Consider the following 251738-nt stretch of genomic DNA (forward strand, 5'->3'; position numbering starts at 1 on the left):
AGGGAGTCTCCAATCGGGACATTGGTGTAAGGACTTTCCACGTCCTCTGCTCCGATGTTGATTTCCAACACGAAACGTCGTGTTGTACGAAAACAAAGACATTGTCAGTCCGACTACCTGTTTCTACATTACCATTGTCTACCACTTTCACAAACAATATTTTCAATATTTATTAAAGAAAGACTATTGAATTGAAATCATTTTTCGAATAAGATAATATTTGTTAAATATCTTTTAAGACAAGGTGTAAAAAATTGAAATTTGGCACGCATGTGTAATTTGTTAAACAATTTAATAATAGTCTTTAAATAAAGAGGATTGCCATTTAAAAAATAATCGATGATGTCCTATCTCACATTTGAGACACCCTAATGTTATTACATTAAAATAAAGGCAATTTAAAATACTAATCGACGCGTCCAAACATATTTCCGAAAAAAAAACACCTTTGATTTAGTGAATTTATTCCAAGTTAGAGACTCGCGCTGTATATATACAGGGTGTTCATTTGAAAACTTTCCACCACGGATTTATCGAAAACCACTGTTTAAAAAAAAACGCCGAAATACGTAAAAAGGTTTCTCAAGGGGGACAACTTTCTAACCTAAAGTTACTTCACCCCCTTTCACCCTTTGCCCCCCAGGGTCCTTCCCTTAAAAAATTTAAAAAGCAAGGGGTATCGAGTAATAGCTTGTTTAAAAGGTCTTTCGATGTCTTTTATTTTGACGTTTGATTTTTTTAAATCGGTCGATTCGTTTTCGGGAAAGTTAGAAAAATCTTTGTTTATCTTAATTTGTTCGGATAGAAAACAAAAACATGAAAATATCAGTTTTTATTTCAATAAGTGTTCAAAATGTTGCCCGTTTTTGGCCAAACAATGATATAGGCGATGTTCAAATTCCTGACGGACATTTTCAAAAACATGTTGTGGGATATCATGGCAGCAGTTGATGATGCGTTGACGAAGTTCATCCATTTCAGGTTGTGGAGTAAACACAATAGATTTTACATGACCCCATAGAAAAAAGTCTAACGGCGTTATATCAGGAGATCTAGCAGGCCATTCTGTAGGCCCCCTTCGCCCTATCCATCTATCTGAAAACTCGTTGTCTAGCCATTGCCGAACGGGAGGAACATAGTGAGGAGGAGCGCCGTCTTGCTGAAAATATATTTCAGCCTTATCAAATATAGGGTTTCCATCATCATCGATTTGGTTTTCAATGGATTGAGTAATAAGCGGATTGATGGTATTTTTTAACAGATCCAAATAAATGTCTCCATTTAAATTTCCGTTAATAAATAATGACCCAATCACTTTATTTCCTAAAATGCCTGCCCATACATTTATTTTATGCCCTTCTACAAATGCATGAGGATTTTCATTGCTCCAATATCTACAGTTATGCTTATTAACAAATAGAAAGAAAGAAAGAAAGAAAATGTGCTATATTACGTAAGAATAATCTTGTGTACAAGCATCCTACAAGCTTCAAAAATTGACAAAACAATGAACAAATTTAAACACAAGAAGACAAAACTTTTTGAACATACTTGAATTAAAGATAACAAAATAAAACAATCTATTACTAAATAAAGGTAAACTTGTTGACAAAACTAGAGAAGAAAAAAGGAAAAAGAAACTTTCCAACATGTCCAAGGTTAAAACCCATCATTAAAAAAGTCATCCAGGTTATAATATTCCTTAGCCAATAAAAGCGACTTTAATTTTTTTTTTTATTTCTTAACATCCGATATATGTCTAACACATAGAGGAACATGAAGTAGGAATAGGTAGGGGAACATCATTTACATGACGAGTCAAATGGCCAGTGTCAGAGGGTAGTTTGGGAATTTTGTGAATAAGAGCAGCTGTTTCTAAGATAAAGAGTGCAAAGAGTTAGGATTTTTTCAGAAATGAAGAGGGGTTTGCAAGAATCCCTTAACTTAGCAGAACACAGTTATCTAACTACTTTTTTTGAATAACAAAGACAATGTTAAGTAGCCCCTTATTGGTTAAACCCCAAAAAGGCAAGCCATACCGAATATGAAATTCAATAAGTGAAAAGTACACTGAACGTGCAACCACCTCTCCCAGCTCTTGTTTTGCCATTCTTACTGCAAAACATCCAGAAGATAATTTCCCAGCTAAATGTAAAATATGATCTTCAAACCGAAGGCGACCATCAATGGTAATTCCTAGGAACTTGCAGCACTCTTTATTCTGCAAGAGGGAATTTTCGTCAAACATCAGACCCTGAACATCGCACTTAAACCCCATAATAGACGTCTTACTTACATTAAACACGAGCCTGTTGGAAGCACACCACCCTGATAAAATCTGAGGGTCTTTAAGGATACAAGTCTTAATAAAATCTGAATTTTTATGGCTCCATAGTATGGTGGGATCATCAGCAAACTGAACCACCTTGCCCTGCAGTTTCAATGAACTCAAGTCATCCACATACAGTAAAAATAACAGTGGTCCCAACACTGAACCCTGAAGAACGCCGCATTTTAGGGATCTAGAAGCAGACAAACGCCCAGACACTGTAACCTTCTGAGTACGATTTGATAGATCGGACTCAAGCCATTGCAACGCTACGCCCCTAAAACCATATTTATCGAGCTTAGATAACAGTATTCCATGATCCACACAGTCAAATGCTTTGGATAGATCACAAAACACTGCCGCCGATGACTCTCCAGAATTCAAGGACACATAGATGCTCTCCAAAAAGCTAAAAACAGCATCATGAGTCCCTTTACCGGCTTAAAATCCAAACTGATTTGCAGACAAAATGCCATTATGATTTAAAAAGGACAAAATTTTGCTTTTTGCAAGTTTTTCAACTATCTTAGAGAGGGTAGACAAAATAGAAATGGGACGGAAATTACAAGGCTGATCCAAATCTCCACCCTTATGACGAGGAATAACCACTGCCTCTTTTAAACATGAAGGAAAAATGCCAATATGTAAAGAATTGTTTATGGCAGAAACTAAAGCATTTAAGGCTGAATCAGGCCAAAAAAAGTAACAACCTCGAAGATATCCCATCAGCTCCAGATGATTTATGGTTTTTTTGGCGTTTCATTTTTTACTTCGGTAAGATCGACAGGATGAAAGAAAAATGAATGCTCAACCGACACTTGTTGAAGATAGTGTAAGGGATCAATGTTACTACGAATGCCCTTGAGCAAGATATTAGGTATATCACAATAATAGTCGTTTCAAATGTCAGGTCTTAACTCCGGTTCAGATACTTTTCTATGGCAATGTCTAAAATCATTAATAATCGACCAGCACTCTCTTTGCCTATTTGATGACATATTTAAGCGATCCCTATAACAATTAGATTTTGCTGCTTTAATTGTCTTTCTGTACAGACTACGGTATTTCTGATGATATACAAGGATATTTTCATTTGTGGTATATTTGCACAATTTAGTCAAAAAATGGAGGTTTTTAGCTGAAAGTCTTCTAAAGCCTCTTGTAACCCATGGTTTTTGTTTCTTAGTTTTAAGCCTTATTCTAGGAAAGCACTGATTGATCTTATCACACAGAACTTGAAAAAATAAAGTAAGTGGGTCAGAAGCCGTTTCAAGTGCATTCCAATTTACCGAAGCTGTAGCAGCAGAAAGAGCATTGAAATTTCTCCTGCTGAAAATTCTTCCCATATAATGATGAGATGAAGATGATACAGTATTATATGGCATTTTAGCAAGAATAGCTTCATGGTCGGAAATACCAGATGGGAGTACTGTGCATAAAACGTCATCAAAATTTGTACAGAAATAGTCAATTATAACCTTAGAGTGTAGGGACAACTGGGATAAAAGAGAATCAAGTTTGTCCAGAAACATAGCAATATCTCCTGTAGGTGGCCTATAAACACAAAGAATATATAAATTTAAATGCTTACAAAAAGAAAGAGAGAATTCAAAAACATTCTTTAACAGAAGATTATCTTTAGTATTATTAATTGTTTGCCTAGCCAAGATCATGGTTCCTCCATGTATAGATTGTTGACGACAAAAATTTGATATAGGAACATAATCAGATATTAAAAAACATTCACTAGGCCTCAACCAGTGCTCAGTCAGAAGTACAATATCAGGAAAATTACATGTGTCCAGCAAAAGATGAAGCTCATCCATCTTGTTTCTTAGGGATTGTATATTAAGAATAAAGATACTTAAGCTTTTCGAAGAGCTAATTTCAATCTTAGTAGTAGAATATGAACATGAATGAGATTCAACCTTCGTGGACATGTCTATAAAAAAGAAGAATTCAATTCACGATCAGTAATCAGTTTAGACTCATTAATTTGATGATTCAAGGAAAATTTATTCGATGATATATTAATGTTAAAATATTTGAAAATATGTGCATGTAATAATGATGCCAAGTCTGAACCAAAGTTACTGGCGTGATAAGACTCTAAAATCCCATACAGATTAAAATTATTTGCATGAAAAGTACGATAAAGGGCCTTATTACTATTATAGATAATATTATGGTTTAAATAAGTATAAGGGCTTTTCATCACTAAAGTGCTTGTATCAACATGATTTTGAATTAAATTTTTTAAAACATCAGATGAAGAACATATTCCATTTAACATTACTATTAAAAAATCTTCTTTCGTAAAGTCCTTAACTAAATTTGATGCTGTCCTAATCACTTCACTGCTTGAACTGCCCGGCTTCAGGAAACACTGGACCTTGTAGTAAGCTTCAAACTTTAAACGTAAATACATTTAGTTAAAATGTGCATTCATCGCTGAAGCAGATATTCTTTACATGAATAGTATTATCATTAATCGCTTCAGTCATTTTTTCACAAAACTCAACTCGCCTATCGAAATCATCTTCGGTTAACTCTTGCGATATTTTCATTTTGAATGGATAAAATTTATGAAGTTTGGTAAATACGTGAACAGAGCCAAATGAAATACCAGTGGCAGCCACAATTTTACGTAATGAAGTATTAGGATTTATTCCAAAATTACCCAAAACTTTAACTTGAGCGGCTTCATCCAAAATTCGCCGATGATCACGTTTTTTATTTGCAACAGATCCAGTTTCAGTAAACTTAGTAACAAGGTCCAAAACATACCTATGCGAAGTTATCTTCTGCGGATGTCTGGCATTAAACGTGACGGCAGTTTGCCGAGCACATTAATTTTGGGCCCCATAAATTAGAATAATTTCCACTCTTTCGGCTAGTGTGTAAACCATTTTGGAAGTAAAATCTTCAATTCAACAAATACATTTTCACTATTCCAAGACTGTCACAAATGTAACTGACGGAAAAATAAATTATTTATTTTCCTTAGCAACTATGAATAACTAAGCAGGTATAACAATAAATATAGTTCGCCCAGGATATCTGTGTTGATGAAAAGAATGCGGAAAAAAATTCAGGTTGTTATTTAGTTTTTTCCACGTGTAACCTTCGGAATTGCTGTTTATGTTGGTAGTTTCCGTTTTAAATTATAAACGAATTGTAGACTTGGCAAACCCTAACGGGCAACATTTTGAACACTTATTGAAATATAAACTGATATTTTCATGTTTTTGTTTTCTATCTGAACAAATTAAGATAAAGAAAGATTTTTTTAATTTTCTCGAAAACGAATCGACCGATTTAAAAAAATCAAACGTCAAAATCAAGCTTGTTTAAAAGACCTTTTAAACAAGCTATTACTTGATACCCCTTGCCGTTTACAATTTTTAAGGGGATGACGCTGGGGGGCAGAGGGTGAAAGGGGGTAAAGTAATTTTAGGTTAGAAAGTTGTCTCCCTTGACAAAACTTTTGACGTATTTCGGCGTTTTTTTTTTTTTAAACAGTGGTTTTCGATAAATCCGTGGTAGGAAGTTTTCAAATGAACACCCTGTATATATATATATGCAGTTACGAAAATATTATACAACAGTAAATTATAAATATTTTCTAAGCAAATTCACTCCGTACTTCATAAAAAAGTCTGCCATTTTAATCTGCCAATACATTTTTTTGTTCTCTAAGTAGTTTTTTTTCAATAAATTTTTCTAAATGTCTCAAGGCACCATCTGCTTTACTGTCTTTTGCGCGTTCACTAAATGTAATAAAATTTTCAATTGTCTGCATTGCTGAAAATGAATCCTTTAGAGTAGGTGGTTGAAGATCAATTGGTTCGTCAATTTCTACATCATCGCTGTTTGACTCTATATCCGGATTTAAATGAGCCATAACTTCTTCGTTAACTTCGACTGTTTCCAGTTCTTTGTCATCATTTAAGAAATATTACCAATGTTCTTCTATTACCAGATCACCCACAGATAGATTGTCTTCATCCTCATTCCTCGAGTTTTATCGGTGATTCCATTCTGCTAGAGGAAATAAATCTTCATCCAAAGAATTTTTAGTTGCGTCTGAATGTAATTCCACGTGTGAAAAATAATTGGCTATCGTGCACTGTGAAACCCAATCTCAACTTCGATAATAAAAAAATGGCTTCAAGGATATTTAGTTTTTCAGGCACACCTTTCTCGTCAATATCTTTTAAAAGTTTTATGTCCTAAAGTTTTCTACAAAGAGTTTTTAGAGACGTTATTACTCTTTTATCCGATGGTTGAAGAACTGCAGTGGTGTTGGGTGGAAGAAAGACCAGTTATATTGGTTTTAAGTATTGAATGTTAGGGTGAGCTGGACAGTAAACTAGAAGCAACAACATTCTTTTTTGAAGATTAAGCTTATTATCCCAACGCGTAATAATTTTTTCAAATAATGCAGATGTCTTCCAAGCTTGTGAACTATTTTCATATTCAACAGGTAAAGATTTCACGTTTTAAAACAATGAGGTTGCTTAGCTTTGCCAATAAATACAAGTTGTAATTTTTGTGATCCGGTCATGTTCTCTGCTAGAGTGTTGAAGAAAAACTTTCTATGGAAAGTTTCCTTCCAACACATTTTTTTCTTTTAAATTTTATTGTTCTGTCTGGCATCATTCTAAAAACCAGGCCCGTTTCATCTGCATTAAACATTTCATCGTCTGTGTATCCTTTTAGTAAATGTGGCCAAACTGCAGTTATCCAATCATTATAAATTCCCTCAGGTACATCTGCTACGTCCCCACAACCACCAAAAACAATGTTGTATCTTTTTCTAAATCGTTGAACCCACTGGTCATTTAAAATCGTCCAAACTAAGTTGCCTAGCAAAATCGTCTGCTTTGGCCTTTTCTTCGCTTTTGGTAATGTGGAGCTCTTTTCAAATGCATCCTGTATTTTATTACGATTTTTCCATATTGTGAATACCCAGATAGCACCCGTTAAGCTATTGGATATCCAATGGCTGTCCCCTTTTGGATATACTGTCTATCCTATGTACATCCAAAAATGATCCAAATGAGATTCAATGGATATCCAATGGACAGTGGAATGACACACTCTTGGACGTCAATTTAAAATCCATATTTATCCCATAATGGACACTTATTTGGACCAGTTTTGTACACATTTTCTTAATGGGTCCAAAACCGGGAAAAAATTTTAGCCTCCATTAGCTTTCTGTTAGCTCCACTTTAAGGTTTGGAAGCACCTGAAGAAAAAACTTGGAATATAAAAGCCCATTAACTAAGAATCTGCTATATTGAATAAGAAATGAGGATGGTTAAATTTTTAAAAAAATGCTCAGTAGACTATTAGTTATTTTTCATTTAATGAAATTGTACTATTTTATATTTCTAAAAAATAATTTTAGAAATATAAAATAGTTTTATCCCATCTTTTTTATTTTGAGTAATAAACTTCTTTTCTATTTAAACATATAATTTCTAGGAGTTTATAACACTGTATGGGCATCCAATGGTAACTCGCTATATTCTGGTTTTTTAAAAGTTGATTTAATGAAACCTGAGGAATTTTAAGAAGAACAGCCGAACTTGCTACAAATCTGGATAATGTAGGCTCTATTGAAGCTTTAATCCTTAAATCAGAATTCTGCTGTTCAGTACTATTATTAGTGTCACTAGTTTTACTTTCATCACTATTATACCCATTAAACCCACTAGTACTGCTACTACTGAGGGTATGTGATATTTCATTAGAGACATTAGTACTACTATCACTACTAGAAGGCTTTTCTAAATAAGCAACACTATTTACAGAGTGTCTGAATGTTCAAAACATTTTGAGTTAATAGTTTCTTTAACTTTTTGATAATGTTTTTGCTTGATTTTTGGCATTATAAGTGAATATTATTTTGTTTTACCTTTAGATAAGGCAGAGCACACATATTATTAAGAATACTATAAATCACTTTTAAGGAGTTAATTTAAGCTTCAATAAATGATTTGTCCATAGAAGAGGGAGAAGAAGAGGGAAGTGGCTGTGTTGCTCGAAGGACAATACAAATCAATCAAGCCAGATGTATTCAGAGCAATTTTTATTTTAAAAGCTTAGCAGAGCGCTTTCGGCGTATGAGCCATCATCAGTGCTAACTGAAATGAGTTTGAAATGAGTTGGGTGTTAAATGCGTAAAAGACACTATAGTCAAGGTAAACGAATGGAATGTACTCACTTGTCAGTTAAGCCCAGAAGTTTACCATAGTGGGAACACATTCGATATTATTAAAATTACACGAAACATTTAGACACACTTAAGACTATACAGAACACTAAACAGGACGAACAGTATTTAAAAAGAGGAGAACGTTGGTCTCCTTTGTGTTTTGTTTACATTTATTGTGGTTTCTTAGATGGCGGGAAAAATGTGTGTCAAATTAGGTTAGCCTACAGTTAACTTTACTTTAGAATTAATATTTATATTATGCGAACCTATTAGAGTGGTAGTAGCGACAGATCGGTCTAGATGTCATTATCGTAAATGATGTGCGGTAGTGCGAGTTGGTTATAAATTGGTGGCACAAATTAGACTACAACAGTGAATTTTTGTTCGGATAAGGAAGTTGTTATCCTTTAAGGATGTAAAGGGAACTTTTAAATTAGAAAGTTACCAATGCTTATAAAAAATTTTAATTGTGGAGTCTTTTATGTAATGGAACGTAAGGTCTGTTAAGGTTCACTTGTATATTTAAATAAGAGGGATTTTTTTATGAGCTCGTTGGTGATATAAATGTCTTCAAGAAAATCTAGTCGGTTATAGTTCTTAGAGGCTACCTGTTGGAGAATTTTAGAATTAGACTTTGGACTGAAATTATGGTTGTTAGATTTTATATGTTCACCAACTGCAGATGAGGGTCTACTTAAGTGCTCGGCTATGCGTGTTTTTAAGGGTCTACAAGTTCGTCACACATATGAGCAAGCATCACAAGAATCACACTGCAATCTGTAAATACCACTCTTTGATAATGGGTCAAGTTTATCCTTGGTATTGATCAAAGTCGAACCCAAGTTGTTTTTAGTTTTATAAGAAATTTGTAGTTCTGATTGGTGTTTAATGAAGCTATTGTTGATTTTCTTATTTAGATGAGAATTCACGAATGGTAGAGATATCAATTTACTATCTTTTTTCTAACATTAGGAAAGATCTGTTTTTTACTTTTTGTTAATTTTATTTTTCTGATTAAAATATTAATTAGTTTGGGGTCATAGTTACTCTAGTCATGACTGATAACAATAAAGAAATTTTCAATTGGTACAGATATGTTGACGATTATCTCTGTTTCTTGAATTGTGACACAGAAGGAGCTCAGTTACTCTTAAACAAGCTAAATCAAATACATCCTAAGATTTCTTTCACACTAGAAATTCAAACAAATAATAATTTGAATTTTTTAGACTTAACAATACATAAACAATCAAATAGTTTAGAATTCTCAATACACCGGAAACCCACTCAAACAGACCATATAATTTCAAATCATTTCTCTATCTCCTTCTAATTTTCAAAACGAAATAAATGTTCTTAAACAAATTGCTTATAATAATTACTATGAATTACTAACTCATTTCAGTTAGCACTGATGATGGCTCATACGCCAAAAGCGCTCTGCTAAGCTTTTAAAATAAAAATTGCTCTGAATACATCTGGTTTGATTGATTTGTATTGATTTGTCCATAGGCAAATAATAGGTCCAGAAGTAATATTCAGTAAAGCAAAGCGGGAAAATGTTCTTAACAATTTTAAGGGCAAATTCCCAACGTCCAACTAAGAATCAATCAAATCAAGTAAATGAAGTTTCCAAATTACATTTTACATTGGCATACGACATAAAGGAGTGGTCCGATATTTGTCGGTCTATTATAAAAGAATATCGTCCCTTATGATAATATATTATATAGTGCTTTCATTTCAAAACAATCCACCTTTAATAACTTTCTTAAAAAAACACGTCAAATTACATATATAGGGGGACGTTTAATTTACTGAAGTTCTGTCAATCACCTCCTCACCTCCAGCTAACCTCACTTTAATATGTCAAACGGGAACCCCCATCATGTGATACATCGTAGTAAGCAGCGTAAAATTCTCTATTCAACGGTACCAATTAAAATGAAATCGGTAAATGTGTAAGCAAATAGTTAGCGAAAATGTCTAGAAATAATGAATATTTTATTTACGCCAAACTTTGGTATTTTAAATGAATACTTTTAGTGTGGTACCTACATCATTTTAAAATTCTTACATTTTTTATAATAAATCATCAAAAAAAAATACAAGCAATTTAGAAGTTAAAATGTGTGGTAACAAACAGTACATTTAGTTTAAGCAAATTATTAATTTTTTTAAGTAAAGAATGTGTACCGTTATTTGCGAGAAAAAAAATTGTCTTCAAATTTTTTGCAAAAATCTTTGCAGTCTTATAACTTTGTATGTGTATTTATTTCACTTATAATTTTTTGCGAAACCTACCTAATAAGTACAAAAAAACACTGTAATACCTTACATTTTTAAGGCGTTTGAAAAGCAGGCGATTTTTTTGGAAGAAAATTTAACTGGCGAAATTTATTTAAACCTTTTAGAAAATGCAATATACCCTTCCATCATCCAATCTATGGAAAATCAAGTAGATCAACATGGTGCTATATTATTGAATGAAAATAATATACATTTTCAGCAGCATGGAGCTCCCGCGCACTACTCTCGCGAACTTGGTAGTTCGAGAGTGGCTTGTTAAATTAATTAAATATGTTTTTCTACCCTACCGATTTACACTTTAATTGCTTCTTGGTCAATCAATTTTATTTTTTTTTACAACCATTGATAGCATAATGAATGCCCTTTAAAATAATGTATCACACCATGGGGTAGCCATTTGACATACCAAAGTTTGGCCTAAATAAAATATTCATTATTTCTAGACATTTTCGCTAACTGTTTGCTTACACATTTACCGATTTCATTTTTTGGTACCGTTGAATAGAGAATTTTACGCTCCTTACTATGATGTATCACCCGATGGGGGTTTCCATTTGACATATTAAAGTGAGGTTAGCTGGAGGTGAGGAGGTGATTGACAGAACTTCAGGAAATGCATAATTAAACGTCCCCCTGTATATCTAATTTGACGTGTTTTTTTTTTTTTTTTTTTTTTTTAAGAAAGTTATTAAGGGTGGATTGTTTTGAAATGAAAGCACTGTATAATGCTAGCTATAAGTTAAAAATACTGGAAATGTTTGAAAAACTCTTATTTCTACTTGTATTTTAGTTCTGTTGCACTAATAACAAAAACAACAGAAATCAATTAAACGCCATAGTTCGCCTTGGAGTCATATTTTAAACTAAAAGTAAAATGAAACATGGATTTATTTAATTTTTCTGTTTTAGAACTCGACATTTTTTTAGAAATCCCTAGTTCAAACTTAGGACAGTAATAGAAATACACATGGATATCCGAAACCAGTTTGGACATATAATGGATATTGGATGTCCAAAATTGGTCATTGGATATCTGTTTTTTGTACTTGGACATATGAATATCCTGTGCTATCTGGGCATACATAAAATCTATTATTATACATGATTAAATTTTCGATTCTCCTGCTTCCAAGTGCCAAATAATTGCGGCTTTTTCGGCAAACGTAATTGCTTTACCTTTCTGCATTTCGAATTATTTCTCTTGAAGAAAGATTCAAAAGAAAGATAAGATTTAAAATAAAGAAAGAAACAAAATTCAAAAAAAAAACAACAACGTAAAAAAATACTTTGTTACGCACGCATTCACTACGCTTAATTTTAATGAATACTCAACCGGACTGAACCCTGTTCTATTATGCCTTTTTTCCTTCGCGGGTTTTCTTCCTGTTTTCAGAACCCGGGGAATCCCAAGTATACAACGGTATTTTACCGCCTTCGCCGAATTAAAGGCGCCGCCGTCGCTATAAGGTTCAAAAATCATTTTTGTCGCTATAAAAATGTCGTCTTAATATTCGATGTCGTTGTAAATGAGCCCTTTGCATATGAAAAGACTTACGTCTTGCAGGAACTTCTGAAATTCGTCGCAAAAACAGATAAGTCCATATTTCAGATATCGTAGGTTATAAACAATATATATTGTATATGTTTCTAGAAAATATTCTGCTGTGACTTTTGGCAATACACTATTCGGCGATATTCTTTGCTGTGTAAAAAGCACCAATTAAAGCATTTAAACAAAAAAATTACCAACAATACATTTACATTTCATAATCTTAAAAATATTTAATAATGAATGTGATTAAATAATAAATTTTACGGATATATGTAATGGTGGTTATAAAGGCAACGAATTTGAACTAGTAAAATCAAGTAAAATAAAAGTAAATCTGAGAATCAATAAGTTACCAACGTCTAGTACGACGCCAGTACCACCTCTAGTGGGGGTTTGGTTTTCTCTTCTGGCGGTTCCCCACTTGGACATTTCACTAATCATTAAAGAACAACTTTTATTCCTTCGGCAATCTAGTCAGTGCATAACCGCGTTCTGTGCTGTCACATTTGGGGAGAATTTGTTGATTTCTATATGGGTGAAGTGCATTAGCTCCTACGTGTGTACAGTGTTTCTGGATATTAGGTTCATGTTAATAGCTGCAGGACCAACGATGGCGAAATTGGTTACGACGTACGTCGTTACCGCACTTTTACTCTCGATTGCGCTCTTCGGTAAGTAATGTGTAGGTCGTAACTTATTAATTTATAAATCCGCGCGGTGTGTTGCGGTTAACAAATCAAAAGTGGGAGCTCATAAAGTATAGGAAAAAATTTAGTTTTATAATTATGTATGCGTAAAATAAAAACTGCCTAGGCACTCATACATTTAGTGTATTTGAAAGTTAAAATAAATTTGGCCTTAGGTGTTATAGAAACCATAAATGTGTATGTTATTAAATATTAGTAAAATAGTTTTGTTTCTACATATACATAATATGATATGCTTTTTATAAGATAATAATTTGTCTAGAAAGTCTATAATTTGTTTAAACATATGTTTTATAAGTTAGCGACAATGACAATTTTTTTTAATAATCAAATAGACATTTAAATAAATTTTACGGAATATTGAGTTATTTTTAGTAAATAAAACCTGTTTTATTGTCTGTATTAATTATTAAATATTTTACATAATAGTGAGAAACGCTTGGTTAGGAACAGAATATTAGGAGGTTTTTTTTGTTTTACTGATGTTTCGAAGATTATTTTGAGTTTTTTTAATACATTGTCAAAAATATTCGATTGAAGAAAAAATTTAATTAATTATTTTAGGCTTTATATGTAACATTTTTCCTTGAAGGGAAATAAAAGATAATAAAAAGTGAAAGGAGTATTACAGATTATTAAAATGTAAGAAAGACGTTAATCAGGAAATTTCGCAAAAAACGTATATTATCAAAAAATTCGCAGTTTGCCTTCACACGTTTCTGTTTAATGGTTTCGTCAAACAAAGGCAATCAAGAAAAAGAAGGGTTTCGTTGATAATTTCTGCTTTTTGCGCAATTTCCCGGCAAAACTTGTTCCTTGTATTTAAAGATCCTTTCACTTTATATATGCTCGGGTTAAGGCCTAGATAGGGTTAGCATAATTATGTTCTATATTTATTCCAAAATGGATTTACTAAGAGGTGAAGGTACAAATAATGTAATGTTGCTGACATTTGCAATATTATGGTTCTCTGTTGATCTCTTATAGCTGCCTTGGCCATGTCATTATGTGAGCGAGGCATCAACGTTTAATAATTTCTGCTTATGGTAAAATCTCCTTATTCTGTTTCATTGAAAAGAAACATTCAATATTAGGAATAGATTGTCGAGATAGACTTTTTAAGATACTTGCTTCTACTTATTAGCTTCTTTAGGGAAAACAAACCCGACACAAGATATTGTTTATTGCATATATTGTAAAACTCCGTGTTTTAATTAATAAGTTTTATGAGGGGTAACAAAGTTTTGAGTACAAAATCCATTGATTGATACCAAATCTTTGATCTGATCAAAGCAAAAAAAAAATGCATAACTTTTTTTTTCTTTCTCCGAGGGACACATCTGAATAAAAACGTACAAGATCTTTTTGAATTGTCAACCGCAGTCCGTAAATACATCACGGATGTGGTTTTACGCAGGAATGTAATTTACTTGCCATTTAATTTTCGACTTATGCAGCTTAATTCTAAAAATATTTTAATTAAACAAATTGTTAATAAGGAAAAGTAGTTTTCATGCATTATATTTAGAAAAACGAATTACATATTTAGGCAGGTTTTGATACAATTTTTCCATATATACTTTCCCATATATTTCCCATATATTTTCCCATATATTTATTCCCTATTCCCATATATTCTTGATTGCAATCTGGATGTGACTTACTGGATATAATGTCATCAAAATTAGATTAGAAAATGGTAGTACAACTGCAATTCAACCTATAAGAGCTATTGTACTCCTCCTGATATTCAATTAATCCTAGTCTCAAATCATAATACCTTGTCAATATGTGGTATCATGCTATGCCTTTTTGAACCTTATCAGTAAGCAGTTGTTCTAGAATGTATAGTAGAACAATATCTTGGATTATCTCAACCCTTGGAGATCCTAGGATCGTGCTCTGAGATTTTCCTACTCTTTCTTAGGTCAGTAAGTATACTTCTACCAATACCGCACTAACGTTCTGGAACTGAAGCTCGATACTTTTCTTCAAAGCAAATTATCGGCTTTTTCATTACCTTGCACGCCTGTGTATCCAGAAATCCATATCAGTGAAATATAATTTTTCTTTTCTCGATTGAGATTTCCCGAGTCCAGCCATCCAGGAAGCAGTCCGTGCCATCTGGGACTCGGGGACCCACAGTTTATCCGATTGTGCAGTATTCGCCGAATACCTCGCCTTCATTCCCTTCGTTAGTTTTTGAACCATATGTGGATACAGAGAAAACCTTTTTATTAAATAAGATTTTCTTTAAATGACTGGGTGGCTGGGTGGTTCCATATACTCAACTACTTCTACTTTCAGGTTTTGTAAGAGGTCTTTCTTAAACTAATATTTCTTTGTTATTTCATCTTTAGGAAGATCGAATAAAAGTCTAATGCTTTTTGGTTGATAATATTCTTATTCTCCGTTCTTGTAGATAATCTAAACTAGCCCTTCGAACAGCTCCTTCTATCGAGACGTTCAAAGGAATGAAGATTGAGTATGTTCTCTAGTACTCTTGTTAAATACGTTTTTATTCTCGCTAATCTAGGACAACCTAGGTACTTTATGAAGCTCTAATCAATTCATGAAAATAAGCTTCTACCTCTTAATCAAAATTATTTATTTCATTAATAACATATTGTTGATGTCAAAAAGTTGATAAACATTTTTAATAATTTGGTAAATGGTAACTGATTAAATGTTTGTAGTGGTATTTTCATTTGCCGCTTCTTGATAAGCGGATTGTTTAATCACTTATAATTAAACAAAATAAGTATAATAAATGTATAAAACTATTTTATTAAAATAAATTTATCGTTTTCTTGTAAATTTGTCATTTTGTAATCCATGATTTATAAATATTTTTTGCTTCCAGCACCTACCACTTCTTGTGGCCAAATTCTGATTCCTTAACCCTAAAGAATTCCATACAACATTTTTGTGAGACATTATGTGTTAACCCAATCCAAAATCTTAACCTAACTACATTTTTACTTTCTTATTAAAATTTTAAGCCCGGGAAATCCCTGATAGCATAATTTTTTTTAAAAATATTCCTGGAATATTCACTGAAAGTCTATTATAGTAGTGTTCTACCACTGTCGCCTTTTTTGTTAAGATCTGGTATTCATAGACCTGTCAAACTTCGTCAAATGTAATGCCTTTGTTCAATACGAGATATTCTCTTAATATTTCTAGAAATAAGAAATAATTTTTACTCAAAACCATTAGCAAAACAATGCTCTTCGATATGAACTTTAATAGGATGTAACCTAGAGGATCTGTGTAATCAGGAATGAATGTCAAATATTAATCATGAAAGGAATATATTATGGCAGAGTTTCATATAATGATCTATAGAAGTACTCAATAAAAAGTTATATTCCCATAAAAAGAAACAAAATTAAAATAATGAAAGACCAATCTCTGAAACATTATTTTCGTCAAAAGTTGATAATTCTACCCCACTTATTATTTTTAACATGATTAGTTCTCGAGGTCAAAATTTCTACTGCATTTTAATAAAGAAGAATTAAAATAAAAAAAGCACTAATTCCTCGTGCTTTCACTAGTAGTCGCTTAAATCATGGTAAAAATTACGTGAGACAAAGATTGATACATCCTTATTTTAAATGGTTTTTATAAAGGTTAAATAAAAAACAGGACCATATTTAAAAATGAAAGTTGTTAATGATTGCTAAACAAAAAATTTAAATGTACTGTCTGGTACAGGACGAAAAGTGTCAAGATTTTATTTTTTCCGGCTCCCAAGGTGATATTCTTAAGGTAACCCGGAATTTTTAAAATTTCAAAACAGCTTTTTTTAGTTACGCAAGTCTGCCATAATTTAAAGGACCTTGTATTCTTTACGATTTCTGAGATCCAAGTGATAAGACTGGAACTTGTTACAGAGCAGTCTTTAGCAAAACAATAATTGTAATACGTTCACTAGTTTTTGTTAAATTTATTTTTTTTTTAATATTTGAACATTTTAGAAATTAAGATAAAAACTGCATAAAAAAACTAACGAGAAATTATGTAGATCAAAAATAATAACTGATTTCTATATTGTTATAAAAGATGAATACCTGTCTAATGTCCGGTCGTTATTCAATCATTAAGAAATGCTTAACCTTAATGATTCATTTAACTTTTTTATTTCCACTTTCTTTTCATTACCACAGAGGTTTAATGAGTTTTTTTATTCCGGTTTTATTTTGATTCCCTTTCCAAATCTATTATTCAATAATGTTTTTCTTAAAAAATCAATATTACACTTTTTATTGTTTGGTTATTGAGCGAATCGATTATTATTCGTAAAAGTATTTTGGTAACCAGAGATTTTTTCACATGTTCAGAACCGCTTATGTAATATTTAAATAAACCAGGATTTATGCAGGCGGTATACAGGTTTTCCCAGAAAATTATTGAGCACAATGTAATTCTTTGTTTACCACACTAAAATCTCTTTAGTATGGTAAAATGAAATACAAATTAATTTAAACTGGCTTACCTTCACTTTCGTTTTTACTGACTTTTGTCCCTGACATTTGCAATTCTAAATTAGGATACGCCCTCTGTAAAAGTAACTAGTTATTAACGCGATATGGGGAAGTGATCGCATTCGTATATAGAACCCTCGTGGCACTCCTTTTACAAGAAACCATTGATATGTTGTTGACCTTATAAACTATTTGCACTTTAAAACCACCAAAACTTTAAAAGTTTAAGGTAACAACATTATATATTTTTTTGATGCAAAGAGAATGATCATTTCCTTAACGACATTGATACTTTGTAAATGTTAAATTAATGATGACTTTGAGTTACTGCACAGCAGTTCTTGATTTGACTTTTATTTTACAAAACTTGTATTTGGTATGGTGCATTTTAGAAAAATTTTTATTTAGGGACTCTACTCCCTGAGAATTTTTTAAGTATTTATAACAATAGCTCACACTGTTTTTCTACATTTTATTGCTTATTAATGCAGGTAAAAATTCAGAATTCTTGAAATATTTTATTTAATGTCATTAATAACATTGGATATATTTGGAATATTCCATACACATTTATAAAGGAAATTAATTAAAAAGTATTTTATGCAGAATATATTTGGGCAAACCTTTTGGCATAATTATGATGCTCACCAACAATGCAATTAATTTTTTAAATTTTTTTCAATTTTTTTTCTATATTTTTTTTTAATTTTTCTTTACTTTTTATCATTTTCTTTTGTATGATAAGATATTTTATAGCAGATATTTTTTATATTTTTAGTATAAAGGATTAAACAATTTTTTTAATCCTTTTCTAAGAATAATTTGGGCATATTGTCGGCTTCATAGAATATTCTTTTACAGTACAATCAAACAATATTTTTTTAATTTTTTGTACATTTCATTCAAAAAAATTTCTTTTTTCATGAGATCCGTAAATACGTCAGATAAGTCTTTGGAAGGAATTAGATCATCAAACACTATTTTATGCTGAATATTAATAACGAAACCGTCAAGCTTTTTTGTAAAAAATATTTTAAACAACAATGTTCAATATGTTTTGACTTAAAAAAAGTTGTAATTTTTTTTCCTTCTTTTTATGGATAGGTTTAGTTACTTGTTCAGATTTAACAACTCATATCCACAAATTTAAACTCAGAAATGAATAAAAGATTAATCCATCATAAAAAATGTAATTTTCTTGTAAGGCTCTAACTTAAAAAATAGCAGATAAAATTGTATTTATGGAAATAAGAATTCATATTTTATATAACTCTAGCGAGAAAATAGTTGTAGCTTATTAAGTTCTTCTAAAACTAGATTAGATGAGCTCGATGTAGCAACAAAAACATAACGTTCTAATATCTTTAAGAATGATCTGAAGTTTTTCCAATTCTCTCTTATTTTCTATTCTTACTTCAAAAAAAGTTGAATAATGTCATGTAGGATTTTAATAATAATGAAAGCATCGATTATGGGTAATATAGGTAAATGAATGTATTTCTAATATTTGTTTGGCACTTCAAATTCTTTCTCCAAAGGTTTAAATTTTTTTTTCTTCTGCAAAACACAATGAACAATATCCAAATAAAGCACAAAATCCTTCCTCGTCAGACGTAAATAATATTAGTGCAATTAAATCTAAAATAGACAAGGATAACATACCTCAAAAATATTAATTTGTATACAAATTTCTGTGTCTTAAATATTTTAAAATGACAAGCGATTAATAAAACTCGTTTTAAGAAAAAATAAAGCTTTCTCGCGAACCCAATGCGTCCCATCTGGCGCATGACGAAATCTAAACGATATGTTATTATTTGAAAACCATAATTTTTCTTGATTTATATGAAAGATTTTGTCAAAAGAAGTTTTCGTTAATTTGAGGCTATATGTAAATGTTTTTTTAATGTTTATCTATACAATGCTTTATCTTCATATACTCTCCCGTTCCTAATTATTTTTTAAATGGTAAACATTCATGACAGTTGAACATGGCAAGGACTGATTTCCTATATATTTATTTTAGGTTTAACTATCATATTAATATCAGAAATACGAAATAGTCTTTGATCCCCTGTCAGCTCTTTGTTAGCACTCGCCTTACTTAAGACCCGTCATGATCTGGTATCATCTCCTCGGACTATCTACATCCTTCTATCCTTTTCCAATTTTTCCTTGTTTTTTTTCAGGCCCAATTATTAAGTTTTTGACCATTTAAGAAGCGGCTCGGGGCCTATGAAGGGGCTAATGGAACCTTATCTTGCTGGTTTTTTGTATCGAGCGTATCGAGGGGAATAGCCCTCGATACGCTGGTGTCCTAGAACCCATTTTACTCTCACTTCCTTGTGTGCTGCTAGTCTTTCCAATGCACCTCTGCGCTTCTGAACTAGCGCTGAGGTGGCCCTGGGTTTTTGGGATCGCCTTGAGTGCAGCTTGACTATAAGAGTACCTATAAATCCCCTCCAATGCTTTCCGTTTATTTGCTAGTTCAAATATAGCTAACACCTCCGCTTGGAAAACTATGTTGTGTTTTCCTAGCGGTAAGGATTCGCCCGGGTTCGTTTCCATCCCGTATACTACAGCTCTGGGTGGTTTTTATCCATGATCCATATGTGTACTAGGCCTGGAAACCGTTTAGCTGCTTTCTTTGGATCATTGACTGACTATTCTTGCCTTAATGGGATTTCCACCCGAAAGCTTTTCTTTAATATTAGTTTGCCAGTCGCTGTAGTACATTTGGATGTCAGAATTGGTATGTTCTCTCACATCCTGAAAGAGATCGTTATATGGCCTTGCCCTAAGCGAACATCTTGCCATTTTCCGCTATCCTTCATCCTCTTATGCGCCGCCATGGCCCACTTTCAATTCATACTTGGAGTTCCGGTAGAATAAGAAGAATATTTAGAGGTACCGCAGGTGTTGTTCTCATGGCTCCAGTAATTCCCAAACAGACCAGTCTTTGCAGTCTAGCCAGTTTTTGGGCGTTGGTGACCTTTAGCGCCACTATACCACGCATCCGTATAAGACCCTCGGTCGTACGACTGCAGTATAAAGCCACTGGAGAATATGAGGTTTTAGACCCCATCTTGTACCTACTATAAGGGTAACAATACTAGTACTACTACTAGTATTGTTAGCATTAATTGTTAGCCATATTAGGGCTGTTGCATTATTTACTATCTGCTCTGTGTGAGTGTTAAGTGTGAGTTTTCTGTCTAAAGTAACTCCCAAGTATTTGACCTGCTACCCCAATGTTAGGCGAGTCAAATATATAGTGCAGAAATATGTAAAAAGCATAAATATATTTTACGATAAATTTAAACTTTTTGAATATCATCCTTAAAATTAAAAAATTAAAAATTATTCTTTCGCCACCAAAGGTTAAAAGATATTAGGAGTATATATATACTCGTAATAGGACAAAATGCATTAAAAATACCTTAGTGATGCTTAGCCTCTGGCCACGCATAAGGTGTTTTTGGTATAATTTTAAAATAACCTTCGGCTAGTGGGTAATGGAGATTTTAGGCAAATTATAAAGGCGTTTAGATTTTTTTGCTCCTGAAGCTCGTCGAATTCCCCTAAGCCTATAAAAGACTTATTGGGCTCACCCCATTATCTATCAATTCAACCCAGCACTTGGATCCGAAATGTTCGACTAGCCTGTACAATTTTTTGTCTGAGTAAGTATACCGTTCTCAAATATTTGTTACCTTTTCCGACTTCCGGTGCCTCGCAAGTGCAGATTATGTGCAAGTCAGTTTTTTTTGTATCTCAGTCGAAGCTCTTTAATTGTTCTCAGTTTGTTTTGAAAATTAAAATGGAAAATTTTCATTAACTTTGATATTGTCTCTTAACTCAGATTTGTATTTCTAAACCTGTAGTACTTTTTAGCACTCTGGTTTATTAAAGCAGACCCTCTTCTAATATGTTCAATCACTATGGTACACCGCTATGCTCCGGTTTACAAATAATAAGCTTTACATTTTTACGGATTCCCAGCTTCCAGTTTCATACTACCTTCGTTTTTTGTCAGGGGCTCACAAGTGCCTTCAGGGCTACCTGGCGGTCAAATATTATTAGGATTTGCTTGCTATTATAGGCTCTCTATTATTTTCTTTCGACCTTTTAAGAACTTCAATGATTTATTTTTCAAAGAGCGATGCAAGATTTCCTAGTAGGTGGAATAGCTCTTCTCTTGGTTTTCCTCTAAAAATTGTAGCTTTCGCGTCTTCGTCTTCTGTGAACCAGATCAGATCCCCATGAGTCCTATAGTCCACTCTTCTCACCTTAGATACTCAACTTTTCACTCTTAAATGCATCATTATTACCATTTTATTACGGATTATACCAACAGATTTAATTGTAGTAATCAGTGCTTTTAGAAATGATTAATAGTTCAAAACTTATTGCTAAAAATATTAAATTTAAATGAAAATACCTGAATTTTACAATCAACTAAAATGAATCAATAATAAACATTGTTCAGTGATCAAGAAAAGCGTTTTAGTAATAAATTACCAATGGCAGAGTATTAATTTCCTAAAATGCACGATTCTTGCTGGCTGTTCAATTATTTAAAAATTTGTATATTCTGCATTGATCTACATATAAAATTGCCTTGACATATAAAGCCGCAGTAAGAATTTGCAATTGGTTCTTACTGTGGCCTTGCTTTCTATAAAGCTTGCAACATGAAATAAAAAGCTTTATTAATTTCTCTTGTATTAAAGTACTATACGGGTTTCAGAATAACGTATTAAAAAATTTAAGGACAACCAAATATTTGCAAAAACAACATGCACATAATTGATTTTTTTGTGTGGACTTATTTATATTCAATGCCATGGTGTAGACAAAGTAGTTGAATTAATTGCACAAAATTACAGCTTTGTAATATTACGGCTACACTCTAAAATATATATTGTATTGGAATAATGTTGACTGTTAGTTTAAACAAAGACGTTTTTAGGTATTTCTTTTACAAAAGTATATTTTTATGAATATTTTCAGTAAAAAAACCTGAAAAGAGAGGACCCAGGAACTTTAATTAATTAAACTTTTTCTCAAATACAGTTTGATGATTTGATTTTTCAACTCCCATTTAAATTATTTTTTACATAGCCAACGTGTCTTTTTAAGAACTCTTTCTCTTTCTCTCTCTTTTTTTCCTCTTTCTCATGACTTCTCTCAGGAAGAGGTTTATGATTTAAGCAATTAGGCCTTTTACTTCACTTTTGTCTCCTAACCTCTGGGATTTGTATACTGAAACGAGGATTTTTTTTTGTTGTCTACTTCTTTCACGATGATTATGTGCATCATCCGGCCTATTTTCCGGCTAACGTTTTTAACAGCTTTACGTTCCATGTTACTGTAATTCTTATAAGAAATTGATAAGAGGGTTTTACGATTTCAATCCTAACCCATTGTTTTTTCAAAATTTTGATAGTATTTAAATCACAAAACAGTCTTACTACTAACCAAAACATTTGATAAAACACGTGTTTCGCTAACATTGTCCTTCAAGTATCTTTGGGAGAAGATTAAAACTGGGTTTCAGTTTTAATCTTTTTAAATTTCCTAAGTTCAGAAAATAACGACCTTTCTATGGTAAGAAAGGTTCTGCTGAGATTTTCATTATGATTAGTTCAAAGTATATGAGTATATATTTATAATAAAATACAGACTTTCTCTGCTATCATGATTTTTAAGGGTTCCGAGGTTTTAATCTAGGGTAGTTCGTTAGTAGATAAAAAATATTTCATCATCCTGTTCAATCTCCACAAACTCAACATCCTTTTCAAAGTCCTTCATGAATACGTGTGTTTTTACTTTGATCCATGGATACTGCAATGTTCTCTCAGCAAAACTGTCATTCAATAAAAAAAAATACTTCTTCTTAGGCATAGTTGAAGATTCTCAATTCATACCTAATCATATAGAAAAAAGTTAGCGCAGACTAAAAATTAATCTTAACTAAAGTGTCAAATGTGTCACTTATCTTCTTCTTCTTCTTTGCAAGCTGATGAAAAGCTAGGTGCTGCAATTTGTATTATACATAGGTGATTTAATACCTTTTAATAGTAACTTTTACCCCTCAGTGTATATTCAATTTGCAAAAATCGACAAAATATTTGTACCTCTCACCCAAGATGCACCAAAAAGTTTTTAATGCCTATATGCCTATATATAATCCTTCTTACTTAATAATCTACATATCTTTATATAAGTCAAAAGATTACTTAAGAATAAGTTTAACCCAAGTTGCTATCCTTGCCCTTTTTGCAAGAGGTTTACTATAATGGAGTTACAGTTTTTTCGGTTAGTGACAGTTATTTTTGAATAACAATTATTGTCTCATAACTGTCATCAAAGTCACTTTTTTCTAAAAGTATGCGCTTTCGACAACTTGTTTAGAACTTCTGATAATCTTGACATTGGGCAATAATGTGGCTATTTACACTGAAGGCTAAGCCTCAAAACAATTTCAGATTGCAAATGTTTGACTTGTTTCCTATATGCCAAGCTTTCATTTGCCAATTGGACTTGCGCATGTCGCTGAGATTGCGCTGCACACCTCGGCCTTTATTTAATGTGTCATTATTCTCTTTTTAATTGGACTGAACGATTACCGCACCCAACACCTGAGTTGGCCAGGCGTGTATAAATTTGACAAATAATACACCAAGGTAAAGCTTATTTTATTTATTCAGCTACATTTGATTGTAGTATAAAATAATCAGTTGAAGGTAAAATATTATAGGTGCTCTGGTAAAAATACTTAGGATAACGTGTTAACTCAACTGAATCACTCAACTTTATAGTCACTCTAAATTGGTGTGGTCATGAAAAGTTTAAATGATTTAAAGGAATACTCAGCTCTTCCTTAAGTGAATAAATTAAAATTAACTTGGATTCTATAGAGAAGATCCTGAATACTTGTGCAGATGCATATTATATTCTTGCATTGTATTTATGCAAAGTTCTGTTTACATTACCTATATATAATGTGAATAAGCTATTTAGCTTTTAAATAAAAATATAAGTTTGAGGGCTCTATTAAAGTGTCGAGTATTTTTACAGCCTGTTTAAACAGCCGACCGCACTTTCAGGCTAGGCTAATCGATCTTAGCTCATATATTTATGTTCAACTTTCAGAAGGCTTGTTTTCTATATAAACTTTTAAACTATGAATAAATGGAAAACTCCATATGATTAAGTAAAATTAAGACATTAAGTAATATCACTATCTATACAGGGTGTTTCAGAACTATGGGATCAAACTTCTGGAGGTTGTTTAGTGCAACAGAAGAATCCATTTGAGTATAGGAACCCATGTCCGGAAATGCGTCACTACGCCACTACGTCCCTAAGACGCGTTAAAATTTATAAAAAACATTAATTACCTAAATAGGATCTGCTGCATTTATTTTTACCTTTTGTACTTGATACCATAACAACAATTGTTTAAAATCAACGCTTATCAATGTCAATTCTCAATGTTTAAAATTTTATAACTTACAATTTTTAAACATTTATTGCTAATGGAAAACTTTACCAATCAAGACTTGGCGGATATGCATTTGGCATACGGAGCAACAAACTGCAATGCACGAGCAGCATCGCGGTTGTATCATGAACGTTATCCCGAATGACAGCATCCTGGATACAAAAAGTTTATTGCGGTTCATCGGCGGCTCGCTGAGACAGGCATGTTTAAGACTAAGATGCATGATACTGGTGTTGCTCAAACCGTAAGAACGGTCGAATTTGAAGAAGAGGTGCTTCAGCGAGTTGCCGATGAACCATCAAATAGTACACGTGACGTCGCAAAGAATATGAATACGAGTAACGCTTCTGTCTGGCGGGTACTACACGAGCAACAACTCCATCCTTACCACTTCCAGAAAGTTCAAGGTATGACTGCAGCCGATTATCATCCTAGAGTTCAATTTTGTTGATGGCTTCTGGATCACATCATTGCACTACCAAATTTTTTACGATATGTTTTGTGGCCCGATGAAGCCTCTTTCACAAGAGACGGTATTTTTAATAGTAGGAATAGCCATGTTTGGGACGAAGAAAATCCTTATGCAATTTTTCCAAGAAAACTTCAGAATCGTTGGTCTGTCAACGTATGGGCAGGTATTGTTGATGATTATTTAATTGGGCTATACCTTCTACCGGAACGGTTAACAGGACCTATTAATCTGCGTTTCTTGGAGGAAGTTCTCCCAGAACTGCTTGAAAATGTTCCACTTAACGTTAGACAGCAAATGTGATTTCAGCATGATGGAGCGCCGGCTCACTTTGCTGTACAAGTACGCGAGTATTTGGCTCAGCGGTTTGGGCACCGTTGGATTGCCAGAGGTGGAGCAGTTTCTTGGCCTCCTAGGTCACCCGATTTAACGTCGCTCGATTTTTTCTTGTGGGGACATGTAAAGTCTTTATTCTACGAAACTCCAGTAGAATCAGAGCTAGACTTAATTGGACGAATAACAGCAGCATTTGAAATTATTCAAAACGAGGATCAAATTTTTAGTGTAGTTCGCCGAAATCATGTGCGGTGTTTAAATCGGTGTATTGAGGATGGAGGAAGACATTTTGAACAATTGTTGTGATGGTATCATATACAAAAAGTAAAAATAAACGCATCAGATCCTATTTAGGTAATTAATATTTTTTCTAAATTTAAACGCGTCTTAGGGACGTAGTGGCATAGTGAAATATTTCCGGACATGGGTTCCTATACTCAAATGGATTCTACTGTTGCACTGAACAACCCCTAGAAGTTTGATCCTATAGTTCTGAAACACCCTGTAGACGCCCGCAAGCCCTTAATTAATTAATTTAATATACAAGAGAAAAAATACTTGAGTCTTATGTTATAAACACCTATGTATATTATCGAGACAAAAACTTAAAGATAAGTGTAAAACAATAAGTTTCCCACAATTATCTTACCGTAATTCTCTTCTTAATGCTAAATGACTTAAGTGGTTAGGCATACATATAAAGGGGTTGCGAAAGATAATAGTATATGTACCTAAAAATCATGGTAATAGTATATGTTACTACAAAATTTGAACAAAGGAGAAAGTAGGAAAATTGGTCTATAATTTACTACATCTTGCTTATTGCCTTTCTTATAGATTGGTGCTACCTTCACCTTTTTAAGCAGAGATTGCAAAATTAAATAGCAGGAGGAAATAATCAAAGGAACAAAAGTATTATTTTAGTTTTTAAACCTACTCATAGGATATTTCTATATTTTTTTAGAAATATTTCATAAGATAGTTTTTTTTTAAGTTTGAACTAATTACATAGAATGTTTTATAGTTGTTCATGACTTTTCCATGTATCTTTCTTTTCCTTTTATATTTTCATCATTCAATGGCCTGAAACAAGCGATTTATTACATACCAGTCATCCTTGTCATTCTCTCAATATGTAGAACTAGACCATAACTGGCAAATAGTTGTTTAACAAGGAAGGCATCATTTCAGTTTACCATTAAATCTATATTAAAATGTGCACGTTAGTACGTGCTAGTGCAAGTACTTATTTGGAAAATACATTATGTGTAGTAATTTATCTAAAACGGAGAAAAATGTATGAAGGATTACTTCTTGGTGTTCTGTGAAAGTAAATAATATAATAAGATTTGTTTTATTACACAATGGTTTTAGATAAAGTAAGAAGTCAGATTGTCATGATGAAATCCTATAATTTCTTTCGCTATATAAGGTGCTAAATCGGTTTTTTATAATATAGTGGAATATCCTCGAAGTTTGGAAATAGAAATATAGAAGAGGGGACACAACTCTCCCCTGACTGATTCCCAAAGCATTTATAAAAGAAATTTATCACTCCCTCAAATACACAATGTATTGATAAATGCTAAGTTAACGATGACTTTAAGGTAATCTACATCTCTTAGTAACATTTACAGGGATATTATTAATGCTAAAGTCAGATTCTTGTCAGAACTTGGGTGGTAATATTTAGAGCTATCCACAATAAGCGATAGCAAATATAAAAATCGAGTATAAAAATTTTAATTATATATGCGAAAAACGCTATGGATGCTTAGAAACTGCGTACTAATTTTCAGAAAAATATCTACAGGAGTGTAAAATTTATCGAAAAAAAGTAAGTTTTTTCCTCCAGCTTTACCAACTAGTAGTGTAAAATCTAAGACGTTTGCGACGTTATGTTCATAGAAATTTTTGCTTGATTTCGCCTAAGGAACACGCTCCAACACTTTTTGGCAATACTAGAAAACACCCTATGTATATGAAAGGAAAGACCTCTGTAATCCAAACTCGCAATGATCTTAGGAGATTGGATTGGGTTGGGTGAGTTAGATTTAGCCCTGCAAAGAAAGCTGTTCTCCTTTAAAGAGCAAAGATACCAGCTTGGCATGTTATGAATGACCCTATCCGTAAATAACATATCCAGTGACTGATTAAAAAACCAAATAAAAACCTCAAGCAGAACATGTAGAACAGCGTACTATCTATCATTCCTAAGCAATCACCAGATGCTTAAACCCTTTTGCTAATGAACCTAAACAACATGGGTTTTGAAAATTTACTTCTAAGTCGATATAAATACTAAAAATATATCATTTACTGGATTGCGATATCAGAAAAATAAACATTTGTCTCTTATAAGTCCCAAAGATATATTTATCGTTTTGTTAATAAGTCTTAATTTTTTAGATTGTTTAATATATAGGTTTCAATATGTATTTTCGCAGCAAACCCTCTTTAGGGCCCTGTTCTCTATCCTCGTGTAAAGTCATTAATTTATCATCTGTAAAAAGTAAAAGTGTTGAACTTTACAATAATGGATTAATTAAATAGTGCACTCAAAATTGATCCCTAAGGGATTACATAATTAAGCATTACCCAATTGTCTGATTGTTAAAAATACATTCATATACATTATACTGTTAATAAAATAGAAATATTAAATGCTGTAGTGTAAGATGCTAATTTCCTTTAGAAAGCCAGTATTCTATAATGCTTTAGTTTTACGTTACGTTAATAGGTTTCCAAAATTCTTAATAAATGTATATTAGTCTTGCGCAGTCTTTTGTATATTAGGTTATCTCAAAACAGGTTACTTTGCTGGGTTTCACTCTCATTTTTTCTTATGAATCACTTGGTGGAGGTCATGCTGATGAAGTTAAGTGAATATTCTCCGTCAAAGGAGGGCGGTGAAGATTTTTGGCTGGCGTTGAATACCAGAACTGTCGGCAGTCCTTCGTAGATCTTAAGATCATATTACAATTCCAATGTAACCTTTACAATATCTTTTTAATAACGTGGAGTGAAATATAGGTCAGATTGCATAAAGATATTCATAGTTACAATAGAATTAAGAAAAAATGGTAAACCTATATTGGAGGCTGAAAAAATGTAAAATTAATCCAGGATTTTGAGCTATTAGGTTTTTCAACGAACTTATAAAATAAGAAAGCCGCACCTGCAAACGTTTAAGATATAAGTTAAGGCTCTACTTGTCAAAAATGCATTTTATTCATGTAATGAATTAAGTCTGTTTTATCTATGTATGTGTTGTATGTCATGATTACTTAAGGATTTTATTATTTTTAACTTTTAACTTAGGTATAGTATAAGTCATTTTTATTTAAATGTCTGACTTGTGTAAACTAAATTAAGTTTATTACATTAATAAATGCAATGAAAAAACTCATATCAAATGAAGAAGGACTAGTGATTCAAGAATTGCAAAGGTACTAGATATGTTATGGCTGAACCTTAACTGACTAATTGTAAAACATCTTCAATATCTCCAATAATTAAAATATCACAGAGATACTTATTTCTATGATTTTGATACTTTCTGGTATTAATATGACAATATGATTTTTTGCTTGATTTATATTTTTCAAACGATCATAATTAATTCGTATAGTTCTTACCAGATGTTTTGAAAATTTACGTCAATGTTATTGCTATTATTACAATTTTGCAAAAAAAAAATTTTGTTCTGTTGCTTATATAATATTATTATTATTATAAAACAGGATTATGCATAAAGACAACTTAAAAGAGAAAATACATCCGCTTATATATAGATATTTCTCAATCATTCAAGCTAGACTGTACTTACTGATTTAACCTTTACAATTTTTAGGCATTACATCATTTATTTTATATTCATCGAACTTATTAATTATAACAGAAAGATAAAACAACGCACAATTTTTAACTTTTAACATTAACGTAATTTAAGAAATTTCTTAAAGTTTCCTTTTTGTCTTAAAGGTACTCAAAATTCAGAGCAAGAAATTTAAAAATTTAAGTGGCATAGCGTTGACAGAATCTGAGAGAAATCGGTCTATTCAAAATTCATCAACGAGAAAATTCTTTTATGATTTGCATGTCCCTTTTTTTTGTATAAAGGTCATATATATTTTACTTATACTCCGAGACTTTTTTTAATAAATTAATTATTCCTGGAAACCTTGGCCTCGTAAAATTATTAATATATTGACTTATAGGGTAAGTAATAGTTTCTTCCAGTATAACCCAATACAAAATTTAAAAATCTTACTTTCCTTATTCTTCCCAAGCCTTAGATTAGGGAATCCGACTAAAAACTAACTCAAATAAAACTGTCAAAGGCGCAGAAGTGATCATATTAAAATGGAATTACTGGTATTATCGAAAAACCAATCATAAGAACAGAAACCGTGAAAATCACTTTATTACCTCAGACTAAGATGGCGATAAAAGAATAAAAATTGAACTTCTCCACTTTTTTCCAACATCATCATTTCATATATACATTACTGTTCGGATAACGTATATTCTGACCAAAGAATATCTGGTTAAAAAATTTATCCTGCATTTCTATGTGCAGCTATTAGTTTCAATTACTTTTATGGCCTCATAAAAAGTAAGGTATGTAAATGGCCTTTGGCATCAGTTCTGAAGACATAACAATATGTCAGTATTTTGGATAACATCTGATGTAAGAGGTAATAATAATAACATTTCTGATACTGGCATTAATTATTCGCCAGGGTCATGCGATATCAGTTTATATAAACTTGAGATTTTTGTGATTACTGTTGTAAAATGTTGATGATATTGAAAAGTTTGATACCGCCTCATGTATTTATTTGGACTATAATAGATTTATATTTAAAAAACTAAGACGATGAATATAAGAAGTTTAGATACCCGTAAAAAAACTTGAGGGTGTATGGTATGTATAATCATCTACTTTTTCTGAAATTAAAACATACGATGGAAAAATATTTTTTATTTATTTAAGGCTTTATCTAAGGATCTATCTTTACATAAATATTCAGATTTAAAGGTGTTAATTTTTTAAATAAAAACTACTCTGCATTCAGTGATTATATGGGTCTTAAGATCCTCGATGTTTTCTAAGGGGGTTTAGAAACAACATATTACTTGCTAGCAGTTGCGTATTTTGAACCACCGTCCAGAAAATCTTTAATTAGGCTACTTTACACGAGACACTGCGTACTGCTGGAAGTGTAGGTATCCATGCATCGGCAATAGATTTTTAACTGGTTCGGTAATTGGACCATCGTCTGTCATACCCAACATATCTTCTCTAGTAAGATTGCCAATTGTTTGAACTGGTATTTTCTTCTACAGGTAGAAAATACCAGTACAAACGTGTATTTTTTCTGAGTACTGTGTAAGCCTTTCCCTAAACTGGTTGCAGTTTTCGTCAGACTAATGCCGACAGTTTTGTTTGTTATATAGTGTAAAATTAAATCTCATAAAACTAAAAATAAAACAAAATATTTTCGGCATCTTCTAACTGTATTTTCTTAATTTTGGCATTTGCGTTTGCAATTTGGGATCACGAAACTGACTATACATAGCCGAAACTCATTAAGCTCTAAACTTGAGAATTAATTACATACAGTATTGTATTTGTCAACTATAATTCAAAAGCCATTAACTTACAAGAGATTAAATTTGAATAGTAGATCTGTATTTTAGCGTCCTGGGAAACTATAACATATTTTATTAATTTCCTAGGGGCAACTAGATTTAATTTTTTTTTTGGATGGAAATCTTGGGTAATATACAAATGGGTACAATTAATGCCTAAACTTTAAAGAACATCTCTAAACATTGCATATATCCCTGGCCTCGGGAATTAAGCAATATTTAACAATAGGAACAACGTAACAATAATAAAATAAACTTATCATAATATTCTATCTAACCTTACTATTTCTAAATAAGTTATTTTGTTTTAAAATGTCAGAATTCACTGATCAGGTAATATGATTATCTGGTAGAGGTATTATTTGCTGATTTTGTTACAAGCTCTTGGTTACTTAGTACGTTCGACACAAAAATAATTACCAATGTATATTTTTAGCATATCGTTAATTGCAAAAAAGCACCGCTCACACAGAAGGGAGTGAGCCTAAGTGGCTTAGAACTACATTTTATTTCTTAAAGAAGCAATTAAAAATTGTAATTGCTCCGCACTCAACGTTTGCGATAAAACTGACAAGTTCTTAGTTATGGCTTTTATTAGTTAACTGTAGTTTAAAGTGTATTTTCAACAAGCTCTAAAGCGTTCGAACATTTACCAAATGTCAATAGTTACATGTGCTACATGTGTGCTTGTTCAAGTTAAAATCTACTATGTATTGACGTAATCAAAAATTCTTATATTTTAGTGTTTAAACTTAAAATATTTTAAGTGATTCGTACGTTGCCTCTAATTATATCTGCAAATGAACGTTGATGCTAGAATATAGGTTTCAATGATTTGTCATGGCGTTGGACCTTGGTTGGCAAATTTACTTCTAACCCAGAAGTTTCGCAAGTACATAAATTCATTGCTTTTATATTAAATAATTTGACAATAAATGCTTGTTTAATCAAACATAAATCCTTGTTAAGAATATTCTATTTCGTAAAAAAATAAAAAAAAAAATATTTTTTAATAAAATGATTAAAAAAATCTCAATCAAACAAAAAATATATATTTTGATGTAAATTGAGGGTGCTCTTAAACTATTTAATTTAATCGTAGACTACATAAAATCGAAATTTTTACCAGATATGATGAAATTATTATCATTTAGATTTGAAATACCCTCAAGCAGTAAAGTAACAGGCATACATATTAGGAGTAGGACTGATTCCTTCTATAAATAAATGAGTACTCAATTCTATAAGGATAACAAGTTCCCTTTTTTCTGAATGTCAGTATATATATATAATAGATATGTATATCTAGATATATATATACATATCTATAGATATGTATATATAAGAGATTATATAATATTATATATATATATATATATATATATCCTACCAGCAGTAATAATTCTAATAGCACAATATATTCTATAAACAATATTTTTCATGTAAAATTTAAGAAACCTTGAAACTCTCACAAGAACATATAATGGTCCAAACGTTTTTTATCTCTAACTTATTTAAATTACTTCTGTTAATAACCAAGACAATTTTGTAAAACATATAATATATTGAGGGATATAATTACTCCGAAAGCGTGTTTTCCGTAAGTGAAAGCAAATAGATGTATAATATAAATTTCGATTGTTCAATTTATTAAAATTAGTAGTTGTTTATTTTTGCTCCTACTTACCTGAGATCAAATAGCAGCTTTAACAAGATCTTCGGTGTGAATGATCGGAATTAAAGTTTAAGCAACTGTTCTTTATTATAGAAATGAGTTTCACTTTCTGTCCTAATCTATAAAGTATAGAATTACTTTATATTTATAAAAAAGCTTTGCAAAGGTTGTATATCCTTCTAAAAAGTGCAGATTTTTCTCTCTCTCTTTTCCTCTCTCAATACTTCAGCCCTTCAGGGTAAAAATTATTTTATATTTTATATACTTAACCATCTATTTCTTACTTATGAACCCCAAATAATTGTTAAGTATTATCATAAGCTTTACCAAAATTTAACGTCGTGAAAGGTGGAACGATGTTATTTATATTAGTTTCATATGGATGCTGGTCAGTTTCTTCACAGTATCAGTTTTTTTTAAGTATATGATTATTACACGTTTCCTTCTACATTTAGCCGTTCTTGAAGTTATTCAGTAGTTTTTCAACGGATTAGATGGGTATCTGTATCGGTAACTCTAAATCTGTAACAGGGTGCTGCGAACACCACTGCACTTAGACCTAAGTAGACTCATGTGCACCTCTATTTGAAGGAGAATTTTCTCTCAGCTAGACATCCAGCCTAACAGCTCAACGAGAGCGACAACGTCGACAAGGAGCCTCCCTGATCTCTTCAAGCAATAGATGGGATACCCCGAGGCTTTTGCTGCGTATTGACGAGGGAGCAGCGCAATCGCAAATTATGTGCTCCATTGTCTCGTTTTCATGGTGGTATGCCCTGCACATCGGACTCCTGCTTAGTTTAATTTTGAATAAATGGTCATAATAAACAGTGACCAGTAAGGATGCCTTTTATAAGACGTAGATTTCGTTTAGCCAGAGACAACTTCCAAATTGCGTCTAGTTTGTCTGGGTAGCTGAGAAGCTCCTTAGAGAAATTGCAGCCTTAAATAATATCTTATAGCTTTTTGAAAAGCGTGTGAGAGTATGAATTTATAAGTTCTTTGACATTCGTCAGACCCACGAAAGGCTCCGAGAGCGGTGGCCCAATTCCTTTGCTGTGGTTCTGCCCCTTGATCCAGCTGACTCGCACTTTGTTTTTGGAAGAAGCTTTAACGAGGGTGCGATGGCATTGTTGCACTAGTTCTGACGTGAGGCGTGGTCTTGACAGCGAAAGAACTGCTTGTCTGTTGTTTGTGGGGATAATTAGAATTTTATCAGTAACGCTGTTACTAACTACTAGTGGTTCTTCCTCCAGGGTTATGCCATATATTTCAGTTTAAAACACTTGGCATAGTATCTAATGCTTGCATTATTTTTAATTGGGGTCTCTGGTGTATACGTCGCAGCCCAAACCTGTTTTAGTTTTGGAAACGTTCGAATAGATAATGGATGGGTATTTCACTGGTAGTTTCTCAAATTTTTATATTGTCCATTGTCTTATAAAAATGTAAGTATAAAACTAGTGTAAGCATTTAATTGATTTTAGTTTCATATGGATATATTGTATTTTGAAAACTTCTAAAACAATTTTATAGGATTTACTTTTACATGAAAGCTGATGAGCCTAATTACTAAAAGTTTCAAAAAAAATTTTCGTAAAGACAACGGTTTTCAAATTATTTAGTAGTTTTTCCGTGCATAGAAAAAATCTTGACCCTGTTAAAGGATTTACCAATATCAAAATATTTTGAAATCCCATAAAATCATTTTAGGAAAAAAAATTATCATTTAAAAATATTTAGGCCATCCATACGAATATATAACATAAGAATCACCTATTAACGTAAGCCAACGAATTAAAAATTAACCATAAACAAGTAATTGTAACGGTTACCGTGTGATAATAAAAAATACATGCGATAAAAAGCGTAAATAGGTTACCGTATTAAATTAAAATTCCATGCAAATACTCGCGTTCAAGTAAGAATAATATAGCAAGACCTCTAAAAAGCGAAAGTGAAAAAAGAGTGAAAGTAATAAATCGTCTTACATCAGTGATGGCTTTGGAGATATGTACATATAGGTATACACCCGCACACATATATGGCTAGTTTGAAAAACTATTTGCGTAATTTGATTCTACTATATAGTATAATAGTAGTTTTGGTACTCGCACTTCAATAATTTATAAATAGAAGTTCGAAAAACCTCTTTTTGAATATATCTCTAATCTAGAAGTTTTGGTAAAGGATTGGTTCATGTGATGAATCTAATCCATTGCATGATTAATCAAATAGACAGGTAGTTAATAGAAAAAGTACAAGAATAAATTTCTAAGCATATTATGCCTTGCACGATTAAAGTGACTGTAAGTTATATTACTACCAATATACCGAGGACAAACATTTTACGTAGGTTAGCCGCCCGTGGAACTACAGACCGTAAGCGTATCGTTCCCAGCATTTTCATGCATTTTTTCTTGAGCAACGCCCAGGCTTAAATTTATGTTAGTGATCGAGTTGAGGCGTACATAGGCTAATAAAAAATGGTTTTATTCTCCCGTTATCTTATTTATGTTCTTCTTTCCAAATATAAAATAATCCGGAATCGTAAAACATAAATGGCACACATGTATATACATGCTTGGCCAATGAAGGTTTTGGGTACGAAAATTAATCTATTAACTTGTAATAACTAGTCACGAGTTAAAAAGGGAATGACAGGGTTTCTCCTACTCTAATAACTATTCATACTAAATTGGTTTTTTCCCACTACTAACACTCCAACCCAACTTAAATTAAAGGTAGTCTAGACGTAAAGCATTTCTCCACTTAACAACAAGCGCAAGTAGGGAATAGATGAAGTATAGTCGTTTTCTTTTTAACTTAATGCTTTGCCTATACATTTCTGTTGCATAGATGTTTTAACATACATTGAAGAAATTTGCCAAGCGTATATATTTTGTATTTACTTATTATATTCGCAATATTCTTAGGATACAAAAAAAGTGCTAAAACTAAATAAATAAAGCTATATGCTACTATAAATAGATGGTCGTTAAAGTATCAAAGAATGAAAAAGAAGATACAGGAGTTATAAAGTCGAAAAATCTGAATGTAATAGTTTTATTGTTAAAATTAGACTATAAACTTTCCTAAAACAAATTTAATTTATTTCTTTAGACTTGGAGACCATAAAAATCATCGAATACATATTAATTTGGACGCTCATAGCGTTATTCAAATAAATATGAAAAGTTATATGCGCCAAAGAAGCTAAAAAGCTCTTTTTTGGGTACAAAGCTCGGATCCGAATTGTATGCAAAAAAAAAGACATAGGAAATGACTTTTTCAATCTGCTTTTCAACAACAAAATCTTGCAGGCCTGTGAAATTTATGTTTACAAAATGTATTAATGTGTGGGTTTATATCTAATTTGCTTAAGAACTGGGTTTATTAATAATAAAATTTATGGACACTCATAAAGTTCATTTAAGGAATCCACAAAAATAAAAAGAGTGAATCAAATTATTCTACCTAAAGAGATTTTTTTTTGCTTTTTTGTTATTATACCTCTACTTGCAGTTTTTTAACTTTATTCTTCTTCTTCTTATATCGTTTTGATTTTTTAAGGTGGTCTTCGGAACTGCGAGAGCTTCTTTCAACCATCTGCTTTTGATCACCGAAAAAGGTTTTGAAAAAGCAGGTTATGCACTCTTGAATCCGCATTATTTTATTTAAATGTCGAATATTCATGTTTTCCTAAAGATCATCACCAACTCTTTCTTTTTAAAATTAAGCTGCCTTAGTAAAGTGAGCTAAAGATCTAGAGCCTGTAATTAAAAAGTATGTGAGATAAAAACAACCTCTTTAGATATACGAAGCTTAACCATCTATAATTACTAGTACTGGCCTTAGTTCCATTTTGTTAAGATAGATTACTTACTTTTTAATAGATAAAAAAAATATAAGAAATGCCATGTTTGGACAAGGTTCCATAAACTATCCATGCGTATGATTGATCCTGGCAATTTTCATATCATCCGTAATGACGGTATAGTTAGTTGAAAAACGACTATATCAAAATGTTGTGATAAGAAAGGTTCGGAAGAAATATATAAAATAGATCACGATATGACACATACAACTTATTGGAACATGTATCGCCACTGAGACTAGTCTATTTAGGAATTCTGGAAAAGCAGGCGGGTAATATTATATTCTTTTTAATCTAGTTAATAGGGGTTCTAAAAGTTTGAAATACCAGTGAGCAACTTTTTGATATAGTCACTTTCATGGACTTATTTAAAATAAATTTCATAATGAGTTAAGTAACTGTATTAGTACTTTTTAGCGGAAGAGCAGTTTGATCCACCGCACATTTAAAAGAGTGGTCATGAAAAAATATTATTCTTTCCGAAAGAAAGCTTCCAGAGGCTTCTGGAGTTTGCGGCACGCTGATGATTCATTTAAGGTCCCATCGATACTTCTTTAGAGGGTAGTCTAAACTCTGACTCTAAATTACATGTCCTTGTTGCTACGAAATTTTATTTTCGATAGACCGTACATACATAGTCTACATTCATAATTAAAATGTATGTAGACCACAAAGTCTAAGCGTAATGAATAATAAACCATTCTTAAATAATGCGAGGCAATACTATTACTTTCTATTAAGTCGCTACAGTTTAACGTGCATGTCCTCATGTTTAGCAAATAGATAATGCTACCTTGAATAGCGAATACGTAATAGTGCGACATACCCAACATGTTGAAGACGTGACAAACTAGAGCGGAAACAATAAGCGATATGGTTGTTTTTAAATTAATCTGGTACATAAAATAAGTGAAATTTTAGATGTAATCAATTGAGTAACAATTAAAATAGGAAATACCTAATTATAAACTAAATATCCAAATAGTAACCACTCCTGAATTTAAATACAATGTGAAAGTAAATATTTTAATGATTTTCTTTAAGTTAGATCTGACTGCAATAAGATGTTAAAAAAAACTATTAATTAATTTGGGCTTCTTCTTTTCTTCTTCTTCAAAGATTAAATATTTTATTAAAAGTAATATTGTTAATAATAGAGAGATCAGAATAATTTAGCAGTCAATTACAATACAGTTGTTCCAGTTAAAATAGGTCTAAAAAGATTCTCAATACTTTTATTTGAAAAACAATTTACAGTTGTTATTGAGTACAGAATTTATTTCTGACACTCCCGAGTAATTAGCTACTTCGTCATATAAACTCCTGGATAAAATTTTTCTTTCCCAGGACTCATACAGGAGAGTTTTGTATCCAAATAAATGTCGACCAATATATTTGTAAATCTGATAGGCTATGCATTACTCCATCGCTTTGGTAGCAAAATTATTTTTAATTCAAAGAAATAAAATAGACAATATAGCTTTATTATTGCTTGTTACTGCTATTAGGTATACTAACTTATCAATAGTTTAATGGCTAAAAATAAAAGACTGCTTTCCTGAACATTTATTATTTTGATATTTTGCCTTTTATTTACATCCATTTATGACACTTAAAAACTTTCTAACAATATGTCATTTTTGCAAGATGGCAACGGTTTATATTATTGGATTTATGTTTGCTGGTAGGCGAAAAGATTTCCATCCAAGTTCTGATTTATAACGCCCTGGGCAGATATTACTAAAGTATTTTGATAATTTTTAGTTTCATAAATTCCCTATACTAATAGCCCTATACTATTAGAAGATGTCCAGCCAAGCAGACACTAATAAAGATCAACGTTTTAAGTCACTTTATCACTGGAAAAATTTAACAGAACATTTAACTTCTAAAAAAGTTGGAATGAAAAATAAACATATAGACATTCGTTGTTTTCTAATTAAACAAAGATATAAAAAATCAAACATTCCAGTAATATTTTTTAAAAATCAGCTTAAAAAAATCGAAAAGAAAGAAGAATGAAAAAGAAAGAGATAATGAATCAATTTTTTTTAGCCCTTTTCTAAAAATTGTTCTGCTCGCTTTCTTTCCTCGATCGAAACTGTTTCCGAACCACTTTTCGATAATATCTTCTATACTCAGTTGTTTTTTTTCGCTGTTGCTGTGAAACGAAATGTATGCTAATGTAAATAAAATAGTAAATCTAATAATTTATTACTTTTAAAAAATGTTCAAGACTTATGTAATAATCTGACAGCAATATTTCGAGAAACTGGATATTAGAAGTAGGGGAACTCACCTTTCTACATGCCGTATTTCTCATTTATTAAAAATATATCACTCCCTCCAGATTTTTATTATAACTCGTGGAACAAATGAATGACTTTTGCCTAAGGAATATTTTAAAAATGAGAATTATTTGGTGCGTCTACTACCCAAGCCATTTGACATAACTCATGGTAATTTTGTAAAAGTTAAATATTAAGTACCAGAATCAACCATACAATTTTAACATATTGCATCAAAAATGTATAATAACTACTCCATATTTCTACGTTAATTATACCATAACTATTTTTACCTAATCAGAAAATAGTTCCTACTTATTATAAGAATTACAACATTAATAAATGAATATTTACTTATTCCAATTAGACCGGTTATTACGTAACCTGAAAAAGTATTTATCTTTCATTAATTTAAAAAAAAAAAACTTTTTTTATTTAAATTCTTTAAGGTGAGCCCAGTGACACCGATGGACACTTTTCCATCGATGTTACGATATCGATCCAAGTAAAAACTACCAAAAAATAATTGATGATAATATATTGATAGTTTCTTTAAAAATTACGGAATTTTGTTTGTTTTCCTTTAAATTCCGATTTACGCTTCAGTCAGTTTTAATGTCAGTTCTTACAATAAAAATATTCCATTAGTATTTAATTCTTACATCAGTATATTAAAGAAACAAAAAAATACGTCAAAGATCTTTTTTAACCTTTACTCTCCTTAAGAAAAAACTCACAACTTGACAACTTTAAGTAATCTCGCTGCCAATTGTCATCATTGCAATGGGCAAGGTATTCTTAAGAATGTATGTCACTAGAATAAGTGGTCAGGTAGTGTAGAACCATTACTGGAATCTTGATGCCTATTAGAATAAATGCATGATAGCGCTCTCATGACCAAAACTTTCCGGAGGTAAACTCGCCTCCCATTCGGATCTCCGGGCGGAGGCTGGTCGGGGGGTCTATCAGGCGGATCTAAAACCCTAAAAATCAATTTCTGCAACATCAGAGGCCAATATTAATGCAGTACACCAACACCTGCAATCAAATAAGCCTCACATTCTGGCATTGGCAGAAACAAAGGTGAAACCTTCAACAACAAATGTTCACCTCATTTATCCTGGATACGATCTACACACCCGATTTTGACTAAACTTTGGATTGGCAGTATTTGTCAAGAACGATTTGAGTTGCCAGAGGGAGGAAACGCTTGAACCTGCGGACTTCGACGTCATGTGGTTCAAAATAATAGCCAGTGGTGCCACGAAATTTATCTGCTGTATTTACAGACCATCAAGCGACACCCAATATAGACGGCTCTTTTTGAACCTGGTTGATTGCATTAACCATCTGCAAATTGACTACCCAAGCGCAGAAATCATCGTCATGGGTGATTTTAATGTTCACAGTATCAACTGGCTGCGCTTCTGCAACAAGAACGACGATGAAGGACGAGAAGCTGGGCTATTTGCCACCATATGCGGGCTTACGCAGCTTGTGGAGGAACCTACCAGAATCCCCGATCGAGACGGCGAGTTCGCGAGTCTCCTAGATCTGGTCTTGGCTTCAGACCCTGACTCGTACACTGTATCAGTACATGCCCCCCTAGGAACATCGGACCACAAATTGATAACAGTCTTTTGCCAATTGGAGGTTAAAACGCAGGATCCTCCGATGCCGCGGAAGGTATGGCACTATAAATCAGCAGAGTGGAACCATCTTCGGGAATTTTCTCGCTCATTCCCTTGGAAAGAAGTCTGCTTCAGAACCAATAACATACCAGAATGTGCAAACCAAATTACAGAGACGATCTTGGCAGGAATGGAAGCTTATATACCTTTTTCTACTAAATTCGGATCAAACAACAAGCAATGGTTCAACCTGAATTGCAAAAGGGCAGTAAACACTAAAAACGCAGCATACCGCAAATGGCGTCAACATCCTTCCATCGAAAATCGGAGGAACTTTTTAGCCTCCAGTAATAGCTGCAAGCGAATTATTGATGAATGCAAAGAGAGTCACAACAACAGGATTAAAAACAAACTGCTAAACTGCCCAAATGGAACAAGATCTTTCTGGTCGGTATCGAAAGCCGTTAGTCAAGGATTTGCTAAGTCGACCTTGCCACCCCTAACAGCAGATGATGGTTCTATCGCGGTAACAGCAAGGGAAAAAGCCAACTTACTGGGTAAACTCTTCGCGTCCAATTCTACTCTGCACTCGCAAGGCAAAACACCGCCATATTTGCCAAAGGTGAATTCATCGATGGGAGAAATTTCGTTTCTCCAACGAATTATAAATAAAATTCTTAAAAGCGTAGACACCAACAAAGCTTCTGGACCCGATGGAATTCCAGCCCTAATACTAAAACGTTGTGCAGACGAATTGACTCCTCCCTTATGTAGACTGTTCACGGCATCGTATAAGCAGGGCCAATTTCCAACAAGCTGGAAAACTACTCGAGTGCAAGCTGTACCCAAAAAGGGTAAGTAGACGATGCCCTCCAATTACCGCCCGATTGCACTAGTTCCAGTAATATCGAAGATTATGGAGAAAGCAGTCAACCAACAACTGTTAAGATATCTGGAATCATCTGGACTAATCAGCGATCATCAATACGGCTTCCGAAAGCTTAGATCCACCAGCGATCTTCTGGCTTACGTCACACACTTGTGGACGGAGGCCATGGAGAAGCACGGCAAGTCCCGCGCAGTCGCTCTTGATATTTCCAAGGCATTTGATAGAGTGTGGCATGAGGGACTACTAACCAAGCTCTCCTCAATCGGCATACAAAACTCATTATTGAAAAGTTTTCTTGAACAACGAACAATCCAAGTAGCCGTCGATGGATACCTTTCCGATAAATTTAACATAACGCTGGAGTCCCTCAAGGATGCATTTTATCCCCCACCCTTTTCTTGATATATATCAACGATTTGCTAGGAACCACTGTCAATCCAATCTACAGCTTTGCGGACGATAGCACACTTATTTCTACATTTAAGTCCGCCAAACCAACGACAGCCGCAAGTTCTCAGAATCTTAGGCAGCAACAAGAAGCTTCAACCAACAACGATATTAGAGCAATCTTGGAGTGGGGCAGTAACAATCTGGTCAATTTTAACGCTAAAAAAACGCAGGCCGCAGTATTACGATGAAGACTAACCTTGGTGGCCCGGAGCTGGTTATGGCAGGGAAAACATTGCCAATGAAATCATCTTTACATCTTCTAGGAGTCGAGGTCACCAACAGTGTGTCCTGGCATGACCACGCTGCCGAGGTCGCCAGGGCGGCTTCCAAAAAACTCGGAGTGCTTTTAAAAACGAAAAAACTGTATACACCAGAATAGCTGCTGACTCTTTATAAGGCTCAAATACGCCCTTCCCTCGAGTATTGCTCGCATGTCTGGAGCTCTGCACCCAAGCATAGTTTAAGCCTGCTGGATTCTATACAGAAGAGAGCTATTCGTCTTATCGACAAACCAGAACTGACAAGGAGTCTGGATAGTCTGGAGCACAGGAGAAAGGTGGCTGATCTCTGTTTATTCTACCGTTATTATCACGGTAAGTGCTCCTCTGAGCTGGCAGGCCTGATTCCACCCAGGGCTGTTCCGGCAAGAAGGACGCGTTTAGCAGTTGCGGCTCATCAACATCGAGTCCATCTGCCTACCCCAAGGACGTCGTTGTATCGGGACTCATTCATCTGGAGAACATCTTCTTTGTGGAACGGGCTTCCACCTCACATATTTCCCGACGCATACAACCTACAGCGATTCAAGATAAATGCCCACAAATATCTTCGCGCAAGCACCACTCCAAGAGTGACATAGGACTTTCCTCTTGTGCTTGTGTTTACTATAAAAAAAAAAATAAAATTTTTTTTTTTTTTTAAACTTACTTTTTTTATTCAAATTCTTTAAGGTGAGCCCAGTGATACCGATGGACACTTTACCATCGATGTTACGATATCGATCCAAGTAAAAACTACCAAAAAATAATCGATGATAATATATTGATAGTTTCTTTAAAAATTACGGAATTTTGTTTGCTTTCCTTTATATTCCGATTTACGCTTCAGTCAGTTTTAATGTTAGTTCTTACAATAAAAATACTCCATTAGTAGTTAATTCTTACATCAGTATATTAAATAAACAAAAAAATACGTCAAAGATCTTTTTTAACTTTTACTCTCTTTAAGAAAAAACTCACAACTTGACAACTTTAAGTAATCTCGCTGCCAATTGTCATTATTACAATGGGCAAGGTATTCTTAAGAATGTATGTCACTAGAATAAGTGGTCAGGTAGTGTAGAACCATTACTGGAATCTTGATGCCTATAATACATAGCTGTTAATAATAGATAGATGGTTAAATGATTACCAAGTTAAGACTTTCCCAGCACTTTTATCACTAAGTCATCACTTTTTCGCCATCGCTGTGTTTACTTGAATCAGTGTTAGCTGATTTTATGCATTACAAGTGATTATTCTAAATTAATACTACGTTAAAACTACAACTTCAAACCACCAGTTGTTTCACTGAAAAAATTTCTATCAATGCATTTGAATGGAGACATCTAAATCCAAAAAAAAACGTGGAAATCTATTTAAATGGTTGAGTTTTATTGTTCTTGCTAATATCAATCTCCTCATGAATAAGAAGGCGCTATTGGATTATGCCGTTTATTGTATAGAGGGTGATCATTACATTTCGAAAATGTCATAAGAAAATCCTTAACATTATTGTAATTATCTATAGTCTATTAATTTGTCATTATGTACGGACGCCAGAAAATACCTAGAAATTTTATTTGTAGTCATTAAATGATTTGTGTAAAATTATTCACTCCTAAAAGTGAAATCCCTAATATCACGTTTAAAAAGGTTAATTACATAAGAAGTTAATTAGATGATACAGAAAAACCATAATTTGATGGAATTTTTAGATTTGCTGTTAATACTTACTTACCTAAAACAGATTTTGAAATTCCAATCTCAGATTCAGTGCAGATATTTGAAGGAAAATCTACTGAAACTCGATTAGAAAAACGCCAAAAATTCTTACAGTATGCTGAAAAAGAGCCTAAACATAAATTGCAAATCCTACCAGTTGCATAAGTTAGAGAACAATAGAAGTCTTTTCAAATGCTTCAAGTGATTTAAAACTAGGGAAAGGACGCCTTTTCAATTATTTGGAAGTAAAAAGTTATCCAGGCAAAACATTCTAAGTCGTCCTCGTCCCACTAAAACTAAAGTATCACAAAAACCACTTATAAGAAATTAACTGTATTATATAAAGATTTGTATCTGAGGTTGCTTGATAATAAAGTCATTCCAGACAAAAAAGTCCAGTTGAAAGTCCAAGCAGCGGTCGTCGTTTCGGGCTTGGACGTTTAGAGAAGGACACAATGAATCTTATGTCTCTTGTACCAGTTATGGTCTTACCTCCTATATTATTTTTTATAAAAAGGTTGTGAATTGCCTAATATAAATATTAAAATAATAAATAACAAACCAATGACATCAAAATTTGGTGATAATAATCAAATATACTAATACGTCATTCAATAAGTCTAGGGTCTTGACTTATAACCAGTGAACCTTTGCAATGCCTTTTTTAAAGAACGATTTTTTTTGCTCAAAACTACTTCGCACTTCTTCACAGGAGCAAAATTCTCTTTTCCTGCAAAATTTTTTAGAGGTTTGCAAATCAAGTTCTGTCATGAGAATATGCTGGGTGGTCAAGCATTGGATAGTACTTTTCTCTCTTAAATATAAGAACTTTTATTTAATTTTTTCTTTTGTAAATTTATATTTTGACTAATGATTGTAAAAATTATCCATTAAAATCAATAACTAAAAAACTATGCCTTAAATATTAAATGTAAAAATGCGTTTATAAATTATCTTACAAGGACATAGTTATATGTAGGATTGAAACTCTGGTCATTTATATGATAATTTAATAGCTTAATAATGATAATATTTTAAGAATTTCTAATAATTTTATTACTATTAATAAGAAATCAAATGTAAATAATATCGATTACTTGATACATCTAGAAGCTTTTTTAGATACAAGGAAGTACTAAATACTAGCCGCCTAAACCGCAGAGAATATTTAGTAGGTACCAAATTATTATATTAAATTCCAAATTATAGTCTACGGAAAGGTCAGGAATTCTGAAAAATTTTACAATATTTTAAGTCGATAGTTACAAAATAATTGCAACCTATTAAAAGACTATTTTCAACAAAAGTCCTTCAAAATAAAATAAATGTAGAACTTGAGGTAAAGAACTTGAAGGCATTATAATGGTGATTTTAATCCTCTTAATAATGTACTAATAATTATCAATCTACATATTATAAAAATCTTATGATAAAGAGTCAAATAATTATATTAATAATTATATAATAGGTGCTATAACAAAAGTTCACATTATCCTATTACTTATGCTGTTATAGAAAATAATATACATTTTCTGGTAACAATCTCGAAAAAGAAACCAAATATGGATGTTTGAGAGCGTAAACCAGAGAATACATGAAAAAGGTAAATTTATCAATTTATTTTCAAATACTTCTAACATTTAATTTGTTACTTACATATTGTAAACTAGAGAATTCCAACTAACGTTTTCCTTCATATTAAGCACAGCAAGGTCCGAAAGCCGACAATTTATATGATCTCCAAGTTCCGATTCTTTTACACTAAATAATATAAATAACTGCTGACTTGCTAGAAATTTTTAAACCATTCCTATTTAATTGATTAATTTTAAACGATTCTGATTTCGAATATTTGCGATTTTCTCGCCAAATAATTTTGAACAGAATAAACTACCTGTTTGCGTAAACTGTAGTATATTAACTTGCTGAATAAAATTTGATAGTCTAACACAAATTACAGTCTATCAAGTCAAGGCTAACAGCAATAAGCCTTTTTTGTTTCTATCATTTAAGCATGCATTTTCAAATATAAATGAGCCTGTAGTTCTTTATCCAGTTTGCTATCTATTTAATTAATAATATTTATAAAGATAATTATGGTACCTATACATTATCAATAATTATCCAAAATAGTTTACAAATCCTTCGAATACTGAAAAATGTCTAGAGTTTGTATTAGAAACCTTAACCTTTATTATCTGATTTCATATCTTCTTTTCCATAGATATACCCCGTTTTCTTATGCAAAAAATAAACCTTAAATCTTGGTATCATCTATGAACAGCTTTATTCCATATACATTTCAAAATTATTTTTTTGATAGCTATGGAAGATTAATCGTTTCTCTTTTAATTTTTCTGGAGTAAAGATGGTCATAGCTCGTTTTCTTCATAAAATGTAATTTAATAAAAGATTTTATTATTATTAAGTACAGAGAAAATTGCAGCTCCTGATATTCTACTTGCAATTTATATAAATGTGAGCAATTAGAAGCATTATCTAATTATTTCTTCATTAATATGTCGAGACTCCGAGCAAATTATTTTCCAGTTATCTGGCGTGTTAACTATTTTCATAAAATTGATCGTTGGTCTTCTAACTTTGCACTTTCACTTTCTTTACATAAAATTATTATGCGCTCTTTAATTATTCGAGTTTTCATAGTAAAATATAAATAGTTTAAATCATAAATAGTTTGTCACATCTTACTCCAGTCGCACTTCAATCACTTGCTCTTTTATTAGAAACATTTCCAGATATTATAAGTCTCTCTAAATTATCTTTACCTCGGCGGGCTATATAACCAAAAACCTCAATAACGGACTCTTCAGTTTTATGGTTACTTCAGCAAGCAGATTAATGATAGTTTGGTTTTATTTTAAATTCATTTAAAATAGAAATGTTTTGTTCATTTGCCTCTAACACTACATTTCAAAGGCGTCAATTTTCTGATGTTCAGAAGCACGAAGAGTCCAAGTTTCAGGATAGTATAAAAAATAGAGAAGACAAGAGCTTTAACAGGTCTTATTTGTATGGCGCATTTTGCGATGATTCGGACTTCTGCCTTGCAGTTTCCATTGCTGGTTATAGTAGAACCTAAGTCATTGAAACTGTCAACTAGTTCATATTGGTTTAGAAGGTCTATGAGTATTTTAGTATTTTTTTAATGTTTTAAGCGGACTTTTTTGCTGTCGTGTTCCACGCATTTAAGAAGTTCTACCATTTATTTTCTTTTAAGTTGATGATTTTTTTCTCGGCAATTGTTATACCTCCAGACCGTCCATCTAAGGACTTTCTCATCACAAAGTCACCATGTATATTAAAAACGTCGAGTTACAAGCACGTCGCCTGGCCTCACTCCTCATTCCGCTCTAAATTAGTTTGAGAGTCTTTAGTTTAAATGAACAGTTGCTATATTTGATTCATTGGGGTTCTTTATAAGAGATATCAGATGAACAGGAACTCCCATATTTATCAGGATGGTCCAAAGTGTTACCCGGTTGACACAATCAAGCGGGTTTTGATAATCGACGAAACAAATTATCATGGGTATTTGCTATTCTCTAGATTTTTCAATAAGTTGTCTCAGATTTAGTACTTGATCCCTAGATCCTTTTCCTTTTATAAAGCCTGTCTGTTCTTGGGATATTTGGTGGTCTAAATAGCCTTTCAGTCTAGTTTTTAAGAGGTCTTTGCTGGCGTGAGATTTGAGACAGTGATCGGTAGCACTTGTAGTAGCTCTTTCTTTTATAACGGAACGTATATTAGCTTAGTCAGTTTGCCATTTTCCTGTGTTCTATGTGGCCGTAGAGAAATATGGACGCCCTTTTCACCCAATATTTAAAAAAGTTCTCCTGGTATGGTATCGATTTCTGGGAATTTGTTCTTCTTTAACTTCTTTAGCCAAGATAGTGGAACGGCTCGTTAAGGTGAGGATGGTTTCATTTTTAAATAGGTTTGGCCTATTGAGTCTTCAGCAGTTTGGCTTTCGTGAGTCTGTGAGCACAAATGATGCTATCTTTAGCTTTCTAGAGCACCTGTACAACCGACTGAATGTTGGTGAAGTTGCAGCAGCGGTATTCTATGACTTGTCCAAGGCATTTGACTGCGTTAGTCACAGAGTGTTGCTGATAAAACTGGAGCTCTATGGTTTCAGAGGAACAGCCCTTAAGTGGTTTCGTTCCTACTTATCAAATCGTGTCCAGGCTGTCAAATTTAATGGTGATATCTCTAAGGAACTTAATATAAATGTGGGTGTTCCGCAAGGATCAGTACTTGGTCCTTTACTTTTTCTCATTTATGTGAACGATCTGCCACAACTGCAGGTAACTGGCAAATTTATATTGTTTGCCGATGATACCACCATCCTCTGGCACGACTCTGATATTTCTCAAATGGAGGCCAATATACGTGCAGATTTGTTAAAAATAAAAGACTGGTGTGATGCAAATTTTTTGACATTTAATGTTTCCAAAACAAATATTCTTAATTTTAAATGTAATACAAATGATATATGTTTAAATAATGAAGCCATCACCATGCCACCGTTCAGTAAGTTTTTGGGTCTTTCCATGGACAAGTTCCTTAAATTTGAAGACCATATTGTGAATGTATGTAGAAAAGTCTCATCAGGCTGCTACTCCCTAAGAGTTATTGCCAACAGTCTTAATTTCTCCATCGCCAGATCTGCATACTTCGCGATTATCGAGTCGCACCTTCGATATGTAATTTGCTTTTGGGGTTCATGTTCAAATTCACTTTTTAGTTCAGTGTTTGTACTCCAGAAAAGGGCCATTAGATATCTATGCGGAGCCAAGCCTCGTGACTCATGTCGCCCGCTTTTTGTAAGTCATAATATTTTAACCTTGTGTTGTATTTTTATTTTGGAAACAGTTTGCTTAGTTTTTAGAAAATATAAACAGGAACTCCACTTAGGAAGCCACTATAACACGCGACAAAATTATTTGTTGAGGCTACCCATGCCTTATTTTAAACTTGTCCGTAGCTCTATCATATATGGAGGTAGAAAGCTGTTTAATAAACTTCCACTAGAAATAAGACAACTTAAGACTGAAACAGGCCTACGTACAAGAACGAAAATATTTCTTGTTAGTAAAGCGTACTATAGTTTAGGTGAATTTTTTAATGATTAGCATTTAAGTATTTTTCAAAGTTTTATATAATTTTAAATTATTTTAAATTAGTTTCTCGTTTTTATTCCTTTAATGTACAGTCTATTGGCTTTGTCTACAACTTCTATGTTTATATTGACAATAAAGCATTTTTGAGTTTGAGTTTGAGATTGAATCGCTTCCTTTCTTTGGAAAGTAGTATCGTTGGTTTTCTGGGATAATTACTTGGCCATAAAATCTCTGGTGGAATCTGTTCGTTCCTGTACTAATTTGCTTAGTAGATCCTACACGTTTCTAAGATTTCATCGATATCAGTTTTTACATTTTCTTCCTTGTTCCAAACAGACCAGTTCTGTTGTTTATATTTATACTCTCTTGTTAGCAGTTTTTATTTTGTCAAATAAGTTCCTGGGCTCATTTCTGTTTCCATGTTATTCTATTTCTTTACATATATTGGCGATGTATTTCTCCTTGTTTTTGCGGCATTGTCTTAGGACTTCTTTTGACAAACTTCAATAGGCATGGTCTGCGTCTGCTTCCCGCTTAATCCCTACGTGACATAATTTGTCTCATAGCAATGTTGAAAGAGCTGTAACTTTTTTCATGACACAAAAATCAAATATTAAGTGAACATTTTAAACAAGTTAGTGACGTTTTCTTCTAAAGACCGTAATTAACAATTTTTTTGGGAATCTGATGGAGGAAATTGAATTTTTTTATATAGCAAAACTTTTGTCTGTCAAAATTGTCAAAATTATTGACATATTTTTTCCTCTTACCGGTCGAAAAATAATAGATCTTTGCCTCCAACACATTTCTATTCAGTCTCCAGTAAGCCACAATAGTTTTCGCTTAAGAAGCAGTGGAACAAGTTGAAATATTATAATGTTTGTTACGTACGATAGGGTAATGTGGTAGTTTTATAGGTTAACCCTCTACTGCATGAATTTTCCAAAAAAAAATTTTTTTTCTGGAAAAAATATATTTTTATGCTGTATATCTTATTTTTCGACGTATACGTATTAAAAACATTTTTTTTGTTTTATTTTTTTATTTTTAGCCAAAAAAAGAAATGTTCCCGAAAGGGAACATTATGGATTAAATGGATAATTTTAATTTTTATGTAAGTATAATATTTTAGGAAGTATGGAATTTAACGAAACAGTTTTGTTTTGAATTACAACAAAGATGAACCTTACATTTTAAACATTTAACTCTTGATTTGCCGTTACATTGTGGAAATTTACATCTCTCCCTTTCCACTATCCAGTTTGGCCAATGGCCAACATTATCTAATTGAATTGTCCTGGATGGTCCAGCTTCTTGGCATCTTCTTTTTGGTATAGGTAGAATTTCATTACTTGGTCGTCCCCTTTTATGACTATTTGGAAAGCCTCTATTGCACAACTGCATAGCAAGTTTTGCATAGCAGTTTTGAAAGTCAAAAGTGGTATAATATTGCTTTCTTGTCCAAGTTGTTTTTTAATTTTTTTATCTAATATCCAGGCATTTACGGCAACCACGTCAAGCATATGATAAAATATTCTATGGTACCATTTGCGACTCTTCATTTTTATAGGGTAAAGGCCAAGTAACGAATCCTGGAGATCCACTCCCCCCATGTGTTTAGTATAAACTCGAACAATATCGGGACAATCAATTTCCTTTTTGTATTCTCGGTTTTGAAAAATCTTTTTACTTTTCTAACAGGTTCCGTACCGCAATAGGACGAAGCCAAGGTAACAATTTTATTGTCATACCACTGAACTACTCTTATTTCAGATTTTCCCAAAGTTACTGACTTTTCTTCTATTGTCCCTCTTCCGTTTATTTTCATTTGTTTTTCGGTTTTGGGATTGAAATTTTTAAGGCGGTTCTGTCTAATAGTGCCGACACTTTGAATACTTTTATCCGCTAAGTAAGCTATAAGAGGTAGTGAACAAAAATAGTTATCATAATAAATTTTATGATTTATGTTTGGAGGAACATCTCTGCATAATCGAACAACAACGTTACTTGCTGCTCCTAAATTTGGCTCTCCTTGTATGATCTGCGTTGCATCCTTATCTCCATAAAGCTCAAAGTTATATGAAATTCCTGAAACTCCAGAAAGTACCCACATTTTGTAGCCCCATTTATGAGGTTTCTTTGGGTTATAGGTTTTTAGACTAATCCTTCCTTTGAACGGTATTATTTGTTCGTCGCACGACAAATTTTCTTCCAGAGGCAATTTTTTACAGACAATTTTTATTTCATCCAGAACTGGCATAATTTTATCAATACTTTTATCACTTGTCAAATTATCTGCAAAGTGGATATTCTTTTTTAGCCTTTCGAAGCGGTTTACGGTCATTACATCTGCAATTTGCGGAAATCGAGTGTTTGGGGACCAATGTCTTCTTGTTGTGGGTTGTCGAACGAGAGATGACCAATAAATAATTCCAACAAATCGTTGTAGTTCCTCAACTCCTGTTGTGAAAGGTACATTTGGATTTTTTTGTACACTGTACAGGCAACTTTGGCGAGCAGTTTCTTCAAAAAATTCTTCGGAAAGAAAAAAAGAAAACAATTTATACGGAGTATTCAGTTGCAAAATTGAATCAGGCAACTGTTCACTTCCAAGAAATTGTGTGTTTAGTTCATCTGTGTGGCTGCGTGTCTCTGTCCATTTTATTTGAGATATATCTATATAATTTAGACGTTGTCGTAAGACGGACAATGGTATGTTGTTATCTGGTTCTTCATCGCTGCTAGTAGTGTATAAATCTTCATTTTCTGGCTTAGGGTTCTCCCGAATTTCGTCTTCAGAAAGTTCCGAATCTTCGCTTTCATCAGGAATATTCCTCACGTGAAAAACGGGTTGAAGTTTTTTTCCATAAAAATTTTTGGTACTTATTGGCGTAAAGTCATCTGGATCCATTCTGAAAAAAAAAACAATAATTTAGCTAAAAAATATACTTGTCAAAAAAAAACAAAAATATCTAGTACCGAAGTAATTTCTACGCATAATGTTCCCGGATGGAACAAAAATATAAATATGTTTTTTATTACTTTATTTTCAAGAAGTATTTGAAATAAATGTACCTTATACTAATTTATATACTACAAAATGATATTTTAAAAAAATAGTAATCATTACTTACCTAAAAATATAATTATTTACCACTAAAACTCGCACAAAAACACGTTACGTCTCGTCAGAACAGTAGAAACCAAAATATGGAATATTTTGTCTTGGCCTACCATCTAGTGGGAGAATGACAAAGTTTTAAATAATAATGTTCCCGAGAAGTCACTCCATGCATAAAAACAATATTTTCTTTTGTAAGTTTTATTTAATACAAATTATTGAAAAAAAATGATATTGTTCCCGTTTGGGAACAAAATGCAATAGAGGGTTAAGTTTTATTACAATAATTAAAGCTATTTTACAAATAAAGTAAGATAATATATAAAGTTCGTTTACAACATACGCTGCTGTAATAGTTTAAAAAATGAAGATAATTGTAAAATTATATTAATTTGATCAAAATTTGATTACTACTGGTAATATTATTCGCTTTTTATATCAGATATTTTATTTATGATTGCTTAATATTACAAAATGTTATGAAAAAGTTACATCCGTGAAATCGTTTATAACAAGTTATTATAGACGCTGCTATTAAAGTTAGTTAATAGTCGTGGAATATAGAATAAGTTTGTTGGTTTATATAATAAAACCTAGAAAAAAAGTAAATTTACTTTTAATAAGTGACAAATCAGTCGTGGGCCTAGACCACAAATACTATATAAGAGCATAATTAATAAATGAAGTAAAATAAAAAATTAGATGAAAAATTTTAGAAATATACTATATAGTTTAAGAAAATACATCAAATAATAAATTTTGTATAAGCTAATTATATTATATAAAATTTAAATAAATTCAAATAAGATGTCTTTGATAATTGGATAAAAACCTTTATTTTGTAAAACCTAAGAGCCTGTAATTTGCAAATGAAGTACTTTTGATAATTTGAAACTTCATGTACATCCCAAAAAGTAAATTTATCGGTTGTTAAAATCTAAATAATCACATGTTTTTAAAATCTTATATTAATTAATTCTGTAACACCACATTACCGAGCATTTAAATAATATAAAATGTTACTTGGTCATTTTTAATTATGGTAATTTTCCGAGCGGGTTTTTAATGACTTTCAATTGCTACTGATGTGGTAATTTCTCTGTAAGTGTACAACGAAAGAAATAATATCTAATAATTAATGTTAGAGTTAAAACATATTAAATTCTAAGTTAATCGCTCACCCAAAATATATTTTATAAGACTTTGTTATGCAAAGTAGTTTACCTAATTACACGACATTTTTTATTAATGTAAAAAACTTTTATTGAATGCGCTACTAATCAAAATAATTAACTGTGGAAAGTAAAAACTTGGTTACATGTTTTAGACCAGTAATTATTTAATATGGTGACATTTTATAGGTCAAATAGAAGTCCATAGACATCAAGTCAATATTGTTTTCTTTGTTTTTTTTGTAGTGCATACTCTACAGTACATTACATACTATACTAATATTACTTTTCCAACTCGTCACCTCGTTTTAAGAGGTGATAAAGACATATGGCGAATTAAAGAGAATATATAAATGTTGGTCTTCTTTTAAACAAACAAACAAGCAATGGTTCAACCTGAATTGCAAAAAGGCAGTAAACACTAAAAACGCAGCATATCGCAAATGACGTCAACATCCTTCCATCGAAAATCGGAGGAACTTTTTAGCCTCCAGAAATAGCTGCAAGCGAATTATTGATGAATGCAAAGAGAGTCACAACAACAGGATCAAAAACAAACTGCTAAACTGCCATGGAATGGAACAAGATCTTTCTGGTCGGTATCGAAAGCCGTTAGTCAAGGTTTTGCTAAGTCGGCCTTGCCACCCCTAACAGCAGATGATGGTTCTATCGCGGTAACAGCAAGGGAAAAAGCCAACTTACTGGGTAAACTCTTCGCGTCCAATTCTACTCTGCACTCGCAAGGCAAAACACCGCCATATTTGCCAAGGGTGAATTCATCGATGGGAGAAATTTCGTTTCCCCAACGAATTATAAATAAAATTCTTAAAAGCGTAGACACCAACAAAGCTTCTGGACCCGATGGAATTCCAGCCCTAATCCTAAAACGTTGTGCAGACGAATTGACTCCTCTCTTATGTAGACTGTTCACGGCATCGTATAAGCAGGGCCAATTTACAACAAGCTGAAAAACTGCTCGAGTGCAAGCTGTACCCAAAAAGGGTAAGAAAACGATGCACTCCAATTACCGCCCGATTGCACTAGTTCCAGTAATATCGAAGATTATGGAGAAAGCAGTCAACTAACAACTGTTAAGATATCTGGAATCATCTGGACTAATCAGCGATCATCAATACGGCTTCCGAAAGCTTAGATCCACCGGCGATCTTCTGGCCTACGTCACACACTTGTGGACGGAGGCCATGGAGAAGCACGGCGAGTCCTGCTCAGTCGCTCTTGACATTTCCAAGGCATTTGACAGAGTGTGGCATGAGGGACTACTAACCAAGCTCTCCTCAATCGGCATAAAAACTTATTATTGAATTGGATCAAAAGTTTTCTTGAACAACGAACAATCCAAGTAGCCGTCGATGGATAACTCTCCGACAAATCTAACATTAACGCTAGAGCCCCTCAAGGATGCATTCTATCCCCCACCCTTTTCTTGATATATATCAACGATTTGCTAGGAACCACTGTCAATTCAATCTACAGCTTTGCGGACGATAGCATACTTATTTCCACATTTAAGTCCGCCAAACCAACGACAGCCGCAAGTTCTCAGAATCTTAGGCAGCAACAAGTAGCTTCAACCAACAACGATATTAGAGCAATTTTGGAGCGGAGCAGTAACAATCTGGTCAATTTTAGCGCTAAAAAAATGCAAGCTGCAGTATTTACGATGAAGACTAACCTTGGTGGCCCGGAGCTGGTTATGGCAGGGAAAACATTGCAAATGAAATCATCTTTACATCTTCTAGGAGTCGAGGTCACTAACAGTGTCTCCTGGCATGACCACGTTGCCGAGGTCGCCAGGGCGGCTTCCAAAAACTCGGAGTGCTTTTCAAAACGAAAAAACTGTATACACCAGAACAGCTGCTGACTCTTTATAAGGCTCAAATACGCCTTTCCCTCGAGTATTGCTCGCATGTCTGGAGCTCTGCACCCAAGCATAGCTTAAACCTGCTGGATTCTATACAGAAGAGAGCTATTCGTCTTATCGATAAACCAGAACTGACAAAGAGTCTGGATAGTCTGGAGCACAGGAGAAAGGTGGCTGATCTCTGTTTATTCTACCGTTATTATCATGGTAAGTGCTACTCTGAGCTGGCAGGCCTGATTCCACCCAGGGCTGTGCTGGCAAGAAGGACGCGTCTAGCAGTTGCGGCTCATCAACATCGAGTCTACCTGCCTACCCCAAGGACGTCGCTGTATCGGGACTCATTCATCTGGAGAACATCTCCTTTGTGGAATGGGCTTCCACCTCACATATTTCCCGACGCATACAACTTTCCACCATAAGTTTTTTAAACCAGATCTGTTCTGTCATCACCTTCATCGTCTCTACAAAAAAGTCACAAATAAACGAAACTAATCTAAGTGGCACTCGATAAAATGACTCAAGTCCATTGGAAAAAGCAAAAAAAATACTAAATACTTATATAATCAGGCTTGGTAACTTCAAGTCTTGGTTATTTTTAGGGCTACCCAGAGAATCATTTGACATCTTGAGTTTTTTTCAACCTTAAGGATAATCCGTCATCCTGAATACATCCACCCTGACTTATTATGCCAAGCCCAATATACATGTTACTTCATCCACGTTAACTTTTGGCGTCCCGCATTGGTGTATAAAAATCATTTTGGTTCATACGTGTTTAGCTTGCCCCTTCTAGGTAGCAATATTTTAATACATTTTTTACGAATTTTCTGTCTTAGGCAGATAATTTCAGTTTCATATATAATTAAACTTCATTAAACACTTCTTATTTTCAGTATTTTTCTACTTTTTCGTTTATATTACAAAATTACATGTCACCAAAATTGTTAATTTTGCAGACAGTTCATCATTGGACATCTATCTAATAATAAATGACTTAGATATTATTTCCTTAATCACAAATTCCTCTGTGAACTGCGGCCAGGGCAGATCTCCTTCTTGACCTAGTATTTATCTGTGTCCCGGAAGCCATATAAGATTTACTACTTAGTAAGTGAGGTCCTCCAGTTGTTGCAGTCCTATTAGAATTTCCTCTTTTTTAAAAGTTCATAGCAGCAAATTTCGTAGGTTCTTCTATTATTTCTGGATTATTAATAACGGTATTTACCTGGATAACCGATAGCAAGATGGCGGTATAGCATGAGAAAATTAACCAATTATTATAATTCGAAAAGGAGATGCCTTGTTGACTTATTAAGTAGTCAAGTACAATGCTTTTGAATCTGAGATGAAGATTACCATTGAGGTATCCAATGTTATCATTTAACGGGTTAATGTTACAATTAAATCAAATTTTCCTAGGTGAGAATTGATTTTTCATACATCAATGTTTCCCCTCAATGAAAATGAACAAACATTAATTCAGGAACTTTTATTGCAGTTGTAAGCATTTAACCATAAATATATGATGAACTTACTATTCAAAGATCGAACAATTTAAGAATTAATTATATGTATATGTAATTAAAAAAAAATAAAAACTAGGTACCTTGGCAAGAATGCTTGGCTACGATAAATACGTAACTCTTTTTGTCCCTTACCTCAAACTGCTGTCAAAGCTTACTTCACAGCAATAAAATGATTGAAAATGACAATTGAATGACGTTTATGTACTTTATTTGGTTTAATGGTCTAATTTCTTACGATCGTTCTTTTTTAGATTGTGTACAAAAAAATATTGTACTTATTATAATATACTTGAGTTAACAAGTTTTTTAGATATTAACTAATAAAAAAGAATAGAATTAAACACTCCCTCTTTTTATGCTATTTTATTCAAATAGTAAACAGTTATTCCTAATAAAAAATTCGGAAAAACCGTTGGTGCCTAAATGTTTTCTAAAAATCCACAAAAATTATTAAATAACCCTCGATGCTCACATTTAGCATTTAAACTAAGCACATTATTAATTCAGTTAAAATCATTTTAATTATGTAAGAAATACTTTTTCGCAACTAATAGTTTAAGAATGTCACGATTCCGGTGACGAAGAATAATAAAAATAGCATAGTTTTTATAATGAATTGCAAAAACAAAAAAAAATTATACAACGAATGTTATTTCACGAAATTCACCTAATTAAAGTAAATGTATTTTTACTCATTAAGTGTTATCTCACATGTTTTTTTTAAATAAAAAAATAATTTTATATATATTTATGTCAACATATTTGGACTTTTCAATTAAGGCGTATGTGACTTTTGAATATTAAAGTAATAATATAAATTATATATTCTTATTCATACAAGAAGAATGCGAAGTTCGGTCATTTACCTTAAGAGCATATGAAATGAAATAGAAATTTAAGAAATAAAACGATCTATACCAAAATTGTGCATACTGCTTCACTCTCTGTCTGTCGCTTCGTGTCTCTTTATGTACCTTCAGGAAGACAGTTATAGTCTAAGGGTAGTCAAACTGCTTTTTACATCCTGTCGAAATTAAAGACTTGTGTGTTCATTTTCCCGCGACCAATATCGAGTTTTGCAATATTTGAAATATTTGTCCTAATGTTTTTTTCCAAATGCTGATAATAGTTTTATGGTCCATACTCAATTTTACCCCACTAACAGCTTGATCGTGCCGAATCCACTTCTAAGGCACTACAAACAATTTTTTCCAGTCGTTCTTGCTCCTGGACCCTTTCGATATAAGGTTCTTGCACTTAGTGTGGCATTTATGACAATAGGATGTCTCAGATTTTGAAACTACATTTAATATTAACTTTCTGCAAGGAATCGATCTATTTTCAAATATAATTGTAAACAAATCTCTACATTGTACTGCCGAATTGCCTCCATAACTACCAACTATTTCGGAAGGAGTATAGACAGCCATAATAAGTTAAGAAAAAATAATAGTGCTTTAAAATTTAGCAGTGATGTATGCAGTCACATAGCAAAATGAGGCATGCCGATATTATTGTTGTTACTGTGAAAAATAAAAACAGCAAGTACATATCAGAAGTCCGGAGGCTTCCGCTCATTCTGCTTCCGAGAGGAGGCAGTATTGTCATTATTTTGGATAATGCGTAATCTTTAATTCTCCAACCTGTATAATCGGTATGGTAATAAAACAGATTAACGGAAATCTGTAGGAAATAAGTACATAAGGAAAAAATTAGATGATTTTTTTAAAAACAAAAGATCAGGGCATAAAATGCAAAAACGTGTGGATGAAAAAAAATGAGAAGATGATATTTATCATTTTATTCCCCTAAATTTAAATCACAAAAACCAACAATTATTAGTTAGGTAACACATGAAACTTTTGAAAATGAGCATCGAAGAGTACTTTTACCTAATTCAATCTAACCATTCTATGAGTACCAAGTTGCAGAATATACTTACCTACCTTGGTTTCATTGTGTCTTTATAAATGCCATCGTGATTTCATGATTTATTTACCAAGCAAAATATAATTCAGCTTAAAATTTATCAGGTATTATTTCCTCAAGTTCAAATTAGAAAGGCAGGACCTGTTACATAGTCGGTTAGATAAGAAAGTACAAATGCCCCCCTGAAACGAAAAAAAAAACGAATATTATGTTCAGAATTATTTGCAGTAAGAAAGCAGTCTTGACGAAATCTGGGGCAACCAATACGAGAACAAAATGTCGGTTAAACGCCGATTTTGGTTATATAAGAATAAATCACCTTTATGGTTGCTTATAAATTTACTTTAAGACCGCAAACACGAAACACGGTTAAAATGCCATATATCACAAAGAGAAAAAATTATTACATTTACTTATTCTTATATGCACTTCCTTCTTGAATTGCAATAAGTATAGTAGGTGTGAGGCTAGAGAGTAATGCATGCGTGTTATTAAAATGTGGAATAAACTTGAAGCAACTTATTTTTTTTTTCGGAAGAAAAATTTATCGTTTTTGATTATGGTTAAATATAGTACCAAGAATTATTTTCTTACAAAATTATGACAATAAGTATACCCATACAATATGAATCAACTGGGTAAGCTACTAAAGCTTAGTATTAAAAGCATAGTTGGTGGTCCAATGGAAATATTTTGGTTCAGGTTTTCTAAGGTGTTACATAATACATTCTATTAGAGAATTTAATGATATAAATTATTCCTGTATCTGCGATCCCTCGAACTTAGAGTTGAACAATTTAGAGTTGATTACAGAAACTTCAAATTTATATTTTTGGTTTGTTAATGTATTAATCCGATCAGTTTTGAAAGCGTTTTGCAAACTTTTGGAAAACGGCTTATTTCCCAGTAAGTTTGTGTGGGTTTTTTGTCCAAGGTGAATGCTGTTAAAAATCCCAAAAAAGGACGAATATAGTAGATTCATTATTTTGGCACGACTAAGAATGATGAATAATTATATTTTTTCAATCAGTTTTTTAGTAGCATTTTATTAGATTTTTATATAGTTTCAAAATAATTCTTTCTGGCGTCTCGTAAGCGCGTGTAGCCTAGTTTCCTTAGAGGTACTTTCACCTCGAAGGTTAAAAATAAAGGCACCTCTAAGTACTTCCGCTCCGGACAGTTTGGTAGAAATTTTTTAGTAAAACGAGTCAGTTCAGCATGATACCCCTGTCTTGTAAATCCGAACATTTTATAGCACATGATTCTCATAAGAACTCTCATAGAAATGGATGAAATTCAGTATATTGGCCCTTTCGGCTTCCCGAACGCTGACATTTCTCTCTGACTAAATTCTCACGCAAAGGACAAAAGCTTAAATTACAATGTTGTTTAACGTCAGTGTCATCGGTAGAAAAAGTTCGTAATTTTACCTTTATTACTAATTGGACTTAACTATAATGACCTACAAAACGACGAACTCTTTATCGAAAGTCTTATTTACTTAACATTGTCGTAAGATCGATGAAAAAGAGTTTCAAGATTATTATAATTTTAAGTTTGAGAGCCTTTAACGGGAATAAATTGTTGTGTACACTATGATTAAATCTCACAAGTTGGTTCGATTTCTATTTATTTTAAATTAATCAAAGCCTAAAACAAACACCCGCAGAGTAAATAATAAAATAAAGAACTCAATTATGAACTTTCGAAAAAAAGCTTCCTTCAAACTAAAACAACAGTTGGTTTCCAATGTTTTTTTTTATATTATGTTTTCATATTAGTGCAATCCTGATACGTCTTAAAAGTTGGCGATTGTGATCAGGAGGGTGACAGACCTTTAAAATAAGATCTTTTTCTAGGAAGTAGTCTGTCATACTTTTTTTTGCAGTTTAGTCTTAATTCATTTATAAACACCTTTCCCAAGGTAAATTAAATAATCTCTTGCGCTTCTAACCTGGTAACCGTAACGTCAGAGTATTAATTCATAATGATTATAATGTTAATTTCACACGGTAATATTAAACAATGATACAGGTATTTAGGTCGAAGTTTATAAACATAAAGTATATTTTTTATTTACTTAAACTAAACTCTTTATTTTAAAGTAAGCTAAGTAGAAGAAAACATTAAATAGCTAGGTATGGGCTTATTGTAAACATAAGCTTTAAAAATAATCACTGAACGCTATATATAACACGAAATATGCATATACTTTGGGTTATTTGGGAAGTGAAAGTGATTATTTTTCATGGGTCAAGGTCTGCCTGTGAAAATTAAAGTGGCAAATGAATAAATGTTGGATGGATTTTATACATTTCTTAATTAACTATACGGACCTAACAATAAATAATTTTTCGTTACCCAAATACGTTCTCGCGCATAACTTAATAGCATATGAAACTCATTATTTTAGAAATTTTCTATACACATATTTTTTTTTATCAACTGATTACAATATAACCAATCGTTTCCCGGTCAACGCCATTTACTTTGATCTTAGCAAAGCAATCGATAGTAGATTATTCAATAATGTTAAATAAAATGTTTGTAGTCAGCGTGGGTGACATTCTCTTAAAGTTTAAAGTGGGTTACCTTCTATCTAACTGGCCACAAATGTAACAATTCCATAATTGGATTTACTTTTGAAAAAATTTGAATATCATCTGAGTTGCCCAGTTTCAAATCGCTATACCAATCGGAGCTATTGAAAATTGTCCCATAAATAAAAGGATGAAGTATGATTTGACTTTTGATAAATTTTGGTAATCTAAAAATATAGATGATTGATCGTTAATTTCCATTATAAAAAATAAAAGCCAAATTGCATGCAAAGAGAGGGAGAGAGAAAGAATATTTAGAATGACTTATTTTGTCAGTACAAATATTAAAATGTAACCTTTTTAATGTCCAACTCTTTAAATCTCACTACGTAAGTATGGCACTAGTTTACTGAAGTCAAACTTTCCAATTTCTACTTCAAAAGCGTTATATAAAAAATAGTTATAAAATATTACGTAAGATATTTCTCCTTATCCAGGCCAATATGAATAATATTTGATTTCTTGATTTAATTAGCGATATTTTCTAGAAAACTACAAAGGAATTTATTATATTAAAGTCAAGGATAATATTTAACAAAAATACATGACTTGATAGTGCTACGTAACATTTTACAATTCTTAGCGTCAAGGCGAAACTATGCGAGATTTGGCATTTAAAGTATTATTGTTGGAAAATTAGTGATCATAATTCATTTATACACTTTTTCTTGTAAAAATCTCAAATGGAATAGGATATGTGAAAAAAAAATAAAAAAATTTGCTCTTTTTTCCTCCTTATGTTCGTACCTCCCTAAGTTTCTTTGAAAAGACTGTTCTCGCATCCGGCCTGGTTGGCAGAATAGCTTCCGTTACCACCGGCTAGCGGTAGGAAAACAGTAGAAAGGAAAGAAAATTACAAATAATAACGCCTAAGGGCCTGTATATTAACCAACATCTAAAGTCAACCTGGAAAAAGCGTTAAATAATATGAAATGCACAGTCTTATTCATGGTGGGAACAACAATATAACAGAAGGAAACTACATATCACTGAAATGGCCAAAAAATCCCTAATCCCTAATCTACTTTCAACAAAGTTTATTTAAGCCCAATGGTAGATAATGTCTACCAATATCTACTAATTTTGCTAAAAAATTTGAATTGCTTTAAAGAATATCCATCGACAGCAACAAAACCAATTAAAACTCACCACACTGAAAGAGATCAAGGGGATGTTCACTATATTACTCAGATATAATTATTTTCCTTTCTACTTGCAACATCACTAGCTGGAGGACATAATCAACTGCTTATAGCTATGCTATTAAAATTTACTAACCTCTGAAACAATTAGCTCAATATCAATAAACTAATTAAAAAATTATCTGAATCAGCGGGGTTTGAATTTGGACTTATCTGTGCACAATACGACAGAATGTGGTATATAGTGTGTGATACTTATCCTGATAGAGCAAACTATACAGATTTAAAAATTAACGATTTTATAGGATCTTTTGCTTATCACTAATTTCAAAGCAATATGTATTTAATTATTTCAGAATAAATAGCACAGCCGTTTCTTTTGGATAACAAATTACAAATATTACAATCACATTTTTTGTGCTTAAAGCTGCACATTTGTAGGCTTGTAACAATTAATTTTTTTAAAGTAAAAACAATTTTTAAAATATAAACGTTCCATACCAACAATGATTGTTGTTTTATTAGTGAAGGTCGTACATACGGGTGTGGCGTTGAAAGTGGCCTTCCGTTTACTAACATGTATCCGTGTGGACGGTATATTGTTTTGACCATAAAAAATCAATATCGGTTGCGTGGTTTCGTAACTAAACTCTAGCCTAGATTCTCATAATAACGCCAAGGACTTGCAATAAACGTTTCTTAATGTTAAAGTATCTCTCTAGTCCTTAATAACACAATATTTCCTTTTTAATTGTCAAAATGTTTATGTAAGTTCTTAATTTTTTTTTGCGATTAAGGTCTTGACGCAAACTAAATAACTGGTTTGAAAGGTTTTTTCGTTTAATTTGCAGGTAGTAATAGGAAGTATCAGTTGTGATCAATCAGATTTATGTAGAAATGCTAAGATTTTAAAAAACGTATTCCACTATATTTCACATGCGCCATATGTTTCTTAATTGATCTTCTGGTTTGTCCAATGTATTTCTTTGTAAAAAAAATTATATATACTTTGTCATTTGAATTTTCTAAAAGAACTTGTATAGCTGAGCTTTGATGGATGAATTGCAGACTAAATATTTGAACTTATATTTAAGTCTCTTGTTAAAATGGGATCAAATAGACTTACAACGATTGGACAGACTGAGCAAGTTTCAAATCTTTTTGAAATATGGTAGGGTTTTTGTTAATAAAACTAACTACAAGTCAGTAAAAATTCTATCCAACTCAAAAATGGTTAACGTTTAATAAGAAAGGCATTAGGTGGTTGGAATTCCGTGTGTTTCACCCTACCGAAATCAGGCTAGTAGGATATACATGTCGGATGCATTGTATAATAAAGCATTATTTTTTTTTAATAAAAACTTTTCTTAATATTGCAGTGATGGGATTGTACCAATTTTAAAGTAACTGATAAAGTAAGAATACGTAAATTTTTGTCAAAAAGTTTGCTAAATTGTGATGTTAAAAGTGTTTACTTTGGTGTGTAAGTGCCAAAGAAGTAATGTCAAAGTGTCTATTTCTCAACCAAAAAGGACCTACAAAAGTAATATCATGAATAATAATTAACCAAATTAGTGGATAAGAGGTGACAAAGTTATTTGACTAAATATATTGATTTTTTACTATCAATGTTTACAAAAAGACAAAGCCTACAATTTTGTCGGTGTATAAAGACCTAAAAAATTCTCATACGTATTTACATATTCGATAGCATATATGTTTTTTGTTGGATTATATCTACAGTTTAATAATGTTAGTTGGGTAAGAAAAGTGCAACCCTATAATATATTGTTAAGTTTAATAATTTATAGATTATCGATATTATTATTTTGTAGATATAGACATTTCCTTTTTTAAATTAAAATACAAAAGAGTTTTAAAACTTTCCAAAGCGGATATTTTACACATATAATAACTGTATATGGGCTTATTGAATTAATTTTTATTAATTACTATTATTATTTACTTTAATTACTAGTATTATATTGTTATTGTTAGAAAGGCTCTACATATTATTTGAAGTTTAACATGAGTTCTGATTCGAGTTCAAGTTCAGATGATTATGATTATAAGCTAGGTCCAAACCATAAAAATGCCACACATAAATCGAAAAGTTCGAATAAAACGCGAAAACCAACAGTGAGACCTAGAGTAGACGTTGCACGACAAATGACGGTTCATAATGGTCAACAGCTCTGCTCTTCGCAGTCTCTTACGCCACCCAGGCAGAATCTGGTTCCGCAAGACTCTATTATACAAAGTAGGTATATCGGGACATGAAGAAACTGTTTTACGACTAGAAGGTCTAGTTGAAACTGAATAGAGGATCGAGCTGAAAGTCAGCTTAAGCCAACAAAAGTCTACTTTGATCCCAAAACTATACCAGAGTTTGAACCCGGAGACGCTAATCTATGTGTCACGAAATGAATAGCGAAGAATAAACAAATTGCAGAGTTAAATGGTTGGGACAATGACATAAAAATATTTTACATCCAAATTGACCAGTGTTGCTAAAAAACGGCTTAACAATTTAAGTACTTATAATTTAACTTGGCAAGAGTGGAAAGAATTACTTGTTACTAGTTTTCCTGACTATCAAGATTTTGCTGTAATTTTACGAAAAATGTTGCTGCGGAATAAGTTACCAGAAGTAAACTGGAAAAAGTACTATTTTGACAAAATGGATCTTATAAACGCTTGTGATTTAAAAGGGCGAAGAGCCGTTGATTGTGTCATCGATGGAACAAGTGATGTATCTATAAGAACTGGGGCAAAAGCAGGACGATATGATACTCCTGAGAAGTTTTATGGCAAATATTTATCTACATTAAGGACTGATCGCTTTTTCGATATACGTTATTAGATCCGTCATGCACCTAGTTATCACAAATTTTCCGGAACAAGTGCATCAGAATTTTCGTCAAAACCAACGGTACTGGGAAAGAGATCGTTTAGGCCCAAACAAAGACAGAAAGAGCCTGATTTAAAACAGAGATGTTTCAATTGTCGTGAAGACTTCTATTTATCTCCAAAATGTCCATAGCCAAAAGTTGACTAGGTCATACTGAAAGTCAGTGTAGAGGACCTCAAAAAAAGGATTTTGGCAATATTTTAGTAGAAAACAATTTCTCTGCTAATCAATACTATTTTTTTGATTGTTTTGTCAACTCCAACTGTTGCAACGAGAACCTATGTCGATACAGGCTGCGGTGCAGTCTTAGTTAAAGAGAGTACTGCTAAGCAAGCACAACTATGTTATGTTAGCCAAGTTCTTTAATTATGACAGGTTATGGCGGATCTAGTATATCTGCGATAGGACAAGGACACGTCAAGATTAATATTGACCTTATTGAAACTGATTTATTTGGTTGTACCAGATAGTGTTCAAAATATTTCAGTAATAGTTGGAGAAAGTTTGTTGAACCAACCACAAGTTTTGGTTATAGTTTCTGGAAATTCTATTAGAATTCTTTCAAAGTCTTCTGATATGCATGAAATCTTAAAGTTTCCTTTTAGAAAAATGTCTATATGGGCAAAAGAAGATGTGATTATATCACCGAAAATATGGCTCTATAGAAATAACATTACTTGGTTTTATAACAAGTCACGTTTACGTTTCTGGAGGTCCGCGTTCTTTGCCTTCAAATGAATATTTTGTATCAGAATTTATCGCCAATGGACAAACAGGTGTATTTAAATTTCCAATGTATTAAACTGTGATCTTAAAATTAGAAAAAATAAAATTCTGGTAAGATCAGTTAACTGTTGTAAAGAAATGGAATTCTCTACCTTGAACGTTCTGTTGAGTGAGGTAATCGAAAGTCATATACCTTTCACAACTAGTGATATTTCCTATAATAAAAATTTAACTTCAGAACAGATAACTGATTTGTTAAACGAGTTTCAAGACTGCTTTGCACAAAGTACTAAAGAGATTGGTAAAACTGATGTTTTAAAAATTAAAATAAACCTCTCAAATGATAGTCCTGTTGTATATAGACTTTACAGTCTTTCTCACAGCGAACGAAACATTGTGAAGGATATAGTTAACTATCTTCTAGAGAATAATGTAGTCCGAGAGTCAAATTCGCCTTACGCAAGCCCGATTTTGTTAGTGAAGGACAAGACTGGAGAATATAGAATGGTAGTAGACTATCGGGCTTTAAACTCAAAAACTGTAAAAAAAAAAGATTTCCCTTGCCTCGTGTAGATAATTTTCTGGAAAACTTAAGAGCTGCTCCTATTTTACTAGCCTTGATTTAGCAAGTGGATACCCCCAAATCAAGATTGATACAGAATCAATTCTAAAGACAGCGTTTGTAACGCCGGATGAACATTATGAATGCGTTCGAATGCTATTTGGCATTGTTGCAAACGGACCAGCAGTTTTTCAGAGAGCTATTAATACAATATTGGGAAACATGAGATATGGGAAAGCTCTGGCTTACATGGATGATGTTCTTTTACTAAGTAAAAGCTTTCAAAAAGTTTACAGAATCTTAAAAATGTATTACAAATACTGCAAAATGCCGCCTTGACATTAAGGTTATCTAAATATAATTTCTTTTTATCAAAAGTTAATTTTCTTGGTAACGAAATTAGCTAAGATGGCATACAACCTGGAAAAAGAAATACAGAAGCTGTGTCTAAGTATCCGGTACCAACGGACGTACACACCGTGAGATAGTTGTTAGGACTGACTAGCTATTTTAGAGGATTTTGCTACAATAGTTAGACCTCTTACATCTTTAACAAAAAAAGAAGTAGAGTTTAATTAGTCTGAAGAACAGCAACGTGCTTCTAACCTGCTTAAAGAAAAGCTTGTGAGTAGACCAATTTTAGCAATATATGATCCAGAATTGCAAACAGAGGTCTATTGCAATGCTTCAAAGTGGGGCATTGGGAGTATTCTTCTGCAAAAACAAAATAATGGTTTTATATTATAATGCATATACAGGGTGTTTCAGAACTATGGGATCAAACTTCTGGGGGTTGTTCAGTGCAACAGAAGAATCCATTTGGGTATAGGAACCCATGTCCGGAAATGCGTCACTACGCCACTACGGCCCTAAGACGCGTTAAAATTTATTAAAAAAAACATTAAGACAGGCATGTTTAAGACCAAGATGCATGATGCTGGTGTTGCTCGAACCGTAAGAACGGTCGAATTTGAAGAAGAGGTGCGAGTTACCGATGAACCATCAAATAGTACACGTGACGTCGCTAAGAATATGAATACGAGTAACGCTTCTGTCTGGCGGGTACTACACGAGCAACAACTCCATCCTTACCACTTCCAGAAAGTTCAAGGTATGACTGCAGCCGATTATCATCCTAGAGTTCAATTTTGTCGATGGCTTCTGGATCACATAATTGCACAACCAAATTTTTTACGATATGTTTTGTGGACCGATGAAGCCTCTTTCCCAAGAGACGATATTTTTAATAGTAGGAATAGCCATGTTTGGGACGAAGAAAATCCTTATACAATTTTTCCAAGAAAACATCAGAATCGTTGGTCTGTCAACGTATAACGGGCAGGCATTGTTGATGATTATTTAATTGAGCCATACCTTCTACCGGAACGGTTACCAGGACCTATTTATCTGCGTTTCTTGAAGGAGGTTCTCCCAGAACTCCTTGAAAATGTTCCACTAAACGTTAGACAGCAAATGTGGTTTCAGCATGATGGAGCGCCGGCTCACTTTGCTGTACAAGTACGCGAGTATTTGGCTCAGCGGTTTGGGCACCGTTGGTGGAGAAGTTTTTTGGCCTCCTAGGTCACCCGATTTAACGTCGCTCGATTTTTTCTTGTGGGGACATGTAAAGTCTTTAGTCTACGAAACTCCAGTAGAATCAGAGCTAGACTTAATTGGACGAATAACAGCAGCATTTGAAATCATTTAAAACGAGGATCAAATTTTTAGTATAGTCCGCCAAAATCATGTGCGGCGTTTAAATCGGTGTATTGAGGTTGGAGGAAGATATTTTGAACAATAATTATTGTGATGGTATCATATACAAAAGGTAAAAAAAAAGGAATGAGATCCTATTTAGGTAATTAATATTTTTTCTAAATTTAAACGCGTCTTAGGGCCATAGTGGCGTAGTGACACATTTCCGGACATGGGTTCCTATACTCAAATGGATTCTACTGTTGCACTGAGCAACCCCTAGAAGTTTGATCCCATAGTTCTGAAACACCTTGTTTTCTCAAGGCAAACGACAAAAGATGAACAACGTTACCATTCATACGAATTAGAGACACTTGACGTAGTGGAAGGCCTAAAACACTTTAGAGTTTATCTGATTGGAATTAGTTTTAAAGTACTTACTGATTGTAATGCTATAAGGACGACATTAACTAAAAGAGATTTGATACCAAGAATTGGACGGTGATGGTTCTCAATCCAAGAATATAACTTTGATGTTGAATTGATTTGATTGTTTGTTGACCCTGGTGTTAAGATGGCACATATTGACGCATCGTCGTAATCCAATTTTTCATCCAGAAACAAAAGATGATAGAAGACTTGTCACACCTATTTGCGAGGTTAATATAAGTCACGAGAATTTAACGGCCCAACTTCAAGACGTTCGATGCGCATTTCTGTTGGAGACCCTTAAGAAGGTGCCTCAAGATGCGAAAGATTAAAAAGTGCATAAAAAATATTGCCAAGTAAATAATATTCTGTATTGTAAATCTGAAACGGGGAATAAATGGTTAGTAGCGCGAAGGAAAATACTGATGCATTTTCAGGATGGTAATGGTTACCTGGCTTTAGATAAGACGTCATCAACGCTCTCTAAAAACTATTGGTTTCCTGGTATGCGTAGATATATAAAAATATATTTCTAGTTGCCTTGAATGTTTATATAATAAAGAATCTGGAGGCAAGCAACCAGGGTATTTAAATCCAATTTAAAAGATTGCAGAACCGTTTCATACTTTGCATATCGATCAATCTAAATGTAAAAATAGCTCTCTCATCGTATGGACCAAAGTGGGTCCAGTTCTTAATTTTTTAGACGAGGTTATAGCCAATTTTGGGCTACCAAGGAGAATAATAAGCGACCGTGGTTTTTGTTATACTGCACGCAAATTTGAAGAATATTGTAAAAACTTAAACATTAAACACGTACTTAATGCAACAGCTACCCCAAGAGCAAATGAACAGGTCGAAAGGTATAATAGAACAAATTTATCATCATTGTCAGCCAGAATTGATGAAGAAGATAGATGGGACGAACAAGTTCCAAAGCAAAATGGGGTTTCAACACAAATGTCAATTAAATAACAAAAAAGTCGCCTTATGAACTTTTATTTGGATATACGCCAAGAGGTGTAGAAAATGCTTTATTGGATAAAAAGGTCATCGAACCAAGTTATGATGATAATTTACCAGAAACTTAAGAAATCGTCAGTAAAAGAACTGCTGACGAACAAAGCAAAAGTAAAGCACGATTTGATATCAAACGTTGGACGGGCAATAAGTAAGCTCTGACGAGTCTGAAGTGGAAAATAGCCAACACAATAAGGTGGAATGAAGTGAGTGTGTAATTTGGTTTTCTTTTGTGACAGTCTAAATTGCCATATATTTCATTGATTCAATTTTTACTTAAATTTTCTTGGTTAAGACTAGACCACTCTGTATATATATTGTACGCTATGCTTTATTTTGTAAAACTTCCTAGAAAGGCTGTTAGAACTCGTTCAACAGCCCTTTTTTAGATTGTCCCCTCTCAGGAAATTTTTCTTCCCATAATCCTTGAAATAAAAGCGAATTCTTGTCACTTGTTATACCTAAAACAAAAATAAAATCCAACATGTTTATTTGTTAAAAAAAATAATTGAGATATTAAGTCTGTCCCTAAAAAAATTAGGATTTAGCCAAAACAACTATTTAATAATCTTATATAACTGGAACCAACTTTTTTATTTTGCCTGATCTAAATACTGATCACTTGAACAAGATGCAAAATATATACAATATTATATAGTTGGGAAAAGATATACTTATTATATTTTATCATAAAGAAATGTAAAATAAATAGAGCAAATAACAATCATCTGATAAATGTTTAAATATTAACATATGTGCAATTAAACGGAACACTGATTCAGAAAAATAAAAAAGCTCGAGAACAATAAAGCCGATAAGACTAGATGATCTGAAAAACCCAACAATAATGGCGATTTATTCTGCATCGTTCATAGTTTTAATTAATGTTAATCATTATTTACAAATATATATTTCTTATAAATTAACAGATATTATGTAAATACATGCAATAAAGATTTTAAGTTATGCTAAGATTTTGTTAATTTTGGGTATATATGCAAATTAAGTAAACATAAAAATAATACCCATCCATGAAAAAAAAATTGATTAATGAATTTTGGTAATCTCTCTTTTGGTAGGTAGGTTTTTGAAAAGTGCATTTAGAGGATAGAAAGAAAAAAAAATTCTTGAAGTCAAATTATGGCCATTTATTATCCATTTTACAGGTGTGGAATTAAAAAAGTACTATTAAGCTTTTTTTTTTAAATCTAATTACGGATTTATATTAATCCTTACTTTAAACCTATCTGTGCAGATTTTTATTATTCATAAATATAAGTTATCATAAGTGAGATCATTTATTAGTATCCAGATCTTCGCCTATTATTATTTTTAGTTTCCTTTAGCATCCTGATTAGGATCTTCAAATAATTGATATTTCTTGTTTGTCGTTAGGTCTAGGTAAATTAAATTGAATTTAATTGTGGATCCTGAAGTAATATTATATAGACTTTTTTTTTTAAATATATTTTTTAAATAATGATTAGCATTACTTATTCAATCTCTCTCTCATCACTAGCAAGTTTATTAAAAAAATATAACTAAGCTCCATTATGCAAATGGCAATAATAACCCAAAATAATTATGTCGTTTAGTGTCTTACGTAGAAACAAGAGTTTATACCTATTAAAGGTGCTTAATTATAACAGCTTTTTATTCGGCGGACTCTAGCATAATTAAAATTGAATGATTTAGTATTATTCGTAAAATATATACTAGTTTAAGTATATAGTTTATAGACCGTTAATAATTCCATCATGCATCAGAGCTTTGCTATAATTAGCCAATAAATGGTTTACTTAAATATATACATATATATAATTCTAAACTGTTTTAAATTTTTAAGAACCACTGAATAATTTCCAAAGAACGTGCGCGTACTATAAAAAAAATCTTTTATCAGAAAATTATTGCCACTAACGATGCTTGCAGAAGAGCTGTGGTATTCAATATAAAGGTCTATAATACATCAAAAATTCTATCAAGAATAGAGGAACGCCACTAAAGTCTAAAATAAAAGCAGACATACCATCGATAAACGCACAATTTATTACAACCCACAGTGGCTGTTCGTAGTTATTAGAAAAGAAGAGGCGACACAGCCTCTAGGTATTTTATCTTTTGTGCATGATATAATTTATCGTCTTAAGACAGTAAAGACAGCTGTTTTGAATTATTGCTAGATTATATCTTAGCAATTGCGAACCATTTATTATTTTATCCTTACTTGCATTCTTGCAAAGCTACTACCTCCAGAAGTTTTAATTGTTATGAAATTTATAATGATGAGAATGATAAAATATAATAAAACATATGCTAGTTTATTTGCAGTTGAAGATTTTTAGAAAGATTTGATCTTTTATGACAGATCGCATGATTCGAACATCCAAGCAAAACTATTTTTTGTATTACTTACCAAAGTACGTAAGCACACAAGGCTTCTATTTATTTATTATTATTGTATTCTTGAAATGTATAAATTGTCATCTTTTGATGATGATTTTTGGGAAATGTATTTCTTTTCCTTTCTCTTCTAGAAATACTGGGATTTCCTTGAGAAACCGCTTTTAATTTCCCATATTTTCTAGTCTAGAAAGAAGATATTTTTCCCCGATTAGAGAGCGAGATAGAATACTTACACTATACAAGGTAACCACCTTGTAACCGACCTGCAAATGAACGAAGTTGACATCTAATTCCGGTATAACCAGAAATACCGAAATTATCAAAATATTTTAGTTTTGGTGTATCCCCCAATGACCCTGTCATGTTACACAATTTTCAATATTTTCCTATTTATAGTTTTCTTATAATAATTTGTTTCAAAATAATTGACAAAATAACCTCGCATTTATAAACCTTTACCATCAACTCTACGCGGGGGTGACAGCCACCCTTAAAATTTTAAATGGGAATTGGGGTCGAGTGATACCTCATTTTAAAGGTCTTTTCATGTAGTTTCTAATGACGAAGTTTTAACTTGCTGTTTTTAGATTTTATGATATTACAGCTTAAAGTGTAAGCTTAGTATGAAACAGAAAATTGTATGAATTACTATCGTAACTTGAGAAATTTTGTGCTTATAACATAAATTCCAAAATTCTTCCTATTTTACATAATGCTAATATACTTAATTACTACTTTCCTCATTGTAATAGTTTACCTGATAGCACTTCAAATTACCTCATTCATTTTTATCAGAATGTTATTAATAATAAGCTTAATTTTAGATTAATAGATGAATCAACTCTAGTAAACCTAATGATTTTAATAAGTACTAACTCTATTGGAGAAGATGTTCTTTCTATAAGAGATTTAACCTCATGTTTACCTTTTTGCAAAAAAACACTTCTAAATATCATTAATACATGTATTTTGGAAAATAAATTTCTTGACTAGAAAATATGTTTCCGATAGCAGGGAGTTTAAAGATTTAAGACCTATTAGTATTCTACCGATTGTAATAATAGAAGTTTGTAATAATAGAATTTTGTGATGGTGCTGCGGGTAAGTTAAATGATATTTTACAGGATTGCCTTGATTTGTATGTTCCTAAAAAGAGACTAAGGTCTTCATATTTTCCTAAATGGTTTAGTCCTTTACTTAAAGACTTAATTTGTAAAAAGAAGGCTACACACAGGAAATATACGTCTACTCCCTCACCTGACTCTTATGCTCGTTTTTTGACCCTTAGATCTCGATGTAAAGTAGAACACGATCGTTGCTTTATAGTAGAGAGGTCAGTGGTGGATGAAAGTCGTTACTTTTGGAGGTTTGTCAATGACAAAAAAAAGAGCAATGCATTTCCAAATTCGATGTTTTTGGGCCAAGAAATGGCAAAGTCTAGGGAAGCAATTACTGATTTGTTTGCAAAGTTTTTTGCTACAGTTTACGACAACTCTACTTATCCCATTCCTGATTCTCTTGAATTTGGTTCCCAGAATATTATTATTGGACGCTTCACTCTCTCGGAGGTATTTTCTAAGATCCATAAATTACCTAACAAGTTTATTTGTGGGCCAAGTAATATACCTAATGTCTTTTTAAAGAACTGTATTTATACAATTAGTAGGCCTCTCCAGATGATCTTTAATATGTCTTTGCAAGACTCTACCTTTCCAGAAGCTTCGAAGCACAGTTTCATCATGCCGATATTTAAGGCTGGCAATAGGGGGGATTTTGCCAATTATCGTGGAGTATGTATTCAAAACTCATTTGCCAAATTGTTTGATAGTTTGGTTTGCGGTCAGCTAACATGGCAATGCAAAGAAGTCATTAGTGAAAAACACTCAGATTCTCTTCTGGGAAATCCACAACCAGCAGTTTGGTTCAATACGAGTGTCATCTGTTGGGGGCTTTAGAGAGGGGGGTTCAGACTGATGCGGTCTATACCGACTTTTCCAAGGCCTTCGAGAGGGTGAACTTTAGGTCTCTTGCTGGCCAAGTTGGAAAGTACTGGTTTTCATGACTCCCTCTTAAAATGGCTATAGAGTTTCCTGATAGGAAGAACTCAGAGTGTGAAGGTGCATGGCTGTACTTCTGCACCTACTAATGTAGTCTCAGGGGTTCCTCAGGGATCTCACTGTGCCATTCTGCTCTTCGATCTATTTGTGAATGATATTGTTAATGTGATCAATCATGATGACCTGAAGCTCTACATGCAGATTAAGCAGGTGAATGAAATAGCCAAACTTCAGGAAGACCTTGATGCTTTGTGTGAGTGGTCAGTGATGAACGGATTGAGGCTCAATATTTCCAAGTATTGCTACATATCATTTTATAGAGGTTCGAAGAGATTTAATTCTACATATAGTATCCTTGGTAAGTCCTTGCAGTATGTGAATGTAGTCAAGGATTTAGGCGTGTGGTTTGATGAGCATCTGAGATTTGCTCATCATATCTCTAAAATAACTTTAAAGGGACTAAGAATGTTGGGTGCTATAAACAGGTATAGTTCACATCTCTCTCTGCAAGACTATATACTCCTTTTTGTCTCACTGGTTAGATCTAATCTTGAATTCTCTTCAGTAGTGTGGTCTCCTCTATATAAGAATTCAATAGATATGATTGAGAGAGTGCAAGATGGATTTTTACTGTGTGCTGCATTTAGAATGGGCATTAGCTTTGACGAGTACCATCGTGAGGACATGATAGTAAGACTTAACCTGGATACATTGGCCAAAAGGCGTGTGACGCTGATCTTTGTTTTGTCCTTAAGCTGGTTAATAGCATGATCTTTCTAAAGTGAGTCTCAATGGACTCAATGTTCCAAATAGAACTCTACGCAATTTTGACCTTTGCCATGTTCCTATGCACAAAACTGAATATGGCCGTCATTCTCCTATCGATAGATCTCTGAGTGTCTTAAACGCATATATATATATACATATATATACATACGTACATATATATATATATATATATATATATATATATATATATATATATATATATATATATATACAAAAGTCTTAAACGCTATATATATATAAATAGTCAAAGATAATATTAATGTATTACATGAGAAGTATTTAGTTTTGGCTGCAATATGACGCTTTAGATTTTGTAGATCGCTTAGACGCATATAAGCTACTATTAACAAATAAAACCTAAATTTTTGGCTTTACCCACTATTGGTACATTTGTAATTTGAATTTTTAAAGCATATTTTTTTTTTTATTAAGTTTACGGGAATCCTCATTTTACAAAATAAATTATTACATAATAGATAACTTTATCTTCACTCTTATCAAAACCCATAATTAAAACTGGGCAACCACCGTATCTAAAAGAGCTATTTAATATTTGTGATCACTCCCACAATACTAAATATTTTAATTTCTATTGAATAGACCAACATTGTACAGCCGCGTATTAGCGATCTTTCAGCTTTGTTGCTATTCAAATGTAGAATCATTTGCCTGCTTATGCAAAAAATTATAATTTTTATAGATTAAAAAAATATATTAAAAGAATTCTTTAAGCCTTCCTGTTCTGTTCGTTGCCTGCCCTTGCTTTTAGCATCCACATTGCGTTTTTTTTAGTTAAAAAAAGGAAATACATATATATGTTCAAATTAAAATATATTTTCTAAGGGCGCATCGTACAAGTCCTTTTATATTTAAAGTGGATTTATGTATCGGTTCTTTTAAAATCAAGGTGCATACCTATTTGCTAGAAAATTAACATTGTAAATTTAGTAATTGACGTTTTGTATTTTTATTTTCTTAGGCAAATAAATATTTTTTGAATTTAAATTTGTATAAATCAGAAAAAAACTAATAAAACAAATGTTATAAAGTATCAGAAAATATGCTTTAAATAATTTTTAAATTTACCAATTTTGGAATTTTCTCATTTGCTTACCAGCCTTACAATCTACCTGAGAAAAAGATTTATTAATGCCATAATTAGTTCTTTAGAAGAGTGTAAAGAAACTGTTAGATAGCCTATTTCCAGTTCTTAATATAATCAAGGAAAATAGCTGAAAACAGTAAATCGCAGCATTGATAATTCGATGCAAGAAGCACATATCAATTAAATCTCTCCTTGCTTTCAAAAAGTATAAATCTAAATTGCTTCTAATTTATTCCTATTTATATTCTCCTCTGTGATAATCAGCCCTAAACGCGATAACTCTTGAACATTTATTTTGCACTCTCCTAAAATCTCTTTAAATCTGTTGGACATAAGATCAAATAATGAGGACCATATAACAAATGACAATTCCAGAACAGGTCGCAGCAGAGAACGATACGGCATCTTAAAAGTAGATACTGCTAAATCCGGGATCTGTAAACAAAGCCAAGTACTTTCATAAATATAATTTGTCACTGGAGAATGTGACCTTCAATTATGACGCCTAGACCAGAATCTCAGATTTTACATCGACAGGGTTTATTGTCAAACATGTATATACAGTGAATATGATGTATATGGCCTCTTTACCTTATAAATAGAATATTATGATATTTGCTTGGATTCAAAAGTATTTTCTTCTCCATACACTATTAAAAAAAAGAATTCACATACTTTTGGACATTAATGGTATCTAACACAGTTCATTTCTCGACAAAAACTTTGTATTGCCTGCAAACATAAAGGCTATACTATATCAGAAGTGCTATTTAGGAACACAATGAGAGCCCTGAGGCATTCCGGGCTCAGCAGGTATAAGGCTCATAAGGCTTTAGTAGCTTCAGGTATAAAACCACCCATGTATAGTATAAGATATTTCAGTAACACACTTATATAACCATAGAAGAAAAAAACCTATAACATAAAGAAAAGGATCCATAACATTAACATAATAACACATAATAACAAAATAACTAGTATTTAGGGATTTATAAAAAAATATGCAAAATGGGTATGGTCAATCAAAAAATGCATTTCTTTAGGGAAAAATTAGGTATCTTATCAGGCCCTGCACACATTTCAGAATGAATCAAATTATCTTTGGAATTAAGGTCAATAGTGATTTTTAATGAAATCTTCGAAAGAGTTCAATTCAAAGGGAATAATAATTTGGTCTCTTTCCTGATTTTTGTTGTCACTGTCTTCAGGCGTGTCTACGATATGTGATTCCGACAACTTCAGATTGCGATGCCGGACTGTTCGTCCTTCCACCAGCGTAAACGGCTCTTTTTCTTTTCTTGGCAGACTGTCCTTGTAACCAAACTGACAGAATCCAGTATGGTCACGTTGAAATTATCTTCGTCAACTTGCTGATATCATCCAATAATATTACCAAATCCCTATGGATCTTGGTCTGAATGTCAGCAAAATTAACGACATTCTTACCAATTCATTCTTCGAAAACTCCCACAAATTCTTTCAGACCTTTTTGCTTATTTCATTAATAATAATGCAAGAATCTTGCGTGGTGATCGTACAATCAACCCGCGATTCTTCCGATTTGTCAACAAATTGATGGATGCAGGTTCTACAACAAATCAAAACCGTTCTTGTCTTTGCAATTGGCATTGCAACTTATCTGCTTGCCAAGATTTTATTGCACGTTGGAAAATAATATTTTTTGCATTTGTCCCAAATCTTCTAAAATTTGTGACGTCCAAAAATCAAGGATTTGCTTTCTATACAGTAGCAGGTATAACTACAAAAACCACCTCTTTCTTTAATCGGAGAAAATGTCATAAAAGTGTACTAAATGATCAGCTGAAAGAGTATATTTTTTTTTAGTTATTTAATATTTAGGTATTCATTACTGCATATTTATTTTAATATTATCTGTAATTACCTAATAATTTTTTAAGCTTTGTTTATTACAACACCTCTGCAAAGATTAACAAACTGCTTTAATCATACTTTTATCTATCGATATGGCATCTGTGTCTTTGACTTAATGTACTAATTAGTCCAGTTATTCCATTATGTCTTAAAATCCGTCTCATCTTGAAAATCTTTTTGTACAACATGCTATTTTTTCAAATATACTTAACTGTACACTACATCTCTTTTGAATCATACACGTCGTCTACTTTTTATTGTTTAAATTTTACAAGATAATCTAACAAATGAAACTGAAATAAGATAATATGATGAATAAAACTTAAAAATCATAAGAAGTGTCAGAAAATTTTTGCAAGAAAATATTTTTTCACGAAATAACTACTACGAGTACCATATATTAGAAGCGACTTAATAAATACTTATAGTAGTTGTCTTGTTTCGTATTAGTAGGAAAGAAGATATTTGGCTGGGTCAATCTATTTATATAAGATTTTTGTATGTTTTTGTGAGCCATTCTTAATAGCTATACTTATTTACTTCAGTATATGCATATTTTCGTACTAATTTGGTAAGTTCACCTATAAATGACATTTACTGCTTTCCTGGATAATTTGGTTTCCTGATCTATTTATAAAATTTATTAAAAACCTTGGTTAAACAAAATACTGATATAGGGTTTCCGTATCAGTATTATATCATACATACATTATTCCAACGTTTCTTAATATTCTCATTGAAGTGGTAATAAATTATACATTAAATGGTTAATAGGCGTTGAAATAACATATAAAATTCTAAACACGTAAAAAATGTCAATGTTAGCATATAGTGTAACTTGTGCAACAAAATGCAATGGTTATAATAATAAATTCGAGTCAAAGAGATGCAAGGTGGTTCTGGCTTGATACCAAAATGTATCAGGCTACAAGGTAGGTAGCAATAATGATGAAAATTGCGAGTTAGACAGGAAATTTTCGAAGATTTACTGCAATAACTAAATAGCATCTATATTGAAATAAACAAACACGGCTTTTTCATTCAACATCACTGGCTTTGCAGTGAGTGCAGTTAAGTCGTTAAATTCAAAGTCAAATTCAAAATCATTTATTTTGCCATAAATACACTTAATACTTTGCGTAATAATATAGATTGTTTCGTAATTTATAGGACATAGGTCAATGTATATGATACCTGACATCAAAATAAAGCATTTTACCTTTATTTATTATAGGAAAATGGTTTTCGTGCTACAGGGGCTAAAACTGATTTTTTGAAAGACGTTTATTAAAATATGTTGAGATCTATTTGACAGATTACAAGAAAACGGTGTATTCTTATTATTTATTCTTATTGAATATTATAGTATTTAACTAGCACCACTAGATCGCGCCACATACAACAACATCGTCGTTAATTAAAATGGCCATAACTTATAATGATTGTAAGGTATTATGATCAAGAATCAAGAATAGCGCTAAATTTATAACAAATTTTTTGTGCCCAAAAGCGTTAACTGAAAAATAAAAGGGAGCAAATAATATTTAATGTGCGTCTTTAATATACGTATTATTTCTTCTACTACGATTTTTAAGAACTAACTACAAACAAACAAAAGTAAATAAATAAATTCATTTTAAACCTGATCTAATTATCAAGAAACAATACCCATAGCAACAAGTAAAGCAATTAGTTGTAGTTATGTATCGTGCGAACTTGCTTAAAGGTAATCTATGGATAGGACGCAACCGTCAGATTAGAAAATTTCTTATGCATGTTTTCATAACCGCAGTGTGTGATAATTTTAATTAAAACCGGATCTACCCATTACGTTTGATATACATAGCGAAATATGAATTAATATTTACGCCTACATTGGATCAGGGTTATAATTACTTGCAAGTCACAACAATGTCACAACCGATTAGTTTGCCACTGAAGGAATATGAGAATCTCCTTCAAGTTACAAATTACAAATACCTAGTAAACAATAGCTCAAGCCCTTAAGAAAAAAATTTACTTTGTTATTTTATAGTTGTTACATAGAGCATTTTTAAAAAATTACAGCCTATCGAATCTATGGGGCAAAAACACGATGTATGGAAAGTTTGCCTCAGAAACTTAAATGTCAAGAATAAAGTGAACTATAATTAAGAAGTATATAGAACTTGCGTAACTATTTGACCCTTAGCACATTATGCAACGGTCATAAATTACAGACAGGTACATGTTTTTGCAACTCATTCTGTAAAAAGGTTGTAAATAACTGTATTATGGTTGTGGTTGCAATCAAACCCAATTATATTTAAACCAGAACAAGTGATATTTATGTTGCATTTAAGTCGAATTTGCAACAATATGTATTTATTAATTTAATAAGACCTTATATAATTAAAAAAATTATTGTTGAAGAAAATAATTTTTAGGGCTTTAATGACATTTATAAAATATTTTGTTTCATAAGTACTCTATAGGCCATGAAGTCTGCGATATTATGTTTATATTATATAACATTTAAGTCTGTCATCCTAACCTTTAATTCTTATTATGAATCGTCAAGGACGAGTTTAACAATTGGTTTGTATGTTAACATGAAACATAAGCTAGAGTAAATTGAAAAGAATTATTTAATTTATTTGCCAAAGGTAAACTTAAGCTAAAATTTAACTGCCATCATTAACAATCGCTTCTTATGATGACTTCTTCCATCACAACGTATTGTTCACACTATCATCATGCTGATTCGCACGCACACAATATTCGTAGTTCTGTTTTTATGTCTCACATTTACCAGTTTTACCGTCAATCAATTTATTCACTGAGAAGTTTCAAAATAAAATAATTAACAAATCTAGTCATATAAGGGTTGAAAGATTGGTACTCTGCGAAGAGGACAAGTCTCTCCTTCAAGACAATGACATTAACCAGATTTTTTTTAATATTTCTTTGAGCAGCACAGAAATTGTTCTATTTCTATTACCCAGAAAAGTCACAGGAAAAAATTAAATTGCATTTACCGAAAATGTTCTTAATTAGAACCAATGCAGACTTCCGCATCATCCTTTACTTAATCACGCATGGTTGTCTTTTATTCTCACCTTTTCTCTAAAATGCGATTCCACAATCTGTCCGACCCCTAGCTGGTAGTGAGCTGAATCTATTTATACCGACAGCTAAATCGAATAGTGAAACAAAATCACACAGTAGGGCGTGGGAAAACATTTAGGAAAAGAACCCCTCGCACAATATGTATACATACACCAAAGACGAGGCACAGAAGTTGGTTGGAAGAGCACTAGCAGTTTAGAACTTAGCATGTTCCTGAGGAAACTCAGTGACGAGGAGAGAACGCATTAGGGAATTCCATAAGCCACTATCTATAGTTTTAAACATTAGCACCCTATTGCAGATGTCTTATCGCTTTTTTATAGGAAAGGAGTATTTAAAGGTATGCTTGGAAAAGATTTGGTATTGCAAACTAGCTTTTATAACGGGAAATACTTAATACTAAATTAGGATCAATTAAAATTAGAAAGTTTAAGTTAAATGTTACAAAAATATACGACCAAAATATTTCTTGTAAGAACTTTTAAACATCCTTATTAGAATAGCAATAACAGGAAATCACTTTGTAGCTCATTTCAACATCTTCGACCATTCTTTCTTCGCGTGGTTGCAGTTTGCATAGTTTTAACAAGCGAAAAAAGTAAAAGGATGTTTTGTAAGGGGGTAAATTCGACAAACCAAAAAATATTTGCTTATTAAAAATAGGCTTATTATTGTTCTAGATGAGAAAGTATGATATGAACAAAATATTAAAAGATTTGCAATATCCTCATTAATAGGTCAGTCTTATAAAGGTCATCATAAAATTTACAAAACCTTCCATATAAAATTATCTTTAATCAGACAATTATTATGTAATATTTATTTATATGTTCTCTTTGAACAGCTTGTTAGTATAATTAGAAGAATTACAACGTAGAATGTAAAATGTATATTATACGGAATAATATCCAATCACAATCTCCTAACATAATTCAGAATAACTCAGATTTATAACAAAGATGTATTTAGGTTTTAACATCTTTGCATTCATGCAAATAACTTACTTGACTGTCAACGTGCTATTCATTATTCGCTAAATTGAAAAAATCATTGAATTTAATAAAATCGCCTTTATTTGTTTTGTGGACCCCATGAAAGCATGTGATAAAGTGAGACTGACAGATATCCTCAAGCTGTTAAAATTTAGAATCATAAATCCTGGGATTAGCACAATTATTAAGGACGATCTAAAGACTTATTTATAACTTATTTATACTATATTTATAAGATCAGAAAATGCAGTGAGACAGTTTGAGCTCAACCCTTTTCAATATAATGATTAATTAGATAGATAGAAACAGAAAGGGAAAGAAAGATATTAAAATATGTCGCCATGCTAATAATGCGGTTCATGTCACCGGATAAAGATACGACCCTTAGATGGGCCAGAGAGAGTCGCAAAGAATGGAGGCACCACTTTAACTGAATTAACAATGATAGGGCAAAAGTAGAAAACAAGACATAAAAAGCCCCTGAGAGACCTCGACACATATAATGAAGACAGATGAGTAAAATCACACCTGATACAAAAAAAAATTATATGGATTAATAGGACATTCTCCTAATCTATGAAAAAAAAGAAAAATATAGAATATAAATAAGTTTTCTGGAAATAATTATTTTTCATTCTAATTTTAGCAATTTCCGTCTTTGTTTACACATATTATTTTTATTTTAAGTATACAAGCGAATTATTATTTATTGTTTCAAATCTGATAAGCCTATCTATGAATATATTTTTCTTACTTTCAGATCTCATTGAATGTCAAAGAAAAGTATCAAGACCCCTTCCAAGTTCATCTGAAACAAAAGGACGAGAAAGAGCGAATTTCGATTGCCCAGAGGAATTTGGCTATTATCCACATCCGAGCGACTGTACTCAATATTATGTATGTGTCTTTGGTGGAGCACTACTGGAGTCATGTACTGGAGGGCTCATGTACAGGTACAAATATGACCAAATTTCCCCTTTTTATAACCCTTTATTATATTCCCTTTTTTATTTGAACACAGCTGTTATACAAAAATATATATTTAACTAAAAATATATAATAACTTTTTAATTTTATCCTATACTACCTACTTTTTCCATATAACATGTAACATTTTCTTTAACATTGGTATTAATAATAGTTTTTTAAATTAATTCAGTTTATTGTTTTTTATTTAAAAAGGAAATTTATTTTCAGTGCACTAAAAACAAATTTACCCTTTTTTTTTCAATTTTACGACAATCGACATTTTATTTGTTTGAATCGTTTTATTTAAAGATAACTCTAAAAGAAAATTAAAATTATTACGAATCTAAAAAAAATTTACTTGGCACTCTTTGCCTTGCAAGGTCTTTTCAGACCCTAAATCAAATTCTGAATATACCCTTTTGAACTACATTCTACTCTTCTGAAAGTGCTTCAAACAGTTCCATAATTTTCAGTGGATTTAACATACTTTTAACACTCAGCAGACCTTCTATTATATTAATTTTATATATTTTTTATTTTATCTTTCTATTATAATTAGATTGAGATTCGGCGACCTAGCGCTAGCCAAAGTTTGTCAGAACATTTTTACTGTACGTACTATATAGTGCAGCTCTTAATTGTTCTCCTCCCCCCTCCTCTTATCTTTTGAATGCGTTTGACGCCGTTTTGAAAAATAAAATTAAATAGAAAGGGGAGTCATGCGATACTTCGTTTGAAAGCTCCCACTAAATGATTTATGGTCCTAGAATATTAAGTCATTACTTCTAGCCATAGCAAAATAGCAGCCTTTCAAAATCTTATTTTTCGCATTTTGATTTCCATTTAAAATAATAAAACTTTAGGTAACACAGAAATGTAACTATTTCACTACAAAAGATGTTGAAAATATGCATCATTAACTTCAAGGAAGTAAAATAATTTATTGGAGAACTCTTCACGAACATTTTGGAAAGTGGACACATCAATATTGCGACATGCATCAATTATTCTTTGACGTAGATCCTAGATAGATTTTGGCTGGGTGATGTAGACGTTTTGTTTCAAGTAGCCCCATTAAAAAAAAGTCTAGAGGTGTAAGATCGGGCGACCTGGCTGGTCACTCGGTAGGCCTTCGACGACCAATCCACCGATTAGGGTATTAGTCAAATATTCTCTAACATTTCTGCTAAAGTGAGGCGGTGCCACATCTTGATTAAAAACTGTTTCCAACTCAAATTCATGAGGGTTGTTTTCAATTATTCTTAAGGATCAGTGGTTCTACTGCATTTTCTAACATGTTTAAGTAGAGATCCCCTGTCAAATTTTGGTCCAAATAGAGAGGCCCAACAATGTGATTCTCTAATATGCCAGCCTACACATTTATTATTTCTGGGTATTATGTGTGTGTTTTACGAAATATGTGGGGATTTACGTCGCTCCAATAACGGATATTTTGTCTATGAACGTTCTTCACATAAACAGGCTGGTATCCTATTCTGTCGGTCATTACTGCGCAGAATTCCATACGTCGATCAGGATCATCTTCTGATAATTGGTGAACCATTTAAATTTTATACGGATGAAGTCTAAGTTTTTCAAGTACGCTTTTCAAGTAGTAGAAGACATATCACACGTGTCATCAACTGTGAAAATACGCTGTTGTGGATCTCTTACCATATCTGCTATAATATCCACCATTTTGAAGTTTTGTAAAATGAGTTAGGAACCAAACAGTAGAATTGAGATTGCTAATGATGTGTGCCAAATTTAAAACTTTCATCTAAAATCTGCGATCTACTCTTACGCGACGATCATTTATAAAGAAAGTAAATCTTGACTTATTTGAGAACAGTGCCGTAATACAGGTTTGACAGATTGAGATTAGGTTTTTACCGACAAGCATATCTTGCAATATAGTATTGACTGGTCAGCTGTCGAGCAGTTGCTGCTCTTCTTAACTAAATGCCTGTTTTTGTTGTCCATGTTGCTAATATTTAACGAAAAAGCTTCTTACAAAGGTCATTACTATTATACTAGTCAAACCCTGGTTACGTAAATTTAAGATCAAGTTAAGTAATAAAAAAGAAAAAGAAATGTAAATACCTAAAGAAACAGCATATTTTTCATATACCAGGTAGGTATTATTAAATAAAAGTATAGTATTAGTATTGAAAGTACTGGATAATTGAAAAATTTGCTGGTTTTTATAATCGGGTAAAATATAGTGTTTTATGCTTTACTAATTTGTCCATAACAGGAAGTTAAAAAATATAACTTTCGTTACCTTACAAGTTGTGCCAAACCTGTGATCTTTACTTACAGTAGAGTACAAATAGAAATCAAATGATGAAAGGTTCATCAACGAGTTACTATTATTTCCCTCTTCCATTGTGAGTTATTTCTTTAGGTAGTTAAAAGATTATTTTTGGCCACTTTGCCATGTATATTTTTTTAGACCAAAAGAATTGTAGAAAATTGTGAAAATTGGAACGGCTCTACCAGTGTAAAATTTTAAAATCTGCATATGTTATAGAGTATACTTTTTGTACGACTTTTTATTTAAATTTATTTTAACGCACATTTATTCGAATAGTTGACCTTTACGTCGCTAAATACCTTAATACATGTTTTAAAGCATGACTGTTAGATGGCGCTATGACGTAAAAGTGAACATGAGACATACTATTTTGATTTGAGTGATTTACATTTTCGTGACTTTTAGATGGCTCTGCAGATGCCCCTTCCGAAACAAGGGCGAATATACTGGCTAATATAATTCATTCTGGCACTGATTACAGAATGAAGTATACTAAAAGTATATTACAGCATATATTTTTCTAAATGTTAATTTTTTTTAATAATGCTTATCTTCCTTAAGCTGTGACTCTTATTTCTCGCATAAGGAAAGTAAAAAAAGTAAGGATGATTGGGTTAAGCATGTTTCTATTTATTAGTTCCTCTACGGCAAGTCAATGAGCAAAAAGAAAATTGTTTTGATAAGATGTGATACCTTTCTGCTGAGAGAAAAAAATAAAACATCTTCACTAAAAAAAGTTATATAATCTTTTCCCCAATTTACTTTTCAATACTTGTCGAATATCCCAACAATTTTTTTTTGTCATTCCGACCCATTATTACTGTAACATTATCAGTATTTTAAAGTTGTTTAAGTGTAGATATAATTTTTATCGGGTTTATTGCAAAAGTTTGTATCATTACTATTGAGATAAACTGTGTATACAAGAATAAACTTTTTGACATTCTAAATTTCAGTATTTTTTTTCTCTGAACGAGGTTTCTCAATGTCAATCATTAACTTAAGCTGAAATATATTTTTTATTTCAGCCATGAACTTCAAACATGTGACTGGCCGAGAAACGTGGGCTGTGATGGACTAGAAATCTCTAACCACCCAGCAGCCTCTGCTTCAACTGGTACTCATTCTCAAACATCAAGAGGTAGGGAAAGATCTCGAAGTCAAGAAAAAGATGATGTCAGAACTGATTTGTCAAGCAAATATTCGATACCACCACCCCCTCCACCACAGCCAAAAGCTGTCGTAACTACTAGGGGACAACCAAGGCAACTTCAAAATCAACAAGAAATTATTAAGGTAAATAAAATATAATTATTATATGTGATAGTGACAATCGTATACGATACGTGACATATGTATATACACGTGATTTCTAATTTATAATGCGTATTTTTTATTTGCAACTATAATAGCACATTTCCAATACAATTATCCTTGTATAAGTTAAGAAAATTAGGTGTGGTTGTTATTTAAAAAAAAACAAAAATAAATTTTAGCTTTGTACTATGTTGTAACTCTAGATAAGGTTAAAATTAGTCTTGGTGATGCAGTTCGCTCTATCACGTATTTTTTCTTATATCAAGGATCTGTATAATGCTTCTGAAAAGTTCTGATTAAAGTTATTATTGACAATAATATGCAGTGGCTTTGATGTATGTATACTATGCAACTGCAACTTTAATAATTAGCTTTACTTCATAGTAAGATTTTTCAGTTATTAGTCCCACATGTGAGAATTTAGTTTTATGGAGGTGAGAATTGCCTTTAAATTAACGAATTTCTACTGTTTTTGTCAATAAAGTCTATAAGTTGTTTTTATTTTCATGTTAATAGCTAAAGATTAAATGAATTTTTCACGACACATTTTTGTAAAGCTTTAATATTTTCATTTTTTTAAATTATTTTTTTCTGGCCATTTCTCACATACAGAGTGAAGTAAGCAATACTGATGAAACTTATGAAATAGAATTGAAAGAACTTGTCCATTATCTCAAAGAGACCTACGTACTAGTAGTACGAGTAAGTAGAGAAAAAATAAAAACCCAAACAAACTTGTTTTGAGGCCGAGACTTAGGGTTTGTATTTTTTCTCTAGTTATAAAATACTTTTATAAAAATGTAATACTCCTTTATTGATATTTTTGATTTACAAACATTTTTGAATATAGATACTAATCATTTATCAAAAATATTTATTAACATTGACAGAGGGTTATTCCAATAATCACACTAAGTGACAACATCTACTACGTATATTGCAAAATTAATTTCGATATAAATATCATAAATAAAGCTGTTATTTCTTTCCTCACCTTACCCCATGGGGAAATCACTGAGTGTGCAAACTTTAATTTACCTTATATGAATAGGTATAAATAAATCATTAGCATAAGACTTAGGAATTAAGGTGACTTATTAGATTACCAATACTTAATTATCTTCAATTAAATAATTATTTTTAGCAACAATTATACGCCGATGTGGAGGAAGACCTTCCACCAGCTGAGGAAGTTGAAAGTGATCGTCAACAACGAGTTTATCGCGGACAACCGTCCCTTGTTGGACAAGTTCAAAGGGATAGAGATGGATATAGACACACTAATGCTTTACCGGTAAGTAAATAGCTAAGACTTTAAAGAAGTATTTCTTTATCACCCTCTATTGATAAGGGAGTTTATTTTGCATATAAGGAGGGATCTCGTCTACATGTTTCCTGATTTGTTCTAAGATGATTCACTCGCGAAATGGTATCAAGAAAAATAAGGACGTTTACTTTTTTTTTACCTACTTTTCTTACAACATCTGGGGCCGTATTTTCGAAACCATGCGAGAATCTTCGAATGCGAACTAAGTTAAGCGGCAAAATTCGCACACGAATTAAAAAGTGCATTTTTGAGCAGCATTCGAAATTTCATTCGCATACGAACATGAAATGTAGTGGCAACGTAGCAAAGTCGAGTGCTATTGGAGGCCATGTCAAACGCACGAACTTAAAAATATACCTGGACTGCCAATTCAATGAAAAGTAAATGACCACTACTAGGGGGCCGCCATTTTGCGTGATTGTGTCCTTTCGACGTTGGTCACTCTGACAAATTTTAATTGTGCCAACTGTAGGGAAACAAAACAATTAAAGTTTTTGAGAGGTTATGTTTACAAAAATACAAAATAGAAAGTTACATATAGGTAAGAATTTAAGATAGTTGCGTTAGATTTGTGATTTTTCTGGTACTTCTCTGAGAATTTCGTTAAAATTTATGAAAGAAAGTAATCCTCACCTAAAATGAGACAAAGTTTTAATCAACTTGGAATAGATGCGTGCACTTTAAAATATTTGTTTTATCATTCTGATAATCTTGAATCTTATAAATCCTAATACCATGAAAACCATGATATTCATTTAAATTTTTGCTTGTATTTACTTAACAAATTCAGTTAAAAATACTTATTTTCTTTCTATTTTTACTATTACAAGTTTTAATTTCCTTCCATGTACAGTGTTTCCACATTAATAGGTATAACCATATATAAGAATCAAAATATAGATGATTTTATGAGGGTTTGTAATTATAAAGGGTTTATATAGAAAAAATATATTATTCTGTCAACAACTCAATATATTATTCTATTATAAACAACACAGAGGGACAATTCACAATAATTCGGTTTTGAGAAACTGAACCAAATACCTTTAAATAAAGATGGTGATACATTATTCACGTATTAAATAAGGAGAAAGATACATCGCCTGCTCCAGACGATATACCCAAGCGTCGTTTACAAATCGTCAAAAACTAAGCAATCCGCTATACTCATACGTCAAATGTCAACTTCATTACCGTTATTTAATATATTTTTTGTTGGCAACACTAAAAATTTTCAGAGTGACCAACATCAAAAGGACACAACCACTATAAAAATGGCGGCCACCATGCAGTGGTCATTTTTGGGTATCCTGGCCATATGCATTAGCAGTCCAGGTATATTTTTAAGTTCGTGGTCAAACGGGATGAAGACGATGAAAATTTTTTAACCTAACCTAAAATTATTTTAAGTTTAAAAACATCAGAGAATTTTAAGGTTTTCTTCATGGCGTTTCTTGGGTTTTTAGAATTGACTTTTTTTTAAGATGGATTCAAAAAATAAAAAATATTGCGGTTTTGTATCGAGTGAGCAAAAAAAGAACTAATTTCATTTATGTAAGAGCACCTGGAATTAAAGTTGGGCAAATTCACCCAAGACTTCAGCTAAAACTGCACAAGCCTTGTGGATAAAAGTAGCGGACAGATTACACAGTCTCTGGAGCACATAAAGAGCACATCAATTTCATCGTAATAGGCTTGCTTAATCTATATAATTTATTAAATTGAGCATCTCAATACATTTCAAATGGGTCAAGAAATGAAGAGTACATCCTATTCCTTCTATCTGCCAGAGTTTCAGTCTCTTCCAGTGCACCGACGACGTTTCTTTGCACAAGATTATTTAATCTTGCTATTTGATTATTGTTTTTTTTTTCAATAAATAACAAAAAAAACAGTACGAAAATACTTAACCAACTCACACAAATTTAAAAAAAAAACAAAAAGCTAGTTTAAAATCAGAACAAGACAAGTGGCAGAATTAAATTGAAAATAGCACACGAACTTTGAAATTCGAATGGTATATACCCATTCGAGACACCGCATGCGAAAAAGTTCGCATACGATGCGGTCGAAAATACGAATATCGATTTTTCGTACGAAATCCTCTAATTTCGTATGCGAATCAAAGTCAAATGGTTTCAAAAATACGGCCCCTGAGACCAATTATAGTCGTTGTTTTACTGTTGTATTAAATTCAAAAACTCCTCAGTGAGGTCATCCACGTATTCATTCGTTCTTACTATGAGAATGCGGTCAATTAAAGTTAAGTCCCCTTGCTACTGGCTCTTGTTACAGAAACTCTTAGTGAAAATCAATTCATACTTAAGTATGGACACTATAGTAGATTAGGAGTTTTTGATTATCTTGTATTTATTTTTAGACTTACAAGGATCGTGGAGAGAAAATAGGAGTTATCTCATTTGGAACACAGTCCCAACTGCAACACTATAGGTAATAAATTGAAAAAAATAAAATATCGAAGGTAAAAGTATATAAAACTGACTTGCTTCTTACTAGTACTGTGCCAGACTTGAACGAAACAATAACTAACCATATTACTTTGAAGAAACGACGAAAGAGACAAGCAAACAGAAGGTAATTAATTGAAATTGTGGTTTACTAGGTCTCATCCGTTAAAGTTAATAATCGAGAATAATTTCTAGAAGAATTCCCTCTACCGACCATTCAGCACACTGGCATGCTGGCTCTAGAAAACGATATCTAGCGAATAACAGACTTTTACCTGACTATAATACGCATAGTTTGAACCCTATAACATACAAGGCAGACGACGAGCATTTTCAGCCATTTATTCCGAACTATGTTCTTTCAACTATTCGGACACCGTTAAGACATTATCCAGTAAAAACATTTCAAAATGTCATTCCCAATGTATACAAAGATTATTTACCATCTCCTATTAAAGTCGAAAAAAAGAAAACCCAATTTCGAGAAGCTAATGAAAAATCACCTATAAATAAAGGTGTAAAAGAATATAATTATTACGAAGCTAAGAAACCTCTTAGAAATAATAATGAAGTTTATGCTGATTATTCGCAAAATGTTGCCCATACTATTAAGCCTTCTAGCAAGAAACATCTGTATAAGGATGATCTGCACGACATCGAAGAAATTACTGAAAGATACGAAACAAATAATAAAACACAACAAAAACAAAACTATAATAGTGTCAGCCACATTGAAATGGATCTTAACCACAAACCTACTATAAATCAACCAAAGGAATACGAAGATTCTACAGATAGTAATAAGGCAGATAAAGATAGTATAGATAAAGGAACAGAAAGCAAAGTTGAGGATCCGAAAAATGTCACAGTTAGCTATGAATATTATTCTGAAGAAGAAGATGATGACTTAGGTCCTCCCGAAGCATTTTATAACCACCATAATAAGTATAAAGAAATTTATAACCCATTTGAAAATCCACATTTTGATTTTGATACATTTTTGGCCAAACTAGGCTCCACTACCAGTACAACAACAAAAACGACCACCACCACAAAAAGAAGTGTATCTCCTTCAAAAATAAAGGCCAATTCTGAAGAAGTAGTAGAAAGTTTAAGATTGAATAAGGAGCGTACAAATAATTATTCAAATAATAATAGTATTAAAAATACAGAATTGTCTCTGCTAACAGCTACATTGCGACCAGCATTGCAAAATATTAAACCTGTAACAGAACATTTAGATAATGATGATTATTATGATGATACCAAGCAAACAGTAAAAAATGTTTACTCAAGTAAGATTAAATTAAATGGACATAGGCTTCCTACAACAACGGCATCTTCAGATGAATACGAATATTATTATGAAGAATATGACTACCCAGAGCCAAAATTAAATAATCAAGAAATGTTAAAATTGAATAATAAAACTGATTCATATGCCCCAATATATTCTTCAAAATATCATGAATCTCAAAGAAGGCAAAATTCAGAAGAAACAAAAAACCAAATTAAATATTTGATACCTAATACATATTCAAATATAACAAAAATTACTATTACAACTTTACCTCCTGCGCAGACAACTTTTAAACAAATAAATAAATTATTACGCGGTCAAAAAGGAGAAGTTGATTCTTCTCAGTTTCTTGTTGAAACTTCGACACTAGTCACGACTCGGAAACCCGAAAAAAAAGTGAATACTTCCAGAAAAAGAACTAAAACACAACCGTCGCCTTCAAAAACCGAAAAACATACCAAGACGACTCCATTGCCTACGACTACTGAAATATACGCACTTGACCCTAAACAAGAACAATCAATAATATATATCAGGTAATAACTTAAAAAATACTAATTTACTGACATGTACATAAATTACAAAACCCATAGATTTAAGAATAACTACCAATACTTTTAAAAATTAAAGGGTGTATTTATAATTTTAAGTAGTATTCCGTAATTGTATTTTGTTTATAACAGACACTTGAACTTGTTCTTGAATCTGTTTAGGCAACCATATAAAATACAATAATTATTCACTACTTATCAGTATCGTACATCCTTTAAACACTTCTACTATCAAGTTCTTTAAACTAACATAAAAAATATACTTATTTATATTTTCTTGCATGTAACCAATTTACCTTAAGTTATACTTTCCTTAAAAAAAAATAATATATAAAGTTTGGGGAGGAAGAAAAGACTTTGTTGTATTTTAAGGAAAAAGAAAGTTTTCTAGAGCAAAGGTCTGGTGACGTTCGGTTCATTATTTTGTTTTAAAAGTCAAATTTTGTGGTTACCCTGTATGTATATACCTGAATGCTAAAAGTTTGAGTAAACGTACAGTTTCCATATATTCTAGTAGATATTTATAGCGGTATGGAAATGAAAGCGCCGACTATAGGAAATACCTTCAATCCTTCAGTCCTGTCTACCAATATTCTTGTACGCTCCTACCGCATCGTTCTCCTCTGCAACTGGAGTTTAGCAGCGGGCTGTGCGTAACTACATTTTAAAACTGGTAGTGCGCGGATAAACATCTTTAAAAATGGTTGCATGTTCTTTTGGAAATCATCCATAAGTTTAAAATATGGATGTTTACAATGGAACAACCTATTCGACAATTAGAGCAAGATATCAACCTTAATAGATGTTGGTGCCAACAAGATGCTTGTTGTGGTCCTATGCCTCCTGCAAACATTGTTGGCAACTTTTTACAAGGTACCTTCATTGATCGTACTATTAGCACAAGGAGTACCATTAAATGGCTGCCTATATCTCTCGATTTATCTTCAATTAATTTTTTTCTTTAGGGATATATCACGGTGAAAATTTATAGGCACAGTCATGGAACATGCTCCTAATCCACTGTTAGATGTATTTCGTGTAAGTAAACACTGAATATTATTCCAGCCGAAATATTGAAGAACACTCATGGAGAGTTCTACCACAGGATGGGATATTGTTTATCCCAACCTGTTGACATTTATAAACATCGAATTAAATAAGTATACTGTTTATATATCGAATTTACCCTTTTACCCTTAATGTATTTTTTGCAGTATATTTTTTGCAATATGAAAAATCGGGAAGACATCGAAAGATACTTGAACAAGAGATCTTTTAACTATCTTTATTTTTAATTTAATCTACTTTTTTTTAATTTAATTCGAGACAACATCAAGAGTGTTTACAGCTTCGAAACAATAAAAAAGTTATGTAAAAACTTTATTTTTGAACTTAAAGAACTCTTCATCTAGGCTAGATTTTTGGGTAAACTAGATTATTGAGTAATAAGGTAATAAGGGGTAGGAAGATGGTGTATTCATTGGTATAATTTGTTATTGGTAAACATGGTAAGCAACATGGTAGCCCAAACAGGAATACTATTGTTAATTCGCTTTTGCTTGTTGGGGTATTCAGTGGTAACTTTTATTAAGTGAATGAAGAAGAAGAAGAAGAAGAAGAAGAAGAAGAAAGAAGAAAATGTGCTATATTACGTAAGACAAAACAAAATCTTATGTACAAGCATCCTAAAAACTAAAAAATTTGAAATTCACTTTAAATTTCAAATTTCAAACAAACATAACATCTAAAACATTTTACCATAAAATTTACACACATTACCAAAATTAATTATAACAAAACAGATTGAAAAAATAAAAAAAAGCATCTTTTTGATTAATTTGATAAAAAAATAATTAAAGCTGTCAATAAAACAGAATTTAGAGGAAGTAAATTAATATATTTAATAGGAAACAAACTAAAACACTAAAAAGATGTCAGAGCACAGGTCAAAAGGTATCATTAAAAAAATCGTCAAGGCTATAATATGCCCTGGATAATAAAAGTGATTTTAATTCCTTTTTAAATTTCTTAACTTCTAAAATTTGTCTGATACATAGAGGAACATGGTTGTAAATTTTTTTGCTAAGGTATATAAGTGAGTTCTTGGTGAGGGAGGATGTAGGGATTGGTAAGGGAAAATCGTTAACCTGGCGAGTAATATGACCAGTGTTAGAGGGAGGTCTAGGACATTTATGAATAAGAGTAGCTGTTTCTAAGATAAAAAGAGAAAAAAGAGTTAGGATTTTTTGAGATATAAAGAGAGGTTTACAAGAATCTCTTAACCCAGCGGAACATAGGTATCTAACTGCCTTTTTTTGAATCACAAAAATTATGTTTAATAATCCCTTGCTGCTTAAACCCCAAAAAGGCAAGCCATAACGAAAATGGGACTCAATAAGAGAAAAGTACACTGAACGTGCAACTACCCCTCCCAGCTCATGCCCCGCCATTCTTACTGCAAAGCATCCAGAGGATAATTTTGATGCAAGATTTAGGATGTGATCTTCGAAGCGAAGGCGACCATCAATGGTAACACCAAGGAACTTACAGCTTTCTTTGTATTGCAATGGGGAGTTTTCACCAAACATAAGGCCCTGAACGTCACACTTAAATCCCATAATAAAGGTTTTGCCCACATTAAATACAAGCCTGTGTGTTTGCAGCACACCACTCCGATAAAATCTTAAGATCCTTAAAAACCTGGGCTCTAACATTATAAGAATCTCTATGATTCCATAAAATGGTGGTATCATCAGCAAACTAAACTACTTTGCCCTGCAGTTTTAATGAACCTAAATCATTTATATAGAGCAAAAATAATAGTAGTCCTAATACTGAACCCTGAGGTACTCCAGTTTTAAGGGATCTGGAATCGGATAAACATCCAGATACTGTAACTCTTTGGGTACGATTAGACAGATAGGATTCCAGCGATTGCAATGCCACACCTCTAAAGCCATAATTATTGAGCTTAGATAGCAGTATTCCATAATCTACACAATCAAATGCCTTGGATAAATCGCAAAACACTGCCGCCGCGGACTCTACAGAATTTAAGGACACATAGACACTCTCCAAAAAGCCGAAAACAGCGTCATGAGTCCCTTTTCCCGTTTGACATCCAAACTGATTTGCAGATAAAATGCAATTATGTTGGAAAAAAGACAAAATTCTGATCTTGGAGAGGGTAGATAATATAGAAATTGGACGGAAATTACAAGGCTCACTCAAATCTCCACCCTTATAAAGAGGGATAACCACTGCCTCTTTCAAACATGCTGGAAAGATGCCATTATGAAAGGCATTCAATGCTGAGTCAGGCAAAAGGAGTAGTAATTTTGATGATATTCCATCAGCTCCAGCTGATTTATGGTTTTTTAAGCTTTTAGCTGCATCTTTAACGTCAGTAAGGCTAACAGGATAAAAGAAACAAGAATTTTGAACTGACACTTGTTGAATATGATGCAAAGGATCAATATTAGTATTCACATCCTTGAGCAATAAATGAGGAATATTACAGTAATAATAATTTAAACTATTTGGTCTTACTTCTGGTTCTGAAACTTTCTTGTGACAATGCCTGAAGTTATTTATAATTGACCAACATTCTCTCTGCCTATTTGAGGACACATTCAAGCGGTCACTATAATATTTAACCTTTGCTGCTTTTATCGTCTTTCTGTAGAGACTACGATATTTCTGATGATAAAGAATAATGTTTGCATTAGTTGTATACTTGCAAAATTAGCCAAAAAACGGAGGTTTTTAGCTGAAGTTCTGAGGCCTGCTGTGACCCATGGTTTTCTATTTTTCATTTTAAGCTTTTTTTAGGCAAACACTGATTGATCTTGTCACATAGCACATGAAATAACAAAGTAAACGAGTCAGGAGCCATGTCAACTGCATTCCAATTAACCAAAGCTGTAGTAGAAGAAAAGGTATTGAAATTTTCTCTGCTGAAAATTCTTCCTATATAATGAGATGAAGGAAATACAGTGTTGGAATGGAATCCTAGCGAGAATGGCTTCATGGTCAGAAATACCAGACGAGAGTACTCTACATGACACATCATTTAAATTTGTACACAAATAATCAATAGTAGTTGCAGATGAAGATGTTATACGTGTGAGTGAAAGAATATGCATCTTTCACTCATGATTATGTATGGATTTATCTCTTCAAGAAAGAACTGATGATTCATTGTTTATTAATTAATGGAGAGTTTGAAAAGTGTACACGAAGGACGGCATTGGTTTTTATCGAAATCGTGAAGTAAGTAGATATGTGCTGGATCTGGTGGCAAAGCTCCCCGAAACTGGTTCGGTCAGTAATAGAAAAAAAACCCATGAGTGATGAATGGAGGAGCTTAAATCGTAGTCATGGGATTATTTGCTGCAGAGTTTACCAGACCCTTGCTGATAGGAGCAGGGCAGACAAAAATATCATACGAGACAGTAATAAACGCACTGAAAAAGCATAAACATGATCCATACAAAATGCCCATAGATCAAGAACTCTAAGAGGAAAATATTAATGAAAGAATAGAGTTTTATGAATTCATGAGTCGTCAATTTAACGCTATCTCTAAGATACTGCCAAATATTTATTTTAGCGATGAATGTATTTTTTTTCTAATTGGAGATGTTAACAAACAAAATTGTCGATATTCTAGTGACGAAAATCAGTTAATTTTTCAAAAAGGACATACATACTATCTCCAAAAAGTTAATGTTTGGGCTGGTATTCTTGGAAATGCCGCTACTGCCCCTTTATTTATTGAAGGACACGTGACAGGTGATCTATTACTTAATATGCTTGAAGAGACTAGTGATCCTCTTATCACCCATGAGCTAGAAACTCAAATTGGTACAGATTCAGTTTTACGGGAGGATTTGTGAACATTCCAGCAGGAGGGTGCTCCATCTCATTATTTTCCTTATCACGATTATTTTTTTCTGGTTCGACAATGGTTGAACGACAGATTCCCGGATAAATGGATTGGCAGAATGGAACTAATTGAACAGCCTCCAAGATCAGCAGACTTAACACTCTTTGACTTTTTTCTTTGGGGACATCTTTCATCCATTGTTTATGAAACACAACTTGCTGATGACTTAAAAGACGAATTGCAGCAGAATGCCAGTCAATGCCCAGTGAAGTGTGAGAAAGTTAAAAAAAAATATATTATTGTTTATAGGAAAATGGAGAACATTTTTAGCAGCTTATAAGATAGTGCGTAAGTAGATCTCATATGTTTTATCATGGAAATTCATCTTTCGCAAATAAAAAGTAATTTTTGTCGAAGTTAAATAATCAATAAATAGAAAATTAATTAACTAAACTAGTTTTTCTTCCTGTTATTTAACGATATTAACATTGTAACTTACTCTTCTAATTATTTGTACTACCAGGAGACCGAATGCAATAGTTTGTGTAAACACTAGAACCGAAATCTCAATGCAGGCAAGATTGTTTCTGCAAATTTGAAACGTGATTATTCGGAAATCTCTAGATAAAAAGCGACAAAGTAGAATACCACTTAAAAGAGACTTAAACGCCCTTTAAAACGATGTGCCACTTGACTCCCACTCTCATATGTTAAAATTATAAGAGTGACATTTACTCCTCCTAAAAGGTGAAACAAGAAGGCGAAAAAACTCATTTAAAATATCCCCTTTAAAAATAAAATTTACTTGTCTTTCCAATTTTTCAGATATTTTACTATAAGAAAGGTATATAACGATATATTAAGGGTAGGAAGTTTTTAAATTGATAAGCTGTATATATTTTCTTGCACGGGGCCATCTTAGCCATATTGCCAGTCGCATTCTTGTATATATTATTAATTAACAATTGCATATCCTTTAACATTCTGTTTTTCTCTATGGTCGGCGCTTTCGTTTCCATACCTGTATGTTGAAACTGTCTTTTTACGTACATATGATATACTTTATTAGTTTAAAAAGCTAATATGTAGAATCCAAGTTCACAATGTTACCGTGAGATTTGTTCATACTCCTCGATATCGTTTAACGTTTTTTGACAGAGTATTTCGTATAACGCTGTGAGTGTCGATGACAAGATTCCAGCGTATATGAACTTTCTGTCCATATTTCGCAAAAAAATAGAGAGTTATTTTCAATAATAAATTAAGATCTTTTAAGTAATAAATGTATTGGATTTCAGTTGGTTTTTCTAAAATGCTGTTTTTTTTTCTTTTGTAAGTATTTTCCGTTTTGCTCTACCACTGTGTATATAATTTATTTTACCTTCAGCATGTTAGGTTAAGTAGAGTAGCCCATGATTAGACCTATATAAAAATACTAAAAAAGGTCGTTTATCATTAATATATTTAATAAACGACTATGTAAATCTAAGTAGTAAATTTTGTAAATAATAAAGTAATGACTTCATACCCTCAGACATAAAAATCAAGTGAGTCGGGCTTCTAGTTGGCCCATGTAATCTGGTTTACTATTACCTGATTTGTTATTTAAATAATCTTAAATGTTCATTTTAAACTCGTGTTGACCAGGGAGGTTTGTTTCTAGAAATGAAGACCTCAGCTGTTCTGATGACAGAAACTAGCAAATGTGAATCTGGCTGCAAAAGTACTTTACAGCAAATTCTGCATAGGTGTAAAGGACCTTATTCATCAATCAGTAGTCAGTAATTTATTTTTATTAATGACAAATTGTGTTACATACGTTACATTTTTTACACGAATTATCTTATGTTTCTTTAGCCAAGAGAAATATCTTTCTTTTAATCTTTACCAAAAAATCTTAAAAATCAAGGGTCTTACTTTGTATAAATTTCTAAACATCTTCTGTGCTTCTGCATATACCCAAACTATATTTAGCATATTATCATTTGATAATAATATTTGCAAGGGCATTTTACAATTTATAACAAAATTTAAACCACTGATTGCAAAAGAATCATAATAATTTACCAATGAATATTTAACATTACTGTGTTTTAAGAGTAATCCATTTTTTAAAATTTTGCTAAAAAAAGAGATGTGTATAGAGATGTGTATGAGTATACCTTTTTTACATTAAATACATAATAGAGTAGTTTGCATTTAGATAACACATACAAGGAAGCACAAAAAAATTATTAAGTACTGCCTTCTATAAGTAATATAATTAAATTATTATCACATCTTGATTTGTTATATCTAATAACTCCATATACCACAAAATCATTCTTCCTTATTTTATAAAAATGTTTGCTTAAAATACATAAATGTTTTTTCTTCGTTTGAAGTTAAGGAATTAATTCTATTCACTTTTCACCTCACTCTGCAGTGCACTTTATCTATGATTAAAATATCTGAGAAAGTGTTTATAAGTATTTGCAGCAAAGCTACCATAAACTGAGTCTTCTAAGTTAAATAGAGTTTCCATATTCTGTGGATATGTCGGCTATCTATATAATTTATATATCCAGCTAAACTTAAAATATTACTTATACTACATTTTAGTCAAGAGAAAAATGGCGTTTCACAAACTGCCAATACCGGTTTGACAGCCGGTACTGCAACAGCGAGAACACTATATAACAGCAGCCAATATAACAACATAAATCAAAATGACAATCGTTATGATCCGTTTTATGCGTTATATGATGAAGATGTCGAATTATACAAAGATGTTGGTAAGGACTATATAATTTTTAGGGATTCTTTGAATGCTAAAGATACTTAATTTTATTTTTAGACTATAACCAGCAAAACAATAATAACTACAACACAAATTCACAACAGACTGGTTCAAGGGCTACTACATCTGTTTATCGCGGGTCACCAGGAGTCGTTAGAGAAGAATCTACAAAACGTGGAAACATAGTATACAACAATGTTAATCAAGATATATATCAGCAACCATCAACTAGTGATTACAGCGATAATTCATATCAGGTAAGATAAAGTCTTAAAAACCTTCTAATAATTAGAGCAAGAATTTAATTTTATTATTATTTTCAAATCATCCATTTCATAAAAATTCTATTATACTACTATATACTACTGACAACTTTTATAGCACAGATAATTTAGAAAGCATATAATCAAATTTTTTCAAATATTTAAAAATTTCGAACCTTGGCGAAGTATCTCTGGACCGCGCTTGCGTTCAGGAGTATAAGGAGTAGGGAGCGCCGAAAAATGGATAATTTTTTTTTTTTATAATATTGCAAGTGAGTAATGTGGAAAATGTCTAACAGGCGAACATTAATGATTATACAAAAGATGAAGCAGATTAAAAAAAAATTAACCGGGCCCCAAAAGCCCTTAATATTCAAAAAAAAAAAGAAAAAAAAAAGAAAATTGATCTGAGTAGCGAAAAAATGTTCAGAAACAATGTTATTAAGATGTATATAAAAAATCAAGACAATCATTTTATTTTCCACCAGGCCCCAAACTTTAATAAACTAAAAAGACACTAAAAAGTTTTGTGCAGCTCTTCGCCTGACTTTGTGTTTATGTAGAAAATGCTGTCGGGTGGGCGATTAGCGAATATTTAGTTGTATGATTTTTGTATTACAATATAAATTAACAAAAATTAATTATAAACACTAAACCAGCCCAGAACTCGCCACGTGGAGGTGGCTGCACATCGAGTTCAACCCACCCACCCTCCCCATTCTGAACAAAGATTAATCTTTTGCTGCAGTAAAGTATTGAGCTTTGTTTTTTGAAAAGTAGGTAAATCTAACCTTGCATCAATTTTTGCGCGAATATATCCATCTCTTGCTACACTTCCGCATACTTTTAAAGACGCCTCTGTTATAAGCTTAACACACCTTTCGACTGCCTGAGTGTGACAAGGATGATTATCCTTTTGAATATGAATTTTGGCGATTGCCAACATTCATCTTCTGTTGATTAATCTGCTCCGCTAATTCTTCAATTGAAAATAATTTGGTAATTGGAGGTTCGGTTAAATTTATGCTCTGCCAATCAATAATATCTATGTAGTCATCCGCCTCGAAATTAAGTTTTGGAGTTTTGAAAACTCTAGGTTCTGTTATTATTTGTGTTCTGGCTTTCCTTATTCGACTAACTGCTACTTTTCTTATACAGGGGGACAACTTTTCCCTACCAAGGCACCCTCATACCAGTAACCCTCTTCGAGGGGGTGGGATCACCCCTAAAATCTTAAATAGATAGAGGGGTCGTGTGATACCTTATTTTAAAGGTCTTTTAATTCTGAATATAACTGCCAAATTTGAAGTGGCTAAAATTTTTTATCCGGATATGACAGCTTGTCAAAATTGTAGAAACAGCGAAAATGAAAAAGGTATTTTGAACTCTGTTTTGGATAATATTTTTAAAAGAATAAGGAAGGCCTAATTTCAAAGGGGTCACTTATTAATTAAGAGGCCACCCTAATACCTGGAACCCTTTACGAGGGGTTGAAAGCACCCCTTAAATCTTAAATAGAAAAAGGGGTCGTGTCATTCCTTATTTTGAAGGCCTTTTTACTCTGAATTCAAATGGTGACTTCTGAGTGACTGATGGATATCTTATGAATATAAAAATAGCAAGAAATATCTTTACTGCCAGTAAAAGTGGAGAGATAAGAAATACCTACCCTTTTCCTTTTGTGTCTTTTAAATAAAACAAGTTTATTTAAATTACGTCAATTTATTAAATGTTCAAATTGTGCCCCGCCTACTTCCATGCAGGAATACAGGTTTTGCTCAAAACGATGCCTGACGTTTTGTAGAACTTCAGGTGTTATCATCTGACACTCATTTATAATTCTCTGGCGTAAGTCTTCTAGGGTGTCTGGTTGGGTAGCGTAAACTTTTGTTTTTAAATGCCCCCATAAAAAAAAATCTAATGGGGTTAAATCGGGTGACCTAGCTGGCCATTCCATAAAAGGTCCTCTCCTTTCAATACAACGATCAGGAAATATCTCATCAAGATATTGCCTCACACCAGCAGCATAATGTGGAGGCGCTCCGTCTTGTTGGAAACGACTTGATCATCATCAGAATGATTTCCGCCTTCCATTATTTCTACTATTCTTGGATATACGGCATTTTCCAAGAGATCTCGGTACATTTCTCCATTCAAATTTCCGGGCAGAAAAAACGGACCAACAATGGAGCCGCCCAAGATTCCCGCCCAAACATTTAACTTCTCAGGGAACTGGGTATGAACTTCACGAAACTGGCCCGGATTTGCATTTGACCAGTAGCGGCAGTTATGACGATTTACGTTGCCATTAAGAAAAAAAGTACATTCATCTGAAAAGCAAATGTTGTAAATAAGACGCGGATTAGCAGTTATCATATCACTAAGCGATTCACAAAATTGCACTCGTCTGTCAAAATCGTCCTCATTCAGTTCTTGCACCAGATGAATTTTGTAAGCATGGAATTTATTATGCTTAAGTATCCTATGAACACTACTTTTGCTTACTCCTGTACTCGTCGCCAATTTTCTGACACTTATTCCTGGCTCGGCATGAAGTTGACCTAGGACAGTTATTTGCATTGCTTCATTGACAACAACAGCATTTTGAACCTCACGCTTTTTATTTAAGACACTGCCAGATTCCCTAATTTTAGCAACTATTTCTAGAACGTATTTTCTGTTGACTGGTTTTTCTGGATGAAGGTCATTAAATTCTTGTACCGTTCTATTGGCACAATTGTTATGCCGAAAGAAAAACTCTATCATGCTCACCCTCTCAACCCTCTCTGCAGTAGAATAAACCATTGCTAACAGTGTTTCAACACGTAAAAGACTGGGTAATAATTTAAAACTATTTAAATAAATGCTGCTTTATGAAAAAAGTACCAATGATATTTAGCATACTAAATAAATTCTTCAGATACTTGTGTTTGCATTTTATTTGGTATTTTGTTTTTATTTATGATATGCTGATAAGGTGTAATAACAATAATATTAACAATACTAATACATTTTTAATCATGTTTTAATGATCCAATAAAAAAAATTGTAAGAAAGGGTTTCAGGCATAAAGGTTTATTTAAAGCATTTTTTCCAGAATTTTATTTGGCTTTCGTATCCAGAAGAAATCCATCAGTCACTCAGAAGTCACCATTTAAATTTAAAGTGAAAACGCTTTCAACATAAGGTATAACACGATCCCTCTTTCTGTTTAAGATTTAAGGGGTGCTTTCAACCCCTCATAAAGGATTCCAGGTATTAGGTGGCCTTTTAATTAATAAGTGACCCCTTCGAAAATAGGATTTCCTTGTTCTTTTAAAAATATTATCCAAAAAAGAGTCCATAATACCTTTTTCATTTTCGCTGTTTCCGCAATTTTGACAAGCTGTTTTATCCAGAGAAATAATTTTAGCCACTTCAAATTTGGCAGTTATATTCAGAAATAAAAGACCTTTAAAATAAGGTATCATACGACCCCTCTTCCCATTTAGGATTTTAGGGGTGATTCCACCCCCTCGAAGGGGGTTGCTGGTATGAGGGTGACTTGGTAAGGAAAAGTTGTCCCCCTCAAACATAAAATCGACGTGTCCGAGATTTTTGAAAAAAAAAAATTTTTCATACCGAAAATAGCTCTGTTTCGTTTTCGCTGGGACACCCTGTATACTCTCAAGGGTCTGTTAACATTGAAACCAGTAAATTTTCAGGATGCGCAAAATACGAATTCCCTTCTATCACTTTATCGATAATATTTCTGATAGCTTCTGGAAATTGCTTAGATATTTTAATCATCTCCCACAAGTGTCTAGCACCATCTTGTGTCTGAGCGGTTTGGTCTTTATTTTAAACCACATTGGTGCGTAAAGTTTCATTATAAAGTTTACTATAACTTTAAAGTTCTCTGATGGATCCTTTGTGCCAACATATAAAAGGCGAGGGTCTCGCGTGTCACCAAGCTCAAACTTGTGTGAGATGACGTCATTTTGTACTTCCCTTAAGTAATAACGTTTTCTGTACGTTTTGTTAAAATTTCATGTTTCTTTCGATGTGAAAATACACTTCATATCTTTAAATTGTGTTATTAATTAAAGTCCACTATTATCGAAGGTGATAACACAAAGTGAACCACATGTGGTTTCTGATAGCTTACTGATTTTGGAAATACTGAGTTTTTTGTAAATGAATATATAGGACCGAAAAATTTTTATCCACCAATTTTTTTATGCCATCTGTTGTCCGAGTTTTTTAGGTCTATTATTTTCACCCTATTCCTTAATGATATATCAGTTTATGTAACTTGCTTGTGTCCATTAAATCCTATGATCAGTGTCAATTATAACGGACTGATTTATGGAGTCTGTGTCAATTAAACTTTAAAGTACAAGTTGATTGTACTGACAAGGTACCGAAAAGATTTTTAAAAAGCTGCTCTTTCAAATTGAAGTTCCTTTACAGACTCCTCCGCTACTACACGGTGTTTTTTTTTTAAATTTGCTACGGCGTAATTAGGGTTATTTAAGCTTAATTTTTAAATTATTGTGTGGTATGAGTTTCTGTAATTCTAAATGTAATCTGTTGAGTATGTTTAACCTTAGGGCTCAACAAATTACTAGATTTATACAACATAATCAGACACAAGAACATCATAATAATATATATACAATATATTCATTATATAAACGTCATAATCCAGTAATTAGAGTGCAAAGTTCATTCGATATACAGTGCTTTCATTTAAAAAAAAACACCCTTCCCCCTTAATCACTTAGACAGTTGAGACATATCAAAGTATGAAGTCGATAAAATATTCATTATTACCAGACATGTTAGCTTACTATTCGGTAGTCCGTTAACCTATTTAATTTTTTTAGCACTGTTGAATAGACATTTTAATGCTGCTTACAGTGGTGTGTCACACGATGGAGGTTCCCATTTGACATATCAAAGTGAGGTTAGCTGGAGGTGAGGAGGTGATTGATTGACAGAACTTTGTCAAATATAAAATTGAACGTTCCCCTCTATTTCTACATTAACGAGTTTTTTTAAGTTATTAGGGGTGGTTCGTTTTGAAATAAAAGCAAAGAATATTATCTTTATTTACTTTTTTCTACCATTCTTTCATAGATTTATTGAGTGAGCATTTTTATAGATCTATCGAGCATTAATTTTTGTAGTTAAATCACAAATCGATGATATTTATAATATTTTTTGTCCTAGCGATTTGCTTGTTATCGATATCTATTACATTATGTGATTATTTCATCATTAATTGCCATATAATATTTATTTCAATAGTCATGTAGGACAACCTACTATATAAAAAAATCCACAAATGTTAATAATTATTTAAGTAATAATTAAAAATTCTTCTAGGATGAAGATACGGCGTACAGACAATCTACTAGGACTTCATCTAGGTAAGTAGAAAATTAAAAAAATAATAATAAAAACACCTGATTCACATATGAAGTGCAACTTTAGCCTTAGGGGAGACAGAAATGATATAAATGATATAGAGGATCTTCCAATAACAACTAAACGAACTGCCTCAATTACACGAAAAATCACCACCACCACCACTACGACCCCTAGAACAACTACGGCGCAAGCACGAATAATATCCCCTAAAAAGAGTACTACCTCTTCTGCAAGGTACTACAAAACCTAATTAAAAAATGTAGTAAGCCAAACTAGGGTGCTTAAGTACATTCATTTACTCATCAGTATTTATCATTAAGGTGATTGAATTAAAAGCACTTTGAATGGCTTTTTTGTGGTATCTTTCATGTTTGGCCAAATCATCTTTAGTAATAGAAAGCAAAGTACTCTCACGTAGTTAGTTGAGTAATTTTTTTAGTAACTTGATCTTCCTGTTTTTATTAACAAGATTTCCATATTTCACAATACAATTTTTAAGACACCACTATGAAACTTTTGATGCCTCATAACTTTAAAACTTAACAAATTTTAAACTTATGAGGATTTCAAATGCAGCAAAATAATTTAATTTTATGCAAACTGAAAAAAATTTGATACAAAAAGCTTTTATTAATCACAGCTTATATAGGATGACTTTGAAGTTATTCATTTTAACAGCATATAATACTAAGAAAAAATTAATTCCTTTATTTAACTCAAAATGATTAAATTGGATACACCTATATAGGCCCTTTATGCGTCCGGTTATGCTGCATCACATTTTGCTTTAATAGTACTTTAATTTATATAATTTTGATTGATTGTATTGTATGATTAAAGTATGCAATTTGGGGAATATTCTCTTAAAAATTATTATTTAATTTCAAAGTCACCTTATCTAACACACCCCTGTCGACGCTATCTTTCTCGCACCAAGTGGAAAAGTGGGGTCGGTAACAGAAGTTTAAAAGTTAGTAGTATTAAAAGGTTGTTATTAATTTATACCAGGGTGGTCATCTGCCTTTTAATTTAATGGCATATAAAAATACAAGGAGCATTGGGTGAAGCATCTTAAAAGATATAAACCAATAAGAATATGGTGGTAGTGTCAAGATTATAACATTTTATTTTTTTTCCAAAATTGTCAATTAAACAAGGTAGTCTAGTTCTAGTCTAAATCGAAAATATAAAATATCCGATGTTACAGAATTTTCATAAATTTAATTAAAAATATTTGTCTTTCATAGTGTGTTTCCTAAAAGTTTAGGACCCTACGTTATATAGCTAAAATTTAGATGTCGGTAGATCCTTTTACGTCACGAACAATAGGGCCGGCTTTAATTTAGCCTAATAGAGTAGTATAATTCAAGTCATGTAAGTGAGTTAGTATTGCAAACCGCAAATTTTTATTGAAAACTTTCCTCCGGAACTAAATTTATATTAATTCTAAAGTGGTATTTTACATAACTATAATCTTACTAAATTTGCCTAGCCTAAATTTTTCTATTAAAAATGATTAGTAATTTTTTCTATTATAAAGCTTGAATAAGCAATTCATAATAATCATTTTCCCATCACAATTATTAACAAAATATGTAATAAAATGTATTATATGGAATTTACATTTGAATAGAACATTAGTTAACGTTAATAGTAAACCAAGAAATAGAACGAATAAATTAATGTTTATGTTCACATTAAGAGGTATGTTCTCTTGTAGCTAATTTTGCAATTTTTTTCGAAAACAAATTGACGAAACTGCTGCATATTTTACTAAAATTAAATTGAAACAAATGTAGCTTGAAAAAAAAGGCCTAACTGGAAAAATTAAAATTGTTTACACACGTGATATATAATTGATATCTATGAGTCTAAAAAGCAATTGGATTAGTCATCCTGTGAGAAGATTGATCAAATTTTGTGTCGATTAAACCCTGATATTAAACATAAGGATCACACACCATTATTTAAAACCATATCTTTAATTGATATTAGGAGAAATAATCAATAATACTGTTCCTTCACATACTTATTTTGCATACTATTCCTACGAATACTATTCCTTTATATTATACCCTTTTGTTAACAATAAAACAATTCTAGGGAATTAAAAGAAACTGCTATTTCTAAAAAACAAGAATTTTTTGATGCTGATTTGACCTTTGGCGTTCATTTTTTCTTTAACATTAAAAAAATGCTAACCCTTTTCATTCAGGTTTTTCGAGATAAATATTTTCTTATTTCAAGCACAACACCAATCAGTTACAATGACAATAAAACACCTACTTAATTTCTTACTGAGATTACGAAAATGGTCCAATATTAGAAGTCCAGGTTTACCTAATAGTGTGTTAGATTAACTTGATGTTTATACGTCATAGATTGCTTACGATAAAGTAGTATATATTATATTTGTTACGGGTAAAGTTAGAATAACGGTTAAACTTAGGTTTACGCGGATAAACTGCTCAATACCCAGAAAACATGGGTAAAGTCCAAAATATTAATAAAATTGTACACGTTTCGGGCTTGACCCGGGTAAACCGTGTTCTATCCGCCTTGGCGTGGTTAATGTTAAACAATAACGCCATAAATATTTGGAGAAATTTATTTAATTAAAAAAACGGATTTTACAAATCAAAGGTTACACTAAAACTGTATCCTAACAAAGTAAAAGATAATATAATCTATTTGTTCAAACAAGACAAGCTGCTGTGACATTTCGAGTTACAAAGAATTCCAATAGCTTTACATTTACATTTATTGGTCATGCATTTAGTTTTACAGTTGCATCGTTTATAACCTTGACTTTCTAAAAGTGACTGTTCGTTTGCAAGTTGTCTTAAATTTTTCTTTTCCGATGATACACTTTCCATCTCAATAAGCTTCTCACTGCACACAGAAAATTGGTTCCTGGAAAACATTTCTTCGGTAGTTCCTCTCTTGTTCGCTAGTTTATACAAATCGTCGTCAGTTTTCTCGATAACTATCATGAGAATGTTTCTAAAATCACCCCTTCCTCGATCAACGTCTGGAATTTTTACTCTCACTGTATCTCCAACAGAACATGGGGGAAACTTTGAATTAGATAAAGCTTTCATCTTCTTTGCTTGATTTTCTAAATTTCTTTTTGCGTCTAGTCTGTTTGACTGTATATTTCTTGGTACAAGCAAAGTTCACACCTGATATTCCCTGATGTATTTAAATTATCACACTCTACACACTTGCTCTGATTTTCTGAAGTTTCAGTATTACTAGCGTTTTCTCGATAATTATTGTTGCCATTTTCCATATTGCCACCTTCAGTAATATCTTCTTGCAAATTGTCTGGTTCTGGGTCACTATCCATAAACTGGTTTATATTTATTTCTTGTTGAGGCTGTTCACCTAAACCAAATTCCCTTACCACTTTCTCGAGCTCTTCTTCGGTTCGTAGATTTTCAATAGCTTCTTTTGAAAAAGCTGATGTATATAGGCCGACCTTAATATCACACCCAAACATGGCGGCATAAGGAGCTTATTTTATCCTATCATGGTATGCCCTATTTTTCATTAACTGAACAAATCTTAGACCTTCTGACCATCGCGTGCAGTTTTCATCGCCCATTCACGTCATAAGCATGTTCTGTATATCTTGATTTGCTCTTTCCACGCTGCCTTGTGACTGACTGTGACGTGGTTTCCCATGGACTATTTTAAGGCCACTCCACATCGTACATAACTCTTCAATGACATGGATGATTGTAGTATAGATAAGGCGCCGAAAATACAAAATATGTCTACCAGGCTCTTAGCTACTTCCTCAGCCCTTTTCGACGTTAATGGACGTATTTGAACAAACTTAGTTAAGTGGTCCTGATACACCATAATAAATTTGTATTCTCTATCCGGATGGGATTACATGTCGATTAGATCCACTTGAAAACGGCTGTTCATCTCCGAAAAAACCATTGGTTTAACCACAAGTCCTTTTTTGGCAGATTTCAGTTTTTTTTGGCACCCTTCACACAAGCGCAGATATAACTTAATAACATCTTGAGTTATATTCTTGTACTTTATTTAAATTCGCTTTCCATACGGTGCTTACCGCCATGTCTTATAGCTAAATGTGCATCATGCAAAATGTCAAACATTTCGTCGTTTGTAACGTAATATTTAATGCTAGATTCACCTGACGATACACGAATACAATAAGCTTTTCAACGCCTCTAACAGAACATAATTATGTCAAACCTCTTTAATCGCCGATAGTGTAGCGTAAGTAGTCTTTAGCGTAAATAGATTTTTTTGCCAACTTGACTGATTCTAACATTTCTTGGTATTGTTCATTATTAAAATAAAAACTATTTGCATTTTTCGTAGACACCACCTCGTTAAAAACTTCATAAAAACGCTGTGCTAAACGCGCACGTCCACTCTCTTCGGTTGCCATTTTAGAACTGAACTGAACGTGGTGAAAAATGATGCAATAATAATTCCTACATCCAACTTTACCCACGCAAAAGCGGATAGTACGCGGTTTACCTGGGTAAAATCCGAAATATGTGTAATTTTAATATTATTTCGGACTTTATCCATGTTTTCTGGGTATTGTGCAGTTTATCCGCGTAAAGCTAAGTTTAGCCGTTATTCTAACTTTACCCGTAACATATTCATGATATATACTATCTCATCCCGGTATTGAAAGGACTAATATTGAGACTCTTAAAGTGTTAGTTCGTGGTATTCCACCTGGTCTGCTACATATTTCTCCACCATTTATGTCCAAATAGAATGTAGACTCATGACTTAAAACAACGTTTTATTTTTCATTATTCTAATGTTCACATTCTTTACACCACTTAGGTGATGACCACTGTGTTTAACTTTTAGGTTTAACACAAAGGGATGGTACAAAATAACAATTATATTCGTCAAAATTGTTCACTTAGAAAAGGTCGTCAGTATTCTTTGGCACGATATTCCCGATCTCTCACGAAGACCCGATAATAATTAATTACATTGCAAATTCTTCTCTGCTTCCTTGTTTGTAAAAACATTGCTTTTTTTGTTCAAAATTACCCAGTTACAAGTCCTGGAATTATTCATTGTGCTTATTGTATTTATAAAATACTCTACCCAAGTTAACAATTCGCTTATCTACGCTGGTCTTTAACTTAGTTCTTCTGGGTTTATTTATCCCTTATAAATAGTTTAAGTATCTTTTATGGCTTAGTGCATAAAATTGCAAATTATATGTTGCTTAGTTACAGATTCTTGATTACACAATCTTTATTTTAAATCTCTATCAGATACCGAGAAACCTAAAAATATAACGAACTATTTAAAATATCTTAAAATAGTAATAAGATACACAAAAGCAAAGAATTCACTTATTGAAAATAATTAACATTTACTGGGTGGTTACTTTTCATTTTGACTGCACCCCATCTAATTTTTAATTTGCATTTTTTTTTTCTTATTTTTGACATTGATATAATAATTCCAAACTTTAAAATAGCGCCTGGACATTTTCTACTCGCTGGCGCAATATTGTGAAGTCGTATATACTACAGACATGAGGCATTTTAGGATTTTAGAATACATCATTTGGCGAAGATAAGAAATGGCGGTGTTTTAACTTTTAAATTTTGAAATAATCTACACACATCAAGATGGTCTAGGGCACAAGGAAAAAAAGCCGTTTTAATTTTAGACGAAAAAATTTGTTTCCAAGATAAATTGTGTTAATTATTTAATGAACATTTCTCTTCAGAGAAATGTTCATTAAATCAAGTTTTGTTCACAAAACTTATCACATATATATCATATTAATTTACTGTTATTGATATTAAGTAAATGACTTAAATTCTTCAAGGGATATTTGGTAACTGAAAAATATAATCCGTATAATTTTTGCCGCCAGTATAGTGAGAATTAGTCAATATACCAAGGCAACATCTTGAATGTTAAACACAGTTACGAACTGTTATGATATAGGGTATCCTTATCCATGACAACAGAAGCTATTATTTCTACCAAGGAAGGTTGTTGCAGAAATTTGAACAAACTGGTGGTGAGAGAGGCAGACATACTGGTCCAACAAAAGCCACAGAACCTATACACGATATGCTTATGCACCTTCAGGCATTACAAAACCTTCATAATACTGACAAGCAGCTAAGAAATGTATAACAGCAAACGAATAACGGCATCAAATTTTAAAACCCATTATTATTTATCCACGCGTTATAGAGTTTAGTGAAGATTTTATATTTATGCACGACCGCATATTGCATGAACCGCTAGAAGTCTTTTAATACCTTTATCTCCTAGACCATCTTAATGTATGTATTTCTCAAACATATAAGATATTTTTCATTTCTAAGACAATAAATCCCTTTCATTTTAAGTTTCTCAGCTTAACCAGTTTGCGGTACTCAATAAAGAAAAAAAAAGAACAATGGTTATTTTTAGCCCAAAATTAATGTTAATTTTTAAATCACTTGAACTTTCATCTAAGCACCACTACTATTTTATTATGGATCCGGGTTATCTACACTCTTTTTTTAACGGCTATGTGCGCTATGTAATTATAACTTAGGCATTACTAACCGAAACAACAAAGTCTATATATTTCACCTATATATTTCAAGTTGAAATATATAGACTTTGGTATCACCATCTTAGCGCTCCACACTAATTGTTGATATTTTTAAATGTTTTTAGACTGGCATTAGCTTCGATGGCTTGCTTTTTTTGTTGGAATGATATATTCTTCATCTTAAAAGAATGTAGTATGAAATGGGTATCTCTAAAATCTTATTCTAGTATGCCCACACCCATATAACTAGATATTTGGTCAAAGACTTTTGCTTTTATGTCAGCATTTTTATTATTCACAAGTCTGTATCACTTGATATCTTCTTAGCGAACAGAGCTCTTTTTGAATTTTATAAAGGAGCTTACTTTTTCTTCAATGCATTTACTTCAGTAGATATGTACTTACCTGCTTTTTGCTTACTGCAATTTTGAGCTTTCTCTTAAGTATTACACCGCTATTTTTTAAATTAGTAATTTATCTTCGTTTGTTGAATTTTTAGTACCTATACTAATACTAAAATTTTAGCTGTTGAACTTGTTCTAAAATCCTTTGTTAATTTAAGTTGGGCTAAGAAGAAAACGCGTAAAACCTACTTACTGTACCTAAGACAATTGATTTTGATTCTTTCGATTTTGACATTGACTCCCAAATATTTATTTAATAAAGGTAAAAGCTAGTATATTGCAGCCAATATAAACATATTGATATTAGTTCTAGTTTATTATAATTTATTATTTATTTATATTACTTTATCTATTTTTAGGTATTTCTTTTTTTTTTAGTACCGTTATTCATTATTATTTAATTTCATATTTATTTAATAAGTTATTTTCTCTCTATTTTTTTTAGTAAATTCCTAATACTTTATTACAAATGTAGTTCTTCACTAATACTGATCGCAGTTCTAATACCTGTTGCGCTTTTCCTTTGTATATGATTTATCTTACTAATCGAATGACTTATGCCCGACTTTATCATATCCACACACTTCACACTAAATCCTAAACACATCAAATAAATAAGCAAATAAATAGTTTGCAGTCTGAATATAACCAATGGCGTAGTCAGGCTGCTAGTTTGTAACAAATGGAGTAATTTAGGGCTAAAAAAGACATTTATTGTTCTTATTTTTCTTCTTTTTATTTGTTATTAAGAAAAGCAATAATAATATAGTATTAAGGATTTTTTTGCGATAAAAATTGCCGAACAATAAAGGTTGAAATCGACTGATTGAAATTTGATATATTGTTTATTTTAAATATTATAATTTGATGAGTATAGTGACTATTATTACAATTATTTATTCTAGAAAAGCGCCTGTCACCGCCATTGAAAAGCAAACACAAGCACAGTCAAACTATACAAATCCGGAACATATTGTAGATACTCCTTTCTCCTCAGAATTAGTTTCCTCACTTTCATCAGACCCAAACTCTTATGACTATTTGCTGCATGAACCTAAACTCATAGATCTAAAACAACCTTCTCCATTTTTACCTGCTCCAGAGCATTCGTTTGTTAATAAATTAACTTCTCATAATAACATCACGACACCTAAATCTAATTATAAGACCCCAAACGCTACTATTGAGTATACTACCAAACATCAGCCCTTATTAAAGAATATAAAAACTAAAGAGTCGCCACTAAAACTTACAACAGTCGATACACCAACAACATATTCGCCTTCAAATTTATTTTTACAAACATATTTATCGAAAGCATCACCACTTTTGACATTTCCAGCTTTTGGGTTTAGACCAAAAACTCAAACCAATGTATCAGACTCTGAAGTTGACAAACAGACATACACTAAGAAACTAAAAGTTATACGAAAAATTATTCATCCAATCGCTGTCAACTATGCATTATCATCTAACTCAGGAAAGTACTTTGAATCCGAGGAAGAACTTTTGAGCAATGTTACAAATAATATTTACCAATCTGCTAAAAATAATAAAAATGAAACAAAAGTAAATCTGGTATTTCCAAAATATAATAATTCTAATATTTTGGATAATATAAGTAACAGCATCTCTGTAAAGGCTTTAAACGAAGAATTGTTTAAATTAACATCAAACATAAAACAACATACGAGTACTGCAAGACCTGTTCTATTACCCAAAAATAAATTTTACGCAAAATCACAAAATTTGAATGATAAGTTATCAAAACCTGTATTTATCCCAAAAATGAAAACAGCAAAAAACTTTTTACTTCATCAAAAACAAAAACTGACAAAAGAAATTGCTAAAGAAATATCCCATACACCTACGCTAGAGAGTCCTATAGTCACAGACATTACTACGAACTCTCCCATAAATAAATCCCATCCAACTAAAAATAGAGTATCTCGGGTCAACACTGCCATAAAAACTCTAATTACCAGCGCAGGGACTAAAGGTCAAGAGCCAATATGTACACGCAATCCACTAAAATGCAAATTCAAAGTGGGACCAAGGTACGATTTTTATCTCTTCTTCATCTGCATGAAATGAAGAAACACAATTTAATATTTTTGCACCACCTGTATTTCATGCTTCACACATAGATAACCCAATTATATGTTAGCATACTTATAGTTTTGCTTACTTCCCATCAGTATAATACCAGTCTCTGGATAATACAATTTAAAGATCAGATTTAAATATGTAACTTATCTACTGATATAAACGTATAGATAGAATGTTAGGAACTATTTTTGTTTTGTATTCTTAAGATCTTGTTTGAACTAAAACACTCCGGCCTACTACTTTAACATAACCAGATGATAAATCGTGTATGCACACGAACATGGTAGCCGTTTTAATTTTTATAAATATATAATATACACGTCTGGCTAAGGTGAAGTATTGTCATTGTCTCTCTTAGGAGTTCTCCTCAACTTATGTTGCATGGTAATGCATGGGTATTTTGGCATTCCAAAAAGAAATCAGATCAGTCGGGTAATGTAATAAGGGTGCAAACTAAGGAGTCTCTTTGGCAAACGTTTTACCATAGACATCTCCACCCTATCACCACTGAGCTTAGCCTGAATCTATTTTTTAAGAGGTTTTTCAGCCATTTCAACCCTACTTGGTTTTTTAGTCACCAACGCACATAGGCTTGCTAGTACCTAATACTAAATCATCAACGTAAAACTTTTTATAAAAAGTATTTAGTTTTTGTAGTAGTTTGTATCTAGTATCTAGTAGTTCATCTACACGCAGAAATGAGAAAATACTCTATTTGGGGAAACATTTAGACATCTTCATCGTATTGCCACTAAGCAGGTTACACCACGAATCTGTTTTTTAAAGAAGATATTTATCCATTTCTCTTTGATTTATTTCTTAATAAAGCTGAATTTATGAGCTTCTTCTGAATGAAAGTTTTAGTGACATGTTTCTTAATATGTCATTTAATTGTTATTTAGATTTTACCGTCTTGTAATTATCAAGAGCAGCTCGGACGTTATTCGGGTTTCACCATATTGCAGCAATGATTTGTAAGTCAATATTTAGTTTAAATTCCCGAATTTTGGGATTTCCGTTTCAATTTAAAAAAATTGCATTCCTAGTGATTTAGCTATTTGAGACCCTCTCAGAAATTTCAGAAATATATACAATGATTATAACAAGTTATTTCTAACCATCCCAAATATTTTAAAAATTGGTTGATACTAACTTCTGTTAATTTTTAAGACAAACAAAGTTGCAATATGGCATCTCGCCACCAATTATGAAACACCTAAAATATTACAAAGGTTACACAAACCTAAAAAAGCTCCCATGTCTCTAGTTATCATCCACATATCTTAGTTACACCAAGCAGTACTAATACTAGTAAAACGTCAGAGTAAGTATGTCGCGAATAAAAATATCAATAATATTAAGAAAATCCTTAGGTACTAACTTGCCATAATCTCAAAAATGCTTAAGACTATATTAGCTCCAAGTTATCCGTTAAATAGCTTTAAGAGCTGAAGCAGTTAACGTACTTATAGTGATTTTCATTATGATTTTAAAATTTTGTGCAATTGGAAGATGAGGCAATATAACAAAAAAATATATAATAAGAATAGAAACTCAATGGTTTGGTTACAATTTTTCACTAGTAAGATTGAAAGTAATTGGAGGCTGGATTAATTAGTTAGCACCGAAATAGTGGATTGGGTATTACTAACAACATTTATCTTTTATTGGAAAAAGATACTATATTAAAAAATATTTTAAAACCTCTATTTAAAACTTTATAGAAAAATTAGCTGTCAAGTTGGTATGTATGTTATAACTTTGTCAAAAAAAAATTGTTTATATATTTAAAATAGGATGTAAAGAAAAATTAAATACGATGTATTTTTACGCATTTGATACGTGGTAGAATCATTAAGCCGTCAGAAATTTTGATTGGTAGACAAGAAGAAAATTGAATGATTCAAATCATTTTAGGAATTTTAGGGACCCTCTCACAACCCACACTTCATGCCATAAACAACTTTCCTTTGATTTTTAAAAATCCTAAATTGAATTACCAATTAAAATCGCATATTTTTAGTAATTCAATTAAGTTTTTGGCTTTGAAAAAGCTTAAACATGAAGCCAGAAATAAAAAACGTTGAAGAGTAATTCTGTATGATACAAAAATGAATGTTTTATCGTAAACTATCCAATAGCTCCGAATACTGGAAGTAGAAGAAAGTGGTGTCTATACCAGTGAAGAATTTCTTTAAATAATTGTAATAATTAGATCGAGGTAATTTAAGAATATAATAAAAACCAGTTTGCGTCTACACCATGCATTGGAATGTATGCTGTCAGACGGCGCGACCAGCTAAAAATATTTAGTTGAATGAAGGTAAGCCAGGCACAACCAGGATAGCAGAATATTAGTTAATTCATAAGTGGGCGATAGCTTTTGTCAAAAACCTGTCAGATGTCCTGTTAAATTTGTTAATTCATAGGTTGTCTGAGAGCTATCCCTAAGAACCGCACCAAGATGATCTAGGACATCCTAGGCATGACGCAGCTGTTATAAGTTCATTAAAAATATAGATAGTTTACGTTTTAAGGAACTCTAATCTATTATTGGACTTGACTTTGTTTTATTGAAATGTTACATTATCTAGCCCTTGAATGTAGGAAAGAGCTCCAGAACTTCGCTAAACTATCTTTGGTAAAGTATCTTCAAGTTCTACTACCTAGGTTGATTGCACTCCAAACCATCCCCGTTAAGAGCTTTTTAAAAAGCGTTTTTAACCTCTTCGACATGTAACTCTTACCTTTGAGAAACTAGTACACAAAATAGAATAGTATCTTATTTTCAGACGAATGTCAATGATAAATAAAAAAAGCAAATATGAAAATTAATATATGTATATTTTAGTCACACAGTATCTATAAGTAGCTTTTTTATTAATAATAACATAAATTTTCCGGCTTATATCAAGATTTTTTGACAAATTACTGGAACAAAATAAATAACATTTTGCACAGGTGTATTTTTGCACATAATGTATATATATTACATTAGCATATAATAGCATAAGGTGAGGGTTTGTTTGTCCATCTTGATGGAGCGCGTCTTCCGCTTTTGAGAATACATCGATAGTTTTAAACCTTAATGATTCTTATCAGGCTATTGTATCTATAATATATACTTTTACCAGACAAATGCATGGTTAGTGCTTCATAAAAGGTATTGTTAGAACAGGTCTGAGAGGAATATTTTACCAAAACACAAAAAATATATATTTAGGTACTTTTTTTCTGAACAGATAAAATGTTTTATATCGACATAATAAAAATATATTATTTCAAACATAAAATTTAACAATGAAGTGAGTTTAAACAGACACATAACACAACACAAAAACAAGGTATAGAGAACTTATTGCATTTTAATTTGTTATGTTATTTGCTTGATTAAACTCAGCTTATATAATAAAAATGCATGTACTCAGTTTATTTACTTAATTTTAGAACACCTTCCCGAGGACGAGGTACATCACATTACACAAACTCTGCCTCTATAAATAGCAATGAGGTTACAGTTAACGTTAATAGGGGTACACCAGCGCCGTAAGTTAACACCTATTTTTTACTATAATTTGCTATTTGTTGTAACTACCTGTATATAATTTAAAGTCAATATAATTTACCTATTAAGTTAAATAAAGTACCTTCTATGCACCTTAAAGTAAAAACCTGTACTAAGTTTTAGAAACTTTTAATATAGGAATCGCATGCCTTCAGTCTCTTTTATACCGGCGAAAAATCGTGGTATAAAAATTAATGATTTAACTTGCAAGTCTAATTCACGAGTTAAAAAGAGAACGATGGCGTTTCTTCTACTCTCTTTTACTAACTGCACTCCAAAAGTGACCGTAAACGTGGCAGACATGCTGCGTATTGAATTTCTCCTCTTAGCACAAGCGAGGAATGGAGGAATCGATGAATTATTGTCGTTCTCTATTTAATTTAATGCTTTACCTATGAATTCCTGTTGCTTGTTTATGTATGTACCCCTGGAGCCCCATATAAAAAATCTGAAATAAGAATTTCAAAATCTTGACGAACATTGATGTATTATTGAACCGTACTGCAATTTCGGCATGGTGATTTGGTTCTTAACATCATCAGTGTTTTGTGAATTGGCCTTATTAGCTCCAAATTGTAGATAATCATTTATAATTTTTACATAATAAATGTAAAAATCCGTCAGCGTTGATCCCTGTGATTTTCTACTGTTTCATAATTAGATGGCATTAAAACATTCACTGTCTCGTCCAACTTATGCGTTTATATTCCTGTTCATAAAAAAGAAACTTATCTCCTCAAATACCAAATCAAACGATATTTTCACAGTTCGTTAACTTTTTCATTAAAAAAAGTTATATTCCGACCAGAAATGAAAACTTTGAAACGTGTCGGAGCTTCGCTTAATAAATTTCGTCATTTGACTAATTATAACATGAAACGAAACTTCAAATTATTCTCAGGGTCATTTTCTTATAATTTCTTAAAAGTGTGCATATGACCTTAAATTTCGAATGTTTGTGACTTCTTAATAGCCAATTATATGAATTTCAGTTTATTTTTAAATAAATCTTTTAAATTAAATTGTGGTACTTAGTAAACATAATTTAATTTACGTAATATTTTTTCACGAACATGAATCCCCATTAATATTACTCTCCACGTATCACAGTGTTTTCGTGAAATATTTTTTGATATTTTTTGTAGAACTTTTAAACAGATTCTTAGACTAACCTAACACATACTGATGAAGCAACTGTTCCTATTTTTTTTCTTGGCATCAGTGAAGTCGTTAAGATTGCTAACCCCAAAGAAATACACGGAAGAACTTACGACCCATGAGAGGCAGTAATTGAAAAAATTGCAAATTACTTACCTTCATTGTCTTTCTCCTCTCCTACCATGTCTTCTCGTATTAAAACCAATAACGCTGTAAGATTTTTGATCTAGTATATTCAAAATGTGTCAAATGGCTCGCAAATCTTAAGCAAGCATATTATATCTATCGAATCGTTATCTTTTTAATCTTATAAGACCAGATTATATTTATATATTTTTTTTAACATTTGCAAATCTTTTTTACTGCAGAAGTTTAAATCTCGTGAATACTGTGTCTGAATCTTGTACATTTAATAGTTCCACTTAATGAAAGAAGTCAGATCGACGTAGTAATTATGTGTACTAATTTTAGTAATTTATTAAGTTCGAAAGCTGTAGATCAAACATTTTTATGCCAACCTTCAGAATTCTTCACTGATCCAATCTGGATTTACTTCTTTTTGATTATTATTAGAATGATCTTACCGTAAACGTGTTTAGCTATATGCCACATGGTAATAGTATGGAGAACTCTAGCATATCAATAATCGCATGCATTAGCCTGATTGAACCCTTATGCTATCAAGTCAATAAATTACTTAATGATTACTAAATTAATCATTGATTAATTTAGTATGCAATAAGAAAAACCAGTTGTATATAATTTTATTTGGAAATAAATTATTATTTACTCTATTGAAGCAGAGCAAATATATTTAGTCATAAAGGAAGCAAATTAATAGAGAAATTTTCCTAATCTTTTGGAGCAGGTTTGCTTTATTCTAGATGAAATTTAAATTAAAAAAAATATAAAATTAATTAAAAAATTCACATTATTTTTCTTTGATTGCTTCATTGTTGCTCTTACCCTTGCAATGACAATTTGCAATTATTATTGGTTATACTGATACTCTAGAAATGGACAAAATTCGTTATTAAATTAATTTTTATTTTTTGGTGGTCGTATATAAAATTACGTTTTTTCACAATGGTATAATAATTTCTTTAACATATTTTTATTACCTATTTTACAATATCTTAAGACTCTATATTTTTTTTAGAATGTATTTTAACATGTTTTTTCAAGTCACATTTATGATATTTAGTTGTTCTGAACTTATTTAATCATAAAATACATACATATTTAATTTTATGATGCTTTAAATTATATTTTTTTAAATTTAAGCCGAGCACGTCCAACATTAAAGCCATCTACATCAATTGTCTCTAAAGCTTCAGAGTTTATCGATATTTATAAATTTCCTCCGAGAAGACCAGACCCTCTATACCCTCAACCACAGCCAGACAAAACTGCTGCTAAATGCAGAAAGGACGTTTGCTTGTTACCTGATTGCTCATGTGGAGGAAAAGATATTCCTGGTAAGTCTGATAAATAAGTCCAAAATTATTTTTGTTATTGTTTCAGGAGGCCCTTTTGGTCTAAATGAGCTTGAATTTAAATTGTATATTTTTGATTAGGAGATATTCCAGTGACGGAAACCCCTCAAATAGTTTTGATGACATTTGATGACGCTGTTAATGATTTAAATAAGCCATACTATATTGATTTATTTGAAAACGGACGCAGAAATCCTAATGGCTGTCCAATAACGGCCACATTTTACGTTTCACACGAATGGACAGATTATAGCCAGGTCCAGAATCTGTATGCCGACGGCCATGAATTAGCATCCCATACAGTCTCGTAAGTGGCCTTTTTTTGGCCATATAGCCTTCTTAAGCAAATTAACTTTGGATTTTAGGTAATCTGTGACATCTTGCTCTTTTTTGCTGTCATCTTTTTTTTTTCTCTTCCTTTATACTTTTATAACATATCATTGTTCTTTTTTTATTTAGTCTCCAATGTCATCTTGCTTTGTTAAAAAATAGATAAACGAATACCGGTAAGAATAAAAATGCACATGATATGTGAACGAAAATTATTAGCTCATTGTGATGGTGGAATCAGACAGATATGGAAGCACAAGAAAATTTACCATCGACGACAATTTTATTGCCAAAATATATTGAATAATTTAGATACAGTAGGTAGAAATTATTTGTTCACATAGTGTGACTTGCAATAAAATTTGGTAACATAAATGTGTTTTTAATATGAACCAACTCTTAAATTCTTCATTTAGTTTATCGTATATACGGATTACTATCTCAAATGCAGCCATGCCTCTGGTGACTTATATCAAAATATTTAATTTTTAGACTTCTTACTATGAACGTTTCCAATTTTTTTAACACTTCCGCAGACCAGTACTAACATTAATGTAATGTCAAAAGCTATGTTCTTTGGCGTCAATGTGCTTTCTCAGCTTTTTACAATGTAAAATATGGAGGATAGTTTTTTCTGGAGGATAGGATTTCAACGAATCCTTAAAGATAACGATTACGAGTGGGTCTTCGAACAATTCTCTTTGGTCATTATTATATCCTTTATCTAAGATAAGGGCAACCAGGCAACCTCTTCTTAGAAAATATACTCTGGCGGCTCCCAAACCTGGTTTGAAAATATTTTACATCAAAATATTATATTAAAATTAAAAAATGTGTAATAGCAAGAAAACTCTTAATAAATATGGATTGCAACATCAGTAATCTGGTAGAAAGATTGAGCATCTAACTTAAAAAAGAGCAATAGCACAGTCAGTATTTTTATACGCTTTATATCTTAGTCCATTCTCTTGAGGTTTGCGGAAACCTGGAGTGATCGCAATCCCTTTAAACCATTAGCATTCCTTTAATGTGATGATTTGCGAGGGATGTTGTAAGATATGTATGTACAATAAAGCTGTATTGCATATTTTTAGAATTAAAGAACTAGTGACAGTTGGTTTATTTTTATCAATTTGTACCACCTTAAATACACTTAACACACAGTTCTCAAAATGTACTTGACACGAAAAAGAAAATATTATTTTGCTAACAAAAAAACATGTAATTTGAACTAATGCCTATCTATTTTTGCGACAGACTGGACGTAAACACGCTCATGCACAAAATATGCGTTTTTTTTTAATTATTTTTAAACCTCCAAGAGATTAATAATATTTAATATTTCTTCTTATTTACTTTTCACTTCAAGTTACAAGAACTCATCCATGATTCTCAAAGAGATATTGTAATCAAAATAAAAATGAAAAGTCATAGGTCTCTTAAAAAGTTATAATAAAACTAAAATTTAAAATACACAGGTTGCATGTTTCACTTTTAACAAAACAGCATTAGACCTAAAAAATTTAAAACAAACATAATTATAAATAACTTCTCTAGCAATATTTTTGCTAGAACCTATCTACTGGCTTTTTCACCTATTAGCATTTTGAGAAGCTGTCAATGTATTAACACAGAAATTTTTCACATATTTAACACTTTAATTAGCATTTATTAATCTAAATTTCTTTTTTCCATTTCTGCGCCTACTAACCTGCAGGAGATATACCAGTTGAGCAAGTACCTCAAATCGTGCTGCTTACTTTTGATGATTCAGTAAATGATTTAAACAAGGGTCTCTATCAAGACTTGTTTGAAAGAGGTAGGACAAATCCTAATGGCTGCCCCATAGCTGCCACCTTTTATGTATCCCATGAATGGACCGACTATAGTCAAGTTCAAAATCTGTACTCTGATGGTCATGAACTAGCTTCCCATACAGTTTCGTAAGTTTAAAGACAACTTAGTTTGTTCAGCACAATATGTCCTTGAAGTTCCCCTTATTTAATAAGTATAATATAAGTAATGTTACGTTATTTAGCTAGAATCTAAGTTAACATATGTTCTATATCATCTTAAAAACAAAAAAAAGTAAAGAAGCTGTGGAAGTAAAGATTGTACTTTCCGATAATGTCTTTGCTTATCAGCTTCTTCAAGGCAAGACAACCAGAAAAAAAAATGAAAATATATCTATATTAATCAAGCATATAACTAATTTATGTGATCAGCTGTACTATTTCCAAATTCAAGAGAAAAATAAGATACATCTCTATATGAAGGATGAGCTACATCTGTAAAAAAAATTCTCCTGAATATATATTATTTTAATAAGCAAAAACTTAACAGAACAATGTTTTACCGATTCTTCAATTGTGCTTGTCTCTGAGAAGGTAAATCCAATACGCCGCACGTCTTGGCTTACCTTCAATATCGGTTAAAATCAAATTTTTAGACTTTTGCAGCAAAGACCTTAGTTGGTCGGTCGTGTATATTTTATTTTTGTTTTCGGTCTGCCGTTCTGGTCGCCTTGTCCTAAAAATACTTATAAGCAGACGATATGCGTCGGCCACCCTACATCCGCCACTTTCTCTGCTTCCCTACTTACGGAATATACCGAAGAATCTATCTTTTTATAATTAAATACGATAAGTACTATTAGGTAGCAATCATTATTAATTTAATAGAAGTGTCTGCTTTAAATTAAACATTTTACGTCAAGTTAATGTAAGGGGAACTTTGATTTTGTACCACCGACACAACTTAATCGTATAGTTTTCCACACCAACTCTAATTTCTGCCTTTATTACTAATCGCTTAAATATTTTTTTATTTTTCAATTTTATACTTCAATTTATTAACATATCTTACTTGTATTGCTTGCTTCTTCTTAGCACTTAAATAATGTGTAAGACTGTTTTTTAATGTATATTTTATTTATATGTAGACATAGTTTTGGCGAACAATTTTCTCAGAAAAAATGGACAAAAGAAGTAGCTGGTCAAAGAGAAATTCTATCTGCATATGGTGGTGTAAAATTAGAAGATGTCAGAGGCATGAGAGCTCCATTTTTGTCGGTAAGTTATGGTTTTAGTTATGTGTCCTCATTAACCAATATTTCTTTTCGAGAATTTTATAACTTTATGTAAATAAATTTACGTAGCTGCCAATTACTGCAGAATCATACTTCGTTGCATAATGTTTTTAATCGCAATGTTATTATAGTTTAGTTTGCGTTGTTCAAAAACAAGAATATGGCTTTGGACATTTTTTTGAATCTCTAAAATGCTTCAGTTTTTTTTAACCTGAGTAAGGCGTTCAGTTGTATACACCATGAATTCAGCAACGAGGTATTATACCTAAAATCACATTTGGCCATAAAAAAAACAGAATAGAAAGAACATCGCATGAAAAAGGTTGTGGGATCCCTATTTGGCTTACTTTTGGCTCCTATATTATTTCTAGTGTTTAGCGATAACCTGCTCTCAGCTGATAAAAAACCAGTTTTTACATATGAAACTTCCCTCTAGATTTCTGGAGCTAGCACTCTTAAGACTAGAAACTTCACGGCCTTGATTTATGCAATCTGCTTCTTGATCTGAAATACTTTTTTTTATAAAAAGCCAATCTTATAAATGCATAAAATCCCTTGCATAATATCCCTTGACATAATATTAGTGCTATTGATATTACAATTAGTTGGTTTCTATAGTAATTTATAATGTTGGCGTAAGACTACTTGCTAGGCATTACCTCTTCACTCTTAGAATTTAATTGATTGAAAATAGTTGGAATAGCCTTAACATATTTTTTTGTTTGCAAAAAATACATTATTAAAATGTATAGAAAAGGAAAAATCTCCAGAGACTATACTGCACCTACAATAGAGGTGTAGTTAGAATGCTGGAATTACGGAGAAGCTTCTGTCAGGGGTCGCCAAATTACTAGAGAAATAAAGGGCAGAGTTAAGTTTTTTTTCTGGAGCTTGGGTATCAGTATTTGCAGTATACGCTATATATGCTATATATAGGGTTGCTTCTTAACCACAAAAAATTAACCAGTTTGCTAAAAATCTCAGACGGTCTCTTCAGAAATTCGCATCAAATAGTATATTAAAGTTATTTAAACCCAAAATAGAAGTAAAAGTTTCCACGCGTTAATAGCCGACCCCGGTGGCATCGTGGTAATAAGTTCACGATGTGTGGTTTCAGGTTCGAATCCTGGCCTTGGCATGGTTATTTTTATTTGTCTCTACAAAAGAAGTTAAAATAAACAAACTAATCTGAGAAGCAGTCGATGAAACGACTTAAGTCCTATCGTGGTTCGGAGCCTACGTTAAATTGTAGGTCTAAGACAAGCTAAACGCAAATTAATCTGTTCACCTAAGAGTCCTAAGACTCATAATTGTAAATGTTTATTATTTCCTTTAATACTTTCGCGGAACAACACTAACTCATGTAATTTAAGAATCCATGTTATGAGTTAATGTACCTTCGTAGCTTAAGTTTTTGTAATGTAAAGTATGGAAAATACTTTGTTTTCTTTATTAACTTCAACACATCCATTTAAACTAATCAAGCTGATTTCAGACGACTTTCTTTAAGAAAACACACTAGTAAAGTATCTAATTATATCACTAAGAATTAAGGGGTCAAAAAATGGCTCCTCTTTCTTCATTCCAGAAATTGAGATAAAATGACTGAGAAATTGAGATCCTTCGAACTGGCTCATTTTGTTGAATATCGAAAATTTTACTTAGAGCAGTGTAATCGGAAGTCCAGATATCTCTTCTTATCCATATTATCTATTTTGTAAGATGTCAGATTTCTATTATTAAATGATTGATTAAATAATTTAAGCAAAAGAAAGGTTGGGTTGAAGGTGTCATTACTAATTGCTGGGATGTTGTTGAGTTCCTACCCATTTTTTTTTTTGGATCTAGCTCGCAAAACTTCTCTGTAACTTAAACCTGCAATCGAGTTCTGCAGTTCAACAACTATGGCATAAATGGAGGCATTTGGGTTAAATAGTCTTAGTAATATCGATTAAAAAAGCCATCTGATATTTACTCTAAAAAATTAAGTTATTAGATTTATTGCTACCGGTTACTTATAAATCATAATTAACCAATAAAAGAAAATTTTTAACTACTCACTATTTATAGGTTGGAGGAAATAAGATGTTTAAAATGTTGTACGATTCCAACTTCACCTATGATTCTTCCATGCCTATTTATGAAAACAAACCACCAAGCTGGCCCTATACGTTGGACTACAAATTATTCCATGACTGTATGATTCCGCCTTGTCCAACAAGATCATATCCCGGGGTATGGGAAGTACCAATGGTTATGTGGCAAGACTTAAATGGAGGACGGTGTTCTATGGGAGATGCTTGCAGTAACCCACCAGATGCGGATGGCGTTTTTAAAATGCTTATTAAAAATTTCCAAAGGCATTATACAACGAACAGGTAGTGTTGAAAATTATGTTACCTATAATTTTTTAAAAAATTTAAAATAGGATCTACCAAATATTTTCAAAACTACATAATATCAAAACTTATTCCTTGTGACTCTTTGCCGTAATTAAATTTGGTCACCTACAAGAAAAAAAGTTTATTTTATTTAAAATTATGTTTTAGGGCACCTTTCGGACTCTTTTATCACGCTGCTTGGTTTACACAGCCCCACCACAAAGAGGGATTTATTAACTTCATTGATACTATTTTGGCCATGAAAGATGTCTGGATAATAACTAATTGGCAAGCATTACAGTGGGTGAGAGATCCAACTCCTACAAATAGATTAAATAACTTCCAGGCTTTCCAGTGTGATTATTCGGTATGTACTGTTCGTTTAATATACTTTTGCATTATTTTTTCATCACTGGCATGACAAAAATGAAACGTTCATTCATAGAAATTTTTGCATGTTTTTCACTAAAAATATCGGAGTATAAATAAATTTACATAATAATCAAAAGTATGTACATTCTGGTCTGATTTGAGAGGTTCTTCTGGAAAACTTATTTTTGGAGTGGAGTAGCGGGTAAAGGACGAACAGCTAGATAATGCTTGGAGTTTGTGTCTTAGCTTGCAATTTCCAAGTGCGTATCCAATGAAAGATGATACCTAGTAAAGGACCGGCGGAGCATAGCGAAGAAATTCCCGATTTAAAAAGCACAATTGATGTTTTTTTCTTTTTAGAGAAGAGAAAAAAACCATTTGGGTCTTCCTGAAGTTGATTTGCAATCTGTACTGAACCATTCAGGATTGTAATAATATCAGATCTCTTTGGAGCTTACTCTTGACTACAAGTATCGTGGGTATATTGATATAAGATTTTGATTTGCAAGGGTCATGCATGAAAAAGTTGAAAAGTAAGGGCCATACAGACCATTGGAAAACTCCTGTTTTGATCGAATGGTTGGTGGACGCAATTCCATCAGCGCAGACGTGAAAAGACAGGTTATTTGTTTGATAAGAAACAATGGGTTTAACAAGGCAGTCGAACAACGACGACTTTATGGATTAACCCGTCATCTTGATCGAGGAAAAAACACTGATGAGTCTACAACTTCACAAATGAAGAGTTTTTTTGTTTACTCAGCCTTCTTAGGTTTTTGTTGTTTTGGCAAGAACAACAATTTACGTATAGCGGACGTGTTTGAGGGCTGGGTTATCTATGCGATGCAATTCACAGCGTTGGCACTTGTGTACTTTTGTAGTGGCTTCCTTATGAAAAATATGTAAATCATCATGATAAATTAATATCGACATTAATTAATATCACAAACGCCGCCTTTACCTTCGCCTCTATCCTTTATTTAAAAGTAGTTTGGTTGAAGTTTACCTTATATTTAGCTTAGATAGTTTTAAAGTATATTTTGTTTGTGCGAGATGCTCGTGTTAATGTATACTTTTCCCTTTCTTATAGGATCGCCCTAAAAGATGTAACAATCCAAAAGTTTGCAATCTTTGGCATAAATCTGGAGTAAGATATATGAGGACTTGCCAACCCTGCCCAGACATATATCCTTGGACAGGTAATACTGGCATTCGTAGCAGTAGGATCGACAACGACATTGAAGACTCCAATAATTAGATGGATTTTAAGAATCTTTGTAGGCAAATTTAAACTATAATTTTTGCTAGGCTCATTTAGAGCGTATTTCAATAATTTTTTAAATTAAAGCCAAAATTGTGTAAATATTTTTAATGATGTTTTTCAGGCGTCAATTTATATATCATGCCTGAATTTAACATCAATCCACGCCTAGTAAATTTTTTTATATTTATGGCAGGTATACGCTACGTATTATACCTGCTATAAATATTATACTTACCAAACTATAAAATAACATTCTACGAAAAACAAAAACGAAAGTTTAATGTTTAATAAAGCTAAATAAACCTTGTAATATAAATCCGGTTAAAAGAAGTATTATTTATAGTTATGCCTATATGTAATTTATTAAATTATTAAATTTATTTTTTCACCAAGTGTTTATGGAAAAATATATAGATATATTATCTTGTGGCAATGCTTGGAGGTATAATAAAATTTTAAAATAATTCTGTTGTATTATTTAGTTTAAAATAAGGTTTCCTTTTTTTTAAATATTCGAAACATGCCCCTTACGAAATATGTAGAGCTGTACATAATTGTACATTAGACTGATTAAGTTTTTCGGACATTTTAAATATAAGGAAAAGAAAAAATCACTTATTTTAATTCCGAACATTCCAGATCCTGATATTATTCTTCTGGATATGAGAGCATTTTAAAATCTTAAAAAAGAGTTGATTCCAATTTAGTGTTCTATACATACAGTAACTTGAATTTTTTTGTTAAAGGCAGTTTCTTGACTTAACTGACTCTCTTGACACTATAAGATGCTTCGGTTTAAGAATTGTACCGTTGTAAAACTCTCAAGGTTGCTCAGATATTTAAACATCATGTATATGAGTATCCGGCACTCCACTCTGCACTTCATCCAAGATATAGTAGATTGTAGGAAGTTCTCATTGCCTTAAATTGTATCATTGACTTAATTCTAACCATAATTTCTCCGAGTTAAGATAAAAATCGACTGTGTGGACAGCCTCTAGCCGCCACCATTTTAACAATTATGCTATTCAGCTCGGCCGATACACAGCGCTGCAGAGCATGGCCCCCATCCATCTAACCACACAGCATCCTAACCACCTATTTCAAGTGCGCGGCAGATTACTATGAAAGAAGTCTTGTAAAATACCATTTGATATTCAGAAACACACCAAAGCCTTTCTATTACCCGCAGTGCTGTCTACCTTTATGACCATGAATATAATGAAAATTACAGGCTGATAGATATCTGGTGTGCGTGCAATAAATATATAATAAATCAAGATGTTTTTTTAGGTACCAGTTAATAACGTCTCTATTATTGTCACTAAAAAGCTAAAAATACCGATAATAATATTTTTGCGTCTGAGAATAAAAACTACTTTCATCTCTGCTCATTATTTCAAGACTGGATAAGGCAGGTTTTGTAGGTGTTCTCCCAATAGCACTATGCTCTATGCGAATTCGAGCCCAAGGACTGACAGAGCAATAGTCAGATAAGTTAAAAGTAGGAAAGTGAACACGATGTATATTTTCCAAAGTTTTTCTCGCTCGTTGGTCGCAACGATGTTCGCCATCTGGAAACAATAGCAAACCTAAATATCAAGACTTTAATTTTACTTTTATCTGAGTTTGTCCAAATGTTGGTTTTTTTCATTTTTGAATAAAACAATATCTTAAGCTTATAATTGCTTTAAGTGTAATATTGGCATTGCTGAAAAGATCAAATTTACAGAGTGTGATGGCTGCAAGCTGAGGTCTCATGCTGAAAGCACGGGCCTTACAACTTAGCTGAGGAATGAACGAATTTTTTCAGTATTTCTGTGATAGATGTATGAAAGGTCTGAGGATTATGCCAGTTTTTCAAATAAAAATAAATGTTTAAACACAACGTGAAGGTCAAATCTCTGGCAACGAAGCAATTCAAAGAAACTATAAAGATTCGTTAGGTCGAGGGTCTACGAACTGAACTCTACGTAAGATAAAAACAAGTCTATCGAAACTAGGCAATTCAAAGAGGCTATAAAGATTCATTAGCTGAAGGGCCTAATACTAACATCAATTTCAGTGCAAGAAAGAATGATGCATTTACCAATTCTACTCTTAGGTAAGAGTTGAGTGAAAGGCAAAAACGCACAAAAAATATTATGCTTTAAATTAGTTTGGTTGCTGAAAAACTTGAACTGAATCACGTGACTTCTATACTTATAAATATATGCAGGATAAGAGGAAATCCATAGGATGTCCAGAGTAGCCTCCGGAATCCGGAGACAATTTTTAGTTTTTTATTTCAGCACAGTATTATAGTGAAGTAGTAGAGCAGCAAAATTAACTTCATAGTGTTAATTAAAAGCTGAAACGGCATAGAGATTGCGTTGTAGACCTTATGCTGAAATTCACTAGAGCCATACCATCTATTCTCGTAAAAAATTAGTTGAAATTTGCAATTATGATGTCTTACTAAAATGTAAGAGGGTTGTGTAGCAAGATTACTGAATTCAGTCGAGCTGTTCAGGTCATAATTAAAGCAATTACAAAGTCAAGGTTTCAGCCAGATATTCTCAACTCTGACTCTGTTTACCATGCTAAGAGGAGGTTCAAGGACAAGATATTCTGGGGAATAGTAAATGTCGTTACTACGAGCAGTAGAGCCGGTGTACTTCTTGAACTAATAGAGTTATCTAAGGTTAGCCGTATTGGTTATAGATGTTTTAGGTTTAGCTTTTTTTTCTTTATGTTTTTGTAATTTATTTCCCCTCTTCTTGAACAACTGAACCAAAAGTTGTAGCTCTCAACAATTCTTTTTTTGCATCTAATTTTACGTTGGACATACACATTATTCTTTTAGATGATGTAAATGTTCTAACGATTGGTACTGATTGTCCCTGTAGTTTAAATCATAAAACTGTATTAAACGTTTGTAAAATGTAGAATCTTTAATAATGTTTTAATGTACCCAACGTACTTAATCAGTTTATAGATCTTGTCCTTGCTAATTTTGACATCCAAGTTTTAAAAAACGCTGCACTTTTACTTAATGAAGATGTCCATCATCTCTTATAACCATTATAAATTATTATCAATGCTTATGCTCAAATTATTATCAAGTTGTAGCATACGTTTTACATGCTAGTTTCTAAGAATAGTTTACCAGAATTCAGAAAACTAGATTTCCCGGAGATGTAGTGTTGTAGACTGATCGGCTTCCTGTCTTAAATTCCATTAAGGTATCCATTTATTGCCAGGTTTTTAAAATAAAATCCTCTATAATCTTTACAACTGTGCCACAAAAGCAAAAAAGTATTTTTCTCCATGGTACTCTAAAGATCGATATATTGAAAAACATTTTAGAAAACAAAAACAAGAAGAAAGAGCATTCAGAGATTTCAAACCACATTGTATTAAGAATATCTTTTGTTTAATTATCCATTTAAATACATTATCTTTTCAACCATAATTGGAGGTTAATTGAAAACCACAAGAAGCACTATTAGCTTTTTTAGAGTGTGTTTTGTGTTCCAATGCCGCACTCAGATTGTTATATGGCATATCGATCTGATTTTGTTAAAGTTGCTGCTTTAAACGCTATAAATGATAATATTACTGTCAGCAAGGCTTTGAAAAATAAACTTAGTGCTGGATAGATTTACAAGTTTTGTTATAAAGGATTGCATGGATTGGAAGGTTAAAGGGTGTGTCCTGTACTAGAAAAGGATGACTCCATCCAGATTGAAAACTATCATCCAATATCAATTCTATGCAATTTCTCCCTTTTATTTGAGACTATTCTTTATCGTAAATTTTTTTTCGAAAATTCACTCAAGATTCTGTTGATCATAAATTTTTCTCTGATAAATCTTGTGCAACAAATCTTTGCTCTTTCTCTAGCCAGGTTTACTATGCTCTAATTAATGAAGCTTAGTTGGATTTAGACGTTGTTTGAACAGATTGCCATTATTATATATTGCTTAGAAGAACGTCACTATTTTTTTGGTTTCTCGAGGACTCTCGGCTGGTGTACCCAACTTTGATCTTGGGCCTCTGCTCTTCAACTCATCTGTATCTACTTTTAATTCACAGGGTGCTTATTTACACTTTAGATAAATAATATATAAAGATGGAATATCCATGATTTAATGGTTTTTAGGCAAAGATGTTTTTTGAGTTACGAAGAAATTAGAGGCAATTTGGATTTGAATTTATATTGACATGGCAGTCTGAAATCTTATTAATAATTATAAAATACCATTTATTGAAATTAAAGAAAATAAGAAGTATTGTGGCCATCTGCCATATAATTACCATGGTATTACAAGGCAAGGACACGATGTTTATTTTACTTTATAGCTTTTGATATAAATTGTAGCTTAAAATAATCCTTAATAATTCAAAAAAGGCTTTAGAACATAAGTGGCTCCCACATGGCACATGCCAAGCAGGCTTGCCTGAGGGAATCATATAAATATCAGCCTCTGGGATAATGTAAATTTCCTAATTACGAAGCTTTTTTTATGCTTGAGTTTGTGTGTTATATCCAATATTTAAAATAATGCCATCTGAAAAACTTGTTAAAAATATATTTTTGTCAGACAGTAAGAATTCCTCATTGTTTCCTTTTTTATCCTAAAATATTTTTTTATTTGACTGCTTTTGAAAGAGGAAGATATGAAACTGATATTTACTTTGAATAGCTTACAGTAATCTTCTGCAGTCCGTTCCATATACTAGTTTTGTTCGAGCTCGATTATTTTAAATTTTATTTTTTTTCGTCAGCGTCTGAAGTCGGTGAGGCCTGTACCTATAGCGGAAAAATATTACGCGGCATTGGTATAATATTTTTATAATGCAGGAATTACATGTATAAAACCCGCATAGATTCGTAATTACAATTTTTTATGCTGTGCATTTCATATTGAAAATTAAAGCGTTGTTCTTATTAAAATAAAATATGAACTGTAATAAAAATAAAATGTTCTCATTATAAAAAAACAGAAAATAAAACTCTAAATCATAAACCTGATAAATAATTCTTTAAATAAAAGGCTCAAAAAGACCTCCTCCTTTAGCTAAACAAAAGGTTAGCCTATTGTAAAAGCTGCTTCTTACTTCCAAAAGAGTTTAAGGTAAAATAGAATTATCATTTCTTTCAACAATTTCCTTTCTCAACTCGTCTAAATTCGTTGGCCTACTATTATGATGTTTATCAATAGTCTCCTTAAGATAACCCCACAAATAAAAGTCATTTGGTGAAAAATATCAAGCCTATATCAGGGAGGAGTTGAACAGCAGGAAGAACTTGGTTTTGTAGCAACTCAAGGTATTCTTGGCGTTCAAAGTACCATTTATGAAAAATGGTCCAATAATATAGTCGCCCAAAATACCAGCCCAAACATTTAACTTTTGAGGATATATGGTTCATATCTTTTTTTCAATAAACTAAAAAGAGACGAAAGGAATAGCAAGTTCATACAACCTCTTTCTATATTTCTATTCCGAAGGCTGCCGACGGCAACCCCAACTCCCAATCGGAACCAGTTGAGATCGAGAGTAGGGTTTAGACATTTTTTCTATTATCGAGAGAAATTTTCTTTCTATCGAGTTGGAAAGTTCGCTCGGCGATTAGATGATCGAAATCCACCGCACCGCTTATCAGCCAGAAAGTAAGCGAGAAGCGGTATTGCCATTTATAATGCCTATGTGTAGTCTTCTATTCGCCAATCTGTAAACTGGACTAGCGTTTACTTCCTTGGAGTACTATTATCTCCTGCCAGAAGTTCGAAAGTGGAAACAATTTGAAATGCTCTAGTTTTTAGCGATGTTTTTACGAAATACCGAACAATAGCAGCCATAATATGTTCTTCTTTAAGGAGTTTTCTTCCTCTTAATACTTGAAAAGCTTCCTATCCTTTAAAATTTAAAGCAATGGATTTATCTGTTTTGTGGTCAGTGGTAAGATTTTGCCATCTCCTAATAAATATTCTTGTTACATTACGGCACAATGTATTTTTTAGTCCTCACTGTCCAATAAACACTTTTGTTAGCATCTTTGCATTTGCTTTTACTAAATTTACATCCAGACAGCACAAATCTATCCAATAGATATCCAAAGGTTTCCTCTTCGTTAACATATAAATATGCAGTGAAAATCCATTTAATATCTGAAAAAACCAATAGGATGCAAATGTTACAAGCTTAACCCGCCATAGAACCATCAAATAAAATTTTCTACTAGGCAGATAATTTGTTGGTGTAAACGATATGTAAAATATAAAGTCCAATGGATTGTAACTTTCCCTCATCCATAATATATACAAATTATTAGGAGACAAAAAATGGATGTAGGTCCAGTAATAATATAAATTTTAGCCCATTGGACTTCCATAAATTTGCGAAAGAGGTCCATTAAACGTTGCGAAGGTAGTACCGTGGTATCTAGTTCTCACTTTAAATACATCCCTTGGAATTGTCTAAGGTCCAATGCCTTTTTAAGAAGAGAAACATGGACGTCTAATGTATCTGAAAAATAGCAGTCCAGTTTCATTGCTATTTGTCCAAATGTTTTGGCTTTTTTCTTTAGTCCGTGGGCTTGCAATTAACTTAAATCCAGAGTATGTCCTATACATTTAAAAAAAAAAGATCTGTCAAACGTCTGATGAAACGTCTATAAAAATATGAGTCGAATGGCTTCTCAAAAAAATCCATCCATTGGACTTAGGTAAAGTAACGATACTTTTCAAAACATCTTTTGGAACGCCAATGGAACTCCATTTGATAAAGATAATAAAATTTAGGATTTATCTTTTGCTTGTACAAAATTATCATACAGAGGATGTTATTAATGTATTCATGGAGATTTCATCCTAGTTTATGACCAATGCAGGCTTAAAACATTGAAAGGCTAGAATTAGTATTGCCATGGAACTATGGACAATTTGTTTGCTTGCAACATCTCTGATAGCAAATGTTTATGTAGAAGTGGCAAAAAAAACACACTTTATAATATCATAAAAATTGGTCAGTTTTTTTGACAGGCGCAAAACAATATTATTCCTCTTCAATAAAATATGAACTATTTTTTCATAAAATGTGATATGATAATCTATAAAGCAGTCAACATTAAATGAATGTAGATAACGTATATTAGAGAAAAAGGCAACAACATCGCAACACCGCTCGATCGCATTGTTGATTCTACCGACACAAGTAATCTTTAACAGTGATGTTGTAAAAAAATATTTACGTGATAAGTATTTATTATTAATAAATTATGATTTAAATTATAAACAATATTACCGTTTATGAACTCTTTATCCATTTTTTTAACATACTTCATTAGAGTAAAGATATTTATCTAATAAAAAGCATTATTTTGGAAATTAAATATTTTATATTTATTATTGATATCTCAATAAGTTTTTATTATTCTACGTTTATGACGACGGTTGTCAAACACTAAAATCACTAAAAAACACTAAAATCACTCAACCTTTTTTCCCTTTTCAACCAGAAATTAAAGAGAAAACACAGTATTTCACAAATGCCGAATGTAAACACAAAGCCAGATGACAATTGGGACACAAGATGACAGTTTTTGCCTGCGATGTTGCCATTTCAAATTTTTTAGTTTCAAAAAATTGAGTTTTTATGAATAAGAATGTTAATTATTGTTATTTCCTGTTTTTGAAGACGTTATTTTTGCGCTTAGAATAACATATATCTATTTATTATTACTTTTTATTTTTCATCCAAAATCTAACATCAATAAGTTAAATTAACATTATGATATGTGTTGATATATAGCCGAAAATTTCAATATTATATATTCGATAATATTCGATATTAACAAATTAAGTTAAATAAATTTATGTGGTATTAATGTAAATTTTTGTTATGAGGTGATATGTCAATTACAGGATATATTTTTTTTTTAATGGTAAATTTTTTCTAAATTCTAAACGCCCGGCATATAAATCTAATATAATAAGACGATTTTGAGTTGCTTGAGCACAAGCAGCAAAGCATAAGCATTTTTTCCATTATTAAAAAAGTTTTCTCTTTTTGCGAGTCAATCCGTGGACACTTTCTATATTCTTTAGTTTAAAAGAACTCATTGATCATTGGAGAAATACTTGTTGGTCAAATTGAAGTTCTTCAAAAAAAAACTACTTTTGCTGTGGTCAACACAGTTAAACTTGCTAAAACGAGTTCGGTTTTTGAATAAAAGCAAGATTTCTTGTGGTATACAGTTACAACTTTTTACATGTTTGTGAAAAGCATGGACGTATGATATTTTTAAAAAATTTAACCTTTATAGGAATTCACTAATTCAATAGTTCATTTTCCTCGTACTTTGCAAGATAAGCATAAGCGCTTGAGGTGGTCTTTTCACATGTAGATCATCATTGTTTTTATTTCCATTTCAGGATTTTCTAATATAGTTGGAAAAATCCCAATACCGAACATGTAGGCAAAGTTTACAAAATAGAATACTATAAATAAAAATAATAGTATAAAATAGTATTCTATTCTGTAAACTTTGATGTAGGTAAGAGCAGAAAATATTTCTAAAGTATATATATAGGTCTCCTCAAACATCGCTAGTATATTAAGCTGATCTTTAATTTGTACTCCCTATGCCTAAAGTAGATTACGGTTTTGTACTTTTAACATTTTACATTTTTTAATTCCATACCAATTTGCTGCAATTAGGATTTAATAAATAGTCAAGCTTCATTAAGTGCCATATTCTGCCACGTCGCAAGAGCTTTTTACGCCATGGAGTTTTAATAATTCGGTTTAGGATGATTTTTTTAATTAGGAAATCTCACTCGATACGAAATTATTTTTAAAACACCAAAACAAGAAAAAAATACATTTTACAGAACTAAAAATTAAAGTACCTAAATCTTACTATTATGATTAACACATAAAGTTTGTAGCGGTACAAAGTACCCTGACATTTTAAGTTACGAATATTTTACGAAAATAATGTAATTTTAAAGAAGCGTACAGGCTAGCAGAATTATAATGTATTAATAACGTCGAGAAAGCTGTTTCGAAATATATTCATCTAGAGGTCATCAACTGAAATGCATTGAAAGAACAAGTTTATGTAACACTAATTCTTAAGGTCAGTTGAAGACCTTAAATGTTTTTTCAACCAGGAACTTATAACTATCTCTTTGTGTTTAAAATCCTTTCTCTTTCCGCAATATTCATAGACGTCGGTACGTAAATGATTTTATTTTCCCGACTAAGAAATATATGGATGTAACCATAATGGACATGGTTAAACTGAAATTAGAAGTAATTCGCTTGAAATTACTTTTGCTTTCCTAAAATATATTAGACAAAACGTAATTTTCTACTTATTGCTTTAAAACCGAATCCAATAATATTGCACTCCCAATACATAGATCTAAAAATTGATGATTTTTTGTAGCTACTTAACATGTAAGAATTTTTTAACAAATAGAAAATAATATACTAGCTACTGTACATACTTTTGCTTAATATACTATATATAGCGAGGTCAACAAAGAATTAAACACAATAGTGCAGGTTATTACGAAAGTACATACCTTACCGCACCCTATTTATGCTCGACTTCTTGATGTTAAGCCTATGATTAAGCCAGTCTAGAGGGGGAACTTTTGGAATGAAAATTTCAGGTAAAGTAATATTTGTAAGGCAAAAGTTCATATAGTGAGTGATATAAAGTAATTAAAGGGACAGACAAAGATCCATTGTCAATGATATATAATCCCACTGCTTTAGAAATTTTTCTTAATTTAAACTTTATTTACTGGCTGAAACGTCGTTTTATTTAAGATGTACAAATCCAAAAGTCTGCTGAAATTTTCGATATTAAGTTCAGAAAGTGCTTATTAATTAACACAGTATTACTTAATTCCTTTAAGAATAAATAAATTTTTAACTAATAAAAATAAATACTTTTTTTTATCGTACACCACACTTCCTGTATATTTTTCGACTGTGCGTGCAAAAGAAGGCCTTTTTTTTCTTCTTTAACTGTCATGATTACCGCTGGTTCCTTATTATTTCTTTATACGAGTTTTAGTAAGATAGATTTTTGGTTTTTGTAAACTTGGTCAGAAATTGGTCTCGATCTTTCATTGATTTAAGGGTGAGGGTAATCCAGAGCTCACATGCCTTGCTAACTGGGTAATTTTTAAAACGTGTATGTAAATCTAAAAGTATAATATACTTAATATTCGGTGTAAAAGATCATTCTGTTGTTGTTGGCTGTGTATATCTACCATCTCTATCACCTTATCATACTTATATAGCATATTGTAATTCTGTAGACTTTGTGATTGATGTATTATATTCAGATAGTTTGTTTGTCTTGAATGGAGATTATAACTTGCCTTAGGCCGGGTGAAATAATGACCTTGGTCTGAATGTTAATTATGGGCATAATGACTCGGCAAATATTATTGCCAAATTTTTTATATTTTTTTTTTGAAAGAAATAATATCTTTAACAACAATGTTTGAGTTCTTTTGAATCTGGTATTTATTCATTCAAGTTGAATTGATGTGATCGACCTGCAATAAAAACAATTTTTGAAGATAGCTTACACCACACGACTATTAGCATTGACGTTCGTTTACTCGTTGTGAAGAAGACTGTGAGGTAATGATTATGAGAAATATTTTCAGAAATGTAAAAATTGTGATTTTTTTTCAATAATCATTTGGCCAGCATAAAGAAATATTGCTTATAACTTATAAAATTTATTTTATGATAATATACTGTACTCATTAACTCCGGCGGATCAAATATTTCCGGATTATATAATTTTTAAGAAATACATACATAGAATTTATAATGACATATTTAGATGAACAGATCAATATTATGCCTTTTCTTAATTTAGAAAACTCAATTAGTTTGAGTAATGCTTCTCTGTCGTTACTAGACGTATATGATGTTGTTGCTTCTTCTAAGAATAGGTATGTGGACCAGACGGAATCCCGGCATTTTTCTTAAACAATGCTTGTGTACAATTACAAGGCCAATATGGATTATTTTTGATTCATCTCTTAGTTTAGGTTACTTTCCTGCATCTGAAAAAAGCTTTTTAAAACTTATTTTTAAATCTAGGAATAGAAGTGATATGATCAACAAAAAGTTATCAAAATTACTAGATTGTCTTCTTAGTAAGAGAATAAGCTTAAGAACTGTTTTTATTCTGGAACAATTTGGCTTTATAAAGAGCAAATCAGCTTATATCAATTTGGTTTTGTATGTTAATCACATACAGGGTGGCCATTTGAAAACAAAACAGAGCCTATTTTGGGTCCCTCAGAACATTTGCGAAATAATCCTCGGACCTGTCAATTTTTGATTCAAGGGGGAACCATTTTTTTGCTAGTTTCGCCCCCCTGAGGGCAAAGCCCTAGCGGGGGTGACAAGGGCCCCCAAAATTTTAAATGGAACGGGGGGTCGAGTGATACCTTATTTTGAAGGTATTTTTATGTGGATTAAAACCCTAAAGTTTTAAATCGTTACTATTTGCCTAGTCGATACAGGGGCTAATAAAAGTTACAAAAACATGTCAACATTTTTTATGAAAAAAAATGCTTGTAAATTTAGCAGTTAAATAAATACAAAAAAATTTGTTCTCCTACATTGTGAACCGTACTTTCTGTTGTTTTTTTTTAATACCCGTAGGTATCTATGCCAATTCTGCAAGGGAACTCTTGGTTATTGTTGAGACTGTTATTATAGCAACATTTTGAAGTTTAATAGTGGTTGTCAATTACTGCTGTCAGATCATAGTGTGTCAAACAAATAGCTCTCTAAAGTTAGTTAGTTACAACATTGAGTGTGATAATGGTTTATTCACTTGCTGAAAGAGTTGAAATAATTTCTCTTTTCTTTGCGAACAATTAAAATGCTAATAGAACTGCCCAGCTCTTTAACATACTACAACACCCTAATCGACAGGTCCATTGCAAGTACATTTTGGAATTGGTTCAAAAATTTAGGGAAACTGGGTCTGTGGCTAATAAAAAGCGCAAAATGGAAATAAGTGGTGAATAAAGCTTCAGAAGTAGCTATTTTAGGCCATATTGTGCAAGATCCTACACTGAGCACAAGGAAGTTATCAACCGTGTCTGGTATTAAGACAAGCAGCATTCAGAAGATATTAAAAAAACAAGTTTCATCGGTACAAAATGCATCTGGTACAAGAACTAAACGAAAACGATTTTGATAGGCGAGTACAATTTTGTGAAACTATATCTGAACAAGCCGCCAATGATCCACACTTTCTATTTAATGTATGTTTTTCTGACGAATGCTCTTTTTTCCTAAACGGTACTGTGAAGCGTCACAACTGTCACTATTGGGCTGATTCAAATCCCAGAATATTTCGTGAGGTGCATACAGAACATCCTGAAAAATTAAATGTTTGGGCTGGCATTTTTGGTAAACATATCGTAGGCCCCTTTTTTTTACCTGGCAATTTAACAGGAGAGATGTACCTGGAGTTATTAGAAAATACAATTCATCCAGCATTAGTGGAGATACTAGAAAATAACAACGAGTACTTGGAAAATCGTCTAGTATTTCAGCAAGATGGGGCGCCACCCCACTATGCTGCAAGGGTTCGTCAATATTTGGACCAAACGTTTCCAGGACAATGGATTGAAAAAAGAGGAGCTATTGAATGGCCTCCTCGTTCCCCGGACTTAAGCCCGTTGGATTTTTTTATGGGGCCCTTTAAAAACAAAAATTTATGCTAGTCAGCCAACATCGCTAGACCATTTGCGACAAAGAATAATATATGAATGTCGTAAAATCACCCCAGAAATTTTGCGAAATGTACGGGAAAGGTTTGAACAAAACCTGTATTATTGTATGGAAGTCGAAGGCCAACATTTTGAACATTTACTTGATTGATTTTATCTTTAAGCCCTTTATTTAAAATTATACTTTTTAACATTTTTTTGTTACTTTTATTAGCCCCTGTATCGACTAGGCAAATAGTAACGATTTAAAACTTTAGGGTTATAATCCACATAAAAATACCTTCAAAATAAGGTATCAGTCGACCCCCCGTTCTATTTAAAATTTTGGGGGCCCTTGTCACCCCCGCTATGGCTTTGCCCTCAGGGGGGCGAAACTAGCAAAAAAATGTTTCCCCCTTAAATCAAAAATTGACGGGTCCGAGGATTTTTTCGCAAATGTTCTGAGGGACCCAAAATAGGCTCTGTTTCGTTTTCAAATGACCACCCTGTATACAATAATTTGGAGCAGAGATCCCAGATTGACTAGATCTATATATATTTCTCTAAAGCTTACGATCGGGTGAATCATGGAGTCCTCTTAGAAAAACTAAGGCTTTAGGTATTCCAGATTCTCTTCTTTAGTGGGTATCTGAGTTTGTTGGAGGCACTCAGTGGTCAATCTTGTAGGCCCATTATATGATAAAATATGTATGCCATCAGGGGTACCACAAGTTTGGTATGGTGGCCTTGCTTTGTCTTCTTAATATTAGAAATAGTGAGTCTGTGAATGATGCTGCTCTTTTACAAGAGGATCTTCAATGAGTTTTTAAGAAGTGCGATTTAAACAAGATGCCACTTAATATTAATAAATGGTAAATAATTACTTTAATAAGGCAAATAATCCTATAAATTTTATTTACTGAATAAATAACCTTACAATTAGCCCTAAAGTTTCGAATTTGTGAATCTGGATGGACTCAAAATTATCATTTCAGAGCCACATTCTTGGTTTGATTGGGAGGTCAAGTGTTGACTTGACTTAGTTTTAAAATACTTTATTGCTCTCTTATCAGACGAATTTTAGACTATGGGTCAGTTTGTTAGTCCCCATCTTACAATTATTGCATTGAACAACTCAACAAAGTCCAGAATAAATTTTTGCGAACTTCTTGTATTTAGAAGTCAATATCACAGGGACCAATATAGGGAGGAGGAATAGTCTAAATTTGCTTATATTAAAATCAAGAAGACTAAATTTATGTTTTCTACATAAAGTCTTAAAAGCTGCTATAGACTGTTATCAGTTTTTGTCACTTTGTAAACTTAGAATTCCTTCTGGAAATATCAGACAGTCTGAAAACCTTTGTAATACCATTTCATCACACACGACATAAATGAACTAACTACATATCTGGTTTGCAGTGGACAAATCAATGTGCCTGACTCTAAATTTGGTACTTTTAAGCAGAACAAATTTTGTAAATTTTTCTTTCTTTATTGTAGTCTTGTAATTTGTGGCTGTGTTAAATGATTTACTTTGCCTATACTGTGATTTTATTTTATATTGATCATAGATATGGTGTGTGATACTTTTTACTAAACTTGGATGTAAATTATTATATTTTCATAGCTACAACGTAAATGGATTCCGTTGACTATTAAATGAATAAATAAAGAATAATATTCTTGTTAAAGAAATTAATATTGGTTTCAATATCGTTAATATAATAAATATTTTTCCAACTATTGTCTTTAAATTCAAAAATAATTGATTTACATTAAAATTTTTAAAATCCAAAGTTTTAAATATTTGTTACTTTGGCTTAAATGCTATTTTGCTGGAGCAATATATAAGTTCGTGATCATTTATATCTGCTTCCATATTATTACAAATTATAATAAGACTGAGAATTGATTTTATCTAAGAATAATAATAAGCAAAACAACCAATTAAAAATTTTGGAAGATTGGAATCTGTAGTTTTTTTTAATTTAATTAATCAGCGAAACATGTCGACATAAATATATCTAGGTTTTTCCAGTTTTCGATAACTTATCATGTATCTTAAATGTATCACATATTTCACTTTATATCGACTAAAGCTACTTGAAAAAAACTTATTTTTATTTTCCGGTATTTGGTGACACCTGTAAATGAATGTGATTCATAAAATCACTCTTAAATTGACAAGTAATTCATCTGTATTGATGGAATGATATTATATAAATTTTGGTCGAATCAAAATTTTGCATTTTTTTTTAGATTTAACCGAAAATTATTCGACTTAAATGAGCATTTAGCGGCAACGCGAGGAAATTAATACAAAAAGTGGGTTTCTCTTTTAATAAAAAAAAATTTTCATGGTACAACAAACAAATGTTTTTTTTTTAATAAAAATTATAAAACATGGATGAACTTTAGAAATTTTGAGATGTACGTTTTATTTTTATAATCTAGATAATCTATCACATAAAAAATATTCAATATCAATTACCTTGGATTTAACAAATTAATTAAATAATAGTTTGTACTCTATCACTCCGTAAACGCAACCAATTTAAAAAGCGAAAATTTGTAAAGAAACAATGGATCATTAAGGACCACAAAGTTCGGAAGCTAACCTTGCAGTCTCTGGTCTGAAAAGATTAAAATACCAGTAAGGATAAAGTAATTTGGGGTAATTTGAAGCAAATCGTATACAAGACACCGGTAAACAGTAAACAGGAACTACGTCAACGAGTTATCAATTGCATTGGTCAACTAGATCCTTCTGAAATACAAGCAGCGACAACACATGCCTGTACAACGCAGGATTTTGAATTGCTTACAAGTCAATGGCAATCATTTTGAAAATTTATTGTAAATTACTTATAATCTTGTATCATTTTTAAGTTGTGAACCAAATTGTATAAAGTTATTTTGTATTCGCACAAATTTTCTTTTATCCATTTTTGTAAATTCGGGTACATTTCATTGAACTTTCTGCATGTTCTTGCTACAATTTTGTCACATTGTCCATGAATAATAAATAGATTCATCAAACTTCATTTGAATAACTATTTCTTTCCATTTTAATGAATTTTTAGGTCACTATTTAAAAAAAAAACACCCAAGCGTATTTACTATTAATCAACTAAATGTCACTGTCAAACATCAATAGCATAGCATTGTTTCATCATGACCTTTCATGGCCAGCTTTAGCAAATATGTCAAAATATTCCGATTTTTACAGAAAATTGCTTTGATTTCCGAAACCGAACTACTTCGATATAGGAACATAATACCTCTTTAGACAGGGATTTTAATTTCCTTTTAGAATATGTTATAATATACAGGGTGTTCTATTTAAAAAAATGCACTTTTTACCATTTTTGTATCTAGCGGTAAAATCACTAATTTTAAGCAACCCTGTATAACGTAGAACAAATTTTCATAGTGAAAAATAATGTACAATACTTCCATAAATTACGTTTATAATTTCAAGGTTCTGCGCGTTCCAGTGCCGTAGCAATAAAAATTTATTTGAAGCTATGTTTTGGTCAAAAAATAAAGAAAATAATTAATTTCTCGAAAACCACTAAAGATAGGTATAGGAATACCTTATACAAAACCAATTATAAAGTGATAGCGAATCGGAAAATAAAAAAATATACAGGGTATTCCATTTAAAATAACAAAGTTGCTACTACTTTTTGGTATAAATTTATGTCTACAATATTTTTATATACTAAGTTCTACGTTAAGGGATTTAAGTTATACTGATGGAATTGATGTGTAAATATACCCTCGCGTTCTCTTCCTTCTGCATTCTATTTGCCGCCCTCGGCTTGTTGTTTTTCCTTCTTAGTATCTGTGTTTGTCCCCTTTTCCTCTTCTCTCCTGCATTCACTCATGGGACTAATATAGAACAGACTGAAAAACTAAATAAAGAATCCGGTTAGGACCCCCGTTAAGGCTACTACGGCTGAAAAGGTGAGCTCCAAACATCTACTCGAGTGTATAAGGGTCTTAGCAAACTTAGTGAAGAAGAGCTATACTTATCTGGATGCCTGATCACTTAAGCAATGCTGGTAACGAGGAAGCGGAGTTTCTTGCTAGACTGGGATCCGCAAATCTACTGGGAGGCCCTAATCCTAAAATTGGCATAGAAAAATGTATAGTTGCCGCATCAATGAAGAGTCTGATTGACAAAGAGAACTTCCGGAGAGCATATCTCCAGAGATCCGCACATATGCCAGGCTAATACAGACCTAGATGGACTCTTTGCCTGGAATATAATTTTTCACTTGGAGTTGGTGAAAAATTGTTGGTGAATTTCGTAACTAAGTTAGATATTTGTGTTATTTTTACCAATTTTTCCTCAAATCTACTCAAATATTCCGCTTTCAACTGACAAATTGGATTACCGATTATCCGAGATATATGTATGGCTCTGCTTTTTCTATTGATTGTCCCTGAATAGTTAGTGTGTTATGGTCCGTACTTTTCTTGGTCTGAAATGAAACACATCATTTTGGTGGTATTCATGTTTAGGCCTACGTTTTCTGCTTCTATTTTTGGTGAGATAATATCTCCTTGCCGCACCACTCTGTTGATATTCACTTTATCGGTTGTATCGTGTAATTTAATTAGTAAAGGAGCTGCGTCTTAAATGTCTTAGTGTTGTACCATATTTAGATACTTTCATCATTCGTGCTCTTCTAAAGTTCTTTAATGATTTTAAGTTTAAATTTGTTACTATGTTGCAATGTCATAAGTCATTCTTGATGTGATTCTTTTATCATTGAGTACCATCGTCTTGGATATATATGGTACTCAATGATAAAAGAATAGATTCAAAAATTTTCCATCGCCCTAAATTTCTGAAAGTTTTTTTATCGGCAAAAATAGATTAGAAACTGATTGTTTGATTAGTTTTACTACGAAGATAAGTAAAATGCTCGTAAAAAAACCTTTTTACTTTTAAGATTTTTTTTTAAATATTGTTATTTCTTAATACAAATTAAAATTAGTAAATTAATAGCTTTTCTTAATGAAAGTACTGGAAAACTTTTTAATACCGTGTATTTCCACTTCCAGTATTGATGCAAGCTTGGAGCCTGCCCATACTGTCAATGAGGTTGGAGATATGAGTAATACAGTTTTTTTACAAGCACTTTAGTTGTTTTCTTATTTAAAACTAATGAATTAAGAAATTTCTAATCTATTTTTGCCGATAAAAAAATCTAAAATTTAGGGTGATGCAAAACTTTTAATCTGTATTTAATCAAGCATCATATGACACATACTTTTTTATTTAGAGGTTTCTAACCTAAAAGTCATATATTTTTGTATCACGATAGTATAGAAAACCTTTGAAAGTTGGTATTATGGGCGAGGAGGTTCACACCTACAAGGAATAATCAATATATAATTTGCTTTTAGTTTCATTGTCTGGGTTCTATATATTGACCATACCCCATTTAAAAAGCTGTTTTATAGCCAATGAATACTATGAATACTATCATCATCATAACTCAAGTCTTACTAGCTTATCCTGTACCTTATGCTTCTAGAACTCGTAATAAAATGGAACTTTCAAATAATAAATAAAATTTAATAGCCGATTCTTCAATATTGTACATATACGTTATAACATACTTAATTCTTAGAATGTAAGTCTGTCAATTTAGCGATAAGATTGTTACTATACCCCAGTATCATCCCGTGAGTTAAAAATATGGAGGGGCTGCACAGCAATAACCGATTCTTATTAAGCAAACTCCATGACTTCATGATCTGCAAAAAGAACATAGGAAAGAGATTAATTTTTTTATTGCATCCACATATCCAATCGTTTCGTTACCATACTTTGTAATTAAGCTGTGTTATTTTATAATGTTTTCCATGACTTACACATACTTTTACAAGGGACAGATCTTGTAGTAAACGTCTATCTTGTTTTACATTTGTTTTTTTTTCAATTCGATTAATGATTTTTTAAATATTTATTGAAATTCAATATCAATTACTTAGAATGATTGTATAGTTTGGAGATCTCGCAGGATGGCGATGTTACGTACATACCAAGGTGTGCCTATGATGATGTGGAAAGCCCTATTTTCCACTGTCTGGAGTGTGTCTGCATATGACAGGGAGAAATATCTGCCTGTGAGAGGCTAAGACTAAGGGGCGCATGTAGGTTTGATTTATCTTGATCCTTCTGGTATGTTTAGTTTTGGGGTGGAAGAGGCATAGCAAGCCTTTGGACTTGCCAGCTTGAGACCCATCTTGTTATTCTTAGGTGAGCTTTCAGTCAGAAATTATACCCAAAAAACGGGCCTGCGCGGATCATCTTAGTTTAGTTACTCCCAATTTCAGATGACAAAGTGAAGTTCTTTTCCTTTTGAAGAAGAACACCATCTGGGGTTGACCTTCAGTCTCCATCGGTCTATCCAAGATGGGATTAATAAAAAGTGTTGTTGCAGTCAGAATTGTATATACACACTATATATACATATATATATATATATATATATATATATATAATATATATATATATATAATATATATATATATATATATATATATATATATATATATATATATATATATATATATTATATATATATGTATATATATACAGGGTGTCAATTTGAAAACTTCCCACCCCTATTATCTCGAAACGATTTTATTATCGAAGGGAAACAATTTTTATGGAGAAATCACTTTGCCTATTTCAACCCCCTACCCCCCAGAACCTCCCTCTCAAAAATCTTAAATGGCAATAGGGGTTGAGTGATACCTCATTTGAAAGAACTTTTTATTCTCTACATTTTGGCTCCTTATTTTTTAAATTTGAGTGCTGCGTTGCCAAGTTAGGGTTATTTAAACATTGTTAAATTACTTATTATTAAACATTATTCCTGTAAGTGTTTTAATTACGTTAAAGCTATGATTTGCATTAAAACATGTTATTTAGGTTAATATTATTTTTACTAAACATTTGCATAGCCGTTACAATTTTGGTCTTTACAAAAGCACGCCTAAAATTTATTTTATTAACACATCTACTTTAAGAGGTGTTTAAAGTGTTCTCCATTGTTCTCGAAACAAAAATAAAGTCTATTCTCAAATTCTTCCCGAACATTCTGAAATACCTCTTCTGGAATAGCCCTACTTGCCTCTGTAATTCTTCTTTTTAAATCTTCGATATCATCAGGCTGAGTTTTGTAAACAACCGATTTTATGTGCCCCCATAAAAAAAATCTAACGGCGTTAAGTCTGGTGACCTAGCAGGCCATTCTATCGGTCCCCTTCTACCAATCCATTGATTAGGGAATCTGTTATTCAACCACTCCCGCACTGGCCGAAAATAATGCGGCGTAGCTCCATCTTGCTGAAAGTGTAGTTCGTTTTCTTGCAAAATGTTACCAACTTGATTTTCCAGTTCAGTTGTTATCAAAGGATCAATTACATCTTCAAGTAGGTGTAAGAAGAGCTCTCCAGTTAAGTTTTGTTCAATAAACAACGGTCCTATAACAGCATTTCCAAGAATACCGGCCCAAACATTAATTTTTTGTGGCCGCTGTGTAGCACCCTCTCTGAAAATGTGGGGATTGTCCTCACTCCAGTATCGACAATTCTGTCTATTGACATGGCCGTTTAGGAAAAAGGTACATTCATCACTGAAGCAAATGTTGCTTACCACAATTGCACGAGTGTTTATTAAGTTGGACATAATTTCGCAAAACTCTATTCTCCTATCAAAATCGTCCTCATGAAGTTCCTGTAAAATTTGCATCTTGTACGGATGATATTTATGTAACTGTAATGCTCGTCGTACAGTTTCATGTGACATTCCAGTTAGACGTGCTACTGTATGGAGAGAATTGGTGGGTTCTGCAACTAATGTTCCCAAAATCTCTACTTGAGCATCTTCGTTTAAAACACGCCGACTTGCCCTTTTTTTGTTTCCAACTGAACCCGTTTCATTAAATTTAGCTACTACGTCCAAAATGTATCTGTGACTTACATTACAATTAGGATTTCTATTATTAAAAACTTCTGCCGTTCTTCTTGCGCATCTTCCTTGCTCGCCATAAATAAAAATCATTTCAATTCTTTGCCTAAGCGTGTATACCATAGTAACTAACAATAACACACAAATTATCGAAATAAATTTTAACTGATTTAAATACCTAGTGACATTGACTGGTAGGAAAGTTCACTAAATACTATTTTAAATTTCGGATCATATCATCGAACTGTATTGAGACGAATTCCATTGCAAACGAAAATAAACAAAAAAGAAAAAAAATTAAATGTTTATCTTTCATGACCAAAAGAATTTGTCGGATTGATAAACACTTTCAGTGAGAAATGCACCGGTTCGCTTTATGGTCAAACACGTTCCAATAGAAATCATAGCTTCAACGTATTTAAAACACTTACAGGAATAATGTTTAATAATAAGTAATTTAACAATGTTTAAATAACCCTAACTTGGCAACGCAGCACTCAAATTTAAAAAATAAGGTGCCAAAATGTAGAGAATAAAAATTTCTTTCAAATGAGGTATCACTCAACCCCTATTGCCATTTAAGATTGTTGAGAGGGAGGTTCTGGGGGGTAGGGGGCTGAAAGAGGCGAAGTGATTTCTGCATAAAAATTGTTCCCCCTCGATAATAAAATCGACGGGTCCTAGCGATTTTATAAAAACCTAACCCGTTTCGAGATAATAGGGGTGGGAAGTTTTCAAATTGACTGTATATATATATATATATATATATACAGGGTGTCAATTTGAAAATTGACACCCTGTATATTGTTCCGGTGATCATGTTACAAACTTCTAGGGCAGATAGAAAACGTCAAAAGAAAAAGAAAAGTTCATATAAACATGGGTCCGGAAAAGCTTCCTCAGGGAGCTAGAGCTCTTTGAAAATAACCTTTAAAAACTAGTTTTTTTTTAATAGCTCCGGAACTACTTTAGCTACCGCAACCAATTTTGGGAGGTAAATTATTGTTAGTACGTTTATTCTTTTGAAACGACTAAATAAAAAAAATATTTTCCAGGGGCTTCAGAATCAGGGGGGTATTTGGTAAATTTAGGCCCATTTCTTTAAGACTTTAATTTCTGCCCGTTTGGGCATTAGATTATGATGTTCCTATGCTTTTTACATAAAAAAGGTGCTCTTAGTAAAAGTCGGTAAATATCACCGTTTTTGTGGAAATTGATTAAAATCAAACTAAGATACAGCACCTGAATTAATTATTTTAATAATAATAATAATAATGCTAATTCATTGCTACTGTCAACAGTTTTTTTACATGATATTAATTCCCTTTTTATTACGGTTAAGTAATGGAAGATTACACTTTTGCTGAATACGCCGATATGCTTTTAATTTATGGGGAAGTTCGATGTAATGGTATAGCTGCTTCTCGACTATATGAAGAGCGGTTTCCCGAAAGGCGAATTCCAGCTCACACACTTTTTGAAAGGGTCAATCAACGGCTCAGGGAGACTGGCTCTGTTAAAATAAAACGCCAAGATAATGGCGCGCAAAGGAACATCCGAATCCCGGATTTTGAGGAAGAAGTGTTTCAGCGATTTGAAGATAACCCATCAGTAAGTACTCGAGCAGTAGCTGATGCGATGCATGTAAATCATGTTAGGGTATGGAACGTTGTTAATGAACAGCTTCTTCGGCCCTACCACCTGCAAAAGGTGCAATCATTAGGACCCAATGATTTTATGCCCCGCGTGAATTTTTGCCAGTGGTTTCTTGACCGGTGTACAGCAGAACCTCAATTTCCAAAATATGTCCTTTTTACTGACGAGGTTTTATTTACAAAAGAAGGCATTTTTAATTCTAAGAATAATCATGTGTGGAGTGAGGAAAACCCTTATGGTATTCATTTTAGGAGCTATCAACATAAGTTTTCGGTCAATATGTGGGCCGGCATTGTTGGAGAACGCTTAATTGGTCCAATTATGTTGCCTCCTCGTTTAACGGGAAATATTTATTTAAATTTTTTAAGAAATGTACTGCCAGAACTATTAGATCATCTGCCCCTAAATATACGACAGAACTTATGGCTACAACACGATGGAGCGCCAGCTCATTTTTAACTTATTGTCCGCGAGTTTATAAATGAAAATTTTGGAAGGCGCTGGATTGGCCGCAAAGGCCCTGTCACCTGGCCAGCGCGCTCACCAGATTTGACACCCTTAGATTTTTTTCTTTGGGGGCATATGAAAAGTCTCGTATATGAAACTCCAGTCGAGTCAGAAGAAGACCTGGTGGCCAGAATTTCTGCAGCTGCTGAAGTAATCCAAACCACGCCTGATATTTTTAACCACGTCAACCTTAATATGGTGCGTAGATACAATAAATGTATCGATCGTGGCGGCCGGCATTTTGAGCAATTAATATTTTAAGTTTACTTTTGTAATACCAATCTTTAATAAAATTTGTTTACGTTTCTAAAATTGTTAATTTGTTGGTGTTTTATTACACTTAAAATCATTTAAACATTTTATGCCTTAAGGTAATTAAAGTGACAGTTAATTAATTTGAGTACCAATTTAATAAAGTGGCTACCTTAACTTTTTTAAACATTTATTTTTTATTTACGCCAGATTTTTTTTTTAATTGTTTATTAATAATAATAGGTAATTAATTTTTGTATCTTATAACTTGCTTTTCGCCAATTTTCATAAAAACAGTGATATTTACCAATTACCGAGTTTTACTAAGAGCACCTTTTTTATGTAAAAAGCATAGGAACATCATAATCTAATGCCCAAACGGGCAAAAATTTACGTCTTAAAGAAATGGGCCTAAATTTACCAAATCCCCCCTGATTCTGAAGCCCCTGGTAAATATTTTTTTTATTTAGTAGGTTCAAAAGAATATACGTACTAACAATAATTTACCTCCCAAAATTGGTTGCGGTAGCTAAAGTAGTTTCGGAGCTATTAAAAAAAACTAGTTTTTAAAGGTTATTTTCAAAGAGCTCTAGCTCCCTGAGGAAGCTTTTCCGGACCCATGTTTATATGAACTTTTGTTTTTCTTTTGACGTTTTCTATCTGCCCTAGAAGTTTGTAACATGATCAACGGAACACCCTGTATATACTTTTTTTATATGTGCAAGTATATTTATATGTTATACGTCTATTTATTTATAGGTTCAGAGGCACCTACGATAAACTTCTTTTTGTTTATTTTTTCTTAGATTTCATACTTGTGCCTATTTAACCTAATTTAGAAGTTTTTTTCCTTTTTTTTAATTTGATTTGTTTTTCTTTTGTTTTGTTATTATTTGTTGGTCTGTTGTGTGTTTTTGGTAAACTGATATGGAAGCTAATACGGTTAAAAATGTTAATTTTGGGCATCTAAATGTCCGATCACTGTTTACAGGCTTTGATCATTTTGTAAATTTAATAACGTTAACCAATACTGACATTATGTGTATTTCTGAAAGCTGGCTGAGCGATTCTGAAGCTGATAATTTTCTGATCCCGAACTACAAATTATTTGTAAAAAATAGACGTGGTAGGAGTGGGAGCGTGGCTGTCTATGTACAACAGATTTTTAAAAGCTCTTTAGTTTTTGCTGACATTGACTTTTCTGATGATTTAGAGTGTTTGTTTATTAAACTACATATAGGCAAAACAATTTTTCTTGTTGGAACAGTCTATAGACCACCAAGGTCAGATTTAGGGCGTTGTGTTGAATGTTTTGATGATATATTATCACATGCATGTCTACAGTATGAGAATATTATCATCCTGGGTGATGTTAATGTTAATCATTTTACAAATAATATTTTACTTGATTGTCTTACAGCTTATGATTTTACTCAGTTAATAAATGAGCCTACTCGTATTGCTGCTATGGCACAAACACTCATTGATGTTATCTATTTTAATAAACTCTCAAATGTTACAAGTACAGCAGTACTTAACGCTGATCTAATTAGTGACCATCAAGCTATATTCTGTAGTATCGAGATTGCGGCACGGAGTAGGGAGATAAAAACGAAACTCTATCGTAATTTTAAACATTTTAATAAAAATGATTTTTATAAGGTCCTGAATAAAATTGTGTGGGATAATGTGTACTATATCAATAATCTAGACGAAAAAATTCAGTATCTTACTAGTAATATTTGCTCATTATTTGATAGACATGCACCCTTTACGACGTCAAAAATTTCTAAGCCTTATACCCCGTGGATAACTGCAAATGTGCAGCTTTTTATAAAAGAAAAAATAAGGTATTGTCAAGTTTTAAAAAATCTAAAAATTTGACTGATTAGGCATATTATAGACAGATGCGTAATCTTGTGGTGGGAATGATTAGGCGAGAAAAAAGAAATTATCTGCAATTTCATCAGAACATCAGAGATAGTAAACAGTTATGGAGAGCTATTAATAATTTAAGTCTAAAAAATGTCTCTAATCGTTCTATTCCTTTAAATCTCCGAGATCCAAACAAAATTAATGACTATTTTGCTTCAATTTATAGCCCGTTAGGTAGTTGCCCCGAAGAAGTTGCTAATTTTCAGAACAAACAGTTTAAGCATGATCTAAATTTTTCTTTTCGATTAGCCAAAGTTGAGGAAATTTCTAAAATAGTCTTAAGCCTAAAATCAAATGCATACGGTTGTGATTCAATATCAGCGTTAATGTTGCAACACTGTATTCCAAAGCTATCTCCACATATTACGCATATTATAAACTGTTGCCTAGAAGCTGGGTATTTCTCGGGTATGTGGAAAATTTCGCTTTTAACACCTTTGGCTAAAATTAATAATCCAACTAATTTCAGCGACCTTAAACCAATTTCAATTATCCCGGTCATCGCTAAAGTTTTGGAAAAGTTTATACAGCCGCAAATTTATGACTTTCTCACCTCCAATAATATTATTCCGCATAAGCAATCTGGGTTTAGAAAACAACATAGCACGACATCTGTCTTACTAAACGTTACCCAAGAGATAATTTCTGCAATGGATAAAGGTGACTTCACAGCACTTATAATGCTTGATTTTTCCAAAGCATTTGACACCTTGGATCATCATTTGCTTTTGGCAGAATTGGCTTATTGGCTTTAATAATGTTTCCCAAATGTTTTTTAAATCCTACTTATCCAACAGAAGGCAAATGGTGGTCTTGGAAGATCAGACTTTTTCAAATATCAAATATATAACATCTGGAGTACCTCAGGGATCTGTTTTGGGACCTGTTTTGGGACCTGTCTTATTTCTGATGTATGTTTCTGATTTGTTTAAAGTTGTAAAATACTGCCAGATCCAGGGGTTCGCGGATGATATGCAAATGTATCATTCTGTTAAAGCTGAATATAATAAACGACGATCTTTCTAGAATTTCCTTCTTTTCCTCTCAAAATAATTTAAAACTCAATCCTTCAAAGTGTTGTGTTATGTACTTTACTTCTAAGAACAAAAAAATATTTGCATTGAACGGTTTAAAGCTTTTTGTGGGAGGTAATCAGCTAAGTATGGTTAAATGTGCAAAAAATCTTGGATTGCTTTGGGATGATGAATTGCGCTTTAAGTTACACGTTTCTAATGTTATTAAAAAGTATATAAAAGTATAACAGAAATATAATTAATTTTAAGGTAAGGAAAAAACTGTGTGAGTCTTTAGTATTACCTATTATGAATTACTGTAATATTGTTTATTTTCCATGTTTAGACAAAATCACTGCGTACCGTTTGCAAAAGCTGCAAAATCAATGCTGCAGATTTATTTATGGACTGAGAAAATATGATAGAGTCTCTGCAAGACTATATGAACTTAGTTGGCTGCGCGTGGAAAATCTATTCTCTTTGCAATTGGCGGTTTTTGTGCATAGACTGCTAGCGTCGTCTACTCCTCCCTACCTCCGCAAAAAGCTTACTTTTCGGAAAAATTTACATGAAGCAAATATCGAACAGCCTTCTTTCGTCGTAGTTTTCTGTATAATGCTGTGGCAATTTACAATGACCTTGTTCCGAATCCTATAAAGGAAATGTCAGTAGCGGGTTTCAAGAAAAAACTAAAGCTGAATTTTTTAACAAAACAGAATAGCTAAATTGTCAGTAGGTATTTCTTATTTTATAATTGTTTGATTTTTATGGACCAATGGGTATATATCTGTTTATTTTTATATTAATATTAGTGTTACCATTACAAATGTTAATTTTTTTCTTTCTGTTGTGCTATCTAAAATAATTTTGCTTACTTTTTTTAAATAGGTTAAGTAGATTAGCCTTTGGCTAGACTTCGCCTATGTATACTATTGAAAAGTACAAATAAAGCCATTATTTATTTATTTATTTGAATAGTGCAGCAAGGTATTATTTTGGAAGTGTTATTGATCGCGCATAACGATTCGTCAGTTTGCAAACCAGTTTAACAATGATAAATGATAAGATGGATATGTCACAACAACTTCTAGGTCCAAAAAGAAGACGATGCATGATGCAACACCGATAAATAAATTGAATTAAAATTGCCGGCATCTTTCAAAGTATCCGGGTTTAAATTTTATATTTATAGTATAGTATACAAAACAAATTGATCTGTGAATTTGACTACTCTTATTTTTTTCTCGATTGATCTGATTAATATGAGGCAAGTATTTTATAATTCTGACATCACTATATCTGAGCAAATCGGTGACATACAATTACCCATACCAATTTCCGTTGGATTCGAAATAGCTACTCTCAATACAAAAATCAAACAAGGTCAAAAAATCACTCAAGTTTAGTGTGGTATTGGGTGAAATCATTGACCATTGTTTAAAAATAACATCTCTAGTTAGATCAATAGGCATATTTGTGAATAGAGATACCACGTCCAAAGATATTAATATATAATTTTCCGGGAGTGTTATGGACTGAATGAAATTGGAAAATTCAAAAGAGCCAACAACATATGGATCTCTTTGAAAAGCATAGTCCAAATTCTCAGAAATCGGTTTTTGGACGAAAAAGAATTAAGAATCTTAGAAGAATTTAAAATTGGTCACAGTGTAGAAAATAGGTGTATATCTTAAACTAGTGTATGTTTTCTCTTTAATTTGGTTCAGTAAAAATTAGTATAAATTATAGTTTTCTCAATATTATATATTTTAGTTATTCAAATGTCATCATTTCTTGCCTTTGCATTTCATTCTTTAATATATTATGTCATGTGTTAATTAGTGTAAGGTAACCAATGAGTTTTTTAGCTTCTTAACTTTATTAATCAATTGAAATCTGTAAGAAATTCAAAGAATTAAAGTAGATTTTGCTAATACATGCTATTAATTTGTTTTTAATGTTTTAATTTTTAAGAAACCCTGCCACTTCCCAAAGACAAAAATATCTTCTAGATCCATCACTGCTTTGGAAGGTCAATAGTGCATCTAAGTGAATAGTTTTTGATTATGATTCAAAGATCGGCTGTATGGCGCCCTCAGCGTATTAAAGAAATGCAAAGCTTTAAAGGTAGACTAATGGGTTTGTCTAAGATCTTACATAATAATTACACTATTAAAAGAATATTTACCGTTCCTTCAAATTATATGTATCGTTACAGTTATTTGTGAATGCAGATGTAATGAAATTCACAAATATATTAATATTCCTCGGTTTTCTCTTAATCTTTTTAATAATTTTTTTGATCATATTGCTCAAAAAAATTATTAAATCTCAAGATGTAACAAGTTGGTATGATCGCTATTTTTTCGTGCATCTGAATTAAATTATGAATATCTTTTACTTAATATTATTAAAAAAGCTTCCTAACTAATAAGCGGAAAATTATTCAATTTTAGTGCAAACATGGTTTTACTACAAAAAAATATCATATTGGTAGTACAAAAATCCCGGGATTACTACTTTGTATTTAAAGTCGAGTAGAGATAATAATTTTAAAATACGTTTTTAGTAAATATTTAGATAACATATTGTAAAATAACATAATATATTTCCGTAGAAAGTGGCATCGTTGATAATCGATGTAAACGTACGTACTAGGTAGAGATTAGCGGCGAAAGTCAGTTGATTGGAGAACGGAACCAACAAGCGTGGCATTTTCAAGGCTAAGAAGAAGGTGTTAACAACAGATTAAAAACAGAAGTGCGGTTTGTTTTACCCTTAGTCGCCAACATGAGTTCGTTAGATTCTATTCGAAAAGTGCTCCAAAATTGCCAGCAGGAGCATCTCCTAAAGTTTGAGGATCAGTTAAATGAAAACGAGCGCGAAATATTTTTAAAACAACTTAGTACTATTAAGTTCGATAAAGTGAACGCGTTGTTTCAAAAAGCAAAGAATAGTATTAGTGAAGATGTTCAAAAACTGGATTCTCGTATGCAACCTATTTCAGCGCAGCAGTGTGGATCGGAAAAAAGTGCTAGTGCTGAGGAGTTATTAAGTTATAGAAAATTGGGATTAGAAGAAATATCTAAAGGACATGTCGCAGTACTCTTATTAGCTGGCGGTCAAGGAACCAGACTTGGTGTCTCATATCCGAAAGGAATGTATTCAGTTGGATTACCTTCAGGAAAAACATTGTTTCAAATTCAGGCAGAACGAATTCGAAGAGTTCTTAATTTGGCTAAAGAAGAACATGGCACTATGGGTCAAATTGTATGGTATATAATGACAAGTGGCCCTACAAATGCTACTACAAAAAAGTTCTTGGAGAAAAATGATTATTTTGGTTTAAGCCAGGATAATGTCAAAGTCTTTCAACAAGGACTATTACCATGCTTTGACTTTAGTGGAAAAATATTATTAGAGGAAAAAAATTTAGTTGCATTAGCCCCCGATGGTAATGGTGGAATATATAGTGCTCTCAGTAATAACCATATACTAAAAGATATGGAAAATAGGGGAATTAAGTACGTCCACGTTCACAGTGTGGATAATATCCTAGTTAAGGTAGCGGATCCTGTTTTTATTGGATATTGTGTTACAAAAGAAGTTGAGTGTGGTGCCAAAGTAGTAAGTAAAGACGGTCCTGACGAAGCAGTAGGGGTGATATGCAAAGTTGACGGAAAAAATCAGGTGGTAGAATACAGTGAGATCACCAATGAAACAGCAAACTTAAGAGATTCTTCAGGAAATTTAGTATTTAGTGCCGGCAATATTTGTAATCATTTTTTCACAACAGAATTTTTACAAAAAATTGCAGACGACTATGAACCTGACCTAAAGCTTCATGTCGCTAAAAAGAAAATTCCTCACGTTAACGACAGTGGAGATAAAATATTGCCATCCTCCCCAAATGGAATAAAAATAGAAAAGTTTATATTCGACGTATTTCAGTTTACTGAGAGATTTGTAACTTGGGAAGTATCACGCATGTCTGAATTTAGTGCCTTAAAAAATGCTGATAGTGCTAAAAAAGACTGTCCATTCACTGCCAAGAGAGATTTATTAAGATTGCATAAAAGTTATATTGAAAAATACGGCGGTAAAGTAAAAGACGGTGTTGAAGTAGAAATATCGCCCTTACTATCGTACTCTGGGGAGAATATTGAGGAAAAAGTGAAGAATAAAATATTTGAGGAAACGACAATTTTGCTCTCCGAAGAAGAAGACTGTTTGAAAAAAAAAATTGAAAATTGTATTAAGAGTTAAATTATTTGTGATGATTCATTGGCACCTGGTTTAAAGTGGTTCTTGATTAAAGAGATTTATATTTCTACAGAATATTCGGAAGAAATATAATCCAATTCTTTGAAGACTTTTGAGACAAACAAAATTTATTTTTTATTTTTGTCTACTTTTTTATTATTGTTAATAGTATTTGCATTGAAAAAACAATTGTTGCTTGTATTAATATCAAACAAATGTCGAACCACCCTTTTTATTAAAGCTTTTTCTGAATTCTTATGTACGTAACATATAAAAATACATGTCAGTAATTTAAGTTTTATAACATAATTCCTTTTAAAAAGGCCTTTATATTGCTCAAATATTTTTTTCGTCATTTTATATAACTTTGTACATTTTAAAAAATTAGGCCATTTTTCTGTTATCGCTTCACAACTTTGATATTTTAGATTGTTCTATCACATATTTAAGTTCTATTATTTATTATAACTTTATTTAGTTACTGTAGAAAAAAACGTAAAATGTGACTGAAAATAGATCTATTGCTATATCATATGCTTTAAAATAGTATTGTTATATCAAGAATGATTAAATAAGAGAAAAATTGATGTTTCAGATGCCTACCTAAAAGAGCATCTTATTAGATTAATTTTAATTATTATTTAATAAGTCAATAATGAAAATATGTTGATTGATGACAGTAGTCCATATTACCGTATAGCGTAAATTTTTAAAATAATTAAGGTTTAGTGACCATATAGAAATAATTGAAAAACATAATATCTACTTATCTTTAAAGCCCTACATGTTTGTTTATGTAGACTTTTTCGGTTTATTTCGATATAGTTGCTGAGGCCAACGTTTTTTGAAATATTAACCATCATGTATGATAAACTGCCATAATTTATTATTTTTTGATGTAGTCTTACACTTTGTACATATTAAGTTGTATTTATGAATAGGTATTTGGAATAAATTAAATTTAAAAATCAACTTTTTACCTTTTAATTTATGAATCCTAACTATTACAATTTGACCCCAAAATTTTCTTTCATATTAAATAAAAAATGTATCAATTTAAGAATGCATAATACATAAAATTTTAGACTATATTAATCATTTTCAAAAACGCAAAGGCAGGAAAACTTTTTTTTGCAGTGAGACATTTTTTGCAATTTTTAGTTAAATTACATTAATCTACAAACAATTAATTAAAAGTAATTTAATGATTTTTTTTGCTACAATCTATCAAGATCTTAACTAATATATTTTTCTTTATTTAAAGAGTCTGAAATAAGTTTGTCCTACTTTTTATAAAGTAAGTAAAAATAACCACAAATCTAACAAGATAAAACACAGTTCTCTATGTAATATAACATATGCACTAGAGAGTTAATTTATATAAGAAAAGCGTATTACCTGAACTGTACCCTCCTTTACAAATAAAATTTACATATATATTTTTGCATTTTTTCTTAAAGGTGATACGATCTTAAATTGACACCCTTTATAATTATGAATAACATTTTAGCTTGCTTTAAGTATAAATTTAAAAGCTTAAGTTACTGTTTAGCATAAATATAGAAATAGTAAAATCCTCGTAAGTGCAGGGTTGTTATAGCGACTAAGAGAACTATAGGCCACCGTGGGGGTCCAAATTACAAAAAAAGGGGTGTAAAAGGCACAGTTTTTCCTAACATTTTTAAGGTGACAATACCCCCAAAATAAGATTTTTTGACGCTGCTTTCAACTATCAATTTTGCTGAGAGATTCTTAAAATTTTATATACTCAATCTCCCGTTCAAATAAAATTGAAGTTATTACCCACCTCGTTGAACTTGGAACTTTGAAATGCAGGCATAGGGTGAACGAGCAATCAAATTTAGGTAAGTAATTTTGGGTAAAAATGTCTTATATACTATTCATCTGCGGTAGCTGTAACCGAGAAGAAAGGAGGAAGAAATCTATGGATACTGTAAAAACCCATTTCGTACTTGGTCTCGAGGCATTTTCAGTGGCGCACACTATCAATTAAAAAAATATTGGATATTTTACCTGTTTTTTTTTAAATTTTTATAACCAAGAATAAAAGCGACTGATTTTGTACACCTATATTATTGGACTAAGGAAATTTCTTCACACATTTCATTCTTAATACATTCGTGTTTTCTTGTTGAATACACAAGAAAACACGATTTGAAGTAAATTTTTTAAATGTTTTTATTTTCATCATAAAACAAAAAATTAAACAAAACCCAAGTAAAATTAAACATTACAAACTAACTTAAAAGACTTTATACGTAATAAATAATATGTACAGTAACGGCCAAAAGTAGATAGACAAATGGTTTTTTAAAAAAATCAAAGGAAATAAAAATTCTATAATAAAGATATTTAAGTATATTATAAGCAACATAAACATGTATAAAAATAATAAAACATTCTTTAGAAACAATCACCTAATTTGGTAAATAATAAGAAATAACTAAATATACGCTGGACAAAAGTAGATAGAGAAATTTAAAAAATAACCAATACTTTTTTTTTCGAAGTATTTTTTTTTTAATTACAAACTAAACCATCTACAATATTAGTATTCTGTAAAATACCCATTATTGTCTATTACAGCCTGGCATCTACGTGGCATTGACTCAATATGATTGTCTATGAGTTTAAAACCAATATTTTTCCATTTCTGTTGCACCGTTAGAATAATTCACCTTTATTTGAATAGTTTGTATCCCCAATATCACGATCTACAATTTCCCATACATTTTCGATGGGATTAAGATTGGGTGACTGGGATGGCCGTTTTAAAACTGGTATTTTTTCTTCTTCAAAAAATTGCTTCATAATTTTGGAGGAATACTTCGGGTCATTATCTTGCTGGAATTGGAATCTCAATGGTAAAATGTCTTCGACATAAAGCAACATAACATCTCTGAGAATATCCCTGCCCATAAATCTGTCCATTATGCCCTCTATGCGATGTAATGGGCCCATTCCATAACCTGAGAAGCAATCCCAAACCATCACTGATCCACCTCCATGCTTAACTGTGGGTTTTGTGTACTTGGGGTTCAAACGCTGGCCAGAAGGACGTCTAACATATTGAATTCCATCGGAATTAAACAAATTAAACTTCGATTCGTCGCTCCAGCAAACACGTTTCCATTCATGCTTTGTCTAGTGTATATGCTGACGGGCAAATTCCAATCGGTCTAAGCGATTCTTTCTTGAAAGCAATGGTTTTTTTGCTGGCCTACGTGCAAATAGATTCTCTTCTACCAACCTTCGTCTTACAGTCCTTGAGGACACATTACAAATCCCTAGAGCCTGTAATTCTATCTGTATTTGACGAGAAGTCATGAAAGGGTTATTCTGGCTAATTTATTTAAATTTGCGTACAGCTCTAATGTCCATTTTTTTTTTGGTCGACCAGATTTATTTTTTATCTCTAATGATCCTGTCCTTTCATAATTACCCAAACAGCTTTTCTTTTAACATCAAATCTACAAGCAATATCAATTTGACGATCACCCGCGCGATATGCATTAATAATGCGTTGTCTTAAATCAAGAGAGAATTAATTCCGCGTGGCATGTTGCACCTTGAGTTAAAGAGAAGCAATACTATGTTAATTTTATTTTATAAATATCTAGACAAAAAAATAATTCCAAAATTGTTTTTGTCTATCTACTTTTAACCAGCTGTATTTATATTATTGTTTTATCCGATAGCAAGCAAAATATTTAACTGAAATGTATTGGTATCTTTTTATAGACCGCCTTACAAATAACAATAATTTAAAATCTAGGGGTCCTGTGGGTAAATCTTTAAACAATTATATGAAAATAATACTTTGTCTATCTACTTTTGGCCACTACTGTATGTATAATTATACATATGATGCTTTTCTTTAATATCCCCCTCCGCTCTTTATTTTTTGAACGGATCAATTCAATATATATAATATAAAATATATAGATATATAATATCAATTCAAAATATTGAAATTTGAGGTAATGCAAATGATAAATGAATACTATGTTTTAAAACAAAATTCACGGATGAAAATTTCAAGATCGCTGCTGGGCGTCATCTTGGAAAAAAAAAATTAAATAGAAAGGGTGGTCTTGTGGCACATCATTTTGAAGCTCCTGACGAGTAGTTTATAACCCTAGAATATAAATTCAATATCTTTACCTACTACTACTTACCTACTACTCGGTCCGAAATGTCACACCGAACATTTTCAAATACACTAACATCGCTATTTTTACAAATACTCGTTATTGTCTGTCGTAAATCCAATACTGAATCAAGGTCGGATACCTTTTGCTTCAAATAGCCGTCGAGGACCTGTGGAATGGCCAGCTCGCTCGCCAGATTTGACACTTCTAGACATTTTTTTATGGGGCTATTTGAAGCAAAAGGTGTACCTGCTTCAGTATTGGATTTACTGCAGACAATAACGAATATTTGTTGAAATATCGATGTTACTAAATTTCCTTTTCTTTGATAATCCAACTAATATAATACCTGCATATACAAATACCATAATTTATAGGTAATTCCTAGAGGGACTAATTTTTTTCCTTTTAACCTATTTAAAATTTTACGACTCCCGCGATATACTCGTAAAAGTTCATTGTTAAACGTTAAAAAAATGCAATGTTGTCAGTCCTATTTTTTTTTTTAAGATTCAAATAGAATAAAGTAAAAAATATAGCTCAAATTGGCAATTCGGATGAACTTAACTATTGCATTTTTAACATTATTTTGCCTGCTACAGACTCAATAGATGAATAGTATGTCACATATATCCACACCAGCCATTGTGAGAAAACCATGTGCTCGGGAAATCCCTTTACATATCAATGATTCACAAATCGAACCACATCATACCCAAAAATTGTTCTCAATGCTCGCTTTTGCCCAATAAAGACTCTTGATGCATTTAAAGTATTACCCCATCAGAGAAATTTTATAATAGAATTAAAATTGGTATAGTAAGTAATAAGTAGCATTTTTAATTCAATGCATTTTCAAAAATTATAAACATAACTCTCAACCTTTCTTAAGACATCATCAACCTCTTTTTCCTAGATAGTTTACACAGTGACTTCTCTAATAAAAATGTTAACGGATGGATTGTAGTATTATTAGTAAAATTAACTTTTTACACTATTAATACCGAGATGTGGATCACCTGGAATGCCAAAGTATAGCCCTAGTTTCGAGTCTCAAGCCTGAGCATTTATGAGTGTCCGATTTAGTTTTAAGTTAAATTTTATATTAATTTATTATAATGTGTTCCTATACTAGAACGAGGTGCTAAATATGCCAAGCACAATGCCAAAAAATATGAAAATAAATATTTATTTAGTACTTTATCCAAAATATAGGGGCAGGTAAAATAAGAATTTTTTAAATTTAAATTGTTTATGAAAAAAACAAATGTTTATTATACAATTTATTCATGTCCTTTCGAATATGTTATAATAACCATTCAAAAAAATAAATTTTGCTTAAAATATTGAATTTTTACAAAATCTTGTCAGGAATGCGGGTAAAGCGAGTCATGTGAAAAAATGTATCGCATTTGAGCAAGCAACATGAGATAACATATTTTAATGGCATTTAGAAACCTAAAACCTCAATTTAAACTATATTTTTTTAACGATCTTAAAATAATATGAAACACACTAATTTATCCTACAGTTATTATTTCACCAGAACTGTTATAACAAAATATGATTTAAAGCAAGTTTCTCACACACCTGCGTTTTTTTCATTTACTTTCTTTTGTCAGCATGTATTTTCTACTGCCTTTTATTTTTGAAATTTTCTTTTGTATTTTGGTATATTCTGTTTGCAGGTATTTTTGACTAATTTTTTCTTACGGAATGGTTTAGTGTAGCTTCTTTTCCTGATTTTAGTAGTTTCTTCTCTTCTCTTTCTACACACAATGTATTTTTGGTGGGTGAGTCTAAGAAGATCATACTCATCTTTCTTCTTTTGTTTACTTTTAGGTTTTTTTGGGTGATGTTTTCGGACGTGGAGGGATTTCCGATGGCATTAACATTCGTTTCTTCTCTGGAGGCTCTTCAACTTCGACTTGTTTTTCTTGCAAGACACCTGCCGACTGTACAAGCTGCTTGTTTTTGTTTACCATTTGACCAATGATTCAAATAACTCAACTGAAGCGATGAACAAAAACGAGCAGCTTGAACAATCGGCAGCTATCTTGCAAGAAAAACAAGTCGAAGTTAGATACTAACTCATAAATTATTTTCCATCAAAATGTTTCTATTCATGGAAAAAATTCTGCTAACGTCAAATCCTTCTCTAATGTTTAAATATTAATATGAATATAAAATAAATTCTAACGTTAATATAAATGTTAAATCATAGGTTACGATATATATGTAACCTTATATGTGCGCAAGTTTGGTATTTGGGATTGTTTTCCTGTAAATATAGGAATGAAAAAATCAAACGCAAAACTGGCATATTATTTGTAATATTTTTGTAATTCATAATTACCGTAAAGAGCTGTTTATACCTCCAACCCTATATCAAACATTCCGTTTGTTTATTTTTGCTACTCGGCCTTTGGCCATATTGTTTGTTTATTTTATTAAAATGATTTTTTATTCATTCTGTTTTCTACCACAATCTTTGTAAGTATTTTATGAACTCAACTGAATGAAAAAATTTCACTGATTTTTCATTTATTATTAAGATTTTTTAGCAAATGGTAAAATAATCAGATTAAGGATCAAAAATTACTTTTTTTTGTTTTTAAAACTAATTTATTTAGTTGCATGCAGAATGAAAAAATTCATTATAGATAAAAAAAATTATCTATAAATTTTTTTTGAATCCCGACTGACCCACTGTACCCGCCGCTCCCTACATGTCACATCAGGCCTCCCGTCTATTATGTTGTTTAAATATTTTGATTTTCTACAAGTAAATAAAAGAAGTTTTATAAATTGATATAATCTGATAGTTACCACAATAAGATAATTTTTGAGTGATACTGCGATATGGTTCATTTATATTGGAAGAGGCACGTTATATTTTGTTTTTAAGTGCAATGAAATTTTAACGAATAAAAGGTAGTCAAATCTTTAAATATCTCACCAAATTTATAACATCGTAGGAGAGACTAATTTACTTTGTTCAAAAATTGTTATTTTGAGCTATCCAAAAACCATAACAGTAAAAAATTAAGAAGATAATTTAATCCCTGTATCTTCAGTTGACTTCCAGAAGACTAAAGCTACAGGAGTAAGTAAATCATCTGCTACTCAGATATTTCATATTGAAGGTCTTTGTGCAAACTACCCATGTTTATTCCCACCTGGTTTTTCCGCCAGATTTTTGGTGTGCTTGCATTTGCAAAACGCCAATCTGACTTTTATAAATGATGTGTTAGCACACATATGTAGTAAAAGCGAAATCCCTATTTCGTTATTCACCTTCACCTGTAGTATGAGTATTTGACTCAATAAAAATCATATTATAAAACTACTTTAAATTATCACATAATTTATAAAATAATGAAAAGAACAAAATACAATGTACAATAAAAAATCAACTTTAGAAGGGAATTTTAGAACATGCACATTATTAGGCTAAATATGTACCTAATTTATGCAATTATGTGCTCCAGTACCTATCTCCCGATAAGGCGTAATTATCCAAATGAACTGCAGCCTGAAGGTTGATTTAGCCGTGAAAAATTACCTACAAAAATAATATACCAACTATATAATAAATAGTGTAGTTGGGAAATTTACTACTGCAGCTCCAAATAAGCCTTAATTTATTCAAAAATAAATAAAATTTATAAACTAGACCCAGCTTTAGTTTTTAAAATTCTCATTGGCCCTGGAATAAATTCGAAACTGTAATATGGTTCCATCTATTCCGAAAGACCAACAAATGGGTCAAATATTCAACCATTTTTTATTTACCATATTTTTATTGACCATTAACCAGTACTACAGTTACCATTTTTTAAGCCAGGATAATTTATTAATTAATGTTAATTGCCATGGCTTGTGTCGACCTAGGTATAGTTGCTGGTCAACAGACCAAATTTATTGTTCTTAATGATGATATCAATATTATATTCTCAGGTTTTTCTGGTGGAGAAATCTAAAATTAATAAAAATAAGAATTGCCTTAATGTAGGCAAAAATTTACTAAAAATCCACTTTGGTCATTTTGAACCTGTTTCTCCTTCACTATGCGAAGATGTATTATTTCTCATTTACTATAGACGGCTTAGGGAAGCAGAAAACTTAATATTAAAGAAAAAAGGTGGCTCAAAATATTACATAGCACCAACGCAAAACACGGTAGTTTATCAAAAAGCTCATAAAATCTGATAATTTTTTTTTATTAGAACAAGGAAAACAAATGCAAAAAAGGAATTAAGGGAATCATTTCTTGATATCATACTTGTTTAATTTCTTAAATTATAGTTTCTATTTTCTCGCTTATTCTGCATAGCAAACTAAGGAGTTATGGCTATTTTGAGTTCTCTACTAACTATTTATAGTATGGGACGCCTCCTTCCAGTATATCATAGGATTAAATCGCAGGTACTGGTAAATTATTTTTGCTACCTGATTATATCAAGCCATATAGTCGTTCACTGCTAGACTGGTATAGACGTAATACGACTAGATGGTTTCTGATCGTTGACTAGCATGCGTTGGACGCTGTGGCGTATAGCGTTGATTAAGAATACGAGATGGTTTTTAAACTATACGCACTAACTTGGGAAACTACATATTGCTGATGGCAAACAATGCATAATAATAAAAAAAAATTAGTAAAATATTTTAAGATTCTGAAATAATTTTTTTTTCTACAAAAATATATCAACTTTATTAGGTGAAATTTTGTTTATGAATAAAATAACAGCTGTTATCGTATTTTTTTTCACCCGATTAGAATTAAAATTTCATCGCATAATTTTTCAAAAACATAATATTAATAGGTTACTGGCATACGGGAAACCACAACAAAAGGCAGTGGCTGCAACCCTGAAACTAATCCTTATGCTCAAAGGATTCCCCGTAGGTATCATCCAAGGATCGAAGCGTTTTTAAGTGTAATTTAGCGCAGTAGAGCAATTTTCGGTCAAAATGTCATCGAAGAGCAGCGTGACATAAGTACTGGAATTATTGCAACGCAATTTGTAAGCCACAGTTTGGAGATTTTGAAGGCACGAATTACTGTGTACATTTCACATGCAGCGACTACAAGCTTTACTTTTAACAGATTATACGCCTCGATAATATTAATAGATTACTGGTATACGGAGAATTACAACAAAAGGCAGTGGCTGCAACTAATCCTTATGCTCAAAGGTTTTCCCGTAGGTATCATCCAAGGACCGAAGCCTTTTTAAGTGTGATTCAGCGCCGTAGAGCAATTTTCGGTCAAAATGTCATCGAAGAGCAGCACGTAGAATAAGTGCAACGCAATTTGAAATATCAGTAGCCACAGCTTGGCGAATTTCAAGGCACGAATTACTGTACACTTTTCACGTGAAACGGGTACAAACTTTACTTCTAACGGATTATGCGCCTCAAGTAAAGTTTTTGCAATTGGTTGTCAACCTAATCACCAATCCAAACTTTACCCTGAACATTTTAGTTATGGATGCAACAATTTTTACAACACGCATTATTGAGCAGTGGAAAATCCTCATGTTTCCCGAAAAATGGATCCTAGGCCGAGGTGGTTCAGTTGGATAGCCTCCTCGATCATCCAACTTTAATCCGCTTGACATTAATTTTTGGTGTCACATAAGAACTATGGGTATGTAATCGCAGATGATAGTGAATAAGAGTTAAGATATCGGATACATGCTGCCGCCGAGGAAATTCGACTACGTTTAGACTATGTGTATCGCAACTCATGCATTAAGGAAGTTCAATTATGTATTGAAAATTATGAAAGTAGCTTTGAAGAGTCACTATTAATTTAATAAAATTTACGTTTTTTTTTTATTCAAATAGTTTATTATCTCCATAAATGTTTCACAAACTTTTTTCCATTATTAGTGATGACTTGTCATGAGTAGTAATTTTCCAATTTTATGCATACAGATCGTGTTTTCGTTCGTTACTTATAGAAAACCGCATAGAGGCGAAATTTTGCAACGTCGTGCGTGTACGAGTGCCTGCGACAGAGCACCGCCCCGGCCGGCCCGAGGACGGGATTAGTAAACATCTGACTTTCGTGGGAGCTGCGTCGTTTGGCGACAAATGTCCCAAAATATTACGCAAAAATCTAGGCATTTTTAAAATATTTATTCTAATGCGGGTTTTACAGACATGACAATGTGTAAAACCCGCATAGAATTGTAATAAATGTTTAATATGGTGTGTTTTGCATAATGAAAATTAAAGCGTTATTTTAATAAAAAATAAAATATCAACTCTGATAAAAATATAATAAAAAATCAGAAATAAAACTCTAATAAACAAACTTAACAACATATAATTTTTTTAAATAAAAGGTCAAATAAACCGCCTTCTTTTGCTAAACAAAAACTTAACCTATCGTAAAAGCTATTTCACACCTTCAAAAGAGTTTCAGGTAAAATGGAATTGGCACCTTCGACAATTTTATTTCGCAACTCCTCTAAATGTGTGGGCCTACTAAATTCATGCTTGTAAATGGTCTGCTTAAGGTAACCCCATAGATAAAAGTCATTTGGAGACAAATCTGGAGATCTAGGAGGGCATTTAATATCGCCAGTCCCACTAATAAGGCGGTTAGGAAAAGTATTTGTTAAAAATTCTTTTACCCTAGCCGCGTTATGAGCAGGATAGTCATCTTGCTGAAAATAAACCGATCCCAGGTCTACATCAGGTAGAATTTGAATGGCAGGAAGAACTTGGTTTTGCAGCAACTCAAGGTACTTTTGGGCGTTTAAAGTGCCATCAATAAAAAATGGCCCTATAACATTGTCGCCCAAAATGCCTGCCCAAACATTCAACTTCTGAGGGTACTGAGTACGAAACTGTAAATTTCTGTGCTCGTTTCCCTGAGACCAATAACGAACAATGGAAGGATTGTGTTTGCCATGTAATGGAAAAGAAGATTCATCAGAAAACAAAATATTTTTTAAAAAATATTCGTTTTCATTTGCCTTTTCCATCATGGTTTCACAAAATTCCATTCTTCGCCACTGGTCTTCAGGAAATATTTCCTGAGTTTTTGAATACTTAAAACGTACAAATGTTTTAAGTATTCAAAAACTCTAAATATACTATATTTTAAACTATATTTTTTCCAGATACGAGCAACAATTTTATTGCTCATTCCCATTTCCTCTCCAACACTTCTAGTGGACCGTGTCGAATCAAGTTCTACGGTACTGCCAACCATTTCTTCCCACCGTTCTATATCCTGGACCACTTCAACACGTGGTTCTTGACGTTTTGTGTGGTATTTTTTACAATCTTGAAGACAAAAAGATGTTTCAAAATTTTTAACCACATTTAAAACCGTTTGTGCACAAGGAATCGGTCTATTCTCAAATGTCACTGAAAACAAATCTCTACATTGTACTGCCGAATTGCCTCCATAAAACCATTTAATTAGTTGAACTCTTTCGGAAGGGGTATAAACATCCATAGTGAAAAAAACACAAAAATAACGCTCAAAAATTATTAATGCAACGTGCGGTAACAGCGCAAAGTGAGGTCTGCTGACTCCCGGTTCAAAAAATAAAAACGAAAAATTCCGCCGCTTGCAAGCCGCAACCAAGCAGTGTTGCCATTATTTTGGGTAATACGTAGCTCACGATAACACGATCTGTATAATAATCATTCTTACTTTATTCTTTGTAAGTAATCGTTTTCGGTTTCTAAATCAGTGCCAACAATAGTTAAGGCTTAGTGGGCTAATTAATAGCTAGATGAAGTAGTGTGTTATATGCGGTGAAGTAAACCGGTGAAGTAACCGATGCGGTGAAGTTTTTTATTTGCTTCTTACATCTTTCATAATTAGCAAGCCATGTCTTCAATACGCGGACGTATTTACAACACCAAATGTATAGATTACCACTAGTGTATGGTGTTTTGATTTTAATATGTCCCTTAATTTTTGGAAATAAATTGTAGAAGTTCTTCTAAAGATTTCTTTATAATCAATCTGCTTGGTTTTATTTCAAGGCTTTAATAAAACCTTCGTGTGTAACTTTAAAACCTTGATAACATAAACATAATAACATAACTGATCTTTCATTATATATAGTCTACGACATTGCTCTAAACCAAAATATATTTTTATATCGTTTTAGAAAATCTCTGTGAGTCTTAAAAGCCCCACTTTTTTTATAAAGGGTAAAAGATGGTACACAAAAACAAAAAAGAACTAGCAGTACTTAGCAGGTCATCTAGCTATAAGGTCTGATGATGCTGTATTAGCGAAACATGTCACCACCTGATTAATTAAAAAGACATTTTGAGACTGAAACTTGGAGTTTTCATTTTTTTCTCTAAAAAAAAAAATACTGAAATTAATGAAGACACATGTGACATACTATCGAATATTTGATTATAATTAACAAGCCTTTTTTTTAAACGAGATTAAGTTCGTCAAATTCGGTTGAGCTAAACCAACGTAATAACTGCTTTTATCAATAGACGCCCTTATTTGGCATTTTAGCAAAATCACAGCAAAAAGTGCTAAACTGAAATTATCCACGTCATTTTTAATTTTTTAACATGGAGATGTTTAGAAAAAACGTTATTTTCTTGACAATAGCAATTACGCTGCTTATTGGCCGACTTAGGAAAATAATAAATATTTCCAGAGTATGGCTTATTTTTTGCTATTTTTTGCTATTGAGTACTACGCTATCCTTAATGAAACAAGTAGTAAAACAGTAAAAAAATCTTTGCGCAATTTTATTTGTTTTTCTACAACGTTAATTAGACTGTTCATGCCTAAACGAATTTATAAGTTATATAATATTCGCTTTAGAGGAAATTTACAAATAAAATATGCTCCGAGGTTCCAAATCTACCTCGCCGGTTCTGTTTTACTAAAATTCTACGATTTATTTATTAATGGTTCAAAATTTACAAATTTATCAAAGGTCACGTAAAATATTTTGTAGAAATATACTACTTTTCGTTCGACAAAAATTTATAAAGAACAAGATAAAGTAATAATATTGTAAAGGCATATGTCAAGTGCCAAAAAAGCAGTGGTTTCGACTACATACTTGATACTTGATCATTATTTATTCTTAATGTAGATCTATTAATAGTAAAAAACTTTTAAATACCAATTCGGTGATTTTCTACATGAAAAAAGTATTTAGTCAAAAGAATCGGTACCAGATTTCTCGATCAGAAACGCACTACACTGATTTAAGACGTTTGTCAGGTGGAAAAATTATGAATCTTTTTGCGGAGCAGTGTATACTGATAATTTCTTTACACACTTAGTTGACGTAACTTCCTTAGTTTTTGAGAACCTGTCATCGAGTTCTAATGAATTACCTCATTACTAAATTAAGCCTAGCCACGTTATTCTATCATTTTTTATCCAATTAGTATTTTGAGTTGTTTACCAATGGTTTTTGAAGTTTTGTATCTTGATTTGTAAATTGAACGAGTAGATTGTAATTGAATGAGCAGAACGTTTCACGTAGCAGATTAATCTCGTAGTATTTAGATACGTCTATGATTGTCTTAGGTACTACATATATTTTTATTCAGCTCTGACTTCTTACAGATTTTGGTCTTATTAAATACTGCACTATGTACTATCTAAATACATAATCTTTTAAACTACCAAATTTCCAGGTACTTTCATCACGATTATTTCTAATATACCATCTCCATGGTCGGTATATAGGGGGGTCCCGAAAAGTTATCGAAAAACTTTAATGAGTCGCAGTTTAGCGTAAGTTAACTGGTGACAACAAATTAAAAAAAATATATGTTTTTTGCTAAGTGAGTTGGATATGGGCTCAAAAAAATAAACTCAGGTCTTAAATTTTAATACTGCCGACATTTGAAACCTTTAGAGTTTTATTTGACCCCAGATCCAGCTTAGTTAGCAAGAAACTTAAAAGATTTTTGGGTCACAAAAACATAACAACAGGAAAATATAAATTTTTAGGTATGATTTAAATAGTTTTTTTAATCTATAGCCCTTTTTTTTGATGCCCTATCCCTTAAAGTTTGGTGGTATCTTCTCGGGACCATATATAGGGTTATTAGGTATCAAGTTATAGGCATCGCTATTATTAGGAGGGAATGTTATTGCTTTCTCGCAAACTGTTAAAACTCTAGACTACCTAGACTACAAGACTACTTAACATACAGGGGAGGCCTCACTTTAACCATTTAAAAAAGAATTTGTCAAATACTTCTAGCAATCGATAGATAACATGATGTTTTATGACCACAAAGGTCACCCGACATGAGATTTTTTTTATGGGAGCATTTACAAATACATAATTATAGACTATTCACATATGTACAAGAACTAATCTACAAAAGAAAACATTACTGTGACGAAATTCAAGGAGATCCACTGAGTTTTAATCTTCGTCCGAAGATGCTAACATCGGTAGCGAAAGAGGTGTCGAAAGTAAAATAAAGAGTTTTGGTCCTTAGTGGTAAGACTGTTTTGTGATTTGAGTGTTACATCAAAGGTTTTAACCAGGCATAACAGCTTTCTCATTTTCTGATACATCACAGTGTTCTGGTACACACATAAGTTTTACATACTACGGTTTCCCAACTTCGTTGGTTGCGGTAAGCAGTTCCATTAGTTATCAGCTTTAATAAAAGCCTACGATTTGCAAGTATCTTCTGGGCTGCCTGATTATCAGATATAATTATCAGGATCTGCTTGTTATTCTGGGCTTTCCTAATATTTTCTCTATTACATTCAAATATTGCGAAGATTTTCTAATGATGGAATATTACTTGTCTTGGTTTTTATTTAAGAATTCCAGATTCCGCACCTTTTGCGGTCTTTGATGGATATGTCTAACAGATTAGATATCCAAGAATCTAGGAGTCGCTCTCGTTCCAGTCTTCTCTGCTTTGTTACTTAACTTCGAAAGGCGAAAGAAAATTATATCTGGGAATCGTGTGATTCTCAATTATTAAATAATAATAATAATAATAATAATAATAATAATAATAATAATAATAATAATAATAATAATAATAATAATAATAATAATAATAATAATATTAATAATAATAATAAATCAACACTAAGTTAGGATAAAAATCAAGAATTAATTTCAATTTAAAGAGCAGAGAAACAGACAACCTACCCTCCCCCACCGACCATATGCAGGTGACTCAAAATAAGTGCCAGATTTTCATGGTGAATATCACAAGAATCAGCAATACTGTTAAAGTTTTGACACATAAAGTGAATAGGACTCTGGTACATAATGTTGGGCCTAGCTGTGTCCAAGTTAAAAGCTAGACACTGTCTAGATCCTGGGCGTGGTACATGAAAGCAAATCCTTTGCAAAAGGTGCCCATCCCTTTTATGGTTAAGTAAATTAAACAAGAATTTCACCGAATGCATTTCTCTCCTCTTCGCATGTGACCGTTCAGTATATCTAGAGAGCAGCAGGTTATGGTCAAAACCCCTTGGAGGATAGGCTCCATCATCCTTAAATGCCAAACATTTAAGGAATCGCTGTTGAACTGATTCTAAAAGGTGAATGTGCTGGTTATAAATGGGACCAAATGAGGGAGCTGTAGTCCAGCCTGGATCTAACAAATACATAGTAGAGAGTTTTGGCAGTGTCAGTGTTCGAAAAAAGTTTGCAATTTCTAATAATAAAGCTCAGCATGCGAGTAGCTCTAGAAACAATATCTTCGATATGAGGGATAAAATAAAATTTTTGGTCAAAGGTGACTCGAAGATCCTTAAAACAGGTAGACCTTGCCAAAGACTTTCCATTGACTGAGTAATTAAAGAAAACTGGACTTTTGATTCGAAAGTAGCTGGCCACATTACACTTGGAAACATTAAGGATATTAAGCCTGTTCAAAGTGCACCAATGGTGTACAGTATTGATGTTCTCTTGCAGTTGACCACAATCTGCTATAGAGTCAATACTATGGAAAAGCTTTAGGTCATTAGCATATGCTAATCGAGAACAATTGAAAGTGGAAATCAAGTCATTAGCGAAAACGTTAAAGAGAGTGGAGAGGTGGGTGAAAAACAAGCAAATCTAATGCCTTCGATCACTATAAACTGAGAGCGGCCAACTAAATAGAAGTTAAGGAGCGTTCAATCTTATTTAATAGGAAGAAGTGGTCAATCTGGTCAAAAGCCTTTTTAAAGTCTGTGTAGATAACATCGATTTGACCTCTATTATTAAGTGCTTCACATACAAACTGAGAAAAAAAAATCTAAGTTTGTAGTACATAATCGACCAGAAACGAAGCCATGTTGATCGATATTTCTAATGGTTTTTTCGCGCAGACTATCCAGATTCTTTAATGTCAATGAGTTGGGTTAGAAAAGGTTGTAATGAGTTTCTTCTGAAACGGAACGAATAATATTCTGGTAAAACGAAACCTGATCTAAGTTTTTGCAATGAATTATAATTCTATACATAGACGAAGCTTTAAAAAAGAAAATTATTTATATTACAAAAATCTCATGAAATGTTTGTGAATAATTGGAAATATTTGATTTCTTGTCGAGTGAGCTCTAAAAGCTGTCTTATAATACTGACATATCGACTTTATTAAGTATAAGGTTGTAAAGCACAGACAAATAATCTTTTAGTTAGCACTTCAATCAAATAATATTTGTATATATGTATTAATTTGCAATTCTACTCAAGATAAAAATCACAATAGCAAAAATGTCATACAATACATATTTGTAGATTTATTTATGAATAATGATAACATAATTTAATCCCTTTAAAGTATGTGTTGTCATTGTTTCACAGAAATGATAATGCTTTACGATAAGATTACTGTGGCAAAAATGTTTACACGTATACATCAGTGAGTATGTAGGTACACGCAACTTGGAATAAATACAATAAATCTAAATATATTTTTTTAGTAAAAATTGCTTAAAACTTTTCCACAGGGCTAAACATTACTCTGAAAATTACGATGAAATTTTTGACGAAAATAGTTTTATTGCATCAACAATGTTTTACCAAAACTTTTAATAAACTACCAATAAATCTTTTAAGGAAGTTTAAAGTAAACTACATGATGAGCAAGTGCAAAATTGTTTTCATATCTCATGGTTATCATCTGTCAATTTCTCCAGTCTCTTATTGACTTATTAACGTGAGGGTTTAACTTATGTTTGGTTTAATAGTTCGATCTATAGGGTCTAGGTTTTAGAACTTCATTTTGTTTTATGACCTCATTTGGGCCCCAATTCAGGTTATTATACTGTAAATACCTGTAGCTTCATCTTTCCAAATTTCATGTACCCGCTTGCTTTGACTGTCTTGCGTGACCGAGTGTTCTCTTGAAATTATGGATTCCAGTCAACCAAAAGAATGTAAAGTATTCCCAACGTTTCCAAATTATTTCATGAAAGCTTCACGACATTAAAATATACTTTGGTGTTTATCTTTGAAATAATAAAAAGGGAGAAAGTAGATGGTGAATCGGGGATGGATAAGAATAAAAAGAGTGTTTCCTGACATAAAAGTGTATTTCTGGCATTAGTGTGTTCCTGTGGGGTCTATCTTTCTGAGCTCCGCGACAATATTCATATAGACCTTTGCAAACATTAGAGGACTTTTTTCAGCATGAAAATTTATTTACTTTTTAAAATGTTATCTCGAGAATGCAGAACCTTGCACAAGAAATAAATAACACAGGAACACACTTGACGAAAATCATCATTCTTTGCCATGTAAAATACTACATTTTAAACTTTGTCAAACATTTTGCCTAAAAGACAAAACACAGATGCCATGTTTCACTTAAAGCTAAATAAAACCTAAATTCTAAAAAACATATCTGTACACTAATAAAGATAGTTACACACTTCCATAGTATGCTATTTTAATTTTATTATTATAGTGTAGCATTTTTCCCGTTCGTTAGGTGTGAATTAAAATAATCGATGCATGAAAATAGTCAACTGACTTATTTCCACACTAACACTACTAAACACGACTACTAGAAATATTTGTTTTCACCGTATTTCTTTACTAGTATTTATATCCGATTTAAATATCGCGCCAATATTCTGAACTGCACCATACTGAGCTGTCAACTAACTCCCAGCAACGATGCGGCTCTGTATATACTTCTTCAGATGATTTCTTTCATATCTTTTCAATAAACTAGTTTCACATTTGTTCGTCGTATTTCGATTCCTTATATACATTTTATTAGAAATGGTTTATGCATTGGAGGTTGTATATGTACGAGATTCACTCATTACATCTTTTGATTTACTAGATCTACATTGATAACTACTCTTAGTTTTCTTTACATTTTTTAATAAATGTTCTTCGACAGCCTCAGTGTTACGCAGGGCTCACATCATTAATTAATCGACCAAAATTATGTTTTCTACTAGTTATTGGCACTCGTCACGATTCTAACTCTAAGGTACTGCTTTTAAGAGTCTGATACAGATTACTGTATCAGACTGTGAACTTTTATAAAATGGTTATAAACAATAATTGACATATTGCTGTGAAAGTAACAATTTGGAACTGCACAAGAAAAGATGTACTTATATGCTGTAAAAGGCTGGAATGATGGGCTTTGTCTTAGGAATTTCCAGGAGCATGAGGCCTTGAACGGCGTTATTGTTATTTTTAAAGTATTCGGCGGGTCCAAATTATAGAATGGTGTGTAAAAGAATAAAAGATTATCGAGCTTCATAAAAGACTTATCAAATTGCCAAATTTGATAAGATATTTGATCTCTAATATTAAAAAAATAAATTAAAAAGCCAGAAAAATAAAATAAAAAGTCAGTAATAAAAAATCTTACAATTTTTTTAAATATTTTGTATATATAAATATAAGACATTCATACTTTGAATTAAAAAATCCACAAACAGACCGACGAATAGTCCATCTAGTCCGGGGAATCTGTACCATATTTCATGAAAAAAAAAAATTGCAACCCGCAAACGAATGACTGAATATGGTTTGTGTTTCTTATGAACCCCTTTCATAAGAAACACAAAAAAAATAAATTCATACCTGGGGTAGTTGCGGGGTGGTTTTGCGGGGGTGAAAACTGAAAAAAACAGCTGAAGCATTTTTCTATCGCCATTTCCGGCGAAAGTTGACTCCCAAATGAAAAGTGCTTAATAGCAAAGTTGTAGACAATATAAAAATCTATAATTTTTGTAGAGGGCACTTTTGAACATAACCTCAAGATGTTCAAGATAAATGCAAAAATTGCGAAAATTTTTTTTTTCGTTTTTTATTTTTCATTTATCCAAAAATTATGCAATTTTCATAAAACTTGGTATAAATATACCCTTTAGTATCCTAAATAATCTGTATTTTTTTCAGTACTATACAATAACAATTTTTCAAGAAATTCAAGTTTTTCAAAAAAATTACTTTTTTTTTAAACGAAATTTGTCCTTCAGAGATGTGTTCTAGGAAGTTCATATGGGGCTCATTTTTTTTGTTTTTATTTCTACTTTTTAATGAAATAAAGAAAGGTTATACTTCCCATTTGAAAATAAGCCAAAAAATGCAAAAAACTGTAAAATTTGTTTTGCAACAATGAACTTTTTAATAATTGTTAATAATTTACTAACAATTTTTAAAATGTCAAAAAAGTAATAGCACCACTAGATTCTACGAAAAAAAATACATAAGAAAATATATATTTCATCATGTAAAGTTCAATAGATTGTTTTATGCAGGAGACAATTCAAGCTTACCCCCCAGTATATATCACGTGCCTCGACGCGTATTCTGTATATTACACTAAATCAGCCATATAAGTCGATGTCGCTATATAATTATCGACGTGCAGAATTGATTTTTCGAACTTATCAATCCCAAATAGGTTTTTTTCAATTCAATTTGGCTACTTTTTTATCGAAATCGTCGATTTTCACATATTTCAGGACCTCTAAATTAAAACGCGATATAGTGTGTACATTTTTTATGTGTTGTTGTTTTTTTATGTGTGTTTTATGTTTTATGCGAAAACGCTGAAGAACCAGATTGTACTGGAGAGTCCGACCATGAACAAGTTTCACAGCATGTAAATTAAAAAAAAGACTAATAGACTAATAGACTTTAGTGTAATATACAAAATACGCGTCGAGACACGGGATACTTTTTTTATTAGTATTTTTTTTCTTAGAATCTAGTGGTGTAATTACTTTTTTGAAATTTTAAAAATTTTTAGTAAATTATTAACAATTAATAAAAAGTTCATTGTTGCAATAAATTTTTTTCAGTTTTTTGCATTTTTTGACTTATTTTCAAATGGGATATACTTCCCATTTTTTTTCTTTATTTTATTAAAAAGAAGAAATAAAAAAAAAATAAGCCCCATATGAACTTCCTAGGACAATTCTCTGAAGGACAAATTTCGTTTAAAAAAAGTAATTTTTTCGAAAAACTTGAATTTCTTGAAAAATTGTTATTGTATAGTACTGAAAAAAATAGAGATTATTTAGGATACTAAAGGGTATATTTATACCAAGTTTTATGAAAATTGCATAATTTTTGGATAAATAAAAATTAAAAACGAAAAAAAAAAATTTTGCAATTTTTGCATTTATCTTGAACATTTTGAGGTTATGTTCAAAAGTGCCCTCTACAAAAATTATAGATTTTTATATTGTCTACAACTTTGCCATTAAGCACTTTTTATTTGAGCGTCAACTTTCGCCGGAAATAGCGATAGAAAAATGCTTCAGCTGTTTTTTTTTCAGTTTTCACCCCCGCAAAACCACCCCGCAACTACCCTAGGTATGAATTCATTTTTTGTATGTTTATTATGAACCCCTTTACCACATCCAGTCGTTCGTTTGCGGGTTGCAATTTTTTTGTTAAAAAGTACAGATTCCCCGGACTAATCGTGTATCTAGGTTTATTCAAAATGTCTTTAAAAATTTGAATTCAATTTCGATTATTAGGAGCGGTAAAGTTTTTTCATTGTTATAAGGAATAAAAACCCAAGGAATGGTGTTTTGGTGAACCATCGTCAAAGGCATTGCATTCTCCAGAGCCAAGCGCAGGCAGAGGAGTTTTACTGGTTGGACAGTGATGAAAAATGACGTGCAAAGAATGGCTTAAGCCAAGAATTTGCTATCTACATAGTTCGCAACAAGACTTTTTATACTTCTGTAGGCGACATGAAAAATTTACTGGTTGGACAGTGATGAAAAATGACGTGCAAAGAATGGCTTAAGCCAAGAATTTGCTATCTACATAGTTCGCAACAAGACTTTTTATACTTCTGTAGGCGACATGAAAAATAAAAAAAGCAGTAGGACCAGACAACATAGAGGCTAAATTTCTAAAGCTGTTGGATCATGAAGGAATAGCTTGGATTATCGATATCTTCAACAAAATCTATAACTCTGGAAATATCCCAAAGAATGGGTGCTATCAGAATATTTAGACTGAGAATATGGAATCAGTCTGAGTCACATGCTAAAATTGTTTCTTAAAATCATCTACAGAAGAATTTATAACAAATGCAAAGAACAGATATGTGAAAACCAATTTGGTTTTATAAATGCAGTCGGAGCCAGAGATGCACTCTTTGAAGTTCAAGTCCTAATCCAGAGATGCAGAGACGTCAACTTTGATATATGTGCCTGTCTAATCGTTTATGAAAAAGCATTTGATTGCGTTCAACAACTTATCAATCTCTGCTTGAATCAGAAAGCATGTGACCTCTCGCCGTTGATATTCAATTTATATTTGAAAATTTTTCAAAGAAGGCATTAACGCAGTAGAAGAATGTATCTTTTTAAATGGAGTCAGACTTAATAATATTCGATACGCCAACGATACCATGGTGATAGCTTGGAAGCACTGCAAAGGTTAATGGACCATATTGCGCAGTACAGTCAACATTATGGTCTTAAAAGAGATATAAATGGAGATATATGTCGACGGAACTCAAATTGGTGTGTTTCGCGGATTGCATGACATTGATTGTTACAGGGAAAATTAGACTGGAAGTGATAACAAATATTGAAAATTTAAACAGGTATATAAAAGCAGGAGCTTCGATCAGCAATATTTCAAAATAAAAAACAAAAGCCAGAAATAGTCATAAATGAAGATTTTGTATATATGGAACTGTAGAATATTTATACTTTGTAATTAAAACATGCACAAACCGAGTAATGCTGCGTCGTGTATCTAGGTTTATTCAAATGCCAAAAATTTGAACTCAATATCGGTAATTAGGAAAGGTAAAGTTTATTCATTGTTATAAGAAATGGAAATTCAAGGAATATTAAACCATTATCAAATGCTTTGAACTTAAATTAAACGTGTTCAATATTGCTACCTTGGAACCATTATAAATGAAGTGGGACAGTGCACAAGAAGTAAAATGTATAGGAAAAGCAAGGACGGTATTTCACAAAATTGGTATCTTCAAGTCACCACCTATCTCTTAAAATGAAAGTAAGGCACTTAAGATGCTACGTCTTTTCTGCTTTAAAATCTGTAAGCATTTGAGATGTAGCTGTAGAGGAGAATGCCCAGAATATCATGGACAGCTCACATTACTAACAGACAAGTGCTAAGAAGAATGAAAGAAGATCTAGAAGTAATATACACCATAAAATATAAACAAAATTTGAATACCTGAGGCATGTTATGAGAAATACATATGAATACCCCTTATTGGGTAAAAGAGGGCCCAAAAGGAGAAGAGCATCATTGTTGCGGAACCTAAGAACTTCATTTGGGAAAAGCTCATTAGAACTATTCCAAGCTGTTACAAAAAATGTTAACAAATAATCGATAACATGACATATCCAATTCGAAATCAGTCATTTGAAGAAACTTTTAAGCAAAATACTGATTATGTTAATTTGGTAAGTATTTGAATCAATATTCCAATAAGTTGACTGGTTTAAATTTGGAAATTCAAGCCTTGTTATTTCGTCTACGACAGACTAAACCTCCAGAAGGATCGGGGAACTTCGTTTGACGTGGATATATACCGAATGCAATACAACAACAAAGATGTAGACTATTGGTTGATTGTGAATTTAGGTTGACTTTGGCGGTCGCGAAAAAGATTAGGATAATAATAATTAAGAGCTGCTAATACTGCCTACGTATTATTTAAACGTTTTTGCTTTAATTTTATAGTTAAGGATTATTATGACTTCACATGCTTGTCTTTTGAACCCATGTCTTTTTTTGTGGTCAACTAGTCTCTGAAGACGAGATTATAAAGGCCATCAACAAATTTAAAAGGAACAAGGCATTAGTCCAGATGACATTCCAGCTTATGTATTGAAGGGTTGCGGTGATTATTTGTTGAAGCCGCTAGGATATCTTTTTAATATAATTCTCCAAACTTCAATTTATCCAGATAGGTAAAAAATTACCAAAATAGTTCCTATATACAAATCTGGCTCTAGAGATAAAATTTAAAACTATCGCCCGATTACTATTATGAGCTCTAGTCCTAAAGTCTTGGAATTGATTATTTTTGAGCGCCTATTTGATGGAATAGCTGGTCACGGAGTCCTAACCCAAAAGAATCAACTTTACTAATCTTACCTCATTCTGTCGATATCCATGAAGCTATTAATAAAAAATCCCAGGATGATGTTATCTATACAGATATGGAGAAATCATTTGATACAGTGAGACAGTGTACAGTCCTGAAATCTTTGTCAGACTTCTTTTACTTGACTAATTCAGTCATATCTCAGTTGTAGGTTTCAATATGTTGAAATTGAAGGTTTCAAGTCATGTATCTTTAAAAGTACTTCTGGTGTTCCACAGGGCTCCAATCTTGGACCAGTTTTATTTTTGTCTGCTATTAACGGCCTAACTTGCAATGTTAAAAATGCAAAGAGATTATTATTTTCCGACGATTTCAAGTCTTTCCTTCACATTTAGTCAGGGAATGATTGTGAGGCGGTGCAAGATGAATTTTATGATGTTGCTAGCTAGTGCGAATTAAATAGCTTCAGATTAAATGTAAGTAAGTGTGCTTGTATGTCATTCCCTTAAATAGTAATCCTATAATTTTTCATTATACCTTAAATAGTGAACAACTTCAAATAGTACCCCAGCAGAGGGATCTAAGAATAATTTTTGACCAAACTCTTTTATTTTCTAAACACATTTTATCTAAAGTAGAAAATGCCGAAAGAAATTTCTGGATTTATTGTTAGAACCACCAAGAAGCTAAGTGTTGAAGTGAGTATGCATTTTTTGATAGCTTAGTTTTGCCAATCTTGGAATATGGGTCCATTATTTGTTCCTCCTAGTACAGTATCTGGATGGCAATGGTTGAAGGTGTTCAGAGTTTTGAAGTTCATAATGTTAGAAAAGAATTAGAATATTTTTGTGCACTCTTTTCAAATTATTGAAAAATAAAATAGATTGTTCTGAGATTCGTAGTCAGTTACCTTTTGCTACAAAATTACAAAATTAATATTCAGTGCACTTACAAAATTAACACTCACCATCCATTAGTATTTTATCTGGCTTATCCAAAAATCAACTTATATAAAATTTTTCCCCTTTACAAACATTGTGAATATTTTAACTTATATGCTTCCTATATTGGCATTAATTGAACTAGTATGAATCAGTTTCAAAAAATAATACTAAATAAATTGAAACAAAACTGAACTGATTAGTGATATATTGAGTGTTTGTTATTGTATTTTATTAGTTAGGTAATTTGTGCGTTATTATGTGCATTGTGTATTTGCTTCTTTTTGTAATTCCTTTAATTATTTATTCCAGTACTTTTTTGGGTATGTTAAGTTAGTCTCTGTAAAAGGCCTTGTAGCTGTTGATATTTGTAACAAATAAATAAATTACTAGTTCAGTTAATTTAGGATACTTCTTACGATTTATTCAATAGAATTATTTAAAAAACTGTAATATTTGATAGTTTATCTTATTTGGAGGCCCTGTTTATACACCAGTTCAGTTTTTTTTGTTGTTAAATATCTAAATCCTTGTAGTCTAAATGTTCTGTAATTGCTGGATTTGACTATACATATAATCAAATATGAATAAGATGAGAGACTACTTTAAATTCATGTTGCTTATTGTTTCCATGCATGTCTAATGGTTGCTCAAAGGTTAATGAGATTGAAACTAGATAAAAAATTTGTGTTAAAAAATTTACATCATTATAATTTAAATGTTTTAGGAAAATTCCTTTTAGGTATCAGGAAATAAAATAGCATTTGTAGAAAAAATTAAATAAGGGGTGGAATTTTTATGTGTAGCGTGTGGGATATATTTTTATATTGTTTTTACTTCAGTGAAATAAAGTTTTTATTTACATAACCATTTTATATAACAATAGCTGGTGACAACAGTCAGTCTTCATTATAAAATCTACCAAATTCTATTATAATATACACTTATTTGCATGATCTGACCTTTTGAAATATACCTGATATAATATAATTTCCTTTTTCATTCAAATATGCCTAAGAGTAAACAAGAAAATATTTTCAACAGCTAAAAATAAATATATAAATCTATTTACTAACATTCAAAATTTCTTAGACAACCCAAATTAAATTTTAAATTAGTTGGTCTATTCAAGACTCAAATTTTTTTCAGATTCCACATAGAGGTAAATTGCCATAAAAATCTACATGCATTTTTAATAAATTAAATAAAAAAATCCACTATTGGTTTCCATTTCTGGTTTGTTCATTTTCAGTTTTATTAATACCCATATTTTAATTTGTCTCTTCGTTGTTTTCTAAATTTATAACAGTAACCAAATTATGTAAAAAACTACTAACTGTTTTATGCAGCATTAAATTTTACTGCAGATAGTAAATAAAAATGCAGTAGTTAAACCTGTTTCATGTAAAAAGGTTACTCACCATATTATTTGATTTCTTCTTGTTCTATTGTTGTCTCGAGAGTTTTATTTAATAATTTAATGATAGGGCTTTTATTGATTTAATATTTTCTGCAAGGTCGAAGCTCCTTGAGGTATTTTAGCACCAAGCATTCGTGCATAAAAACGACTATAATATATCCTACTGTTTGGATTGGTTCTATTTGCTTTAGTTTTTTTTTAATAATTTACAAAGGTGTATGCATGGCTGCCTGGCTATTAGATATATTTGCATCTCCTTGTTATTAGAGCGAAGTTCTTATTATGTGCTCGTGATAGATGGATCGAATTTTGGGGCCGGTCGGACATAATTCCTTATAACTATGGTGATTTTTTCTTCGGGTTTTCATTAATATAGGCTCTCTGATATAGAATTTCTTAACGTATCGAATATCTCTTGCTTTTCGTCAAAACTTCCAGCTAAGTATACTAGATCGACTTTTTAATAAAAATAAAATCTGGGAATCATCTGGTTCATTCTTTTTAATACTTTATCCTCACAGATTGTCCAGTCTTGTTAAATCGAGTTGATTATACCTATATTATAACGATATTGGAAACGCCGTGAAACCAGCTGCTTCTCCGTCACCCCGGAATGTAGCACACTGCATGATGTCTCGAAGGTCAGCGAATTTTGCGGAATCATGGTCAGCTGAGTATATAAGGAGCTGCGTCGCCGCTGGGAGTAAGTTTTCAGTTCAGTAAAGTAAAGTTCAGAATATTGGCGCAAATATTGGATCTAAATCAGACATAAATAGTTGTAAATAAAAACGGTGAAAATAAATATTTCTAGTAGTCGTAAGTGATCGTTTTTAGTGGTGAAAGTGTAAATACAGTATGAAATATCCCATGCGCTACAGTTCCACTCTGGCATCGCGTCAAACTTCCATGGATGTTGTTGGAGTTATTTTCATAGCCTGTCTTATACCCAGAAATATTAGTTTTTTATTTTACCCAGCTTTTGTCTTGCTGTAATTTGCAGTGTCTTTGAGCACCAAGCTGCATATGACATGGATGGTACCACTACTTTATTATAGATCCAGTGTACAATGTTGTGTCGTAAGTCACATATCTACCTAAGCATTCGTTTAGGATCATAGAATGGTTTTTGAACGCAAGCCTAAATATGTTGCATTGCCTTTTTTAGACTTTGGTGGTAATATAGGTAAATGGCACTATTCTGGATTTTAGAGAACGTCTAAAATCTTAATGTTAAAACGTCTGTTCTCTATCCATTTTCTCACAATATTTAAGGCAGATTCTAATCGATCTCTTACATTTGTATTAAACTTGTCTTGGCTATTATCACCAAGTCATATGCATGTCCTAAAATGATATGTTTTAATTCCTTAAGATCTAAGAGCAGCCCGTTTATCACAATGTTCCAAAAAAGGTAATATATGTTGATAGGTCCCTTCGATGGAGACATTCAGGTGTTACCCGGGATTCGACTTCTTCACTAAATAATTCGCTGCTTATTGTTCTACTTTTTAACTATACAGTTAATCCACCTACAAGCCGTGGCTTTAACTCCAAGTACCAAACAAAGGCTGCCAGCATCACTTCACTATTTTCCAAAGTCAGATCAGGTAAATTGGCCTAAAGAATTTTGCATGAGAATGGTTTTTTTAATTTTCTGTTTTTTTTTAGACTTAAGATTTAACCACAAGCTAGGCCTCAGCCTAGCGAGCTAGCCATTCTAACCGATAAAGTGGTCTCAGCGCCTCATTGTCAAAGTCAGCTTCTGATATATTGGAAGAGTATATTTCTGGTTCTTGTTGCAACAATGATGGAAAGATTCTGTTCGGAACAGCAGATTTATATGGCTTAAATGTGCTTATCACCCTGACGTAACTTATCTTCTTAAAACTTAGTTTTATCCTCAAAGCTGCATCAACATATCATAAATATTAGTAATTTTACCAAACTTTCACATTCAAAGTACTGCGATATTTAAGAAAATTACCCTGTCGCAGAAAAAAAAACTGAGATACGGATTTACATGGTACAACTGCATCATGACCTCTCATTCACAGTTTTGCTAACAATAATAAATGTTATATAAAAAAACTAACAAAGTACTAGAAACATTTATTTACACTGTATTTATTTTCCACTATTTTCTCGATTTAAAAGTCGCACCAATATTCAGACTTGAACTGGTCTGAATATGAGGGCTCCTTATATATCAGGTAGCTCAGTGATCCGGAACATGCGCCAACTATTTACATGTGTCCCAAAATGTCGCGAGATGTGCCTCCGGGTCTAAACGAGATTATTCCCAAATGCCGGAGAATAGCTGGTATATGCGCAGCTGTTAAGATTGTTACAATATATTTTCGACTAGTATATTTTTAAGTAATTCTAAATCTATTATAACCAATACATTTCTTTTAAATGTTTAAAAGTTCAATCATACCAAAGCAATTTAGTTAGCCAGTAAAAACATTAATTTTATTTTGTTATAGTATATACGCAGTACGTTAGACTAACGACGTTTGACTTTGATGGGGTAATAAGTTAACTTCAGCTATCATAAAAGCCATTTCGTACTGCCAACAGAGTTTCTGGTGAAATGGAACTGACACATTGAAAAATTCTCTCGCAGCTCCTCTAAATTTGGCCTACTAAATTTGTGTTTGTATATGGTCTAAAGACAAACCCAAATTTACAATTTGTAAACCCTTTTACAAATTTACAATTTGGACTCCTAATATGAATTATTTAGAGTGTTTGCACTGCCTATTTTTTAAATTTATTTCATGTTCGTATCATACAACTTCCTGTGTTCACTGAGATAGAGCTTTAGAGTCTACGAGAACTGAGCATCCAGAATGTTAGAATTAATTTTACTTTCTGTAGGCATCTTTCAATTAAGCCTTTTTTTAATATAATAGTTCCAAGTTATATTGTTAGTATTATGAGACCAACAAATATATACTATGTAAGTTATATATGCTATATTATGAGTTGTTTTCATTTTCAAAGAGTTTAATTTGGATTACAGATGAATATATAATTTTTTTAGATAATACTCTGATATAGAATTTTTAATTACTTTTTAAAATCTGTTGTAATTTTTTTCTAGGAAACAGAAATTATATATTAGACGCAGAAAATTCATTTAGCAGCGAAATTTAGATTTTGTTTATAAAGAATATTATTAAACATTTTTATAAAATATTTAATTTAGGTGTAGTTATGTTTTATGTATGTATTTCTTTTGCTTTTTGTGTCTAAGTCTATTTTGTTTTTAAATTATTTTTTGTAATATACGCACAGGGTGCTCCGTTGATCATGTTACAAGCTTCTAGAGTAGATAGAAAACGCCAAAAAAAAGAAAAGTTCATATGAACATGGGTCCAGAAGCGTATTTCCATTCCCGTGTTGAAATGGAGGCACAGCGTAGAACCAGTGCCTCGAAACCAACACGAGTTTATCGCGCTACAAACCACACGCGATTAGGAGGCATCATGTCACAGCTGCATTCCCAGCGCGTAAAGTTAGCCTTTTTTTACGAATGTAAATTTGTAGCACGAGCCGTAGAAGAATGCGACAATGACATAAGTAAAAAAAGAGTGCTTTACAGATGAGTAGTATACATATTTTTTACACTATCAAAAATTTTAAAAAAATAAAGAAATTAGCAAATTACTTTACGCCCTAGTGCTTAAAAAAATTGGTCAAAACGCATTTTGTTGTTTATTGTTTGGCAATTAATTGTTACTGTCAAAATTGTCAGATATACTTATTACGTACTACAATTCAAAAAGACTGGCTTTACAAATCCACAAACGTACGTAAAGTAAGCACTTTACGCAGGGTAGTAAAAAACTCATTTGTTTTATTTAAAAAAATATAATATGTTTTAGAAAACAGAAACCTCACATAAATAAATGGGAAAAATGGAAAATGAAAACAGCAAAATTAATGTTTTTTTGCAGGAGGTTCATTTTCGTCGATATTTGACGTAATATCGTGAGCACGCCTCCTCTTTTTACTCTCTGACTTGGATGGACGCCCCGACTGAATTCTTCCACTGCACGGCAAGCTTTTCTCTTTTCGTCGAGCGATTGACGTCGGCTGGACCTTAATTTTTTTTTCTTGCTTGTAGTTTTCTGGGCAATAAAAGATATAATGCTGGAAGGAGTCTGTAATTTTGTAAGGTCAGATCCAAACTTTACCAAAATCTTTGTTTGGTCATTGTTAGGATTTCTCTCTAGCATGTCAGTAATTCTTTGCCACTGATCTTTGATATTCTGAATAGCACTATTAAATTCCTCATTATTTCTTTCAGGAGGGATCTCTATTGGGTTCATTGGAAGATCGAATGTGGCTACATCTTCATTCTCGGTTATTCTACTACTTTCACGAATTTTATCAGTTATACTTTCAAAAAATGTCGCTGAAAACTCGCCACCTACAGCAAATTTTGCAAAGCGTTGACGGTCAGAGCGAGTTAAATTAAGTGACGTGCTTAGTTCAGTGCCAAATTTTCTTTCTACGGCACAAAGGTGCTTACAAAATCTCTCACCAACTCCATATAAACAAGTACATAGCGCCATCAAAGAGTCAACAATGTACGCTCCTGTTTTACATCTGAGAAAGAAAGTATTGTCTTTTAAAAGTACAATATGTGATTGCTCTACTTGCTTGGCAGAATTTTTCATATGCCAACGTTAGATGTCTTCCTCTTCCGCTTGCGTAGTGGATCAACCTTTTCTTTTGATACTGTTCAAATGTTTTGTTGATAAAGTCTACCAACGCACACATATTGAAAACTTTGCACCTTTGCAATATCATGTCTGTAAAAATTCATATTAATGATTCACAGAAGTTGTTGGTATTATTGCCTCTTATCAAAATATCGCCACGATATGCTAAACACCATTCTTCACGTCGTTCCCATAAATTTGTCAAGTGGTTTGCCAACTTGGCATTTTTTTTACATTTTTCTGTGTTTAATAGATTTGACATATTAACTTCAACATCTTGCGATGTAATGTTATACATTACAGCACGGAATTTCTTCATCACCGGTTGCCGATCTGCGTGAGCCACATCATGTCATCTTTGGCACAACCAACGCCAAAGAGCCTGATTCACATGGAAAATGCATAGTAGTAATCTGCTACTCGGTAGGACCTTTTGCAAGGCATTTCGCTCGGCACTGCTGTCATCAGACGTGATAATTTTTGGTTCAAAATGTTTCTTACAAGTTTCCAGTAAACCATCTTTAGCGGATCGAAAACAGTGGGTGTAGTTTTCTTGAGACTGGCTGGTATGTAAAATGACAGTGATGGGAAGAGCCCCAATTTTCGATGCAGCAAATATAAATGTTACACAAACGTTGGTTTGGTCGCAGGATCCACTCGAATCAATGAACACCATTTCATCAGCTAGTCCATCCAGAAACACTCGTTGCATAATGGGTGTTATAATAACGCATACAGTCGGTTGTTCCTTGATGAACATCTGTCCGTTCATGCCTGACACAGGCATTTCAGTTTTTTTTCGCTGCAGAACTTTGACGACGTCACTAATATCTCGAGTCCCGTAGGTTCTGCTACGCCATTCTTCATAAAAGTGAGTTACCTGACGGTCGAGCGGATTTTTTTGAGCATTAGCTAAGGTAACGTATGCGTTTTTCTCACATTCTTCGATGATAGCCATTTCGTGATAAGATTTTGCCGCTGCAGCAGTCCACTTTCAAAATAAGATTCAAATAGTTTTTTTGTGTCTGCGGAACAACGCAAAAGACTCAGTGCCTGAGCTACATTGATTCGATGAGAATGATTGTAGTTAATATCAATTAAGACATGCAATCCTTTCTTCATCAATCTTTAATTTTTCAACGTACTCTTGGTAACTTTCAAAAACTTAATGTTTATACTCGCCTTACACTTATAATCCCTAGTAACGCCTTTCTTCTTATCCTTGGTTTTGTTTCTTCTCGATAGATGGCATAAGAATGTTTTTCTGAAGTCGTATCTCACTTGCTGCGAGTATCGTCTTAACATTATCCAATTTGTTTTGGTAATTTCCGAAAATTACTTGATGAAATAATCACATTTAACGTCGTAATTTCCTTCAAACGGTATAGAGCATTGAATTTTGCATTGATAATTTTCATTGTTTCCTTCGTGTCTCACTATTTCGAAATTATTCACAATTCCACTTATAATGTTTTTTAAAATTTCCATAGTTCTATTAATTTATTAATAACTCGTCAACATTATTTAATTCCAACTGCACTTTTTTGCTTATGGTCATAGGAAAACACTCAGTAAAATGTTATTCGCATTCATTGTGTTTTATTTTTAAGGGCCAAGATTGGGTTCACCGAAATCTACGGAAAAGACAACACCGCATTGAAGAATGTCAATAAATGTTAAGGTGGACTTCAAATTTGCTCAAAAATGCGCTGTTATTTGATTTGTCATATCATGTCAAATACATCAAAAATATTTTTGTATTTTCATTTTGTAAACAATTCCGACCAATTATTATTGCTAATACTTTCAATGTTTGGGTGAATTGATTTTTTCCGCTAATACCACTATGCATCTTCTATTATAAGAGATATTGGAAACTCTAAGCCCTAACGATTTAATACGAAAATGTTTAACTTGTCAATAAATGTGATTTTGATTTGATAGAATAGTTATTTATGCAACAAGTATGTTAAGTTGACCTTTTTTTACGGATGTGAATTTTAGGCGAATGCGACAATCACATGATTAAAAAAAGAGTACTTTACACAGAAGTAGCATACACAATTTTTTCTACTACTAAAAATGTTAAAGAAAATAAAGGAATTAGCAAAATACTTTATGCCCTAGTGCCTTTTTTTATGCACTTTACGCACGCTATAGGAAAAAAAATTTAACATCAGATTGATAGGTTATTATTACCTTTACCGTGACTCTAAACTTAGTCTCTCATTTTTACATTTAAAAAAAAAACACATTGAATAAGCATTTTACTTTGGTCACAAAAAAATAGCACTGTATAATGATCGCACCACGCGGTTATACGTTAGTTGAACCAAAAACAAAACAAGCGTAATATCTATTAATCACTCGTCGTCAGTCAGTAACACTCGGTTTTCTTTTCGGCGACGAACTGTCGTACTGTCCTCGTTCAACAGGTGCATCTTCTGAAAAAAAAATGCCCAAGCGCAAAAAAACATTCCTGGAAACCAACACGGATTTGGGAAACAATCCGTGTGGGTTTCGAGGCACTGGTTCCACACTATGCCTCCAATTCAACACGGAAATGGAAATACGCGATCCGGAAATGCTTTGTCAGAGAGCTACATCTCTTTGAAGAAAATTTTTAAACGCTATAGTTTTCGTTTGATAGCTTCGGAACGACTTAAGCTACAGCAACCAATTATGAGACATAAATTATTTCAATTTTTTGACCTAAACCAATGCAGATTACACCAGCCAGTTATTGATAGACCATCTCCATTAATAGCAATTATATATTTTTATATTAACAATGTGAAAGTTAGTGGAATTATTATTATTAACCTCTGCAGTTATAATATCTGTATGAAGAACTAATTCTTATGATAATCCAATTTCTATTGTATTATAAATTAACAGTGTTAATTATAAATGTATTGTATTAGAATACTTGAAATCTTGGATTTTTATTTTCCAGATGATATATATATCTGTTTACTTAAAATCATACAATTGTGTTTTATTTTTATACCTGTAATTTTAATGAACATTATTACTGAAGGGATATTCTTTTTTGCATATGACATATGTCAATATTACCTGACATTTCTTGAAGTAGAAAAAGTGTAAAACTATTTAATTGCTTATATTCTGGTCCTATGGCTGGAACCTTTGGTATGACACTCAAATCACAAAATAGTTTTTCTAATAGTCAAAACTTTTTATTTTAATCTCGACACGTGTTTCGCCAACGATGTTAGCATTTTCGGGAGAAGATTAAAACTATACTAACTTATAAGTGGCCTTCATTACTAAAGATGTAACTAATAGAACAAAAAATCCAATAAAGCATTGCTGAACATAGTTTGCTAGTAATGCTAGCAATTTTATGTTGAAAATAATGGTTCATGTAACAAAATAACGTTCAACAATGGTGGACTCACTAGTTATGTATCTAAAAGTATTTGTTTCTGTTCTATAAATATCAAATTCTAACTTATTATTATTTTTGATGACAAGATTATCTAAGAATAAATTTATTTGTTATTTGTTTCCTGTTCAAAGGTAAATTTAATTGTTGGGAAACAGTTATTTAGTTGTTCTAGAAAATATATTATTTGCTTTTGTCGAACACGGCAAATACATCGCCATCATATGTTAACCAAACTTGTAGAAAGTATTGGAATGTATTTTTTGTATTTAACTCAAAACGGTTCATTAAGAGCTCTGCTAGAAAGGGAGACAGGCAATTACCCATGGCTATATCCGCAAGTTGTTAATAATACAAATTGTGGCATTTAAAAAAAATTATTGACTTTTGAATTAAACTGTTGACTGTTTTTGACAAGATGTTAAAACAGCATTAACTCATTACAAAAATTTTGCTATTTATTTCAGTCCTAAAACCTCACATAAATTTAAGTTACAACTTTTAAACCTAAAAATTCCAAAATTATATTGATTATCAAAAATCCATATACCTGACTATCCATAGACCTCGAAAGAACATTCCAAAGTTTTGGTAAAGGAATTTAAGTCATTTAAATTACCTTTTGAACGTTTTTGAGTCAAAACCAGTCAACAGCTCACTCCTAAAGTTTATTAAAGTTGGTTGCCAGTAGATTTACGGCTTATAAATATCAAAATAAGTTCGAATTATTGAACCTTCAGTAGAGGGCCAGAAAATTTCTTCCCGTTATGAACCAACTTCCACTTCTCTATATTTTTGTGTTTTATAGTATAAACATACTAGAGACGTGGTTTGAATAGCCATAGCAGCTTAGACTAAAAAATGAAAAGGATGAATGTCATTATTGAAGGCATACAATTTAAGGCACAGTCAAAATAAGCTTTGTCCAATAAAAACAATAGTTTTTGTGGAATAACATCTTGTAACATCTCATAAACGGTGTGGGTCTATAGCAAATCTGTTTAAAACTCTCTTCACTAAGTTTTTCTTATTTTGTTAATCATTTCTCAATAACCATAATTCTGTAAAAAAGAGTATGATATGAATCGTAGTTCTTTATGCCCTTCATATTAACATGTACAACAGTGGCGTAACTACCGGTGTTCCACTGTGTTCCATCGAACACGGACCCCCTCGCTCCGCTTACTACTGCTGACTGATATCGGAACAGTTTTTAAAGAACTTTCGGCTATTTAAATTTAAATTTTTTCCTAACATTTAATTAGTTATTACCTGAAAAATCTGTCCTGTAAATTTGCAGGGGACCCCCAAATACTTTATAATTTTAATGTTTGCAAGATTATCAAATTTTTTTTCGCAAAATTTTCGTTTCGACCGTAAACAAAAATATTTTCTAATGTTTTTGAGTATAGAGTTTTTATAGAATATATGGGGCCCCTACCAAATTTATGGTTACTGAAAATCATATTCACATTTTTCTACATTTTTATTTGATAATGATCTACTGGGGAAGATATTTAAAGCAAAGAAAATCGGGCACTTTGTTTGTAAATCTAGCCTACTTCAGGCATTAAAAAATTAAGATATCTTTGTGTCTTGGCCAAATAATGCAAATACAGGTCGGGGGCCCCGACGTTCGGCATTTTTGATTAATACAACAAAACCTATGTAATTTTCATTATAAAAATATTTTTATTCAATAAATTATTTTGAGATTGAAAAATGATTGTATTTTCACTTATGATATGCAAGGACCGAAAAAACAGGGGGCGGAGGGGGCCTCCGTTAGTGTAGGGGGCCTCATACGATTTTTCAAACACAGCAAATTTCACCGTTGTTACGCCACTGATGTACAAGATGATGGGGTGGCAATGTATAGAGCTATCCTCGTAGCTGGAAAAAAACACTGTTGCTTTTTTTACAATATCGCATAAGTGTAACTTCTGAAGATCTTCAGTTATTGAATTCCTATCTTTCCAATGATGATAGCACAATTCAGCCTCTCCTGTGAACCTTTAAGACCGTAGAACTTCAAGAAATTTTTATAAAGATCTATAAAGTCTTGAATCTCCATTTTCAACATTTTAGGTGAATTTAAGTGAAATAAAGAATAGGCTGGCAAGTTCTCTTCGGATCAGAAGCGATCTTTTCTAGAATTCGATATTTTCAGATGCAGCATGATTCGAGCGATGTTTTTGACGATTGATAATTCTGGATTGTCACAGTTCCAATCCCAACTTTTCTGCAATTAACTTGGAATCGCTCAAAAGTTCATCTTTTCATCTTTTGGCAATTTAATAATTTTATAAATTTGTTTTGTGCAACCAAGAAAATCTTTAATATTGTAAAATATTGACATCCTGCTAGGAGGAATCTTTTGATATTCACATGATAAAGGTTGTTTGAGTTACTGCTAAATGCAGCTGAAAGGTAGTCGTTTTTATTGCGAGAGTATTATCTACAGAAGGGAACAGTTTCCCTTCTGTTGATAATACTTCCAATCCATTAACAATACTGACAAAATGTTCTTGAAACATTGCAATACTCTTGCACTTTTCTAACCATCTTATTACACGGAAATCAGGAATGAAAAATTGATGACTTCTTTGAATGTCGTTATAGTATTGCTAATTTACGGAACTTCATTCAAATCGTTATAAAGATAAACACTTGTAAACAGAAACAGGTGGAGCCGGTCAGCTTCTTAAGTGGGTCATTGTGCTATTTATCGATTTTTAAGTTTATTTTACATATCACTTTTAAGATTTTTGTGTTGTGCTCTTATCTGTGTGATTTGGGATTTTTTGTGAATATCTTGTATTCCACTAAAACTAGAAACTTATGCCTAAGAGCCAAGGTTAATACTTTACTCGCATCAAAAAATGTAGGATTTGTTTTATTTATAAACATATTTGGAGGAAATCTGGTAAGGAATACCGATAGTATTAGTAAGTATAGGTAAATCTATCAGCTTTATTTATAAATAGGAATTCATTAAAGAATTTTCTTGCCTTTTGAAACATGCCAAGTGCCTGCTGTATTCCCGGATGTAAATCTAATTATAAAAGTAGTTTAAGAGCAGGGGAGGCAAGTATTTCTGTTTTTGGCTTCCTCAAAGATGAACAACTTAAAATTAAATGGATAAAAGCCATACCTAGAGATAATTGGGCTCCTACTCAATATTCTGCGGTTTGTGCCAAGCATTTTAACCCAAATGATATTATTTGTAAAGGTGATTATCTTTTACCTGATGGTACACTTACTAAGATTAGAGTTAAAGCAAGATTAGTTTGCTCAGCAGTGCCTCAAATTTTTCGAAATTTAGCTGAATATTTAACAAAAACAGTGCCTCTTCCTAGAGAAAGTCCAGACGAATGAAATAGTAAACAACAAAAACGTAATGAACTTGCCAATAAAGCCTTTGAGCAACTTGATTTCATAACAAATTTTCAGGGTCTTATGAGTAATTATTCCCAAGAAATTCTAATATCTGACCTGTGAATGTAAAAATTGTTGGGGATACAAAACTATATTATTTATTATATTTTAAAATATTTTTACTATTTTTTATAACATTATTATACTTTAATGATGCTTGTATAAATATTATTACCGTAAAGTGGGGCTACTTTGTGACAATTTCTTAGATTTTTTGATGATAAATCATGTAAACTTGCAAATAATATTATTTTAGATATACCAACTTATCGTTTCATATTTGTTCTTTCTTGATTCAAACCGATAACTCGACATGTGAAGTAGAATTTGAGAAAAAAAAACAAAATAAAATGTCACAAAGTCACCCGATGGGTCGGGGTTACTTTGTGACAGGGATCATTTTGTTTGATATTTAACGTGAAATACAATTTTGGCACAAAGTAACACCCATGCTCTATTTATATACAAAAAATATATAATATTAAAATTTTAAATAAGGATATTTGATAGATAAAAACACATAAATAATTACAAAATAACTTTTATTTTACATGTCTAAATGCTCTTATGCAAAATATTAACAAAATGTTTATTAATGTGTAGGTAACTTTAAACAAAAGAAAACTAAGTAATAAAACTGGTGGTAAATAATATATGATACACCTGTGATTACACAACAAAATCACTTAAATCTGGAATGTCAAATAACGCTTAAATTGGGGCATTTATGCCCATAATAATTTCCTCATTTCTATAAAATATCTCGTCTTTCTTTTGAGGCCACTTCCACTGCTTTCCAACACGTTCCATCACATTTACTGTCGCTCATATGCTGTATACGGTCGTAACTTGACCTGGAAAATACTTTTCTTCAAATTTAACAACGACGTACTTTCCCTCTGACTTTTCTGCTTTTTGGGCTACAGTTCTTTCTTCAAGTACCCGTTCATCTTAATCACTGGAAAAATGTTCATCCCATGAACTGTCATCACTTTCCATGTATTTAATTTGGTCCTGATTTTCACTGGAATTATCTGATGTTGATCCATTATCTCGACCGCTTTTTAGGCGTTTCTTTTGTTGGATGCCGGAGGGTCCAGGTTGAGGGTCATCGTTGTTTCGCGTATTCTCAGCAGAAATGGGAGCAGATGGGATGTTAAAATCACTACTACTTATGCTTTTACCTGGTGAAACGTTTAGGCGCTTTCTACTTTTCATCTGCCTCCCTTTGGTTGCGTCAGTCCTTACATTGGTAAGGTGTTGAATAAAACTATTACCCACAACCTCAGCTATTTCATTTTTCCTTCATTGGGCGGAAAAAGCCCACGTCAAGTGGTTGGAGTAGATGCGTTGTATTAGGAGCTAAAGGTATAAAGCGAATATTATTAGCTTCACATGCTTGAATGACCTGCTGATTTAAATGCGAGCTAAGATTATCTCCTATAAGGGCCTTTCGCCCTTCTTGCCGTTTTAATATTGGCAGCATAAGATTTAAAAACCAATCCTCAAAAACTTGGTAGTCAAACTATCCCGAAGCCGTTCTATTATATCGCGCGTTTGCGGGTCCATTTTCAATCCATGTATTCCATAATGTTTGAGATTTATAATTAATATAAAGTGGAGCTTATTGACCCTCGGCATTTCCGCATACCATTAGAGAAGTACAGGCTTTGGAAGAGTTTCTGATTCGCTTAGGATACTTTGTTCCCCCTTTAGTTATTATTTTTGTCTGGCCTGGGTCGTCAACAAGGTTTGTTTCGTCATAATTCCATATATTTTCTACAGGAATTCCTTCTAACTCGGCCTCCAAATTATCAAAGAAATTTTTTACAGTTTCTTCATCAGTGGCAGCCCTAGCATGTGTAATATTCTGCGCGATTCTCTGTGGAAGCTGCGGTTGTCGCTTCAAAAAGGACTTGACCCAATCAGGTCCTGGCATATTGTTTTTAAAAGGCTTAACTTTTTTGCCTTGGCGTTCTTTCTATATACGATTTAACTATACATCTTAGATCAAATGTGCTTACGGGAAAACTAAAAGTTGACACAGTGATAATATGGGCGGCAAAGGCATCTTCTTCTTGGTCGGTAAATAATTTTTGTTGTCCAGGCCTGTTTTTGTGCCGTTCTTTAATTTTCAGCCATAAAGTATTTCGATGTATACCATATTTTTCCGCAGCACCGCGTAATGATATTCGTTTATTTTTTATATCATTAAGAGCTTCAGCTAACGTTTCTTCTGTATAGTTTTTGTAGCTGCGGCAGCCAATTTTTTTTTGTACGCCCTTGGCATTGTATCTAAAAAAAAAAACAATTTTTTTGGTATTTGTTTAACAGGTAACTTTTAAGCAAGGGCTACTTTGTGACATTTTTTTTGTCACAAAGTCGTTCCTCGTTTTATACTTTTTTCGTAAAAATAGAAAAAACAAATTAAAAAAAACTCGAAAGTATAACATTTTTACATTAAAGCAAGCAAACATATACTTTAATATAAACTTACCTTAGTTAAAAAATATTTCACGGTTTTTTGCGGTCAATAGAAAGTTTACACACAAATCGAAAAACACCTGTTTGCCTAATTTTCAACTCTGCTCTGGTATGAGGAGCGATGTTTTGCTACCGGCTTTTGTCATATTGACCTAGATGGCGCACCCGGTACACTATTGTTATATGAAATTTAAATCGTTCTATCGTTTTTAGCGACCTGGTAAAAAAATTAATTTTAGTTAAAAGTGGCAATGTCACAAAGTAGGCTGTAGTGTTACAAAGTAGCCCTACTTTACGGTAATCAAATATCAATAGATAGCGACCTACATGTTAAAGTCTTTTTAAAAAACAATGAGTTGTCCCAAAATGACCTAAAATGGATTTTACCTTTCGAATTGAAATTAAGTAGGTGGTCTCAACTCGAAAATTATAAGTCTTCTGATTATTGTGAGTTTAATAAACGATACTCGTCATCTCAGAGGATGAAAAAGATAGTGACATTTGTAATTAAGTAATACTTTTAATAGATCAAATAACCTTACTTATTTTAAAGCAAAAACATTATTGCCCATCAACTATAGTAATTTATTTATTTATTTATTTATTTAGCAGTTAATTTCCAACAGGCAAAGCCCAGTTACAGGAAAATCTACAATTAATGTTTTGAAAGTGTAAACAAGTATTAAATTACTATAGTAACATGTATATATGTATATATCATGTATATATCAAAATTAAAGGAGATGTAAATTAACATTAGAATAAACAAAGAAAGGGATTCATGGGACAAGGGAAAAAAGGAAGAGAAAAGAAATTATGGTAACTGTTGGTTTGTCAGAGACAAAACTAGATCCTTTATGGAGCATACAAATATGTCACAGGTTGATGATACTGAATTAAAAATTCTGCACATTTGATATACGGGACCCTGAAATCTAATGTTAGTTCTGGCGCGATCTAAAGCAAAAGTGATATTTGCTCTAGAAGCAAATCGTGGTACATAAAATAGAATATCGTTTAAGAGAGGAGGAGAATTTATTTGATTATTGACCAACTTCCATAAGAATGTTACAAAATGAATTGTTCTCCTCATGGCCAGAGATTGCAGATTAAATCTACCTAACAGATCATGATCATGTCCCCTGACAGGATATATTCCATCCTCACGAAACATAAGAAACTTTAAAACCCTTCTCTGAACACTCTCGATGTAGCCAACATGGCATTCATAGAAAGGACACCACACCAAGGAACCGTATTCCAGTCTTGATCTAACAAAGAAAACGTACAATAGTTTTATTGAGTTTGAGTTGTTAAAGAGTCGGCTATTTCGAATGACAAAACCCAGAAGTTTCAACGAGGAGGTCACTGTCTGTTCAATATGTGGCACAAATGTGAGCCTATCGTCGAATACAACCCCTAGATCTTTAATAGAAGTACTTCTACAGAGGATTTGATTGTCTATATTGTAATTAAACAAAACAGAATCCTTGGTTCGGTGAAAGGAGATCACACAGCATTTCGAGATATTAAGACATAACTGATTTCGACTGCACCACCCCCTAATTAGATCCAAGTTACTCTGTAAGAACAAGCAGTCCAAGATACTATTGATACACTAGGATATTTTCAGATCATCAGCATAAGCTAGTCTAAGGCAGGAAATCAGTTCTATAAGATCATTAATATAAAAGATAAAAAGAAGTGGGCCGAGATTGGATCCCTGTGGGACTCCAGAAGTTAAAACAAAGATATTAGATCTGCAACGTTCCACCTTAACCAACTGTAGCCGGTCAATAGGTATGACGAAAGCAACGAAATTAGCCTTTCTGAGAAGTTGAATTGCTTGTTCGATATTTCCTGCAGAATGCTATGATTTATCTGCAGAAAGCCTTACTGAAATCAGTATACACCACATCAACCTGACTTTTTCTATCGAGGGCTGAAGAAATAAAACGAGTCACATTACAGAGGTTAGTGATGCACGACCTTTTAGGAATAAAACCGTGCTGATCTATAGAGAGTAGTAATTGAACTTGGGGAAGAATTCTGTTATAAACAATAGTTTCAAAAGTTTTGGAAAAATTGCAAAGTATGGAGATAGGTCGGTAATTGTCGATTCTGTTTATATCGTCTTTTTTGTGAATTGGTATTACTTTAGCACATTTCCAGACGCCTGGAAATTTGCCAGTTTTCAAAATAAGGTTAAAAATATGACATAAAGGCTGACAAAGGACAAACATGCAGTCTTTAGCCACAAAACATTCTGAAAAAGTTTGGCAAAAGCTGGCACAATATTTTCTGTTCCTTGAAAAGAATTACCATTGGCATCGCACATAATAGACGGAAGTGTTCTCCTCGGCTTGGGTCACAAATGAGTTATAGGCCTCACGGGCTTGAGATTTTACTGTCTGACGAAGCCTGTTGTATCTGGAAAGATTAAATTCAGTTGGAGAGGATCTATAATCACGATATGCTTTTTCCTTCTTAAAGATATTACAAATAATTTGTTTTGAAAACCATACTGGAAATCGCCGTCGTCTTCGTTGTTTTAAAGGTGCTGAAGCAGCAAAAGCTGAATCAAGTCTTTTGTAAAGTTCCTTGCAAGCGCTATCAACGTCAGGAGACTGCAAGACGGACAACCAGTCTGCATCAAGCAACAAATTATACATGAGTGGAAAGTCTGCTTTTTTGAAGTTAAACTGCTGTAGATTATTTGAACTTATAGAAGGATTATATTTATGAGGGGAAGCCGATTTAAAAGAAATTGTCAAAGCAGGATGATGCAAATCTTCGTCAATAAGCGGTGATATACTTTTGATGACACTGACATCGAAATTTGAAAAAACGAAGTCAAGAAGCCTATTATTAACATTTGGAATATTGTTAAACTGCTTTAGACCAAGGATCTCGCATAGGTTGGTCAAAAGCTTGCACTTGACACTGCTAGCTTCGGTTGTCTGATAAGACGGAACATTAAAATCTCCAACAATCATAACGCGTTTTGTGTGGACCAGATCCAGTGACACAATTGTTTCACACAAGGTCTCAAAGTCTTTCTCGGTTGTGCAAGGAGGGACATAGATTACAAATAAATAAAATAGAAAATAACCATAAGTGAGCTTACAACCTGAAATATCTATAAGTGGTGTGAAGTTAAGGATGTCTTCCAAGTTAACCCTCTCTAGGTGGATGTTGTGAGAAGCTGCGACCAAGCAGCCACCACCACGAGTAGCGGCCACTCTATCCAGCTGTCTGTCAGATCTGAGCACTCTAAATGTTTCTGGATACAATTCAGAGTCGAGAATATCTGGTTGAAGCGACGTTTCGGTGAAGGTATGTCTTTATGTTATATATTATATCCCCTTGCGCATATGAATTGCTTAGAGATTATTTAAATCTACCCACCAAAAGGTACCCACAGTATCTTTCTTACTTAAATAAAACTAACGACACCACTAATTATTTAAACCTTGTATCCACTTCTTTAGCACCGATTGAGAAAGTTGTTAATTTATTAATTGATGAAATTTATATAACTAAAAAACTAGACTATAGGGGAAAAAGTCTAATAATGCATTTATATAATTATTAACGGCGCCTATACATATTTGAAACATTAAATCAATCACATAAATAAAATATTCTCATTTGTAAATGAAGCAAAATCGCGGCTTAAGTAAAGTCGGCTGTGCATTTTAAATACAGCCTCTGAGATAATTTATTGCGCTCACTAACAAAATCGATCATGGAATACAGTACGAAGTTAACCAATGAGAGTCGGCGTCTACCTAAAACCTGCCATCGTATACTTGCGAGCGAATCTACTATCGTATACATGAATATCTGGCCTTCAGTTCTTTGGCCGTCAGTGTCACTAACGTCAGTGTCAAACGACATTGACGTTTCAAATGTTAATCCAAAAATCCAAAACTGGCAACCACAGAACACAAATATTAATTAAGCTGGTAACAAAAGAAAAGAAATGTGTATTGTGATTGTGTACTTCCGTATTTTGATATTTTTGATTGAAGAGCATCAACACTGATTAAACATTTAGCAATTTTGTGGCCTATATCAAAACTGTACAGTTCTTTAAGGAAATTCGATAACACCCTAAAAATGGACTCTGAGGAAGAAACCTACGATGACGTAGACTCAGGTAACGTGTCCAGTGGGGATGATGTTGATATTTACATGGAGGTTGAGGTGCCAGGCCATAGAGATAAACAAACAGACTCTGATGATTTTCCATATGAGGTTTTAAGTACTGAAGAGATTGTACAACACATGGTAGATTCTATTAAGGATGTAAATTCTGTTGTTGAGGTAATTGCACTTTGCTGATCAAATAATTAATTACTCAGTTATTTACCACCCCTGAAATTATTATTTTTGGGTTAAAAGAAATAAATGATCATTTCAATTTAGTTTCATTAGAAATTCATTCATCTTATTCAAGGTCTTTTCATGCAAACAAGAAACTAATGATACACTTACCTATTGTCACACTAAATAAATATATTACTTATTTTTTAAAAATCCAAATATAACATTAATAACTTCTTTTTAACAAACAATGATATATATATAAAAAATACTGTGTTTCATAGAGGCTCTTTAGATTTACATTGAATAAATGTTAGACTACTTAGTAGTTAATTTTTAAATAAAAAACAAAAATCAAATGAGCAGATTCAAGTTAATGCAGTTGAAAAGCTTAATGGATATACTTGTGATTTGGTTCTTCAACTAGGTTATGCAAGTATAAGATTAAATTAATTTCTACTCAAGGTTTGAATGGATAGAAATCTGCATGATAAATTTTGATTTGATTTTTTTTGTTTATTTATTGACTTACACAATTTTTTTAATATGATGATAGAATAAACATTTATTTAGTTATTTTTACAAAATTTTCTTAGACAAAAATAAATTGTATAAGTCTGTAGGCCAGAGGTATACAACACTATGTCCAATTTTGGCCAAAATTGAGTTAAGCACATTGTTTTATGGCATTTTTTGTACTTTATTTAGAGGCATAAGACACTATCATTTATTTTTTATATTAACCCAATTCCATAGAAACTTTTAACACCATGTGACTTTTTTATATGAGGTAAAGAACACCAAAAGAAATAATGTTGTATGCCTCAAACTTAATATCCAGAAGTGCATATTTTACTTCGGGGTAAACAACGCCAAGTCCACTTGGTGTTAGGTTAGGTTATATTTAGGCCCTGACCTGAACATAGAAAAATTGTATAAAAACTATTTGGAATGGTGTGAGGATAAAGGTCTTGAAAAGGGACTAGTTGCAAAGAAATGGGTCTACTATGATATTTTCAATAAAGATTTTAATTTGTCATTTAAGGCACCAGAAGTAGATAAGTGTGATACTTGCGACCAATTCGTTGCAAAAATCAAGTCAAAGCAGATATTTTAAAGATACAGTTTGATAATCGTCAAAAAGAATCAACTACCCGATATGCACTTTAACATGAGGATATCGAAATCTCAAGAAATAACCCAACACTTAAAGTTTTAACTGTTGACTTACAAAAGTGCCTACCGACACCACTATTAACCTGTGTACCAGCTTTTATAAAAGAATGCTTTGGACCTTAAATTTTACTATTTATGAAGCAACAACGCTTACAATATGATGTGGGATGAAAGCAAAGCTGGTCGAGGGGGAAATGAGATTGCATCAGCTTTGATTAAGTGGGTATCTTCTAATATTAAGGACAATAATATTGAAGAACTGACTATTTGGTCAGATAACTGTTACGGACAAAACAAAAATATGGCAATTATTGCTGCTCTGTTCTGGATTTTAGTCAGATACCCTCAACTCAAGGTTATAAATCAAAAATTTCTCTTAAAAGGCCATACACACATGGAAGCAGATACCGTCCACGCTTTGATTGAAAGAAAAAGGAAACACTTAACACGCTTAGAAATTATGACTCCTTGGGATTGGCAACAATTTATAAGGCAGGTTCATAGTAAGTATGTTATACATAACATGGAAATACAAGACTTCCTAAACTTTAAGGAGCTATACAAAAATCCGAAAACATCTCCATTTATTTGTCGAAAAGTCGACAGTGAAAAACAGCCTGTACTAATTTCAAATGCTGTTCAACTACAGGTAAGACAGGAAGAGATTGGAATGTTGTATTTTAAAACAGAATTTGATGGAAATTTTAAAATGGTCAACCTGAAGAGATATGTAAGGAGTCCAAATATTACTCTGCCAGATAAACTTAATGTGCTTAGTGAGACAGGAAAACCAATCACCGAGCAGAAATATCAAGACTTATTAGCACTACTGCCATATACAAGTTCCTATTGTCACGATTTTTATACAAACCTGAGACATGGCAGCAGTAATCATGATTACCCTGAGAGTGATGAATGTGACTAAGAAATACTTAATGTATTATTTTTTTATAACTAATACCTTAATAAAAAATAAGTTACAATTTAACAGCTTTTTTCTTTGCTAATTTGTGAATTTTATCACTTACTTTTCACAACATTCAACATTATGGTGTTAACTCCTTTCTTACTTTCATAATTTTTTTTAGAGGCATATAAAACCATGTCCATCAAAATCCTATTAATATATTTTTTTTTTAAATATTTTTTTTTATATTTTTTTTTAAATATTTTACCAATTATATTTGGTGATTTACACTTACATACTTACTATTTACATTTCAGTTTTTTACTTAATTGTTGAGTTGTAATACTAAATGAATCTGATTGCCCATGTGTTGGGTTACTTTCCTTATTTTTAAAAACATTATTGTGGTGCTAAAATGAAATATTCTACAAAAAACCTTGTTGATAAAAGCCAAAAAGTTTTTTTGTCAATTAAGTTATATTTATCTCTTTTATTGCAGATTCCAGCAACAACTACCCGTATACTCTTAAACCACTTTAGGTGGGATAAAGAAAAGCTTATGGAGAGGTTCTATGATGGGAACCAAGACCAACTATTTAGTGAAGCCAGAGTTATCAACCCTTTCAATAAAACAATTTTAGCCACCAAAGTGAAGGTATATGCAAACACTGATTATATAAATAAGTATCAGTCAATAAATTTTGTACTGCTAAAATAATTTGCTTTATTTGATTGAATGTTGTATAGTTATAATCTTTTGGATGAATCAATTTTTCCAGAGAATTGGACACTTCTGGAAAAATTTTAAAAAAAGTGAGTCTTTATAAACTATTAAATAATTGTTTCTGTCTAAAATAAAAGTTTATCAGGTGTATGTGAGTGTTTTTTATATGTTGTTTTTGAGTGAATGTTCAGGTTTTTAAGATGAGGCATGTTTCGAACAATCTGTATGATTATTCTTTTGTCTTGTGGTTTTCAATTTTTTTTCTGCCTTTTAATTCTGCCTGTAAATATGAAGTTATTTATATGGAAAATATAAAACAAATTGTGAAAACATGAAAGATATGTTAGGTTAATATGTAAAGCAGTGAATTGGGTCGGTAATTGATGGATACAATTGGTGGGTTAAATTTCAGGCAAAGTCACATAACTAGATACTTATTAAGTAAAACCTATATGTAGTTATGAATTCATAACAAGTTACCTATTTAACTATAGTTGCTTATTGAATTTACTTAATACAATAATTGTTGGATATGCGAGTATATGGATTTGTAAAGGACTATTTATATCTACACAACAGGGCGCCCACAAGAGAAAAAAGTTGCAATGAAAAATTGTCATTTATTTTGTTCTACAGCTTTAAATAATGCCATGAAAAAGTAGAAAAAAAATGTTTAATGTTTTTTTTTTTTAGAATATTTCCATAGAAATATATGGATATTTAAAAAATTTTATTATTTTATTATTCATGTAGAGGGCATTAAATTTGAGAACCATAAAAGATACAAAGATATATTTTTATGAATACATAATAAGTTACCTACCTATTTAAATATAGATAATAATTGTTCGTCGTGTGTTGTCGTGTATTCGAGTGTATGGATTTGCAAAGGACTATTTGAATCTGCATAATATGACGCCCACAAGAAGAAAAAAATTTGCCATGAAAAAGTGTGATTTATTCTGTTCTATAGCTTTAAACAATGTTATAAGTTTAAAAAAAATGTTATGTGTATTTTTTTTTTTTTTGAATATTTCTGTAGAAATATATCAATATTTAAAAAAATTTAGGCTGCATTTTAATAAGCGTCGAAGCTGATGCCATACTGAGGTTCACAAGTAGGTGACTTCTCTACATATTTTTAGTTTTTACGATAGGAATGAAATGGATTGTTATGAATAACGCGTAAATTTGGATTAGTTCATATATAGCCAGTACCAAATAAACTGCAGTGTAGGTCATCAATCAGTTGTCATCAGTCAGTGAAATATACTGCATCGCCGGATTTTACATAACTTCCTTAAACTAAAATAATCTGGGAGTGAAAAATATGCCTTAGTAGTTCCTTTACTTAAATACATATTTTACATTGAATTTCTTTGGAAAAGAATTTTCGATAGCAAGTTGAGAGTTTGAAGAAAAAATATTATCATATTATTATATTATTATCATATTATATAATATTATTATAAATCAACCTTGGAAAACAGACCAGTATGGCATTCGTTACCATCAGGATTTTGACCAACAGGCGGGAAATTTAAATTTATATACTCAATTGACCGCATTGGAAAATTTTACGGTTGGCTGTTAAATTGGTTGATGACATCAAGTTTATTTGGTGATGTTTATACAAATTCTTCAAATTATTAAGAATTGGTGCGAATTACTTTGGATTATGACACCTGTATATAAACAAATCTGTTAACGGCAGGAAATTTATCAAAAGCCATTGATTGAGTTATTTGTAATAAGTCGCGATATTTTCTGAATGGATCTTTACATTATCTTTGTTCCCATCATTACTATTCTGATACAAATTTATGGAAATTTCGATTAATACGGATGACTTTTTTATCTTATTTTGCAATTTATTAGATACTCAGTATTTTCTCACCTATATTGATATGGCGATAGAAATTCAGTAAAGCCCTATTAGTCGATTATCCTAAAAATAATGATTATACTTTTTTTTCTAAAATTAAGGCTAGGGTAGCAGGAGTAGGCAAATATGGTTAATTGTTATGTTCTATAATGTACTACTATTTGACGTAAAACATCAGGGAACAGATCCTGTTGTATTAATGTTATCTGAATTTTTTGATCTAAAGGTTTTTAAAATTCGAAGTCCGGTCCGAAGGAAAACATTAATTTACAACAACATAATTGTGTTAAAAAACTTATTCATATATTTCGAATATATAGGATTCCCGCCCTATCAATCTTAATTGAAACGTAACATGATCAGTTGATATTAAATATTTTTTTTATTTTCAGCCTTCCAAAAAGCATGCTAATGGAACCGAGGAGTGTGAGATCTGTTTTATGGTTTTACCTTCATCTGTAAGTAATATTTCATTATGTCTTGTTATTTTCTTTAAAAATATTAATATCTTTTTATATTCTTGTACTTGGTATATTATTTTTATATGCTTTTAATGCACCTTGATTCTTAACTAATAGGAAGTAAACTAAAAGAAAAAAATTGTAAACTGCCAATGTTTCGTTCTCCATTTGAACTTGCGTACCAACACGTGACAAATTTGAAATTGGCCGGATGCCCACGGAGTTGCAAGAGGCCATGGTTTAAACTTGAAGAGGAAATAAAAAAGAAATTTATACTTTTTGTGGTTGTTTAATTCGTGTCCGTATTAACTAAAAATTCTTTTTTTGACAGCTAATAAACTTTAAAATATTTTAATTTTGCTATTTTTTATTTAAATTTAGAACTGAGAGCATGGAATTGATGCAGCCAACTGACATAAATTTAAAAATGATATGAATTTCAATTTTCCGCCCCTCATTTCTGTTGGTAACAACTGACATATTGCTCTGTATTTGCCGAGTTTGATTTGTTATTTGTGTTTTGTCTTTTAATTTTAGGATTTATTGTTTAAGCAAATTTTCTGTTTTGAATTTTTAACTGGCTATCAAATTGATCTTTAAGATGTTATTTGTAAATCAGTAGTAATTAATAGTAGGATTTTAAAAAGAATAATATATCTTTATTAAAACAAGATTTCTGGTAGGTAATGATAAATAAAAATCGTTTTTTTTGTGCATCAGTTATGATACGATCATAATACAATTTAGAATTTAGAAGAGATTAACAAAAAGAGCAAAAAAACGTTATTTATCTCTATGTCTTAACTATACCTAAAAAAATACAGTGAATATAAGAAAGAACTAAAATTTCCAATGCACTCATTGATATTATTTTCATGATATTCTTAGAGCATTAAAAGACTAGAATCAGTAAACATCAACTTTGTTGGAGTTCAACATGTGCAAGAGGGGTGTTTTGTTTACAAACATGTTCACCGATTCTCTGTTGTCAAGTTCAGACACATTTTCAACATAGGGAATTTTCAGCTATGTATTAACACATAAAATAATGTCAATTATTAAAGGTATTATAGGTATAAACTTATTGGTGTTACATTTTGTATTAAAAATATAAAGTAGAAATAGATATCTTATTCTAAGCGCAAAAATATCATCTTCAAAGCAAAACGAAAATTATTAACATTTGCAAGCAAAGCTGTTGCCTTTTTCTCTAATATACTTTATCTGCATTCATGTAACTTTGAATATTGACTTCTTTATATTGTATTTTATCATACTTTATAAAAAAATTGCTTATATTTCATTAAAGAGGAACAGTAGTATTATTTTGTGCCTGTCAAAAAAGTGACTAATATCATCAATTTGTATGATATTATAAACTGTTTTTTTTGCCATTTCTACATAAGCAATTGTCATCATCGCATAATAGATGTTGCAAGCAAACAAAGTCCCCATAGTTCCACGACTATTATAATTCTACCCTTAGAATTAAGTTGATATTATTTCCACTTTTTTGTAATATTTTCCTTATTTCAGCATATGACCGGACTTGAATGTGGTCATCGGTTTTGTATGCATTGCTGGTGTGAATATCTTACCACAAAGATAATGGAAGAAGGTGTAGGTCAGACGATTGCCTGTGCTGCACATGGTTGTGATATTCTTGTAGATGACGCGAGCGTCATGAAGTTAGTCCGTGATTCAAAAGTAAGGTTGAAGTACCAGCACTTAATTACAAATAGTTTTGTTGAGGTAAGTGGATTTTAAGTAAAATAATGAAATATGTTAAAGTAATGTTTATTAATTACGAAATTAATGCGTTTATTTCGACTTTCCTGATATTCCTAAATGAAGCGCAAATGAAACAGAATTTACAATTGATTAAAGAATATAATTTATATGCGTATGCAAAAATTTTTCAATCTGTTATAAAACCAATGAAATATACAGGGTGTCCCGAAAGTAATGGGACATAGAACAACAGTAGATTCCTTACGTCAAAATAATGTGATTGAGGTCGACTTGCCTGATCCTAACTTTAATAGTAACTGAAATGAGGGTGTCAAAGTATTATTTGATTTATCGTTCTTTTTTTCTCATAGATCCTGAACCAATTGACATACTGAAATTTAAAATATACGAGTCTTTTAACAAGAAAAATAAAATTAGAGAGTGCTACAGGAAACACGAGTGTCAGGAAATATTTCCAGATAGACAACAACCAAACCATAAATTATAGCCGACTAGGAGAAACTGGATCATTTCGGCCAAAATTAGAAGTAGCAGAAAATCCCGTGATAAGCTACGGGTGTAAGCAAATCATGTGTTGGTAAAGTACTTCAGAAGGAAGGCCTCTATCCATACTACTTTACATCAGTTCAGTGTTTGATCCCACCAGATTTCCCAGCCAGAATGCAGTTTTGTCGTCAGTTAAAAAATATGCAAAACGCAGATCCAATGCTTATTAGCAGAGTTTTATTCACAGACGAGGCTACATTTACTAGATGCGGCGTATTTAACTTTAGAAATGCTCATATGTGGGATACTGAAAACCCCCATTCAGTTATTAGGCGTTATTTCCAGCATGAATTTAAAGTTAACATTTGGTGTGGTATTATTGGAAACCACATAATAGGCCTCATGAACTACCATCTAATTTGAACGGAGACTCATACTTTTTCTTATGAAATGAAGGGTTTTTTAGAAAATATGCCATTAAATGTTAGGCACAACATGTATTTTATGCAAGATGGGGCGGGGCGCCATTTAATTTTTTTCGACAGTTACGCAATTACCTTGACGAACAATATCCCGAAGGTTGGATTGGCCGTGGAGGACCGTTGCTTTGGTCTGCGCGTAGTCTAGACTTAAACCTTATGGACTTCTGTATTTGGGTATATTGGAAATCAATTGTTTTTGATAGTCCTATAAATAATCTAAATGAACTACATGTAAAAATTGTAAATTCTGTAAATATGTTCAAAAATAATGAGGATCTTCTTTTTAATATACGGCAGTCATTTGTTAAACGTATTTCAAAATGCATTGAAGTTTATGGAGGGCATTTTGAACAGTTGTTATAGTAGCCTTATTTGTATGTTTCTTTGTTTATTATTGTTTTTGGAATATTGTTTGAAAATAGAAGATAAAAAAAATAAATAAATATCATTTACTTTGGTTATGATATAAGAATTATTCTAATTTTACATAAATATCAATAATCTTAGGTATTAATTTTATTTTATTTAGGATTGCATTGTTAAAAGTCTAGTAAATTTAAGTCACTCACATATTATGAAAACCTGAAAGTGCGATTATTTCGAAAATGGTTGCTCCTAGCGACTTTAATAAGGTATACATTTTTTATGCAATATTAAAAAAGGAAATTATTTTGTTACTTTTCAAACCAATATACAGAGCTGCAAAAAAGTTTGGGGATTTAAAAAAGTAAAAAAACGCAACGAGCGCCCTCTACCGAAAACTGTATACGAAATTTTATTTTTCTTTTTAAAAGACTGGTATATTTTAAATTTCATGTCAGTTGGTTCAGGACCTATGAGAAAAAAAGGATAAATCAAATAATACATAGTGTATTTCAGTTACTATTAAAGTTAGGATAAGGCAAGTTGACCTCAATCACATTATTTTGACGTAAGGAATCTACTGTTGTTCTATGTCCCATTCGGGATACCCTGTATAGTCATTTTATTCTTACTTAATTAAGCAAAAAATAAAGCAACCGCAAAAAAATATATTATTGGATTACGCCGCCCTCAGATTTGTGCCGTTGTTTAAATAAAGCGATTTGAGTAGTATAATAAGTAAGTAGTATAATAAAATAGAATTAATGTTTTTAATTTAGCTTTTTTATAATAGATTTTTATGACTAATTTAACTTCAGTGACTAATTTAACTGCTTTGATCTGCTTCAACTTTTAACTTTTTTAGGAAATTTGTGGGTTATAACAGATTTAGAATTGATATTATTTTGTATGTTGCTTGTATTAGTTTTAAATTTAAAAAAAAAAAGAATTTTCTGTGTTAACGTATACAGTGCTTTCATTTCAAAACGATCCACCCTTAACAACTTTCTTTTGTTGTTCGTTTGTTGTTCGTTTGACGTAAATATTTTATTTACGCCAAACTTTGGTATTTTAAATGAATACTGTGGTATGAATAGTGTGGTACCTACATCATTTTAAAATTCTTACATTTTTTATAATAGATCATCAAAAAAAAAATACAAGCAATTTAGAAGTTAAAATGTGTGGTAACAAACAGTACATTTAGTTCAAGCAAATTATTTATTTTTTTAAGTAAAGAATGTGTACCGTTATTTGCGAGAAAAAAGAGTGTCTTCAAATTTTTTGCAAAAATCTTTGCAGTCTTATAACTTTGTATGTGTATTTATTTCACTTATATTTTTTGCGAAACCTACAATAGGTACAAAAAAACACTGCAATACCTTATATTTTTAAGGCGTTTAAAAAGCAGGCGATTTATTATTGTTAAAACTGTCAGTTTGACGGGTGCAATTTTTCAATTTTAGTTAAAACAGTGAGTTAATCAAATGGTGTATACGCTAGCCGAAAGAATAGAAATAATTTTCCTTTATGGAGCTCAAGATCGGTGTGCTCGCAGAACCGCGAGAGCATTTCATGAAAGGTATCAAGATAAAAACGTGAGCCATAAATACGTATTAGAATTGATACGAAAATTTGAAGAGACGGGATCGATTTGCAATAAGAAAAAATCTGAAAATAGAGTTGTCGATGAAGCATTCCAAGTTGAAGTACTAGGACAATTTGCTATGAATCCAACTTTGTCTATACAAAAGCCGCAAGACTAACAAATATTTCCACTGGTTCCGTACATAAAGTTTAAAAAAAAAAAAAGTTCTTTCCTTATAAAATTCATATTCTTCATGAACTCGGAGAAGATGATTTTGATAGGAGAATCCAACTTTTTTGTGAAGTGATGTGCCAGCGAATTGACGACGATCCCCATTTATTGAAGAACATTTGCTTCAGTGACGAATCGACCTTTTTTTTAAATGGCCTGGTGAACAGACACAACTGTAGATACTGGGATAATGAAAATCCGCACGTTTTTCGGAAGGCCATACTCAATATCCCCAAAAAATTAATGTTTAGGCAGGAATTTATGGGAATGAAATAATCGGGCCATTTTTTTTTGAAGAAAATTTGACTGGCGAAATTTATTTAAACCTTTTAGAAAATGCAATATACCCTTCCATCATCCAATCTATGGAAAATCAAGTAGATCAACATGGTGCTATATTATTGAATGAAAATAATATACATTTTCAGCAGGATGGAGCTCTCGCGCACTACACTTTGGTAGTTCGAGAGTGGCTTGATGAAAATTTTTGAGAAAAGTGGATTGGCAGACGTGGTGCAATCGAATGGCCTGCGCGGTCTGCGGACCCCACTAGACTTTTTTCTTTGGGGCTACTTAAAAAGCAAAGTTTATAAAACCCCCACCTGAGAGTATTGAGAATTTAAAAAATAGAATATTTCAAGAATGCAGAGAAATTAGCGGCCAGACCCTTGCAAATGTTCGTAAGGAGTTTGAAAATAGGCTTTTTTATTGTCTTGCTAGTAACGGCGCGCATTTTGAACATTTAATAAAATAAATTTGTTAAACTAATTAAATTTGTTTTTCTACCCTACCGATTTACACTTTAATTGCTTCTTGGTCAATCAATTTTATTTTTTTTTACAACCATTGATAGCGTAATGAATGCCCTTTAAAATAATGTATCACACCATGGGGTAGCCATTTGACATACCAAAGTTTGGCGTAAATAAAATATTCATTATTTCTAGACATTTTCGCTAACTATTTGCTTACACATTTACCGATTTCATTTTTTTTGGTACAGTTGAATAGAGAATTTTACGCTCCTTACTATGATGTATCAGACGATGGGGGTTCCCATTTGACATATTAAAGTGAGGTTAGGTGGAGGTGAGGAGGTGATTGATAGAACTTCAGTAAATGCATAACTAAACGTCCCCCTGTATATCTAATTTTTTTTTTTTTTTTTTTTTTTTTTTTTTTTTTTTTTTTAAGAAAGTTGTTAAGGGTGGATCGTTGTGAAATGAAAGCACTGTACAATGATATGATATTTTAATGTAAAAAACCAATAAAACCGGTATTTTTAACATAGAGATCATTCTTCAGGTATGAAGTATAATTTAAATAAAAAATGCAATTTAAAAATTTATATATTCGGTATAAACCTAAGGGAATTGTGCTTAAGATGACAGACTTTTTGTTTTAAAACAAATATTTGAAACTCCAAAAATGATATAAAATAAATCTAAGGTTACATATTGAAAACGTTTATTTACAAGCCTCTAGGTTGTTCTCACTACTGTGGCCATCAAGGATCAGAATAACTTTGTTTGTAGCATTGCTGGCAGTAGATTTGGCAAAATGTTTCATTTATTTAACAAATAAGTCGTGTAACCAATATCATAACATAGCTGCGTTGCTGGTGGAGCACCATCAAAATATTCAGGGTTATAAGTATAGCTTAAGTAATAAGTGTGGACGTTATTAGCATTAAATTTTTGTTATAGTAGAAGCTGAGAACAAATGTCAAAATGCTTTAGTTAGTTAATCCTTGCTCTTTTTTAGTATGGGTAAGCGCTAAATGTTTTTTGAATACTCCTTCATGGCCTACTATGACTATGAATTTTCATAAAAAGTGACTTTTTGACCATAAAACTTTTTTTAAATATTATGTGTGATACATCGTTGTAATTATGATTAAATAGGCTTTCATATACAGGGCGTAGTTTTTTTTCGGTCCATATAAAAAATGAAAGTTGATGATGTTAACTCAGAGACAAAACGTCGGATTTAAACTATTTATACATTAAATTGTAAAGCACAAAAAGTAGTGTTGTAAAATGCTCGAGAATATTTTTCGAGAACGTTCCTCGAGCATGAACGAGCACGAACGAGAATTTTCAGCACATACGAGCATAAATGAAAAAAATGCAAAGGAAACATATTAGGAAAATATCTGAAATTAAAAATGTTTGTGTTTATTTATGTTCTATTTATTAAGTTAAACTTTCAAACAACCTATTTAGGAACTCTCCTCCGAACTATCCTGTCCCTTTTCGCGCTCGCTTGATTTTAAATCACTCAGAATTTCCGTTAAATCAAATTCAGACTCGTCAGACTCAGAAGAATCATCTTCAATGGTATTAATTTCAGCCCCAGATTTGGTAGTGAGTTTTATTTTTTTTGATTTCGGTTCCATTAAATTGGTAGAGGTGTTTGGCTGGCCGGTATTTGAGCTTATACTTTGGCTCTTTACCGCTATGGGAACGTTCACATTTTTGGGGAACGTTCGGATTCATGCTTATTCGTGCTCTTGAGAATAAACGTCACGAAAAAAGTCGTGAACGTTCGCAAACATTCTTCGAGAATAAACGGGAACGTTCCATTGCTGACACCACCAACAAAAAGTGGCAATGAAAAAGCTAGTAAAAAATAAAAACCATTTTGCCAAATTTCGTTTTTTTTTCCGGATATATTTGAAAGTATTCGAAATTTTAAAATGGTTGAAGCTGTAATGAATTACGGAATTGCGCAACTTTTCTCTAATTTAACCGACCTCGTATTTCCTACCATTTCCGAGATCTCCATGCAGTTCATTCTTATCTTGGACATCCTGTATAAATATAAAGACATGTCTGTCTAAACATTCCGAAGCATGGGCACCTTGAATTTTATCAACATAAAAGAGAAAGACTGAGTTTAATCACTTGTTAAAAAATTAGTAAATAATATTGACAATATGAGACCAATATACATGCTGAAGTCATAAGATTACCAAATAAGCTCCTGTAAATAAAGAAACCTCTAAAATAAAAGGTAACAAAATATAAAGAAAATCATACAATGAACGTGATACATAAAATGCAAATAATGTACCAAAAATTATAATGTAGTAAGTGAACACCTTAAAAAGTGTAGATAGTTGACTAAAATTGCTGGTAACGTAGCTGATGCCAGTTATGCACATACAATGAATTTGTGGGTAAAAATAGCATTGAGATTGGTTAAATATTAAAATATTCTACTGTAAAATTGACATTGTCACATCTGTATCAATCCGTACAATTTGTGTTCGTCCTTTTTGAGTATCGGCTCCGGGGCATAATTAGTCAATTTTAATTTATCTGTTGGCAAGAGGTTTAGTTTTCCTGCTAGCTTTTGATGGAGTATTCTCGGTGCTAGATCGTGACGCTTTTAATATTCTGTTGGCACAAATATCTGACAAGCTCTCGTAATATGCTGTATAGACTCAACAATACGCCACGATTCCTTTATGATTCTATTATCAAGTTTTTTGTGTCTGAACCAGCACTCTCATGAAATAAATCGTATATATTATACGCCGAATAACACCTTTGGTTTTTGATCAACTTTTGTAAACTTTTGGTTGATCCCCTTTGTCTTACAGATAGGTAACATTCCCGCTTTTAAAATGCGATAAATTATGAAACGACGAAATTGAAGTTAATTGCTATATAGATACGATTATTAAATGCATTTTCTGGTACATTTTAACTTTCTTATCTATGATAATTGAAATAATTAGAACAAATTCTTTGACACTGAACATGTCTTTCTGTATGTCCAAAGTCTCTGGCTTTCTTCTTATCATTCACGGTAACGATCACTTATCGTCACGGTAATGTCTACCTCAAATGGTCGAAAAAAAACATTTTGATTAACAAGAAATAACAACAAAGTAATCCTAAATATTTTTCTAGCGACAAACTAAAGTAACTATTAACAATAAAATACAAAATATGTACAACCCTAAAAATAATGATTATAATGCGATCAAAGAACAGCAAGACCGTTTAAAATTATAATATTAATAATAATAAATATCATATGCTTTAAAATATTTAAAAAAAATCTTATCCATAATATAGGCAAAAAAATCTCAATATAAAACGCAATATTTCGTTGCCGCGGTGCGGGTCTTGATCTGACTTTGGCAGACCGATGCCGCACAGCTGCATGGAGCGGTCAGTCTTTCGATTGGAACGTTTTTATGTCCATTCAAGTGAGAATAAAACGAGCATACAAACATCTTTGGATATGACAAAAATTGCCTCCATTAATTTTCACTGCTATATTATGATTTTAAAGTATCTCTTAAAACCTCTTCAAAAATACATATACTAAATATTTATTGTACTTTTTTTGTTGTTATTTTACACCTGCGATGATATAGGTATAAAATGTTTTAAATGTTGTTTTCCTTCAGTTATAAAAGAATTATTATAATTATATAATTATTTATTCTAGAATATGAGTAATATTTAAAACATTCCCAATTATTCTGGTACTCATTTCAGGGTTTTGTTCCATTATATTTAAAGCAGCTTCCTTGCTATAGGTGTTCCTGCTAATCCGCTAATCTGCTATCCCGTTTATAATTACCGTTACTATTGTTTCCGTAATATAAATGGTCTTCATTACGAATAAATAGCCTTCAGGTTTAACTTTGTTTAAACTTTTTTTCTTATTATTATCACTAAAGGATCAGCCACTCTGCTTGCGATATTCCAGCCCAACCTCTGTGGATTTTTTACAGTAAATGCTAATGCACACAGATTAAAGTTTAATAAGAAAAAGTGTTACAGTAAAAGAGACAAAAATATTTTGTATGTATTTTTATACCCTCCTGAACTGTTTTTTTTGTGTTTGAAATTTTTGAAATTGAACTTGAAATTTTTTTTTTAGTGTAACCGACTTTTACGATGGTGTCCCTCCCCGGATTGTAGTAATGCAATTCGCGTCCACTACGTAGAACCTCATAAAGTAACATGCAAGTGCAATCATACCTTTTGTTTCTCATGTGGGGAAAATTGGCACGATCCAGTTAAATGCCATTGGTTGAAAGGGTGGATCAAAAAATGTGACGACGACTCTGAAACCAGTAATTGGATTGCTGCGAATACGAAGGAGTGCCCTAAGTGTAATGTTACTATTGAAAAAGATGGAGGTTGTAATCACATGGTTTGCAAGAACCAAAACTGCAAGGCTGATTTCTGTTGGGTCTGTTTAGGTTCTTGGGAACCTCATGGAAGTTCCTGGTATAACTGTAATAGGTAATTATTTATACTTAAATTGAACAACTCATTTTTAATTCTTAAAAAACCGAAAATTAAAATGTAGATAAGAACATTTTTTAAATCTACAGTAAAATTTAAATGTATTTGATAGCCCTCTAAGAGGTAAGAGTTATATTGATAGATTTATATTATATAGAAGCAGGAAATGTTTAGAATTTTTACCAGTGACGTCGGTACATTATGCGGACCAGATATTTTTGTACAGTATTACTTTTTCTTAAATAAAAATGATGTATAAAATCCGCATTAAGTTTAGCTGCTGTTTAGTATATGTCAACATAATAAATTATATATATTTTCCCTGAAATAAATTTTTGAAAAATACACGAAATTAACAAAACTAGAAAAGTTTAAGACTACTAAATACTCTGAAAAATAAACTGTTGGGATGAGGCCTTCATTGATAGTTAATGGATGAATGGTTTAGTCATGTTTTTGATAAATAATCTGCATTGTATATTATTCTGAAGTACCTAAATATATATTAAAGCGTTTCTTCATGTCTCTACAAGCTAGAGAGGGTTAGGAACTGGCAAAATAAAAAAGTGAAAAATATTTTTATATGACACGCAAGATTCTTGGTGCGAAAACCAGCCTAAGATAAATATCATTAATTTTTTATCTTTATTATTTTTCCAAAATAACACCTCATCATTGTCTTTAGTCGGTTTACCCGTATTCACGTCCAAGTCGACCATCTTAATAACCAACAAAATACACTTTAGATTAGAAAGTGTAAAGTCTATAAAAAGAAGTGTTGATGACGATTTTTCGCTTAACCTCCACTTAAATAAATATTCATCTTTCATATTTAAGTGAAATCTAGTATAAGTGTGACTAAGTACGTAGTGTTTTCTAACTAGATAATTATAATTTCAGATATGATGAAGATGAGGCGAAGGCTGCCCGAGATGCTCAAGAAAAATCCCGATCAGCACTTCAACGCTACCTTTTCTACTGTAATCGTTATATGAACCATATGGCTTCCCTTAAATTTGAACATAAACTTTATGCATCGGTTAAGGAAAAAATGGAAGAAATGCAGCAACATAATATGAGTTGGATTGAAGTGCAATTTTTGAAAAAGGCAGTGGATATTTTGTGTCAGTGTAGACAAACCTTGATGTACACTTACGTTTTTGCATATTATTTGCGGAAAAACAACCAGTCTGCAATTTTTGAAGACAATCAGAAGGATCTCGAAAGCGCCACAGAGACATTATCTGAATATTTGGAGAGGGACATTACCTCTGAAAATTTATCAGATATCAAACAAAAGGTGCAAGATAAATATAGGTAAGTAAAATGCTTTTTACATTACATTATTATTCAGATGAATCGCAATGTATAATCTTCATACAGCGATTTACTAACAATATTTTTGTGCCATTTAAATAGGTTATTTACAGGTTATTGTTTAATAAATGAAATATTTACATAAAGCAAAAATTAAGAGGTATTAACGTCAGGTACGTTAAACAGAATCGAATTTAGCTTCCTTATGATGGTCAAGGCAATATAAGGTATATTGTATGTAAGGCACAAAAAGTAATTCTTGTTGATTGATACCAGTGTCAAAGCACAAATCTAATAATAGTAATTTTTGTGTTGAGTTCCAAACATAGCTTCATAAGGTGTTTGTTTTATATCTGTGTGGAAACTGCGGTTTTTGGTACTTTGAATAATTCTAAAACCCTTTGCCCAATTTTAACTATTATTGTCTGACATCCAGGCTACAAGACTATTACGGACATCCTGATTTGCTCTCTCAACAGAGGCCTTACTCTGGGAATGTCGGGGCCTATCGTGAATTAGTTTAATAGACACGTGTCGCAGACTGATACCGACCACTTACTTCTTAAAGCATTCTGGGTAAAGCCTAATAGCCACAACGCTATGTGGGCAAAATAAATTATTCACAACGCGCAATAAAAGCGCGACAACTCCTTCGCGATGTGGATAAAGCAATTTACCGACAACACGTTCTGGCCATTTAGGTTTACGCAGTGCTCGAAAACAAAATCTCTCATCACATCGTGGGTAAATGTTCATACTCTCAGCGCGTTATTGTTAAAAATTTCGGGCAGTGGCCGATTTCGGCAATTTCGAATACCATATATTTAAAATGAGGAATCGATCATTACTCATAGAGTTGTGCGAAATATGGCAACGCGCTCGCATGCATTTTGTACATTCTGCCACTCGCCTGCTGTCGTTGTTTTTTAGTACCATGTTAGTAAGTGTCTGACTGATAAACTGTATTACGTGCAATAAAATTTCACAAAATATTACCCAAAAGTTCAAGCATTTTTAAAATATTTTTCTTATACAGGCTTTACGTACATCAGTGTATAGTTTAGGTGAAGTTACTTGGACAAGTATAAAAACTAAAAACGTTTAGCACGCGGCGTTTTCTTTATAAGGCATTGGCGTGCATATAATTTTTGTTTCTCTGGCTTAATATATATAGTAAAAATATTATTTTACAACCAACAAAAACATTTATCAGGTCGCAAAAGTCGTGGTTAGATTTAATGAAACATATTTTTACACAGTTTTTTTTTAATTATTAAAAAAATTGTCAAAAAGGTGGGTGGTTTATTGTTACATAGGTATAAAATAATGTCGTGGCCGTGCTGCAATAGAATATTGTTATACTTGCCTCTGCTGATATTTGTTTCGATAAGCCCAAAAATTCCCGCTGAACAATGAATTGAAATTGAAAATGAAATTTTTGGGCTTATCGAACTAAAATATAAGTGAAGTTAACTATATATTCATAATTTTGCACCCACATTTTTTTACGCCCAAAAATGCTTATCTATTTAGCATCACTATCCATCTCTTCAGAACTGGATTCGTCATTGGCATGAATTATAATTGGATTTATTTACGGTGTCTATTATATCTATTTAAATTATTGTATTTAAGACTTATTGAACTTGCATTAAAGTAAATATAACGAAAGGTTTCGTTAAAAATGTAAGTTCAAATATATTTTAAATTGTGAATAAGTCTATTTTCTTCTTCTTTTCAATATTTGAGCGTATGAGATAGTATTTTCTAAATTGATATTTAATATAAGTGACATAATACCCAAAATAAGTGACTCGTTAATTTTAATGTAAAAAATTTAATTTAACCTTGAATTTTTATCTAAAAAAACAGTACTGTATTTTTTTTTATTAAGCAAATTATAATGATATTTTTTAACGTACATTGTATTTAAAAATTATAATTCAGGTTTAAAATATATTCAGGTCAAAAGTGACACGTGTTAAGAAATTGATGCTCTCTTAAAATTTGATCGGTAAAACGATCATAAACTAACAGATTATGAAATGCCTAAAAATATTTACCACAACTATTCGATTCATTATCACTAGTATCAAAAGGCCGCAAAAATGTCATAAATAAAACAAAACATCAGCAGTGCACCATGCTAATTTTAACACACTCACAAAATTCAAAATTGTTTTAATTATTACCATATACAGACCTATATATTATGGCACGCATCTTAAGAAATGGTTGATTCTTCGCGACATTATTTCCACGTACAAAAGGGGTGGTCCAATAGCGCCCCAACAAGAAATATAAATTTAAATATTTTTTAAACAAATTTTCAAATGGCACATTTTTAGGCTCAAAAATGCGAAACTTTGCCCTAAATTTAACCATCTTCGTATCTCTTATATTTACCGAGATCCCAATAGTGAGCTAGGAATTTGTAACACGTCGTATAATATATAATATCTAGTAAAAAATTACGTTTATAAATAAAAAAACGCAATAAAAGTTAATATTTTGCTTATATTCGTTTATTTGAAGAAAAATAACAATAATGTAACGTATAAGATAATTGCATTTTCCTATTTTTGAGCGCGCGACTCTGTTTCCTATTCCCGGCCCATCCACAATTCAATCCCAGCAGCATCGAGAGATCTCGTATCTTCGTCTGTTTCACGTTACCCGCGCCGAATTTGCCTGTCTTTATCTGACAAATATTGATTGTTGAACGGGCCGGAGGCTGTGGAAAGACTCGAATCGACCGTAACTATATACGGGAATCGATCACTAAATATCGTAATATATTTTGCAGTTTATTTTAATGCATATATGTAGTATGTTGATTGTATTTTGTACATACTCAATTTTGGAGCTTGACCAAGTAACTTCACCTAAACTATACCACCCACATAGAATTGTAATCTCAAAATGTTTGTTATACTGTGTATTACATAATGAAAATTAAAGCGTTATTCTAATAAAAATAAAACATAAACTCCGATAAAAGTAGAAAAAGTAAACACTACAAAAATAAAATTAAAACTCTTAAAAATAAACTTAACAAAAATTAATTATTTAAATAAAAGGCTTAAACAGACATCCTTCTTTGGCTAAACAATAAGTTATTTATAAAAATAAATAGCCGACAAACTCAGATTTCTGCAGTGCAGATTCTGGTCTTCAAGATTGTGACCCCAAAAAAAAAGGAATATTTTATTAAAGGGCGATTGAGATTAGGTTTTGGAATAATATTTAAAACTAACGACATAAGTACTAACATGCATGTACTGAACCTACACAAGCTAAAAGAATACATAATCTATTACTAAAAATATTTTAATTTAAAACGACGCGACGTGCCAGACCCATACACAAAGAGCAAAAATAGTAGATGCTTAAAATATAACTACACTGCAATTAAATATTATATAAAAATTTATAATATAATATATTATAAAAATTTTAAAAAATTTCACTGTTGGGCTCATTAGTATTGACGTCATCCTTTTACGAAAAGTATCACTAGATAACATTAGAAGACTTGGACTTAGAGAATTAATTTGAGAAGTAACATTATATGAAGAAGACCGTTTAAATATTTTATTTCTATGTCTAGGTATATAAACATTGTTTTTCCTGAAATTTAAATGGTGTCTTCTTTTCTCGTAAAGGTAAAGTGGGCAATGGTGCATTAGAATTTTATGGTTGAAAGTAAGTGAGTGGAGTATTCTATGATTCTGCTTATTAAGCCATTTAAGCGCTGAGAACTTATATGTCACGTAATCTCTCCCGCGAATACAAAAGATAAGATGTATACAAGATTTCTGGAGTTTTTGTAATCTGTTTTTATTATTGCAATCCAAACACCAACCATAAACTGTATGACAATAATTACATTGTGGAAGCATTAAGGCCTCGCACAATAGTTTTTTAACATCTTGGTTTAGGCAATGAAAGAAAAGTACAACTGGGTGTCATGTGCATATAGATGATAAGAGCAATGCTTTAATTTAAGATGAAATCTTGATGTGTACATGATGAAAAATAATGGACTTAATATACTACCCTGAGGCACATCATTTCATTCATCTTTGATTGAATGAGTGTTTCGAGTCAGTAGCTGAATATTCTAAATAAATATTGGGTTGCGACTGAATCCGTCGAAGTCGGTCGTAATATACATTGGTCCTGATCATGTGTGGCCAACGAATAATTTGGCTATTCATGTATCCCAAACTCCAATCCCGATCGTGAGAGAATGGAAGAATCTCGGCATTATAATTGATTCTAAGTTACGATTTCGCAGCCAATTGGCAAGGGTCCTTCAAAGTCGTATATGTCATTGCGGAATCTGTACAAAAATAAAGATATAACTGCCGTTGAAAAAGGTTTTGTGCGAAACATTGGTTCTCTCTCGTACTGCTTATTGTAATTTTGTGTATGGCCCAGCCCTGGATGTAACATTAAAAAAAAAATTACAGCGCTTGCAGAATTCATGTTTACGTTTTATTTACAATTTAAGGGCCCGTGATCTCGTCAGATACAAGTTACCTGCACTGAAGTGATTAAATATGCAGGAAGAGAGACGGTACACTTCGCATGCTTTCTTCATAGAATCTTCTCTAGTGGAGTGCCTAAGTATCTTAGAGATCGTTTAACTTTTAGATTCTCCACTCATATCGTCACACACGTCAAAATACCCTCTTAAATATACCAAAGCATGTTTCGACGTAGCTTTTCGGTTCTTGCTTCAAAAGTATATAACAATTTGTTGCATAATAAACTTCGAAATTGTAGTTTTAAGAAAAACATAAAAGGGTTGCTGAGTAAACATAGTTCTATACCAGGGTTGTGAACTTTTAAATATATTTGGATTGAATTTTGTGAATTTCTGATTATCATAATTATTGTTACTAATTAGGACTAGTTATGCCATGTAATTTATAATTTAAAAATTATTATTATTATTATTATTATTATTATTATTATTATTATTATTATTTTGTATTATTAAAGGATCAGAAATTCTAGTATCTGTTTCAACGCGCTGTGTTCGATTACTAAGTAGGCGCTAAGTAAATGGTACATGGTACCGTTAGAAAACCCGACAAACTGAAAATTGACTTTAAAATTTTATGATTCATGATGGATTAATCCAAAGGCCTTTGAGTAATCCAACAAGACCAAGACCCTAATTCTACTGTTATCACACGCTCTCAATATGTCATTAATTATATCAGAAATTGCTGAGACACAACTATGATTATTTCTAAACCCTCATTGTTTGGTTGGTAAAATATCATTATCATTAAGATATTTGCATATTTGAAAATCAAGAAATCGTTGAAGAATTTTTAAAAAGGTTGGCAAGGATACTAATAGATCTTGACTCACCAAAACTAGTTGGATTGTCTACTTTAGGTAACGGCACCGCAAATGCTTCCTTCCACCTTTTAGGAAACTAGTTTTAATTATACACTTATTAACTATATGCAGAATATAAGGAATTATATAAGGACATCAGAGGTTGATTAAAGTTATATTAAGGTTAGCCACTCCAAAAGCCTTTGATCTAATATTTTGCAGAATTTTGCAAATATTGGTATAATTAATAGTATTGAAAGAAAATTTATTTAATATTGGTAGCTTCCGAATTGACTTTACTAGAAATATTACTCTCTCAATAAAATATTTATTTAACTCATCAACATTCTTTAAGGCTTTCGGTATTTGTTTTTGCTTGGAAGGTAACAATTTATTTAATTCGTTCCATTTCTCCTTGTATGTACAGTTTTCAAATTTATTCCTGTAAAAGTTGATAAATATATTGTAGTTTTAAGTATGTTTTATGGCATATTAAACAAAAATTTAAAAAATACATGTATTACTAATGTTACACATGGGTTTATTTTAAATCCATCCATTAACCCATAAATCCAAATAACCCTTAGTTTAAAAGTCTCTTTCGGATTCAAAAGTTTTAAGTGTATTGTACTTTTTGGTACTTTGTTAATTTTTATAAATGTCTTTATTCCCCATTCCTTGTTGTAGGTATACGTAAGCAATTTTTTGCAAAACTCTTTTACAGTTTTAAAACTCAAAAAAGTAAAAAATATTTACAGAATATACTGGTTTAATAACGTTATTAAGATTTATCCTGAACACAAAATCTTGTGTTGATAAAGCCAATAGAACACCAGTGCAAAATTTCAAGTCAGAAGTAACATTAAGAATTACTCAAAATTAGAAAAATTTGTGTCATTTTGTCCTCTGTATGCTTGTTTAAAGGTTTTGCAATATAAACAAAGTTTCTTATTAATATGTATTAGGGCATAAAGCATGTACTATTTGTCATTGGGTCGTGATCAATATTCGAGTTTATCTAGGTTAATCTGACCAATGCATTGAATTTCTTTTTGAAACAAACAACATTTTTATGATTTAAAGTTGACTTTTGGGTCAAATACTCTTGAACAAGGTTGCTGGAGAAATGCAAATTTTAATGAAAAATGCAAAGACCTTATTGTCTGAATGCAATTTTACCTGCAGGTATCATATTTAGATCCAGCGTTAAAGACTACCCTGAACTAGAGAGCGTGGTTATGTTGTCCTGAGTTATATGTAAGAGATCTATCGATATATCTTTCCTATATAGGAATAAATATGTGATTTAGTCACAAACCGAATTTTATAACAAACCAAAAATTAAAACGCCGTAAAATTATCATAAGACAGCAATGCGATAAACAACGACCCAACGGAGATTTAATTTTTACTTTATTTTGATTTATTGTTATTTTTTGCCCCCAGTACTCATTGCTGAAATGTTACAACAATAAAGACATAAACCAAAATGTTTTCTAATAATCGATATCACCATCAGCTGTCGTTTTTCTCCTGGCTTATAGTAGAACGCATCTGCTAACTTGGGCTTGATTTACCACTTGATACACCAAATCTAATAGACCTAAATCCAAAAAATCACTGCTAAACAGTTTCTTTTATCAACTATATACCCTCTCTGCGACGGCTGTCTAATATTAATTGTTTTCAAGATAAAAATCCAAACTGACTCCTTTTACAGAACGAATATTTAGAAGTCATTGGAAAATGTTACTTTGTTTTTGCTTGTTTTCTTCAGTGCAAGAAAAAATAATTGTAAATAAGAAATATTTTAAAATAGCACTAAGAAGAGATTTTTGATTGACGTTACGACTATTTATAGGAAATGAAGGCTAGTGAAATTATGGTTAAATAGTTCTCAGTTCATGTCAACAAGAATGGTTCTTCTCATTTTATTAATATTTGCTTTATGGATAGGACCTTAGCCTGTCTCATGCCTGGTGCTTCCGTCTATCTCGCGTGGATTCACTTGTCCCAGCAAGACTCTTCATGATGCCCTTTCACTAGACTAGGATCCTATTAGCAAGGGAATCTGTCTCCTAGTTTCCAGCGTAGCCTAAGTGGCCAGGCATCCAGACAAGCTAAACCCTGTAGCCTTTTTACAGCCCACTTTAACTATGTTCTCCAGGGCATATTTAAAGTGGGGTAAAGTAAGCTGGCAGCCCTGTTGTTCGAGCGGATTGATACGACTGTATTGCGCTGTCTACAATTTAGGATTTTCTGTCCGCATTTTAATAAGAAGACAGTAGCGTGGTCCCCTAGCGAGTATGCCTTACTATAGGGGTTCCAACACAGAACCCTGCACTAGATCTGCTGTTCATTCTGGGTCCATCTGTATACCAGATAGTCCCCATGTTTGGCGATGTAGGCCCATTGAAGTCCTGGCACTCCTCCGCCTGCGATATGGGTCACGAAACTCTTACAATCCATCTTTCTATCACTGGGAGAGGAAATGCAGGGCTTGTGACAATATTTTTGTGTGACCAGTCTCATCCGCCCATAGTTTACCAAGGACATGTAGCCTATGCGTAATCCTCATTGCCTTGAATTGCACCCCAATGCCCAGGGGCGGAAAGCACAACAGCGGGTTTTAGACCAGTGAGGTTTTTAACCAGTAGTTGATTCATTTGGAACAAATGCGACACAGTTTCAAAATCATAGTATTGTTGTTATGAACAAGAGCTATTTAAATGACTTACACCTGAAATGGATGAAGAAATTATTAGATTTTAAGCGCATAGACAAATTGGTACTTCACGTCTCTTAATATTCACAACTGTCATCAGTGTCATTGAAGACCCCTTACCCTACAATTCCTCATAATTTCGAACGCCAATATGATGTAAACTTATAGTCGTATTAAGTCACCTTACTGTTAATGACAAATATCAACACTTGTGCCACAAGCAACAAGTCGTTTATCCAACTTGTTGCGTCTATTAGATGAATTCAATTTTAGAGTGGGCTGGGCTGCCTAGCTGCCACAGGGTGACATACTTCTTTATCTGTAAGGCAATAATTTAAAAGACAGATATTTGTATCTTGGTTAGATGTTGAGGTGCAATTTGTGTTTTTTGTGGGATTACTATCAACAAGGAGTAACAAAAAAATGATTACAAAAAAAATTATTCCGTTTGTTCTTCTCCAAAATATCCGATCATTACCCATAGAAAATATAATTCAAGAAAATAAAAAAACTTTTAGCAAAATTGTATATATTAACTACGACATATTTAGAACAAAAATAGTAGAACTGAACAATCAAGGCTACATATACAAGAACAATAAAAAGACAAAAATAAAAAACTATGGACATCGGCTGGAATTGTACAGACAATGCCTAATAGAAACAAATTATATAAGATTTGTTAGATTATACAGTCGACTCTCGTCCATAATAAAGCACTTATAAAATGATTTTATTAATTTTTATTCCTAACTTATAAGACTATATAAATACAATTATAAAATATAAATATTTCAATCAACACAATTTGTATTCTATATTTTTATAATACAATTAACAAAGTTTATAAGCTCCATACCTGTCTAAAAAGAAGGATAGGATTTTCCGGGCGAATATTTTCTTGGGAAACGAATTTTACTGATATTACAGGTGCATATTAGCATCTTATTTTTGATGTCCCTTCGAAATATTAAAAATTTTATGGGTAAAAAAAATCGTAAAATTAAGATTAAGAAAATGGCAATTTTTTCGCTTAATTTTGTCCTATGTTTATACTATATACATAAATAAATTAGAAATATTACAAACTGAATCGTAATTCAAGTATATTTTTCTTAAAATTGCATATGCATTGTTTAGTAATTCGTAAACACCAACATGGCGGAAATAAACCTAAATAAATGTGAGTAGAAAATGACGCCATTAGATAAATCTATTTCATTTTATAAGAAACACTAATTATAATATAATTAATATAATATAATTATTTAACTTCAGAGAGATCAGAATCTGAAGGAATAATATTTAGAATTCTTTTATTAAAAATCTTGACTTATATTATAGTTTATTGCCCACACCCTTAGCTCACTACGTCTTTAGAAATTTCGGTAAGTTTCTTAACCTTATTAATACTTCTTTAACTTTCACTTCATCATCGATGTCTGATATCTCAACAATCTGATCAGTTTTCAATGTTTCTTGTTGAGAAATGCCGTTTGATGAAAATGGCGATCTAATTGCGTCACTAATATTTGATTCAGAACGCACGACTTTTAATGATATGGTTTTTACATTATTCCTCTTTCCTTTTAAAATATTCCAACTTTTTATGTTTTTCCAAAAAGAAATTCTAGTCGTTTTGAAAAAAATATGGGTGATATTGTGAGTATTGGCTTGCAAGAAAAAAACAAAACAGATGCGATTCTAGCAGATATTCAAAAAGTTATATAATCTTTTTAATCAACAATTTGGTGAACAAAAACACATTTATTTTAAAAAAACTTTACAAATACTATATGAATAACATTTTAGAGACCATAATAAAATATTTTTATAAACATTATCCTTATAACTATAAAGTTACTGAAAGCAATTTGTTTTTTAATAAAATCTTCATTCACCTAAAATAACTGTCAAATAGTTATCTGTAAAACTTTGTTATAAAATAAAGTTCTTTATAAGACCGAATTATTTGAATTAAAGCCGCTATGTAATATTTTATTGTTCAATACGCTTTTAATATAACTAGTATAAAATAATTTTGTTCCGTAGTAGACTTTGTGTGCTTGAACTAACAATAAACACTGAAGTAATTGACCACACAAAAACACTTGATGTTGATGCGACCCAGGTTACGACAAAATAACGTAAATCCTGAAAGAATCACCTGTGAGTCAAACCATGTGGATTTCGCAAAGACACATCCTCAAAGGACGCAACTGCTTTCCTGCTGCTGGAGGAAATGAACCAACCAATTGACACATCTAAAAAGAGTGCTGCAGTATTTATAGGCCTAGCAAAGGCTTTCGACAGTGTGTGTCATGGCAAGCTTTTGTGAAAGCTAAAAAGTATTGGAATCCGAGGAATTGCACTCAATTTAATAAAAAGCTATTTAAACCAAAGGACGCAAGTGCAGATTTAGCGAACAAAAATGTTTAACTTCGGGGTCCCACAAGGTACTATAATTGCTTCTATATTATACATGATCGACCTAAATGACCTACTAAAACTTGATCTAAATTGCAAATGACACTGTTTACCATCCTATGTTATGTATTAACATGGAAAAAAATGGTGTATGTTCCATTCTCTTGCTATGTTACCGGCCTCCCAACTAATATCCAAATTACTATTATTCTTGGATTTAGAAATAAACCGGTCCAAAGGGTTAATTCAACTAATTAACGAGGAGTAGAAATAAATACTCATCTGGGATAAGCACATCCAATCGTATACAAAAAAACTGAGATCTTTATTATAGGAAATCACAAGAATAGTAAACTTTTACACAACAAAAACGGTGTACTATGGGCTTGCGCAATCCATGTTATATTTAATTGATAAAATAATAAAATTCTTAGAAATGAAATAGTATACAAAAAAAACCTTAAAATCATCTATAAATATCCGATACAGTACAGTATAGATGAACTTCTTACCGTTTTTTGTTTATTGCTCTAACAGTTTATCAAATTTGTATTTGTATGGTTTTCAGTACAAATCTTTGGCTTGATTAGTTGTATCAGTCTTTTAATAGTGCATATTTCATTTGTCTGATTATTTTGTTCGGAAAAATGACCCATTTAACTGGTAGACATAATACTTACCTATGGAGAGTGCACACAAAATGCAGTCGCAGCATACAGGTTGTATGTGAAAAGGTTTCCTCCGTAAAAATCGTCCGGCCCCACGTATGTTTGCAAATTTAGTTATTAGACTTCATTCGCATTTAAAAGAATAACGAGGAAGCAACGCTGGAAGAGCTGCTCAACCTGAAATGTTACAAATTAAGAAAGACATTTTAGAATTGGTCGAAGAGTACCTAACAATGAGTACTAGAGCCATAGCAGCTCAAGTTAAAGTTTCTCATAGGAAACTGTGGAAGACATTACGATAAGAACAGTATTATCATTATTAACGGGTACAAGCGTTACAACTTAAAGATCATTCTTGAAAAGCTGTATTTTGTCAATGGCTTAGCTAGAATAGACTAGGCCACATTTACATGAGATGGAAGACAAAATTTCCACAACAATCATGTTTGGGCAGTATAAAATCCGCATGCTGTATAAAGATCTAATTTTCAGCATAGATTTTCATTAAATGTTTGGGCAGGCATGGTAAATGGCATGCTTATTGCATCCTACTTATTTCCCCCTCGACTGACTCGGTGAAATTTATGTAAATTTTCTTCGACACAATCTGCCCCACAATTATTAGATGCTCCTCTAAATGTGAGACAGAATATGTGGTTCCTACATAAGGGGGCCCATTTTAGTCGAGAAGATCATGAACATCTAAATAATGAGTTCTCGAATAGATGGATAGGGAGCAATGGACCCAGGATTTTATTTTCGAAGATGGTACAGAGTCATGGATTCGCCAAGCAAGATTGTGTGCAAATTTTTGTAAAACAGTTAACCATTTAAATTAGTAAAGATGATTTAAAAATAAATTTCAATAATGTGACACTCTTTTATTATGCAACGTTTATACAGGGTCCGGCAAAATGATCTCCCACATTTTGATTTTTAATAAAAACGCCAATGTAAATGCTATTTATATTTTATTTGTATTAACTAAAAATATATCCTCCTCAAAGGAAAAAGTCGCATGGGGCAAGATCGGGTGAACGCGCACACCACCCAACGTCTCCACGTAACGAGATTACGCGGAAATTACTGGAAACATTTCCCTTAACAGGTCTATTGTCCTTCTTACAGCTACAGCTTATACGGCATATGAGCTGTAGCCCCATCCTGTTGAAACCACACATCCGGATGTTCAAGTTCCCTAAGTTTTGGTTCCAAAAAATTACGTAGCATGTCGACATATCGATCAGCAGTTACGGTAACCGTTACCCCTCCTTCTTCAAAAAAATAGGGACCCCAAACACCAAAAGAACCAACAGCACACCAAACGGTAACACGTTGGCTGTGAAGTGGCCTTTCATGGAGCGGCCGCGGATTTTCTGGTGCCCACTAGCGAAAATTCTGCTTGTTCACACAGCCAGATAAATGGAAATGAGCCTCGTCACTCGTTATTAAAAGCGCATTTTGTGGGACGTTTTGAAGAATATCATTGGAACATTCTCGGCGATTTTCCCAGTCCCGTTCACTAAGTTCTTGCACGATCATCATTTTGTATGGGTGGAACTTCAGATCGGTGTGCAAAATTCTTCTCACAGAACGATCTGACAAACGCAAAGCAGAGGCATGTTTAACAGCTGAACGTCTAGCAGATCGTTCAACTGCTTCTCTTACAGCTGCAATGTTTTCAGGTGTCCGAACACTTCTGGGTCTACCAGTTGATTTTCTTTTTAAGGCTGAACTTGTAGCTCTAAAATTTGAAACCCACAAGAGTATTGTTTTGCGATCTGGAACTGGATCATGTCTACCAAGCGCGAAGTGAGTACGAAAATTTCTTTGTGTCGTAATCACAGATTCGTTACTTTTGAAAAATGTTTCGATAACGAAGGCACGATCCCGTCCAGTTCATCGCGACAACAGAAATGGCAAGGCGCGCGCAGACAACCGACTACGCTAAGCTGGCTCCCTCTTTAGTGATTCGGGCTCAGTGGCGACGCAAAATGTGGGAGATCATTTTGCCGGACCCTGTATAGGTGATTTTTGGTATTTCAACTTCTATTGACAAGTTCTACAAGGTGTTAAAATAAATGACTTTTTCAAAACACCCTGTATATAGGACAAAAAATATTGATTAAACTAAGTGAGAAAAAAGTAAAAAAATATTTATAATAATATAGTGGATGGGTAAAAAAGAAATATTCTATTTTATATTTTTTAGAAAATAATATTGGATACTGTTTCTTTTTATATACAGGGTGGCCAACTAAAAATGCGAGGTACTGTATCTCTGAACGTGCACATCGCAGAGGCTTGCGGTAAAAAATATTATTATTATATTATATTATATTATATTATTACTAAAACCGCCAAGAGAAAAACCGGGAAAATCTTTCTAAGTTTCTAAAATGACCGCTAGGTAACGTAACTGCGATCTAGAATCTAAAAAGTAATCTTTTTGTAAATTTCGTTGTATTAACCTAACAAAAAAATACTTGATCATTAAAGTAGATGACAATCTGAAACTTTTTTGCTGTATCTCTGAAAATAAAGTGGCGGGTGGGGGAGGAGTGTGTATTCAAAGGTTTCCGTAAAAAACACTATATCTTAGAATTGGCTTAGGTGACTTTAACACAATTGTGTTCTTTAAAAAGAGCCATTCTTGGGTTTTAACTGCTTTAGTATTCGAAGTTCTGTTAGTATCATATATCGCCGCCAAAGAACTTTTTTGAACATTTCGACAGAAATGGTAATTGGAAATAAAATTAAATGCATTGGTATTGTTTTTTTTTTAATGAAAAGTAGCTAAATGATCCCCAAATAGGCGCGCGCAAACCGCATCTCCGTCTCTTATTTCTAACCTAAAATTAAGGCCAAAGAAAATTTTATATGAAAAATCTATACTCTCTTTTTTTTTGGCAGTTATTAGTAGGCCATGGAAGGAAGCCATGGAAACAAAAAAAAAATATTTAATATTACAAATTGTCAAAAGTTGTTAATAGTTTCGCTTACTTTTGTATAATTTTTATCGTTGTAATGCGTTTTATGAAAGATGAAGCTGTGGATTTGCTTGGGGTTTATTTTGAATGTCTTCAGAATGCCGCAGTAGCAAAAAAAGTTAACGCGACTCGATATCGAGCCATTGGTAGTTTTCGGCCTACATTTCAATCGCAACGAATTGGAACCCAAGAAAATATTAACTACGTACTGGGATACATTCAAGGAAATCATTGTTAGCACAATAGCATTATCCATTGAGTTTGGCATATCGCAAACAACGGTTTAACATTTTTTAAAATATAGGTATGTTTAAATGACCGTCACAATATACTGACTGATTTGAATTTATCTAATATTTATTTTAATTTTTATTAGTAATTTTAATTAATTTTAGAATGAACCCATATCATGTCGTTTTGCATCAGGCCTTACAAGAGAAAGACTTCGATTAGAGGTTGCACTATTGTCATTATGTGTTGGGTATAATTCGGGAAAATAAGGAATTTCAAAATTCTTTGGACCGATGAAGCCACCTTTAATAGCGACGTAGAGTCAATCTGCACAATATGCATTACTGGTCTGTAAAAAAAATCCACATTGATTGCGTAAAGTTTAACACCAAGGTCGTTGGAGCGTAAATGTCTTGTGTGATATACTGGGAGGCAGAATCATGGGCCATAACGCCTGTCTTAACTTTTTGACCAATCAACTGCCGTTGTTGCTGGAAGATGTGCCGTTGGAATTGCGGCATATTTTGCTATTGCTGTGCGAGAGCATATTAATGCAGTTTTTCAACAGTCTATTTCCATGGCCTCCACGATGTAGATCAACATTTTGAACATCTACGGAGGCATTCAAAACCTCTTTCTTTTAAATCGGTTCTTTTCAGGGCGACAAATTAATATGAAAGAAAATTCGAGAAAAATTAATTTAAACATTCGTATAAAATTTCCTTTGGCCTAAATTTTAGGTTAGGAATAAGATATCGAGATACGGTTTTCGCGAGCTTGCGTGAGCATCATTTAGCTACTTTTAGCTACTACTACTAAAAAAATATACCAATACATTTAATTTTGTTGAGAAAATTTACCATTTTCGTCGGAATGTAAAAAAAGCCCTTTGGCGGCGACATGTGAAACTAACAAAACTTCGAATACTAAAACAGTTTAAGCCCAAGAAGGATTTTTTTAAAGAACACAATTGTGTTAAAGTCAACTAAGCCATTTCTAAAATACAGGGTGTCTTTTACGGAAACCTTTGAATATACCCCTCTACCACTTTATTTTCAGAGATACAGAAGCAGAACACAAATATAGAGAAGTGCAGGTGCCTTGTTAATACAAAAAAATGTTGGCACTCTACTGAAGGAGCAAATATTCGAACTAATTTTGACATTTTAATCCAACTATTGGCAACCTATCTAACCAATCAGATTTGAAAGAATGCGTGGTCAAATCTGGCACCAAATTTGAATTTATTAAAAAGCGGTAAATTCAATTTCTAAGACGGGCCCAACTTGAGAAATCTAATAAATGTCATAATCCGTGGGTACTCTTTTAACCAGCTGACTGTGCAATTTAATGTAGTTTCATAAATTGGGCAAATATTTATAGAAGATAACCTGCAAATGTAACTTTTGAAACCAAGAATTAAAAAAACACTTGAACCATTAAACAACATTTTCTACTCCAAAAAATGTCTTTGGGTAATATTGATACACATGTCATATGCAAAAAATAATATTTCTTCAGTAATAATATCTAGTTAAACTACAGGTATAAAAATTAAACACAATTATATGATTTTATGCAAACAAAAATATATTATTTAATCATCTGGAAAATAAAAATACAAGATTTCAAGTATTCTTATACCATATATAATTAATATTGTTAATTTAAATGCAAGACAAATTGTAATATAATAATAATAATAGTCTTGAACATGTTCTGTTTGTATACCAAAAACTGCAATAAATAAATAATTACTTCAATAATAAAAAAAGTTTGAAATTAGTAAATTTGTCTAGAACGAAGTAGTAGTAGAATAGTAGTAGAATATCTTAGTATGAAAAACCCTAAACTCTGTTTAAATTCAAATATCAATATAATATGATAATAACTGCAGTTGGAAACCTAATTGTATCATGTTTTAATTTTTTTTCTTGCGTTAAACATAGAAAAAGTATTAAGTAAGATGAAGTTTAATAATATAAAATAATAATACATAAAATGAAACCTAAAATTCTCTAAAACATAAATATAATTAATAGGAAAATCCTATGGATAGGCCATGTCTTTATCATTCCATTATTCCAAGTCATTAATAAATTACATGGAGACTCTACCAGCATTAGTTCGGTTCCAAAAACTGAAGATATAAAATCAAGTTGTACATGAAATAATAAAAGATGAAACAGTAAAAGACACTATACATATGGAAATGGAATATGTAGTGTTCAACTAGTTTAACAACATTCTATTTTATACTAATAAATTGCCTATTAACAACAAAGTGATTTAGAGTTGGCTTGTTTTCAGTGTACTCAATAGTTAACTCTTTTATAGCGGCTATATTAGTACTACCTTGATCATAAATAGTTGCACATACATTCATTCCAATTGAGTGCAAGTCGTTAATACAGTTAATTATAAAGTTTTTTAAAGAAAACCTTGAATCATTTGTTATGTCAAAAATAGTCTGACAAGACTAACCGGTTTACAGGGGCTATTTCAAGAGTTAAGTTTGTTCGGCAGTCTTGATTTTAAGGTTTTAAACAACAAGAACAACTCCGTAGATCTGATAGGTTTCAGGAACCCTGTTAAATTAATTGAAAAAAATATATCAGGCCGGCTTCGTGGGTTCTCTCTATGGTCAGTTGTCTCAGTTATACTCACTCACTCAGAAGTAAAACACAGTGGATCGATTTAAATATGGTGTTTATTAGAGTTAATATTAATCGATAAAAGACGACGAACTAATGAAATTTGTATGGCAAAATATCTATGTAAATATACGTGATGGTATTAAAAGTAAAACAAAAATAAAGAAAAAAAAAATATATATATATATATAATTTTTTTTCTTTATTTTTGTTTTAATTTTAATAATGTCATATAACCTAGAGGTACCTCAGGTACCTCTCATCTGAAGTAATCACTCGTCAGTGATTACTTCAGAAGCATTACATAACAAAGCGTGGAATTGAATTCTTTTAATTAATGTAATTATAACATTAATATTATTTAGGTTTAAAAGAAAGATAATTTATACCATAATATTAATATGACGAGGTGATAAAATAATAATTAAATTATGTTAAATCATAATATAAAGAAATTAAACCAATTTAGTTACAAAATCAATTAAAGAGAAAAAACTAGTGGGCTTACGGGTCAAGTTCCATGATGATAAGTTCTTCTTTCGGGGGCGAGCGCCCGCGATGGGCTGTTTCTCACCACCTAGGGCTTATGGCACGATCTTACGTTGACGGGGCTAAGGGCGGCGAAATTATTATGTGCTAGGCTTCAGGGCTAAATCATTACCACTGCTGGGTCATTGACGGCGTTTTAGTTCTTCATAAGTAAGTAGCCCTAAGAGAGATTTATCAATGAAAACACGGAACACCAAATAAAATATCACCAATAGGGAAAAACTACTTACGAAGTTTCGAGAGGCATCTAACCACTATTAAGCATTCGGCTTCGAAAGATAACTGGTCAAAAGTAAATAAGCACTAGTGAATATTAGTTTCGGATGTTAATTTCACTAAAAAGATGCTGGCAGGGAGAGATGATAATAGATTTGTTTCACGTAGACTCAACCTCTCTCCGTCACAGCTGACAGCATGGTTGACTTTCGACGGAAGCAGGAGCTGGAAAGACCTCCCAGATGCGCTGCGGGACTGCTTAAGTAGTAGTCCAAAAGACAACTGCGCGCAAGACCGGAGATCGAAGAACTTCTCTCGTTACTTTATGGGTTTAGCTGCCATGGGCCCAACCAAAACCCATAGATCACGAATAAGCAAACTATAGAGTGCCTAGAACAAAATATATATACGGGCTAAAACGGAATAATTTAATACGCGGCGACACTGGCGTCAGCTTTATTAAACCGGTTGACCAACTCATCAGCCGTGAAATCTTCTATGCCCAAATTCCACAAGTATAAAACTTTAAATTATGATAAATAGGAAGCCATTAATTTCTCCAAATTTTTCTTGACCCACGAGGCGACGCCTTCCCAAAACTAAAAATAAAAAAAGCCAACGTCAAAATTGTCAAAAAAGTCACTAACATCACTACTGTCAAATTTTCCTAATATGAAGTCACCCTAAGATGACCGCCGCTTTGGCGAATCAAGTTTCATGGGGCTGGATATAGCCTAAACTGTGGAACAAAAAATTTCATTATTTAACAAAAATTTCAGAATGTCCTCGATTCTATTTTAAAGATCAAGTAATTTTTTGTTAGGTTAATTTACCGAAATTCACAAAAACTTTACTTTTTTAAGATAGCAGTTACGTCTCCTAGCGGTAATTCTAGAAACTTAACTCAGACCGAACCGTCAACTCTCATATAATCCGAAGTATATTATAGGTCCAAAGTAGAAAATTAGCTAAAACCTCCAAGGTATAATTCCGATGTGAAATTAAACGCACATAATATTGTTATAAATTAAACTATGAACAGGAAGCAGGTCTCAGATTGACCTATTTCCACTTTTACTTGGCTGCCTTTCCGACACACGGAAATGTGTGTTTGTTTTATAATTAATAAGTATTTTGGCTTAATATTTTATATCTCGTGTACTACTTTAAATTTTCCTTTTTTTACCAATTTTGCCCTAAAGTGTTTATTTATATTTAGAATTGTTATACTTTTAGGTACTGTGATAGTAGAAGAAAAATCCTGCTCGAACACGTCCATGAAGGTTACGAAAAAGAGTGGTGGGACTACAATGAATAGAAGCCAGTATACATCCGTTCCCTAACTTAATTTTAGGTAGTATCTTAAACCTTTTTAAGAAAATTCCTAGTTACCTCAAGCCCAGGTAGTCTTTACTAAAACATTTTTGTCACATACCCGCTAGCAGTAGATGTAACTTGCAAGAACAGTCTTGGCGATGATTTTGAGTAATATTTTGTCACGGATCTGAAAAACTTTATATAATTTATTTATTTCCTTCATTTCAATTTTCCAGTTATGATCAAATCAGTGAAAATAAACAATATAAATTTTAGGTGCTACGTTTATCATGAAGACCAGATTTGCTTTTAAGTAGATTGGTCGTGAACAAAAAATAAATATATCTTATATTATGTAATATATGTGTAAAGTAATTGCTTTTTATTATTATGATATTCTCTTTATTAGTTAATTTCGTTTTTGTTAATATATCTCATTTTTTTATTGCTGTGTAGGAGTGTATAAAGTTTTTATATAGATGATATGCCTTTTCGTGCCTGTTTTTGAAGCTCTTAAAGTTACATAGAAAAGCGTACTTTTATTCAAAGTATTTGCTTACGTTTTTACAAAAAAAACATTTTATACCAGCTCGTAAATTTTAATGACATAATTTTACAGGAACAACGCAATAAGTTTTTGATTGGAATATATTACAGGGATTATAAATTAAGGATAGGGAAACTTTTCAGTTTGTTTTGAGGTATTTTTGTTTAGGTTTTTATTAACGTGAATACAGTGCAATTTTGTAACGTGAATCATAAACTCTTACATGGTAAAATTTGAACTGCGATCAAACTTTTTTGAAGATTGCTGTTTTCAATTGTAATTATTTCAAATCTTAGTTTTTAACAAAACTGTTCGTATAATTTAAATATTTTATCTCTATATTATTTTTAATTTTAGTATTTTACGTTTAAATTTTACCATGTAAAACTCAAGATTGACTTAAAAAGTGCACTTGTGTACAGAATAAATTGGTGCTTTTTGGCTTGTCTTAAACTAATTACCTTTATTATTGTAATGAATGATTTATTATTGTAATTAAAATATGTTTTTTAACAATTGTCTTTAAGTTAGGTATATTTATTTATATTGTAGCAAAGCTTTTTTTTATTTAATCGGAAGGTACAAATTTGAAATATTATTATAAAGAACATTTTATTTAAGAAATGTCTTTCTTGTATAAGATTGTAATGAAATGCGGGTCTTAGCTTGCTTTTAATAAATGTATAATATATTAAATTATTTAAATAGTTTTTGTTTGTTTACTCAAGTGATTATATAAATATCATAGTAAAGCTAAAACACTTATTAATATTTCTTTTGTACTCTAACAAATATTTGACAGATGTAATATTTCAGAAAAATTAAGAATGTTAGGTACAGGCACTTAAATGTAATATCTTATGTATGTGATGTAAATTTAAAGAAATATATAATACATTTATTTACGTTTTTCATTTAAAATATAATTAACTTATTTTCAAAATATCTATTTTTTTTTGCGTCTCTAACAAGCTGTATATTTAAATGACTTTTATACTAGGCATGAATAAAGACTTAAAATAATTAAATATATTTATTTTTTATTACATTTAAATTAACATTGATACTATATATACGCTCTGAATTATTAATTACGTGTTTAAACGAAAACGTGTTTTTATGTCGGCGTAACTAACCCACAATTAAAAATATTTAAATATCCGAATGAGGATGAGGGTTGTGATTCCAAATCTTAAAAGACCAGAAAGGTCGTTCTTGTGCCCAATTAAAAGAAGAAATTTAACCACTCAATGTTTAAGACTACTCGGAAGTTTATCCAAATTTAAGATAAATCGGAGTTAAGAGAAAATCTGATATGTGATAATGATCGCTACCGAATTTTTAATGTAAAGGCCTAGCGTTAAAAAAGCGTTATTTAAATTATTTACTAAAGGGGACAAAAATCCGGAAAATAAGTCAATACCCAAATATTTTTAAAAGACACTCATTTAATGTCACTGCCGACTACTAAGAAGTTCCTGTATAGAATAGAAGTCACCATCAAATTAAAATATTTGGTTTACATTTATAGTAGCTCACCCAAAACTAGCTCTAATTATAATAAAAAAGAACCAACTCAATTAGAAATTTTGTAAATCTCACTTTATTTCACACCTCAGTCCTTAGCGAAGTATAATCATATGTGCTTATGAAATAGTACCAACAACTGACCCAATTTATTTAAAGTTTTTTTGTTTTTGAAGATAAAATCTGCTTTGAAAGAGACCCGATTTCAATCTATGGAAGCGGTAAAGCAAAAAAAGGCAGAGCTCCTAAAGGCCCTCACCAAAACTTCCAGCACTGCTTCGATCAATGCAAAAAACGCATAGGAAAACGTGTAGTGAGGGGATTTAAAGACAAGCATTTAAATGTAGAATAATTTTTACAATAAAATCATTTTTCGTAACTAGTCTCGTTATTTAATAGCCAAACCTCGTAGAACTCAAAAATACCTAAAAGAAATTATCCTTTCATATAACAGAGCCAAGTAGAAATCATAAAACTTACAAATGTGAGTGCGTTTAATCTAAAATAAATCCCTGGAGGTTGTTATAACTTTTTCTGATTTATTTCTTTTAAGAATCATGGTTAACAGACCATTTCTAAACTTTGTTTTTGTTTTTTATTCTTGGGAATTAACAATCAAGCACTTAGCTGTATTATCCTTTTATTTTTTTTTTGTTGTATTAAATACCAATATACATACATTTTTGTTGGTTGTTTTTGCATATTGATCAATATTTTTGTGTAAACTTTTCATATCATGATATTATAATAAGTCTATTTTAATTGATATTAATGTGTACGCAGCTATTCTAGTACGGTGGACGTTTCTTTTGTTTTTAGAAGGTGGTTAAATATTTAAAATAGTATAATTCTTGGAGTTTAGGTTACCTGTATATACCTATATTTTTTTTACGCTTTGGGGAGTGCTCGCAGAAAAGTAGTAATAAAATTTACATATCAATTACAATTTTATTTGTGTATCTTAATTTTTTTATATATTTGAAAGGGAAATATTGATAATAATCATTATTATAAGATTTGCGATGGATTGGTGCTGGGCATATTGTTCTTTTTAGATTATCTTGTTACTTTCTTACCCACATAACGATGCAGATTGCACACATAAACCTACAAACAATTAACACCGGATTTGATAATTTTAAAACTTTGGTCACTGATAATAATAATTTTGATGCAATCTTTGTAACCGAGACTTGGCTAAATAATAACCAGGATGCACAGGTATTTGAAATACCAGGCTACAGATTTTTTAACTCTAATAGGGAGTTTGGTAGAGGAGGTGGTGTAGGTGCTTATTTTAAAAACCATTTGAAGGTTGAAACGATTAAATTCAACTTTCCTATATCACATTCTTTAGAGAATATATGTTTTAAACTTCAAGTGGGAACTAAAGTAATAGCTTTTGCAAATTTGTATAAGCCACCCCATATAAATGCACATTCGCTTATCCCAAATTTTGTTTGTTTGTTTTAATGTTTTGTCGGAATTGGCTGTACAATATGACACTGTAATATGTCTGGGGGACTTTAACGTGGATTTTTTTAATTTGGATAATCCAGTATTGCATTGCTTTGAATCATATAACTTATTTCAGATTTTGGATGAACCCACACATATTACAGCTCATGGTAATAAATTAATAGATCCTATTTTTGTCTCAGATAGGCAGATTGTTCTAACTTGTGGTACACAATCGGCGGATGAGTTTTCTGACCATAGATTGGTGTATGCAAATTTGAGGCTAAAGATAGGAAAAGCACAAACAAAATTTGTTACATATAGGTGCTATAAAAACTTTGATAATAACGCTTTTCTTTCTGACTTACGGTCATTACCGTGGCATAATATATTATACGAAAAGGTTATAGAGAAAAAGCTAGAATTATTTAATGAATTTTTATTAACAATATTTAATATTCATACACCAATAAGAACTGTAAGGGTTACAAAGCCTAGGGCTCCTTGGCTGACGCCAAATTTAAAATACCTCATGAAAGAAAGAGATAAAGCCCTGCAGAAATATAAGCTATCAAAATCACCTGTTGACTGGTCTCGATATAAAGAATTACGTAACTATACACTTTCAATGCTCAGAGCTGAAAAGAGGGCTTATATTAACTACATTTCTAATAGGAAATCGGACAAGGATTTATGGACTGCACTAAAAGATTTAAGTGTCAGAAACAATTATTCAACACTTTGCGCAGTATATACAAAATGTCTCAAATTGTGATAATAAAATATTTTTTTATAATAATAATAAATTTAATTTTGCTTTCCAGTTATGCACAGTTGATGACATAAGTAAAGCACTTCAAAGCATTAAAACGAATGCCTGTGGGACTGATGGTGTAACAGCCAATATGATTAAACAGTGTAGCCCTTTCATAGATCCTTTTATTACAAATATTGTAAATTGTTGTATTGAACAGAGTTATTTTCCGACTTCTTGGAAAAATAGTGTAGGTTTGCCTTTACCAAAAAATAAAAATCCTACTACATATAATGATTTAAGAATTATATCTATATTACCGGCTATGTCAAAGATTTTGGAAAAAATATTACATCAACAAATGTATAATTACTTTAATTTAAATGCGATTATCCCAGACTTCCAAAATGGTTTTCGAAAAGCACACTCGACGGTTGGAGCTCTGGCAGTTGTTACACATGATATTATTCAAGCTTATGATGAAGGTTTAGAGAGCGTTCTAATACTTTTGGACTACTCAAAGGCATTCGATACGATTAATCACGAACTTCTAATCGCCAAGCTTAAATATTATGGATTCAGTGCTGATGCTCTGGCTCTTATGACAGCATACATTTCAAACAGAACACAGCGAGTTAAAGTGGGTGAAGAGTATTCAGAGGAGTGTAGAGTCTCATCCGGAGTGCCACAGGGGTCAATATTGGGTCCACTTTTATTTATCATTTACACTGCTGACGTCTTAAGATCTCCTCAGTGTTGCAAAGTTCAAGCGTTCGCTAACGACACTCAGCTTTATTGTCATTTTAATATTAAAAATCATAACCAAACAATAGAAAACATAAACAGGGATCTGCAATTAATAACAAACATTTCAGAGGAACATTCATTAAAACTTCTCATCAAAGTCTAAGCTTATGTTTTTTGGCCGAAAAAAAAGTAAAAATATATTTTCAGTTGTTAGTAATATAAAAATAAATGGTGAAAAGCTTGAATTCTGCGAAGAAGCACGTAATTTAGGGGTAGTAATAGATACTGAATTAAATTTTGAAAGCCATATTAAAAACCTTATTCAAAAAGCATATATATCATTAAAACAATTATATAATAGTCGTCAAATTTTAAGCGTCGAATTAAAAAGAAAGCTATGTGAAACCCTTGTTTTGTCTCACTTTAATTATGCAGACATAGTTTATAGCCCGTGCCTCAGACATTGTGACAAGTTTTGAATACAAAAAATCCAAAATATGTGTTGCCGTTTAATATTCAATATTGGAAAATATGATAGCATATCTTATAAAATTAATGAAACTAAATGGTTAAATATGACAAATCGAAGGCTATTACATCTTGGAATCTTTTTTCATGAACTTATAAATAAACGCAAATATATAATAGCAAGTCTATAATAATGAGTAAGCAAGTACAGGACTATAATTTGACCCACCGCTAATCTGTCGCCTGCTACCCGAAGCGTAAAATTTTCTCAGTAAAGTGACCATTTCTTTTTGATGTTTTTGTTTATTTATTTATTTTTTGTTGGGTGTATTACGGAAACATTTTCAGGTTCCTTTATATTTGCTTTTTTGAGCATTTTTTGTTCTTTAATTACTGTTAACTATAAGTTAAGACTACATTATTTAAAGTGCGTTTCAAGTGCATAATTATTTGGCACATGTGTGTTATTTAGCATTTATTGAAATCTGTTAGAGGGTTGAGTTTAAATAGCCCTAGGCTAGACTTCGCCAACTGATAGGTTAAGAAACATATTATAATACAAATATTATGTAATGAATTTTTGCAAATAAAAGTCGTTTATTATTATATTATTATTATTATTATAAAAATGCCGCTGGGGCGATTTTTCAACCAAAACACTACTACACCGAAATTTTAAGAGTAATTGAACCACTTTTATCCCCTATAAAGGGGTACAATGACTGGCATTATATAATAACGTATGCAGACTATTTAGTTTTCTGCAAACGGGTAAATACGAACACTCGCTTTGCGAATGCATGCGAGTGGCTTTTCAAATAATACAGAAACGTTATGCCGAATATTCTGTATATATTAACCACAAAAAGATGAGATGGTTCACTAGAAAGAGAAAATACCAACACCTGTCAAGTGCCTTACTACGTTTTGCTTTGAAAGTCGAAGTAACTCGATATGGCTTGATAGCAAACTAAATTGGAACTCTAAAATCACAGAGGGAATACAGAAACCATATGCAGGGTCATACGACATACGACACGGAATGTTATAGCTAAACTACAGGGTAAAAAAATGAGATTATAACTTTAAAGTTTTCGAAATATTTTGTGTTTTGTGAAAATACTGAGACATTTATGACAGTTTTTATAAGGTAATAAGTTGCTTAATTTAAATGGAACACCTCTATTTTATATGACTAATAAATGTAACAATGAACTGTTTTTTAAATTTAATAAGGTCGATACTTATACATAAACGCTTTCATTTTTATAAAAAATAGAAATATTTAAAATGCAGATTTTTTAAAACTTAAAACATAATATTTCATAGTATCTTATTTCATACAAATTTACATGTCTATTATATTCTTATAATCTTTTTTATTGTTTCATTTATTTTTTCTATGTAATAGTAACTAATTTATAGCGGGTAATCAAGTTTAATTTTTCATAGTTATGGCTTTTGAGGTACCGATGACATTTAAATTAAATACACGATTTTAACTGATTACAGCTTGCAACACAGTAGATTAGCAATAGGTAAAATTTAAAATTGTATTGACAATGTATCTATTTTCAACTGACCATCATAACACATTATACTTAACAAAAAAAACAATAACAAAGAAGATAAAAAATAACAATATGCTCAAAATGATGACATCTAATTGCAAACATCGACGGACCCTCTTTTCAAAATTTACAGCGACATTTGACAGCATTTGTAGAGTAATGATTTGAAAAGCTTTTCTTATTTGCTCCTTCATATTTTCTGGTGTTAGATCGAAGGTAACTTAAAAACAAAATATATCGCATATCCCCATAAAAAAAATCCGGCGCTGTCAAATCTGGGGATCTTGGAGGCCACTCGATAGGACAACCCCTTAATTCCTCAAATTACGAGACAGTTTTACCACCTACCACAAATCTTTATTTTTACTCTCGACACGTGTTTCGCTAACGATGTTAGCAACTTCGAAAGAAGATTAAAATTGAACTAAAACTACTTTCAAATGGCCTTAAATATACTAATAGCGTAACTAATAGACCGGAAAATGCAATGAAGCATGGCCGAACAAATCATAAACACTAACTAAACTATATAATAGACTATAAGGGATTGGACCTATAGTTTAGTTAGTGTTTTGGCCCTGTTTCATTGCATTTTCCGCTTTATTAGTTACGTCGTTGGTATATAAGGCCATTTGTAAGTAGTTTTAGTTTAGGTTCAATTTTTTCCCAAAGATGCTAACATCGTTAGCGAAACACGTGTCGAGATTAAATATAAAGTTTTGGTTAGTGGTAAAACTGTCTCGTTATTTGAGTGTCATACCAAATGTTCCAACCATAGGACTACCCTTAATTTCTATCGTTATGGAAATTAATATTTAAAAATTGTCTAACCCCACGTTGGAAATAGGGCGGTACTCCATCCATTTGAAGCCACATAATTCTTTGAAGGCGTAGAGGAATAATCTCTAATAATACTGGGAAATCATTATTTAAGAACTCCAGAAATCTCGTTCCAATTTAATTTTCATGAAAAAAATGTGGACCAATTATGCAAATTGGAATCGTAGTAATCATGGAAATTATGTCTGTTAAAAGAGCCATTATTGTAAAAAGTGCATCATCGGTAAATAAAACATTAAAATTTTTTTTATCAGTACCGGTTTAGCAGTCGTACAGAGTAGACGTCTATACTCGTAGGAGGCGCCGGTGCTCAGTTTTGTTTTGTCTTGATTCGTTTTTTTGTTCTAAATTGTTTTGATCTAGTGTTGCGCGTTTACATTAACGTGCTATATTTTCGCGGTACAAGTGTTTCCTAAAAAACTAATTAAGTTCCTGCATCAGTAAATGTTTTTGTTTTATAAGCAGTTCCTGTTTTGACTAAATTTAAAATTATCTGGCTACCATTGACCTTAACTTGAAATAATTGAACATTAACCGTAGGACGTGCAATTGTGTGTTTTGTTGTACGTTTGTTTCCTGCGTTGGGTTTAAGTTCAAGTTACCGTTTACTTGCAGTTCCTGTTTTTACCATTAATATTTATTTCAATTTAATAATATTTCCTTATAATCTAAAATGAACCGCAGTTTCAAATGTTGTAAAAAGAGGGATTTTTCAAATTATTGCTGCATCTCTTGTATTTCAATGTTCCATCCAAGTTGTCTGGAAAGAAATTCTGATGCCATAAAACTGGGAGGCTACAGGATTTTATGCTCACAAAGATGTCAAGATGATTTTCATGAAAGAGATCAGGAAGGAAAAATTAATGAGCAAAAGATTTATGATTTGTTGACAGAATTAAAAGAGAAGGATAGACATATAGAGAGAATGAGAAGAAACAGCATGGTTTTTGAAGATGAAGTGTCGGAAAGTGATATATGAAGTATGAAGTATGAAGTTTTCCTCATCCCTGGAAAATCTGCATAAACAGAATAAAGAACTTAAAGTTGAATTGGAAAACTTAAAAATTAAAGAAGGTGAATTGTTGGCATTACTGAAAGTGAGTGAAAGGGCAAGTCTTAAATTCAATTCACAAATTAGCGAGCTAAACATCCTAAATAAAATTTTAATTGTAACGATAAAAACATTAGAAAATGAGTCTTCAACCTATAAGACTGAAATAAACTTGCTACAAAAAGACGTAAACGACTTAACTAATTTAAATAAGAAGATGTTAGACTCCGTAAAGGTGTTGGAAGTTGAAAAAGATACCTGTTATTCCGACATTTGTGCATTGGAGGAACAGTTACAGATATCTAAATCTGTTGTTATTAATTCTCCAACACAGCTACCAACTAGGCCAAATACACCTGACGATAGTCGACCTCGGCTTCTCTTTGTTGGTGGAAATTATAGCAGAGTGTTGCTAAAACATTTACGTTTAAAGTTTGAAGCTTACTACAAGGTCCAGTGTTTCCTGAAGCCGGGCAGTTCAAGCAGTGAAGTGATTGGGACAGCATCAAATTTAGTTAAGGACTTTACGGAAGAAGATTTTTTAATAGTAATGTTAAATGGAATTTGTTCTTCATCTGATGTTTTAAAAAATTTAATTCAAAATCATGTTGATACAAACACTTTAGTGATGACAAGCCCTTATACTTATTTAAACCATAATGTTATCTATAATAGAAATAAGGCCCTTTATCGTACTTTTCATGCAAATAATATTAATCTATATGGGATTTTAGAGTCTAATCACGCCAGTAACTTTGGTTCAGACTTGGCATCATTATTACATACACATATTTTCAAATATTTTAAAATTAATATTTCATCGAATAAATTGTCTTTGAATCATCAAATTAATGAGTCTGAACTGATTACTGATCGTGAATTGAATTCTTCTTTTTTATAGACATGTCCACGAAGGTTGAATCTCATTCATGTTCATATTCTACTAGTAAGATTGAAATTAGCTCTTCAAAAAGCTTAAGTATCTTTATTCTTAATATACAATCGCTAAGAAACAAGATGAATGAGCTTCATCTTTTGCTGGACACATGTAATTTTTCTGATATTGTACTTCTGACTGAGCACTGGTTGAGGCCTAGTGAATGTTTTTTAATATCTGATTATGTTCCTATATCAAATTTTTGTCGTCAACAATCTATACATGGAGGAACCATGATCTTGGCTAGGCAAACAATTGAAACGATTTTTTGTAATATTGATAAGTATAATAACCTTCTGTTAGAAGATGTTTTTTATATTTTCTCTGTGTTTATAGGCCACCTACAGGAGATATTGCTATGTTTCTGGACAAACTTGATTCTCTTTTATCCCAGTTGTCCCTACACTCTAAGGTTATATTGGCTGGTGGCTTTAATATCAACTACACTGATGAAACGTTGTCACGTACTTCTCTTTCAAGTATTTTAAATTCTTACGACTTGAAAATGCACGTTCTTTCTCCCACACGAATAACTTTTTTGACTAAATTGTGCAAATATACCACAAATGAAAATATCCTTGTATATCATCAGAAATACCGTAGTCTGTACAGAAAGACAATTAAAGCAGCAAAATCTAATTATTATAGGGATCGCTTAAATATGTCATCAAATAGGCAAAGAGAATGTTGGTCGATTATTAATGATTTTAGACATTGCCATAGAAAAGTATCTGAACCGGAGTTAAGACCTGACATTTTAAATGATTATTATTGTGGTATACCTAATATCTTGCTCAAGAGCATTTATAGTAACATTAATCCCTTACACTATCTTCAACAAGTGTCGGTTGAGCAGTCATTTTTCTTTCATCCTGTCGATCTTACCGAAGTAAAAAATGAAATTAAACACCTAAAAACCATAAATCATCTGGAGCTGATGCGATATCTTCAAGGTTGTTACTCTTTTTGCCTGATTCAGCCTTAAATGCTTTAGTTTCTGCCATAAACAATTCTTTACATATTGGCATTTTTCCTTCATGTTTAAAAGAGGCAGTGGTTATCCCTCTTCATAAGGGTGGAGATTTGGTTTCAGCCTTGTAATTTCCGTCCCATTTCTATTTTGTTTACCCTCTCTAAGATAGTTGAAAAACTTGCAAAAAGCAGAATTTTGTCCTTTTTACATCATAATGGCATTTTGTCTGCAAATCAGTTTGGATTTCAAGCCGGTAAAGGGACTCATGATGCTGTTTTTAGCTTTTTGGAGAGCGTCTATGTGTCCTTGAATTCTGGAGAGTCATCGGCGGCAGTGTTTTGTGATCTATCGAAAGCATTTGACTGTGTGGATCATGGAATACTGTTATCTAAGCTCGATAAATATGGTTTTAGGGGCGTAGCGTTGCGATGGCTTGAGTCCTATCTATCAAATCGTTCTCAGAAGGTTACAGTGTCTGGGCGTTTGTCTGCTTCCAGATCCCTAAAATGCGGCGTTCCCCAGGGTTCAGTGTTGGGACCACTGTTATTTTTACTGTATGTGGATGACTTGAGTTCATTGAAACTGCAGGGCAAGCTGGTTCAGTTTGCTGATGATACCACCATACTATGGAGCCATAAAAATTCTGATTATATTAAGACTTGTATCCTTGAAGACCTTCAGATTTCAGGGTGATGTGCTTTCAATAGGCTCGTGTTTAATGTAAGAAAGTCGTCTATTATGGGGTTTAAGTGCGATGTTCAGGGTCTGATGTTTGACGAAAATTCCCTCTTGCAGAATAAGGAGTGCTGCAAGTTCCTAGGAATTACCATTGATGGTCGCCTCCGGTTTGAAAATCATATTTTACATTTAGGTGGGAAATTGTCTTCTGGATGTTTTGCAGTAAGAATGGCAAAACAAGAGCTGGGAGGGGTGGTTGCACGTTCAGTGTACTTTTCACTTATTGAATCTCATATTCGGTATGGCTTGCCTTTTTGGGGTTTAACCAATAAGGGGCTACTTAACATTGTCTTTGTTATTCAAAAAAAAGCAGTTAGATACATGTGTTCTGCTAAGTTAATAGATTCTTGCAAACCCCTTTTCATTTCTGAAAAAATCCCTCTTCCTTTAAATTTAAATCCTTCTCTCTGAAAAACTCTTTTTTCACTCTTTATCTTAGAAACAGCTGCTCTTATTCACAAAATTCCCAAACTACCCTCTGACACTGGCCATTTGACTCGTCTTACCAAAAACTCATTAATTTACATAAGTAAAAAAATTTACAATCATGTTCCTCTATGTGTT

At 32.1% G+C, this 251738-nt stretch overlaps 3 protein-coding genes across 12 annotated transcripts; all 3 read left to right on the top strand.

Annotated features, from left to right (window-relative positions):
- Nucleotides 1-12833: 12833 nt before the first annotated feature.
- On the top strand, nucleotides 12834-129393 carry LOC126748381 (uncharacterized). 10 transcript variants are annotated; one of them, XM_050457574.1, is made up of 19 exons: nucleotides 12850-13088; nucleotides 83346-83538; nucleotides 86900-87167; nucleotides 88333-88482; nucleotides 90896-90966; nucleotides 91033-91110; nucleotides 91179-92819; nucleotides 100324-100496; nucleotides 100559-100758; nucleotides 106135-106178; nucleotides 106243-106413; nucleotides 114072-115223; nucleotides 118723-118821; nucleotides 121283-121476; nucleotides 121576-121801; nucleotides 124766-124895; nucleotides 126983-127290; nucleotides 127462-127660; nucleotides 128756-129393. In XM_050457574.1, exons 1-19 carry the CDS (start codon nucleotides 13004-13006, stop codon nucleotides 128921-128923), a joined length of 5550 nt encoding a protein of 1849 aa, XP_050313531.1. In that variant the 5' UTR covers nucleotides 12850-13003; the 3' UTR covers nucleotides 128924-129393. The 10 variants fall into 10 exon arrangements, with proteins under 10 accessions (XP_050313534.1, XP_050313531.1, XP_050313533.1 ...); XM_050457573.1 differs by lacking the exon at nucleotides 121576-121801 and adding an exon at nucleotides 123542-123767 and having other exon boundaries at nucleotides 12852-13088; XM_050457575.1 differs by lacking the exon at nucleotides 121576-121801 and adding an exon at nucleotides 123542-123767 and having other exon boundaries at nucleotides 12852-13088; nucleotides 91182-92819.
- Nucleotides 129394-157696: 28303 nt separating this feature from the next.
- LOC126748384 (UDP-N-acetylhexosamine pyrophosphorylase-like protein 1) lies at nucleotides 157697-159722 on the top strand. The gene has a single exon (XM_050457589.1). It carries the CDS (start codon nucleotides 157843-157845, stop codon nucleotides 159316-159318), a length of 1476 nt encoding a protein of 491 aa, XP_050313546.1. The 5' UTR covers nucleotides 157697-157842; the 3' UTR covers nucleotides 159319-159722.
- Nucleotides 159723-203484: 43762 nt separating this feature from the next.
- On the top strand, nucleotides 203485-240305 carry LOC126748386 (E3 ubiquitin-protein ligase ariadne-1). Its single transcript, XM_050457592.1, has 7 exons — nucleotides 203485-203780; nucleotides 206363-206518; nucleotides 208865-208930; nucleotides 210470-210685; nucleotides 218741-219108; nucleotides 220012-220428; nucleotides 239483-240305. The coding sequence occupies exons 1-7, from the start codon at nucleotides 203574-203576 to the stop codon at nucleotides 239562-239564; spliced, it is 1512 nt and encodes a 503-aa protein (XP_050313549.1). The 5' UTR covers nucleotides 203485-203573; the 3' UTR covers nucleotides 239565-240305.
- The last annotated feature ends 11433 nt before the right edge of the window (nucleotides 240306-251738 follow it).

Source organism: Anthonomus grandis, chromosome 22, assembly GCF_022605725.1.
Source record: "Anthonomus grandis grandis chromosome 22, icAntGran1.3, whole genome shotgun sequence".
NCBI classification, from domain to species: Eukaryota; Metazoa; Arthropoda; class Insecta; order Coleoptera; family Curculionidae; genus Anthonomus; species Anthonomus grandis.

Bases quoted from the DNA above. Each gene is read 5' to 3' on its own strand.
- LOC126748381 (XM_050457574.1), top strand. From the start codon at position 13,004: ATGTTAATAGCTGCAGGACCAACGATGGCGAAATTGGTTACGACGTAC. The intron at 88,483-90,895 runs GTAAGTAAATAG...ATTTATTTTTAG, and splicing joins GACACACTAATGCTTTACCG to ACTTACAAGGATCGTGGAGA. The intron at 90,967-91,032 runs GTAATAAATTGA...GCTTCTTACTAG, and splicing joins TCCCAACTGCAACACTATAG to TACTGTGCCAGACTTGAACG.
- LOC126748384 (XM_050457589.1), top strand. From the start codon at position 157,843: ATGAGTTCGTTAGATTCTATTCGAAAAGTGCTCCAAAATTGCCAGCAG.
- LOC126748386 (XM_050457592.1), top strand. From the start codon at position 203,574: ATGGACTCTGAGGAAGAAACCTACGATGACGTAGACTCAGGTAACGTG. The intron at 208,931-210,469 runs GTAAGTAATATT...TCCTTATTTCAG, and splicing joins TTATGGTTTTACCTTCATCT to CATATGACCGGACTTGAATG. The intron at 220,429-239,482 runs GTAAGTAAAATG...TTATACTTTTAG, and splicing joins AAGGTGCAAGATAAATATAG to GTACTGTGATAGTAGAAGAA.